At 47.0% G+C, this 283,421-nt stretch overlaps 2 protein-coding genes across 4 annotated transcripts; one reads left to right on the forward strand and one right to left on the reverse strand.

The window, feature by feature from the left end:
• Positions 1–13,564: 13,564 nt before the first annotated feature.
• LOC135910160 (uncharacterized) lies at positions 13,565–101,130 on the reverse strand. 3 transcript variants are annotated; one of them, XM_065442205.1, is made up of 8 exons: positions 100,867–101,130; positions 89,351–89,445; positions 70,873–71,065; positions 48,797–48,845; positions 43,648–43,739; positions 31,493–31,581; positions 18,046–18,238; positions 13,565–13,710 (listed from the first exon to the last, which is right to left on the reverse strand). In XM_065442205.1, the coding sequence occupies exons 1-8, from the start codon at positions 100,960–100,962 to the stop codon at positions 13,696–13,698; spliced, it is 822 nt and encodes a 273-aa protein (XP_065298277.1). In that variant the 5' UTR covers positions 100,963–101,130; the 3' UTR covers positions 13,565–13,695. The 3 variants fall into 3 exon arrangements, with proteins under 3 accessions (XP_065298277.1, XP_065298278.1, XP_065298279.1); XM_065442206.1 differs by lacking the exon at positions 89,351–89,445 and having other exon boundaries at positions 100,867–101,123; XM_065442207.1 differs by lacking the exons at positions 70,873–71,065; positions 89,351–89,445.
• A 12,543-nt stretch (positions 101,131–113,673) lies between these two features.
• On the forward strand, positions 113,674–234,026 carry LOC135910158 (uncharacterized). Its single transcript, XM_070522232.1, has 14 exons — positions 113,674–113,691; positions 147,695–147,739; positions 149,212–149,238; positions 153,412–153,424; positions 163,453–163,544; positions 169,291–169,412; positions 175,089–175,185; positions 183,153–183,369; positions 191,634–191,784; positions 200,436–200,566; positions 223,852–223,969; positions 227,278–227,445; positions 232,866–232,991; positions 233,596–234,026. The coding sequence occupies exons 2-14, from the start codon at positions 147,697–147,699 to the stop codon at positions 233,761–233,763; spliced, it is 1,473 nt and encodes a 490-aa protein (XP_070378333.1). The 5' UTR covers positions 113,674–113,691; positions 147,695–147,696; the 3' UTR covers positions 233,764–234,026.
• The last annotated feature ends 49,395 nt before the right edge of the window (positions 234,027–283,421 follow it).

Below are 283,421 nucleotides of genomic sequence, written 5' to 3' on the forward strand. Positions count from 1 at the left end.
GTGTGCTATCAAATTGCAGAAGCCTATGCAACTGGTGCAAGGCATTACGTGTTTCTGTAGTCGGATACAACTTTAGGAGGCTGCGGAATCTGCACTTTAAGGCAGGTGAACACAAGCCTGCACCAATGGGCACGCACTCGAGACTGATATCGTGCCGCCAGACAGACTAATATTGCTCGTTGGAGAGGGACTATTTCTTTAGACGTGTAGGCAATCGGCTGCTGCGCTTTGGTCATCTGGGTGGGGCCTCTCCTGTCTTCTGAAGTTTTATCCGACTGTAAAGGATGCTGCTTTTCATACAACACAAAAGGACAAAGTGTACAATTATTTGGCCCATGAAATGGATACATCAGAAGTTTGCTATGCAAGGGCTTAAGATGTGTGAAATATGGTACATGCAATTATAAGACAATGTTAAAGAATATGTGGTATCGAACATGCATGTAATTTGTAAATGCATGGCACATTTGAATTGGGGAGTGTTGCAGTCATATGCACAGTCTATAGGTGATAGCATTATTAAGCTCCTGCTGTTTCCTTTCTTCATTGTGAATTACACACACCGTTCATCTTGTGGCTAATGAACACGCACTGTATTCTTGCACATAGAAAGAACAAACAGCATGATGACGTGTATGCTGCATTAGTGTATTTTTTATTTACATGGTCCAAGAGTGGCACAGGTTGTCTTACGTTTTTGCCTATTTTGAAGGGACACAAAGTGCATGTTATAAGTCTCCTAATATGCACAGCACAATGTTTACTGCAATAATTTTATTCATGTTCCTGAATAATAAACAAAATATTAAACTGAAAGCTCCTTTATAAGGTGCCTTCTGTGGGCTCGACAGGAGAGCAGTGAGGGCACCGATACTACTGTTGCGGAGCAGCCCTCTGGACCTTTGCCACACTCTCAAGAGCACGTGCCTGGCGCTCGCCTACTGCCACCAGGCGGTTGAGTGGCTCCAGCAGCAGAATGTTTTGCTGCAAAAAAGTGTATTGGAATGAATCAGCCACGTACAAACCATTATTTACAAAGAAAAATGCTCGTTGCACTATTAGTACCAAGTGCCCTTAAATGTGGAAGCCTCTAGTGTAGTATGCATAGTAAAACAATGCGTTGGGAGAACATTGCTTTATTTTTCAAAACTGGGGTTTCCTTTTTCAGAGCCAATTGTCATGTTGATTAGTGTGCCAGCAGCTGAGGTGGCCCTGCACCTTCACGAGTCTCTACTGTCAGCACCACAAACCTATTTTTGTTCGCTGCAAAACAAATGCCTCACCCTACAATCCCATCTTATACGAGCTGATTGCATCCTATGCCTACAAACATCATATTCTTGTCCCATTACGCAATTTTCTACCATCCTTGGCTGTAGTTCTCTCTCCTTGACATTCATTCTGTAATGCTTATGTAATCACCTGATATGAATTGGCAACAAGTGATCGAATACGTGCATGGCCTGCCTGCCGATTCCTTTCTTTTTTAATCTCAACTAGCATATCAGTTGCCACGGTTTACTACGCCACTGTCTTCCTGCCTTAATGCTATCTGCAACAATTTTTGTTACTTCGCTTTCTACACAGTCCTTGACATCTCAAGTTTCTTTGTTAACCTCCAGGTTTATGTCCCATATTGTATAACCGGTGGAATGCAATGATTCTAGACTTTTTTCAAGGATATCGGTAACGTGGCGATCACGATTCGGTAATGCTTTCCATGTGCTGTTCAACCCATGAAATTTTTGTATAAGTTTCCTGCTTTATATCAGTACTTGCTATTGATATTTCACTTGGATAAAGATAGTCTTCCATAAATTTTCTAGCTTAATGTCACTCATGAATTTCTGTTGCCTTACCAAGTTAGTGGAGGTTACCTTCATCTATTCCATATTTTCGCGGGCCCACTTGCACGTAAAAGCACGAACACTCATTGGTTCTCACTGCCTTCTTTAAACTGCTGGACATTCAGTTCGTTACTACGAAAGTGACTTAATCCGTGCACTCTTATTATGGTAAATATGAAACAATAGAAATATACTTATCTGCAGTTTGTCGAAGTCTCCTTCACTGTGTTGGTAGCGAGATCCATCGTCGGTACCACCTCGTCGCTTCGTAGCTATATAGGATGTCTACCTTTTGCCCACACTATGTAATGTTCGTGACGCTCGCAGTCACGCAGAGTGGAGGAACTCGGCGCACTCGCAGAAGCAGCACCGGACAAGTTGTTTCTTCAGCACTTCGCCGTGAACAGTAGGTGCGCGTTGCGATCTGTAAAATCGCCGAAGCTATTGGCAGTCTTACCGGGTGCACGGGAAGATTGCCCACGGAGGAACAGAACTATCCAAGAAATAGTGGCCTTCGTCGAGCCTGATCACTACGTCGCGCACTGCAAGCTCGTTGTACGGGTTTGTTTACACTGGGCCTCCCTGATGCTTAGCCGCCATGCTTGCCCGGTGAATGGATGTGATGACGCCACTACAGCGCTCCCTCGTGGTATAATGCGAAGCGTACTAAATTACAAATTAGTCTAAGACGCATTCAGTGCACATCTCGTAAGCTTCAAAATGCTTCTAAACCACGTTAAAGTAACTAATAATATTGTACTAAATGCATTTGTTTTACAACTTGCTTCTGCATGTAATGCACTCGGTGGAACGACAAACAAGTGAAAGAAGGCACGACCATGCACCGACGGTATGATCACGTGAGCCCCAGTTTGTCGACCGCCCAGAAGGCAACGCCCAAGAAATGATAGCCAGCCAGAGTGAACCTAGATAAACCAATGAAACTGGAGGCTTGTCGAAAGATAAACTGTGTCTCGGTACCATTCGTGCTTTCATTTTGGGGTGTCGCCAGAGCTCGTGAAGATCCCGAGTTTCGCCAAACTCGGCGCATCCTGCATAGCGCCCCAGCACAGTAGCACTTGCAGCGCTATAACCATCAGAAGGCTACAAATGCTTATCGCAGTCTGTTGTCCTTGAAAACAGCCACCGTACTTTTGTCCCGCTCCGCAGCGATGACCTGTGATGTCGGCATTCTAAAATGATTTCTTCCGTTATGTATATTTGATGAAAGTGCGCTACCGCGATTATGGGTGATTGTCTCTGTAAATTATACCGACGACAGTAACAGAGTACGTACCAAAGGGTCTCCTCGCTGCCACAGTCATGACACGTGGTGCAGTCGGCCCACCCTATTTGGAAAACAAAAGACTTCGTGAACACCACTCCTGGCCATATTCGACGAAGCAGCGTAGCATGGCGCCCGCAGAGTGCAGCTGGGATGCGCAGGCGGGGAGAAGAATACAGGTGGCGCCGCCGGTTGGCCTTGTAAACCGCGGGGATTCCACACGGAGAACCCGATACATCGTGTGAACATTTGAACTCCTCTAGACATATATGTACTCGATAACTGCATCGACCCTTTGCTGACTTGAAGAGCCGATCGAGCAGCTTAATCAACTTGTTGGTTGCCTATGATGCCATTGTGAGGTGGTGTTCTTTCTAAGCCAAGGTTTGAATTTGTTCTCTAATTTCAAAAACAAGTGATTCGCGTGGTCCGCACCGCAGGGCTTGTAGAGTTAGGTATCTCAGTAGGGATGAAGAAACTCCTGTGAATAAGAGCACAGCAATCTTGAGTTTCCCCGTAAGAGTTCTTTCATGAAAATACATGCTTAGAAGGGAGGCCACTAATACTTTATTTAAAATAGCGGGTTCCTGTCTATCAGAAACCTTGCAACAGCGTGCTGCCCGTTAAATAGTACGGTTTCTTGGAGATTAAACAGCATCTATAAATCGTAATATTTTAGTTGGGATCCCAACATTTTACTTGCAGGAGTTACTTTTTTCTTCATATCTTCACATATTCGTGTCTGCGTAATAGCGTTTGCTATGGCGTTCCAGGGGCTCTTGTATGTCTATTCCTGGATGCAAGCCAAGCCTTTTTCTGCGGGATGAACGCACCTATACACGCACGTGTGTTTGGGGGGACTGAGACACCGTATAGGAGATACTAGACAGAGGCCGGGGACGCCATTCTAGACTTCGACAAGAAGATTCGGAATTTGTCAACTCCTCAGATATATTCGCTAGCTCTTAGTCTCTAGTTGGTCGGGATTTTTTCCGGCGGCTCAACCAGAAGAACAAAAAAACTGAAGCTGGAAAATTGGTATACCGTTTTTTTTTTTCTTTGAACGATTGAAGTCTGGAATTTACTACCGGGCAACATCCGATCACTACCACTGAAACAATTTCGCCAAGCTTGTTTGTGAATGCTTGTATGTTTGTTGTTCGCCCCACTCCTGCAACGGCTTCGTTTAGGCTGCAGTATGTATAAATAAATAAAGAATAAATTAATAAATACTAAATAAATAAATACATACATAAATATAGCATAGCGCTATGGCTACATAGATATTTGTGGCATGTTTGTGCTTATAATACATTACGGCTGAACCTTCATTACGCCTTTCGAAAATTAATTTCGATTCTATTTTCCAGGCTCCACCGTCGGCGATTATTAGATGGGCCAAATGAGGCTAAGAACAAGCCTTTCCTCAAGTAAAACTCTTGCTTGGGCTAGCTGGTTCACGCTACTAGCCCACTAGCCTAAGCAAGAGCTTTACTTGAGCATATTTCTTCTACGTTGGGCCCTTTCTTTCAACAAAGCTTTCGCACCGATCCTGCCATGCTGTGCGTCAACCTGATCGCCATCTCAGCTTGCCAGTCTCGAGTGGCGCCGGTCCTGTCGTTTGTGTCCTTCATCTTCAGTCCTGGTCTTCTGCGCCTTACCTTTACTAATTTTAGCTTTCCTCGCTCTTTTCCTGGGAAGTGAAATAGCAGGTGATCATGTAGAATGAACCTGCACGCTGTAAGCAGTAGCCAAAGCTCCATACAGGTCATGCTCATGGTGGAATGCTAAGGCAAACCGCACTATTTATTTGTTGACTTATTCATAGAATATTTATTTATTCATGTCTCATAAATGCTTTGCAGGTTTCCATCATAGAATCAGGTAAAATAAGGAAATATCCTTCCATCGAAGTAAACATGTTATTCGAAAACGCATAATTCGCGTAGCACAGTACCAGGATCAAACTTTTTTAGGCAACTAAACTGCTTTTGATATGGATTCTTGAAAACACCAAAATTTTTAGAACCAAAGCTGTGGGGTTAACAAATCTTGTTCATGAGTAAAAAAAAATGAGATCACATTTCTATTGGGCCTAATACCATAATTTAATCTTGCAAAGTTGAGGTATTATATGCTTCTCTAATATACAATCCCGAATCTGTAGTAGACGCGCAAAAGTCTCTAAAATTGCAACAATTTCATGTAAGCTGTAAATTCATATATCAAATTTGTTGACTTCAGACATAGCAGATTGAGTCTGCAAAACTGCGACATCTGTTTTTGGCACACCGACGTGGATTATTAAGGTTCGTGATGCTATTTTTCTCAAACCTGCTAATTTTCAATAATTCTTACCTCTGGGTTCTAAATAAAATAGTTCTTCCTGCAACGAGTAGAATTTAGCTTTCTCAAATGTCAGAAACCTAATTTAATTTAGTCCTGTGGTTGTTTCAAAAGTATTTCTGTATTTTCGATGTATTTCAGTAGGAAAATTGACAGAATTTACGAAATTGTGCTAGTTTTTTTTTAATTTACAGTTGAAAACTGAGTAAGTTTTTTTTTTCTTCAAGTTTTGCTATCTTCAGCAATTTTAATTAGAATGTAAAAACTATGCTTTTTAACTCTTTTAAAGAATCAATGATAACCTCATCATATGCGGACTCATAGTTGCCAAGAAAGACGATCTTACTGTTCATAAGCACTACATAGGAGTTCCCGATCTAAATACACTTTTAGGCATTCCATGTGTCGGTCTGTTTGTATTTGTCACCCTAATTTTAGAATATTTCCTCTTATCTCAAAATTCCTTCCTTTACAACGAAATTCAAGCCATTAAATTTTGTACAATATACGGTGTACTTATCTATGCAGACCACTATATGCCACACTTTTGCAGAGACCACCAGTGTTATTTTTGCACTTAAACATAGACTAAGACGCTGTGTGGTTTCGTCAGGCTGACACAGCATAGCAGTGCACGTTCATATCAGTACCTTCAGGCTTTAGTATCCAACGATTTACTGCGCACTGCTGGAACAGGTGGTCCTTTTGCTTTTTTCGATGGTCAGGTTTCTTGTCATAGCCAAGCCTGCTATTGCGAGGTGTCAACTGTAATCAAGTCTGACACTGATTTTTTTTTTACCTCATGTTTCTTGCGTTCGCACCACCAGCTTGACCCGAGAAGCATGTTGGCAGCTGTTTGTGTGTTGCAAGTTGTAGGATGCAGCGTGTATGTAACATATATGAAGTATGTATCTAGTCTAAAGTGCAATGAACATTTCAAACTGAATACTTTGTGGCCGTAGCACCAACGTTTTGCCAGTACATTTACTGTAGTCCCTATTTCCTACAGTACAGTTCTTTAGAACCTTGGTAAATTGCCAGCACTATACACACATCGGCCTAGCTTCTAAAGGCATTTTCCTGTGGGGACTCGAAAGCAACTCGATAGAAATGTTCTATAGAAATTTGTCTTTAGTATCTTAAAAGCAACTACATACAAATGTTCAGTAGAAGTGTGTCTTTAGTTTTCCTGTACGAATCTGGTGGCCGAATAACTTTTGGAACTCTATAGAAAAATTATATAGGCTATCAAAACAAACATAACATAGTTCTATAGAAGAAATTGAAAAGACTTTCTAAAAAACACATGAAAAACTTTTGTAAAGGATATGCGTTACCTGATTCGCACACTTTCAGCTCACACGCTCGGAGCGATAATTCAGCTCGAACTGAGCAGCCAGTGTTCAGTAGTTGCACGCATGTAGCTATATCAGCTTTCACTAACAGAACTGCTACCGCAGGTTTCAGTTGTGACACGCCACGCATTTTTCTCGCGGACGTATAGAACCCGTGGCATCGTACTCAAAGCCTTAGAGGCTTGCTAGCTTAGAGGCTTGCTTAGAGGTGAATGATGGACGTTATTCACATTTGTACTAGTAAGGCAACCCCCTCATTTGCATAGAAGTTACCTTGGTTTACCCCCCCCCCCCCCACACCCAAAATGAAATCCTGCGTACGTGCCTGATATATATATATATATCGGTAGTGATGCGTACTACTGAATGACAGACGGTGTCCTGCCTAGCAGATGCAACCTGCACTTCCAGTAAATTTTCACTCTTCACTTCCAGTGAACAGCGCATGCGCTACTGCTGCTGAGCTCGTCGCTTCGCGCCGTTATACGGCACTGACCGGCCGGCCAGTCGACCGCTGGCGCGTTAATGCGAATGTAAACTATACTGTTCTATGGTGATGTGTAAGGTGGCTTTTCCGCAGCGGGTTTTCAGTACTCAAGAACGAATCAGTGAGACATAGGAAGCTTTGGTTTAATAGGAAACGTGCGGTCTTTCGCAGATTACGATTGCCGAGGCCGACTGACCCATCATTTGGGCGTGAAGAACGGTGTATCGTGCCAGTACTCGGATTCCTGCCCTGAGTTCTGCAGTGCTCATTCCGGTGCGAGGACATATCTGACGCCTCTGGAGACATCGTCTAGGTTTCGTATGTTGCCTTTTACATTGTGGTAAGTAAGTTTTAGCTCTACTCTGTTGATGCTGACCTGCATCTTGGCGTGTTCATTGTCGGCCGTGCGTGCGATGATTAAACTTTTGATTCTCTTTACTTGCACGAGTACTTTGTCATTTAAGTTTTGCTGCGTTAGTACACTCGGCTCTGCCGATGGCATGATACGGTATTCCATTTGTCGAGGTCGAGACCTGCTTGCGAGCGGTAGACGATCTTAATGTCGTCGAGGGGCAGGGGCGACATGCTGGGTCTGCGTTGTTGCTGCGACGGTGCTGGATTGGAAGGTTGCTCATTGCTTGGTTTTATAGCAGGCATCTGTGCATTCGCGGCGTTCTTCTTGAACTTTTTGTTTGTTTCGATCCAGGCGCTTTCCCCTTCGATTGTTACGCCGCTTTCAATGTCATAGTTCCACATAAAGTTCCGGGTGTTTTCTCCCACCCAGTCCGTTTGCACTGCATTTGCTTCATCTTGTTTCTGGTTATGACATTGCGCTTACTGCAACTGCCTCTCGGCTCACCATAGGGGCTCTTTGCCGCCGCATGGGCGAGTGTTCGTGTGGTGCTCCTCACATGGCGCGCCCCGCGACGGTGTTTCTTCCGATAAGATTCCGGGACCTGGTTTCGGCGTTAGGCTTAAGCGGGCACACGCGCTGTCGTCGGGAATAACCCGCGTATTCAGAAATGCAACTTAAGTTCAAGCCCATGCTTGACTTGATCTAAGTGACGCCTATCGTGAACGCGCCGAAGGAAACGCAGTGAGCGTCTTTATGCACGTTATCGCCAGGCGTCATCTAAACCAAGTCAAGCACGGGCTTCGACTCAAGTTGCATTTCTGAATACGGGGGTAAGATTTGATATCCTGAGATAAGGCGCGCTCATCCGAATGTGGCTAGTGTCTGCCAATTTATCTCGTCTTGCCGGTTGTAGTAGTGCAAAACTTGGGCTCATCACTGGTGGTTGGCCAGGTTCAGAAGCGCGAAAAGCGGGAGCCCATGTTAGACACGCCAGCCATCCACGCCACCCGCGGGGATCTTAAAATATAATAAAACAATATAAATAAAAAAATCATAACCTACAATTCGGGCCGCTAAAAGGCAAGACTCTAAGAAACCTCGATGATGCCACGATAACCGCTCTTACGGCATGCATCAACAAATGCTGGCGAGCAGGTTGCATCCCACAGGCGTGGAAACGCTCTAAAGCAGTCCTGATACCGAAGCCAGGCAAGCCGTCCAGCCTCGGTCACTTGCGGCCCATTTCCCTCACATCCTGCGTTGGCGAGGTGATGGAGCACGCTTTCCTCTCCCGCATGAACCACCACCTCGAGGACACTGGAGCCTACCCACCCACTATGGTGGGCTTCCGGTCACACCTCTCCACTCAAGACGTCATGCTCCAGCTCTACCACCAGATTATCAATGACCCTACTAGTGGCAACCGGGCCATCCTCGGTCTAGATTTGGAAAAGGCATTTGACAATGTAGCACATGCAGCAATCCTGAGCCGCATAAACAAGCTCAACTTGGGTGAGCGAAGCTACAACTACGTCAGAGACTTCCTGTCGCGCCGCACAGTCACCCTCGCGGTCGGCAGCATGACATCCGACGAACATACACTAGGAAGCACCGGCACTCCTCAAGGATCGGTCATATCCCCGCTCCTTTTCAACCTCGTTATGCTGGGTCTCCCGGCCTACCTCGACCAGATCGATGGCCTCCATCACGCCTTGTACGCAGATGACATCACCCTGTGGGTCAACAAGGGCAGTGATGGTCAGATAGAATGCACCTTACAAGCAGCGGTCTCTGCAGTCGAAACCTACCTCCAAGACACAGGTCTCCGACTATCTCCACTGAAATCGGAGCTGCTCGTCTACCGCTCGCGCCGCCGGCCCAAGCCTACAGCCGAATCGCGCCAATGTGACGACATAATCCTCTATACGCAAGACGGCTCCTGCATTCCCCGAGTCCCGAAGATACGCATCTTAGGCATGCATATAACAGCCAACGGGTCAAACATAGAAGCTATTCGCAAAATCGAAGGCAAGGTTACAGCGGCTACCCGCCTGATCAAACGCATTACAAACAAGCACACGGGCATGAAGGAGGACAGTGTCATGCGCCTCATACACTCTTTCGCAATCAGTCACATCACTTATGTGGCTGCCTTCCACAACTGGAATGCCACTGAAAGGGAGAAAATCAACACCCTTATACGCAAGACTTACAAGATCGTCCTTGGCCTACCGGAGTCCACAAGCACTGCTGGGCTGCTACAGCTGGGGGTATACAATACGCTTGAAAAAATTGTGGATGCGCAAAGAACCTCTCAACTCGAACGCATGTCTCTGACAGCCACGGGCCGCTACATCCTGCAGAAACTCGGCTTCAACTACCACGTCCAACACGGTCAGAAACAGGTCATTCCACCTGACCTCAGCGACACGCTGATTGTCGCCCCTATACCTCGAAACATGCACCCCGAATTTAATCGGGGCCGACGCCAGGCCCGTGCCAAGGCACTGCTGCGCTCCTTGGGTGTAAAGAGGACTACGCGCTTTGTAGACGCCGCAGAATACACACGAGAACACCGGTTCACGGCGGTAGTCGTAGACGTTAGCTCCCGGCTTACGCACGCGTGTACTGTCACAACAGAATACCCCGGAACAGCAGAAGAGGTAGCAATTGCGCTTGCGCTTACCGACCCCCTCTGCGAGGTAGTTTTTAGCGACTCACAATCCGCAGTTCGCAACTACGCGCGGGGGCTCATTTCCTCCGAAGCTCTCCAGATTCTAAGGAAAGCTGGTCGAGAGCACTGCGATAACACCGCTCTAGGAGACTAGAGCGACGCTGTCACACATGTTGTGGGAGTGTCGGATTACATCAGCTACGATGGCAGTAGCTCCGGAGGCTCTTGCGTCGAAGTGGGCCGCTGCTCTGCGCAGCTCCAACCTCAAGACACAAGAGTGGGCTGTCCAGCAAGCCCGAGAGGCGGCGACGAGGCCAGGCCTCGAAGTCCCCTCATGGGAGACCTGAGCCCGGGTCGTCAAATTTGCCGGATTCAGAATAAAGTTGTTTCCATCCATCCAATAAAAAGAACAATCGTCATCGACTGCCGTAGAACGGCATTGTCAAAGTCCTGGGAACACATAGTGGCAAAAAGCCTGCAACGACAAGAGGAATGCCTCAAGAGGTCTGGTTTCCTCGGCGAACGCCTCGGCTCGTTGGAGAGAGACCTCCAAAGGAAGACAAAAAAGGCACGTACATTAAAGAGAGACTTGTCGCCCAAGTTGGGCCGCAGTAGGACTGCTTTCCCGACTTCTGCACCCACCAAAAAAAAAAAATGCCACCGCCAACTGTGCAATGCCCACTGTTTGTTCATCACGTGAAAAGTAGGAATGCATTTTTCTGAGAGCCATTGGGCGCAAGTTAAGGAGAGCCTGTACAATGAAGCACGCAGCGCGTACTTCGCATGGATGAAAAGGCGCTGTACACAAGGTACCGCTTTACCGCGGGAGGTGACACATCGTTCAAACTGGGCAGTGGATTGTGGTAGCACCACGCAGCACTTGAGGCGCCGGCAGTGGTGGAACACTTGATAAATCACTGTCTTTAGTAACTAAGCATTCCGGCTTTCGTCACTATGCATGTACTAAGCAAAGGCAAGCGCCGGCAATCAGAGAAGTTGTTCAATTCCTAGCTATCAGCAAGCACCAAGACAAATACTGTAAGTTTTGTGACAGCGCTGTGTCAGTAACGCTGTCACGAAAAACAGTTACAATGCTTCAATATATGCTTTATACAGTGAATCCGGAATGCTTTCTTTTTCGCTCTAGTTTCGTTTATTTTAATTGTTTCCACGACAACAATATCTCCTTGAAAAAATGGTCATGGTAGCCGTTCTCAGACTTGTTCGTACAATGTTAACTGCTGGGTGAAAGAAATGTCAAACAAACTGGTGTGATGTCCATAGCACGTCCCGTCTATTTCCGCAGGGCACGTTTTCTTTCTTTTATCTTGTCTTCAACTTTGAGCGGCTAATATGCATGGAATCTGCAGCAAGCAACTATCAGGTATCACTGACTCGACACCCTTGCAAAGCTATGGCTACTCTGCGCATAAGCAAAGTGACTCGAGGGCACCTATTTTTAGAGCTTTAATATTACTCAGCAAGACAGAAGAATATTAGGCCGGGAGCTTTTCTGACTGAGAAGTATACAAGTATACAATAGTCAACTTGCTCTATGTGGTGATAAACATGCTTCCCGTGAGAACTGTGAAATGCTGATTCAACGATATGCCAGATCTACAGTGCGGAATACGTGTTAGACGTCTTAGCCTACAGCAGAGCTTATATGTAGGCAATTTTTCGTGAGAGCGTATGGCGGAGATTGCTATACGGACTCTTTCGTCATCATTAGGGAGTTTTATTTTTGTCCGCGTAAACATCCTAACGATTGCGTCGTACAAGGGTACCGGAGCTGTTGACAAGTGTGGCTTATCTGGTAGCGAGATGTTGTGGCGTTTTGTCCAACTGCATTGCAAGTGCATTCTCTTTTTCTGTCAGGTCCGTGTTAACGCGAAAACTTCGTATAATAATTGCATGGGAACATTTTGTCGCTGCGAACGTTTTCCGCCAGTAATAAATTCGAATATTTAGGTCACTGTAGCAGTAATTTCGTGTGCTCTCCGGTTGGACACTGCGTCATCAGATGTCGTTACCAGTGTTGTCACTCCGCATGTCTCTTTGGGAACCCGTCATTACGTAAAGGGCATTGCATTGACAGGCACGCACTACTTCAGCAGGGGTTCTCATGGAGAATGCACGGTAGGTGCGACATCAGCTGCCAAGTGTCTGATTATTGTCAGTAGCCTAGCCAGACCAGCCTCCCGACCTACGTATAAACATTGGGTGGCAAAATTAACTGCGTGCCTAATTTTGGCGCGAGTAACATTATCGCAGCATCAACGGTAGTGCGTGTTTACCTTGTTTTTGAGTGGTGGACACAGTTAGTAGGCATGAATTTTGCGCCAAATTAGTTAAATCACCGACATCTTGGTGGAAAAATCTGCGCTTTTCTACTATGCTTTCATCAGCAAACGCTGGATAATGTAGATACCTCTTGATGACCTGTGGCAAACGTACAGTGAGTTTCCTACTCGCTTTCGCGGTGCTACTCGTTCAGGTGTCTGCTTGTTTCGCCAACACATCACCTGCCGCAGAAATTCAGAATGCGCTATATCGCTCCTGTTTTGCATCTAGTCAGCTGGGCAACATGTAACGCAGTTTGGAAGCAATCTCAGCGCCATCTGTCTTGTCCAAGAAGCACTTTGGGGCAGCTGGCTGCAATGCAATAAGCGCGAGCGCTTCGTTTTTCACGTCGGGATATTAGGTTCAAGCCAATAAATCTGCTAAAATATATGCTAGGGGGGTATGGCCATTGATCATGCATCCGAACGCACAGTGCGAGTCATGCAACAAGCATAAGTTTTAAGACAAGATTAACAGCAAACAAATCGCCATACCTATATACTCACACTAAATCATAAACAGTTGATACATTGTAGTGTGAATATACGTTGTTTTAAACGAGGTATTCAGAGGAACCTTACGTTATGTTAGCTTAGGACAACCAACCCTGTCGGTATGCCTTGACCAGCAAGCGCTCGGGAATGTTGAGATCGCTGTCTGTGCTCTGCCAGTAGATATTAATGACCTGCCCGTCTACACTGTGTTCGCTATGCCGTTCGTCAGCGCAGCCAACTACTTTACCACAAGGGGACCTGGCACGGGAGACAGTATAAGACAATCACATCTCCATTCCACTCCATCGAATATACTATACACATAGGGCAGTGCCACATTCAGGAAAGGACCATGAATGGTCACATGAACAACACATATTTCAGGTCGTTCATACAAGTTTATTATATTGGTGTAGGGGTAGGAAATGCATATTGACGTGCAATGAAGTGTTTATTGAAAGTATCTGAGCTGCTAGTAACTCCATTGAAGAAACCTTCAAGCATTTATGTCAGTAGGGTGTCTCCTGAAAAGAATAAATGAACAGATCTCAATGAAGAAGGTATTGTAACTTGCTTTTATTTGCAGTAGCACTGACATAACATTTCTTTCGAGTTATTTTTTGTGATGCGATTGACATGCAGAAATGAGCTGTGCCATAGTCAAAGGAAGCCCTACACACCGACAGGCATACATTCTCGCCGTTGTTTTCTAATTTCGAGCAGACTATTCTTTCACTGGTCTGCAGCGGAGAGCTTGGTTTAGAATTTATTCTTGTTGCTTATGTCAAAGAGGCGGAAATCGTATGCCTTCATGTTAAAGTGCAATGTATATGTGTTCAAAAAAACATTTACCATATGTTTTTACTTATTCACTTGCAAGCAGAATTTTCAATAGCGAAGTTGTGGTACTGAAGTATAATGGAATGAAATTTACTGTGCCTTAATAGCCTTACCAACACAGATTTTGAGATAGCTTGCCCCAAAAGCGCAATAAAGTGAAACATAACTTGAGCTGCAAAAATTTCTGGCTACAGAAAGAGAAAACGTTTTGATGAAGAGAAAAAAGAACAAGGAACTGTGTACATTTGCTAGAATGAAAAGCATGCCTCAATAACTTAAGCAGGCTAGGTGACGAATATTCGCCGCCCCTTTCAAAGGAGAGACCAATAAAACATCACCACTCATCCCTTCCTGTTGCAGCAAAGATCTGGCAACATGTCAGAGCACCCTAATGTAATGCGAAGGTATCATTCGAGCGAGACCCACAGGTAACGTACACCTTCCAGAAGCGATTTGATTTAAAGTGAATGGAAGCATCCAACGTTCCGCAGTTGAGATACACAGGATACGTTTAGAGTATTGGTGGAAGAAAACAGAGGTGGGATTGATAGGACCAAATCTGTTACAGGCTTGGTATAGTGGTATAATGTACCAATAGAAATTTTAAGCAGAAGAAAAAGAATAAGATTTGTACGAAACGTTATAATTAGGAAAACTTGCAATAGCATTCCTTATTCACTGAAGCAGGCTAGGTGAATATTTGCCGCCGCCCCATATTAAAAGAGATGTTGATAAATCATCACCAACAGCAACACCGCAAATATTGACAGGAGGCTTGGTGAGTGCGAAAACGACAATCAGCTGGTGACAGCCCCTTAAAGGTCCCGCGCCCACACGACGTGACGTCATAGATATTGATTAACGCAGAAAGTTGGGCTAGTAGGTGTTTATAAAGTTGCTCTGACATAGCTAGCTACTAGTGTGAACATGACTAATGGAGGGAAAAAAGGTGGAACTGGAAAGCACGCCCGATCCTGTCCCATCTTCTTTTTCTTCGTTAGTCTTGTTCACGCTAGTAACTATGCCACAGCAAGGGGATTTTGAAGACGTCTCATCGCTGCTATTTAAAATGTCATTGGTAATTATAGAGTACATTGTGTTCTATAAGCGGGAAGGATTGAACTTAATTTCAGGAAATTTCAGCAAACGTAGGGAAAAATTGTTTTGAAATATTTGACGTCACACTGAAGTGGTGCCGTTAGGTACAGGTGCGGAGTTTTAAAGGATGAAACTTTGTCCCATCATTTTCTATTGTATTAAAACCTCTTACTGCGAAATAAACAACGATAGGATTTTGAAACAATGCTCAGTCTGAAGGAGTTTGCGTCTTCACATTTCTGCTAAACGGATGAGGCAGGAGCCTGCTTGGCCTCAGTTTACAAAGTATAGTAAAAAAGGCTTGCCTACACATAAAACTTGCCATACTCGAGTTCGCCGCGTTCTCGTTAGTATATAACTGGTAAAGCTGAGTGATTTTTGAAAACTCTGACGGCGCGAAGAATGGAGAGTGACAAGGAAGGGGAAGCCATGTTGAGATGACAACACTGTGATTTATAGTCCTCTTAGTGTTGCGGTTTGAAGGTAGGCGATATCCTTAGGACGGATGGGGGACTCGGAGCATTTGTCTGCAGGCAAAGCACACCCCTGAAAAGAACGAGCGCCAGGCACGGGGTGCCTTATGCATCGGACGGTGCATGATTTGTTCGTTAATAAATTGCTGCCGTCTAACGCATATACCTTCTAAAATTGGTATGCCTGTTCATTGCCCTATGTTGCGATGTTAGCATTATACCTGATTTCTTTTTTTTTGTAGCTTAGTAATTCGAAGCTATATTCGTGAAAAATATTACCTTTTCTATACTTCACTTGAAACAATGGGCAGAAGACATCTTTCTTTTCCAGTGCTATGTATAATTTGGTTTATTGTTCGCATTGGTAGCCCTTCACATCTATTTGATTATGAAAATTCAAAATGCCCCTAACTAAATGTTCAGGAGAATGCGAGCATCATGTATGCCAAAAGCCCCACACTTGATGACTGCAGTGCGGCTAGCGCTTGTAAACATAATATTTTCGTCGTGTCGGTGATGCCACGCAATTTGTTCCTTTGCCTACCCGACTTCGCCTTGTAAGCATACGTAAAACACGCTTATATCTATTGAGAACATCTAAGTGATGTGGTTCCAAGCCAAAGCGCGTTGTGAAGTGCCTGGAAGCACTACTATCGCATGCGCAGCAGTCTCGAACTTTGCAGGTAACAGGAAACGTTTGGGTTCGCACTTATTGCTGCGTCCAAAGAGCATCTTGGGTTATGCAAGGGACTTACGTCTCATACCTAGTGGACTGAGCACGCAATTACCAACTATGATTGCTTACCTTAGCTATTTTTAATGCATACCGTTTGAATACTGAATAACAATTATAGCTGCCAGAGATTGGGCGCTTAGAGCTAGAGACCTGGGAGCTCACGAGTTCTTGTGCTTCTGGTTTCTTTTGAATGTCCAAAATAAAGAAAGAGCACCCATTTCTCTACCAATAAAGCGGTCGTGTTCGGAAAAGGTCAACACTGCGCCTGAAGTGCGCTTGCAAGACTCAGCATTTTGTAGGCCAGAAATATTTATACAAAGATGCGCGGGAGGGGGGGGGGGGGGAGGAGGGTTAGAAACGTTCGCGATGTAATTTTCAATTGAGTTTTTCCCGCAGGGCGAACCATTCCTAGCGATAGCAAGGTTTATACTAGGGTTCAAACTCCCAAGACAGGGCTCTAACTTTACACCCATCCGACAATAAACCGGATGCGACATACGCAGATACGCCAAAGCTTCTTTTTTCTTTATGTGTGTGGTTTTTGCATGCCAAATGCTCCATATGATTATGAGGCACACCTTCCTGAGAGCTCTGAATTTATTTCGACCACCTGAGGTTCTTTAACGCGCTTGCAATGCAAGGTACACAGGCGTCTGTATTTTTCGCTTTTTAATTTTTTTTCTCATTTGGTCCTCATCGAAATTGTGCCGCCGGTGCCGCAGTGCGATACCGTGTTCTGGAGCTTAGCAGAGCAACGGCAGAGCCACTACGCTGCCATGGCGCGTACGCGCCGAAATGTTTCTGGCACCCTTGAAAACTGCAGGACGCCGGGAAAAAGGTGTATGACGTCATCGCTACTGCGCCACTGCCTGGTCCGCGGAAGAGACTTCTGCCGGGTACAATGACAATGAAATTAGTACAAGTTGAGATTGTCATCCAAATATTGTTTTGCAATTGATATTTTTTTATTATCTAAACATCTATAACATGAAGGGCATACGCTGTGGATGAAATGCGTGAAATGAAATGCGTCATCCGAAACGAAGAACCGTGATTTCAGGCGTTTTGCCATTACAGTATTTCAGCGTCTACGTAGCATATAGGTCGTGACAGTAGATACAGCCCGTACATATATACGAGACGTACGCGACATACGCTGCACATATGAGTGCCGTGACGGTGAATAGTTGGCGACACGAGTGCAGGACAGCTCCAGTATACGAAGGTCAAGCATCCAATTGACCCGCACACTTGAAACTTGCAACACTGTTCCCATCAGAGGCATGTCAAGTGTTAAGCTGCGGGATTTATGCAACAATATACTCTCAAAAGTAAGATGTGACTCACTTGTTGGGACAAGAGAAGGACAAACCGAGGTGATAAACGTGTGGTATGGCGTGTTGTTCCGTCGCATCTAGTTTTGGGCGGCTTGTCATGATCCCTTTGTTAACAATATCGCTAATTATTACCGGTACTTATTTCTTTCGATCCTAAATCAAGACCTGCTCGGATTGTGCTCACACAACAACAAGCCCACCAACAAGCCCGCATTGCAACCCTTGTGCACACACCACCTGATGTAAATAAATATACTTGGCAACTCAGAGCGCCGCAACTCTAATTAGCGAATAGTTAACACTAGGTAGCTCGTTCTCTTTTTAGTTTACCATCTGTATTAAATGCAAATGCATCAAATGGGGCCGTAAACTTACGTGCACGATCCGTTTCAATATGAAGTTGTTTGAAAATTCAGGCATGCTGCCGCTAGAATCCTCTATCCAAATCACCGTGTCGTAGTTGGTGACGAAGATGACCCTCCTAATGGTCACCTGTATTGTGATTGTGACGTGCGAACTCGGGGGCTTCCCGAGATTTTCGTTGTTTGTGCTCTTGACTACCCGTATGCTGGAAAGAAGGAAGAATATTATTAAAAAGATTCTGCGATCACTTACTCCATACTTTATGTATGCAAGTGGGTAAATAATAAAGGATATTCGAAATTTGCCTAATAATTTGGCAACGCTCTGAAAGGAAACCTTTTGCTTAGCGTTTTTTTTTTCGTGGTGACGCGAGTCTTCACTTTTGAGGTAATAACCCTGTACGCACTCATAGTTTTGACTCTGCATATAAGGCATGCTCCTGATGCACTACAAACGCCCGGGTTCGTTGCGTGCGCGAGAAAATACGTCACGTTTCAAAAGTGAAAGCTTCGGTAGCAGTGCCACTGGTGAAAGCTGATACAAGCTCAATGGACGCGACTACTGACCACTTTTCGACTTGAATTCACCTTCCGAGTGTGTGAGCTGGAATTGTGCGAGTCGGGTCACGCGTACACGAGACAAGTGGAAACGGAGGGGAAAGGCGATGGCCATTGAAGTGCGGGTCAGCAGTTGACTTACGGCCGATCGCAGGCCGTCCGTGTCATGTTTGAGCAGGGTAGGTGGTTGAGCTCTGTTCTTCATCCCTCGCTGTTTCCAGCACTACCGAGCTCCGGCACTGCTTTTGTGCATAAGGTGCTGATAAGTATTGATGTGTGCGCTGTTTGCAAACGCACCGCGCCTTCAAGCGCCCTTTATATATATATATATATATATATATATATATATATATATATATATATATATATATATATATATATATATTCAAGATTTGTACAGCGGTGCGTACCGACATTGATCACCGTGCCAAATATACTTTTTTTTTACAACGAAGCTGTTTATGGCTAGGGTTTTGTGCATTGTTTGTGTCCGTGAACGATTTGGAGTGAGCAAAATCACCGTCTCCTCGACAGCTATCTCCGTTGCCACTCATCACTCCGGGGTAGAATTTCAATCCTTGTTTGTTGTAATGAGCAGGCCGCCCATATTCGGGGCTCCCTAAAAATGTGCGCGTGTGCGTGCGTGTGCGTGCATGTGTGTGTGTGTGTGTGTGTGTGCGCGTGCGTGTGCGTGTGTGTGTGTGCGCACGTGCGCGTGCGCGTGCGTGTGTGTGACCGATGAAGACCCACCCATCAAATGAGCGGTTGTGGGCGCGTCTATCTCGGGGATGACCGGCGCCACCCGTCAAGGGAAAACAATAAAGTTTGCTTCTATCTAAATTCTTTGTGACCTTTATGTATTGTCCTCGTCAGCTTTCCTTGTAATTCAGCGTCACTGCTGCACAGTGGCGCGTGAATTATTTCGCGCGGCGAAACCTATCCTGTTTAATTATGCTGAGTTGCCTGCTCTTTTCAATAAGTAAATCGCATTAACTAATTAGGCGCTTCATCTGCCTGCTTATGCGGACTCATTTAGGAACTTTTCTTACAGTACGAATGAAATCAGATACTTGTGAGAATCTCGCGGGCTTGTGAAAGGTTCCTTGCATTTTAACTTTGTCAGATAAAGTATTTAGAGCAAAATGTTTACGTGGCCGCTGCTTACCACTGGTTTACCATTTTATTCGCCGATGTGCATATGCCTTCAGTAAAAAACAAGACGCGTGACCAGCTTGTGGTCTGCGATGTCATGAAGCGATTTTATCTCATATAGCAAGAAACAGCAAATGCGAGTTTGCTGCAGCTTCTCTTTCTGAAGGTGCTACCCTCTGCTCATTCTACATTAGCGAAAACCGTCCGCGATAACCTGGAGAGGTTCCAAGAAAACTGTTGACCCACTCAGCGGAGCAGTTAGCTCCAGAGGAAGGAGATAGTGCTACCGGCGGTGAGGCGCGCGTTGCTGCAGGCGAGAGGGTGAACAAGGGGGGGGGGGGGGGGGAAGGAGCTCAGACGCGAAGCCATTACCGCTTCTACTCTGTCACTGCGCGATCAGCCGTCACAATTGTAACTGGGTGATTGGTTACGTACAATACTCTATTGTTGCGTCATAATGTGGGAAGACCCATGGAGTAGTTGGCTCCAAAGAACAGCAATTGGCATATAAAAAGTATTGAAATAGTCTGGTGCGATTACGTTCGGGCACCTAAGCTGCAGGCCACTGCTACACAAAGACTGCTGCTTTCGCTGGTCCTTGGCTATGCACTGCTTTTCTCGACAATAAAGAAAAAGAAGATTGCATTACCACATCTACCCTTTCATTGCGCGATCAGCCGTCACAATTGTGACTGGGTCATCGGTTACGCACAATACTCTATTGATGCCTCATAATGTGGGAAGACGCATGGAGTAGTTGGCTCCAAAGTACAGTAATTGGCATATAAATAGTATTGAAAGTGTCTGTGCGATTACGTTCGGGCACCTAAGCTGCAGGCCACTGCTACACAAAGACTGCTACTTTCGCTGGTCCTTGGCAATGCACAGCTTTTCTCGAGAATAAAGAAAAAAAATCACTCATCCGCCAGTGTTCTATCGATAACCTTCAAAGAAAAGACTTCAAACTCGGAATGAGGGCAAGAGGGAGTACCGCTCGTCACACAGTGACAAAGGAACGAGCATCGTTTGCCTGATTAGTACATTTCTCGCACGTTATCTGCACACTTGCACCAAGACGCACATTCATATTCACGCCAATGATATCGCATGAGAACCAGCAATAAATCAATGAAATCAATCCGCTAAGGCTGTACGTTTCGTAGTGGTTAAACGAATAAATGATTGACTTGCGATAATAAGTTTCCGGTACTCGCTATTGTAAAGTACAGCACATCTATGTTCCAAGCTTTAATTGTGCGCGCCAATAGAAAATCTGTTGTAATTGAGCACTCTTGTGAGAGGCAATCATCATCATACTCCTCATAATAATCATCCATATTTTTGTCCACTGCAAGAACACGGCCTCTCCCTGCGATCTCTAATCCCTTATGTCCTGGGCGATCTCATTCAGATTTGCACCTGCAGAGTTCCTAAATTCATTACCCCATCTAGTTTTCTACCGTCCTCGACTGCGCTACCTTCTCTTGGCACACATTCCGTGACTCTGATGGTCTTACTGTTATCCACCCTACACATTACATCACCTGCAAAGCTCCATTTTTTTCTCTTGACATAAATTATGCTATCGGCTCCACCCGTTTGCTTTCTGATGCACCTCGCTATCTTCCTGGTTCTTCATGTTACGCCTAACATTTATTTTTCCATTGGTCTTTGCGTGGTCCTTAGCTTTTTCTCGAGCCTGTTTTGCAAAGTCCAAGTTGCTGCACTATATATAAGCACTGATAGAATGCAGTGATTGTACACTTTCTTTTCAGTTTTAGAAGAAAGTTATAAGTGACGCTCTGGCAATGTCTGCCATGTAAGTCCAATCCATCATTATTCTTCTGTAGGTTTCCTTCTCATGATCGCAGTGAGTAATTTACCCAGATAAACGTAAGCCATCACAGACTCTAGAGACTGACTAGTGATCCTGAACGCTTGTTCCCTTGCAAGGCTATTGACCAATAACTTTGTCTTCAGCATGTTAATCTTCAACCTCACTGTAACGCTTTCTCTGTTAAGGTCCTGACACCAGTGTTAGTGAACATGACATCTCATCTGCAAACCAAAGGTTGCTGATGCATTCGCCATTGATCCTCACTTCTAAGCCATCCCAATTCAATAGCGTGAGTACTTCTTTAAAGCCTGAAATGAATAGCATTGAAGAGATTGTGTCTCCTTGCCTGACCCCTTTCTTGATAGGTAACTTTCTGTTTTTCTTGTGCAGAATCAAGGTAGCTGTAGAGTATTTGTGGATATTAGCCAATATATTTACGTACGCCTCCTGTACTCCTTGATTATGTAATGCCTCTATAATTGCTTGTATCTTTACTGAATCAAATGCCTTTTCATAATCATTGAAAGCCGTATGAAGAGGCGGTTTGTACTCTACAGATTGCTCGATTACTTGATTGATGACATGGATGTGATCCATTGTACAATATCTTTTCCTGAAGCCAGCGTGTTCTTTCTGTTGCCTGAAGTCAAGTGTTGCCATTATTTTATTGGAAATCTTCTTGGGGAATATTTTATTCAATATAAAAAAAAGCGTATGAGACTATGATTTGCCAATTCTTTACCCTCTCCCGTTTATCTTTTCTTTAATAGGCATTTTCTTACTTGGGAGAGCTTACCTACTGGCTGCCTTGGTACCTTACCCCCCACTTCAGCTACTGCTTCTCAAACCAGCCTCATTATGGTTTCATTTCATAATAGGGAGGAAATGAACAGTCAGGTAGCGACCAAACGGAACAAGATTGCTGGGTCAGAAGCATGACAACACTTCCTGCAAAAGGTTTTACAAATATAAAGCGAAGAACAAGAGATATCATAATCTAGATTTAATTCTTAAAGGAGAGGTTTCGCCAGCTTGGAATACATTCATAGCCCCGCTCCTAATACGAATGCCTTATACTCTGCTTGAACCGATTGGGCAAGGCATAATTATTCCTGGGACCTCCTAGTGTTAGCTACCTACGTAACTTCCTGTCATCCCCCCACTCATCGTTTCCATATCCGCTAAACACAGGTTTGCTGATCCGCAGCGGGCGTCATGGGAGTCATTCGTATTCATTGCAAAGACGGAGGAAACTGAGGCAACTAATGGAGGCGTCAACACATGATCAAACATGGCGGCGTCCATGGTGTCGCCGTGTAAAGGTTCCATTCGCCATCAAACTACAGTAACGGAATTGACAGGCATGTCTACCGTCCGTGATGACAGCAAAACAGCAGATGAAACGTCCTGAAAACCAATACTAATGTCTGTGCGAATTAACCAAAACTGATATACATATATATATTGCGACGCGCGAAGGAGACCTTCTATCACCCTTACGGAAGAAAGGCACCGTTTACTTTATGTCGCGAAGGTGAGCGCAAAAGTGGCCAGCTGGTTGATCACCACAGCGTCGTCCTCTTCCTCTTTTCCCCCTCGGGACCGCAAGCACGTTCACCGGTCTTCGTTTTCCTGACGCGTAACACTCCTCTTGCCGCAGACGAAGCCCGCCGGGTGAATGAACCCATCTCTCTTGAAGTGAACAATTTCAAGCGGGCGACATGGACCACTTGGATCTTGGCAGCCCTTCTACCACTCGCCGTGATTGAGCTATGTTATAGATGACTTCCGTGAGTCTGTTGATGATAACAAACGGTCCATCGTAGGTGGCCAAAAGCTTTTGGCGCAATCCGCGTTGCCGTACTGGAGTCCACAGCCAGACTAAATCACCAGGGTGATGGGTTACCGGATGATGGTGAATATCGTAGTGCGCCTTTGATATGTCCTGCGATGCCAAAGTGCGCAAATGAGCAATGCGACGAGCTTCTTCGCAAGGCGGAGGGTCTCGGCGGCGGTGGGGTTTTCATGACTACCGAAAACGAAAACATTATCGATTGTGTACCGCGGTGGCCGTGCGTACAGCATGAAGAAAGGGCTGTAGCCGGTAGTCTCGTGTTTGGCGGTTTTGAACGCGTATGTGATAAAAGGCAGCACGTCATCCCGTTTCTTGTGGTCGGATGAAACATACATGGACAGCACGTATAAATTATTCGGTTCGTGCTTTCCGCAAGCCCATTCGTTTGTGGATGGTGTGTGTCGAGTGACGCAAGTTGGATTCAAACAAGCGAAGCAGCTCCTGTACGACATCCGCTGTGAATTGTTCTCCGCGGTTGCTGTTGATCACACGAGGCGGACCACGTCGCAGGATGACATATTGCAGCAGGAATGTTGAAACGTCAGTGGCAGTTGCTGAGGGCACGGCCACCGTCTTGCAGTAGCGTGTGATGTAGTCGACGCAAACAACTATGCAACAATTTCCCTTGGCTGATTTTGGAAATGGACGTACGAAGTCAATGCCGACTTGCTGAAAAGGCGTGCTTTTAAGCGGGATTGGCTGCAGGAGACCAGCTGGAGCAAAACATGGCCGTTTGTGGCGCTGACACTGCATGCAGCTGCCCACATACGTCACAACTGACTGTCGCATTACAGGCGAATAAAAGCGTTCCTGAATGCGGTAGAGCCTCCTCGCCGAACCCAATTGCCCAGACGTCGGGTCGTCATGCACAGCACCCAGAATCGCTGTGCGAAGGCAATCCGGTACCACCAGGAGAAAATGTGCGCCAGTGCTGGAAAACTTCTTATACAGGAGTCCATCACGTACACAGAAACGCTTTGCTGTCGTGGAGGCGGTCGTAGCGGTGAAAAGCGGTGTTATTTTGCGTCTTTTCGCTGTTCGGCTTTGAAACAGTCGAAGTCTAGAAAACTCGGCGATACAGAAGCCACGAGGTGATCGAAGTCGTCGGCGTCACAGTTCGTAGTGCTAAGTGGCATACGCGAGAGGCAGTCCGCAACAGCGTGGCGTCGACCACGCTTATCACAGACGGTGAAGCTGTAATCTTGCAGTCGGAGCGCCCAGCCCGCAAGGCAGCCACAAGGGTCACGAAGATTAGCAAGCCAACACAGTGAGTGGTGGCCAGTGACAACTGTAAAGGGGCGTCCATACAGGCAAGAACGAAACCGTTGAACCGCAAATATTACCGCGAGGGATTCTTGTACCGTGACAGTGTAACTATGCTCGAGCCTACCTAATGAGTGACTTGCATATGCGATCACGTGTTCGCGGTCACCATAGCGTTGAACTTGGACGGCACCAATACCTGTGCCACTGGCATCCGTATGGAGTTCCGTCGGAGTTAAAGGACTGAAGTGTTGAAGAATCGGTCGTGATGTCAGCAGACCCTTCAACTGATGAAACGAAGAGTCGCATTCCGGAGTCCACTCAAAGGGGATGTCCTTTCGTAGCAGGCATGTCAGCGGATACTCGACGTCGGCGAATTTAGGAATAAATCGGCGGAAATAGGAACAAAGCCCCAGAAAACTACGAAGCTCCTCCACAGAGTGCGGTGCACTGAACGCCTCAACGGCTGCTGTTCTCTGGGGATCAGGGTAGATGCCATCCTTATCGACGAGGTGCCCAAGCATGAGTGCTTGACGGTCTTCGAAGTGGCATTTCTTGGAGTTTAAAACTAGGCCAGTGTTCCTGATGCAGTTCAGGACGATATCCAGACGCGAGTTGTGTTCGCTGAAGGTGCGGCCAAAGATGACGACGTCGTCGAGGTAGCACATGCAGATGTTCCATTTCAAGCTGCACAGAACAGTCTCCACAAATCTGTCGAAAGTTGCCGGAGCGTTGCACAGTCCAAATGGCATCGCATTAGATTCGAAGAGCCCGTCAGTGGTTACAAAGGCAGTGTTCTCCTTGTCGTCAGGATGCATCGGAATTGGCAATAGCCGGATCGTATATCTGCTGAGGAAAAGTAAGAGGCGGAATGAAGGCAATCTATTGCATCATCAATACGTGGGAGTAGGTACACGTCCTTTTCTGTTAAAGCATTCCAACGGTGATAGTTGGCGGAAAATCTCCAAGATCCATCTTTTCTTTTATCAAGAATTACGGGAGCTGGCCATGGACTCGCTGACTCTTGTACGACTCCCCTTTTCATCATTTCGTGCACTTGTTCATTGATTATCCGGCGCTCTGATGGTGAAACGCGATATGGGTTTTCTCTAATCGGATTATATGTGTTTTCTTAATCGGAGCCCTTGTTGATGGTATGGCGTGTTCGAGACGCGGCGATTGCAGGTACTTTGTTCTTCTGCGCAAAGTCGAATACCGAAACCTGCTTCGAAAGCACACCCAATAATGTTCGGCGTTCACTCGTGCTGAGCGACTAATTTATCATTAACAAAAGAGCCGTTGCCAATCTGTGGGCATCATGGTCTTCCGGTACACCTGTAAGTTCAGCCACTGATAAGGACGCGTGTTCCCTGGCGAAGGCTAATTTCAAACCGACGGTCCATAAGCCAGCATGTCCGCCTTTGATCGACACCACACAATGTGGCACCAACACATTCTTCTTCTCAGGGTTAACATGCATTGGTTCTACGGTAGCGTCGAAGCTGTCGGAATCGGCGCCGCAACAGACAACGGTAACACGAACGGTAGAGGATGCAGGCACGACCACATCACCACAAACACACAGCGTAGTTTCGCGGTGTACTGAGTTCTCCAGGAGTCCTGACGGAATTCTACCACCTATGAATACCTTCCCTGTGCGGCAGTTGACAGTAGCACCACACTCCCGCAAGTAGTTCATTCCGAGCATAACATCATAGGTTGACCAATAATTGCAAACTCTGTCGTAATAACATGGCCACCAAAAACACGTCAGCACAATGCACCCCAATAAGTCGCAACACCTCGCCACTTACTCCACGGAACTTTGAACTTTCATCCCATTTAAAGAACAACATTCGCCCTAACACGACTTGAAAAAAAGACACTCATGACCGAAATTGAAGCGCTTGTGTCCACCAGAGCCATCACAGGCACGTTATCTACAAGAACGCGCACTTTTTATAAGCATCAACACAGGAGGTATTTCTATCAGTAGCACGTCTCCAGCGACCTCACCTCCATCGGCCCCGCTAGCTAGTTTTCCGGTGACGAAGACGACCTGGTGCGACGTACGGCGAGGGAGAACGACGAGTACGACGGTGCGGTGGGCGTGTCAAACTCCTGTCAGATGCCGGGGAGCGATTCCGGGAGCTGCTCGGCCAATACTCGTCGCCAGATGGTACGTGTGCTGGCCACGGGGCATTGTGGGGCCGTTCGGAGCGCCGTGAAAACTCCGAGGGGTGGCCATACCACGTGGTCATACGCTGGTTGCGAAACCGCGATATATATGACCTGGGATCCGCAGGAGCAACACACCGGGAGAGGTCGAAAGCTTGCTTGTTCGTCGATAAACCGAATATTGTCATTTTCGCTCGTGTAGCGAGTTGGTTCGTGGCGTGTGTCACGACGATAGATCGGGGCGTCGAGATGGCGTGCGCTGAGCGCGTTGGTGATAGCGCGGAGTCGGAGGGCGTATTGCCATCCTCGACTCTGGGGCTGCGATGTACTCTACGGCCACTGCGCTAACCATTGGTTTCCAAGGGGCCGAATGTGCCGCAGTCATAGCCTCACGTGACGTGTACACACCATGGTCGTCAGCAGGTAAATGCAACACCTCTCCGTGGCAGGATTCGCGGACAATCTGTCGGAGAGTCGAAGGAAGGTCGAGGCAAGGGCACGTGTTCACACTGGCAACTGTCGTGACGTTTGCCAACCGACCAAACTTTGGCGTAATCAGACGCATCTTGAGCGTTTCAAAAGTTCTGCAGTGCCAAATGACGCCGGACATAGAACTGAAGCTTTCCTTTACAATTATAAAATTATACACATCCTCAGCCACTACTTTCAGTAAATGTCCAACTTTATCTTCTTCCGACATGCGAGCACTGACCACCTTGCACAGCATTATTATTTATTCGATATATGTGGTGCATGGCTCACCTGGTAGCTGCGCCCGTCGGGACAGTGCCTGCTCCACACGCTTTTTTTGGTGACTGAGTCCCCAAAGCACGCCTTTAACTCGTCAACAAAAAGCTCCCACGTCGTAGGCGCGTCCTCGTGGTTCTAGTACCACACGAGTGCGGTATCGGTCAGGGAGAATACCACAATGTAGAGTTGAGCGGTTGCATCCCACCCGTTGGACTTGCTCACTCGTTTTGTTGTGGACGAGCCACTCGTCGGCATCTTCCCCCACTTTCCCTCCGAAGGTGGGTGGAATTCCGAAGTATGGCAGTGGACTGCTAGGCGCTGCCCTCGGAGCGGCTCCTTCTTCTGGCATTTCGAAGACGGTCACGGCTGATAGCGGGAGGCCGGCCAGTCGACGGCTTCGATGAAGCTGCAGCAGTGACGGTTCCGTTGTTGTGAGCGCTACCCATTACCGCCACCACTTTGTTACGTGCGAAGGAGATCGTTTTCTTTATGTCGCGAAAGTGAGCGTAAGAGTGGCCAGCTGGTAGATCAACTCAGCGCCGTCCTCTTCCTCTTTTCCCCCTCGGGACCGCAAGCACATTCACCGGTCTTTGTTTTCCTCACGCATAACAATATATATAAATAAATGTGAACCAAATATTCACATGTTTGAAAACAACAAATTACTATTATTTTAGTAGTGTTCCAACCGTTGCCGCGGCCTTCATCAGAGTGAAGAAGATTCTCTGTGTGTTTTATGCTGTTGTCCGTGTCTTATATTTTGCGCCTAAAACCATATCTATAAGCAATCTGCCAACTAGCCCGACCGCAGACGTTACTAAAGTACAGAACACGTTCGTTCCCAAAGTGTCCGAAAGATGAAAGACGCAGGGCTAGGACGTAGGGTTCCAAACAAAGTGTTAGCGAAAAAAAGAAACACCGCCAATAATAGTTTTGCCGAAACGAGGGAATACCACATGGAAAGAGCACAACAGACGGGTGGCTGCGATGAGACACAGGCGCGGAAGCGTTGTCCTCGCCCTCGAAGAAGCGGGGATAGAAAGCATGAAGCATCCTTTCGCTACGGCGACTGGCTCTGAGGAGCCGCGCCTAAGGCAAGCTTTTTCCCCAGTCTCGAGGAATCGTCATCGCTTAAAATAAGGATATGCCGTGCGAAGGGGACATGCGACACAATAGCGTCTCGAAACAGTATGAAAAGTATGGGGGCGTGTCAGCACGAAGCAAGGAAATATGCGTACTGTTTGAATTACAAGGAATTTCTTTCCGGCTATAACAACATTGCCCTAGCCAAATGCAAGCGCGTGAGTCTCCCGGTGCTTTCATTAATACCCCCTGGCTGCGGCATTAAACTTATAAAGAAGGCGCGATTGATGAGTTTTCCGGGCGTGATGTGAGCGAAAGAATGATTCCAATACTGTCCCTTTTAAGTCATTGAAAACGTTACCAGGAAGGTTGACATGTTTGGCTACGGGGATATTCAAAAAAGTTTTTGTGTGTAACTGGCGGGTAATGCATTGTATCCTGAAAAGTGCCTCTGAATTGCCAATATACTGTAGATTACTGGTATTACATTCAAGAAGGTAGGCCACATTGGCTGTGTCACAGCTAAAATTTCCTTTAATTTGGACAGAGAAGTTAGGTGCGGTGCTGATTACTTTCCGTGTATTTGTAGTTTCCGGATAGACCTGGTCATGTGATTGGTTTCAAGGCATAAATCTGGTATCACGGCTTGGGATTAAAGTCGGTTCGATAAAAGTATGGCGTAAATATTTTTTTGCGATAGGGAATATATGGACACTCGAGGCGCATTTCTGCCTTCGTTGTCGCTGTGACGTTCCGGATAAAGTCCATAGGCGATAACATCGTAGCCGTGCGCTGTATGCTGTATGCGCGAGCGAAAATGTGCGGGTGTGAGCCGACGACGGCGGCTAAACCATGCGCGCGCAAGGGAGGAAAGGTGGGCGAAAGCGCGCCGTATTCTGTCGCAGAAAGGCAAGGGGAGGGAGGGAGGAATGAAGGGAGGGAGGGGGCATCTTACACTGGGGGATGCCACGTATGGCGTGGCCTCGCCGTGCCTATTTTGAATGTGATCCGCAATGAGGACATATATAGTGCGCCGACTGCTAATAGTTTCGTGTGCGCTGTGTTTTCACAGCTTAGCTCCTTAGATCCTGTCCTTGAACTCAGGTTTAAAGTCTTCAATAGCTTCATAAGGGAGTGTTTGGTAGAATGCACAGTAAAAACAATGGCCCGTGGAGCTGCGTAGCATAGTCATCTTTGTCCATTATCACCCAGATGTTTTACCCATCCGCTGCCGTGGAAAGGACGTTTTGCGTTCTTGTTGTTTTTTTGCGCTTTTTTCGAGGTTGAGCATTACGCTTCCTCTTCAATGACTCATCGCCCCTACCCTTGTGCTCCGTTTTGCCCATGTGGTATTCCAGCGTGAAAGAAAAAAATATTCGATTTCAGTTGCTTGCGTTTTTCGCTAGCATTTTTTTTTGAAGCCAAATGTACTTCATACTTGTGCTTCTTTCCTCTTCTGGCATTTTGTGAACGAATTGGTTCTGTAGTCTCCTTCACTCCCATCAAAGCCGAGTTCTATTTGTTTTGTCGTTAAATATGTGCATATATCATTGCACAGTTTTTGCACCGAATATCTCTCTCTCTCTCTCTCTCTCTGTATATATATATATATATATATATATATATATATATATATATATATATATTGACTTCACACAATGCACTGAAACATCTCTTCCGTGAACTAAAATGACGTCTACTTTGCTCTGCTATCCCACGATGCCAACAAACACTGACGCCAAGGCCAACTTAAGGGAAAAAACTTGTGTGTAATAAATCAAGCAAAAATTTTCTTTACTTCATTTATAACATAAAAGCGATTTCCCTTATGTCGTCCTTGGTGTCAGTGTTTGTTGGCTTCTGATGATATGACTAATAAAAATCGGGCCACTCGGTTAACTCCCTTTCTTCTCGTTTACTTCGCTGTGCTGTAATACTGCAAAAAGCTTTTTGTAGATTTTGCGAATTTTCATGGAACCCGTAAGTTACCAGACTACTGTAAACATCAGAAAGCCCTTATTGGTGTACAAAGGGTGCTTGATCTGTCTCATTGTATTCACCCTAGCCCTTTAGGGGTGAGAACCAATCATTCATGCTTAGGAGTAAATAAAAGAACGACTACTTTTCATGGGTAGCACACATGACGTTAGCCGTCGCAACACAACGAGAACACACAACATGAAATAATAATTTCATGCTTGCACTTTCTAACTCTTCCGTCAGATATGTCTACGCAAAAAATAGGTTCCTAAAATTATTACAGAGCTTTTCGACTATTTGATTATTAGAACTGTTTTCACAGGTGTAGTTTGAGTTAGCCGTCATGAACAATATTTCTTTCTTTTTTACAGCTATAAGAGTTGACTCTAAAACGAGTTACACCATTTGAGGCGTATGTTCGTTCCAGAACCTAAAACGCTGGTTTTCCTTTAACGATGCTTCGCATGTGCCCGGTAATCACGGGTCACGAAAGACATGCGCGTTATCGGCGTGACATGACATTCTCGACAAGAAATTAGCGAGCCCAGAGTTTTCAAGAAAATGCAAGCAAGTATGATGGCAAATACTGATTTCTACCAGGAGTACATACCGAAGGGAGCATACCTTTTTAGATTGCAAGAACATTAGCCTTTGGACAAACCAGCCCTCTAAAGAGTGCAAACTGTTTGGAGTGCTTGGCCAAGCTCTTGGATTAACATTGTTATACTTTAGCTCATAAGCCATCATTTTAAATGGCAAATAATATAAAATACTATTTATTCCGGCAGCAAATTTCTATCTTACGGGTCATTTCCGGTGTAAACGCCGACGCAGAGAGTGTTGGTACCCGGGCTGAGCTCTACCAGTTGTTTCGCCAAAGACTCAAAGCGGTGCTGAAAGAGTGCGAGTGAATCGGTCAATGCTACGGCAAAATTTCGTACACATTTACCATAATGCTCAAGGAAGTACGCTCGTGCAATTTATACGGCTTTGTTTGCATAGGAATTGCTTAAGCTTACAGTATGAGTATAAAGGTGAATGAAATTACCTTTGCCGTGCCGACGCACCAACTCAAGCCAAATTTTCATTTTTGCTAATGTGAAAAACCTCATTGGGCAGTACACAACAATGTTACATAAGGTATTCCTTCTGTTGTCCCATAAGTGCCTTTGCATTGAATTTTGTGGATGCAAATTGAGTTAATTAAACATAAGAAATGCGAATCATGAAGTGGTCGCTACGACTTACCTCTATTCAACGAGTGGTGAAGTTTAATTCCACCATTTACCACTCACGTTACGCAGGTAATTGCCTTTGGATATGGAACAAACTACATGCAACGATGAACTGCTGATCGGTATGCATGTTTATAACCGCAAGCAATGAAAAGATGCTAGGGCGGAGCAAGTCTCGGCATGCCTCTGCAAGGCTATACCAGTTTGTAGTTTGCACCACTCTTTTCCTACTCCTCCACTTCCTCCTACTATTACTACCACTACGACTTTCCCGGCCTACATCATCCAGTGACAAACCAATTGCTCCGCCCCGTGTCCTCCCAGAAGTGTCTGCGTAATCACATCAACAAAGATATTTGGGGCTATCAGTGTTGCCTTTGCCGCTCTACAGTAATGCTGTGCAAAAAAGCATGTACAGCATATCGGGCTGAATAGGTGGTAATTTGCGCAAGTACTACTGGTACAGAACGTCTCCTAGTTTTACGTGCTTTTACGTGGCCCCCGTCACACCGAAGGAGCAACGGCCACACGAAAATTGGTACCCTGACTGATCAGTGGCTTAAGAGAAAGAGAGGGCGGGGCTCTTCTGTGCGCTCCATATTATGGAGCGTACAGAAGAGCCTTCCCCGAGTATCTTTGTCAAGGTTACGATACCACGATACGCACATACAAGGTACATTTGACAGCACATATTTTGAGTCCCGCACATTGAGTGGGACGAATAAAATATTCATTCATTCATTCATTCATTCATTCATTCATTCATTCATTCATTCATTCATTCATTCATTCATTAGGGTCTTTTTTTATGTTCACATCGTTGTGCCTGCGCTACAACAGTGTAAAAGATGTGACCTTCCAACAACTACATATAGCCACCCTAAGTGTATTAGCAGTTACAAAGCGTTGTATCTCCTTTGTATCAGTGCATTCACTTGGATGATCTTAAGTCCAGGCGCAGGTGCCAGGCAAATGTAGCCAATAGGATAACTAAATTTAAAGACACTAAAGGTAAACATTAAGTCAAGCAAAAGTGATAGGTCTAAGCTCGAGAATCTCTAAGGCTTTATTATAATCCCGAACAGAGCCTTAGTAATCCCTAAATTCAGGGAAATGCAGAACACGATTTGAGGTTCCCCTAAGAAATTCATATACCCAGGATTGCCTGATGGCGAAGGTAATCCTGGTTTAAATTCCGACACTACTACTCAGCCAGTCGTTATAAAATCTTCATTCTAATGCATTAGAAAAAGATGGAAGATGCTACTTGTCCAGTTCCATTTCGTATTTATAGAACAATGAAGTCCTTGACATCACCCTTGTCAATTATGCGGGCTATAGAAAGGTATCGTTCTCGCTCGACTCTGCGCCAACCGCGCTTTCGTGTTTCAGTAGTTCTGTTATTGCGTAGTGCTGCGCTGGTTCTTCCTGGCTCGTGAAACTCGCGCAAGCTAAAAAAGGCAGAGAATTCCGCGTCCATGCGATGTCGCAGAATGCCCGAATGTTCCACCCTACTTGACCAAAAGCAGCTGCAGTGGCGAATATACTGCTTTGCCTTGGCTCGGTTTACGTTTTCAGCAAAAAACTGGGCCGCCATCTGTCGGGCGCTGTATTACTCACCGACTGCAGCAGACGGTGGTGATGGCATATAGAACGATCACGCCCCGGTTGGGTGGCGGGACATATGAATTCCGACAAAAGCATTCAGACACTTTTGATGTAAAGTTTTCGTAAATAAAGTCTTTTTCTTGGCACGAAACAAGCGCTGCGAGGTTTCTGTAATAATACTTAAACTTAGACTTAGTGTTTACCTTCAGTGTCCCTTTGAGATTACTGTAGAAAAAGATTCGTGTAAGTTGTCCTTATGAGCTCCTACAAAGTGGTTATCGAAGCATGGTAATGACAGGTCGCGCTATGTCATAGTGACTGCGGACATTTGGGCGTATTGTATGAACAGACTTGAGCGTAGTGCGAATAGCAAAGGAATCGGTGAAATTGGAAGGTTACCGAAATATTAACATGGAAAGTTGCCTTATTCAATGAATATGACAACAAGAGGCACTTGTCTCGGCTAGAACTTTTTAATATGCGCCCTCATGCCCATACTCACAACGCGGAGTTTACAATGTGTCTAGCCATGCATCCAGGGCCGCTATAACGTGAACCTATTTGAATATGTTTCTATTTGAATTCTGCCACTAGCCCTCTACGATTCGTTAAACATTTTTCCAGGTCACAACATTGCCTGTCTATCACGTGACGTCACGAAAAGAACGTCGATTCCGCATCTGACATGACGTGTACTGACTCATTATGCATGATTAGACCGAGAAAAAGAAAGAAAATAGACCTTGCCGATGATGCGTCATTTTCGCCATTAGCCCTCCACTATTGGTCAAAAATTTTTGGGCTGCCCTCACATCACTTGTCTGTCCGGCGACGTCACAAAACTGAAAAAGAGAACTCACCACGTCGAAGCAATGCACACGCACTGAAGGTACATTAATATGCCGAACAACACATGTCCTTCTATCATTTTATTTTAATTCTCGGAAGAGCCGGTGACTTTCCTGTTCCGAACAGAATAAGTGTTGGTTTCAAACCGATCGCTCAGCCACGGGTTACTTCGCGTGCTTGCAGCTAAAATAAATTTCTTTCCCTAAAATAAAAAAAAAAGGTTCTATGGTAATGTAACGTTTTCGAGCCATTCTGGTACGTAAGCGACGTCACTGAGTGCACTCCTCTTCGCTGATGATTCATTTTAGCGGCATTTTTTTTTCACCTTTCGTTGTGCGCCGCTGCGATTTTCGACCACCCACCACAAGCAAAGCGAGCGACGGTAAACCAATCTCAGACGTCGGCAAAGCCCTCCTCATCTGGTTATCCGCTTTCACTGCTCCAGCTCGGAACCACCGAAACTCTCTCCAGTTCTACGAGCTCGTCACCCCAGGTCAGTTAAGAGTGGCCTGACAATGTAGGCAGTGCTTTTTGCGTTGAAAGCAAGAAAACGTTGCCTCCTATGCATGAACAGAGCATTCCTTTGGGCTGGTAAAAAAACTCCGCCGGTCACCACCCGATTCTTTCGTCAGTGCTTAAGTTTGGCGTCACTAGAATGGAACGAATCACAATGAAATCTTCACACGGCCCTAGCTCCTGAAAAATATCGCAGTGTTTGCGTTCATGCGTCCAAATTTTGTTTCAGATTAGTTTTCACAAAATACGTGCCGACAGTGGGCAATGTTGATGCCATATTTTTCAAATCAATTTTTTTCGCTTGTGTTGCCACGTGGCATAACTTTAGGACGAAATTAAATGTAAGCATGATGGCCACATTCACGCCAACACAACAACACATATTGAAAAACGGTGTTGTCGATGGTGCATCTTTAATATTCATATTCTTCAGGTATGTCAGTTATTAGCTTTACCCCCCTAAGTTCTCTCTCGCGGGTTCCCTTTGTCCGATGGCCCGTCTAATCTAGATGGCGGGTATGCACTTCTGACGCAGCAATAAACCAATACGGGCGCTGGACTTCTTCACATGGATGACCTATCGCAGAAGGGATGACTGATGTATAGGGCCGCTCTCGCCATAATATCGCTAAAAGAAGCTTTATCCACCGAAAAAGGTGATTTCTTACAGCGCAACTCTTAGGCGCCCGTTCCTGCATCAAGCGTCGGCGTCGGTCTCGTCGTAACCGAGCGAACGAGCGCAACAGTGAAGGATGAAAGGAGGAACGCAGAGCGACACATGAACAAAGACGCAAGCCGCGAATGCTGGACACAAGTGAAAGCGACCACTTCGGTGACAATGCACGCGCGAAACTGGTTTCCTGCGGTGCCTTGCCGTTCCAGTTTTGCTCGGCTTCTTATGGTGCAGGATTTCAAGCTGAAGGATGTGGTGGTCGCTGGCGAGATTTTCTTCCAGTCGGGTGCATTCCGCCTTGGATATTCATATTCTAAAGGTGAGGTCGGGATTTGTATCCCTGGACACACTGCTGCTTATTTGAGTTGTTAGTTTAGGATCATTTCAGAGGGTGAGGTGACTCAGTGGCGCCGAATCGTGCACTCGCGCTCCTTCTTGGTCGTGTGCTGGTAACTCCTTGCTGTGTGGGGGGCATTAAAATCCCCCATTATTATGAGTTTATAGCCTTTACATAGTCTTCGTGCTTGGGTGATGAAGTTTACAAAGTCGGGTAACGGAACCCTGGGTGGACTATATAAGCGTAATATCTATAGTCTTTGGTGTGTCTTCTTCTCAGGTAGCACTTCCACTAGGGTGTGTCATACGGTTGTTCCCTGGATTGTGTGATCTTGCGTAGTGAGATTTTTCTTCGTCAGGATGGCTGTTCTCTGAGATCCGGTATGTGTATCATATCCCTGTATGCGCAGATGGTGTGATAAGTTTTTTGGATAGCGATGATATCTGGTTGTTCCAGTCTGGTCAGTTCTTGCAGGTTTGTTCTTTTGGTTCGGATATAACGAGAGTTCCATTGCCACAGCTTCATTGGGAGTTGTGGTAATCTCTTCTTGGTATTACTCGCCATCTTTTTCCATATCGTTCTCTTCGCGCTCTTCCGGTCTGGTAGTATTGTGGAGGTCTTTACCTGCTTTCTTGCGAGCCCTGTCGGTGTTGTTGAGTAGCTTTTCTACAGAGGCTTTCGTTACCTGGTTCTGCTTGGCATAGAACAAGAAGTTGCTGAGGTCTTGGAGGGTAGCATGGATAGGGGCCAGCTGGGCGGGGATGTGTTGCTGGAGCTGTTGTGTTATCACCTTTGCAACAGTGGTCATGGCCTCCTGTATCAGCTTCCGCACCTCCATTGTCACAATTTCCTTGACTCTTTCGTCCCTAAGGGGCGGTGGGATGTTTGGCATTTCTTGAGGTTTCGAGGCTTGATTTGCGGTGTTTTGTTCTTTGCACCTTTCTATGAGGTCGTCAATGAGGGCTTGCTGATTTTAGAGTTGTACTCGCAGATCTCGTTCGGTTTCCGTGGGTTCTTGCGGTAGTGTGTTTCCGCCTGCAGCTTTTGTATGCGTGCCTCGCTTTTGTGGGTTGCGTTCACGGGATCCAGACCGTGACGTTGGCCGGAATCCATCGTTTGCTTGACCACCTGTTGATTTGGAGTTACTTCTCGATCTGCGTGGACTGTGTAGTGAGGTACTGCTTGATACGGATAGTGCCGGGAAGTCTGAGTCTGAATTTGAGTTCCATCTGCGTTGCTCCTCTTTGAACTTGTTTTCCCATTGCAGTCTGATCTTGCGCGGTGGTGGATTTGGTTTCAGTTTATGTCGGCACCCCTTTCCTGCTGTCTCATGGGGTTGACAGATTTTACAACTGGGTTGGCAGTCATGTTCTTCTGGTTGATTTTCCATCCCGCATAAGTAGCAGAAGTTGATAATGGGTTTCGGGCAGATATCTTGCCGGTGCCCTAGTTCTACGCAGGTTCTGCATTATTGCATAGATATCCTGTATAGTTTGCAGTGGTAGCCACAGCATTTATATATGATGTTGTACGGGACGTGTGGTCCGTCGAAGTAGATCAGTCCTGCTGACGATCTTCCCAGCATGCGTGCTGCGAGAACCGTGTATCTTGCGGATACTCGTAGCCCTTATAATAGGTAATAGTTCTTCTTTGCTCGTTCCTGGCGGCATGTTGTATATTACGCCGTTGCTGATGCCCTCTGGTGTCCTGACATGGGCTTTAACTTCGTAAAAGGACCCTCCAAGCTAGATGCTGGTGATCTTGAGGAGCATGTCGTAAGCTATGTCTTTGTTTGGTGTACTTGCGATTATTATATACTCGGCATGTTGCACTTGAATCCGGATGCTGTCATAGAAGTCATTTTGGACAACTTGCTAGCTCAGCCGATGGCATGTATCACTGCCACCAATGTCCGATTGCAGAGTTGTAATCCCGCCTTAGGTCTGTAGGTGATCTTCATGTCGTCCACTGGCAAAGGCGGAAGTCTCGGTTTTCTATAATGTGGCTTGGTTCCTGCAATAGGTATTGTTGCTCCGGCTTGCTGCGCTCGTAGTTGATCTGCTTCCTCGGCTGTGGGTTTTTAGCGCACCTGATCCTTCTTGCCTCTCCTCTCCCATGTGTGCCATTTATTCTGGATGTGTGTGCCATTTTTTCCGCTGCTCTCGTCATACGTCCACTCCGCTTCCAGTTGTTGCTGCTCTTGAATCGTATCCACCTGCATTTCAATGCTGTTGTTTTACTGGTTCACTTCTCATGCACTTCTTGCTGCGTCAGATGCATCAGTCGTTGGTATTCAGCGGCAGCGCCGAGTCGCTCTCGAACAAAGCGAGCGGCGGCTCACGAGCGCTCACGAGCCACGGGACACGCTCTGCGGGTCACGGGTCACGAGCGTTCAGCTGGCCACCTAGCCTTGTAGGGTTAGCTCCTTTAGCGTGGCGTGAAATCTTGAAACAGCTATAAATGATGGTAATTCCACGTACCGCTCATAAACTGATATCCTCCAGCACCACTTCCGTGCCGATTCCGTCGACGCCGCAGTTTTCGATGAATAAAAGCAGGTGTCCGGAAAATTGCCAAAAAATGCAAGAGCCCATGCGAAGTGCCACAGCACTGCTTACCCCCTATCGGGCAGTTTCTAATCAGCGGTGATTTTTTTAACGCTAATCGCCATACCAATGGAGTCTTTAGAGACCAGTCTGACAACGTCCATCCGATTGTTTTTTACCCTAAGATACGACTGGGCAAACTACGACTGCTTCTGCGTGTTGGCCATGGAGGCATGGTTGTCGGCATAGTATGGGACATTAGTACGTGAACGACTGTCTCACCCTACAACCCCGGCTGCCATCGGTAGAAGGTAAAGACCTTACCTGATAGGTTCGTGCAAGTCGTTCGACCGAGTGAGCTAAAGCGAATGTGGCCGCATTTTGAAGCTACTAGAAAGAATCAGCAGCAATGTTGAATTGAAAGATGATTAAGAATTGTTTCACCATATTAGTATAGCGGGATTGTATACGCATTGCCGGCGAGGTACCGATGCAACGTGTTTCTTAGCGCAGCCTGGTACATGTAGACATGGGAGCTGGTGATGGTGAGAGGAAATTTGCGAACATACTTCTAATAACCGAGTTCGTATAAATGAGTGCCTGCAATTTTCGTAACCCACTATGTTTAGGGCTTTGCATTTTTAAACTTTTTTTAGATTTGTCTAATAACTTGCCGTGTCATGTCTTTTCTAGCTCACAGTACGCTCGCGCGACTGCAGGTATTCCTAATTGTACTACAAGCACATACAGGACACATTTCGACATCACATTACATGATACACGTATGACAGTAAGTCAGTAATGTATACACCATGAAATAAAACCAGAGCCTACTGAACTATTCGGAACACTGGTTCCTTGAATCGCCACAAGGGAGTGCTAAGGGCAGTCATGACCTGGCCTGTTGTCAAGCATCGTGTATACCTGTATGAATAATTTAGACCTTCAATTGATCCACTACTACAAATTTCTGCAAAGCAGGACGCCTTATGATGTAGTTTAGTACCTATGAAGTTGCTTAGATAAGAATTTCCGCTAATCGTAAATTACATAGAGGAAAGTTTGCTACCAAGGGTGCTTGCTTGTGCCAGTTCCAACACCGTTGAACTTGAGATTGTAAAAAAAAGGTTCTGTACACGAAACCGTACTTAACCTACATCTGCATTGAAAAATCCCGCAGTTGAAAACTGCATAATAAATTTGACCACCTGGTGCCCACTAAAATAAATTATACGAGGAGAGTTTGACGGTGATCTCTATGAAAATTCATTTGATGCAGGTATTGCGTTGGCTGCTCCCCGATTTCTGCAGTTTCTGTGTCGTCAGGTTTGGCTCAGCAAAAGAATGGCCCAATAATTCCGAGAGAAGTCATCTCACGATGAATGTCGACGTTACTGTGATTATCATTGAAGAAGTACAGCAACATCACCTTTGCGGGCACACAGTATTGCCAGCTCAAAAACGTGTCATGTGGGAGACCTGTATGCACCAGAGTTGCTCTCTCTGGTGCCTCCCAGTCGGCGTGCTGCTCCATGCCGCTGTGCCTCCAGAAGTTCACGCGTGGCCTCTGTGGTGCATGGTGCGTTGGTGCGCGCGAGCTTTGACAATTCTCGCCTCACGGCCCGCGCGCATTTGTCGGCCGGTGCACAAAAGGGTCGTGCTGGGGAGCTTCGGGAACTCCTGCGACGCGGGTTTAATTCTACGCAGCACTGCAGGAACTTCAAATGACTTTTGAACAATGTTGCACGGGCCCATTATGGGGGTTTGAGTAAAATCAGCACACACATACCAAGTGGTAACATACTTAGTAGCATTTATCCGGTGATCACTATGAAAAATATAATACCGGACTGCGAGTGCCCAAATGCTCATGTATAAGGCATGTAGGCGGCAGGCTTCTCTCTTGCGCTTTTCAGGCGAGAGGCTCTGCAATCTAACGCTGAAAACGCGCCTCCGCGGGGTCCGCTCGTGGGTCGTACGTGAGCATGTATTGAAAGAAAAAATATATATTTTCTGCTAAAGTTTTAAATGACTCTTGAGCGAAACTCGTCAGTAGGAGCGAAACGGCACCTAACTTCCTATTGCCTGCGGCGTCAAGGCGCCCTCTCGGCACTCGCTCGTGCTTGCTGGGTCGGGCCTCGAACGTGCAGAGCAGGCGTAGGTCACAACCTGCTGCCGCGCTTTTGGGTGAATGGACAGGGCCGCGACAGCACGTCACCCTCAGTCTCGCCCTCGAAAGCTTGTTTTATCCGTGCCTTACTTGTCCGCGCAAGCTGTGGCCTGCGTTCCAGCAGCGCCTCGGTAAGGCCAAATGAAAGCATGCGCTTGCCCGCAAGGAGTTCGTAGCTCGAAGGACGGATCTGCGGCTTTCAAATAAACAATAATGCTTGTTCGTTCGTAATTCACAGGAGAGAGAGACAAAAGGGGAGGAAGGACAGGGCAGTTAGCCAGTGTAAGTAACGGCTGGCTGTAGTCGCCGGTCACTGTGGATGTGTCCGCAACTAGCTCCGACAACTTCGCCTATGCATAGCGTCACAAACCTGGATGCGTGATTCAAACCATGCACATCGGATTCAGCTAAGTGTGTTGCATCTGCGAATGTCAGTCTCGCCTGGAAGGACCGCCTTTTGAGAATTTTACGAAACATTTTGCCCCGACGACGTGTCAGCGAGCCTTAAGCCTTGTGGTAGGCTCAGGAAACAAACCATCTTGTCCGTGGCTGCGGAGGGGACGTCCGTGTGTGCCGTGCGCCCTCCGAGCTTCGCGGACGGCGTGTGATACACCGTAGATGGGCAAACGATCGCGCACGCGGCTCTGAAAGGGGCCAACGAGAAGAAAATTGTGAGCAACAGGCATGCAGAATTGTAGCAAGGAGCCCTGGAAGTGCTACCGTCGCCGACCGAGTCATCGAGCTCGCCCGCTGACAAGCCACCAGGCAATGGCAAGTAGGTCACCAAACGGAAGAAGAGAACCGATACACATAAGAGGCTGCCCAACCCGCGCTTATCACGTGCTGACCACATGATTGTCGTCAGATGGCGTGATTTCAATTTACGCACCATGCCACCCGGCACAATGCCAGCCACATTGTGCGCGAAAAAGAATCTTTCGACGCCCACAACCAGGAACAAAGACCAGCTCCGGATTATTTCCCACACAACATCGACCCATCTATATGTTCAACAATTCTGCCTTCAACCTGGACTACTGGGCAGGCCATGGTCCCATGGTTAAAGCATAGGGCTGCTGGGCTGAATGAGCAGAGTTCAAAAGCAACAGCCGAATCTAATTGAGTGAGATGGTATGTGGTATGCGTACCTATGCGCCACCCTCCTTTGACGTCGCTATAAGTGACTGAGGATGCGGAACCGGATACGTGACACTAAGTATGTACGCGCTCTTTAATAAATCTTTTTCACGCCAACTTGGAGCAATCGGTATGTGCCTATGGGTATGCGTAGCTTTTCAGTGAACATTTTGAACTACTTGGGTCACTGGAGTGTGATCCACTGAGATGCGCCGCTCTTCAATTAGGCTTCTTTATATGTCAGCTTGTGACACTGGGTGTGCACCCCTGACTGTGTGCAGCTCTTGAAGAAATTTTTTTGTCGCCAACTTTGGTAACTCTGTGCCATTTCGAATGCCCAACCCTGTGCAATAGCAAAAATGTAGCATGATATTACTACACTGCTTTAACGGTATCGAACCCGCATAACATCCATTCAGAGAAATTTTCCTGAATATTTATTCACACGCACTTCATGGCAGTGCCGTAGAATGACGCGACCTGTTGGCGTCATTCGACCTCATACACAGCGCACATCTGCGGTAGCAATACGGTCTGTCACTGCATTGCTTCAGTGCTAATTGTAACAATATCAACAATATTCATATTGAAGTGGTCTCTGCCTGACTTTCCGGTTCCGTTGAACAATTTTATTGCACACTATGACGGTAAGATTGTTAGCCATGGCAAAAGCCAGAACCCTTGAGGGCGCGAAACTTTTTACTGCAAATCAATAACGTAACTACAGTAATAAGTGTACTGTAATGTGTGAGAAACGTATCGGTAGGTTGCCCTCAGTATTCTTCGTGTCTGCTGTTCTCAGCATTGAAGTAGATGAATATATCAAGAGACATTTTCATCATAACGAAGTGTTTGCTCGTTAAAGAAAAACAACGTTGCCTTCTACAGTTGTAATTACGTCATTGCAAAATGTAGTTCCATTGCTGTCCTCGAAACATTTTCTGCGTTGCACAGATACTGTAAATCTAACGAGCTAGCACAGCTTTTTTGGTACGTCCATTACAAGCCCTTAGATGCTGTTCCAATTCACTAAGAATTCCCTTTCTAATTTTTCGTCCGTCATATTCTCGCTTGCCAAGACTGCACCAGTGCCGCTGTTAACTCCCCTTATGCGCACGCGGTATTGTTGTGTTGTGACATAATAGAAGCTTGTGCACAAGGTTGTCGCTACTGAGCGCCAAGATGCAGACAACTAGGTCCTTTAAGAAGCACATCTCTGTATTGTTTCCGGATCTCGGTGAATGCGCTCCCACTGCACGGGCACTGACAAGCTCGAATAATCGTCTCCAGGTGACTTCCTGCTTTGGAGGTCACAAGTGGCTGTCTCTATCGAGCCACTGCTCGACAGTTCTAGCCCCCTGCCAACCTATGGCTGGGTTTATGATGAAAGAATTACTAAGCACACGGCTTTTAGTAGTGTCTGAAAATGGCCGTCCGCATGACACTGATGCAGTCCTTCGTCAATACCTCCGCCAAATTCAAGTACGCGAAGATGCGTTTCCTATAACAAGCAAAATTTGTCGGTATTATAACGCGTTATGTGCATTTTAATGCGCTCCAAAATGTAATTGAATTAGTGCGATAGTTGCTCAGTAAAGACAGCAATCGATCAGTCACAAGAAAAGCAGATATGCAATGGTTCCTGTATTTCAGTTTGTGTAATTCGTTACATGCAAGCCTGATAGGCTTTATCCGCTACACTAATAACGTTTGGCAGATGCCGCATTAGCACATCACAGCTGAACTGCATGGAGCACTATGTCTGGCACGAATTAGCTCGTGCGCGCAAGTCTGTCAGCCGATGGAGACAGAAGTGCTGACGAAAAGTGGCCAACAGTGTACGTAACCTTTCTATAGCACGTAGCCGAACAAATTTTTTCTAACTTACTTTATTGTGGGGATCTTGTCCACTTTGATCGTAAAAGTGAACTGATGTCAGGATGTACTTGTCCTTTGGAACATAAACCCAGATCTTTGCATCTGCACCAGAAAGACACATTATTTCATGTTAGGAGTTTGTTAGCTGACATTGTGATTGAGGTGAGAAAACCCTCATGCTCTTCACCACATGATGGGACGCTAAAGATAGTCACGGTACTTTATCTTTTCTGGCCCTATCTTTAGAAACCTATCCCAGTACGTGTACTACTATTGGCCGGGCAACGGACTTCAAGAGTAGTAACTTGTGATCGAAAAACCAGTAGGATTGCCTATGAGTGTGGATGACAATGTGCTTTAATCGATTTCAATTCCTCTTCCTTCAGATCAATACCATTCAAGACAGTGCATTAGTGAACATATGTTTGTGAAGCAGCACTCGTGGTGTGGGGCACTCACTTCGAAGCACACTTCAGTTGTGAAAGTCATGGCCACTCAAACAAAAACAAATTTAACACATCCGATCGAAATTTCGGTCTGCCTTGGCCGTTGCTGCATAAAAACAACAATACAAACTCTTCATAAGCTGTACAATATGGGCTTGCGCATTTAAGGTTTTCTTGAACTATAGACACATCAAGGTTTATCTCACCTTGCGGTTTAAACCGGATCACTGTCTCGTACAGTACGCAAGTCTGGTGAGTGCCATCGAGGTTAGTTGCGATACCACAATGGTTCACAACAGCATCAAGGCGACTTCAAGGCAAAACTACCTTTGCGAATCCCACCGTATAGATTTTCTGATTCTGGCTGTCGGCTGGTTGGGTGCTGATGTTGATTGGCGACCCCCTAGCTAGCAAGCCGAGCAGCACTGCAGCCTTTACAGCCTGTGTAGTCTCCCTGGCTGCTTGCGTCATTCACTAGGGAGTTACTCAGTGACAAAACAAACGATACCCAAATATCACCACTGCAACAAGATTACTTTATCAACAGCACAATTCATTCCATAAAGCAAACCTTTCCAGCGTTTTTACGGCTATTTTCCTAACCACAAAATCACATCCGCTAGTATACTTCTATGTATGTTCTAACTACTTCTTTGCTATATGATCACCGTGCACTGATAATGATGATGACGATTTCCGTACTATGGCACGTACCCACAACGGGGCATTGGAAGTGTACAGGGGCGCTATAACCTAAAGCTAGGCCAAACTTTTCTATTCCAGTTCTGCAATCAGCCCACCGCGATTGGTCAAAAATGTTTTCGGACCACCCCTACTTCACCTTTCTCTCACGCGACGTCACAAAACCGTGATAGCTCCCCATCCGATGTGACGTGTGCACAGTGATTACGTACAATTTCACCGAACAAAACAAAAATAGGTATTTCTGATTTGAGGCCTTTTTGCCATTAGCCCTTGGCTATCGGTCAAACGTTTTCCGGCTGCACCCACTTAACCTACCTCTGACACGACATCACAAAACCGCAAAGCATTATTGCATCAAAGTGACGCGTACGCGTTAAAGGTACATTAACATGCAGAACAAAACTGAATTTTCTTCTGAATAGCAGCTGGCTGCCCCGTTCCGAATTGAGTAAAGCTGGCTGCCGCTGATCGCTCCTGCACTTACTACTCGCCCCTGCCGGAAAGCATAGGTTTATTTGCGTGTAATGAAACTAGTTGCGGGGCCATGTCACATTTTCGAGAACTTTCAGCATGTTTACGACCTCGTTCTGCCAAGTCTTCTTTGCTGAGGATCCGTTTTAGCCCCATTGTTAAGCTTCGGTTGCATGCCATCGCGATTGTCGACGAGCCACCGCAAGCTAAGTAAGAAAAAGCGGACCAATCACAGACGCCGCCACCACCCTCTTCATCCGCTTATCGATATTCAGTGGGCTGGCTCGGCCCCATCAAATCCCTCTCCACTTGAGCATGCTCCTCGCCGCTTGTGAGCCAATTAGATAAGCCAAGCCGCTCAGTGCAGGCAAGGTTATTCGCGTTACAAGCAAACAAAAGCGACCCCCTATGAACGAGGGGAGCATTTGACTGTTTTGTTCAGACAACACTCTGGGTGACCGCGCTATTCTTGCGTGGGCGGTTACGCAATTTTGACGTCCGCAGATTGGAATAAAAACATATTGGAATAGTTTTACGTTATGCGGTCGCTGGATGGTAGGTTCAAAATAAGGAAGAAAAAATGAGACATATCAAGCAAGGTAAGGGCTGTCGTGTTGCGTAGTACGGGCACGCGAAAGGAAAGGCGGTTTTTTTTTTCTTTTTTTTTACGCCAGTGAGGCCGAAACGGAATTAGCGAATATATAGCATTTTCATTAACCGCTTCACCAAAGCCTTCGCCTTATGTGCATGCTGAAGTGCTCGTTGGATCTGCATCCACCCCTTCCCTTCCCAAGCTCTCGTTAAGCAATCAGAGGAACAAATTCAGAAGAGCACAATGTTTGCAAATATTTTTAATGTTTTTATAATCACCAGAAATTGCGTATCTTTACTCGGAATATATATCTTGTGTCAGCACTTTCTTCAACAAGAAAATCCCACAAAAACAGTTAATAACTTTCTTGTCTTTTATTACCGTAAACAGCTTTCTTTGGCTCTCTCGGCCGTTTACGTTGTCATCGGTGGACAGATGTCCCCCACCGATATAAGGGCGCCGATGGAAATGGCACCCTTACCCTACCCTATAGCTTGCACCCTACCGCAAGCTATAGTTTACAGCTGACTTCGTCGTTCTTCGCCACCTATCATAGCTCTTTGCGAAGCGTCTGCTGTGGTACGAGAGCCTACGTGCCCCTGAAGGTGCACAAAAAAGGTCTTCGACAGCCTACTAGCAAGAGTGTGAGCCGTGGCGCTATTCTCGACACCACGAGCTACCTTGTGAGCTTACCTAAACGAGACCTTACGTAAGCACAAGATATTTCATGCATGGCAAGAATGTTTGAGCGGGTATTTGTTTTTGCTGCTGTACAGCACGCACGTCCAGACTTGCTACGCTGCGGGCGTGCCATGACACTCCTATTTGCGGAATTTCTGTGCGTGTAATTGGGGTATGATTGGCTCAGCCTCTGTACGAAAGGCGAACGAAGGTAAACCAGTGCCCAAAGTTGCGCTTTGGACAAGAAAGAAATGTGATTAGACATTGATCACGCGTGAGCGTCGATTTCTTAACATCCGCAGCAATTGTTCAGTTGCGGCAAGTGCAACAAGGCTGCACCGAAATTGACGGCTTTTATGACATGTGTAACCAGGTGCTGTGACGCTTCTTTCTGTGCAAGCTGTGCAATCCAGTGGCCTCAGGAAGCTCCCAATTGTTTCCTCACTTGCCTCGCCTTCAGTGACGCATAATCAGTTAGCCAAGTTGGCAAGGGGTTCATTAAAGGGCAGAACATACCAAGTGCCTGTATAGCGCGGCCCACTAAGGGCGCGTTCTGATTCTGCCGAGTATCGGAGATTACGTAGATAGCCAAGGAGAGACAGAGAGAGTTCGAGACAGAAGAGACAATAGACAATATAAAAGAGGAATAGACAACAGAATAGAGGAAAGGCATGGAGGTTAACCAGATGCTCGTCCCGCTGAGCCAACCGGACGAGGCAAAGTAATGCAACACATTTCCTACCGTGTGCAAGACATATGGAAGAAACTTCTGCGACGCGAGGCCACCTCACGGCGGCGAAAAAGGAAGGTGAGAAAAGGACACATACTTTTTGTATTTTAGGTCTTTCCCCATGCGAAACTCTGAAAAATTTCACAGTCTCGTTCGAAAACCGAAGCATCTATGGCTATAGCAAATTGGTGGATGGCTATACGAAGTAAGCGCGGTAGTTTCATGAGCCGTTTAAACTTGTAAAATAGGCATACTAGCTAAATTAACAATCATGGTTCTCACGCGCGCATAAGCGAAAAGCAAACATCTCACTCGACTACCTCGCAAACCCGCTGTCGAAACGCTGGTGTGAGGAAGCGCGGCGGCAGCAGAGGCCGAATTGACCTTAGCGCTGCCTCCCGCATCAGCGTCAATGTAGCAGCGAAAACACAGCACATAGCGGACTCTGTCGTCGTCGCTGATTGCTCTCGGGATAGAGCAGTCCAGCTCAGCGCGCCTTGCCGCCCGCGCTGGCTGGGGTAACACGGCACCCCCCTCCCTTCTCCCCACCGACGATGGACCTTGTCCGCGTCTCAGATGGTTCTCAAGACACAGCGGCCTGCGCGCGCACTCGCAACCGTCCGGTGTAGAATGCGTGCACCCTACTAAGCCGCGCGAGACGAAATACGGCGCTCTTCCTCCCCGCTTTCCTTCCTTTCGTGCGCAAGATTTAGCGGTGATCGCTGGCACATCCTCGCCCGCTTTCACTCGCACTCACTTGACGATTTTATCGCCCTAGGACGAAGACAGAAGATATGCGCTTGTAGTGTGCATATAATTGTTATCGCAAAAAAACGCTATGTGACTTGCATTAGGAGGATAGGAAAACGTATCTACGTTTTCCTGTGTGCGGATGACGTTCCTGTCGAGTTTTCAAGCGTCCTGGTTGGCGGACATCTTGTTTGGACTCGCAAGTAGCCTGCATCATTTTCGACTCCAGTGCTGTCTTCTCGAAACCCTCTACATTGACGTCGACGTGAGAATTTGAACTAGTAGACGGCAGCTGTCCGCTTAGCCGTCTACTTTACCCTTGATTCGAACACAGCCTAAAGCGTTGGACTGAAGGACGTTAACTGAAAATGCGCGCATACCCGATGTATTTGTCGCAGAGACTACTGAAGCGTCGAACACCGGGTCTGATTCCGCTCAGCAAGGCAGCAATTTAAGGGTATTTTCTTCGAAGGTATTCAATCGGCATTATTTGCAAGCTGTTCGAAAAATATTTACTTTTCGATTTCATTTGCTTTTTGGCATTAACGGATTCTTGTAGTACTGGACCTCAAGGAATATTATTCGCATATCAGTAGTGATATTGTTCTTTTAATCATCATCATCATTATCTTCATGATCGCCTGGTCTTCTCACTTGTTAAAAGTCAGGGCCCTGAATATTAATTAGCGCAACTATGATTCAGAACTAGTAATCTATATTTAGACAATTATGAATGCATTCTTGATGATTGTGTTAGTATCGCAAAATAAACGTGCCAACTCACCAGTGTAATCCATATCAACACCACCGATATTCGTTTCGAAGAAATAGTTCTGAAATGGAAAAGAAAAATCAGCGCCACAGATTATTTTGGTGCGTTCCTGGTGAAGTACTTTCTGTGGTTTAGGAACATCTGTACCGAGTAACGAGCTTCTGAAACTCTTATTGCAACTGCTCGAAGGAAATACCTGGTCTGGAAAACGTGCGATAATATTGCTAGGTCCCCGCTGTTCCCCGCTGAAGCTCCTCAGGATCAAATAAAGTTCACTGTCTTTCTGTCTGTCCTGAGCATCTTCACAAGCTTCCTCGCTGTCCCCCAAAATTTGAACACGAAACCAAAGTACTGGAATAATAAACGGATACTCATTATTTCATTGGCAGGACATATATATATTATTATTGCTACGGGATAGTATTTCCAATGATGAAGAGCCGAGCAGTAAGAAGACGACGACGACGATTGGAAGCTAGCGCGGGCTATTGCCTCTTGGCCAACTGCGCCATATTGTCTTGTAAATATACTTGTAAATAGCTTTTCGTTGGTGTCTTCCTACGTAACATATCTGGTGGAGGTGGACGTTCCCTGTACCTCGTTATGGAGCTTCGCAGTGGACGGTACGTCGACCCTTCCTTCATGGCTCCCGGCGGCGACAACTCGACTCCACTGACTCCAACACCTGCTGCCACTTCGACGACCTACATCACTCTCCCCGCTCCCCGTGATCCGCGCGTATTCTCGGCAAAAGATGGGGAAGACGTCGAAGACTGGATCAGCCTGTACGAACACGTCAGCCGCAATAACCGGTGGGACCCTACTGTCATGCTCGCCAACGTTGTCTTTCACCTCGGTGGCACACCTCGAGTTTGATATCGGACGCACGTAGATGAGCTGACGAGTTGGGATTCTCTTAAGCAAAATCTTCGATACTTATTCGGCAACCCCTACGGTCACCAACTTGTCGCGCAGAAGGCGCTTTCCGGTCGTGTGCAGATGTCAACGGAGCCCTACGTCACGTACATTCAGGACGTCTTGGATCTGTGCCGCAAAGTTGACGCACACATGACTGAGTCTGACAAGGTCTCCCACATCCTCAAAGGAATTGCCGATGACGCCTTCAACTTGCTCGTATTTAACAACGTGGTGACGGTGGACGCAGTTATAAAAGAGTGCCGCCGCCTGGAACTCGCTAAAAGCCACGTATCGACCAACAGATTGCCCGTCTGCCCATCACCCCAGCGACATCTTCCTGTGCCGACGCTCCTCGTCCCAACAACACTAGCGATGTTACCAGGATTGTCCGGCGTGCGATTGAGGCCGCCTATCCGGCTGCCTTCGACTCCAGCCCCACCAACGCACCTGCAGTAACGGTTTCCCTGATCCAGGCGGTTGTCTGCCAGAAGTTCCCCAACATGGGTATTCACACCATTTGCTAGGCCCATCGCCCTGATACCCACCCGGCTTCTTCGATTCCACCCCGTCCCGCACCTTCTTACCCACCACGTTTCCGCAACCCCTCTGAATGGCGCACTGCAGACGACAAGCCAATTTGTTTTCACTTCCATCGAATTGGGCACATTTGTAGGCACTGTCGCAGTCACTGGAGTTCCCTGAACCAGTCTACATATACTGCCTACTCTCGCCCCCCAGGTGGCCTTTCTCGTCCCTATGCTGCCCACTCAGATAATGCCGCCACCAATTCTCCTGCGCCGAACCGCCCCTATTCTCGTTCGCCTTCGCCCCAACGACGACAATCTCGCTCCCCCCAGCCCCGTCACTCCTATTCGCCGACTCCCTTCGGACGCCGCTCCCAGCCGGAAAACTAGACGATGCAGCGCCTCGAGGTGACGATGCATTGCTCCCTACGCCACCAAATCCTCTCCTGACGTTGCCCACTCATCTGAACCTTCTTGACGTGCAAGTCGACGGTGTTCCTGTATCTGCTCTCATAGACACTGGGGCGCATTTCTCGGTAATGAGCGCAGACCTGCTTAACAGGCTGAGGAAAATAATCACGCCCGCCACGACGCCTGTTGTCCGTGTCGCCGATGGTGGAACAGCCCCTGTAATTGGTATGTGGGCCGCCCGCGTCTCCTTCGCCGATTGCTCCACTACCGTGCTATTCACAGTAATCGCTCACTGTCCCCACGACATCATCCTCGGCTTAGACTTCCTCTCCGCACATTCTGCCCTCATCGATTGCTCCGCGAGTATAATGCTGCGTGATTTCCCCATATTTTAGCATGCGCTCTCCGCTCCCTCGGTCATCGAGGGGCCCCGTAGCGGCTCGGCGGTACAGATCTCGAGCCAGCTCGTGGGCCGCCTCGTTGCCGGGGACGGCTTCGTGCGCCGGAATCCAAATTATGTGAATTTTTCTGTCTAGCTTTCTCTGGCCTAGGATTCTGGCCGCTAAGGTCGAGATCCTTCCCTTGCTAAAATTTTGTATGGCAGTTTTGCTGTCACTGATCACAAATTTCGCGTCCGTTCCAGCGCAAGCTAATGCGATCGCAATTTCCTCGGCAACTTCTATGTTGCGCCCGCGCAGAGTGACAGCGGTCACGGGAATACCCCGGCCGCTGACGGCCGTTGCCACCGTAAAACTGCCGCTACCTCCCACCGCGTCTACATAGGCCACCTCATGCTCCGAGATATTACCGAATCTAATTTTTAATGCTTCGGCTCGTTTATGCCTCCTGTCTTTGTTATGTTCCGGGTGCATGTTTTTTGGCAGAGGGGGGATAATCAGATTTTTTCTAACTTCCCTATCTACTTCCACCTTTTGGGTGGGGCCTCTGTCCGGATTTATTCCAACTTTGGCCAATATGGCTCTTCCTGTCTTCGTGGTGCTAAGTCTCTCAATTTGAGAGGTTCGCACCGCTTCCGCCAGTTCTGCCCATGTGTTGTGCACTCCTAGAGCCATCAGTCTCTCTGTTGATGTACACATGGGCAGTCCCAGCGCTCGTTTTACGCATTTTCTCATTAGAGAATCAATCTTTTCTCTTTCCACCACTTTCAAATCGAGATATGGCGTTGCATAGCTCACCCGGCTGAATATGTACGCCTGTATTAGCTTAACTAAATTTTTCTCCTTCAGCCCTCGGCCTTTGCTGGCCACCCGCCTAATTAGGCTCAGGGTCTGTAATGCGTGATTCTGCAGCCTCTTGACGGTCTCGCCGTTGTGGCCGTGTGACTGGAGAATCAGGCCCAAGATTCTAATTTGCTCGACTATTGGTACCTCTTTACCCGCCACCTTAATTTTGATCTCCGACGGTGCCTTGCACCTTAAGTGTTTCGGATTGTATATAAACAATTCTGATTTCTGCGGTGAGCATGCTAGGCCTCTCTCGGCCGCGTAATCAACTATGATGTCGGTGGCGGCCTGGAGCAGGCTTTCGACGGCTGAATCACTTCCCCGGTTGACCCAGAGGGTGATATCATCCGCATATATACTAAATTTTAATCCCTCGAGCTTTGCCAATTGCTCGGGGAGTTCTCTCATAGCCACGTTGAAGAGTAGGGGAGAGAGCACTGATCCATGGGGCGTACCCTTACTCCCTAGCTCAATTGTGGGGGATTCCAGCCTTAGGAACCTCATGCAAGCAGTTCTTCCCGTCAGGAAGTCCCTGATGTTTCGGTATGTCCTGGTACCAACATTAATCTTGTTAAGCCCTTCCAGGACCGCCTCATGCTTTACGTTGTCAAAAGCCTTCGTGAGGTCCAGTCCCAGAATTGCTTTTGCATCTTTAGACCTTGAGTCTATTATATCATGTTTGATTTGGAGCATGACGTCCTGGTTACACAATTGAGGTCGGAACCCGACCATCTCATGTGGCCACAGATCGCCCTGCTCCATGAAGCCCATCAGTCTGGTCTGGACGACGTGCTCCATCAATTTCCCCACGCATGAAGTTAAGGAAATTGGCCGTAAGTTTTCCAATTGCGGATGCTTCCCGGGTTTTGGTATTAAAATAATGCTTGCCGTCTTCCACTGTTGTGGGAGCTCGCCTTTTTCCCAACATCCCTGCATGTACTTCGTTAGATAACTAATGGAATCATCGTCTAAGTTTCTGAGCATATTGTTCGTTACCCCGTCAGGGCCTGGAGCCGATTTCGTTCTGAGTCTTACAATCTCTGCTCGCACTTCCGCTTCTGTGATGGGGGCGTCCAACGCCTCGTTAGGCGCTACACCATAGTCGGGTAGTGGAGTTCGCGATGTTTCCCCCACGAACGTCTCAATTAATTTCTTCATGAAATAATCATCGTTCCCTACGAACGCGTGCCTAGCTTTTGCCAATCTTATACCGGATTGAGTTTTCGAGCTTGCGGGGTCCAACAAGTGCCGGAGGATGTTCCACGTCTTGGAGAGGTGCATGCTCCCCTCCATTTCGTCACACTTGTTGGCCCAATTTTGTTCGCATAATGTAAAAGTATAATCTTCGATTTCCTTATTATGCCTAGCAATCCTTCTTCTGAGGTTGCGGTTCCATTTCTGATTTTTGAGACGACGTTCCATGCTTTGCTTAGCTTCCCACATATGCAGAAGACGGCTGTCCGCTATCTCCGGGGCGTTATCCCCTTCGAGCGTTTTTGTCGTCCCTCTAACGTCCGATTTGAGCGCCGTCGTCCATCCCTCGATGTTTCTGATGGGCCCCAGTTCCTGCGCTCTCCTGATATCTCGAAACTTATCCCATTCAACGACGGCCGGCGCGCGAGCCCTGCGCGTTTGAAGGCCCACTTTCAATATGGAAACAATTATGTAGTGGTCGCTGCGAAAATTTTGATCCGAATTATGCCATTCTAGATCTTTAATGTTTTTCGAGAATGTTAGATCTGGAGATGTATCCTTACTAACGCTATTGCCCACCCTCGTCGGACTCTCAGGGTCCGTGTGCAAAGTGAGCCCTATGTCATGCGTATCTTCCCACAGCTGTCTGCCTTTCGGGCTTTGGTGCGGGTACCCCCATTGCTGGTGATGTGCATTAAAGTCCCCCACTATCAACAGTGGCTGGTTGCTTGAAATTTTGAGGGCCTTGCGAAGCAGAGCCCTGAACCTCACCTTCCTTTGCCTGGGTGAGCTGTATAAATTTAGAAGGAATAAACTGGAGTCCTTCTGTTTTCCGGTTAGAATTTCGACAAACACGTTCTCGATCTCTCTCGACTCTAAATCGTGTTCAATGGCCGCGATATTTCTTTTCACGAGTGTTGTGACCGAGGATTTCTCCCCCCTGCCACTATGAAATGCCTGATAACCTGACAGTTTTGCGGGTCCTCCAGTTTCCTGGAGGGCAATCGCCAAAGGAGTCTCATATAATAGCGGAAGGTACTGTTGCAGAATCGACCGCTTGCGCCGGAAGCCGCGACAGTTCCACTGCCAGATTTGATTTTCATTTGCGCGCCTGGCCATTTTGCAGTTGCGTGACGATCTGCTCCATATTCTGTTGCCACCCGTTCATGGCGACCATCTCATTCCTTAGCCTTTGGCATTCCTCGGCCTGTTTCTGAACTGCCCCGAGGACAGCTTGAATTTGGATGTTGATATGGTTCATAAATTCATTCATCTTGGCCTCTAACCTTTCCAAATTTTTGACCCTTTTCTCTATAGCCTGAATAGGGTCGGCGTCTTGAATTTTGCGTTTCGTTGGTGGCGGGAGGGACGCCTCTGTGACCATCTTATCCTCTCCTTGCGGCTGTTGACGTGCCGCTGGGGGGTCATTATAGATTGGCTCGTAGACTGGTATCCCCGCCAGACCCTAAATTAAACAACAGACAAGCAGTCGCATGGAGACGACTACAAACTTATACATATCCGCACCCGGTTATGGCGAACCACATGTTCCCCGAGGCCAGGAGCGATAAGTGTAATCTTTGTGGGGCGAGAGGGACCCTCGACCACATAATATGGGAATGTCCATACTCTCCCGGGGGAACGCACAAAATAGGTAGCCGAGACACCTCGGAGACCCTGCTGCGCAGCTCGAACTCTGAGCTCCAGCTCCGGCTTGTCCAACTGGCTGAAGAGGCTGCTGGGACCCAAGACTTCCCAGCCTGCATCTGAGGCGGCGGCACTCGCCCCCTGACCTGCGTGTCAGGGGGTGGGTAGATCACCTTCTCCGTCGGACATTAAAGTTTATTCTATCTATCTATCCGCGAGTACTCTCCGCCTCGACCTGCCTGTTCTGGTTCCCGCTGAACACCCTACTCACCTCAGTTCCGTCGACTTCGTTCGCTTGCCACCTTCGCCACTGACCTACGTTGACCTAGTGTCATCCCCACCAGTCCCCGACGGTCACTACATCGTGGCTCCTATGCAAGACTTCGTCCTTACACACGGGATCACAGTACCTCATACAGTTTTATCTATAATGGCGAATTGCGTCTGCCTGCCAGTGGTCAACTTTGGCTTGACGACACAAGTGCTGCCACGCGGGATATCTCTGGCCCAGCTTTGCTCATTCGAGGATCACTCAGTAGCATCCATTGCAGTAGACGACATTTCATCTGATACTCTTCTACCATCGCAGTCGGCAAATTCTACCATCGCCGACTTGCAAAAAATGATTGCGCCCGACTTGCCGTCCGAGCCCACTCGTGAACTCCACCGCGTTCTGTTTTCCTACAACGATATTTTTGACTTTAACGATCGTCCTTTGGCCCAAACAACAGCTGTTAAACATAGCAATAATACCGGCGATGCCCCTCCTATTCATCGCCGCCCGTATCGAGTATCACCGGCTGAGCGTCAAGTTATTCACACCCAAGTTCGCAAAATGCTTGCCAAGAACATTATTGAACCGTCATGTAGTCCATAGGCGTCACTTGTTGTGCTGGTAGAAAAGACGGATGGCGCATGGCGCTTTTGCGTGGATTATCGGCATCTTAACAGGGTTACCAAAAAGGACGTGTATCCCCTACCTCGGATTGATGACGCCCTTGACTGCCTCCATGGTGCTCGCTATTTCTCCTCTATTGACCTTCACTCCGGCTATTGGCAGATTGCCGTGGACGATCTCGACCGCGAGAAGACTGCCTTTGTAACACCCGATGGCCTTTATCAATTCAAAGTGATGCCATTTGGTCTATGTAACGCTCCTGCCACTTTTGAACGCATGATGGACTCCCTTCTTCACGGTTTCAAATGGTCCACTTGCCTGTGCTACTTGGACGACGTTATGGTATTCTCCCCAACATTCGCTACGCACCTCTAGCGCCTCTCAGAAGTCCTGGACGTTTTTCGGTGAGCCGGTCTCCAACTCAACGCATCGAAGTGCCAGTTCGGCCGTTGCCAAATTACCGTTCTTGGACATCTCGTTGACGCGAACGGAGTGCAACCGGACCCGGGCACGATCCATGCTATTACGCACTTCCCTGTTCCAAAGTGTGTCATGGATGTGCGCAGCTTCATCGGCCTTTGCTCGTACTTCCGCCGTTTCGTGGAAAATTTCGCGGCCATAGCACGACCACTAACCGAGCTTTTGAAAAAAGACGCCCCTTTCAAGTGGGGCGATAACGTGGCCTCTGCATTCTCGCTTCTAATCGAACTTCTCACAACGCCTCCCGTTCAGGCCCATTTCGATCCTTCTGCGCCTACCGAAGTCCGTACTGATGCCAGCGGTCACGGAATAGGCGCAGTACTGGCACAACGCCAGCCTGGCCACGACCGTGTTATCGCTTACGCCAGCAGGCTCCTCTCGCCCGCGGAGCGCAACTATTCCATTACTGAGCGTGAGTGTCGGGCCCTAGTTTGGGCGGTTGTGAAGTTCCGCCCATATTTATATGGGCGACCCTTTTCCGTTATCACAGACCGTCACGCGTTTTGCTGGTTATGCTCATTGAAAGACCCCACAGGAAGACTTCGTCTCTGGGCCTTACGCCTCCAAGAATATTCTTTTTTTTCGTTCTCTGTCACCTACAAATCTGGCCGACTACACAAGGACGGTGACTGCCTGCCTGGCTACCCGGTAGACGAGCCTGACGACGCCGACAGTACTACCGCCGACGGCATTTTCTCTGTGTCTGCCTTCGCTAACATCGCCGATGAGCAGCACGGAGACCTATCGCTGCGAGTACTCATCGAGCGTCTGCGTTCTGCAGCTACCGACGCATCCGTTCGCCGATATTTCCTCCAGGGCGGCATTCTGTACCGAAGGAACTTCCTCCCTGATGGCCCTGATCTTCTTCTTGTCATGCCAAAACATCTACGACAGACTGCTCTTTGAGATGCATGACGCACCCACTGCAGGACATCTTGGGGTAACCCGCACGTACGACCGCGTCCGCCGCCGCTTCTATCGGCCTGGTCTCGCTCGCTCCGTCCGACGCTCTGTTGCTGCCTGTGATCTCTGCCAGCGTCGGAAAACACCTCACGTGCTACCTGCCGGTCATCTCCATCCGATCACTGTCCCTGTGGAACCGTTCTTTCGTGTTGGATTAGACCTCCTCGGTCCCTTTCCCACGTCATCCTCTGGGAACAAATGGGTAACCGTCGCAACTGATTACGCCACCCGATACGCTATCACGCGGGCTCTCCCTACCAGTTGCGCCACTGACGTCGCGGACTTTCTCTTGCATGACATTATCTTAGTGCATGGCGCCCCGCGTCAGCTGCTTACTGACCGTGGTCGTAACTTCCTTGCGAAAGTTATCGCCGACATTGTGCGTTCCTGCTCTATTCAACACAAGCTGACTACCTCATACCGTCCCAAAACCAATGGCCTGACAGAGCGGTTAAACGGTACTCTTACCGACATGCTGTCCAAGTACGTTTCGAAGGACCACCACGACTGGGACGTTGCCCTTCCTTACGTCACATTTGCTTATAACTCTTCCCGGCACGACACCGCCGGATTTTCTCCATTTTATCTACTCTACGGTCGCGAACCGACCTTGCCCCTTGACACGGTCCTTCCTCCTGCTGCGACCTCAACAACCGAGTATGCGCGCGACCCCATCGCCCTCGCCGACCGTGCACGCCAGCTTGCCCGTGCTCGACTGACGGACTCGGAAACCACGCAGCAGCGTCGGTACAACGCCCGCCACAGTGACGTACAGTTTTCGCCTGGTGCACTCGTGCTCCTGTGGTCGCCCTCTCGTCACGTAGGACTTTCCTAAAAGCTCCTTTCGCGTTACACAGGGCCCTACCGCGTGCTGCGCCAGGTTACGCCTGTGACGTACGAAACTGCTTCTGTCAGCTCAACCTCGTCATCTACTCTGGCATCTAGTGATGTCGTGCACGTCAGTAGGCTCAAGACCTACTACACTGCTTCAGAGTCCGGCCCTCAGTCGCTCCGGGATGGCGCTTTTGCCGCCGGGGGTAGTGCTGCGGGATAGTACTTCCAATGATGAAGAGCCGGGCAGTAAGACGACGACGACGGCGATTGGAAGCTAGCCCGGGCTGTTGCCTCTGCGCCAACTGCGCCATATTGTCTTCTAAATATACTTGTAAATAGCTTTTCGTCGGTGTATTCCTACGCAACAATATATATATATATATATATATATATATATATATATATATATATATATATATATAAAAACGAGAAGAAAGGGGGTTAACCGAGGGACCCGATATTTATTAGTCAAATAATGAGAAGCCAACAAACACTGACACCAAGTACAACATAGGGGAAATTGCGTGTGCCTAATAAATGAAATAAAGTAATGATAAATTAATGGAAATTAAAGTGGATGGAAAAACAACTTGCCGCAGGTGGGAACCGAACCCACAACATTCGCATGTCGCGTGCGATGCTCTACCAATTGAGCTACAGCGGCGGCGTTTCCCCATCCACTTTCTTGGGTATTTATGTGTACTAGTAGAACCCTGGGAGTGTTAGCCAGCGCCCCCTCTCAGAGACCTTGGCGGCGGACGTGGAACGTCTTTTTTGCCGCAGGCGTCACGAGAACGTGATCTTTTTCGGGTGAAGGCAACTGGTCAATAAACCCACATATGCTACCTGAAGGCATCAATGTTGCCGGATTCGAGACCCTCGTTAAGTAATAAACGAGGAGAAAGGGGGTTAACCGAGGGACCCGATATTTATTAGTCATATAATGAGAAGCCAACAAACACTGACACCAAGTACAACATAGGGGAAATTGCATGTGCTTAATAAATGAAATAAAGTAATGATAACTTAATGGAAATTAAAGTGGATGAAAAAACAACTTGCCGCAGGTGGGAACCGAACCCACAACCTTCGCATGTCGCGAAGGTTGTGGTAGAGCATCGCACGCGACATGCGAAGGTTGTGGGTGCGGTTCCCACCTGCGGCAAGTTGTTTTTTCATCCACTTTAATTTCCATTAATTTATCATTACTGTATTTCATTTATTAAGCACATGCAATTTCCCCTATGTTGTACTTGATGTCAGTGTTTGTTGGCTTCTCATTACATGACTATATATATATATATATATATATATATATGTATATATATATATATATATATATATATATATATATATATATATATATATATATATGTATATATATATTTATATATATATAGTGAGACGAGGTTTGGGCAGCCAGCCTCTTCATTCCCTCGAGTGCGAGTCCCACCTCCAGGCCCCAAAAATGACGAGTATGTACAGGTGAGAATATGAGGCGCATGAATAATGCTCGCACTAATTTCCTCGCACGAGCAAGTGGCCAGCCAGGCCGCGACTTAGCCAGGAGGGTAACGCCGAACGAATCGTTTGAGGAGCGAAACGTGAACGATCTCCGAACCACGATAACGATGGTCTGAAGAAATGTCTACGGGAGTAGGGATAGTTCACGGGGGATGTTTGTTCATTAATAATGTAGGGTCCAAGGAAGTGGGATTCAAACTTCTCACACAAACCGGGCGTACGAATGGTCGTCGAAAGGAGCACTTCGTCTCCATGACGAAAGGAGACGTCGCGACGAGAGATGTCCTAACGTTGCTTGCGATCTAGCTAACTGACGTCGGTGTTGAAGCGAGCACGTTGACGGCATTCCTCAAGTCTCGAGACGAACTGTTCCGGTATACTGGCCGAGGTGTTAGTTGGGGCATTGAAGAAAGTGGCGTCGGTGATGAATGTTGGTGAACGGCCGTAAACTATGCACAAAGGTGAGCACCCCGTAGTTCGTTGGATGGTGGTGTTGTGAGCAAACGTCACAAAAGGTAAATATTTGTCCCAGTTGTCCTGGTTTAGCCGCATATACATGGATATCATATCTATTAATGTGCGACGAAATCACTCGGTTACGCCATTTGTTTGAGGGTGATATGCAGACGTCGGCTTGTGAACTGTGCCACAAGCTCCGAGTACTTCTTTGATCATCGTTGACAGGAAAGTCTTGCCTTAGTCACTTAACAGTACACGAGGTGCACCATGACGCAGCACAATGGCATCCAGAAAGAAGGTGGCAACGCTTGACGCCGAACTAGAGCGTAGAGGAGCAGTCTCTGCGTAACGTGTGAGCTGCTCAACAGCTGTCATGATCCATCGATGACCGGCCGGCGTTATGGGCAGAGGGCCGACTAGGTCCATCCCAACGATGGCAAAAGGTGCCTCGGGACATGGGATAGACTGGAAAAGCCCAGCAGGAGGCGAAGTCGGCCGTTTCCTCTGTTGACATTGGACGCAAGGAGCGACGTACTTGGCCACAAAGGTAGACATGCCTGGCCAAACGAAACGGCTCCTAACATGGAGGTATGTCTTGTGGAAGCGCCAATGGCCAGCAGAAGGGTCGTCGTGAAAGGCTTCAAGGACTTGTGTACGCAGCGAACGTGGAAGAGCAGGCATCCAGCGGTGTTCGTTGGAGTTGTAAATGTAGTGGTGCAGCACAATGTCGTCGAGCTTAAATAGTCGTAGTTGACGACGTAATCTGGCATTTGGTGCAGAAGTATTTCCGCACAGGCGTTGGATAATGCCGTTGCAGTAGGAATCAGAACGTTGACACGAGGCGAGCTGAGTGACGCGATTGGAAAATAACGTGCCAGTAACCGCTAGAGGTAATAACGACAGTAGAGACTTCGTCACATCGTCAAGCGGTGAGCAATGGAGATATTTACTCCAAAGTAATAGTGGCAGGGGGCAGCCAGAGAGAGCGTCGGCATCTTGATGCTTTTTCCCACACTTGTAGACAACGTCAAAATCGTATTCTTGTAAGCGGACCACCCAGTGACCAAGGCGTCCAGATAAATTTTTGATTGACGACAGCCAGCATAAGGCCTGGTGGTCGGTTATGACCGAGAAGTGGATTCCCTAAAGGTATGGTCGAAATTTTTATATCGCCCAAACTACAGTGAGACATTCCTGATCTGTGATCGAGTAGTTCTTTTCGGCAACTGTTAATGCGCGACTGGCATAGGCAACAACTCTCTCTCGCGAGGTGGTATCACGCTGTAGAAGGACAGCACCGATTCCATGGCCACTAGCGTTGGTGTGTAAACACGTTGGGGCGTTCTCATGGAAGTGGCGGAGGACAGGGTCGGTGGTTAATGCTTGCTTGAGGACTTGAAAAGAAAGTTCGCAGTCGTCTGTCCAAGAGAAAGCAGTGCCCGACGTGAGCAACTTTTGGAGTGGTGACACCATGGCAGTGAAATGAATGATGAAGCTTCGGAAGTAGGATGCCAGGCACGAAAAACTTCTTAATTGTTTGCAATTTTCAAGGGCGAGGGAAGCGAAGCACGGCAGCAACCTTGTCGGGATGTGGTCGAACGCCATCTTTGCTGATGAGGTGGCCCAACACTTTGATGTTCTTTCTAGCAAAATGGCATTTCTTTTATTGAGTTGGAGTCCAGCGTTGGAAATGCATGTAAAAACATCGTCCAAACGCTCAAGGTGGGGACGAAAAGTTGTAGAAAAAATAACAATGTCATCCAAATAGCACAGACAGGTCTTCCACTTAAGGCCACGTAAAACTGTGTCGATCATGCGTTCAAATGTTGCAGGAGCGTTGCATAAACCGAAGGACATGACGTTGAACTCGTGAAGTCCGTCTGGTGTTGCAAAGGATGTCTTGTCCTTGTCCACTTAGTAGACGGGGATTTGTCAGTACCCGGATCGGAGGTCTAGACTAGAGAAATATTCTGCACCCTGAAGGGAGTCAATGGCATCGCCGATTCTTGGCATCGGATATACGTCTTTCCGCGTGATCCTATTAAGGGCTCGATAATCGACGCAAAAGCGTACAGAGCCGTTTTTCTTGCGAACCAAGACAACAGGAGACGACCAAGAACTGAACGATGGCCGAATGATGTCTCGTTTGAGCATGTCATCAACGCTATCCATAATTATTTTCCGTTCTGCGGAAGACACGCGATATGGGCGGCGGCATACAATCGAACTGCCTTCGGTTTCGATGCGATGCACTGCGACGGAAGTGCACCCCGGAAGCTTGGAGTGAACGTCAAATGAGGCGCTGTGTTTTTGCAGGAGTGCCAAAAGGTCTTCTTTCTGCGCAGCGGTCAGATCACGATTTATCACTGCCGTTAAAGCAGCGGCAGGAGTATGATAATCAGTTGTGGAAGACAAAGGTGGTGAATGGGTGTGAAGCGGTACCAGCGAAACAGGTTTGGTGTCAGTAACGCAAGTCGCAGTAGTGCCCTGGGAAAGAACAACTGGCGAAGAAGTAGGGTTACCAATACCGACGAACGCTCTACCGTCCTGAAATCGCACCAGGCTAGGAGTAACGCTAAGCCCACCAGATATGCGTTGACCGCTGGGCGCAAGGAAGACATCACAATTAAGAATAGTGTCGGAAGTCAGTGTAAGAATATGCTCATTGCCCACGGGAATGAAACAGTCGGTAGGCGTGACGAAACGTAGGCTATGACCATCGATAGCGGATGAAGATTCAGTGTCCGTCAGATAAATTCGCTGACGTCAAGAGATGAAAGCTGAGGCGGAGGACAAGAAGTCCCATCCCTATCACCGCGTAGGTACACGAAGACAGCACGATGAGCTGAATGTGGTGAAGGATGCCATCGATGAAAACACGCGCAGTGCATATATCGGAGGGCTGAACATGAACTGCATTAGCACAACGAAGGGGAGGGCCATTATACGGTGTCTTCACTTTTCGCAATTGAGAACATAAGTCGGTGCTAATAGTGGAAAGCGATGCACCTGTGTCAACCAAGGCTTCGATTAGGACACCTTCAACACACACCAAAAGTACATTTGACTGGCGCTCCGGCGGAGTTTCGCGTTGTCTAAAGGGTGCAGCTTGCCCTCCTGAAGCTGCACTATTTAATTTTCAGGGCGGTGATCGGAGGACAAAGTGGCCGGACGAAGAGGAGAAGAGGAGCGCCGCATCGGTGACGGAGAGCGCCGACGCGCGAAACGCAATATATATATATATATATATATATATATATATATATATATATATATATATATTATGTTGCAAGGCTATGTGCAGAAGGAGGCTTCAGATATCACTCAAGATGGCTAGCGAACCCTGCTAACGTCACCGAGCGTCATCGCCTTCTCTCTGTTCATCATCGCTGACAGAGCCTGGTAGCATGACCGCCCGGCGGTGAAGGCGCCGTCTCTGCGCTTGCTGGGTTCATGTAATGTGGCTTTAGTCTGGCGAGGTGGAGGATGTCAGAGGCAGATTGTGCCATGGTGACATCGAGAGGTTTGATTTCATATGTCAGGTTGGTCACATTGCGCATGACATGATACGGACCAGAACATAGCGAAATCAACTACTCAGAAAGACGATCACGTCCTAATGGTGTCTAGAGGAGGACCATGTCAGCCTGGCTGAAATGGGAATCGCAGGGCGAGCGTCTAAACACGTGATTTCGTTTCCTACGAAGCGTTGAGAAGCCAGCGGGCAAGTTCATGCTCATCGACAGCTCTAAAAATGACATCACGGGCGCATTCTTACGTCGTGTGAAGAGCAGGGGGAAGGAGCGAGGAAAAAAAGTGTGACGTCTCGACTGTATGAAAGGAAAAGTGGAGAGTAACCTGCATAGTTATGCCGGCATGTGTTGTAGGCAGGTGTTATAAAAGGGAGTGTGGCATCCCAATTCTTATGGTGAGCGGGCACCTACATGGCGAGCATGCTCGTGATAGTTCTCTTAAGACGCTTCCCAGTGGACTGGGGGAGATACGCCGTAGTAAACTTGTGTTGAGTAGTGTAGGGGTGCAAGGTGTCCTCAACAACTTGTGCGAGAAAGTAGTGTCCTCGGCCGGTAAGCAGTTGTCGAAGAGCGCCGCGGTGAAGTATGACACCTTCGAGGAGCAAGCCAGCCGCGTCGGCTGCACAGCTGCTAGGGAGGGCGCTTCTAATTTAATAACGGTTTGCGTAGTCTGTAACAACTGCTATCCATTTCTTTTCCTTGACTGAGAGAGGAAAATGGCCGACTCTGAAGACCGACTCTGAAGAATGGTTCTGCTGGTAATTCAACGGACTGAAGGCGTCCAGCTGGAAGAGCGGCTGGTTTCTTGCGGTGCTGACAGCATTTTCAGGAAGAAACGGAGCGGAAAACACAACGGCAAATTCCAGGCCATGCGAAGCGACATCGAAACGCGTTATAGGTCTTTGATATTTAACAGGGATAAGTCCATGTCGTCAACCGCAATCTGCCAATATCTCGAACACAGGTCTACCGAATAAAAATATTTCGCACGGTGGAAGCAGTCAAGGGCGTTATCTATCCGTGGAAGGAGGTACACATGTTTCTTCATTATCTTGTTAAAAATCCGGTAGTCTATACAGAAGCGCCGGCTGTAATCCTTATTTGCTACAAGAACGACACGGGAAGCCGATGGACTTGAAAAAGGTTCAATGATGTCTCGGGCAAGCACCTTGTGGACTTCCTGTTGTATGACTTGGCACTCAGTAGCGGATACACGATAGGGTCGTCGGTGTATCGGGCTTGCATCGTCAGTGCTTATGCGATGCTTCAGAACGGATGTCTGGCCTAGTGCTTGGTCACTGTGTTCGAATATGTGCCAGTATGATGCAAAAAATCAACAGAGCATGTTCCCGTGGGAGGCCGGAAGGTCTGAGGCGATCATTTTTGTCATGCTTTCTAACACAGTTGCATGATCCGAATTGGGACTGGTAGTCGACGGTGCAATACAAGTCAAAGCCCGAATGTCGTACCCACAGACTGGTTCGTTTGTTGAGATACCCTGAGGCAGCACTTGAGGACATAGGCTGAAATTCACAATTGGGAAACAGGCCGTTCGTTTATTTGTACTTATAATCGTGTGTGCGAAGTGACGTTGTGCGAACAGAGAGCGTGAAAGTTGGGCGAGGCGACGGATTCACCGTTGGCGACTGGTGGATCAAGAATGACGTCTCAGAACGCCACAGCAAGATGGGGCAGGTGAATACATTCGGCAGAGCATTGCCGACTAGGCTTCGGATCAGAAGGCTCCACGTCATACGGGAGGGCAAGTTGAACAATGCCGGCGAAACAGTCAATAAGGGCCAAATGTGCAGATAGAAAATCGAGTCCCATGATTATTTCATGTGGGCACTGTTCCAAAACATAAAACAAAACAGATGTATGGCATTCAGCAACAGTAATACGGGCGATGGACGTACCAGTAACAATCGGACTTGCACCGTCATTTACAAAAACTACAGTGGTCGCAGCAGGGGTGAGGACTTTGTTAAGACGAGCACGGGGAGGATGTTGATGAGGTTGGAATGTCTAATTAGCGCGCACAGAGCAATTTCGGGTCGGGTCTTCATGCCAGGCTCACCTCTCGTAGCTGTGAACGTTTATAGTTCTAAGAAAGTCGGCGGGCTTAGGCGGGAGGAGAAAAGCGACGCGGATGGGGCGACCGGGACTGGCATCGTGATGGCGATGGAGGGTGGTGTCGCGAATGCAATGAGGGCGGAGCATTATCGTCTTGAGCGTGCGTCAGATGCGAGAACCATCAGCCGGACATCGAAAATTTGAGTACGGCTCGCGAGGTTGTGAGTTCCAAGGAGTGCGGCAATGGCGGGAAATGTGTCCGACTCATCCACCGCAGAAGCAAAGAGGCCTATCATCTGAGGAGCGCCATGCTGCCGAATTGGTTGGACGAGGACGATCTTACGTGCGTCGGTATGAATCAGTTGATACAGGTGGCCGGTAGTACGTTTTGTCCACTGTGCAAAGCGTCTGCTCGTAGTCCGTAAACAGAACTTGTGCCGTTCCCTCAAAGTAAAATATTAAGTTGGCTAGCATGAGTGCATGGTCCCAGTTGTGGAGTCCGCTTACCCGTTCTACATTTGCAACCAAACTTCGACATCAAAGTTCTCATCGCCGGAAACTACACCCGCGCTACGCGGTTCCACGAGCAAAAGATGGCGGTTTTTTGTAGTTGTTTCGGGAACGGTCGGTGAAGTGTCTGAAGTACTGTCATCATCTTCTTGATTAGTCATGGCAGAAGGCGCCAAGGAGCGTCTGCTCCGTAGATCCGCCTTGAGTGTTGAAGAGCACGCACTCTCCATCAAAATATTACGGTGGGCAAAAGACGTATAATATATTGACGAACTCTATGCAGAAGGATGCTTCAGACGTTAGTGAATATGAGTACTGAACCACGAGTATTGGATTGGATTCAACTGGATTTTCTTCTTCGATGGCGCCTACTAACTGCTGGGGATTGGCCGAGATTTGAATGGGTACGAAAGACGTTGGTTGTACAAAAACGGGTAAAACTGTCGTGTGCAAACGGATAAAAATAATGTTTGAAGAAATTAAGAATAATATCTTGAAACAAGTATGAGTTCCTTCACGGCTGAGCACACATCCCTGTTGTAGTTACCAAGAGAGGAGGCTCCTAGGGAAAGGATACTTAAAATGGAGAAACGTAAACCGATTTCCGTGAGAGTGGGTTCTAGAAAAATTTTCCTTAAAGCGAAAAAACGGCGGCAGCATAAGAAAAAAATGATCAGTGCCTTCATCTGGGCACAGTGGGCACAGAGAGGAGGATGCCAGACCAGCCCTGGGACGGAAAAAGTTTAATAATCGTGTTCGACAGCGTAACCTGGTAAAAATAGCTTCAGTTTCTTCTGTGTGCAAAAATATTTTTTGGGCCATGTGAAAACGAGGTGTCGAAATTTTGAAAAATTTTCTATCGCTGGATTCAAAAAGTCTAGAGAATTTCATATTATCTGTATCTAGTAGTAGTTAGGTAAGTGGATGCCGCAAATTATGATAGTACAGGGGCATTGAAGGCCACTCTCCCGAGTCTGTCAGCCATCTCATTCATTTCTAATCTCCTATGACCAGGCGCCCTAAGTAGTCAAATTAAATTTGTGTGGTCAGGCAGTAGAAAATGAAGTGTACGTAAAAGGCTAGCGCCATTATTTGTTGTGAGCTGTGTACATAAAAATAAAGAATCTATTATTGTCACTACCGTCTGTATTGATGAATTTAGCTTACGTAATGCTAATACTACAGCTAGAAATTCAGCCTGAAATATGGATAAGTAGTCCGGAATTCTAATTGAGCATGACCAGTTTAGAGCGGGAGCGAAAATGTCAATTCCAGATTTTAGTTCACACTGTGAGGCGTCTGTTCCGATGACCGCATATATACCTAAGCTCAATAAAATATCGTGCAGTTGTCCATTTATTATACTTCGAGAGGGAAATTTTGCATTGTTAGGGTAACGTCATCACAAATCATTTGTAGACTCTCTGGCACATCGCAAATAGGTGGCGCCTACTGAATGCGTATATTTAACGGGCTAATCAGTGCTTGTACAAAGACCACCTGTTGTGTATGAAACCGAGGCCAGTGTATTGCTAATATAATTAAGCTGGCAATTGAATGTTTTCCAATCGTCTGATTGGAGATTCGTACATATTTAAAAATTTTTGCACCGTCAGCAACCGATATTTAAAAATTTCTGCACCGTCAGCAACCGCAATTTGCACAATATTGAGGGTAACAGGACTTCTTGATTTAAGACAATATTAGCGACAAATTTCGGCAATCCGCAACACAATCGCAGGGCTTCCCGCACAATCAGAACAAGGGGACGTAATTTATAAGCTGGCGCACCAGAAAAGAGTACACATCTAAATTCTATAATGGGCCATAAGTACATCTTCTAATAATTTGTAGTGGGTCTCTCCGCATCCCCGACCAACTGTTGCATAGCTTGCTTAGCATGCCAAATGCTCTCACTCCGTTTTTAAATATATGGTCACTATGACCAAGCCAACTGAGGGAGCCGTCATAGGCTACACCTAAGTATTTCACCGACTTCACTTGAGATATTGTCTCGAGACGGTAGGATAGCGCTATATAAACGAGGTTGTTATGAGGGAAAGCCAATGTCGAGCATTTTTTCACAGTAAGTGGAAGGCGAATCCATTCTATAAGCAGGTTTCTATGGCAAAGAAATGTTTCTGAGTAGATAATGTAGAGAGTGAATATCACTGTCCGATGCATAGAAAACAATATCATCTTCAACCTCGTCATTATACGGTTCAACCCCGTCATTAGAAGGGTGGGTACCAGAACTCCTCTCACTAGTTTGTGGCTTGAGATCAACTGTTTGGATCATTGTATGAGTAAGACAGGTGGCTTGCATCAAATGAGATAAGATAATAGATGACCTGCGATACACATTCAGCAATGTTCATTGCCAGCCATTCCGTAGCTTTCTTACCTGCCTATTCCACAGCGTCCTCTATGGTTGCTGTTAGCGATACGTCCGAGGTAAGAATTTGCCTTCCAATAACACCCGCGCAAAGCACCCTTTCTTTCACGATCCTTCCCGCTTCATTCCTCGAACAACGCTGTCTATCAATTATTTCTACTACCTGCAATTCCTGAGCTCTGACAGAGCAGTTAGAATAATTGGTGACTTCCATCAAAGAGGCAGCATCGCTCATCTTCGGCACTACAGCCACGTTTATCGTGGGCTTCCCCACATTTGTAACAACGCTTGCATGCTGCACTACTATGGTCGTATCTCCAGCGATTAAGGCATTGTAGCAGACGCGATACAGGAGGTTCAACACTGAAGACAAGGGGCCACACCTTTAGTTCTTGTGGACAGGAAGTTCCTGCGAATGTTGCAATCACCGATTCTGTTGGGACCATTTTATTGTCTGCCACTTGATTGCAGCGATAAACAGTAATTACTTCTTCCGGACAATCTCTCTGTCTCTGATGGGGATAGAGGAGCATCGACACGTTTGAATATTCCCTTGGTGTATGCGAGGTGAGCAGGTGCGAAAACACTCATCGGCAGTGAAGCGAATGATGAACACTTAGGTAAAACCACGACGCAGGTGTGGTCTGGTGATCTGCACACGATACCTCTGCGGTCGAACTGTCTCACTTCTATGATGATCTGGTATACAGAGTTAGCAGTAAGGAAATATTTCTCGATAGCTGGGTTGGGCAACCGTATAGATCCTTCATTGGAAGGAGCCAGAGCCAAGGATATGCTGCTCACACCATTGCGAGTAAACAAATCCAGGGGTAAATCGTCTGTCAGAATAGATGCTGTCCGAGGGGGAAAGCCCCTTCCGGGGAGGTTTTAGTCATCACACTAGGATGAAGCAGGCCCAAGAACAATGGGAAGATCAACCAATGAGCCTAGACAAGCCTAATACCAACAAAATCTGGCCAAGTAACAGGGGCCGCAGACAGGTCCGGAAAGCGTTCGAGGAGCCTCTTTCAGAGCGAACGTCATCTTCTTCTTTCCCTTCATATCCATAGCTCACAGTGCTTCGTAGTAATATATACAGGATGTTTCAGCTAACACTTTCAAAATTTTTTAAAGGTTGCCTGTGGTAGATAGCTCAATTCAGTTTATGAGCCGGTGTGCTAGTAGTGGCGGACACAACCTGCACAAAAAATTTGAAGTTGAAAATTGTGTAATTAACAAGAATTCACTAGTTAAATTTTAAGTAATTACATGATGGCTCATACTGCAATTTACAAACTCTAGCAGTGGACTTCGCACGGCGGATCCACTTGGAACGAATTCTAAGGATGACACCAGTTTCGTTATATAAATTCCCGAACTTTGCGGAGAAATGCATTGGCGTTCCAGGTACTTCTGTGCTTCAGTGCATGAAACGACATTTAGTTAAGAAATTTTGTGCGTGCGTGCGTGCGTGCGTGTGTGCGTGCCTGCCTGCGTGTGCGCGCTTGTTTGTATGTCTGTGTGTGTGTGATGTTCTTTTGAATATTTCATTTCCTAACATGAGTGCTTCAGCCCCATTTTTATTCATCAGGAAATTTATTTACAAAGTGCTTGTATCCAGATAGAGTTCTTGCACCCAAATGTTCCTTCAGAAAAAAATTCTAGCCAATACTGATACTGGAAGCATCATTCGCGAAGGCGGCCAATGGAAAAAAAGGCAGTTTACAAATGGCAAGCTGGGTTTGAGAGTATGGCCACAGGTCTTTTTATTCCTACTGAACCGTAAAAGGTGCTCATCAACTTCGTTAATTCTATTAGGGCGAAAGCCTGTTTGGGTTAATACATACTGGGAGGTGGCAATAAAAAGAAAGGGCCTGGTAACTTGTTGCAGATAACTAACGAACGGCAAAGTACAAAAGCATTGAAACGATTATAAGGCAATGCATCTGTTAAATGAACACTACTGTTTACAGTGTTTCGGCGGCGATTACGCAAGGCTTCGTAAATGAAAGCATCAATTGCTCTCGCAATCGGAAAGATAGGGTCGCTCAGCAGAGCGGGAACCAATTGACTAGTGGCATAGTAAAGGTCATTTTAAATTACAAAGGAAGCAATGTTTTATACACAATGAGCGGAATGAAGGATCTGGCCTTTTGAGCATAGATGATACAGGGATAAATACCATGTCGCGATTGCCTTGTATTACAAAACAATAGTAACAAACAACCAATAAATTAACTAAAATACACAATAATCCCACACAGTTTATCTGCATGCTACTAACAAATGTGTCGTGACAACAAACACAGTCGACCTCGAACAGTTTTAGGAGGCACAGATAGTTACACCTTAGTTGCATTGTTGCTCCATTAGGCAGATTTTGGAGCCCCTATTTACCCCTGCTAAAGCTCTTCCCAAATAACTGTCAAAAATGCTGTACCTCTGTGCTGTTTGGGGCCATGTGTAAGGTGACAAACTCACCCAAATATGGCTAGAACTTGTGGTTCCGAATCTCAGTGCCAAAGAGAAATATTCGTCAGTTGTTGCGGTGCCTTCCGGGTAATTTTTGGAGGAAGCATATTTGGCACCATATGTCTTGTTATAATACCGAGGAACTCCTTCAAGCAATTCGGTGCTGGCAAATACATCATTTTGCATAGCTACTACGCAAAACCTGCAAAATGCACGCGTAAAAATATATATTTTATTAGTGCCATGAAACAGGTCATCAAGGTTTCTTGCACAAAAAATAATTCGAAGAAAGCAGATGCGGGGAGTCCATCTCTTTCTTTTTTCTGATATCTTTTGTGATACCCTTCTCATTGCGCGTGCAGTCCACTGTAAATTGCGCTACGGCGGTGGCCGTACCAGCATCTACACTCTAAGGTACTCACGTGTGTTTAACCTTGCGAGCATTAGTCAATGCCACTCAGGCCATCGCGGCGAATGTGGACCACGCTTCAGACCGATGACCCCACGTATTAAATGAACATTCATGAACAGGCACCTGACCAATAAATGCTTGTATGCTACCTGAAGGATCAAACCTGATGGATCCGGGAGCCTCGCTATAAAATTAGCGAGAAGAATTGGGGAGCGGGACTGAGTGGCCCGATTACCAGTATTAAAAACCATAAGAAGCCAACTGATGATAAACCTACCTGGGATTGTCGCAGCAACGTCGCACTGATGTCGTCTATGCTTGCGGCGTTGTTCTCCTACAGCTACCTTATTTTCGGCGCATTTTCTATTGTGGTTATGTGCTGCGTTTCAGACTACTCTTCAGTGTTGTCACGTAACAAGCATGCGACGCCGCCTCGCGCATGATCTTCGTTGGCACCCCATGCTCGGTGGCCTGCCAGGCTCGGCAGTCAGTCAATAAACACCGACGAGCACAGCTGCTCGGAAGTCAGTCACCGTCCAGCACCACCACGCTACGGAATATCCGTCTCACGGAGGGTGCCTCGAGCCCTCCCTTGTTCACAAACCGGGATGGATCATGACACTGGCATCATCACTGACATCAACAACCTCGCCATGCAGACGCGACTCCTGGAGTTTCCCGACATCTCGCTGGACGACGCCGTTAAGGCAGCGCTAGGAATGGAAGCTGCTGCAAAGGATGCCGATGAGATTGCCCGCGTGCCTGGCTCACCGTCGATGGAAGCGGCGGTAACAAGTTGGCGACAAAGAGCAGTACCTGCGGTCGCTGCGGTGGCGCCCACTCCCTCTCACAGTGCCAGTTCTCTCAAGCACAATGCTTCACGTGCGCAAAAACAGGGCACCTGGCATGGGTGTACCGAAGGGGCAGGATGAACAGCAAGCAGCAGCAGAAGCCCGGTTCAAGCCCAGATGACACACAAGCCCGCGGCCAGGGTAGCCGTCGCAACGCTACGCGGCGAGGGCATGCGGTAGCAGGCTCAAGTTCTTCCACGGCCAGGCTGCACGTCTTGGCCGAGGACACGCCGATTTTCGACATGTGGCACGCAGGCCTTGTACCATCGTCTGTACTGCCGTACATGCTGATCGTCGAAATGTGCGGGCACCCCATTTCCATAGAGCTGGGCACAGGGACCAGCGTGTCTGTCATCACCAGGAAACGGTTCAAGCGTACCTTCCCCGGCGTGTCCGTCGAAACTTCGGGCGTGATGCTATGCAGCTACTCCGGGCCGCTCTCCCAGGGATCGGGCACAGGTCAGCGTTCGCTTTGGTCAGAGGGAGGCAACCCTTCTCCTTTACTGAACCAAGGTGTCCTCGCCGGTGCTGTTGGGCCGAAATTGAATTCATGCACTGGGCGTTCTTCTGCCAGAGGGCCATGAAGCCAGCCTGAATGTGGTGAAAGACGTCCCGAGCCTCATCACCGTGATCAAGTCGCTGTTCTAGCCAGGGGTGGGCACATTCGCCAGCACGACAGCTGGCATCTATGTACCTTAGGGTGCCCGGCTACTTTTTTTCAAACCTCGCCCACTGCCCTTCGCCATGAAGGACGGGTTCACCCAGTAGCTGCAACGGTTACAGCCAGAGCGCATCCTGGTGCCCGTTAAGACATCTGAATGGGCCGCTCCCATCCTACAGGTCCTCAGGCAAGACGGCAGTGTCAGGATTTGCGGAGACTTCAAGGTTACGATCAACCCCGTTGCCACTGTCGAGAACTACTCATTGCCCCAGATGGGAGATCTCTGGTCAGCATTGTCCCGTGGACAGAAGTTCACCAAGCTCGACCTCAGAGAGGCTTACCAACAGCTGGTGCTCCAGGCTGCCTCCCGGAAGTATGTCAGAATATCGACAACTTTGGGGCTCTTCCAGTACACGGCTTACCATTTGGCGTGGCGTGAACCCCGGCCATATTTCAGAGGGAGATGGACAACCTCTTCAGGAGCATGAGGCACGTAACGGTGTACTTCGATCACATCCTGGTTACTTGCAGCAACGACAGGGACCACCTGCAGAACCTACACAACATCCTGCCACGACTGCAGGACGCCGGCCTCAAGCTCCTGGTGGAAAAGTGCATTTTCCTGGCCCCCCGTGTTGAGTACATGGGACATATCATTGCCGCGGCTGGCCTAGCCCCGGCTCCCTGCAAAGTTGATGCTGTGCTCAAGGCCCATAAGTCCCAGAACATGGAGCTTCAGAGCTACCTCGGCGTCATCAACTTCTACAGTAGTTTCCTGCCGAACCTGTCGGAGCATCTACAGCCACTCCATCTTCTGCTTCGAGATTGTCAGCAATAGTTCTGGAAGAAGGAGCAGGACCGTGCCCTCCAGCGTAGCAAGGAGCTAATCAACAGAGGCTCCAGTGCTGGTAAACTTCGATCCTGCGAAGCCTGTCATCCTGACGGTAGATGCGTCGCCCTACGGCGTGCAAGCCATCCTGTCACACCAGGACAAGGATGGCTATGAACGCCTTGTGTCGTTTGCTTCTCATCAGCTTCATGCTGCAGAGAAACGCTACAGCCAGCTGTACAAAGAAAGTTTGGCCCTCATGTTCGGTGTCGCACGCTTCCACCAGTGTCAGCAGGGCCGGAAGTTCAAGGCAGTCCCGCACCACAAGTCGCTGTTCGGACTACTGGGACCTGACAAGGAAGTTCCTGTGCAGGCATCACCTCTAGTTGTACGCTGACCCTTGAGGCTGACCTGATGACTGATGCCTGGTGCCTGATGCTTTTGCGGAACTTGCTGAAGTGTTCACCTGGAACATGCATACCCAGAGGTGCTCTCCAGATCTGCAGTATCTCAAATGACCAGCCGGTACCCAGTCCTGTCTCAGGTGGTCAAGGGGGTGTCCCGTGGGGCGGAATTAGTTCAGCAGGGCTATAGCCACAACGCCGCTGAGCTGAGCATGTAGCAGAGCTCAGCTACACAATCGGACCGGAAACATTGTGATCCCTCAATGTCTCCGGTCCAGGCTCCTGCAGTTATTACACGCGGATCATCCTGGCATGGAAAAGACCAAGATGGTGGCCCGGTCCTGTCTTCGGTGGCCTGGCCTGGACCAGGACATTGCTGACATAGTGCAGAGCTGCCAAATCTGCCAGGAGCATCAGCCGGCCTGTCGTCATGTGGAATTTACCCCCTGGCTGTTCCCACAGAGACCGTCGTCCCGCCTACATGTAGATTTTTGGGAGCCCTTCATGGGCCATTACTTCCTGGTAGTAGTGGGCACCTTTTCGAAGTGGGTGGAGGATCTACCTGTCACCACTCCATCAGCAGGCGTGACCATTGCAGCGCTAGGACAGGTCTTCGCCGCCCAGGGGTTGCCGGACGTCATCGTGTCCGACAATGGTCCTGTTTCGCCATCACAGAGTACCTGACCTGGCTTACGATGAACGGTATCCACCGGATGATGGTTCCTCCGTACCACCCTGCTTCAAATGGTGCAGCCGAGTGGGTATTGGAAACCATCAAGGACAAGCTCAAGAAGAGCCAGACTAGGGATTTTCGGACGCAAATTGTCCGCATACTGTTTCAGCACCGGACCACGCCCCACGATTTGACTGGTCGTTCCCCCTGTGAGCTCCTGCTGGGTCGGAAGACCAAGAAACCCTTAGGAGTCTTGCATGCGGACCTCCGATCCAGAGTCTTCCTGAAGCAGCTGAAGCAGAAGCTGGCTGCGGACCAGGCGTGCCGTCCCAGGCCTTTGCTGGAATCCGGAGCTCCAGTTTTCAACAAAAACTTTCGTCCTGGCCTACCCTGGTCCGCCCTACAGGTGGTGTCTCCTGCCAGCGCTTCATCGGTGCTCGTCCGCATGCCAGATGGGGCCACGTAGCACAGACACGCCGAGCATTTTACGCCTCGCCTCGGGACCTGACCAGCACCCTAGACTGCCCTTTCAGAGTTTCAACCCGCAGGAAGACTAGAGGCAACACCAGTCGCGTCCAGCTGAGCTCCACCAACCTCGCAGGTGGCAAGCGTTGCTGGTGGTGCGGTGCCTCTTGAGCTCGTGTCGAGCCCGTCACCACTCACAAGGCCCACCACTGCAGACCCTCCAGATGGAGTGAGGCTATCTGAAGCAGCACCCGGTGTTTCCACACCCGACCTGTCAACACCAGTGTTCAGGCGGCGTACTCGACGGCGGAGGCCAGCGGACGGTTACCCGCCTGGGTAGCAGGCACTGTCGACAAGGCTAGGATGGCACCAGAGCCTTATGCTCCGAACTTGGACGATTGTGTATTTTAGCTAACAAACAAAACGGGGGTAAGGAGGTTTAACAACCATGCGATGCCCCCTCGTGCATAACCTTCATTGGCATGCCAGGCTCGGCGGCCTGCCAGGCTCGGTAGGCAACAGTGGTAACCGCACCGCAATAACCACCGACGAGTACAGCTGCCTGGATGTCAGTCATCATTCAGCACCACCACGCTGCGGAGGTCCGTTTAACGGAGGGTGCCACGAGCCATCCCTTGTTCATGAACCCGGACGGATCGTGACAGCCATCAAGGTTTGTGGCGCAAAAAATAAATGGAAGAATGCCGAGCTGGGCACTCCATCTCTTTCTTTTTTTGACCACTTTTGTGTATTCTGATATCTTTTGGGATACCGTTCGCCTTGCGCGTGCAGTCCACTGAAAATTGTGTAGCGTTCTTACTTATAGGACACAGTAGACGTAAAGCGTTGCTGTGGAACTGGCGTCTATCTTGTCTACATTTTATTCTCACTTCCTTCTCCTCTTCTTCTGTCTCCCTGTTCTCGCGCTTCTTCATCTTCTATTCGACGGCTCGTACCGCTTCAGCCTTCCAGGTTTCTTTTGCTAAGCCCTCCTGGGGTAATATTTGAAAACGTTTCCAATCGAAGCACATTCAACTGCGCCCCGTTCACCAATGTACCACACAGTCTTCAATATTCCTTTTTGAGTGGCTGTCTTTGTCACAGAGAAAGGACCATAAAACTTGGCACTGAATTCTCTTACTCCTTTCCTAACTAGAATCAGGTCGGTGACTTGAATGTCTGGGATATCTGAGCAATGTCTCTTGTCAAAATGTATTTTCATTCGTTTACGGTACCTCTCCTCCTGTGATTTTTGTTGCCTCTGCTCGACGATCTTGAGATTTTCTAACAGCCCCAGTTCATGGTCCGCCTGAAGAATAGGGGTCTCTCCTGAAGAAGCGAACTGCGGGCTACAACCCAAGCCACTGGTGTAGGAACGATTGTCATGTCTTACAGCTGCTTCTAACGAGCATTTCCAACCACCAGGGAAACTATCGTACATCCTCATGCATTGTTTCACATCTCGTATAGCACGCTCTGCAAGGCCATTCGCTGCGGGATGGTATGGCGCACAGAATTCGATTGATATATTGTGGTCTCGAGCCCATCTGGCTAGCTTTTCACTCTTGAATGCTGGACCGTTGTCACATACAATCGTCCTGGTTGTCCTAAACATTCCCGTTCGAGAAGGGTGATGACACAATTCGCATCTTCTTTTCCTGCCCGTGCCGCGACCATCCTGGTGCATTCATCTATGGCCAGAAGAAAAGCTTGCATTTTTCGGACTCCTTCTCGTTTCTTATTTAGCTCGGCAAAATCAACGTGTATAACTTCAAAAGGCACGTTCGAGTGGCAAGGTATTATCAAGGCGTCCGTAGGCTGCTCATATTGCACTTTGTTGACTTGACAAATGTGGCATGAATGGACGTATTGATTGACGTCTTCTTTCATGTGAGGCCACGTAAATCTCTTAACTAGCTCATTGTAGGTGCGCCGAAATCCATCGTGTCTTCCAGATTCTGGGCTATCGTGGTACAAATAAAGAACCCTGGAAACCAGCGTTGGCGGGACATGATAGCGACCTTCCATAAAAATCAATTGTTCAGTGCCTTCCCACAATTTTACTGCATTGATTTCTTCAGATTGTTCTATGTCGGCCTGTATCATCAGTCTAGACAATGCATCTGCATCAGTCAAAAGGGATCCAGGTCTGCGGGAGATGGTGAAATCAAACTGCTGCAAATAGTTCCCCCATTTGGCGATACGTCCCTTAGGTTGGGTCATATTCAAGAGGTGAGTGAGGGCCTGGTGATCAGTGAACAAAGTAAACTTCGCACCTTCTAGGTACGTACGGAAGTACTCAATTGCTTTAAGGACTGCAAGAGCTTCCTTTTCAGTAGTGGTGTAGTTGACTTCAGGTGGCTTGAGGGTGTAGCTGTAGTAGCCTACTACGTGTCGCTTTACTCGGCCGGATGTTTCTGCACAATTCTGGTACAAGACTGCACCTGTTCCATATTGTGAGGCGTCGGTATTCAGTTCAAAGGGTAAAGTGAAATCTGGTACGCGTAGAATAGGGTCAGCAGAGATTCTGTGCACCAGATCACGGTAGACTCTCTCACACTCCTCATCCCACTCAAATGGAACTTCTTTCTGCGTTAGGCGCGTGAGGCATCTTGTTGTTATGGCAAAGTCTTTTATGAAAGGTCTGAAATGTCTTGCTAATCCCGAAAACACACGCAATGAGTTGACGTCGTATGGTTTCACCAGTTGGGATATCCTCTCAACGGACTCTTGTTTCGTGCATTTGGTAGTCCCATCAAAGACTCTTCCAAGAAACACAACTTTTCTTTGAAAGAACGCGCTTTTCTTAAAATTAACCTTGAGGTGTGCCAAGCTCAAGGCATTTATTACCTGGGACAGGTGTTCCTGATGCTCTGCCTCTGTTTTGGAGAAGACGATAATATCGTCGATGTACACGTTACAAAAGACACATAGGAAAGGCTTCAGGACTTCGTTCATAATCTTCTGAAACCATGCTGGTGAGTTTTTCCAGCCGAAAGGAAGCCGGTTATACTCGTACAGGTCGAAGGGCGTGATAAAAGCAGTGTACATTTTTGTTTCTTCGGTTAGCGGGGTCTGCCAGAAACCTTTGCACAAGTCAATACGTGAAAAACATCGGCAACCACCTGTCTCATCTATAATCGTGTCTGCCTTCGGCATGGGAAATGGTATAAGCTCTGTCTGTCGGTTGAGAACCCTGTAATCTGTGCACAGTCTGAAAGTTCTATCTTCTTTCGGCGCAATAGTTATGGGAGAGGCGAAGGGTGACACCGAAGGCCGGATTATATTGGCGTCTAGCATCTCCAGCAATTCCTTCTTCAACCATATCTTGCGCTCTCTTGACATGTTATAAGGCTATTTTCGGATGACGGCCTTGTCGGTTAGTACGAAAGGCACCTTGCGTGACGTCATCGCTGGTGGATAGCTTCCTATGCATACCAGTTCAGGATAGGTCATTGCAATATCCTTCGCGCAGTTGACAACTCGCAGGTTATCTTTTCTATCAGGCTGTGTCTCTTGCCTTGATAGTCCTTCCACTAAAACCGCATCGTCCCAGTATACGTTGATTTTTAGTTTCTTTATATCTAGACTAGATAGAAGAAAGTCATACGTCGCCCCCTCAATCACCAGTACTTCACTCTCTATTTCATGACCTTGGAACTCGATGTTTGCTGAGGCCCATTGATTATGCATTGTCACTTTTCCATCGTAGCCTGGCACCCATAGTACTCTTCCACTATGCAGGTGGCTTGCATCTACCAGCTTGGCATTTATTTTAGACACAGGAGCACCGCTGTCAACCAAAGCCATCACATGTCTGTTTCACACTTTGAGAGGGATGTGAAGTAGGCTAGAGCAAGTTAAATAAACAGTCTCAGTTGTGGTCATCGGTTCGGACTGATCACCCTTGTTTATCAGTTTTTTGTCGTCGGAGCCTCTTCAGCGTCCGAAAGTAGGGAAACAGGGTCGCTGTCGACGTTATGCACCTGACCTCTGGGAGCGCACCAACCCAAGTTCTCTGTGCCGCCTGCAAGGCGGCGCGGTTCTCGCTGATTACGGCTTGACCAATCCGTTCCGGACCGTGTGAAGTGACCGCTTGAGCTAGCGTTTATAGTTTCTTCTGAAGTAAATGATATGTCGTGAAGGCACTTAAAGCCCGTCCTTAGTTTTAGGTGACTGTATTTGCACTTGCTTCAGGACTTGCGCGTGCAGTCCGTGCATTATTAGTGCTACTACGGCAGACGAAGGAAGCATAGGCTCAGCCAGCTTTAAAAGGCGGCATTTGTCAAAGAAATACTCGACGAGGGAACCTTGCTTGAATTTGAAATTAAGCGCGGCGTCCCACCTTTGCACTGGGTTGCTTCGGAATGTCGTCAAAAATTTTTCTTTCAACTGATTCCAAGAGTTGCCAGCCTCTTCAATAATCTGCAAATCATTCCACTTCCGTGCAACACCGCTTAAGTAACTACGCATGTTAGTAATCTCGTCCTCATTAGAGTGGCAGTTTTTCTTCCCAGCGGCATATTCATAGAATTCAAGCCAACCTTCTGGACTTGATGACATGCCGTCGAATGCATCGGGTTCTACAAATTGTCACCGGCTTCTCAGCGTTTAAAGAGCTTATAAGCTATGTCACCAGCTGCTTTAGTTGCGAAATCTGTTCTTGTTGTAGCCGAAGTGCTTTCAAAACGAGGCTCACCTCTTCCGTCGCCGACTGTGATCCAGAGTCCTTTCGACGCATCGGTTGAAGAACTAATTCGTCGAAGATCGCCAGATGCAAGTTCACGTTCACAGCACACTTCCGACGTAGTTCATCAGGGTCCATGGAAGGCTTCTCTAAAGCTAGGCTCACGAGTTCTGCCGAGTTGAGTTCGCGAGGTAGTTCCACTGCTGGTTCATCTTCAGCTTGGTATCTCGAAAACATGAGCTTGTCTGCGGAGGTCCCCTCAAGGAAAAATTTCACCCACATGTTGGAGTCCGCTGTCGGCTGCGCCAAAATAATGTAGCGTTCCTACTTAAAGGACACAGTAGACGTAAAGCATTGCTGTGGAACTGGCGTCCATCTTGTCTACATTTTATTCTCACTTCCTTCTTCTCTTCTCCTGTCTCCCGGTTCTCGCTCTTCTTCATCTTCTATTCAAAGGCTCATACCGCTTCAAATTCTAATACTGCGGTGGCTGTTCCCGCTTCTACACTCTAAGGTATTGTGTGTTTAACTTTGGGAGCGTTAGCCAACGCACTCAGGCCATCGCGGCGAATGCGGACCACGCTTCAGACAGATGACCCCCCATAGCAAGTGAAGATTCATGAGCAGGCGCTGACAAATAAATCCTTGTATGCTGCCTGAACGATCAAACCTGCTGGATCCGAAACCCTCGCTATAAAATGAACGAGATGAATTAGGGAGGGGCACTCAGTAGTCCGATTACCGTTATTGAAAACCATACGAAGCCAACAGTTGATGAAGCTAGATGACATTGTCGTGGTGATGTCACACTGATGTCATCGATGCTTCCGGTGTTGTTCTCCCACAGCCACCTTTATTTCGGGGCATCCTCTAGTGGGGGTGTGTGCTGCGTTTGAGACTTGTCTTCACTGTTGTCACGTTTACCTTCTTAGCAGCGTCGTCGTTGTTCTCGCGAGCAAAGAAGCATGGCACTTATAATACAAAGAAGCATGGCACTTATACAAATCACCATTTTGCCCATAAAAGTCCCAGTTTCACCCGAAAGGCGAAGTACCACTTGTGATAGCGTATTATTAGACAGGCATACGAAGTAAGGATAGTAGTTTTACCAGCCGCATAAACTTGTAAACATTCGCTTACTCAGTTAACACTGATCAAGTGTTTAACAAGCGACTGAGCGAAGACGCAGAAAGAAACAGGCACTGAGAGATGGCGCTGTCTCTGTGTGTCTGTTTCTTTGTACGTCTTCGATCAGTCGCGCTTGGACATTCCTTCATGGATTCAAACTAACTAGCCTGCCAACGTCTTTTAGCTAAATTAGGAAGCACGGTTCCACGCGCTCACAGGTGAGTTTCCACGCTCGATGAGCGCGGAAACTCACTGTCATACTGCTGGATAGATGATTCGGGGCGGCAGCAGCGATCGGATTTATATTCCTGCGTCTCTTACTTATCGCGAAAGAAACGTAGGAACCACTGCGCCTCCGAAGCTACTGCCACTACGCCCTCTCTGCAAGCATTGCAGATTACTTTCAAGATGAGGCCAGCGCGGGCGCGCACATTGCCCAAGTCGCTTTGTAGATACGGCGCACGCGCGGACGTGCCATAAGCAGCGAAAGCCGTAGAAAAATTCCCCCCTCCCCGTTCTCACCCCCGTGCCTCGCGCGCGCCAGGGGATGGCGCGCTTCCGGCCTGCCTTCCTCGCTCCCACACGCTAGAATAAGCGGCCGCTTCCTGCGCACGATTACGCTCGCACATGCAGCATACGGCCCCCAGTGACACTATTATGGCCTTTAGATTTTATGCGAAACCTCACGGCGACACCGACATCAACGAGAAAAATTCGCTTACTATGTCCATGTAATCGCTATCGCAATAAAAAGTTCTATGCTCTGCAAAAATAAGTCGCAGCTTCCCCGAAAACCGAAGCATCGATTGCGATATCGAATTAAGGGAATATCATGTAATATGAAGTAAGGTTAGCAGATTTATTGGGCGTATATCCTTGAAACATACACATCCTAAACGTATAACAAGCACGGTGACATGCGGGCCCAACATTTGAGTTGATGACTGCGGAAACTCGCATTCGAAAGGCTGAAGGGAAAAGCGCTGCAGCAGCAGCGAGCAAATTGCGTTCGTGTTGCGCGAATATGGCTACGCATGGTGCGCGCCAAGTCTTTCGCTTTCTGAATCAGATGGGCCGACGGAGCCTCGTGCGATGACTGTGGTAACAAGGAGACTCTTCAGCACCTTCTCTGTGACTGTCCTCGCTATAATTTACAGACGCAATTGCTCGCAGCCTCGATAGCGCGCTTTGACCAAAGACCTATAACAGAGGAACTTATATTAAAATGCCATCATCACAAGCCATCGCAGCAGAGGGCTACGAGGGCACTGTTGCTGTTTTTGCGCGCAACAGAGCTGGACAAGTGGCTGTAGCCTGAACAGATGTTAATAGTGCTGCAAGTGTTACTGTGCTGTGCGATGGCAGTATGCGGTAACAGTGACCGACTGTGATTGTGTATCTAAGTGCCTTTACCTTTACCTCACTTTACCTCCCCCTCCCCTCTTTCCCCAGCGTAGTGTAGCAAACGGTATCTTCTCCTCTGGTTAACCTCCCTGCCTTTCCATTTCCTATGTCTCTCTCTCTCGCATCAATTAAAACTAAGCTGCGAAAACACAGCGCGCGGCGGACTCTGTCCCCGTCGCAGATGCTTTCAAAATAAAGCGGCACATGCGTGCACGCGCCCGCCCAGAGTAGAAGCGCCCCCCCCCCCTCCCTAAGGGACTTGCGCGCTACAGAAGACGGCACGTTTCCTCCCGGCCTTCGTTCTGTGAGCACGCGAGATGCAGCCACGATCGCCAGATGATCCTCGTGCGTGAAGGGAAACTTGGCCGGCTTCGTGGTAATTCATGTTTCGAAAAGTACCAGCGCTGCGCATACAAGGACACAGGCCAACATTATACTGGCACTGACTGACAACTGAAAGTTATTTGCACTATCACTGTTTATTTATACTGGCAGTGGTTGTAACTGTCATGTGGGGAGGTTTATGAGGGCCACACCGGTCGCTGTCTGAACATTGGATTAAAGGAGTACTTATCATTAAATCGTACGGGCACCTTGCACTTGCCTTTGCATATTAGAGTGTCTGGGTGCCGACCGATAGGGGACGAAACTGTTGGTTTGTTCCGGCATAAGGATCCAACCACAAGGAAGCTCATGGAGGCCATTCATATTGATAGGGAAGGGAATGTGTGTTAGTAAACCCTCTGTCGCACTAGGAATTTATGAAGAGATATTGACAAGAAAGCCTATCACGTTAGATTGTTAAGTTGGATAGGGATGTCTTTTTTTCCTTTATTTGTTCTTTTTTTTGTTATGAGGCACTGTTTTATACGACCTAATGACCCCTGGTGAATTCGAAGTCTGGTTCGTCCCATCACCAGGATGGGTACTGCTGTGCATGTGCAGTCGAATTAGCTGTTGCCCTGTCGACACGGGTATATAAATGTGACTTTCATTTTAATAGACTTCAGTTGTGAATCAGCGTCAATGCCGTGTTCTTCTTTGCCAGTGTTTTTGTTTGCGTGGCACTGTTACATTTTAAAACATCAGTCACTCTCGTACGCTTTCACTGACATATTCTGCATACGGCGCATGGCGACGATTTTATCGCCCGAGTATTTTATACGTGCTCTTACGGCAATTCCAACGGCAAAAATGCGCCTGAAATGTCCATCTAGTTGCAATCGCGATAGTAATAAAATCTCTGACCTCTTCAGCAGTCCTCATGCTGGCCTCCGAAGCACATGCTCCAACGCTTCTCCTGTCGGAGGCTGTGTGGAACGCAAAGCTTTGCACTACAAGTCCCCCACTCTTGCTATGCAAATAACATAACGATTACCATGCTTGACTGCCAAATGTTCCCGACTTCAATTGTATGGCATCGAATCCTAGAGGAGCCAACTGTGAAACGGTTTCGTTCGTTTTGACGCAGTGCCGAGGGCGCCACCCTTTATGAGCGATAGTTGTAAAAGTAAAGGGGCCACAAGCTCCACAACTGGAAAATCCAGCACCTCTCTTCGGCATGACTTGGTATGAGAGATCACGTGGACACAGTGGCCACGTCGGCTGCTTTAGAAGAACACAAGCGAGCTGAAAGCGAAATCATAAGGTCCCACCTACCCTGCGGTTCTGATTAAGTGGTAGAGTTTCCCAGCTGGGGTGTTTTGCCAACAGCGCTTGAAACCCCTATATTAGGTAACGATGCGACTTCTACCGGGTGATGTGGGTCTTTACCACAAGAAACCTGAAACTACGACAAATCAGGCCATCGTGATAATGAATAAAAGTAGAAAGGAAAGTGGAAAGGCGACTGTTATCCGAGTCTCGAGCAGTTCTGTTTAATGCCGCGTTCAGTACGGCCTTAAATAAGACCTTGTGTTCTGGCGGTCGTAGCTATCTTCTTCGGGAGCCTAGTGCTTTCTTCAGGTCCTGACGTCGAGCTCCTGACCTTCGGGTTTTCTTGCCTTCGTCCTTCCCTTTGTGTCAGCTCGGGGAATAAAGATTGACGCTTTTTCTGAGAAGAGGGCAATTATGTCGACATGGAGACGCCCGCTTGAACGCTTCTCACGATTGACAGCTCAATCATGCGTCGGCTAACACAGCCTCAATTACCCCTTGCGGGCTTGTGGTCGCGGACGTCTTCCAGGGGAGCCTGTGGAAGCATTAGTGCATTCGTCAGGCTTTGTCGTCTTCGGCCTCACGCCCTTCGGTTTGTCTTGTCTTCGTCCATCTCTTTCTTTTAACTCGTGGAATAAAAGAGGTGACGCTGTTTCTGAGAAGAAGGCAATTGTAATGACACGGGACGCCTACTTGAACGCTTCTCACATTGGAGAGATTGATGTCCAGGCTTACCACAACAGCCTTTCCTGGGACAAGGCAAACCATGTTGCCATGGGAACGTGCGCCGGAATGGCTCTCAAATACGACAGCTCATTTATAAGCGCCCGCCTACCACCACAAGGGGTCTCAAAGGGGCTGCAGTATCCAAGCACCTCGAACAGACCGGTAGACCTCGTGCCTCTGCTTTGTTTCACCGACCGTTCCAACGCCTGCCTGGTGACAGCTTCTGGAAACAAACCACTCCAAGGCCACGGCGCAGCAAACCGTGAGAATCCAGTCAACCACGAGAAGTGCCAAGTTCACACGTTCTTCACATAAACCCTATCAAAATCGTACCTACAGCTCTCGTCCGATATTTCTGAATACTACCACCGGAGAAAACCAGAATTTAGTAAGCATTGCAAGAAGCCTGATGCCTAATATTTTTATGTTTCCTTTGTTGAGTAAGCCACGGTTGTCCAGAGATTGATCGAAACCCGGCAATAACGGCGTTACTTATATATTCAAAACGAAAAAAACTAAACACCTTTAAAGAAAAGCAAAGAACGAAAAGGAGCCTGTTTACAACAAACACGAAACTTATGGATGCGCCTATTTCCACAAGTATTACCTCTTAATGCGCGCTCGATTGGATCGCTGTCTGAAGGCCTTCGGGCCACGCCAAATTCAAGGGCCCCAGGCATAAGATGCAGCTCCCTCTGTCATCATATGCGTCATTGTTTGCTCGCGGCTTGTTTTCTTCGTCCACGAAGAGGAGGTCGTAAACACGGGAGAATTGCCAGCCTCCTTTTCCCCTCACTCTCGTGGCACATTTTACTGCAGTCACACTCTGACTGGTCCTGTTCGGACTCGCATACCTCAGCCCGGTTGAACCTTTAAGCCGCACCCCTACACGAAGAGACGCGTTCTGATTTATTGCTAGGTGACGCCTTCGTTTTTTCACCCACCACAACGAGCCCATTGAAGTTCTGCGTGATGGCGTTTTCCCTTCTTTTATGGGATGGGCTGTGGCGACGTTCTCTATTCTTCGCTGAGCGGAATAATTGGCTTGCTTGACGTTGTGCTGTTTAACCAATTTTCTTCATGCCAGGCGGTCGCCTCATGCGCCTCCGGAGTTCCCTACCGTAGGGTTCCTGGCCTGTTTAACAGCCCTGGCATTCTACTGACCTATTCACGATTCCTGAAAGTCGCCCAAGTGTGGAGATACAAGAGAGTTTTTTAGCGCCTCCTTGTACCTTTTGGGGCTGTTTAAATTGGTCTCGTCTGCGCAAGAAACGTCCTTCGGAGGAAACGTCTGCTAGCCCTCGCCGCCGTAGTCTCACTGACCCGGATTCCTCCTCGTTGGCGCTTTTTTCACTGATTGCGCAAGCTCTGTGTTGTGCTTCCTGAGTGTCTCCATCACGAGGAATATTTTTGGCTGTGACTTATCGCCGTCCCGGTTTCTTGAGCCTTAGAACGTGTAAGAGCTCGGACCGTATGGTTGTTAAAACTTGGGCCCTTTTATTTAACACCATTTCCGAGTGATTTCAAAATAAGTAGGGAGGGTGTTTCGACAGATTTGTCTATACTGCTGCTTCAATAGTCCAAACGACCCTTCAGTCTTCACTTTGGCTATGGTCAAGCCAAATCTATTCTTCTATTTCAGAAACTTGGGTCATTGAGTATTCGGCAATGTGTGCGTATGTGCCGCTCTTCAACGAATACATTTCTTGCCAACATGGTTTACACTGCACGATGCGTAACTATTTGCACCCCTGTTCGAAGACACTCTTTGACTCTGGCTTGGAGCCAGGATTACGTGCCACTCGGTCTGTGCTGGTATTCTATGAACCTTTTAGTTGCCAACTTGGGTCACTTGGCATTTACTACTAGATGTGCGCCGCTCTTCTCTAGACTTAGTTGGCTCGGACTTGGGTAACTACGTATACGCCACTCTGTAATGATGAAAAAGGTCCCTTAAATTTCTCCTATGCCGAGTGGAATCGAACCCACGTCACAAGAGGTCCTGAAGCGCAGCAACCCGATGCATGAGCGGGCTGCGCTACTCACACATGTGCTGCATATGTGGCGATTTTCAAAGAACGCCTTTAACGCCAATACTTTATCGAGCTGCGCGATGAATGCATTTGGTGTGTGCCGCTCATCAGTGTGCCACTCGCGAACTTGCGGCACTGAGTACGTGGCGCTTTGCGTGCGGCAAGCGATGGAACGATTTTCGCTGTTCGCAGGCACCGCAGTTCGCCACGCTCCTAGTCTCGGAGGCCACGCTGGGAGCTATCGGCAGTGCCACTGGATGGCGCAGCGTGTCCGGAAAGAAGAAGCGCGAGAGAGGAGCCTGGTTGCAGCTGTCACGCGTTCCTCAGCGTTTGCACACATGGCACGCTGTGAATTTCGGAGGCCGGACTCAGGCTTTACGGTGGCAGCGATAGATGGCACTGGGTATTGTTAGGCAAGCGCGACAGCAGAATTCAGCCGCCCAGTACCATTGCCTTATACATACCCCATTTCGACGATGGCAATGCGTTGCGTTACTATATTTATTCAATGAGAACGCATTCATGTTGACAATCAAAGTTAGGTAGCCTCTGCTGTTTTTTGCGAATAACAATTGGCTAAATATGCAGAGTTAAATCAAGAAACTTTAATGCTTGCACGATTACGGAATACTGAATGTCTAATTCTGCATCGCTTTAGAAAACAACATTTTCAACAGTTTCCAGCTCGATACATTTTCTACGCTTATTTTTTCATGGTATTCGAAGTTTTTGCTGAAAACGTCAAAAAGTCCGGCCCCAATACAATTGGTTCCACTTGTATTTCAGACACCGCATGGTACCACTGAATTGATACCACGTGGGACACCAGTACTTCCGCCAGGTCTACTTTCAGGATCATCGGACATTTTTAGGCTACATAATCTCCGTGGTCAGCCAAATCAGTGGGCTAGAAACATAAGGGATACGGTGAAGTAAGAAGAAGACACTAAAACTATCCTTAAAAAAAGTACATTGACTGCATATTCAATGGCTTGTATGTAGCCATTCAGAATACTCACCCCTACGCGAATCTGTTGTCTACGGATCAACGCAGTGAAATTCCAAAGAAAACATCAAAACCAGAAAATCTTAACTGCAACATGCCCACTGTCGTTGCTTAGTGGTTATGGCGCTGGGCTACTAAGCAGGAGTTCGCGGGGTCGAGTCCGTGTCGCGGCGGCCGCATTTTGATGGGGGCGAAATGCGAAAACACCCCTGTATTTACATAAAAGTGCACTTTAAAGAAACCCAGGAGGCCCAAATTTTCGAAATCCTCCAATACAGGTTCCCTCACAATCAGATCGTGATTCTGGCGCTTAGAACACCATAATTTATTTTCTTATCTGCTAGAGATAAATGCCTTCAAGCGCATGATTGCCTAATTAACGACAAGCTTTCTGTGGCTTCTGCCCTTGCGTTTGGCCCATTTGCTCAGTGGTGTTCTGCAAACTAAAGCGGGCTGATCCTGGAAACCGTGCAATACGTGTAGCCAGAGTCCCCTGGGCATTTATGTGTTTCATAACATTTGACCAACCAGTTAATGAAAGCTTCACTTCAGACAGACATCAGCAGGGGGCATAAAATCTGCATTTATGCATCACTGTAGTTTGTAGGGTGGTGAAAATATTCACATTTTTAATAACGAATCGAATTATCACTTCTCGATTAGGTACTTCAATAGAATAGTCTATTCGTGTATATTATTTTTTTAATAGTTCTTGAAGTCTGCAACCGTGCATTAGTGTTCTGCCCGGCGGTCATGCTAGACACACAGGATTAGCAGAAGTCGCATAGTGGGTCATGCTACATGCGCGCAGGCTGCCAGAGTTTTGCGACCTAACAGCGATCGTTCGAAGTCGCCCAAGACTCCTGATGTTGCGAATAAAGGACCTCTTTGTACCCAATGCGGGATTTGTGCTTTATAAACTACTGCTACCGTATTGAAGTGGCCAGTAGCCTGACATGCGACTCCTGCAGGTTCGAAGAAACAATCCAGAATGAGAATGGTTATTAGGTTCATTTAAAGGTAACAAGGCAGGACAAAAACCTATCAACTGCGGGCTCATAGTCAACGACTGCAAAGAGACACGAGCACATGTGCATCAGTGCTTGCTACGACATCCAGTACCCCCCCTCTCTGAACAACTCTAAACCGCCTGGATTCTTGTCACCTCCCTGGCATGCTTTTCCTATCTTAATGAACAACTCTTATTAAACTGCAGAATATTAATAGAAAGTGGTTAATGTGAGTGTACTAGGATGTGAACACAGTTGATGAAAATGGCTCTTCGTTCACCAGAAAACGATACGAAAAGTACTCAGCATTCGACTCTTCTCTCGCACTACTCGATTCGTATTCGATTTGGTCTCAAGAAACTGCTCGCACAGCCTGTATCTGCTCCCAATGGCCGAACCCTTAAGCAAAACACATTGGGACAAGTCACGTCTGAGCGGCCATTAAGTGCGAGCGCTGACCTAGCCGAAGCTGGAGTATTCGTTGATAGGCACTTTGACGCATCTGTGTCAATGAATGAGACGAAAGCGGCGCCTTTACTCACCTGTCCTCTATAGTTCGAGTGATTGCAAATGTGCGAAAGCTGAAACCATCAAACCCGTTCACGGAGCGGTCGTTTAACCTCTCTGTCCTCCCCATCTGTAATGGGAGGCGAAATTGTAAGTGCTCGAACATAAATAAGAGAGGTTCTGAATTTAAGATATCGATGATCTGTTTATTGGTCATTCATAGTTTCTAGGCATGAACTGCTGCTTTACGATCTAGTTGTATTAGGGAAGTCGTGTGAAACTTTACAGCTCTACAATTACGTTTGGCCTGCGATCTTTGGGTCGATATTAACAACAATCAAATAGCGCTAGTGCTATCAAACAAGAACGCAGAATGGTAACGCTAATACAGCTGAGCAAACTGTCAAGCAACTGCTGAGCAACTGTGGTAAAAAAAAATTCAGGCCGTTTAAGCTTCGTCTTCAATAGTGCAACGTGATAGCGTTATCGCGTTGCACCCGAGTTCGCAACGCCCACTCATTTGATCGGCATGCTCTTGAGTCACACAAAGACACCCGGTGAGCGCCGAGCAACGCAGCGTTCGGCGCGGCAATGACACATGCGCGTGAGCAAGCGGCACGAACTAAAGAACTCGGGGTCTCGGAGGGAGAAACGATTTACGCAAGCCAAACGTCGCAATCGGCACGGATAGCTGGGCTGCGGCGCGCCATGAAGGCGTACGCGACCATTGGGCTTACGCCACGAAGCGATCGTCCTCTACCCCGCTTGGGAGCACCACGAAGACGCATGACTCCTCTCCAGCAGCGCGTCACACATCGCAGGAGACGCTTTCCCAGCGGACACGCTACAGCGCAGCGATCACGTCAGAGGCGTCCCGCATCGGACGCTGCACTTTGGAATCGCGCTGTGAGCGGAAAGGGGAGCCGCGTCGCCTAAACACGAGGGTTCGAGTGACGCACGCTGCAAGTTGGAAGGGAAGAGAGAGAGAAAACTTGTTAAATGCAAGGGTATTGGGGCATCCTCGCACCGGTCCCCGCACGGCCGCAATGCGCTCAAAATAGACAAAGGCGGGATGGATGGATGGATGGATGGATGGATGGATGGATGGATGGATGGATGGATGGATGGATGGATGGACGGACGGACGGACGGACGGACGGACGGACGGACGGACGGACGGATGGACGGACGGACGGACGGACGGACGGACGGACGGATGGATGGATGGATGGATGTATGGATGGATGGATGGATGGATGGATGGATGGATGGATGGATGGATGGATGGATAGATGGATGTTATGAGCGTCCCCTTTGGAACTGGGCGGGGTGTTCGGCCACGAAGCTCTTGCTATTATACTGCCTAATGTCCTACCTAGGTTAAACAACAACAAAAAAAACTATATGAACTAGCACCCCTAAATTTTGTGATCGCCCATTGTGAACTGTGCTTTTGTACGTCTCCGTCTTTTGTCGTTTCCCTGCTTTTCTTCAACCAATCCTCCAATCGCCTCTCGCTAATGCCTATTGCCGATATGGTAGCTTTACCACTGCTCCCGCTGAACCCGAGGGCTCCAAGGTTGCCAGTGGTGCCTAAATCGAGTGCTGGGTAGAAGTCTTCACATTCTAATAAAACATGCTCCATAGTTTCCCTAGCTTTACTGCAGCAAGTACATGCGTCTTCTCCATTCTTATATCTCGCTTTATAGGTGCGTGTTCTAAGGCATCCTGATCTCGCTCCGAAAAGTAATGAGCTTCCCTTGTAGTTATCATAAGTGGTTTCTTTCCTGATTTCGTTCTTTCCTCTTAAGTAGTTATTCATGGCAGGTTTCTTTTCCATTGCCGCCACCCATGAGATTATTTCGGCCTTTCTGACTTTCCGCTTGACTTTCTTTGTTGCTGTGTTGCCCACCCTACAGGACGCATACTTGCTGGTAAGCTTTCTAGTTCTTTTTCTTCACTGTGAATCAATGTTTTCCCTCTAGAGATACCTGAACACTCACTCAGCCCATTTCATTTCTTCCATAATCCTCAGCCGTTCTTCATACTCAATTTTACTGCGAGCTTCCCTCACTTCAAAACTATTCCAGCCCATATGACCCTGCACAGCTTCATTTGTAGTCTTCCCGTAAGCACCCTATGCAAGGCGACCCACTGACTGGTTCCTGTCGAATCCTGATTGTACCCCTGAAATAAAGCAAACAACCGCATTTCCAAAAGCAAGTCCTGGAACCATTGCACCTTTCCACGTACATCGGAGGACCTCGTACCTATTTTTCCCCCATAGCACTCTCTGCTTCATCATGGCTGAATTTCTCTTCCCCTTTACTGGTGGATACGTCCGGTTCGTTCAGGAGGGCCATCTAGTATCCACCAGACGTATCCACTACTCGTATCCACATCTCGTATCCACCAGACGTATCCCCCAGACGTATCCACCAGAAGAGGCAACAGTGCCGCTAGGGACACCACACCAGACCTGTCGTGGCTATCGGGCACGCTAGACGTCTCCTGGAGATGCGAAGAAGTGGACCTGGGGTCTGACCACAGCGTGATCGGTATCACGTTCCGAGGCTCCCGATATTGGGCTGTACTGGGGACGGCGCGGATCACGCATTGGGACAAGATGAGAAAGTTTACCAAAGAACAAGAAGAGGCATCCGAGGAAGAAACGGGACAGGCTGACAGACAAAGGACCTACACCGATTGGGCGAGGGATCAGAAGAAGGCTCTAGATAAATTTACCCAAGAAATCGCAGCGACGTCGCAGACACCGTACGTGGACGCCAGACTGACCCACATGTGGGCGGCCCGACACTCGTTGACGCGGCGGTGGAAACGTCAGAGACACAACAGAAAGCTGGCCAAGCGCATAGCAGTCTTGAAGAAACAGATCGCCGAGTACGCGGCCAAACTATGTAAGGAAAATTGGCTGAAAAGCTGCGACAGCCTACAGTGCAAGCTCTTGACGTGGAGGACGTGGTGTCTTGAGGCATCTGATCGACCCGCTGAGTAGCAAAACTGGGACCAATCGCAACCTCACCAAAAATTGAACACGTACAAGGCAGACGGTTGCAGTCTCCTGGAAGACCTGAAGGCCAAGTACCTAAAGACAGAGAAGTGCCAGTACCTGGTGCCCGAGAGGTACGAAGGACCCGACAACGAAGAACTGGACCGGCCGTTTACCATGATGGAGCTGTGGACAGCTATAGATGACAGTAACAAGAGAAGTGCACCCGGCAGGGACGCCATAACTTACAAATTTCTCGGTAACATGAGCGGTACAGCGGCCCGCGGCCTCCTAGAGCACATTAACGAAGCCTGGGAGAGCTCGCAGTTGCCGAAGGAATGGAAGGACGCCGAGGTCCGCTTCATTCCACAGCCCGGCAAAGCCCTCACGATAGACAACATGCGGCCCATCTCCCTCACATCCTGCGTTGGGAAGGTGATGGAGCGCATGGTCCTTCGCCGGTTGCAAAAGCACCTCGAAGAGACGGATCAGATGCCAGAAACGATCTATGGCTTCAGGCAAGATCTCAGCACCCAAGACGTGATGATCCAACTCCACGAACTGGTCGTCAAGCCGGCGACGAGGCACGCGCCGCGCGGGATACTCGCCCATGGCCTGAAGGGAGCGTTTGACAACGTGTCCCACGCGAGCGTGTTGCAGAATCTAAACAAAACCCGGTGTGGCAGAAAGACATTCGGCTACATAAAAGATTTTCTGTCAAACCGAACGGCGACCTTCAGGATAGGGGAGGAGAAGTCGGACCCTGTCGAGCTCGGCGATAGGGGCACCCCTCAGGGATCGGTCTTGTCGCCCCTGCTCTTCAATCTGGCCCTGCTGCCCCTGCCCGATCTACTCAACCAAATCGAAGGCGTGGACCACGCGTTATACGCCGATGATATTACGCTGTGGACGGCCCGAGCCGGATCCGATGCCTGGATGGAGGAAGTCTTGCAGCGGGCGGCAACGACCGTGCACGAGTACGCAAAGTCGTGCGTACTGAGCTGCGCTTGCCAGAAATGAGAGCTGCTCATGATCCAACCGGGAAAAGCCAAGAAGGAGCTGCCGCCGAGCGTGATTATCACGATTGCCGGTAAGACCATCAAGCCAACACAGCAGATTGGGATTCTCGGCCTACTACTTCAGAGCGATGGAAAGGCACAGGCCGCCATCACAAAGATCAAGACTACATCAGAATAGATACTTGGTATGATTCGGAGGGTATCAAACAGAAACCGAGGCCTTGAAGAGGACGATACCATGCGCCTGGTACGCGCGTTCGTCGTGTCGCGGGTTACCTACTCCGCCCCGTATCTCCAGCTGACGAAGGCGAATAGGGACACCCTAAACACGATGCTTCTTAAGGCAACGAAACAAGCACTGGGCATACCCATATACTCGTCCACGCAAACACTGCTAGACATGGGGGCCCGCAACACGGTGCAGGAGCTCATCGAAGCCCACCTCTCTAATCAGATAATCCGGCTCAGTCACACGGAACATGGACGAGCCGTCCTACGCAAGATAGGATGGCAGATCGAGCCAGTACCCATCAAGACGGCCCTTCCAGAAGACTGGAAAATGATAATTCAGACAAATCCCCTTCCCCGAACATGACGCCGGGCAAGGACGATGAGAGGCGCACCGCGCGAGCCAAAGCCCTAGCCCGTAAGCTGTAAGAGAACCCCAGGGTCATCTACGCGGACGCCTCGCTCCGAAAACACAGTAACCGTGCAGCCGTGGTGGTTACTTCAAAAGAGAGGGTGATCGTCAGCGCGTCCCTGAAGACAACAGACCCCGCAGTTGCCGAAGAAGCGGCCGTAGCCCTCGCACTCGCACAGCCGAGCGTGGACACCGTAGTCACCGACTCAAAGACAGCCTACAGAAGCTTCCGCAGGGGGGTAATCTCCTCCGCGACCCGCGCCATTCTAGCCAAGGACCAGCCTCCAGGAAGAGCCATAGAGCTCATGTGGGTCCCGGCACACTCGCAGGTAGCAGGCAACACCATCGCCGACTACCATGCCCGAGAAATGTCAATCCGGGCCGAGCACGAGCCGGAAGAGCTACCGCACCCGGTTACCAGCTTTCGCGACATTACCCGGATGTACCGAGAAGAAAGGTGCAGGTTGCCAGAACCGCACCCCAAACTCACCAGGCAACAACAGACGATCCTGCGTCGAGCGCAGGCGGGATCGCTTGTGCATCCCGTACTGATGAACCGCATGTACCCTGCGGAATACGATATGCTCTGTCCTTTTTGCAGAAGAGAAAAGGGCCCCCTGCCGCACGTCTTGGCAGAGTGCACAGAACTCAAGACCCCCCCTCCTCCCCTCCCCACCAACACCCCCAATCCTCAACCCCTTGAGCGATGGAAGACCTTGTTATCCAGCCCCGCCCTACCGATTCAGCTCGCACTGACGGACAGGGGCCAGGAGCTGCTGAAAACGTATGGGTCCCGTAACTAGGGAACCACCCCGTCTGGTGCCTGCGTGCACCACCGATTTATTTCGGGCCCAGTGAATGTTGCTTCATCATCATCATCCCCTTTACTGTTATTATTTTTTTCCTGTGTTTCCATATATCTGTTGCCTTCGTTTATCCATATACCAAGTTATTTATATTCTGTTACCCGAGGTATTTCCTGGCCCTGCATCTCCACTGTCTGTTCACTGTTTTCATTAAATATCATAAGACCTGATTCTCTAACACTAAATTTCAAATCTAAGTTGTTGCCTTCCTGTCCACAGATATTAGCCAGACTTTGCAAATCACTTTGCTTGTTAGGTAGCAACACAATGCAGTCCGCATAAAATAAACCTGGGAGCGGCTGCTTTACTACTGTACCCGCCTGTTTCTATGAGTGATTGAACCCGATAATACTTCCTTCTAGCGCACTCTCCATCCTCACCATGTACATCATAAACAGCAGCGGGGTTAAAGGGCACCCCTGGCTCAGTCCCTTGTTGACATTAACTTTGTCCTCGCTCCTCATCCCTTCCCATTCAATGCAAACGGAATTTTCTTATTAAATATCTCTCAAAAGCTGTAGGCGATCGTCATCTAAGCCTTTACCTTCCAGAATATCCCGCAAAATGTTGCGGTCTACGTTGTCATAGGCTCATGTAATGTCTAAAAAGGCCACGTAGAATGGTCTGCTTTCTGTCTTTAATATTTCAGTTCAGTAAGTAAGAACAAACAAGTCATCATGCAAACGCCAACCTATTCTGAAGCCATTCTGAAGCTTTCCCAAAATGCCATTATTCTCGGCCAATATTTGAAGCTTTAATTTGACTGCCTGCGTTGGTAGCCTGTATATTACCAATCTAATGGTCAACGGTCTATACGAGGAAATTCTGTCTTTCTCCCCATCACATTTCAAAATTAAATTCATTCTACTTTGTCGCCAAGTGACTGGTATTCGTCTATCTTTTAAAGTTTTTTCCACTGCTTTCACCTGAGCTTCCTTACTTATTGGTCCTAGTTCATTGATCAGCCTAACGGGAACCTCGTCTCACCCTGTGGCTGTGCGTTTAGGAATTTCCCGCTTTCTTCCAGCTGAAATTTGTCAGCACCAACTCCTTTTCCACTTGGGTCTCTTTCATGCTTTTTTTATTCAAATGCAACCTCGTCATTTCCTTGGAAAGATTCAGCTGTTATTTTTCGGATATAATTTATTGCCGCTTCTCCTTGCAGTCTGTTTTCATCTTCCTCTAGGATGTGTTCCATTGTTATTGACTTCCTGCCTAATAATTTTATGTGGTTCCAAAATATTCTAGGTGCGGCCTTCTTTTTCTCACGTGTTTCTGACAACCAACGTTCACTTTCACCATTTAATTTTGCTTACATCAGTATTTAAACCCATAGACTTTTTCTCCCGGTATATTTCCTATTTACTGGTCTCTTCATCCTGTGGCTATTGCGGCTTCTTTGCGCGCCTGTGCTCTCTAGATGGTTTCTGTCGTTCGGCGATCGCTTCTCGTATTTCCCTGTTCCACCAGCTTTCCGGTTTCTTTCTTCGTTTCAAACAAAAATGTTGTTTCTCTTTCCGTATTACTGTCGTTATTACACCTATAAGCTCACCACATTCCCGCTCTTTAATTGGCCATTTGCTATGTTCTTCCTCGATTGTAGTGACGATATCTGCTATTTGTTCAACGTTCAAATTTGCACTGGCAATTTTGCGCTCCTTCCACTCTTTCCCAACTACCTATCCCACTTTCAAAATGATGCGTTTACGGTCACTCGCTATGCTGCTATTGCCCTTCCTCAACAATGACCATTTCTCTCAACTTATCATGAATTCCTTCTGTCATCAGACAGTAATCAATGGTCGATTGCCGGTTTCCCGCTTCCCACGTGATCTGCCCTTCACACCTAGGCCCTGTGTTCACCAGAACGAGGTTATGTTGCTCACAAAGGTCTAGCATTGACTTCGCATTGTTGTCGGTATAGCCATCTGAATCCTGTATGTGGGCATTCCTATCACCGAATAGGACAATTTCAGCACCATTCCCGAAACCCTTAATATCAGTGCTTATGCATTCCAATAACTCTTTATTCTTCTCTGTGCAATTTTTTCCGGTCCACAAATACGCAACGCCCAGCCAAGTTTTTTTTTCCTACTCATTCTACCTGATAACCAAAGATGCTCTTGACACTGTGAACTTACTCTTTTCTATTTGGCTCCGTGATGAATGAGCATTCCGACTACCCCGCCCTTTCTTTCCTACTTAGTTCTGTTGCATCCTTCCCAAACATAATTCTCAATAACTGGCGGCTCTTCTGAATATCTAAGGGGCGTTTCTGTAACCGCATGCACTCCTATTTGTTCGGTATTTAACTGCTCCTCCATCTCTGCCCTCTTTTCATTTCTTCTGCCGCCCTGCATGTTTATGTAGCCTTTTGCATGGCGAGCTCTCTTTCTTGCATTCTTTTCCCCCTGTTCCCGTTATCGACGGTGACGCTGTTCCGAGGTTCCATTAGGGGACCTTCTTCATTACTGCCTACTCTCGCCTCCTGAGCGCCCGTGGGCCCCCTAAAAAAGCTACAGTGCGACCACCAAGTCGCCAGCCCACTCCTCGTTCCAGTCTGTAATTCAAGTGGATTCCGTCTCGTTTAAAACCACCACACCTTCTCACTTCCCTGTTTACTTCGACAACCTCGAAGCCTTTCTCTCGGCTCATTTTCCATATTGCCTCAATAGCAGTTACTATGGCTCATTGTACGGGACTGTCACGCACAGGCACTTCCGGTACCATGCACTGCACGATCTGCACCTGAGGGGATAGCTCGCGCAAGTCGTCCCCACCCTTGGCCAAGCGCTGGCCTAGTCCTGTCCCTTTCCTGTTTGGGACGTCATTTAGCCCACCTGCTACCATGACAAGGTTGCGCGCGCGGGCATGTTCCGCGAGCTTTTCTTTTGCTCGCTCCATGACATAACTCAGTGTGCGCCCTGGAAATGTCCCTACCGCCACTCTTTTATCGCTTTTCACCCTCTCCACAATTGCTTTTGAGCACCGAGCCAGGTTTGAATTGCCGGCGATAATCACCTTTTCACTCTCTCCCGGGCTCGTTCCCCGCAATTATTGGATATTTCTTTGTCTCGTTCAGGGCGATAGCTGCTACAGACACCGCTGGCGGACACCTTCGCCAGCTGAAGCGGGTATTGAAATGAGGCCACAACAGTTTACGCTGTAAAAAGTGTATGTCAATAAAGTGCGTGCAGCCGGTCACGTGGTAGATGCAGAGTCGGCACGGGCGAGTTCATATCTTGTGCATATGACGGTGGTCTGCTCTGGTCTACTGTCAGCTGTACATCACTCCTCTAAGAGACAGGACGTGTGTCGAGTGAGCTCTTTTGCAATATGGCGAACAAGGTCTAAGTTATTCTCACGTGTTTCTGCATGGAGTGAGTTTAAGATATTAAATATCTTATAGTGTATTCACCGCTCATTAAGTAGCGGGTTCGGTAGCGTACGGTACCGACGTACAGGCCACTCGATACTACAACTAACGACGTAGTCTCAGAAAAGATTTTACGTGAGCTTCTAATACGTAATCAACACCGCGAAGCCAACAAAAGTGCACTAAGGGTACTCTCAATTTTACAGTATCGGACGGGTATTTCCGGTTGACCTTGAAACGAACACCAATTCCGGTTGCTCTCTGTCGCAGGAAATACGTACCGTACTTAATGGGCTATATGGGTATCTACCTTCGGCAGCTGATCGAGGGACATCTGATAGATTGCAAGTTAGCCAAAATAACTAAGAAACACTTAGGTACCCGAACAAAACAACATAAGATTGGCTGTGCGTGCCTACGGCAGCCCAAAAGTTCAAATATTATCCATACAGAAAACACTATTCTTAATTTCTAAAGGGGCCAGCCTTCTTTACTGATGTCAGCTATTGGCCAGCAGCAGCTTCGTATAGGAATCTGCAGAATACCAAATAAACCGTCCTCAAAAGTGTGAGACAGAGGCTTCTACTGGAAATGGAGCGCTTGAGATAAAGGTGGCTTCGGGCAGCACTTGCGAGCTCCAGATGCCGTGCACGACCGCAAAAGTTGAGTGAGGTGTTCACAGCAGCTTATGCTATTCGTAAACAGTTTTCTCGCCAAGCCTGTCGCGTAAGCCAGAACCCTTTTAAAGATGTATACATGCAACGTGTCACTGGGACCCTAATCTTCGTGTTTGAAAATACAGAGCAAAAACATGTCTAGGACTAGGGCGCCGACCGGAACAGGCAAACAAATGGCTTGCTTGGAAGCGACAGCATCCGCCGCCCTCCGTGAAAGTGGCAACGAGCGCGAAGTCTAATCTCTGACCATGACAAGATGACCGTCACGGACGGCGAGGAACTCAGTCGACGACTTTCCTGGAGGAGCCGTGAACATCTCTGCGGAAGGAGCGCGAACGAAGTCTGTTTCCAGATTGCCTCGTCCTTGCTCCAAAGGTTAAATATCAGAGGCGGAGACCAGCGAACTTCACGGCGCCTCTGATTGGCAGCAAAAAAATCGTTAAAATCTCTTGTGTAACCTACTTTGGAAACGAACATTTTAAGAGCGGGCCTTTGATGCAGTGACAGGTGCTGACGTCTCCTGATGTCTGCAGACATGTATGGCCTGACTAGAATGGTACTACTTGTGTGAATGTGCAAATAATGTAAAATAAACCCCGTTTTCCTTCACTGCTACAGCCGGACATACTCAACCTTATGGCGTGGAGAATCCCGGTGGTAACGCTACACCCAGTGGCGACAATATATGTATACATTTCTTGCGCAGTGCAGACAGCCACAGCCGAACCACCCTCCACTTTCCCCCGCTATGTATATATAAATATATATATATAATTACGGAAGGATGAAAGAAGAAAGAGGAAGCCGAAGATCGGAGATGTTGGATTCTGTGTGCTGTTGGTGGTCAGCATTCTTAACTACTCTGACCACCAACAGCACGCAGCAGCCAGCGTCTTCCATCTTCCACCTCATCTTTCATCCTTCCATGACAATATATATATATATATATATATATATATATATATATATATATATATATATATATATATATATATATATATATATATAATATGTTTGTGCGTGTGTGTAGCGGGGGAAAGGGGAGCGGGATTCGGCTTCTACTGTATGTCTTAGGCAAGAAATAGAATACGTGGGCACTATAATACTCCTGACGGCGCATGAATGTGAACGAGCGTGTTCGCAAAAATAGGTACCATGTGTACTGATTTAGGAGCCTAATTAACTGACACTGACCTATTAACATTTTTAATATTACGGTCATATAGCCAGGAGCAAATGGACGTTGGCAGCTAATCTTGAGCTCATAACAATTCAGCTTTTGAAATAGATCAAGAGCCCTCTTTTTATCAAGCACGTTTGCCTGCTCTTAACTTTCCAAAGAAGTCACCATTTAACAGATTTGAGCATTTCAGCACGAGTGCAAAAAGCGGAATGGTTGCTAGCCCTACATAAGGAAATTGGAGAGAGAGAGAGAGAAAGAGAGGAGAGAGAGCAAGATATGCAAATTAGATAAAGGCAGTGACGTTAACCAGAGTGAAAGCCTGCAGTTTGCTATCCTGCACTACGGGAAGGGAAAGGGCGACTAAAGAAAGAAAGAAGAGCGGGTACAAAAAGTAAGGTGGGCAAAAAAAAAAGATGGGATTACTATATGAGAAAACTGGGCCACACCTTGAGGGATGCGATGTTACGATGATATTTTCGTTTCACGGACAACAAAATTCCACGTGCCGCATGGTAACTTTGTCTTTCTTGTTTTTTTTTTTCTTTTTTGAAATAAGCAGTTGCGGCTGAAGTTTGGTTTTTTTTTAATGATAACGACACGAGAAAATTCTCGCTTTTAGAACTTGAATCGCGTTTGACAGAAGTTGCTCTGCACCTGATCCAAAGGCAGACGTTCACGAAGTAAATGTTTATTTTAGTGAGTGCAGCTTACGTAAATAATCTAGATACTACTGATTGCTGGTTTATTTATTGTTTCCTGTTGAGCATATAGTGTACTCACCGTGTAAAGGATGTGTACGCCATTAAATGAAATTGTTCTCTCCCGAAGTTCCAGAGTTTTGAATGGAATGGGGTAGTATGGAAGAAGTGGCGCCATATCGCTTTGCGAGATTAGGTTGAGCAAATGGCTCAAGAGGTGTGTTTAGCGAGCAAGATACTTGCTTTAGTTGAGCGAGAGCAATGAGCACGGGATACAGATAGCGACTGCAGTGCAACTGCCGTCGAATTTTCTGGGTGCGCTCCTTCGCCTGTAATCTATTGTGTAAAGAAAGGTTGTGCCGTAAGGCTATATACATGCCATGAGCCTGTGATGCTCAGCCTAACCCGGGTATTGTGAAATCGAAAGGGGCAATATTTAGCGTCATGAGGCCAAAGTAATGACGCATCTCACCAGAGCCTCTTCAATGACCACAGGTTCATGGCGCCGTCTATTTCAACCGACAGCGACTTTCATATTTCCTCTCAGAACGGGCTTGATAAGCGCTGTGAAACCAGCACAATTAAGAATAGAAGCCACACCGAGCTTCAACCACGGTCAAGCAGAATGTTTATGCCCCATTCATGTGCCTGAGCTTACTGACAGCGATGCAGCAAACGATACAATCAAGTACTGAATATCGAAGGACGCTTGTCTTGAAGAAAGGATTAATAATTGGGACGTGCGTGAAATACGAAGTGGCTGCGGCCAGTGAGACAAACAGGAGCGGGTAAATGCGAATTCGGAAAAGATCCAATAAAGGCACCTCCCTTTTAATGCGACTAATTGAAGCACACATAATTCTTAGTCACTGCATCTTCGTAGTAGACCTTGCCCAACATTTACCGCTGGACCCAATTTGCTTGCCCTTACACCTGAAGTGTTAACTGGGCGAACATGTTGCGTAATAAAAAAAAATTATTCAAATTCAATGGTAGCGACAATTTCGGGTTTTTCGCGCTTTCTCGTCATCATCATCATCGTCATCATCATCACCCTGGCTACGCCCACTGCAGGGCGAAGGCCTCTCCCATACTTCTCGAACAACCCCGGTCATTTACCAGTTGTGGCCATGTCGTCCCTGCAAACTTCTTAATCTAATCCGCCCACCTAAATTTCTGCCGCCCCCTGCTACGCTTCCCTTCCCTTGGAATCCAGTCCGTAACCGTTAATGACCATCGGTTACGTTCCCTCCGCATTACATGTCCTGCCCATGCCCATTACTTTTTCTTGATTTCAACTAAGATGTCATTAACTCGCGTTTGTTCCCTCACCCAATCTGCTCTTTTCTTATCCCTTAACGTTACACCCATTATTCTTCTTTCCATAGCTCGTTGCGTCGTCCTCAATTAAAGCGCTTCCTCGTAGTGGGACACAAAGAGTTTCGCATCATCGATATGTTTAGAAGATAGGATGCGATATGACGTAGTTATTTATCATCATCATCGTCATCATATTTTGTCGCCAGGGAAGGAACTGTCCTGCGCCTGCGGACACCACCTTATGATACAAATCTCGAAATTTCCTCGTAATACCTAGTTCCCTGCAATCAAGGACACCGCTTTCCTTCTCTCCGCACACATCACATATAAAGATTTACGTCAGTTAGCGATTAGTAAACTGTAGTGCATGTTACAAATTTATTAATTATTACATCGTGGACAGATGTGGTGGTGTTTTTTCCAACTGCATTGTGTTTGCATTCTTTTTTTCTGTCACGTCCATGTTATCGCAAAAACTTCCTAAAAGAATTGCATGGGAACGTTTTTCGCAGCGAACGTTTTCCGTCAGTAATAAATTTGAATATTTAGGTCACTGCAGCATTAACTTCGGGTGCTCTCCGGTTGGACACTGCGTCATCAGATGTGGTTTCCAATGTCGCTGCTCCATATGTCTCTTTGGGAACCCATCATTACGCAAACGGCATTGCATTTACAGACACGCACTACTTCAGCCACAGTTCTCGTGGAGAATGCACGGTAGGTGCTACACCAGTTCCCAAGTGTTTGATTATAGTCAGACACAAGAGTGCAACGTCTTTTTCCACTTGGGTCTCTTTCATGCATTTTTTTATTCGAATACAACCTCTTCATTTCCTTGGAAAGATTCGGCTGTTATTTTTCGGATATAATTTATTGCCGCTTCTCCTTGCAGTCTGTTTTCATCTTCGTCTAGGATATGTTGTTCCATTGTTGTTGACTTCCTGCCTAATAATTTTATGTGGTTCAAAAATATTCTAGGTGCGGCCTTCTTTTTCTCACGTGTTTCTGACAACCAACTTTCACTTCCACCTTTTAATTTTGCTTACACCAGTATTTAAACAATAGACTTTTTCACCCGGTATATTTCCTATTTACTGGTCTCTTCATCCTGTGGCTATTGCGGCTTCTTTGCGTGCCTGTGCTCTCTAGATGGTTTCTGTCGTTCGGCGATCGCTTCTCGTATTTCCCTGTTCCACCAGCTTTCCGGTTTCTTTCTTCGTTTCAAACAAAAATGTTGTTTCTCTTTCCGTATTACTGTCGTTATTACACTTATAAGCTTACCACATTCCCACTCTTTACTTGGCCATTTGCTATGTTCTTCCACGATTCTAGTGACGATGTCTGCTATTTGTTCAACGTTCAAATTTGCACTGGCAATTTTGCGCTCCTTCCTCTCTTTCCCAACTACCTATCCCACTTTCAGAATGATGCGTTTATGGTCACTCGCTATGCTGCTATTGCCCTTCCTCAACAATGACCATTTCTCTCAACTTATCATGAATTCCTTCTGTCATCAGATAGTAATCAATGGTCGATTGCCGGTTTCCCGCTTCCCACGTGATCTGCCCTTCACACCTAGGCCCTGTGTTCACCAGAACGAGGTTATGCTGCTCACAAAGGTCTAGCATTGACTTCCCGTTATTGGCGGTATAGCCATCTAAATCCTGTATGTGGGCATTCATATCGCCTAATAGGACAATTTCAGCACCATTCCCGAAACCCTTAATATCAGTGCTTATGCATTCCAATAACTCTTTATTCTTCTCTGTGCAATTTTAGTAGTTGCTGCTGAAGTTTGTTTGTTTTTGGAATGATAAAAAACGAGAAAATTCTCGCTTTTAGAATGTGAATCGCGTTTGACAGAAGTTGCTCTGCACCTGATGCAAACGCAGACGTTCACGAAGTAAATGTTTATTTTAGTGAGCGCAGCCTATTTACTGTCATCTAGATACTACTGATTGTTGGTTTATTCATTATTTCCTGTCGAGTATGTAGTGTACTCACCGTGTAAAGGATGTCATCATCATCATCATCATCATCATCATCAGCCTGGTTACGCCCACTGCAGGGCAAAGGCCTCTCCCATATTTCGCCAACAACCCCGGTCATGTACTAATTGTGGCCATGCCGTCCCTGCAAACTTCTTAATCTCATCCGCCCACCTAACTTTCTGCCGTCCCCTGCTACGCTTCCCTTCCCTTGCAATCCAGTCCGTAACCCTTAATGACTATCGGTTATCTTCCCTCCTCATTACATGTCCTGCCCATGCCCATTTCTTTTTCTTGATTTCAACTAAGATATCATTACCTCGCGTTTGTTCCCTTACCCAATCTGCTCTTTTCTTATCCCTTATCGTTACACCTATCATTCTTCTTTCCATAGCTCGGTGCATCGTCCTCAATTTATGTAGAACCCTTTTCGTAAGCCTCCAGCTTTCTGCCCCGTACGTGAGTACTGGTAAGACACAGCTGTTATAAATTTTCTCTTGAGGGATAATGGCAATCTGCTGTTCATAATCTGATAATGTCTGCGAAACGCACCCCAGCCCATTCTTATTCTTCTGATTATTTCAGTCTCATGATCCGGATCCGCAGTCACTACCTGGCCTAAATAGATGTATTCCCTTACCACTTCCACTGCTTCACTACATATCGTAAACTGCCGTTCTCTTCCGAGACAGTTAAACATTACTTTAGTTTTCTGCAGATTAATTTTTAGGCCCACTCTTCTGCTTTGCCTCTCCAGGTGAGTGAGCATGCATTGCTGTTGGTCCCCTGAGTTACTAAGCAAGGCAATATCATCAGCGAATCGCAAGTTACTAAGGTATTCTCCATTAACTATTATCCCAATTTCTTCCCAATCCAGGTCTCTGAATACCTCCTGTAAACACGCTGTGAATTGCATTGGAGAAATCGTATCGCCCTGTCTGACGCCTTTCTTTATTGGGATTTTGTTGCTTTCTTTATGGAGGACTACAGTGGCTGTGGAGCCACTATATAAATCTTTCAGTATTTTTGCATACGGCTCGTCTACGCCCTGATTCCGTAATGCCTCCATGACTGCTGAGGTTTCGACAGAATCAAATGCTTTCTCGTAATCAATGAAAGCTATGTATAAGCGTTGATTATATTCCGCACATTTCTCTATCACCTGATCGATAGTGTGAATATGATCTATTGTTGAGTAGCCTTTACGGAATCCTGCCTGGTCCTTTGCTTGACAGAAGTCTAAGTTGTTCCTGATTCTATTTGCGATTACCTTAGTAAATAGTTTGTAGGCAACGGACAGTAAGCTGATCTGTCTATAATTTTTCAAGTCTTTGGCGTCCCCTTTCTTATGGATTAGGATTATGTTAGCGTTTTTCCAAGATTCCGGTACGCTCGACGTTATGAGGCATTGCGTATACAGGGTGGCCAGTTTCTCTAGAACAATCAACCCACCATCCTTCAACAAATCTGCTGTTACCTGATCCTCCCCAGCTGCCTTCCCCCTTTGCATATCCCCCAAGGCTTTCTTTACTTCTTCCGGCGTTACCTGTGGGATTTCGAATTCCTCTATACTATTTTCTCTTCCATTATTGTCGTGGGTGCCACTGGTACTGTATAAATCTCTATAGAACTCCTCAGCCACTTGAACTATCCCATCCATATTGGTAATGATATTGCCGGCTTTGTCTCTTAACGCATACATCTGATTCTTGCCAATTCCTAGTTTCTTCTTCACTGTTTTTAGGCTTCCTCCATTCCTGAGAGCATGTTCAATTCTATCCATATTATACTTCCTTATGTCGGCTGTCTTACGCTTGTTGATTAACTTCGAAAGTTCTGCCAGTTCTATTCTAGCTGTAGGGTTAGAGGCTTTCATACACTGGCGTTTCTTGATCAGATCTTTCGTGTCCTGCGATAGTTTACCTGTATCTTGCCTAACGGAGTTACCACCGACTTCCATTGCACACTCCTTAATGATGCCGACAAGATTGTCGTTCATTACTTCAAAACTAAGATCCTCTTCCTGAGTTAAAGCCGAATACCCGTTCTGTAGCTTGATCTGGAATTCCTCTATTTTCCCTCTTACCGCTAACTCATTGATCGGCTTCTTATGTACCAGTTTCTTCCGTTCCCTTCTCAGGTCTAGGCTAATTCGGGTTCTTAGCATCCTGTGGTCACTGCAGCGCACCTTGCCGAGCACGACCAAATCCTGTATGATGCCAGGGTTAGCGCAGAGTATGAAGTCTATTTCATATCTAGTCTCGCCGTTCGGGCTCCTCCACGCCCACTTTCGGCTATCCCGCTTGCGGAAGAAGGTATTCATTATCTTCATATTATTCTGTTCCGCAAACTCTACTAATAACTCCCCCCTGATATTCCTAGTGCCTATGCCATATTCCCCCACTGCCTTGTCTCCAGCCTGCTTCTTGCCTACCTTGCCTACCTCGCCCATTAGTATGGTGTGTTTAGTTTTCACTCTACCCATCGCCGATTCCACATCTTCATAGAAGCTTTCGACTTCCTGGTCATCATGACTGGATGTAGGGGCGTAGACCTGTACATTCTTCATTTTGTACCTCTTATTGAGTTTCACAACAAGACCTGCCACCCTCTGGTTAATGCTATAGAATTCCTGTATGTTACCAGCTATATTCTTATTAATCAGGAATCCGACGCCTAGTTCTCTTCTCTCCGCTAAGCCCCGGTAGCACGGGACGTGCCCGCTTTTTAGCATTGTATATGCCTCTTTTGGCCTCCTAACTTCACTGAGCCCTATTATGTCCCATTTACTGCCCTCTAATTCCTGCAATAGTCCTGCTAGACTCGCCTCACTAGATAACGTTTTAGCGTTAAACGTTGCCAGGTTCATATTCCAATGGCGGCCTGTCCGGAGCCAGTGATTCTTAGCATCCTCTGCTGCGTCGCCGGTCTGACCGCCGCCGTGGTCAGTTGCTGCACAGCTGCTGGGGACTGAGGGGCCGGGGTTTGATTGTGTTGTTCATATAGGAGGTTGTGGCCAAGTACAGCACCAGGGTGGCCAATTCTGCTCTGGTGAGGGAGTGCGTTACCGGTTCTGGTCACCGGGATCAGGCCACACTCCAGGCCTTTTTACGCAATTTTATCAACACGCGGATTTTTTTTTAATTCGGTGGAAAATTGCCGGCACCGGGATTCGAACCACGGACCTCTTGCACGTGAGGCGGGTGTTCTACCTCTACGCCACCGCTGCACCTACGTAAAGGATGTGTAGGCCATTAAATGAAATTGTTCTCTCCCGAAGTTCCAGAGTTTTGAATGGAATGGGGTAGTATGGAAGAAGGCTCATCGTTTCGCTTTGCAAGATTAGCTTGAGGAAATGGCTCAAGACGTGTGTTTAACGAGGAAGATAGTTGCCTTAGTTAAGCGGGAGCAATGAGCACGGGATACAGATAGCGACTGCAGTGCAACTGACGTCGAATATTCTGGATGCCCTCCTTCGCCTGTAATCTATCGTGTAAAGAAAGGTTGTGCCGTAAGTCTATATACATGTCATGAGCCTGTGATGCTCACCCTAGCCCGGGTATTCTGCAATTGAAAGGGGCAATATTTAGCGTCATGAGGCCAAAGTAATGACGCATTTCACCAGAGCCTCTTCAATGACTACAGGTTCATGGCGCCGTCGATTTCAACCGACAGCGACTTTCATATTTCGTCTCAGAACGGGCTTGATAAGCAGTGTGAAACCAGAACAATGAAGAATAGAAGCCACACCGAGCTTCAACCACGGTCAAGCAGAATGTTTATGCCCCATTCATGTGCCTGAGCTTACTGACAGCGATGCAGCAAACGATACAATCAAGTACTGAATATAAAATTCCGCTTGTCTGGAAGAAAGGATTAATAACTGTGATGGGCGTGAAATACGAAGTGGCTGCGGCCAGTGAGACAAACAGCAGCGGGTAAATGCGAATTCGGAAAAGATCCAATAAAGGCACTTCCCTTTTATTGCGACTAATTGAAGCACCCATAATTCTTAAACACTGCATCTTCGTAGTAGAGTTTGCCCTACATTTACCGCTGGACCCAATTTGCTTGCCCTTACACGTGGAGTGTTAACTGGGCAAATATGGTTGCGTAATAAAATAAATTTATTTCTATTCAACAGTAGCGACACTTTGGGATTTGTCGCGTTTTCTCGTAGTGTGGCAAAAACAGTGTCGCATCATCGATATGTTTAGAAGATAGGATGGGATATGACGTAGTTAATTATCATCATCGCCGTCATCATATTTTGTCCCCAGGGAAGGAAGGTGCATCTCCCATTGATTTCCGATCCCTCCTGTCATGCGCCTGCTGACCCCACTTTATGCCTACAAATGTCGAAATTTACTCGTAATACCCCGTTCCCTACAATTAAGGACACCGCTTTCCTTTTCTACGCACCTGTCACATATTAAGGTTGAAGTAAGCTAGCGATTAGTAATGCGTAGTGTGTGTGGCAAATTTATTCATTAGTACATCGTGGAGCATCATAAAGGCTCACTAATTTTTCAAGGGGTAAGATATTGGCCCGTGATATTTTACAAGATCTAACGCAAACATCTACTTGTACGAAAATAATCACTTTGATCAGCTTAAGCGAAAGAAAAAAAAACGAAGTGATACAATTCATAGTCTCATCGTTGTGCGGTTGCTACGCCGATCCTTCGCTGCTTTTCCGACGATTTGTGTCTTGCTTATTCTTCAAGAAACCTTGCTAATGCGCAGTCTGCAACCTGTTGCAAGTTTTCTGAATTTTAAATATAGTAACAATGACCTGCCTTCTAAGCATGTAAGGCATCTTACGGTGAATTTCATAACTGCTGCACTGTTAGTAACAAGAATTTATTCATCACTACTGGGATACCTAACTCTCGGGTCGCTTTATTGGCTATCGGCCCTGTGGCGTGGACCGCGGGAACTACTAGCGAAGAAGCCGATAACGCTGCTTGGTCGGCTCTTCGAGGCGCCAAAGAGGAGTCGATACCTTTATGAAGGACAAACGCCGCTAGAAGAGTTGAAATGCGCGCACGGTACTTCAGGTTCCTCATCTGGAACACCCGAAGTTTACTGCAACGCAACCGTCTGCACCACCTAGACTCTTCTTCAGCTGGGATGCCTTCGCATCCCAGCTGCAATCGGCTGGAGCCATGCTAACCTGATTTCTCGAATAAGGCTAGAAGTAGCCTTTACAAAGTCTTTTGCTTTCCAAATTGGTTGCGCCGATGGTACCTCGTCTGAAGACTGTGGTAGCGAGGAGTCGCTTTAGCGTGTCCTCTGTGACTGTCCGCGCTACAATTTACGCAGACGATCGCTCGCAATCGCGATAGCGCCCTTTGATCAAAGACCTTTAACAGAGGAGAGTATCACACACGTAATGGGATAGCGTGGGATCGTCGCCGACCGGCGGCAAGTTGTTTTTTCATACACTTTCATTGCCATTTATTTGTTATTTCTTTGATTCAGTTAGCAAGTACTAGTAATTTCCCCGTTTTTGTCCTTGGTGTCTTTGTTGGCTTCTCATGATATGATAGATAAAAATCTGTCCCCTTGGCTATCCCCCTTTAAGCTCGTTCTTAACAGCGCAAGTCATTTTAGAATGCCGAGTCTGAGGGACCAAATTCAATTTAACCTGGGTTGTATATATTTGTATTGAAGTTCGCTCCTGCAAAAACAGACCACCATTCCTGAAGGCAAGCCAACTGAGCAACTGCCACTGGTACAGGACATATAGTTTTTGCTATGTGGGCGATATCAAGACTGGACTTTCTTGCCCTCTCTCGACTCGTCCTCCCCTTTCTCCTTCCTCTACTGCAATTTAGCCGACTGGGCTCAGTCCCTGCTGACCTTCCTTCATTTAATTTGGTCTTCTCCCTCTCTATTTCACGGAACGCGTTTTCCGCATATTTCCCATCACAGGGGCACATAGACCAGAATTTCTATAACCTAGTAATGCGAGTGTCAGCCTGCCGCTACTCTCGACACCAGCTGCCGCCTTCTGGCGAGGGTTGCGGTGACTGCTGCAGACGGGTGAATATGGCTGCACTTCAGGCCCGTGCTCGCAAGCTGTGTATTTAGACGTGTCCTTGCCACGTCTGCTGAGCTGTTTGCTTTCGGCGTGTTTTCACCCCATCTTTTGAGCGATATGTACGAATGTTGTTTGTTATTCACCACAAACCAGCGAAAGAGGAAGCTGCTCATGCAAGAGCCCTGCGATCGAGCTTCATGGTGATACAAAAAGCCTGTGTCTCTGTGTAGTTTATATTCACGGCAAAAGTTTCCTGCAGTGCCTCGAAAATTGCGCCATAGGATAATTGTTTTAAATAGAAAAGTCCTCGCGCGTGAGCAGCCTGCTTGGGTGTGCATTCGTTTTGTTGTAAACTGGGTGATAGCGTCCGCCTTGCCTCCCCGTGGGACGGTCCTGTGATAACCGCACAACAGTGCGATTGCGACCTTCCGGAGTGTTTTATCTTGGGTCTGCTCTGTTGACTTCCTGGATTCTAAGCCCCCGCATCCTAAACCGTGCCGAAAACTGCGCGAAAGAAAGCAAAGCAGGAAGCGTTCGGGTGCACCTGTAGACTTCGTAACCTGCGCCGTGATTGCTCCGTAACGGCAAATAAACTATACTGCAAGGAAGTTGACGGATGTGGTGTCATGTGCGATTAATGCGCATGAATTAGCCGCATTATAGTACACTCTTCGGAAAAAGGAAGTGTACTTTTTACTATCGTTACGGTAGTAACTGCTTGTTACACTTTTTACTGCCCTATTAGCAACTGCAGTTAGTTATGGTAAATATATTAACTGCTACTGCTCTTGCCTTTACTAAACGCAGTTAGTAGCTATTACTACCCTTGCCCTTATTAAGCGCATTTAATAACAGGGAAGTAACGTATGTGACAAGCAGTTACTGCCATAAGGATAGCAAGCGCTTCTGCGCTTACTTTTTTAAGTTACAAGCCTAATATTCTTTCGTAGGAGCCCGGGGTCTTTTTCTGCCCCGTTCGACCTTCCATCTGGGGTCCTAAAGGAACCCGCACCACCATCTAGGATTCAGTAGATGAAGTTATGTGAATACTGATACATCCCGTACTTTTACCCCCTCCTGCTTGTGAGCGCACAAACCTACGACGTGATATTATTTTAGTCAGCATAGGAATGACGGTATTACACATATATTTGCCTATACTTCGTCCTTCTGGCTTCAAGCCGCTTTGTGAACTCATTGTTTTTAAACAAAGTGCTGCTTTTATAAATATCACCGCCCCTTCGAGTCCGCGAAGATGGTCGAACCGCGAAGCTGTGTCAGCTACAAATAGTGTTACGCCATGCAACTGAAACTTCGCAGGCAGTCTTTATTGTAAATGTTTTGTTTCACCATTCCTTCAGGTCATCTTCCATTTTGCGTGCTTCGAGTGGCGAACATGCTTTAGATTGCTTGGATGGGTTTGACGATTGACGTCTTTGTATTTCTTAATGAGGTTTCAGACACCTTCGGCTGCGACAGAGAGAACGACATCAGTCCCGGTATGCCCGCAGTCCACCGTTGTCGCTTGCGTTCGATGTCTTGAGTTTGCTCTATTGCAGGGTTAGCAGCATCCGCCCAGCATTGCCGCTGGCAATTCTTCAAAATCGAATTGTTTCAAAATAAATATGTCCATCGCGTAATACCAGGAATGGCTCATACTCCCGTAAACAGGGGTTCCCTATTACGAGGATATACATAGCCAAAGCTGAGGCAAAGCATTGTTAGCCTTGTTTAATCTTGATTGCAAGTCCAGGTTAGTCTGGTTGTCTAGCGATGTTGCGGTGTTTAGCCAGACGTTCGGCGCGCTGTTCGTCTGTTTCCTGGGCGATTCGTTTCCGCTTAATTTTGTTCCGATGTCGATTCCGGGCCTCCTCGTGCTTATCAGGATTGTCGCCGTCCAAACTGCCGCCTTAACTGTGGTTGCGGTGCACGCGAGCTCTCCTTTTCAATTCTCCGACATGTTATCAGGCACGCGACGCAGCTGGCAAAGCGAACGGAGGCGAGCGCAACGACGAGGGACGCGCTGCGACATCGTACCAAATGGCAGCGGTGATTTTTTCGACTGTCGATTCGACAATTTTTTCCATCGTGGCGTGAATATTCTTTATAAAGGCTCCTTGAGATATCAGGAACCTTGCATTGCTATGGCTTCCACGTCGGCCTAGGTTAGTGTTTCTCCCGACAGTCGGTGTTTTGTAGCCCCTGGAATTTTGGATGCAGCTTGTCTGTGAGTCCTTGTTGATCCTTGCATTTTTGAAGCATTTTGTTGGTGAGATCTTGCCGTCTCAGTTGACTACGGTGTAGCTTGTCTATGAGGCTTCGCTGGCTTCGCAATTGGTTGTGCTGATTCTGCTGTTTGATCTGCTGGTTCTGCTGTTTGTTTTCGAGAATCCACATGGCTGCGGTTTCGGCCGAGGAGTCAAAGCTGCTCCTACCGGCCAAGTGACTCGAGCCGTTTACCGCTTCGGCGTAGCTCGCGTGTTGAACCGCACAGGAGCGAGAGCGAGAACGGGAGCGGGAAGCAATTCGTAGTATTGACTTCGAACTGCTGCGCCCGGGCGAGCTGTCCAAACTGACACTGCTTGAGCTGGTGGCCGAAGTGCCCAGCTCCAGGAACTCTTGACTGGTCGAGTTGCAGAGGTTGTCTCTTTCTTGTAGCCTCTTGAGGTGGCCGTATATCGTAAGATGGAGGGTTTGGCTTCGGTCTCTTTTTTCACTCTGTACTTGCAGTTTCGTGCGCTTCTCTTCAGAGCTTGCAGGTCGGTTTGCAATCGTGGTCTTGTGGTTGTCCTGTCTCTCTCCATTTGAAGAAGAAATCTGGGACCTGCTTCGGACAGACGTCTTGGTGGAATACCGTGTCTCCAAAGGCGCGGCGTTATTGGAGGGACTACAGCGGAAGTCTGCGCTCTGGAAGATGATGTAAAAACCTAAGCTCTTTTCTTTAAGAAAGGTGGTTGAACGCAAACCTGTCCCACAATGCAACCTAATGAAAGTCAAAGTCCGAAACCAACAACCACGCAATGAAACCAAGAAATGCTGACCGAACCGATGCTATGCACATGTGATTTGAGTGCTTGTTTAGGATTGTATTTTTTGAACGTTTAAGTTGAAGGAAGACCCGTTTCGACAACTTGCATAGCCTTTACATCAGAAAATGTAGCCTTTGAGTACGATCACACACACACTTTCAGGACGAGCATACAATTGCACTCTGTATCTCGTCGATTTGCGCCGTTATCAGGCACTGATCGGCAGGCCAATCGACGCTGGCGCGTTACTGCGTATATAAACTGTAGTACTCTGCGCAGATGTGTAAGTTGGCTTTTGTGCAGCGCGTTTTTGGTACTCACGAGCGAATTAATGACACACAGAAAGCTACGGTTTCATAGAAAACGTGCGGTCTTTCGAAGGTTACGACTGCCATGGTCGACGGACCCATCATTCGGTCGTGAACAACGGTGTATCGTGCCAGTGCTAGCATTCCTACCATGAGTTCTGCGGTGCTCATTCTGGTATGAGGGCATCGCATACGCCTCTGGAGACATCGACCAGGGTTCGTATGTTGCCTTTGACGTTGCCGTAAGTACGTCGCAGCCCTATTCTGTTGATGCTGACCAGCATCTTGGCGTCTTCCTTGTCGGCCGTGGTTGCGATGATTAAATTTTGAATTCTCTGTACTTGTGCTCGTACTTCGTCATTCAATTTTTGCTGCGATAGTACACTCGGCTCTGCCGTTCGTATGCGATGGTATTCCATTTGGCGAGATCGAGACCTGCTTGCGAGCGGTAGACGATCTTAATGTCGTTGACCGGCAGGGGCGGCATGCTGGGTCTGCGTTGTTGCTCCGACGGTGCTGGATTGGAAGCTTGCTTTATTTGATCTTATTGCGGGCATCTTTGTATTCTTGGTTTCCTTCATGCCCTATTTTGTTTTGATTCAGGCGCTTTCCGTTTCAATTGTTCGGGCGCTTTCTATGTCATTGCTCCAGGTAAAATTCCAGGTGATTTCTTCTGTCCGGTCCACCTGCATTTCATTTGCTTAATTTTCTTTTTAGCTTTTTGACATTTCGGTCGCAGCAACTACCTCTAGGCTCGTCATAGCGCTTTTTCGCCGCGGCGTGAGCAAGCGTTCGTGTGCGTCTTCTCACTCGGCGTGCGCCACTACGCTATTTCTTGCGATGCGATTCCAGAAGCTGGTTTCGGCGTTAGGGTTAACTGAGCGGACGCGCTGTCATCGGGAATAAGGTTTGATATCCTGAGATAAGTTGCACTCACCCGAAAGTGGCCAGTGTCTGTCGATTTATCTCGTCTTGCCGGTTGTGTTGGTGCAAAACTTGGGTTAGTCACTGGCTGTGTGCCGGGATGAGAAGCAAGAAAAGCGAGAGCCCACGCGAAAGACGTCAGCTCTCCAAGTCACGCACGCGAATTCAAAACAAATATTTAAAAAGTACAAATAAAACATCAGAACCGACAATTCGGTCCGCTCCAAGGCAATAAAAACAAGAGTCGCCATCGACTGCCGTAGAACGGCATTGTCGTAGTCGTGAGAACACATAGTGGCATAAAGCCTGCAATGACATGAGGAATGCCTCAAAAGGCCCGGTTTCCTCGGGGAACGCCTCCGCTCGTTGGAGAAGGGCCTCCAAAGCAAGACAAACAAAGAAAGGCACGCACGTCAAAGAGAGACTTGTCGCCCAAGTGGGGAGACAGTAGCACTGCCATACTTTCCCGACTTCTCCCCCGCAAAAAAGAAGTGACCGCCAACTGAGCAATACCCGTTGTTCCCTCATCACCTGAAAAAGTAGAACGCGTTTTTCCGATAGTCATTGCAGAGCTTTAATATCATGAACAAAAAAGAATATTATTAGGCCAGGGGCTTTTCTGACTGAGAAGTATACAATTGAGGCTGTAGTCAACTGGCTCTATATGGGGATGAGGATGTTTCACGTGATATCTGTGAAATTCTGTGCCAGATCTACAGCGCGGAATACGTATTAGATGGTTTAGCCTATAACAGAGCTGATCTTCAGGCGATAACTTGTGAGAGCGTATCACGGACCTTGCGAGACGGATACTTTATCGTCGTCATTGGGTAGTTTTATTTTCGTCCGTAAACATCTAAACGGTTACCTCATACTAGGGTACCGAAGTTGTTGACAAGAGTCTGCACAAAGAAGCATGCAGCGCGTACTTCGAATGGATGAAAAGGCGCTGTACAAAAGGTACCGCTTTACCGCAGGAGGTGATACATCGGTCAAACTGGGCAGTAGATTGTGGTAGCACCGCGTAGCTCTTGAGGCGCCGGCAGTGGTGGGACACTTGATAAATCGCTGTCTTTAGTGACTGAGCATTCCGGCTTTCGTCACTATGCATGTACTGCGCAAGGGAAAGCGTAGGCAAACAGAGAAGTTGTTGAATTCCTAGCTATGAGCAACCACCAAGACATATGCTGTAAGTTTTTGTGACAACGCTCTGTAAGTACCGCTGTAACGAAAGACAGTTACAGTGCTTGAACATATGCTTTACACAGTGCAGCCGGAATGCTTTCTTTTTCGCTCCAGTTTCATTTAGTTTAATTGTTTCCACGACAATATCTCCTTGAAAAGATATTCATGGTAGCCGTTCTCAGACTCGTTCGTATAGTGTTAACTGCTGTGTGAAGGAAATGTAAAACAGACTGGTATGATGTCCATAGCACGTCCCGTCTATTTCTGTACGGCACGTTTTCTTTCTTTTACCTTATTTTCAACTTTGAGGAGCTAATATACATGGAAGCTGCAGCAAGCAACTAGCAAGCATCATTGTCTCGACACCCTTACAAATCTATGACCACTCTGCGCATATGCAAAATGACTCGAGGGCACCTATTTCCAGAGCTTTAATATCACTGAACAAAAAAGAATATCATTAGGCCAGGAACTTTTCTGACTGAGAAGTACACAATTAAGGCTGTAGTCAACTGGCTCTATATGGTGATGAGAATGTTTCATCTGATAACTGTGAAATGCTGATTGAACGAAATGCCAGATCTATAGTGCGGAATACGTGTTAGAAGGTTTAGCCTATAACAGAGCTGATATTTAGGCGATTATTTGTGAGAGCGTGTGGCGGACATTGCTAGACGGAAACTCTTTCGTCGTCATTATGGAGTTTTATTTTTGTCCGTAAACATCCAAACGATTGCGTCATACTGGGGTACCAAAGCTGTTGACAGGAGTAGCTAATCTGGTAGCGAGATGTTGTGGTGTTTTGTCCAACTGCATTGTGTTTGCATTCTTTTTCTTCTGTCACGTCCGTGTTATCGCGAACACTTCGTAAAAGAATTGTATGGGAACGTTTTGTCGCTGCGAACGTTTTCCGCAAGCAATAAATTCGAATATTTAGGTCACTGCAGCGTTAACTTAGTGTGCTCTCCCGCTGGACACTGCTTCATCAGATGTCGTTACCAATGTTGTTACTCCGTATGTCTCTTTGGGAACCCGTCATTCCGCAAACGGCATTGCATTTACGTACACCCACTACTTCGGCCGCAATTCTCATAAAAAATGCACGGCAGGTGCGACATCAGGTCCCAAGTGTTTGATTATTGTCAGCAGTCCAGCCAGACCGACCTCACGACCTGCGTATAAACATTGGGCCACAAAATTAAGCGCATGCTTAATTTTGGGGTAAGTAACATTATCGAAATAACAATGGTAGTGTGTGTTCACCTTGTTTTTGAGTGGTTGACACATTTGGTAGACTTGACTTTTGCGCCAAATTGGTGAAATCACCGTGATGATTAAAAATGCCGTGATGATGAAAATGCAGTGATGATGAAATAGAGCCGCGTTTACGCGGCTCTATTTAGAGCACAGCTCTTTGGCGCCCGTTTCTGTGGTGAGCGTCCGCGTCGGAAGCATCGGTTGCGTAACTGAGCGAACGAGCACAGCGACCCTTGACAGAGCAAACGCGGAGCGGGAGATGAAAGAGGTGAGCCGCGAACACCGCAGACCAATGAGAACAGCCCCTTCAGTGACGTGCCCGCGAGGACCTGGTGTAATGCGCATCCTCGCGACCGCTCGATACATGCTCCTATCTGGACACAGCCAGACTGCTCGTTTCCTACTATCATGTGCTCGCATCAGCTGTCACTCGCGCTTGATTGGTTTGCTTGATTTGATGCCATTCACGCATTTGTTTTTCGATTCTCATGGCTTGCGATTGTTTGGTAATTTGATATTGCGAGTGACGCAAATTGTGTAGTACTTCCTGCAAGCCACGCGGCACTAGGGATAAGCCGAGTCGCTTCACCCACAGATCAAGTTTTCGGCGATCGCCGGCTCTGTTACATAAATCTAAAATTCATTGCCTCAGTGCATCGCAAAATGAAAACACGTATAGGACTAGGCTCAAAATTCACTTAAGGGAATATCGTAATCGTAAGCGAAACTTTTCCTTCCATTGTATTCCAGTGCTATTTATGACCATCCAGCACGAGCTAGGCAAGAAGTGGACAAATCCCAGATTCCAGCACCACAAATATCATCTGGTTATCTACTTTCATTGCACTAGCTCCGCCTCATGAAAACCTTCTGCATTTCCGCATGTTTCTCGCCTCCTGTCAACGAAAGAATCAAAACCTGCCAAAGCAGGCAATGCTATTCTATTTGAATTCAAACGAAAGTGAGCTCCTAAAAACTAGAAGACCTTTTGAATCGGCGTTTCCAAGAAGGTTGCGGGTCACCACCCGGTGCTTACGTCGGCGCTCAGGTGAGTTTGACGTCAGCAGATAAAAATAACAAGGTACTGCTATTGGGTTTTCTTGTAGAGCCCCACTCAAAGACATTTCATTTTGTTTTCGCTGCGAGTTCTGATAGCAAGGGCGAGACGAACACATATATGTAATGTCCTTTACATGTTTTATTACCCTATGTCACCGGGGCATTATGGAGCGATATAGACAAAGACCAGTTGCCGGGAGTAAGGTGGATGTTATAGTATTTTCATATTATTCGAGATCTCAAAGAGAGTGTTAGGATTGATTTTAACTTTACATGAGAGGTAGCAAATATTTTTCTTGGCTCTTTTCTCGGAAGCTTCGACTGCTCTTTCACCTTCGGATTGTTCAGCATTCGATGCCGGTTCGCAGCTGTCAGTGTATGTTCGTATACATTTAGGCTATCTATTGCACTACATTTAACCAAGGGTATTACACGAGCCGCTGCCTTAACAATTGCGGCAGTCTGGAATACCGATACCTTGACCCTCAGCAAAAGTGTTTAACGTAGTGCAAGCACTATTTTCTTGTAGAGCTCAGAAATAAGTTCCAGCATCTGAAATAAATTTTACCAAATATGCGTTGTCCACACAAAGCAATTGGGGGAATTTGGCTCATCGTTACTTCCGAACAAAAGTGAGGAAAACGATCTGAAATGTGTGGTATGTGACTGCGCGGAGAATTGGAAAAGTTGGTTTATAAAATTAGCCTTTCTCACTTTACATGTCTTCAGCGAAACAGACCATATGGTGCGTACATTTACCAATATTTTGGTTAGTTATTGTGAATTCGCGTGCAACAGTAATATCACAGTGCTAAACACATTGTCGTAGCGGCACAATGTTAGCGGGTCTCGTGCATTTCAATGCGCGAATGTGCACAAAGCAGCCGCTGTGCAGTTTTTTCGGTGGATGTTGCCAATTCTTATGCTGTCAGCGCCCACATGCATGCTAGGTTATATAAAGCAGTTGGTAAAATGAGGCGACTTGTAAAGAACGCCGGAAGTGTCGGTGGTGAAGAGGACGAACAAAACTTTATTCGTAGAAAGAACTTTGTTGCCCCTAAAACGGGGTAATGCCGTGTGGTCGGGCCACTATTTTAAGGCACCGCTGGCCCTCGCCATCCTTTCTGCCTTGCGGACGAGCCTGAGCTGATCCCCGAGGCCGGAGCTGGATAGCAATGCCTACCACCTCGCTCTCGTGTTATTATCTTCTTGTTCTTCTGTGTGAACTGTGCACTCCCATGTGATGTGGTAGAGCGTTGGTGCGCGCCCTAACCACGGGCATATGTCCTTATATGCTGTTGGGTAGTATATGTGCAATTTATGTAGGTTTAGGTATGTGTCTGTTTGGAGCCTGCGTAACGTCGCTGAGTCCATGGCTGAAAGGCTCCTATGCGGGGCTGGGTAGAGCCTTCTGATTTCCCTGTAGTGTTTCAAGATCGCTTTATAACTTCGATCGATGGGTGCCGGGTTCTCCACCATGTTGCCATGGGCAGCTCGGCAATTAGTAAAACCTCGAGCAGCCTGATTCGGACAATTTATGAACGCAATTTAAATACACACCTTTCACAGTAGTTTTCTTATTTTCAATGCATACCTAGTGTAACCAATGCTACGATGGCAACGAAGACTAAGCTTGTTCGGCAAGCGAAAGATAACGTGCCCGACGCGTGCTCTTGAAGAGTATGACTAGACGGTCATACACCAAGTGCGTCCTTCAGCCGTCCTCAATGCATGCATTTCGATAACCATGACGTGTCTCCCGACCCATAAAAAAAACATAATCATTCTATCTCCTCATAACTAATTACCACAAACATTAAGATCAGCGCCCATGCAAAGACCGACTCCGCCATGACAGCCATCAAGTCGCAATTATATAGCCATAGACAAGCCAACCGAATACGAAGGGCAGTCTCTTCAATTTCAGAACCCTTAGCATTTTCGACTGCGGTCTAACCATCCGCGCACTCCTATTACACGGTTTACGCAAGTAGAAGCCCTGCTGCATCTGAAGGCGTGCCGTTTCACTTTTGGCGGTAATTACTCCTCAATTGGAAAAAAATTGTCCCACATTTTTGTCTACAACTTATGCTGCCAGATAGGAACGCAGTAAATTGCGCCAAGAGCACCCACTTCAGGTTTTAAGTGCGCGATTTTCGGAGATGCGAAGTAACCATTTATGAATCATTTATGTCTAATTTGTGTCCAATTGCAAATTCACGCCCGGAGTTGAACTGACTTATTTATTTACTTATTTACCTATTTAGTTATTTATTAAGGAACCCACAGCGACAAGGCATAGCAGAGGGGCGGGGAGGGTGTAAAAGAAGAAATATATACGACACCTCTGCTCCTGGACAGTGTTAAAAGGTGATAACAAAAGAGGTAAAACGCTGATGGGGTAATGACAAACTTTCCTGGGCTTTTCTTTTTCTCTGGAGAAGCACCCTCATCTAGCAGATGTACCTGAGCGGCCATCTAAGCTTTGTGACGGCACAGCCCCGCGTAAAAAGGCGTACAGTCTGACTCAAGAGAAAAATACATGGCTAGAGGTGAAACTCCAAAATATGCAAAATGCCGTTACCGCTACTATAGGGCCTTCAACATCCAAACTTGCGTCAGTACTCACCCCAGTACCGGAAGACGACGGCTATTTTGCCTTTGCACAGATCACCGGAAGAAAAGCTGGGATACTGATTTGTTTCCATTCCCTGCAGATGATTATGTAAAGAATTCTGGCTAGGCACTACAAGAATCCTGCAAGCCGCACACTGCTTTTGTAACGCATTTCAATGTGTAGGAGCACAACCACTTGTCATTCGGTTGGAAGGATTTTGGAGATTGGCGTCAGCAAATGATCTATTTTATTCTCGGTGAGTTCATGCGAAAGTTTTGTAACGTATACATCGACGACATCACCATATACTGACGTACAGGAGAAGAAGAGGAAAAAACACCTTGCGTGCGTGTTAGAAGCCCTTATTACGCGAAAGTTAAAAATTAACAAAAATACGAGTGATATTATTTCGGATGAATGCTGTCTGATGTAAAATCACTAAAATGTCTGGGACCGGCAGGGAAAAACTGAAACAGAATCCGTAGGACACGTCATGCCCTATCGTCCCAGGAGGTATGAAAACAGAAATCCGCGAATATGCAATGTTTAGGTAAAGAAGACGGCCAAAGAGACAAGACGAACAAGAGGAAGAAGAGAACGGAGTGGTCAAGATGGATCCCTGTAAATAAATTAGTGTATTTGAACTAATACTTTGTCAGCATTACTACATGCAGACTTGTGCATCTGACCGACTTGTATAATACTTAAGATCACACATTGATTTGTTGGGCGGCCGTCGTTCTGCGACATGTGGGTCATTGTTGCTTACGTCACAGTCCGCATGGAACCTCACGTGGGAGGAACCACATATATCGCTATGCAAAAAAGAAGTGAGGTGTGCAGACAGGACACAAGGGTATAGAAGTGGACAACACGAACGCCGAACAACATGAAGTTCGTGTTGTCCACTTCTCTACTCTTGTGTCGTGTCTGCACGTCTGACTTCTTTGTTACATGCGGCGTTCGTGTTGTCCACTTCTTTATTCTGGTGTCCTGTATGCACGCCTCCCTTCTTTTTTGCATAATGAATCCTTACCAACTAGCTCAGCTTTCTGTCGTTCTAAGCACATATATCGCAGCGCGTTTTCGGTTCCTATATTCAAGACCGCCATCTGAAGGAATTTGCTGTCCTGTTGTTTATTCTAATATTAGAACCTATCCCTAATTGTTGGCTTACGTATTCAATGTCACTCCGTTTGATGAGAGTGAAAAAATAACGGCTGTATAAAGCGTGTTTTGTGCATCTAGCTTTCACCGGGTGTGTACTGCGTACATGCACGTGAATGACGACAGTACAAGGCATCAGCGGCAAATAAAGCATTACTGTCAACAAATATATCTTCCGGAAATGAAAACAAATCATTACATGATTAGGCTTCAAAGCATCATAAGAATGAAGAAAAGAAGCGGCCGATTTCAGCTATTCTTTTAGATAAGAATAATTGACTGCGTTATAAGCATTATTTAATTTCTGCCGTCACCAAGTTGTTTGCTTGTGTGCACATCGAAAAGTTGCTGCCAGATGTATTCCAAATACGAAGAAGACAACAGTGACAAACTGGTGCAAAAGTGAGGGCATCTATGGAGTGCTAGATGACTTCCATAAGTAAATATACTAAAAATAAACATTCCATTCAGTAGGCAAAAGTCTATACTTTTGATAGCAATGATATAATTTTATAATATACGCCCTGTCATCATTTCTAATGCTCACCATGTTCGCATTTGCATGATAGAGTATTTAGCACTAAAATAAATGTGGCATTATGAGATAGGATGACACTTATCACTATGAGAAAACAGATAATTGTGCATGCAACGTGGCGCTATTTGCAGCTTTTCTTAGCTGGTACGATGAACCCCGACGTTTATAGAATGCGGGTAACCTGGCTTCTACGATGTAGCTGAGCATTGCAGTTCGACATATCAACTGGATTTTCTGTAAAGAAACAGTTTGTTTGTGTGCAGTTATAGTGCTGAACTAAAGGAAACTTGACCACTATGAATGATGCAGTCTACAAAGTGAGCAACTTATTTGTACGGTCTTGATCACTTACTTTCTGACAGTGGCTCGTTTGGCGCGTCTGACGTACTTTTCTGCCAGTAACTTCCTCCATGGCATTTCTTACATGCGTTTATGCTTTACTCTAGAAGCCCACCGTCACTATTGGGATGTATGCCTGTCTTGCTCCACCGTCGCTGGCATTATCACAACCAGGGCGATGAGTTTTATTTTCAAGTGTATATTCATTATACATTCATCAATTTGCTGTGATTACATAAATGTTGGGTTTACTATTGCCTCTTACAGTTACGAAACTTGGAATGGTCCAAAACGTAGGTCAATATTCAGTTGAAAATCTCAACATAAACAGTGTTCAGTAGTTGTGTCATGTTCCTTTTTTGTTGTGTTGTAAAACTCGATTAAATTGTTCGTTCTTCCCTACACAGAGAAGGTAGATTGCTCATAGACCCTTTGGCACGTGATATCTACACCACGGTCTATATTTGACGTAGCTCTTCTACAGGTGACCAACCAGCAGACAACCCTTGCTCAGTGTACAATGTCCGTGTTAGCTAACATTGAGCAGACCGAGGCTTCCCAGGTGATGCCTCTGTGTTCCCAATATTCAAAAGCGACCGCCGAAAATATCAGCACCGCAAATAGTGCCCGTTCATCGAAGCCTTTGCGAATGACGACAAACTTCTAAAAATAGCAGTAGCCTTCTAACAATATGTAGGCGTATTTTGTCACTTGTTGCAGATACAGTTATCGTTGTTTTCATATCACTTTTCGCATATCCACATTCAACTAGTCGTGAAACAGAAGTTAGCAACCGAACGGCCTGTGGCCGGGCTATGAACGTTATTTATTTTTCCTCATTCTATGAATATGATGGTTTTCTCATTCAGTTGTAATTATGGTTTTTCTATCATGCCCCAATGATTCTCACATCGTCGTCATGCTGTCTAAACCTTTCTATCTGTATATCCATCTACCCTTGCGTCTACCTAGTCTCTTATGCAGACCCAGTGCCAAACGTAGCGAACTACATTGGGCCACTAGGTTCGATTTTCTGATGCCGTCGGTGCCAATCGTTCGTCATCATTCGAGTCTAGTCGTGATTCTGATTAGTTTTTAGTGGACAAACCATTCTCCCAATAAAGCCGTCATGCATTCGTAGCCATATTGTTGCCGTGATGTCGTCATTCTAGTTCCATTGTCGTCATTCCAACGTCATCATGCCACTGCTGTCACGGCGTCGTCGTCACGCAATCGTCATTATAGACTCATTGCTTTTAGCCTTCAACACACACTGGGCTTGCAAGCATTGTACTGGTACCGTTAGGCAGCCATCGTCGTTATAAAGTCGTTATCATAGCCTAAACGCCAATAATTGTGCTGTCATTATTGGCATCTCCTTAACCTGCAGATATATCGACAAGAATTTAGCAGCTTGAAATTCACCTGCTAATATAGAGCAAAACCTCTAACGCTGCCTGGAATCCAACTCTGTGCTTTTTTTTCATACTTGAACATACTGAGAAATCGTTAACATTTGCACAACGTGTCGCCTTTGAATAAAGTTAGACTTCGCAGTAGCGTTTCATCACTGTGAACGATAACTCGGCGTTTTCGGCTCTCGCCATTTTGTTTACTAGCATACGTGTAGCCGTTCAAAGGCTGAGATAGGAACACCTACTACGCGCCAAGTCGCACGGCCACTGCCATATTTATGGTGTCAAAGTTAACGTTAGCAAAACTGATGTAAGAAGCAACGTATTCTTTTCAAGGTATTGCAGAACACATCTCATGACTGCTGTTGACGGTAATGCAATTGTGATTCGATCAATGTAGTGGTGCACCGTCTTCCTGACGTCACTTCTATTCAACAGATTTAGTGATCGTCATGGACTTTTGTACCATTTAAGTAGCTTCAGTAAGGCTAGCTAGGAAACATGGTAGTCCTTCACGCTATAACATATTGTTCCCGAAAGATTATAGTATTTTGGAGGTACGAAAAGAAATCTTGCTTGCATATTCCTAGTTCACGTCGAGGCACTAAATCAAGGCTAAATATTTGTAAATTTCCCTAATTTACCGTCAAGGAAGCGTTAAGTAATAAAATGAAGAACTCTCTTTTTTGATAGCCTACATTTGTCAGTTGTATGTTTAATCCGACAACAGGTATTGAGGATCACACTACAGTCATGAGGGGCCAGTTGAACTCGCATATGAAACCCGAAATAAACTTTCTCTTCAACGCTTTCTTTTCAACAGAAGCCTGCTCCTCACTATTTTCTGGATACTTTATTTGTTGGTAAAGCAAACGCCCATACACAGCTGTTATTGGCTGAAAGGTGAACTCAATTAATGAGGGCGTTTGGATCAATGCGCGTTTTCTTGCAGTTACTGTGTATTTTATTGAGGCAGTTTATTAAATAGCCTCAAGTAAGCTAAAATTTCAATGAGGATTTGGATAATAATAGCGTACCTCTGGAAAAAGCCGGCTACGGCTGGCTCCCTGTGGGGCGAGGCCGCCAGCGTAGAAATTAGTCCCTGGCCACTCTGCTTACCAATGTCATAGCCGTCGGTTCTCGCTAATGTCAACTACATTTGGACAATCTGCTAGCCTCGAATCACACGAAACTTAAGGTGAGGCTACAAGAACCCTTGCCAGCGCGCGCTCACAGCTGGACGACTTCGCAGACTTCCCTTATGGAGGTATTGTTAACGCTTGACTATATGTAAGTGGGATGTGGCTACTTTCCATCGGTTAGGCTGGCGCAGCAAAAATTCGGTGCCCAACACCGAAGACAACCGGACAGGAGAGTGTGAGCGCAAGCGCACATTCAAGTCATCTCGTGAACAGAACAAACGCTGGACATGCGCACCACAGAGCCATGCAGCTGCTGTCGGCTGCAATGCGTAAAGTGATAAAAGCAAGCCTTTCATGGCAAGTTCTAGAATCAGCTAAAAGTCAATACTGAGGGGTAGGGAGTTAGCAAGGACGTTTGTGGTCATTTCTTACTTACGTATTAAAAAACACTGTATTGTTGAAGAAAGAAAACACGCTTCAATGGCCACAGTAAGATTGCAAATAAATGACCAGGGAATGATGACGTCGATGGAATGACGAAGGCGCTGCGACGACAACGAGGGAATATTATTGAGGTGATGACGGTGGTAACAGGACACCATGACGATGACTATAAGACGACAATCGCATGACGACGACTGCATGATGGCGATGGTGTGACGACAATGCTAAGATGAGAGCCGGTTGATGAAATTAGAGTTATGATAATGAAAAACCGTGGCAGCATGATGACGGCTATGTAACAATGATTTCACGAGGACTGTATCACATGTATATCCTGAGAAAGACGCTACGAGAGAGTCTACAGACGAAGCAGCAATGACGACAATCCAGGGAACAGAATAGGGTCACGACATGAGCGCACATCAAGCTGCTCAACCTATTACATAACTTAGGCCACTGGGTTTAAGTAGGAGCTGAGACGTCGACGTCACGACGAGAGGTAGATCACGAAGCTCCAATGAGAACGATTTAATTACCCCGACAGCATCACGATGGTGCTTTGAGAACGAATGCATGACGACTGTACGACGAAAATGGTATGCTGAGTCAGGTAACAAAGAAGCAACGACGACGAAAAACCGACCCATACTGAATCACTACCACGAGCTCATACGTATTGGCTCAACCTATTACACATCAAGTGCCAGTGAGTCAGATTAGAGGGCGTAACAAGAATGCCACCATGCCCTTGACATGGCATAAGCCCAGCGGCACAAACAGACATACAACTCGGGCGACTGCGTAGGCGTAATCGGTTAGATAGATAGATACATAGATTACACAGGTAGGTACATAGATCGATTCAAAACACGCTGGAGTAGGCAAACATTGCAAATTACCACAAGTAAGGCACTGTGTACCATTATTGCATAGAAGGAGTTGCGGCTTTCATGTGACTACCACTGAAAGGTATATCTAGAGCCTTAACGTGTTTTACGGGTGGGCTGGCTTACAGTTACGTTCTGTGTCCAACACGTACCTCTCTTGACTGTGCAGCTTTCGTACTGATATCGCCAAAGATAGATGTGAGAGTCTGTGAATATACGGAGTCTCGAAAATTTAAAGCACCTTGACTTAATGTTCTTAATGTTCTTTAAAAAGTTGTTTCTGGTGTGCTGTACCAGATTGGGAAGACATGTAAATTTTAATTTGTCTTGCTTCCTAATGCCCATCGTAAGTATTCTCGACATAATGAAGAAACCTCGATGTTTATTAACGCTAAAAAACTACGGCCTGAATTTCATGTGATGATATCACGCATAAAGGCGCTCTCAATGAAAATTTCGCATTAGCGATATCGGGTAATTGTCTTAAAGATCGGAGTGCGATTCGAGACTAGTTTATTTTACTGGAGCACACGCAAATTCATGTTTCTGCATCGTCCTTCGCTAAGACAAAATTTGTAGTTGTTCTCATACACACACCCACAACGTTTTATTGTTACCACTTTAAGCACTCGCAAAATCGACTAAACCAGCGGAATGCATATATTATCAACATCGGTCACAAGTCCCTGTTCATTGGCGCCTCCGTTAGCAATTCCGTTGTGCCGTGCACATCTAGCGTGCCATAAATGCACATATGGGATGGCGACGTGATTTATCAGCGCTGAGCCAATGCAGTTAGTGGGCGCACCATTCGAGAGTTATAGCTGACAACATTTTCGGGCCAGTGCGCCCAGAGGGTAATCGGAGACGCCACTGAGCATGCGCTAATCTGGGGCGGCGAGCGTTTTACGTTTCGGACCATTGCAGGCTTGTCTCCTTTCTGCAGTGGAGTGCGCGCAGAGGACCAGCGTTTTTGTGAAGCAAACATGCTAGCCCCTCTTACGACGAGCAGTTGCACGTAATAAAACGTGGCGCTGGCTCGCCTATAAACGAAACAACCAAGAATGTGCTTCACGACTGAACAGGAGCTCCGTGGCCTGCGAGAGGTTTCAGCAACGTTGCCGTTTGGCTGGGACTTGAAATAGAGGACCGCGATCGAGGACCTGAAAAGAACGCGTGGTCGTGAGCTGACGCTGCCTAACAATGTATCCAACCTTGTTCAAAAGGTTGCGCCGCAAACGCTCCGCTCGACCGAGTAAGGGGTTGCTGTGCTAACGGTCTTCCTCTCGTGCGATGCTTTGAAGCTGTCTCTACTCGCCCGCTACTGCAGCTGGCCCGTAAATCTGTTCAGGTGTAACGATGTAGCGACACTTTTTCTCATCACACTGGCGGCACTTCCAATCTGTAATGTCATGGGTTCTGCTGCGATGCGACATTTAATGTGTATCTACGGGTCACGATCGTGGCATTTGTATTCTTGTGAGCACATGTGTATAGCTTGGAGAAGGGTTTGAAATAATCCCAGCGTGTTCCACTCGTCTAATATAAGCAAACACGTTCTTTCACCCTATCAGCTAGCCCGATGACAAAGAATCAGCCGGAAAGAGATTGTAACAAGATGTGTTTTAGCAATGAAGGTGGCGTGTACTATATATGCCCAGAGAATTCACGACACTATGCCGTTAATTGTTTGCAGGACCACCGAGCATGAGGAAGGCGATCTCTGCAGTCACTCTGCAGATCTCTGCAGTCAAACACGAAGCAGACAAAGATATTCTGCGCTAAAATGCTGGGCCAGAGCAGCAAGCAGCTACATGAGAGAGAGGGCGTAGACTTCTACTGAGTAATTCAGCGACTTTTGTCTTAGAGCCAGCTGCTCTAAAACAAGATGCCTCACACTTCTTCTAAGAAAACCGGCAGGTAATTATTGTCCATTAACATATTCCTAGTGGAAGAGAATAGGGGTCCCTGAACGCAGCTTTAATTGCTGGTGCTATGACGTTAGCATGGCTTCCTGGTTTTTCATAAAAGAAACGAGGCGAGGAGTGTGACTGTTATACACACCATTTTTTAAAAGTTTCAATTCGAAGAGAAAAGAAATGTTAAGTTGAATCCACACATCGGCCAGCAAGAAAGAATTCATAGGATGTTTGAAAACACAAACGCGTCTGAAGACAATATTACTGCCTACCCTGTCGTGTAAATTTTCAGCGTAACCGATAACGCGCGAAATATGCAGCGCCGAGAATTAGCGACATGCCAATGCTATGAATGAAGCTTCTACAGTTTTTATTACACGAGCTAAAGCTGAAATGACATCAAATTTGAAATTTGCTTCCAGGGCAGAAAGTATCCGACATGTACGAGTTAGGTCAGATTAATACAGAATCCCTGTTACTCTTTCGAGGGTGGGTTTAAGGGTTCCTTTTAATATGTGGCAAGTAGCATAAGCAGGCATTCTAGATTTACTTGAGGTATTTACTGCTTGTGGAGAAATATGGCAGTTGATTTCAGATTCCACAAAAGCACAAATAAAGATGGCCAGAAACAAGTAGTGAAGAAAGTAAAAAAAGAGCGAATTTGGGCGGTTGCGGCTCCCCTAAAAACAGTTCTGGCACATGGTCCTATAGGTGAAGAACGCCGCGACGTCGTCTGCGGAAGGAACCGGTCACTCCTGGAGTGATCCCCAGGCTCTCAAAAGGTTGGATCTCGTACTGGCCCAGGAGGTTAGCTCAGGAGGCTCGGCAGTCCTGATTCTGCCGGTAGGAGTCTAGAAGTTCGTGCCCGGGGCCCGACATCTCACTCCCGTTCCCGAACGGAGTTGACTGCTCCGTTTCTCTTTTGCGTCACAGCACAGGCCGCCAGACAGGAGCCGGACAGGCCGCCATTGAAATATGAACCTGGCAACGCTTAACGCTAGAACATTATCTAGGGAGGCCAGTCTAGCAGTGCTCTTGGCGGAATTAGAGGGCAGTAAATGGGATATAATAGGGCTCAGTGAAGTTAGGAGCCCAAAAGAAGCATATACAGTGCTAAAAAGCGGGCACGTACTGTGCTAGCGGGGCTTAGCGGAGAGAAGAGAACTAGGTGTCGGATTCCTGATTAATAAGAATATAGATGGTAACATACAGGACTTCTATAGCATTAACGAGAGGGTGGCAGGTCTTGTTGTGAAACTTAATAATAGGTACAAAATGATGATTGTACAGGTCTACGCCCCTACATCCAGTCATGATGACCAGGAAGTCGAAAGCTTCTATGAAGACGTGGAATGGGTAGAGTGAAAACTAAATACACTATACTAATGGGTGACTTTATTGCCAAGGTAGGCAAGAAGCAGGCTGGTGACAAGGCAGTGGGGGAATATGGCATAGGCACTAGGAATATCAGGGGAGTGTTATTAGCAGAGTTTACGAAACAGAATAATAGGAGGATAATGAATACCTTCTTCCGCAAGCGGGATAGCCGAAAGTGGACGTGGAGGAGCCCGAATGGCGAGACTAGAAATGAAATAGACTTCATACTCTGCGCTAACCCTGGCATCACACAAGATGTGGACGTGCTCGGCAAGGTGCGCTGCAGTGACCACGGGCAAAAGCGGGCACGTACTGTGCTAGCGGGGCTTAGCGGAGAGAAGAGAACTAGACGTGGGATTCGTGATTAATAAGAATATAGATGGTAACATACAGGACTTCTATAGCATTAACGAGAGGGTGGCAGGTCTTGTTGTGAAACTTAATAATAGGTACAAAATGATGATTGTACAGGTCTACGCCCCTACATCCAGTCATGATGACCAGGAAGTCGAAAGCTTCTATGAAGACGTGGAATGCGTAGAGTGAAAACTAAATACACTATACTAATGGAGACTTTATTGCCAAGGTAGGCAAGAAGCAGGCTGGTGACAAGGCAGTGGGGGAATATGGCATAGGCACTAGGAATATCAGGGGAGAGTTATTAGCAGAGTTTACGAAACAGAATAATAGGAGGATAATGAATACCTTCTTCCGCAAGCGGGATAGCCGAAAGTGGACGTGGAGGAGCCCGAATGGCGAGACTAGAAATGAAATAGACTTCATACTCTGCGCTAACCCTGGCATCACACAAGATGTGGACGTGCTCGGCAAGGTGCGCTGCAGTAACCACAGGATGGTAAGAACTCGAATTAGCCTAGACCTGAGAAGGGAACGGAAGAAACTGGTACATAAGAAGCCGATCAATTAGTTAGCGGTAAGAGGGAAAATAGAGGTATTCCAGATCAAGCTACAGAACAGGTATTGGGCTTTAACTAAGGAAGAGGACCTTAGTGTTGAAGAAATGAACGACGATCTTGTGGGCATCATTAAGGAGTGTGCAATGGAAGTCGGTGGTAACTCGATTAGGCAGGATACCAGTAAACTATCGCAGGAGACCAAAGATCTGATCAAGAAACGCCAATGTATGAAAGCCTCTAACCCTACTACTAGAATAGAACTGGCAGAACCTTCGAAGTTAATCAACAAGCGTAAGACAGCTGACATAAGGAAGTATAATATGGATAGAATTGAACATGCTCTCAGGAACGGAGGAAGCCTAAAAACAGTGAAGAAGAAACTAGGAATTGGCAAGAATCCGATGTATGCGTTAAGAGACAAAGCCGGCAATATCATTACTAAGGTGGATGAGATAGTTCAAGTGGCTGAGGAGTTCTATAGAGATTTATACAGTACCAGTCGCACCCACGACGAGAATGGAAGAGAAAATAATCTACAAGGATTCGAAATCCCACAGGTAATGCCGGAAGAAGTAAAGAAATCCTTGGAAGATATGCAAAGGGGGAAGGCAGCTACGGAGGATCAGGTAACAGCAGATTTGTTGAAGGATGGTGGGCAGATCTTTCTAGAGAAACTGGCCACTCTGTATACGCAATGCCTCATGACCTCGAGCGTATCGGAATCTTGGAAGAACGCTAATATAATCCTAATCCATAAGAAAGGGGACGCCAAGACATGAAAAATTATATATCGATCAGCTTACTGTCCGTTGCCTACAAACTATTTACTAAGGTAATCGCAAATAGAATCAGGAACACCTTAGACTTCTGTCAAGCAAAGGACCATGCCGGATTCCGTAAAGGCTACTTAACAGTAGACCATATTCACACTATCAATCAGTGATAGAGAAGTGTGCGGAATATAGCCAACCTTTATATATAGATTTCATTGATTACGAGAAAGCGTTTGATTCAATGGAAACCTCAGCAGTCATGGAGGCATTACGGAATCAGGGTGTAGACGAGCCGTATGTAAAAATACTGAAAGATATCTACAGCGGCTCCACAGCCAACGTAGTCCTTCATAAAGAAAGGAAAAAAAATCCCAATAAAGAAAGCCGTCAGGCAGGGAGATGCAATCTCTCCAATGCTATTCACAGCGTGTTTACAGCAGGTATTCAGACACCTGGATTGGGAAAAATTGGGGATAAAAGTTAAAGGATAATGCCTTAGTAACTTGCGATTCGCTGATGATATTGCCTTGCTTAGTAACTCAGGGGACCAATTGATATGCATGCTCACTGACCTGGAGAGGCAAAGCAGAAGAGTGGGTCTAATGATTAATCTGCAGAAAATTAAAGTAATGTTTAACAATCTCGGAAGAGAACAGAAATTTACAGCAAATAGGCAGAACAGCAAATAGGCAGCGAGGCACTGGAAGTCATAAGGGAATACATCTACTTAGGGCAGGTAGTGACGGTGGATCCGGATCATGAGACGGAAATAATCAGAAGACTAAGACTGGGCTGGGGTGCGTTTGGCAGGCATTCTCAGATCATGAACAGCAGGTTGCCATTATCCCTCAAGAGAAAAGTACATAATAGCTGTGTCTTACCAGTACTCACCTACGGGGCAGAAACCTGGAGGCTTATGAAAAGGGTTCTACTCAAATTGAGGACGATGCAACGAGCTACGGAAAAAAGAATGATAGGTGTAACGGTAAAGGATAAGAAAAGAGCAGATTGGGTGAGGGAGCAAACGCGAGTTATTGACACCTTAGTTGAAATCAAGAAAAAGAAATGGGCATGGGCAGGACATGTATTGAGGAGGGAAGATAACCGATGGTCATTAAGGGTTACGAACTGGATTCCAAGGGAAGGGAAGCGTAGCAGGGGCGGCAGAACGTTTGGTGGGCGGATGAGATTAAGAAGTTTGCAGGGACGGCATGGCCACAATTAGTACATGACCTGGGTTGTTGGAGAAGTATGGCAGAGGCCATTGCCCTGCTGTGGGCGCAACAAGGCTGATAATGATGATGATGATGATGATGAAACTATAGCAACACACAAAACATTTCAGCACTTAAAGCTTCTGTGAAAAAGTTGTTGGTGTCCATCAAGAAAACTGTAAGTAGCGACCACCATATTACCCTGCCGTGCACCTCTCCCGCTCCTCATACGAGCTGCGCTGGTTATATCGCCCCTCTCTCAATACTGCCAAGAAATGGAATCCATAGAACACTCTCTTTTAATACGTCCTCGTCGCTACATATATCTAAGCAAAAGACATCTTGAAATTGCCCTTTTTAAACTGGGGTTAAACTTGACATCGGAAATAGTACCGACTTTTTCTGTTTGTGGTTTCATTCATCAAGAAAAGGAATCAGGTTCTAAATTTCTGCTTTTACTATTCCTCTTAGAGATAATTTGGGGCTAAATCCTGGCATTACTCTTACAGATTGTTCTGTGCAGGAAAATTGTTCATCTCTCTTGTTTGATTGCTGAATTGCACTTTACTTGTAGTTTCTTGAAATATTACATAAAGGTTCAGTTGCCCAATTCATGGCTAATTTCTTAGCGGACAGGGGGGGTATGAGCCATATATAGGGTCATCATCACCTTCATGAAAGGAAGAAAACGAATCGTCCTGAGGTGCCAGACTCCTGGTCTTCTTCCTCTGTGATCCCTGCTTTGGCGAGAACTTCAAGCCCTCAGTGAGTGTGATTGAATTATTTTGATTCTCGCTTCCGCTAAGCGTAACGTCGAGTCTGAGCCCGACCGTAATCATTGTTTATTGACAGGTATAGAAGCACTCAGCCAACGACATAGAGATATAGATACAGATCTACATTCTTCCTAACCTGGAAACAATAAGTTCGCACGATAACTAGCCATTCCAACAGCATGCGTAGTGCAACCTTCTGAGGTATTACTTTGTAAGGAATGCGTCATGGCAGCGATGAATGTAACGCACTATCTTTTCCACGAGTCGCTGTTAGTGGCTGCGTACTCGTCGTCCAAACTCTAGACTCCATTTTTTCTTTGTGTTGCTAAGCTTTTACAGTTAGCTTTAACGAGAAAAAAGTTCTCTCTTTGTTAGCATCACTGCAGCATGAAATGCTGCGGTGATGGTAATGCTGCAATGCCTCCGTAGCACCACGAACCATACAATACGGACCGAGCGAAGCGTTAATTTGACCTTTTAAACAGGTGAACAATTTTTAACGTTCCCAAAAACTGCTTCAGCGGCGTGAATGCCATTTCATCCATCTATTATTATCTATCAGACATACCAATTTTAACATGTTGTCCAGCGTACAGCTGCGTAGTGCTACTCTGTCATTTTAAGCTAATAATACTGGCAAGCATTCCATATTTGACCTTTGAATTGTGCATTTAAATTATGAGTAACTGGCCGTTTTGCATATCTTTGCTATCCCTGCGGTGGCCAAATGCACCCACTTATATTGTGCTGACTAAGTGCCCGTTTTCCATAAATGTTTGCTTTGTCTAATGCGACTAAGTCTAGGCATCTTTACTGCCATGCAAAAGCCGAAAAAACTTTGAAACGCTAACTACGAGAAAACAGTGAAGTGCAATGAAATGGAAATACAGGTTGTGTTAGTTCTTTTTTTACCATTGTTGTAAATATTGGTGTATTATGCTTGGAACTACGATCGGTTTGACCGTATGTTTGTCCGCTAGTTTCAACCTGATAATATTTTCCGAAAAAAATTTAGACCCATTCATGTGAAGGGGAATGACTAACGGAGCTGCTTCGAAGATAAAGAAAATAAAATAAAACAACAAAACAATTTGACACAAATATGCGCGTTGTTACGTTTATTTGTGTTTACGTTTATCTCGCGACCGCAGTAATTATAAAATTTTTGTCGCTGCGACAAGCAGCCATGGGCTCTGCGATGTCTCTGGAGATTCTCTTAGCGAACGCTAGGTCTATGCCGGACCGATAACGCGTTGTGGTGACATTGGACTTGCTGTAACACTCAAGGGCGACCCTTTCCAAGAGAAACATCAAGAGCCACTTTCCGTTGGGACGAGACACATCGAGGTTAAAGTCCCCCGCAATGACGATAGGATCGGGATGCACCTTACGGATCCACCCAAATGTGTCGGTCATAAAGTTTTGAAGTTCGCTCTTCGGCGTTCCGGGAATAATGTATACGGTGGTAAGAACGATTGGGTCCCCATTCTGCACGGCGCATGCGTTGAAACATTCCAGGCAAGTCGCTCGCCCGTCGTCGGTAAGGCATCAGGCGCAAAGGCCGCACTGTCATTGTTTTCGTGGAGCGCAACGCAGTAAACCATCATCCATTATCCAACATTGTTTTTGGCAACATCTGGCCTGCAGCGCAGTTGGGATACTACGCTGATACAATTTTGCCTTATGCTTAAGCTATGTTCGCTGGATAGACGCCGCCATCATTTTTGCCTGCACACATCACGATACGCTGGAAACTATCAAGAGAGCTCCGATGTATAAGCTTTATCCAAATAATTTGGAGACGTTGTTGCGGAGATCTCGGTAGTTTGTAATTCTCAATAGCTTTGGTTTGCACTTTCCCCCGTTTTCTTTACTGAACTCTCTGCACCGAGAGCATGTGCTCTCAAACAATCGAGTTGCAAGGTCATGTTCATCGCCGAACGACAACACTGTCAGAAGCACGTGCGGTTGTGCAATAGATGCGTGGCGTCTGATTGTTTAAATTCTGTGAGCGATGGTTTCTTTGGGCTGCGCTTCTCTGGTGCCAGGCTAACGCTTGACGCACACGTTCGCGGCAGAAGTAAGCTGCGCTTCTCTTGTCAAGATGCTTCAATTCCTGTGGCTGCCTCGCCACGCTTATGCTTACACCTACTCCCGCAGTGCGTCAGGTATGGATGATTTCAAAGCAAACGAGCAGAATAAAGTGCACGTGCTCAGCTATTATTTGCCGTGTCATCGTCGTCGTGCGGTCGTCATTCCATCGACGTCGCCACACTGTTCAAATTATGTTGATAGTGTCGTCTTGGTCATACTGTGGTCGTAGTCACACCACCATTATTCTTCATCGTCATCATTTTATTGTCACCGCAATATCCTCATCGCACCCCACCAGCAAGATAATCACACTTTCGTGCAGTCTAGCAAAATCAAACATCTCGACGACATTTTCAGCCGCCATCAGCAAACACTGGTATTAACATGAGCAGTAAATATCAGAATTATTCATTGGCTGCTGACTGCTTTTCGGCAATCCGCTAAGCCAATCGATAACATTTACATTGTGCTTTTAATTGTTTATTCAGGTATTTTTGTATGTCCCTGCACTGTCCTTCTTCAGAACAGCAGCTTCTGCAACGGTAATTTCTGTCTGCCATAGATGCATCCCGTTATTGATGGTGCCCAGGAATATCAACGTTCTTATGGAGTCCCTGGCGTTGTAAAAGCACTCCAGATCAATTGCAACGAGTGAATATCACGCAACCTTGCATTGAAGTAGTTATCTACGTCGAGTCAGCTAACGCTATTTGATTAGCACCAATGAGAGCGCTTGGATCGCGGGACCGATGCGCACTCTCCTATTGTCCTCCCAAAAAATTGTATAAGTACAAGACAGAAACGATATATTACATATTATTTGTGGGTCGATCAATAGTAATAATCTCAGAAATTGTAGAACGAGATGCCCTCATTAGGAGCGCACGTGAGCAAACAAATTTACTTGCACTGTCATCTGGTACAATTCAATGTTAAATAACCTAAGACAGAAAGCCTGTGCTTTATAGAAGCTCGTAATGACACGTAAAGGTTAATTTCGTGCCACTTCTCGGGAATTATTTGATGGCTTTGCGGAATGAAAGAACTGGCACTCCACATGAATTTCCACGGTCGGCGTCACTACCATATTGCGTGTCAGGACCACGTGGTCTGACATCACGATTGTGCGCCGCATGCCGTAGGTGCGATCTTACGCTCATGAGGGTGAGCCGAGAAGGATTGTGGCTTGCTTGATGCGACGGTGTTTGCTCGCGCTTGCGAAGCAGGATGACGGGGAGGGGACGCGCTGTCTTATCGTCAATTAATTTTTTTATTGTCCAATAATTTGTGGATTAAGTATAAGGATTACTTATTCATCGTTTTAGCCTTTATTCGATTAATCACTTTCCGTGCAGGCTTTTTCGTGGATTAATTGATTCATCAAATTGTTTTCCGGACACTTAAGAAGTTTTAAACACAGTTATCTTTTTTTGCATGAACCACTTTTAATGTTTTAAATGTAGAACCAAGTTAGAAATACAAGTGCATAAAGTTTGATGAATAATTATTTTTTATTTGTAGGGTTGAATATAATTGGCTCGTAGCCTTCGAAAAGATTAACAATACAAGTTATAAAATGGCACTTAGAGCAGCATTAAACACGATAAATGGCCCTAGGGAATCCTTGTACTTTGCAGTTAACCTGGATATAAGAAAAATGGCAAAAGTGAAAGGTGAATTCCAAGTAAAATATGCAACAAAACGCAATTTGCACAGGACAAAAAATATTACTCGTTTAGAATTTTAAGCCACACGCTCTTTTCTACAGGCGCCGAGTATGTCAATTTGCTGAGATGTTTGGGAGAATGTGACACTTTTTTTGAATGTCCACACAACCAGCATCCGAGAATACATGCTCGGAGGCTATAGATTTGCTGGAATCGACATGGACTCCATGGCTATGTCATATACATGCTAAACAAAGGCGTGAATGCCGTGCCTCGTTCATTGGCGTAGCTAGAGGGGACCGAAACCTTACCCCTTACAAAATTTTCTGAAAAACCCCCTCTCATCCGGCTTTCCGACGGAACAGAAAGTATCACAAGGTAGGTTCCGAAAGAGCGACATGGATGACAGGGAAAGTGCGAAGGGAGAGGAAGGTGGTTGTCATGTCACTGTAGGTAGAACTTCAGTTTATCCAGTTTTCCCACGACCACTGTCGTGTTTATAGTAGTAGCGTTTCCTCGCCTTCTCACGTCACCTTTCGCTATCCCCTCCTCCTTCGTATGAGAACTGCCAGCGAAGAGTTGTAAGGCTGTTAATCGTTTCGCCACTGCGTCAGTCCTACGCCAATCTCTGCCTCCTCTCCCCCCCCCCCCCGTCTTACCATTTCATCTAGCTTCCCTCTAGACTTAGGTATAGTGGAAAGGCAAGGTCGGTAATTTCTTGAGTGATTTGGCGGTGTATCGGGGATAATTGCAGTTACCAAGAGGCTAATTTGGCGATCAACGCCCAGGGAACTGGAGAGGTCATTGGGCATATTCGAGGTGGTGCAAAGGTCCAAACGAGCTTCTCGCATCTCCGTTCCTTTCTGCGATGCTCCCTCGATGTATATACCCGCTCTGAACAAACCTCAACGCGAGCAAAGTTACGAAAAAAAAACTGCTTCGCCTTAAAAGACCGCTGATTTGCCTGCAGAAAAATATATCATAGAAGGGGGACCTGGGGCAGGGAAGTTAAGAAACCGCCACAACAAAGAGGCGGGAAGGCATGAAGGAGAATAACCTCGAAGTCCACGCAGAAACAGAAATATTGGAATGTTAGCGGCCGCCGCACCGTTGAAGAAACCGGTAAGTGTTGAAGAGTGTGACAGTGAACAACGGAATATGATGTTATGAAGGGGTGTGGACGAATGGGTACGAGGATGGGGGGGAACGCGCATAAAAGGCATAAGGAACGAAGTTGGCGGGTAATTATGGGCATAGGGAGATCCTTTCATCACTGCCCGATCGCTCAACGCCAGGCAACTGTGGCCACTCGCCGAGCCAAGGCGCACCTGTCACGTCGTAACACGAGTTGCTTGCTGCGGGAAGCCCATCGTTACTCAACGTCTGGGCAATTTCGAGAATAAACAGGTGTCAGGACACATGACGCCTTCAAATATCTAGGTATGACTGGCCCTTACGTTACTGCGAACAACAGATGCAGTAATTTTCCCAGAGGCTTTTAAACAGGAAGCGCCCAAGTGTGATCAAATACCAGTATACGTCGCGCGATGACTACAATACTGTGTTCGCAGGTTACTTCCAGACATTTTTTTTTCAAGCTTGTTGGACAGCAGGTCACCGAAAGTGAGTAAAACTTGCATCAGACGATGCTATCGAAGCTAGAGCGCAAAGCTTTGTTGTGTTAATTTTAAATCTAGAATAGTATAGCATGCCCACAGTGCCGAAAGTGTGATATAGATATAGGATACTTGCGAAATTGCGTCCCACCTCTCCCTTACGTAGCCCCAGCCGTACCACTCACTAGAACGTCTGGCTGGAAAATAACGGTGATCTCCGCTGTTGCCAGGGCTGCAACAAGACTGGCCTGTAAACGAAAGACACACGCTAGAGCGCCATCTTGTTTTAAAGCGAAGATTTCTTTGCTTCTTACTTAGACTTTCACAATGCTGCTGCTGCTGTGGGCTGCTGTCGCGCATGCCGCGTCCGGGGGTGGTTCAGTGCGTGTATATAGATGACAGCACGAGTAAGAGAGAAGAGGGGAGGGGAAAATCTTGTTTTCACCCCACGACGTCGAATGTGCATAATGCCCCCTAGAGGTCCCTGGCCGTCGACACCTCAGCCGCTTGACATATCTAATTATCCGTGACTACCCTCAGAAGCATTGCAGGAACTGCAACGCTTCCCTCTCTACTAACGTGCGAGGCCAGAGGGTACGCAGAACTGTAGAGAGGAGAAGGAGGAGAAGGAGAAGAGGCCGTTCCAAAATAAGAGAGGGCGGAGGTGACGTGAGAAGGCAAGGTAACCCAACTACTATGCGAAAGTGGTTGCGGGAAAACAGGATAAGCTTAAGTTCGAGCTACGGTACACTACGCTGCTACTCTTTCTGAAAAATAACCGCCATGCAAATATGTCAAGCATGCAACTTGCGCAGGGCGTGCACAAGCAGAGTCGCATTATTTGAAGCGCTCCGCAGGGTACAGGAGATACTACGGAACCGGTTGAGCGTGAAATCAACAGTTCTGTGCCCGCCGCGTTAGCTTTGCGGCTATAGCATTGCTAGAGATGATGGACTTGATCCCAATCGTGGCAGCCGCATTTCGATGGCGGCAAAATAGAAAACGCACGTGTACTTTGACTTTGGGACACGTTAAAGAACACCAGGTGTCAAAATTAATCCGCAGTCCACCACAACGACTTGCCTCATAATCCCAGTGTGGTTTTGGAACGTGCCAGCCCTATAATCCAATTCAAGTTTAATACTTCTGCCACAACCATGTGAAGAAATGACAACGCCCAACCCTCTCAGAAGTGATAAAATATGGCGCACAACAACGCCCCGAGCAAACAGCTCTCCCTGTGTGTTCGGTGTACTACGCAGACAAACAGCAGTGGTGAAAGTAAGGTAACCTTTGCCATCAACTCACCACTCTCGTGTTAGCCTAAACGTTTAAGAAATAAAGCTTTAGCCATCGACATCGCCGCTAATTATCATCAATCAAAGCATCCAGCAAGGAAAGCTTCGCTTATATCGCTTCCTACAGTGCGTGAGATTTTTTGTGTGGCGCGCTTTCTAGCGCAGTTCGTTTTTCCAAGTCATGTTTCACGTCGGTGAAGGACATTCATTATTTGAATGCATCAATTCGCAAACGAAATTTGAATGTTTTCAATGTCACCATTTTAAAACTAGCATACACAGGACACCACAAATTGATACCAAGTGACTGAAGGGCGTGCGTCCTCAAAATGTTAAAACTATCTCGTCCAGGGAGTTTGCTTATTGCGTGGTATACAACATCCATATATATATATATATATATATATATATATATATATATATATATATATATACATACAGTTGGTAGACGCGCGTATGAAGCGGTTTATTGACGTCTCGGCCGGGGTCCGGCCTTCATCAGAATATAAACCGCCATAAACCGCTTCATACGCGCGTCTACTTTACTGTGAATATAAACCCGGACACAGAACTGCTTTTTTTTCTGATATATATATATATATATTCGCGTATAGCCCACACCCAGATATGAAAAAAATGCACGTTAGATAGCGGATGTGCAGATTATCTGCTAAGTTTTCTTTTGGGGGGCTTTTAAGCAATGCGCGGCGGCCTCCCCATTTGTATTCCACCATTTACGTCGTCATGGACGCTTGTCAAGACGATGAAGTGCCAACGAAACGCATAGCCAAATCCACATTCATAACCCGTTAAAAATTCCACACGCCATTGGCCACGTTTTTTTTTTTTTCTTGTTTTGTTCAGCCAGCGTTGTTGAGACTAGTATTAGGCGCTGTTTCGAAACCAGTTTGCACTGTTTTTCTGCTTGGTTTTGGCTTCATAAGTACGACTAGGCGGCAGTCTTTCACACTGAAAGAGCAGTTAAAAATTATAGACGCTGCCGAAGAAATCGGTAACACAGCGGCTGTGAGAGGGCACGACGACGACGAGTCGTGCATTAAAGACAAAGAGAGTCTTGAAAAAACGAAGCGGGACCGGCAAGCGTTTCCGGGTCCGAAGACTGGCGCGTATTCCCACCTCGAGACCAAGCTTGCAAAATTCGCTGAGGAGCAGAGAAGTCGTGGCTGCGCTGTTTCGACTGAGATGGCGCAAATGCAAGCCCTGAAGTTAAACATTCCACGCCATTGGAACATTACACCTACTGAAATTAACGTTCCACGCCAGTTTCGTGCAAGCTGTGGACGGCTTCAGCGCTTCATGCGAAGGCATGGATTTTCCATGCGGCGGCGAACAACCATGTGCCAGCGGCGTTCTGATGCCTGCGATGGAAAATTGTTGAACTTTCAACGATATGTCATCGCGCTTCGGAAGGAGCCCAGCTATTCGCTGTCTCAGATGGGAAATGCTGATCAGACAACTGTGTACTTTGAGATGCCGATGGACGTGACCATGCAATAAAAGTGTTCCAAAGCAGTCAGCGTGCTCACCGGCTTAGTTCCTAAGCTGCGCTGCAGTCACGTTAGGTGTTTTGGCTGGCAGCACGAAACTGCGCCCGTTTGCACTTTCAAACGCAAGACGCTGCCTAGCACACCACTACCCCCGGGAGTCGTAGTGTGCGTGGAAGAAGATTACTGGATGAACAGTGGCCTAGACAGTGGCTGCTTCCAGTAACCTGGGAACGAAGACCAGGTGCATTGCTCGCACACCGGTCGATGGTCGTACTGGATTCCTTCCGAGGCCACCGCACTGATGCGACCAAGGCTCCCCTCGTGGAGACCGGTACTGACCTCGTTTTAATACCCATGACGTCCATGCTACAGCCACTCGACGTGTGCCTGAACAAGCCAATCGAGGCAGAGTGAAGCGGCTGTATGCCCAGTGGATTGCCGACGGCCTTTACACCACACCCAAGGGACGCGTGCGAAGGCCCGATATTCCATTGCTGTGCCAGTGAATCGTGGATGTGTGGAAAGCGATACCGGCCGACTTGGTGCGTAAAAGCTTTAAAAAATATGCCATCAGTAACAGGTATGATGGTTCCGAGGACGACTAAGTCTTTGAGAGTGGCGATGAAGGCTCACATGGCAGCAGTGAGAGTGGCGACGATTGAGAATCGGATGGCCAGTGGCGTAGTTGTGGTCCTTTGAATAAATGTTCTGAAAACGAAATGATCACTGAGTGTGCAGTTGTATCTTTCTAGCGCTCTTTGTTCTTTCATGTAAACGCGCGGGTTATACACGAGTTTAACTTTGTCGTGGAGTTCGAAGTTAGGGGGCGGGTTATACGCGAGTAAATACGCCATATATATATATATATATATATATATATATATATATATATATATATATATATATGTGGGGGGGGGTCTATATATGGAGAAAGAGAGGGTGCAAGGGGGGGTAGTTCTTGGCGGAAGTCCCCCGCTCACCCAAGATAAATTTCTGGCTTCGCCACTGCCAAAGTCATTAGTATACTGGGAGCACAATAACGATCAACGACTGCGTTACTATAGTATGCCATAAATTGCGAGGATATTTCAAGCCTCCGGCTTCGAGTGGCATGGCACTGGCGTGTGGGGGAAGAGGGGGAACGCTCAGCTCGGCTTCAGTCGTGACTCGAAAAAACAGTCGACAGTCGGTCTAGCACTGCCGCATAGTGACTGGTCGAGATCCACTATTCTAGCTCGCTTTGAAAATTGTCACGCCACACTTTTCGAACTATAGAGAACAAATAATAGAATATGTCTCATCGATTAAATCGATTGACCTAAATGTGGACATCGACGATGGATAATCGTTTTGCGAGATCCCTTTACTCGATCAATCAATTAATCGTTCAACGATATTACCAGCGCTAGTTTGAAAGCTAATGGACCGAGTCCAATAACAAACCCAAATAACAAACCCAATAAAAAACCCAAATAACCCGGGATACCGGGTTGTATCGATACGGGAGTAAGGAAAGCGGGGTTTAGCAACCTTGGTCGCACGGAAGTGCTCCTTTCAAGTACACAAATTACGAATTGGCAAAACTAGGGCGGAAATCATTATGGTCAAAATTATCCCTAACAATTGGCTTAAGAGCAGTGTCTTTCATTTAAACATATACAGCTCGCCGTCGGATAAACGGCAGGCATTCGCCACGATCATGACAAAGGCGGTGGCCCTGAGGAAGGGAGCACCCATAGTGATAGCGGGTGACTTCAATGCCCCCCACAATGCCTGGGGATACCCCCTCCAATCCACCAAGGGCAATCTCCTTGTCCAGGCATTTGCTGACTGCTCACTGGAATTGATTACGGATGCTCAATACCCGACGCGAACCGGCACGTCGGTTGTGCGAGACACCACTCCGGACCTGGCGTTCGTCAAGGACTCCCCCGGAGCAGGACGGCAAAATTTCCAAGAGAACCTGGGCAGCGAGCACTTCATTTTGGAGATTACCCGAACGATTAGCACAGCCCCTACCAGGGAATATAAAGGGACGGATTGGAATGCCTTCCGGAAAATACGGAAGGTGGACCAGACCGACTACGATAATCTCGATAGTCTGTTCACAAGACTACAGAAGGACGTACAAGCTGCGACCAAGGTGGTTAAGACCGACCTAAAAGTAGATCGTATGGACGCGCGTCTTGCGCACTTCCTAGAGGCCAAAAACTCCATCCTGCGCCGCTGGAGAACGCACAGACTCCACCGCCGGCTTCGTAAGAAAATTGCGGAGCTCAATCGTACAATTGAAGCTCATTCCATCGAACTGTCCAAACAACAATGGAATGAAGTGTGCTCCTCGGTTGATGGGCAGATGAGAACGGGGGGCAAATGGAACCTGCTCAAACACTTACTCAACGATTCGCAAACCAAAAGCAATCAGAGACTAGCCATCGATCGCATAGTTCATAATCAAAAGGCGGCGGGCGTATTTGAACACGTCCTCTTGCAAGAGTTGGCCGAAAAGTATCTTCCGCTGGGCCACTCCGGTGACGGGGATTATCGTTGTTATCGGGGGGGAGCGGTGGGGGAGCTCGACGCCCCATTCACGGAATCCGAAATCTGGGAGGTGCTCTAAACGCTCAACGGTCGCTCTGCACTGGGCCTGGATGGCATTTCCAATAAGCTCCTCCGGAACTTGGACGAACAATCAGTTGCGCTGCTCACCGGGGAGGTCAAAAAAATTTGGGAAACGGGCCTAGTCCCCGACTCCTGGAAGACAGCCTCAGTGGTGCTCATCCCGAAACCAGGCAAACCTCTTGCGCCGGAGAGCATGCGGCCCATCTCACTCACGTCCTGCGTGGGTAAGGTGGCCGAACATGTCATTCACAACCGTATATCTAGGCATATAGAAAAAAATGAGTTATTCCCTCACAACATGGTCGGCTTTCGGCCGGCACTCTCCACACAGGATGTCACGTTACTTATAAAGAGGCAAATCTTTGATGTCGACACTAGAGACACTCGGAGCATCCTTGCTCTAGACTTGTCCAAGGCTTTTGATAACATCTCGCACCGGTTCGACCTCGACGCCATCTCAGATCTAGGCCTGGGGCCACGATTCCATGCGTACATTAGCTCCTTCCTCAGGGATCGCAAGACCACTGTCAAAATAGGGCAAATCAAATCGAAGCAATTTACATTGCGTGCGAGAGGCACCCCGCAAGGGGCGGTCATCTCTCCCCTGCTGTTTAATATCGCCATGAAGGGCCTCTCGGACAGACTGGCCACAGTAAGAGGAACGGGTCACGCCCTCTACGCGGATGATATTACCGTGTGGTGCATGGGAGGGTCTGACGCTGCAGTCGAGAGTGCGCTCCAAGAGGCGCTCGACATCACCGAACACTTTCTACTAGACACGGGCCTGAGTCTGTCACCAACCAAGCCCGAACTTCTATTGTGTAGGCCCACTCGACGGGGGGTTAGGTGCTTCACTCCCTTAGATCAAGTTCCCATAGCCCTCAATATGAGGGATGGACAACAAATTCACAGAGTGGATACCATCAGGGTGCTCGGACTCTTGCTGGAATCTCGCGGGGGCAACTCACAGACTATAGCCCGTACTACTTCGAAGACGGAGAATATGCTTCGGCTTATCCTCAGGGTCTCGAACCGCAGAGGGGGTTTAAGCGAGAGCAATCTACGGAGACTCTACCACGGGTTTCTGATGAGCCACGTTAACTATGGAGCCTCCGCGTTGCGCTGGTCTAAACGGGATGATGCCAAAATCGACGCCCTCATGCACAATAGCATCAAGCGCGTGCTGGGTTTACCACTCACTACCAGCACCGCGCGTCTCATGCAACTAGGCATGCACAACACCATATCAGAGGTGATCGAGGCCCAACGAGTGGCTCAAATAATACGACTATCATCGTCGCGAGCGGGGAGACGCATCCTCGAATCCGTTGGATGCGGTCACCAGGAAATCACGGAGCGCAACGTGACCATATCACCCATGGTCCGAGATACGTTCAAGGTAGATCCTATGCCACGTAACGTCCACCCTCAATACAATGTAGGGTGCCGGGTAGCCAGGGCTCGTTCCCTGTTAAAAGCGGCTGCTGCCACTCCGAATCTGGCATGTTTCGTTGACGCCACCCAGTACGAGTGCTCTGATCACTATGCCGTAGTTTCGGTTGACTCCAATGGCACTCTCATTAATTCAGCATCCGTACGGAAGGTTTCTTCAACAGTAGCTGAACAGGTTGCTATAGCTATAGCACTGAAGGACCCTCTACGTTCCAACATCTTTACAGACTCCAGATCGGCAGCCCGAGCTCTCGCCTCCGGTTCGATCACAAAGGAGGCGGCGGCCATCCTCGGCAGCGAGGGGGCTGCTGGTTTTCTTAGCATCAAATGGTTCCCGGCCCATATGGGAATCAATGTACGCTCTGAGCTTGTTAACGCCAATGAGTTGGCCCATGACGGTGCGCGAGGTCTTACACACCGCGGTGGTTCAGGTGTATTCACGGGCGGCGACTTAGGACTGTATAGGGATTCGCTTCTCACCTTCCATGCAATCTTGACACATTATCAACGTGCTCGGTGGGCCTTTCCGCTACCACACCCTAAACTTAATAGACCACAATCGTCGGTGTTTCGCATGCTTCAAACGGGGTCATTTCCCTCCAGGGGCAGATTCAGTCACTTCGCGCCTAATGTAGAACCCCACTGTCCAGACTGTGGGGAGGCGTACTGCTCCTTGTCCCATATGCTCTGGCAATGCCCTGCGTTACGCAGCTCATCGCTAACCACTCTAACCGACTGGGAGGCCGCCCTTAAGAGCGGCGACCTCTCAGAGCAACTACGAGCTGTCCAGAGGGCCTGCGACAGGGCGGAGGACCACGGTCTTCCGACCCCGACGTGGGTGCGGCCCGCGACGGCTACGGGGACTCCCTGAAAAGGGAGGTACCCTAACGCCGGTTCCTCAGGACTATTAATAAAGTTCTTTGTCTGTCTGTCTGTCTTCTCGCGCGCCTTCTTCGGGCTGAAGTGAGAGGCAACTCGAAGCGGAATTCGCGCGGCGCTGGAGCCGCTCTGAATCACGGCATTTTTCTGACGTCGACTATCCGCGTTCTCAGAGTGAGATGCGTTTGTGCCTGCCTGCTCTCTCGTGGCAACGTGCTTTATAGCTCGTTGCCGCGACTATAAAGTCACTATAACTCCACTAGTTTGCAGCTGTTAACAAGCGACCGAATAGATAGGTGGTATTATTAAGCTAATGCTTAGTGCTAAATGTGGGTGTCATTACTCTAATTATGATTGTGAAAATCAGCACATACACACTGAAACATTCACAAGTTTTTTTTAGGGAGGTCTATAGGAGAGCGGTAGATTCTCAATGGCAAATTAAAATATGAACTAAGTTGACTTTAAAGCCATTTATTTAAGAGCGGCGCATTCCCGGTGACTATAGTTCATCCAACCGTTGGTTTTGAAGTCCATTCGATCAGCATAGCAGCTTGGCGCTCTGCCACTTTGCAATGGGCTATCCAGCGACTGAGTTGGCAGGAAAGAGGTTACGCGCGAGATACGTACACATACATACATACATACATACATACATACATACATACATACATACATACATACATACATACATACATACATACATACATACATACATACATACATTGATTAGATAGATAGATAGATAGATAGATAGATAGATAGATAGATAGATAGATAGATAGATAGATAGATAGATAGATAGATAGATAGATAGATAGATAGATAGATAGATAGATAGATAGATAGATAGATAGATAGATAGATAGATAGATAGATAGATAGATAGATAGATAGATAGATAGATAGATAGATAGATAGATAGATAGATAGATAGATAGATAGATAGATACCACAATCTGGGGGAAGTTCCTGCAGAATGCTAACATTCAAGAAAGCAGACGCGTTACAGCGCACCTCGTGAGAGCCAGTTCTTTTTTCTTTTGCACTTTGTTCGCGGTCTGCTTCGGTTATGAAACGGCGCGTTAGAAACATTGGTGTTGTTATCTAACCGCACCGTTCGTTTATTTCAGAAATGACTGAGACAGAAATGTCCCTGGTTGAGTCGGAGTACTCAGGTAAGCAATTATGCGTGTGTGTATATATATATATATATATATATATATATATATATATATATATATATATATATATATATATATATATATATATATATATATATATATATAAAGAAGTCACTTCGAACGAGAAGAAAGGGAGTTGTTAACCGAGGCTCTCGATTTTCATTAGTCATATGATAGGACGCCAACGAACAGGCACACCAAAGACAACATAGGGGAAATTATTTACAACTCCCCTGCGGCGAGCTGTTTTGTTATCCACTTTATATGTATATATATATATATATATATATATATATATATAAGGAAGTCACTTCGAACGAGAAGAAAGGGAGTTGTTAACCGAGGCTCTCGATTTTCATTAGTCATATGATAGGACGCCAACGAACAGTCACACCAAAGACAACATAGGGGAAATTATTTACAACTCCCCTGCGGCGAGCAGTTTTGTTATCCACTTTTATTTCCATTAATTTATCGTTCCTTTACTTTATTTATTATACACAAGTAATTTCCCCTATGTTGTCCCTAATGTCAGTGTTGGCTTCTTATGATATGACAAATAAAATCGGGCGCCTCAGTTATCTCCCTTTCCTGTCGTTTATCTCATAACGAGGGTCTCGAATCTGGCAACATTGATGCCTTCAGGCATCATGTGTGGGTGTATTGACCGGTCGCCTTCACCCAAAAAAATCACGTTCTTATGACGCCTGCGGCAGAGAGCATGTTCCACAGCCGCCGCCAATGTCTGAGTGGTGGCGCGGGCTAACACTCCCAGGTTTCTAGTAGAAAACATAAATACCCAAGACAGTATATGTGGAAATGGCGCCGCGGTAATTTAATCGGTAGAGCTTCGTACGTGAAATGCGAAGGTTGTGGGATTGTTCCCCACCTACGGCAAGTTGTTTTTTCATCCACTTTCATTTCCATGAACATATCGTTCCTTTATTTCATTTATTGTGCACAAGTAATTTCCCTTATGTGGCCCTTGGTGTCATTGTTTGTTGGCTTCTTAAGAAATAAGACACTTTAAGGTATATCGCCTACCGTTGGTACAATGATACGGAGTATGAGAAAGAACGTTTTTAGAAGCAATCTTGAGGCCAATGATGCGGACTGCCTTTGGCCGTAACATCAGCATTCGAAAGAATTTTGGGATGTAGCTCATGAGCTATTCGGGCGCCTGCATATGTATATATATATATATATATATATATATATATATATATATATATATATATATATATATATATATATATATATATAGCTCTCTGCAGTGACAGGGAGGCAAGAACTACGGTAGTGTGAGTATACTTTCGCACGAACGAATGGCTGGCTGCAGACATAATGCCAAATTCAAGAAACCGCTGCAAATCGGGTGCACGGCCCATTGATACAGATTCGAACCTCAGCTTTTTTTCCGTTACCATGGTGACGTCTCAATAACAGACCTTGCTTTTTCTTAACAGTCGCGCCGAGCACGGAACAACCCAGAGGTAAGTGCGTACTTCCCAATGCGATATGCCTTACCCCGTACGGCTTGCTTTACGAGCGCAACAAGGCGGCTGGTAATATAAATGTTCTCAATGAGTCTGCTTCGATTCAATTAAACATGTCTTATTTGCTAGAACAACGGCGTTCCCCAATTTTTCTTCTTTTTCTTATAAGGTAACAAAGTTCTAAAAAAGATATGCAATGTTTCTTTTCCACCGCATAACCTATAACAAGTCAGGAAGGATGACTGAGCGTCTTTATAAGCGCACAAAAAGAACATGAGATGTTAGACTAAACAAACTCATACATTACTGCGCTTTTGCCGTGAAATACTCTTCTCGAATTACACCCGGCTACTGATTCGTTTCGGCATATGTTCTTTACAATCAGTCGCAGTACTACCTTTAAAGAAATCATTCACTACGAGATTTTCGTTTTGACGCTAACACAAAGCGGACCGCTGTGCTGTGCTATGAGGTGGCAGGTACTGCTCTGTGGGTTACTACATTGGATGAGTAAACGCTAAAGAGATATACTTAATGCTCTGAAACTAATAACTTATTCCTCCAGAAGTGACTGGTTAAGAGGTGACACTGGAAGAGATTGGATTGGATTGAATAACTTTAATGAGAGGTTCTGCGAGCTACGGGACGCAAGGTCGCATAGAGTGGGCTACTCCCACGTTGGGACCGGGAGTTGTAGCTCCCTGGCCGCATCGTGGGCTAGTCAAGCGAGAACTTAGAGATTTTTTATTTTCCGCTTAAACCCGAGCACCCACTCATCGGTGTGACGTCATGGATTTTAAAGAATATTGTAGTATTGGGGTCGCGATGGTACACTAAAGAATGTAAAAATGATCGAAATTCAGTCTTTGTCTTTTTGGAAATGCAATTTATTTTGTGGTTACGAATATATAATTAACTGAGAATGAGCATACGATGCAGCAATCTATGATTTTACGTCTTAGCATTTAGCAAACATTACGGAAACGCCACAGTCTTCCTTTTGGTTTTGTGCCGTTTCTAGCTTCAATAAACTCCTCCCACTGCAAGAGTTGCCTTTTTGTGACTGTATCACGTACGTTGCTTATACAACTAAATTATTTTAGTTCCTTTAGTACTTTTAAAAAGGATGGATAGGTGGGCTAGATGGCAGTGCATCATTATGAAAACTTTGAACGCTATAAACACACAGGACGTAGAGATGCAGCACGCACCACAAGCGCTCTGTAACTACATTGCAAAAGGTTTTAATAACAATGGAGTACCAACTAGCCCACCTATTCAGCATTTCGCAATGTATTTCTAGTTCGGTGCGCGTGTAGTGTGGGTTATTTCTGTACGTCCTTTGTGATTAGGGTGCTCAAAGTTTTTATAATAGAGCATTCTTTTAGTACCCTTTTATGCTAAATGTGGACGCGTGTGCCCCACGTCACAGTTACTAAGAAGGTAGTCAGACAGTATGGGTGGAGCTGCCTAAAGGAGAAAATTATGAACAAATTTCTTCCAGACGAAATTCTCGCGGCATCAGAGATTTTTTACAGCACTTCTATGAGACTAGCTACTCACTGACACGTGATAGACAACGTTCCATTGTAATGAAATGCACACGAGAGGGCAAAACGAGTTTATCTTCAGTTAGGCTGTTACAAGTAAAGATATGTTAATCTCGGTCGCGGGATCTCTGCTTGAAAATGATTGCCAAGCAGAAACAACGTGCCGCACCAACACAAATCAAAACGTCCTCAAGATCGTATTCCACAGCGCTTAGCATTGCTAGATTAGTGCACCTTGTGAGTTTCGAGAGCTTTTGGTTCGTAGAGGAACTGTCCCGTGTGCGAATATGCTATAGACAACAAGCTACGTGGTTGAAGGTACGCACGGTGCGGTGTCATTGAAATTATGTAAAAAGAAAAGCGAGAGCCTGCACACCACCGTATTTGTGATGTATTGAGCATTTCTTACAAGAAGAGACCGCAAATCGCGGACGAAAATACCCAGGAATGGGGGTGCATCTTTACTATTTCTCACTTGCGGCGCACCACTTTTATCACTAAGTACTTTGAACAAGAAGAAAGGAAGTGGTACTGCACAAGATTTCCTTTTTCTTTAATTTCTGCTTGCTGTGCAACTATTTCTGTGAAGCCTCTCCTCCCAAGCGAACTCAATGCACTCAGATAACCAGCTGCGCTACTAATTCTTAATGATCTGGCCCACTTATCGGTAGTATTTGAAGACCTCTGAATTCTTTTCGAATTTTCTGCATGAGTTCATCGCGGAAAATTTTAGGGCGTTTCGCGGAATTCATCATTCGTGAAATAACAACTGTGTTGCATGAGGTAATGCTAAATTGGGGGTGGCGTGTGGTATGGGGCATCGTACACGTACGCATGAAATACTCCGTCCTGGGCTAGCTTTGTGTATTTTATTGTCAAATCATGAGCATTCTTACAATTGACGGGGCCACGAAAAACTTTGTTTCGTGTCTTATTTGGGTTTGGGCCATTGCCACTGGATAAGGAACACTTGCACTTTTTTTTATTCCTGAATTAGCATCCAGCATTTTTGGTTGCCAATTTAAATAATAATATAATTGAGCTGCTGCGTCATCCAATGAAAATGGGCGTCAAGGAATACCATATGAACACATTCAAATCTTTGATTATCGCAGCCTTGGACACTCTCCACAAGTTGGTCCTAATATTTCATCAATTTACATTCGCAGTATAGTCGTCGGAAAGAATTGATTCCCTAGTCATACCGAATAGGAGTCCGAATGATCAAATTTAATGCTATCAATCGAAGACGTACGAAATGCTCATTCGTTGTACAGCGTTTTCCTACTGGCGTGTGACAAATTCAGGTCACAGTCATTACAACAGCTGGGTGACTCCAGAAGTAGGGGATAACGATCCAGTCAAGGAAAACATCAAATCTGAAGATGTGAATTGCTGCTCCTCCAAGCTGAAAGCAAGTTTTATTGATAGATGCTTTCCATAACAGACATAACATTGGTCATATTGTTACGTAGGAAGACGCAGACGAAAATCTATGTACAAATATATTTACAAGAAAAATACGCTGCGCTTGGCCAAGAGGCGACAGCCCGCGCAAGCTTCTAACCGTCGTCGTCGTCTTCACACTGCTGGCCTTTCGTGATCGCACATATTGTGCCGTAGCACTACCCCCGGCTGCAAAAGCGCCGTCCCGGAGCGACTAAAGATCGGACTCGGAAGCAGTGTAGTAGGCCTTGAGCCTACTGACGTGTACGACATCACTAGATGCCACAGGAGAGGACGAGGTTGAGCCCACAGGAGCAATTTCGTAAGTCACAGGCGTCACCTGGCGCAGCACGCGGTAGGGCCCTGTGTATCGCGAAAGAAGCTTCTCTGAAAGTCCGACGTGACGAGAGGGCGACCACAGGAGCACGAGCGCATCAGGTGAAAACTGTACGTCACGATGGCGGGCGTTGTACTGACACTGCTGAGTGGTCTGTGAGGCCGTAAGTCGAGCACGGGCAAGCTGGCGTGCATGGTCGGCGAGGGCGATGGCGTCGCGCGCATACGCGCATACGTAGGAGCGTACGTACGTACATGTACGTACGTAGGAGCATACGTACGTATGCATACGCGCATACGTAGGAAGACGCAGACGAAAATCTATGTACAAATATATTTACAAGGAAAATACGCTGCGATTGGCCAAGAGGCGACAGCCCGCGCAAGCTTCTAACCGTCGTCGTCGTCTTCACACTGCTGGCCTTTCGTGATCGCACATATTGTGCCGTAGCAATATATAATTGCATATGTGATTACTAACTTCGGTTGCGCCCAAAGCGCAATTATGTTTTTGCGCGTAATGGTAGAACAAACGTTACTACACATATACGCAATAAATACATTACCACAAAGCACGGCAATATCTCGCCCTGAACGTGGCAAGATGCGAAAGTATACTGATGCGTGTAGGGTAGTGGTCGTAGTTTGCCAGTTATTCTATGAAATGGAGATTTTCTAAACATGTTTATGCGTAAACCTGCTACGCCGGGCTATGAGCTGAGTTGAATAGTAGGCAACGCAAGCTAGTGGCTAAAATAGAGAAAAGATAGTGCACTAGTGAATGGCCATTATTTTCTCTCTGTGTACTGAAGAAACATTTTTTTACGAATCTATACAGCTGACCAAAGCACGTAAGTATGCACCACTTTTCATTGCCACTTTGTCCCTTCTGCTGGACCTTCTGCGCTGTTTCGAATGGCAAGAAAGCGCGAATAGCAGATTTGACAGACGGCTGCAATTGGTCACGGTACATGCTTAGCTGTTTTCAACAATTACAGAAATCATGGTACCGCATGAACAATGGTGCAACACATATTGTTCTTATTGATATGAACTTTGTTAGAAACTGAGGCATTCGCTGCAAACTCCAGTGCATATGGACTAGGAATATTCAATTATTATCCTTTTCAACAAATGAGTTCTGTGTAACTCTGTACAACGTTTCTGAAAAACGGCCCGTACCGTGCTCGCAACAGTGCTGGTTTTTGACATCTATAGTCCAGCATCTGTGCCCTTAAATACCCGAACCCTTACAATCTTAAGAAATGTGCCCTTCTTGCATGCCTCCCTATACAGTGCGCACATGGCGCAACGAAAACCGGTAAACGTTGTTTACGTATGAGTGAATGCTCGTTATTATTTGGCCAGTCCGACATCATTTGCATGAAAAAGTAAAGCAAGAAAAGAGCCAGTAGTGGCAACAACCTTTCAAAATGCAATCGGAGGCATCGGCTGTAGTATTTAGGTAAAGATTAGATTTAGGGCTTTTCATAAACACAGTTAGTATAATATTACAATACAAAACTCTAGAAAAGGCCCGCTGTTTAAGAGGAATAAATTGAAGTAAGCTATCCGGGGCTAAACTACATGTTCGGGTAGTTTGTAGCATTATTATACGGATCAGCTGTAACAGAAACCTATACTTGAAGGACATTTCATATAGATTGGAATAAACCAACCAATGTTCCCTTCCTGCGACTGCAATCCTGATGACACATACTGCTGAAGTATGACACAGGGCCACGCTAACAAGGACGTTTAATTTCTTAATAATTTTTAACTGAATATTTCTGTGATTCTTTGTAATATTTTTTTACAACTTTGTGACCTCATTTTTTTTTTCGTAGAGTACCCGTAGCCACCTGAAGGCACCAATATTTCCTACTGCATCAGAATAAAAAATAACAAAGTAATTGAAGCAATAATATTTTTATCATGTTGTCAGAACAGGACTTGACACCAGATACGGTTCGAAAATTGTAATGTATAAGTTAGAAGGTTCACCTGCCGTGGTTGCTCAGTGGCTATGGTGTTGGGCTGCTGAGCACGAGGTCGCGGGATCGAATCCCGGCCACGGCGGCCGCATTTCGATGGGGGCGAAATGCGAAAACACCCATGTGCTTAGATTTAGGTGACCGTTAAAGAACCCCAGGTGGTCCAAATTTCCGGAGTCCTCCACTACGGCGTGCCTCATAATCAGAAAGTGGTTTTGGCACTTAAAACCCCAAATGTTATTATTAATTAGAAGGTTCGTCTCCTTGTTTCGAATAACCAAGAAAGGAGTGCACAGATGGTTACTTCGAAGGTCTTGTGATCCTGAATGGGATTATATCCGTTTTCTGTCAGGGCTAGGTTTGTTGAGTCGTTTGAGGAATAAAATGTTCCAGAATCTTTAATGTTATTAGTTCTTGGTTTCGACAGAAAGGGGGCGTGTTTATATGGGTTGCCAGGCTGTTGTACAAATTTTCGGCATTGTGACACTTTTATCAAGTTTATTCGGTGTTAGAATGTTCAGCTTCATGAAGACGCATTTTTCTTCTATTCTTGCCTCTAAATATCGCGTCGAACCAAAGAAAATATTTGTCAACTTATAGCGGTCGTAGGTCGTAGTCCTAAGTGGTCTTCGTTTTAGAAAGCTCAATTATCTTTAATTGCAAAGGTAGATCCAAAGCAAGTTTTTCTGTTTGTTGTCTAGCAATCCTCTTCCAACGGCAGAATGAGAGCGTGAACTGTGTGTTCCAATGGTAGATTGGTACCAGTGACCGATTCCGGATTGCTCTGCCGACCAAAAATATTGCTCCGCCGAAATCGGCATATTCGGCTGTAAGTGCGCGTCACCTATATCCTTCGCCCCCCACTGCTTCCTGTCACGGTCGCCTGTTTCCGGTGGCGAGAAGCTACAGACCATAGGGAAAACGTGAACGCTACGTTGCGCCATCTGTTTTGTTCCTGCTGCTGGATAGTGACAGCTCGGACTCGGCCGCTATAATTTTCCATGCATGGTGAGGAATATTCCGACACGGAAGAAAAACACACTCACGGAATGTGGGGATGATCTAGATGATGGTGGTAATGGTCATGCGATCTACTTCATCCAGCTCTCCTCTAGCGCACTCTCAATTGATTTCTTGTACTAAATGCCCACGCGGAAGCGCACGCAATCCATTCGCAAATTTGACGAGAGCGATCTCAGTGGGATCGACGCGCTCTGTTTGTGATCCGGCCGAGCGCTCGCGATCTGTCATTGGAATTCAACAGTAGTTTTGTAATTGGTGCACTGAACCGTCCCGAGGGTAACGTCTCTTCGTAACCGAGGAGGCAGGTGACGCAAAGCAGGAACAGCTGGTTGCCCGAACGGCTCACACTCGTGCTAAGCACTGACGATCCGGCTGGCCCACTGGTTGCACAGCAGGCATGGAAGAGATGATCTGGCTGGCCTTGTTCTTGTCCTCATTTTCTTTATTACAGTTACGCCCGGTGCAAAAGTGGAGCCATCCTGGCGACTTACGACGTGGTGACGAGCGAGTCATAGAATTTTTTCAGACGGCGAACGTGAACAACATCCTGGCCACGGCGGCGCTTGTCGGATGTCGATGTAAGCGGCTCTATGACTTAGTTGACCAGAGAGGTCCGTTTGACTATGCGGTATGGTCCGTCATACTGCGAGAGAAGTTTTGTAGAATGTCCAGGCGTGGTAGAAGGCACGGACAACAAGACAAGGGTGCCAGGAGCGAAGTTCAGATTCGTAGCGTCACCATAACAATTGGCTTTTTGTCGTTGTTGGTCAGCGGAGGTGAACTTTCGGGCTAATTGCCGGCATTCCTCGGCGTATAGGGCAACGGCTGAAACGGGAGCACATTCTGACGTGTCTGGTGTATAAGGCAAAACCGTATCGATGGTATGTGAAGGATCGCGACCATAGAGAAGAAAGTATGGAGAAAATCCTGTGGTACTTTGTGTAGCCATATTATATGCGTAAGTGACAAATGGGAGGATGATGTCCCAGTTTGTAGGTTCCCATGATACGTACATGGCGAGCATATCACCAAGGGTGCGATTGAACCGCTCCGTAAGCCAGTTTGAAGATGGTACGCCAATGTGGTCCGGTCGGCATTGAGCAAGCAGAGCTTCAACCACCTGCGATAGAAACACACGGCCTCCATCACTCAGCAGCTCTTGAGGTGGGTGACGAAGAATGAAACGATGGAGCAGAAAGGATGCAACGTCACTGGCGGTTGCTGCAGGTAGAGCAGCGGTTTCAGCAGAGCGTGTAAGGTGATCAAGTGCGACAATAATCCATCGTTTTTCATCGGGTGTGAGCGGTAGCGGCCCGCACAGGTCAATTCCCACATGGTCGAAGGCACGAGAAGGGCACGGAAGCGGCTGTAATAAACCGTGGGCCGGATGAGGTGGAGATTTGCGGCGTTGGCATTGCGGGCATGAGCGGACAAACTTTTGTACAAAAGTAAACATTTCTCTCCAATTAAGATCCAATTAACGGCATCAGATGGTCTACCCATCCCGATAGTAGAGAAAATCCGGGTACTAGGAATGATGATAGAGCATAAGGGTGGCAATGGCGAAGCACTTCGCAAGATAACGGCAAAGGCCACCAGCACGATGCAGCTCATTCGACGCATCACCAACAAACACGCGGGCATGCGCGAAGGCAGCGTCATCCGACTCATACAAGCCTTCGTCATTTCCCAGATAAGGTACACGGCAGCGTTTCACAACTGGACGGTTGCGGAAAAAAACAAGCTCAACGCGCTCATACGCAAGGCGTACAAATGTGCGCTGGGACTTGCGCCTGGAGTTAGCACCACCAAACTCTTAGAACTAGGCCTACACAATACGCTCGAAGAACTCGTGGAGGCGCAACAAGTGTCCCAACTTGAACGCCTATCCAAGACCCACCCGGGCAGACACGTGCTTGAAAATCTCAGCATCACATACCACTCGCAACACGGCGTCAAAGTAGACATTCCAGGACCCATACGCGAGCACCTATACGTACCCCCATTGCCTCGCAACATGCACCCCCAACACCATACGGGGAGGCGCAAATCCAGGGCACAACAAATGAACAAAAGTTACTCTAACGACAAGGAGGCGGTCTTCACCGACGCAGCCCGCTATCGAGACAGGAAGAGTTTCGTGGCAGCAGTTACTAGCCACCGAGGCAACCACCTCACGAGCGTCACCGTGAACACGGCACATGCCGAAGCGGCAGAGGAAGCGGCCATAGCACTGGCCCTCACACAAACCAAAGCTACATACGTGATCTGTGACTCGCAAACGGCAATTCGCAATTTTGCAAATGGGCGCATCTCGCAAGAGGCGTATCAGATACTCCAGCGACATCCCATACACCAAGGAGAGGCCGACGTTGATAACCGAAGGCATTTGCTATGGATCCCGGCACACACTGGAATGAGCACCCCCAACGAAGCGGCTCACGGCGTTGCTCGAGGCCTGACTCACCGAGCAGCATCAAAGGAAGAGCCCCCGCGGGGTACTGCAAACGTCTGGGCATGGGATGATCGTATGACCACTTTTCACGACATCACGACACACTACCAATTACAAAGACGCATATACCCATTCCCTCACGCTATGTTAGACAGGACGCAAGCAGTACACTTCAGACAATTACAAACAGACTCTTACAGAAACCCCAGATTCATGCACGCCATGTATCCAGACATGTACACTACAAACAGATGCACATCGTGTGGCGAGGTTGCCACACTAAATCACATGCTATGGGAATGTCGGGACCTAACAAACAAGTCGGGCAGTGCCGACCCCTCCGTCTCTTCCACCGCCAGCCTCCAGTCACGCTGGATGACCGCACTGCTCAGCTCTGACCTGACAGCACAACTCTGGGCCGTCCAGCGAGCCGAGGAAGCCGCTTCGAGACAAGGTCTCGGAACCGCGTCCGCGGTGGGTGCCCAGACCCACTAAAAGACGCCGGACTCAAATCTTGCTGATTTGAAATTAAAGTTTACGCTCTCTCCAGTAGTAACGTTGCCGCAGGCGCTCATGCGTCGTGTGGGTCAGTATGGAAAGATGCGCACATGTCGGAACGCAAAGTCCTAGGGATATCCAGGAGCCACTTGCGACCATCGGGCTGGTAGTGGCGTCGATACAAGAGGTTATCCCGGACAGCAAAATGGACAGCCTGGCTACACCGGGAGCGGGACATGGGAGATGCTGGACAGCCTGGCTACACCGGGAGCGGGACATGGGAGATGCAGGCGAGCCAGAAAGGAGATCCAAAAGAGAGGACACCCAAGGATTCTTGCGCTGTTCTGATGCGAAGGTGTCGATGTCGAACGAGGATACCGCCTTAAAGGGAAGCTGAAAGGTTTTCCAGAAAACATGAGTGAAGAGCAGTACGCCGTGGTTTTTAACCCTCTGAATTCGAATATCACATCGAAATTGAGTGAAAGAAAGCGCAAACATATTTTATTTCGACGAAAAGTGCAGCAGCAGTCACGCCCAGCTCGCGCGCCTCGTTTCCGCCTGTGATTGGTCGGGCGCCTCGTACGTCAACAATGGTTCGGCTTGCAGACGACGAGTGAACGCGACACCCATCGCCTCGCTTGCAGCGCTGTCGCTGTCGCGTGCAAGATCACTTGTAAGGGGTTTATACTTGTACATACTCTACGTGCGTATGTACATACTTGTACATACTACATGTACGAGCCGATTGCGAAGGGCCAGCCTCTCCAAGAAGCAAAAAATGCTGCTGCAAGCACTGCTATCAACGCGAACGAAGGCGAAGTGTTAGTATCTCCTTGTGTTGGAAATGTTCTTTGGCGAGTATGTTTTTTGCTAAGCTGCATTCAGCGTTCCAGTGAGTACATTTCCGGGCAGACAACTGTAGTGTTATGTTCCTGCATGCCTCCTCGTAGAACGTAAGCGGTGATGCGATCTTCAGCATTTGTGCGCTGCCCCAAAGCTGTCGGCAATCTACACAGACGGTTTAAACACGGGAAAAGTTTACCGGCTGCTGTAGCACGTGTAGTATAGAACCTTCATCAGCGCACCATCCGCACGCTACTCGTAACCGGCGAATTCCGTCGACTACGTGAGATGGTCGGTTTCTTATGTGTGCGAGAGAATGGGGAGTGCAGCGTCTTGGCATGAGCAGGCTTTCCAACACATGCAAACTTTACGCTTTCACTGCGTTAGGGTAGCTGCATGCAGGCTGTTTCAAAACACACGTGCGAATAGAAAATTCGCGGCGCTTGGCGATGAAATCTGTGTCACGGGTGGGCGATAAACATGCACCTTCCGTTCAGCGTGCTAACAATTTTTTTTGGAGAACACAAAGCACGTATTATTGATAAACTCCGGTAGTAATTATCACGGAAGTGGTTAGAGCACAACACTCGTTCTTGAGCGCTTGAAGTTGTTTCGCCTCACAGCAGCCTCCCACTTAGCTGAAAGCTTCCTGTCTTGTAGGAACTAATGGAACATCGGAACATCGTCGCGGCCGCTGGTGTTCGTGCAAGCGTAGGCTGCACAGAACGCCGGCATGATCGGCCTACAAGTTCAATTGATGCTGTGCACGTCAACTACCACTCCTATATACACACAAATAAAGGAATGTAGTAGGGTCGAGCGAAGCAGGTTAGGACGGCACGCACGCAGAAATAAGCCCGGTCAGGCACGGTCGCGGATACTGCGAAGGGGCGGAACACCAGTGTTGACGTCACTAAGCCGCGGTTTCCGGTCCCCGCTCGCATCGTCAGCGTCAGCAGCAGCGCGTGGCGCTCGACGGGGGGCGGAGCTACAGCGCAATTTTAACTGACGATTGCGTCGCTCCTAAGTGAAAAATCCCCCCCAAAATTTTACCTTCATGGTTTATAAGGTTCCCGCATCCGTATATGAACGTCTTATTGAATTCGACAGACTCTTCAGCTTCCCTTTATTGGTGGAGAGGGAGGCCGTGTCAGCTGGCAGCGGAGAGCGGAACAGAGCGTCAGCGTCAGTGTGCTTGCGACCTGAGCGATATATGATGTGTATGTCGTAAAAGACCCTTCTGGACGCCTTGCCCGCTGGGAAGGCGTCCAGGCGGGTCTTTTACGACATATATACGCGTCCAGACGGGTCTTTTAAAGAGGATAACCAACAAAGAGCGTGATGGTCAGTAACCACATTGAAAGGCCTGCCGTATAAATAGGGGCGAAACTTCCCGAGTGCCCTAACGATGGCCAGGCATTATTGTTATGTGATACTGTAATTGCGTTCCGCTTTGGTCAGCGGACGACTGGCGTAAGCAACGACGTACTCGGAGTAGAAAGACTTGTGCTGCGCAAGGACAGCACCAAGGCCAATACCACTGGCATCGGTATGCACTTCAGTTGGGGCGGTGGGGTCGTAGTGTCGCAGTATAGGCGGAGACGTCAGGAGATGCCTTAGGGTCATGTACGCGGTGTCGCATGTAGGAGATGAGGAGGATAGGTCGTTGGCGCAACTTAAGAGACGTATCAGAGGTGAGATTATCGAGGTAAAATGGCGAACAAAGCGTCTGAAAAACAGAGGCCAATGAAGGCGCCGAGTTCTTTGAGTTTCCTAGGTTTCGGGAGTTCTGCCATGGCACGACGTTTTGATGAGTCCAATCAAATGCCGTCTTGTGATACGACGTCACCTAGGATCATGAGCTTGCGCGCGGCGAAGTGGCACTTTTTCAGGCTCAGTTGCAGGCCTGCGTCGATCAAGGACGTGAGTACTTGCCTAAGGCGAAGAAGATGCGTGCTGAAATCAGGAACGAACACAACGATGTCGTCGAGGTAGCACAAGCACGTGCTCCATTTTAGGCCGCGCAAGATATTGTCCATCATTCGGTCAAACGTAGCAGACGCATTGCATATGCGAAACAGCGTCACATTAAATTCGTATAAACCATCTGGCGTAATGAATACAGTTTTAGCGCGATCAACTGCTGACATCGGGACGTGCCAGTAGCCCGAGCGTAAATACAACGAAGAGAAGAATTTAGCGCCTTGCAAGCTGTCCAGAGTGTCGTCAATGCGCGGTAGAGGGTAGACGTCTTTGCGCGTTATCTTATTAAGACGGCGATAATCGACGAAGGAGCCCAATAGAACCATCTTTTTTTGTGTGTGTGACGAGAACCACCGGTGATGCGCACGGGCTGTTGGAAATGTCGAATGACGCCGCGCTGAAGCATGTCGTCCACGTGCTCACTGATGACCTGACGCTCCTTGGCGGATACGCGGTACGGGCGCTACCGCTATGGCGCGTTGGAGCCAGTGTCGATGTGGTGGCTGACGGTTGACGCGCGACCCAGAGAAGGCTGAGCGACATCAAAAGAAGAGCGGAACTGGCCAAGCATGTGAAAATGCTGGGAGCGCTGCTCGGAAGTAAGGTCATCGGCAATGAAAGGTATGAATAGGTCAGGTGATGGCGGAGCAGAAGTGGAAAGTGCACAGAAGTCAGTGAGCTCTGCATACGAAGCATCCGGCACGTCGGTTATATCAACAAATCATAAAGAGCAGGGTGAGAGAGCAGCTGAAACTTCTCAACAGTTTATGCTTTTTCTCTACATATATATTATATATGTAAATCTTCAGATAAAACCTAACTCCTGCAAAACCATCAAATACTAGAAGTCACCATCACGATAACATCGCAGCTTATTTTGGCCGTACGGAAACTTTTAAATGCAGTTCATTTCCCTGTGTAATCGAACGCTGGAATTCTTTGCCTTGCCCGGTTCGTTCTATTCCTTTAAACTTATTCTTTGCGGCCATTGAATAGTTTTGCCTTGTATTGTTTTGTATTGTTCGTATTGCCTGTATTATTTATTATTTGTTATTGCTCTGCGTTTCACACCCTATCCTGTAATAAGCCAATCGGGCTGCAGTATGTGCAAATAAAGTAAAATAAATATCTGGCCTTTGTCGCAACGTGTATTCATTTGTTCATAGCACGCTTCCCACAACAATATTGCAATGAAATGATGCGTTAAACACTCACTGATTCCTCAGACGAGGCTAATATGTGAGCAAAGAAAACTAATCGGGACAAGAAGCATGACGTTTGATACGTTAGGTGGGTCATCACTATGCCACGTGGAGTTACTGGACCTTAAACCAAGCGCAAGGTACGCTGTAATAAAGCTCCCCTAAACGCTTTTCAGTGCCATATTTGAAATTATGCGGGAATATTCATTAGGAAAGAACGTTTACGTTGCCGTACTGTATAAGAACATGTTGAGCGTCTGCGCTGTCACTAATGCAAGCGCCCCATCCGGATTCACTATGAAATTGCAGCCTATATAGACTGCTGCACAAGCGCCAGTAACAGTGACCACGTTGAGAACGTTGCCTATTGCTCAATTTCTTGGCATGAAATGGCGTTGAGTTCTACCCTATAACCTCGTTTCTGAGTTCCTCTTAGTGAGCATCCACTTTTTATTCGATTTTGTGTCGTCGAGTGAGTGAGAAGCTAGGAAAACCAAAAAGATATCCGCAAAATTATTTGTGGGGTTCAGAAATGTTTTAAAGACACGACTTGGACATTGCTTAACACTCCATTGCTGTAGGAGTATACTTTGCTCAGGAGGGAAACTATGCAGTACTCTTCAACTGTGTAAAAGGACAAGGATTATTGGTGGCAGCTTAGCGAAATCATTTAGACTGGGTAATTTTGAACAGGTAATGCGGCGAATTTTGTTCCAGTGGGTAGAAATATTCGATTGTCCAATTGAGGATGGTAAATTTTTATCAGCGATTGATTATGCCTGCATATGCCATGGGTGCACCCAAATTACAACACATATACGCGGGATTGAGTCCGCCTTCCCAGGATATTGTGTGAAACTTTCTTAACTTTTTATACGCAGCGACTCTCGGAAGATCTGGGGTGTCGTGTGCTGCGTTCTTCTGGCAATAGGGATGATTGCCGTACTTCTCTTTGCAATGCGCGGCTCAGAAGGTGAGCATATATATGTTGCTACAGAGCACTTCTGTGGAATGTGTCTCGGCGCATTGTGGCAAAACTATAAGGGATTCATTATATTTCTTCCACTCAAAATTAACAAGACAAAATTTAATTTCAACTAGAATTTACGCAAGCGTATCTATAGTCCGAGCATGCTTGTGAAGATTCGCTGATTTTCCCCGCTAAGAGGAATAAATAAAATATTCAACTTCTTTATTTTCTCCATTAGCACCGCTAGTTGTACACTAGGGTCTGTCAAATTGCAAACGGCGTTCACGCAAATCAAGCACAGGCAATGCATTCTGCCACTGCAGCGCTTTCCATTGTCCCAGATTTGATTTATTTGCTAGGATGCCGCGACCTATGAGATAGGGTGCCGCCAGTATCTAATAGAGCTGGTGCTTCATTTGATTTTCACAAATATTTGCGCCGTGTATTCGTGCTCACGGAAGTTATCGCTGAGACAACGTCTTGTATGCCCATCACATGTTGTACTTGACGATGGCGAAGATGCTAACCAACGAGGTATTGGAGGCCGAATGTAAAATTCCATGCTACGAAGCCATTTAAGTCATCAAGTGTGAATGCTGGATGTACGAGGGGCATGCGAATCAATCATATATAGTCGCTTTCAACTTGTCAGTATTCTGCAATCTTGCGTAGCTAAATTTTATGGAACCAAGGTGTCGACAAAGGGCATATAGCGTTTTGGTTGATAAGTGATTCCCGAAGAAGCACTATTATATCTACCCTTGCAAAACATTGCTGATAATCATCAATGTGCGACTCCAGATCACGTTCCGCTGAGGTGCAACATTAAATTCGCATCTCCTAAAAAACATTCGCGACTAAATATAATTAAAAGGCATGTTTTAAACATTTCTCACTGTCATAGATCTTCGCCTTGTGTTCAAGAAGTGTAGCGTTCAGTTATTGACTTTTCATGTAAATCGGTTAGGTATGTTTACGCTTTACTAGATAAGGTACCTTATAGTATCTTGCTTTAGTGCGAAAAAGATGCATGCAGGTGAGACAGGATCATGGTATCGGATAGCAATGCACTCCGCCTTCCATGTGCCTGTAGTGGTTGAAACAGGCGTAAGTTTCACCAGCAGGGAGTGCGATTTTAGTCGCGTTGAGAAGAGTCTGCTTTCATAAATAAAACACCTAAATGCTATAACCACATATTTCCAGAGAAACAAGAAAATACGTCTTGTTTCGCATGATTACTAATTTCTACGTGTTCTGACAAAAATAGGTTTATACTTCCGTAAACGACGCTTCAGTAGTTTACCCCATTTCCAGGTCTGTGTTTGATTGGCTGTTTAGCCTGAACGTTGTTCTCTTTTTTGCTAGCTCGTAGCACTTAGTTTACGTTCTAGCAGGCATTGTCATCTTCCTCCCCCGTCTTTTGCATAAGGTGTGCTTCATTACGTGTGTCTAATGCCTCTTGCTGCGAGCTGTGAGATGAAAATTGAAGAAGTATAAAAGGGGTTTCTTCGGTGACTGTTTCCTTGTCATCGGTTTGAACAGTTCTCAGATCCTTCGCCTGCTGATTTTGTTGTTGTGGACGTAACCTTCGTTTATATCACGTGGTGACGCGGACGTGATCGTACGGCGAGCAAGATGTCACGAAGGAGGCCATGAACGAGAGACCACCGACAAGCGTAAAGGGTCTCACCACGGTGCAGATTCACCTCACGTCCATTTGGCCCGAAATCATGTAACTTGGTTTACTCAATGGAAGCCATCATCAACATTGGCCGCATTACCTCTTTGAACGCGAAGTTCCGCCACGCTGTCTCGGCACTATCTACAGAGGTGGTTGATGACTTTCAAAACGTTGTGGACACACCCCACGCTGACACATCTTATGACTACTTCAAATCGACGATGCTGCATCGCAAGTTCCCATCTGTGCGCAAGCGCTTCCAACAGCTTCTCAACGAAGAAGTGCTCGGCCACCTTCCACCATAGGAACTTTGACGTCGAATTTGGCGGCTTCTCAGAGACTATACGCAGAACGCACACAGCCAGCTGCTGCATGAACTCTTTCTTCTCGCCTGCCGGCGAGATCTGCTGGTGGCCTCGGCTACCACGCCAGAAGACGTGTCCTCCTTCTATCTTGCAGAGCTGGCAGACCTCTTCGCGGACTGATCGGCAAGATGTACTGTAGCAACAACGCCCGCTACTCTGTCGCACCTCGAACATCGGCAGTTTTTCCTTGAGCGAATGGTTCACAAATTTGTTGAGAGCATTACTGCACTACGGTCTTAACCCCACCATCGTCAGCGCGACGGCTATTGCTGTTTGAGATTGCCTTCTCGGTCCAGCTCCCATTCTGGCCCTTGTCGTGGCACATGCTGGTGGTATCCCAACAAATTTGCTGGCAGCCCATTTCAATGCCGTTCCCCTCGCATCTGGCTAGGAAAATATGCGGAAGAGCCACAGAGGGCAGCCGGTGACTCTTGCCGTACGTGTCGCCTTTCTGCGTGACTTACAGAATTGCCGCGCAACGTTTTCTCGTAGTTACTGGTGCAGAGGTTAGCGTTGTTACTGCCATGCGACTACAGTGGCAGGGTGCCAAAAAACTGCGCCCCTTCAAGTAGCCAACAGCTCTCCTGTCAAGACATATGAACAGCGCTTTCTTACTCCCGACTTAGGTCACCGACGTACCTTACAATGGCCGTTCATTGTGGCGGGCGTACGCAGGGCCATTTTGGAGGCGGAGTTTCTGACCTACTTCCCATTTAGTGATGACCTTCATGCTTGTCACCTCGTGGACACGATGACTACGATGTCAATACAAAGCGCCGATGACAACATCCACTAGAACAGTACCAAAGATGATCATCTGCGTTCACCTCAACTGTTGAACTTCCCAGCCATTTTGAAACCCTGCAAATTTTAAATGTCAGTACATTACAACGTCACACATCATATTGTCACAACAGGCCCCAATTGTTCTGTCTTACCAGACTTCTCACTGGCGACCACCTTGTCATCGCAAGCGAAATCGACCACATGCTGCAACTTGGTGTCATCGATCCTTCTTTGAGCAGTTGGGCTTCAGCTCTCCACATGATACCAAAGCGTAACCCAGGGAATTGGCATAAATGCAGCAAATACCATGCCCTCAACGCGTGCACCATCCTTATCACTGCCGACTCCGTCTGTGCCATGACTTCGCGCCCAGTCTAGCTCAAACGTAGTATTCGTAAACTTAGATTTAGGGAAGAACTTCGATCAAGTTCCCGTCGAGCCAGCTGACGTCCTGAAACTGCAATTGCGATGAAATTTGGGCCTTTTGAGTACGCCCGCATGCCGTTCGTACTGAGAACGGCTGCTCAGATGTTCCAGAGGTTTGCCAAAAATCTCACTAGAGGACTCCCATAGTCTTTCCATACGTCGATGACCTCCTGGTGGCTATAGTATTATCGTTGAGTAGCGTAGCACACATTTGCGGGCGCTATTTTCTGAGCCCGAGGAGCGCGGCCTTCTCATGAACCCCGCAAAGTGTATGTTTGGCATCCATGGCATTTAGTTCTTCGCACACTACCTGAGTTCCATAGGAACCAGACCAGTGGGAAAGAAAGCTCAAACCTTGTTCGATTGACCTCGCCCAAAGTCACTGCGAAAGCTCCGTGAGTAACTTGGGCTGCTTAAGTTCCACCACCATTTTCTTCTCAACATCGCCCCAATTAGTATACCGATAGCAGAGTTGCGTGATCTCGGGCTACGGGACGTCGAACTTCGGGCCGTCAAGCTACGGCAGCTCCGGTCCTCTGCTACGTCATTAACGCTGGCCGATGTGCCCCTTCCATTTGATTAGGTCACTATCACTTGTGGCATGCCAAGTGGTCAACCAGGCCCATTCATTCAATTCCTACTCTGCCATCAAGTATTCGACAAGCTCCATGGCACAAGTCATCCCGTACTTAGTGCCACCCAACGTTGAATAGCTTCTCGCTTTGTGCGGGGTCAAGTGTGAACTTTAGTGTGCACCAATGGGCTCGCGGACGCCTTCACGGTCAATGCTCCAAAATGACATTGCACATGAAGTCGCTAATTCACTCCTTTTGTCCCCATGACGCCCGGTTCGATCACACTCACATCGACATCGTTGGCCCGCTGCCACCAGCCTGAGGTGCTTGTTACAAACTCACTTGTGTAACCCTTTATGCTTGCGGGCATGAAGCACTTTCTGTGACTGACATACCGGTCCTTATCGTGGCTTCTCCATTTGCCAGTGACTGGATCTCAGGCTTTGGATGCCCCAACGTTGTTACGGCCGATCGCAGCCGACGGTTCGAATGTGATCTCTTACGCGAACTGATGGGCCTGCTTCGAGTCCACCGTATCGATACTACTACGTATCTGCCAGCAGCAGATGGGCTGGCTGAACGCCTTCACCGTCAACCTAAAGCCGCCCTAATAGCCCTCCCGACTCGCTCTTCATTGGCCATTGACCTTCCTCTGGTCCTGACCGGCGAGTGGTCCTCTTTCAAGAAATACCAAGGCTGCACAGCTACCGAACTGGTCTACCGCGCAACGTTGCGTTTGAACGGAGAATTTTTCGCGCTAGCTACTGTTCCGAAGCCCGGTCCAGGCAGCCGTGTTCAGCGTTTCGGCTTCCTGTTTCGACGCTTGCGTGCTTGACCAAGCAAGTTTGTTCCTTAAGTAATGTTTTTTTCAGAAAAGACCTGTCTACAGTGAGCCACATGTTCTTATGGCGTGAAGGCATCCGACCAACTCTAACGCCTCCCCATGATTGCCCTTTCAAGGTACTAAAGCGCGAAGTTAAAACTGTTATCGTCGACCTTAACGGACGTGATGAAGTTGTGCTGATAGACAGGGTCAAACCAGCCTACTTCGCCACCTCGCCTCATTATCCGCTCTCTGCGACTTTATACAACCACTCAAACGACGGCCCTGCCCGATCGCCTGGCCTGAGGGGGTTGTGTGTTGGCTACCGCTACATTGCTGCTCTTCTGCGAAAAGCTGGGGGCCCTGCTAGCAGTGATCGTGATTCTCTCAGGCTGCCTTTTATATATGGCGTGCTCCGGCCCCTGTGTCTCGTGTCTCGTGCTGCCAGCTGCGAGATGAAATCGGAATAATGTCAGCTGTCTCAATTCTCCTGGTATCGGTCCGAATGGTTTTCAGGAATTTCGCTCGCTCACACACTGTTGTAATACACCTAACCTCCATGCCTTTAAGGTTGTGCTCAGGAGTTCTACATATCACTCAAGACCCGGGGCTGTGTCTTGACTTTTATGTAGGTGATTTGCGTTTGTTAAAATTTGAAAAAAAAGGTTTTGACGTTTATATCACGTTTATTGTCACCATATTTTGCGCAGCCTAATGAAGTGCACTAAGGCGAACAACTTGCTTAGGTATGCAGGCAGTCTTACAAAGGCCATTCACTGCTTTGTCTAAAGTTTCTTGCCACCGGTGCAACTGAGACAGGCTTTTGCATTTCTTGTTAATCAGTACAATATTAGACATATATTGCTATAAGAAAAGTCTTCTTAATCTAGAGAAGTTTAATATTTCGAAGTATTTTTCGTGTTTTCTTTTTGTCAGAATTTGCTGTGACACCTATGCTGTGTTTTTGTTTTTATCGTTGTGTGTACCATTTCGCCGTATATTCTATAAGAATGTTTGCTTCACATTTATATGAATAAAGACAAATTGGTCACCTCTCGTTCACCAGTTTTTTTACCTGTTCTCTTAATTTGAGGTGTGGATGACAAGAGCGGGGAATCTGCTGATAACAGCGGCGGTGGCAATGATGACACTGGTGGCACTGGCTCTTACTCTAAAGGTCCTTCTGCACCAACGAGTACCCTGCCCAAGAAAACTGTGAGTGGCCATCAGCCCTGCGTGATAACCGGAATCTCCATTGAACAACCTGTGGTTAGCATGGCGATCGCTGCTAGCGTAATAAGTATCTTTTGTACCAAACCTGGTTGTACTCATAGCGACAAGCACTTTTAGGAAGTTCTGTAGCAGCGAACAAAAGTGAACTGCTTTGAGTGGCAGCACTTGACAGTGCAATTTTGGTGATTATCTAAACTTTTGAGATCTCTGGCTTGGGAAATGTGCATTATTAGTCCCCGTAGCATTGCTACATATCTTTTTTTGTTTCACCATTTTTTCGTGAGGCGGAAAGAACAAAAGAAAACGCGTACATCCAGCGAAGATTCGAAAATTATGTAAATGAAATCTTTCTTCAACCAGTTATTCATGTTCTGTTAATTTTCCTGTTTCATTACTGTTTGTTGCGGAAAAAGAAAATTGGCGTTGGAGCTGGTGCGATAAAGTTTACGTCCGACTGGGGCGCACTGGTTAAGTTAGGTTAGGTTAGTTTTGGTTAAGTACCTATCGAGCCACTTTGAGGGGGGGGGGATCGAAGTTCAATCACACAACCGGGCACCTAATTCATTTATTCTTAATTGTCAGCTATTCGGCAACACATCAGTAGCATCGAGCAACACCCAAGAGCCACATAATCATGGCTGTTATGTTGCAACGTTGCTGTGCCACTCTTATAATATTCCGTTCAAAGCTCGTTGATGTCGTTCACGCAGTGTTGCTCTGGCAAACTGCGAAAAAGCACAAGAAGGCAAAAAAAAAAGCATCGCTGCAATATCGCTTCCCGTGGGACACAGCAATGCGTCAGCGGAAGTTTACATTCTGGGATTTTGCTCATCAGAACCCTGATCTAATTATGAAACAAGCTGTAGTGCGGAATTTCGGATTAATTTTTCACGACCTAGCCTTCTTTAGAATGCGCACCATCACAGTACATAGGCGTTTTTGGATTTAGCCCCAATCGAAACGCGGCTGCGCGGCCAAGAGTTTGGTGTCGGGACCTGGTGCTAAATAACACACCGCCATTGCCACGAGGCCCCAATTGCGGATCATGCGCGTAAAGACGCGAATCGACAAGAGAAACATTTTTGTAATCCTCCTACTGTTGTCATGTGCTTGTCATGTGATGATGATATTTGGTGTTTTACGTGCCAAAACCACTTTCTGATTATGAGGCACGCCGTAGTGGAGGACTCCGGAAATTTTGACCACCTGGGGTTCTTTAACGTGCACCTAAATCTAAGCACACGGGTATTTTCGCATTTCGCCCCCATCGAAATGCGGCCGCCGTGGCCGGGATTCGATCCCGCGACCTCGTGCTCAGCAGCCCAACACCATAGCCACTGAGCAACCACGGCGGGTGTGCTTGTCATGTAATCGACATGTATTTTTACGGAAAAATGCCGGTTATGCTTCCATAAATGCGCAGCCCCAAAGCGTGGTTACTGTATATTTTTGTGAACTGCATTTTTCAATGCGTAAGGACTTCTCAGCATACGTACCCAACGAGAAACAGCATCCGTCCGTTCTTCTATCCCATAAGACGATCGCTTTCATAAAAGGGATCGCAGCAGCGATTGTACTCACCTTCGTGCTGCCTTTCGCTTCAACACGTACTAAGCCGCGAGAACACAGTACTCCCGAAGCTATCAGGATACGCTGTACTCTCTGCCGCCGTCACAGATCGCTTTCAAGATAAGGGCCCGTGCGTTTCGCTTCACCGGAAGCTAAGAAATGACAACTCAGCAGCACGAAACTATCAACACTGCCAAAACTGTGTCCCCGTTTTACCTTGCATTCAAGACAGGGGCCCTCGCGACCCCGCCATACGCAGCCGCCGCCGGAGTACGGCTGGTCACGGTTCATAATGGTTCGTCGGGGATGAATAAGGTGCTAAGGAGCGATACCGGCTTATAATTATCGGAACGTCACCAGCACACTTGGCGTCACCTCCTCTAGTAGTTTTTGCTTGCGTCATTAATTAGCCTTTCACCGCCATCCGCCGCAGCGCTGTCGTTTATACTGGTAGGATCAAGAAGTAATACCAAGGACACCGACCAACATAGAAGTTGAACATAGAACAAGGCTTTCGTAGCGAAGCCGAAACGTCTTTTAGATTTTTTCATTTTTTAGTACTTCTATGTTGGTCGGTGTCCTTGGTTTTACTTCTTCAATCCCGACCAGACGGGCTTCCGTCGAACCCTCGATTTCATCTGGTAGGATCAAGATTCATAACACTGATAATTGCACCGGGCCAGCATGCATTACCCGTGACACTTACCAGTACATTAGCCCAAATGGAGTTCTGAAACAATTCTTGACCCAGTGTGAACTGTTCGAGTGCCGTACGCAACAACCCGTCAAAAATGTTTGGCTTATACGATAGGTAGGAGGTGCCACCCACGGATCCTTGTACCGCAACGTATTCGAGAAAAAAAAAAGGTTCAGTAGTGGTGGCTGCGACTGCAAACGGAATCCTGAGAGGCCAGTATTGAGTGATGTCAGCGAATTTTACCAAATAAGACTTATCTCCTCGTTGCCTCAACACGGATTCACAAGCCGGGTCCCCATATCCCCGTCTCACGTCGGCACCTAGGACCCACCACTTTTGCCTGTTGCCATACCCACTTGGATAACCTCCGCCACTCTACTTTCCTTTTCTCTTTTCTTTTTTGCGTGCAATGGCCCGTTCCGCGGGGTGGTCTTGAGTGCAATATTTCCCAAGCGAATTTAGAAGTTATGCTTGAGATTAATCTTCCGGAGCTACCGTAATACAAAAAATCCTAGGGCCCAAGGACAACTTCGTAGGAAAATCAACCTCGGCATGACTAAGACATTCGTAGCGAACATTCCAACTACATAAATTGACATAAACTTCCTATAAGTAAAGGTAAGATGAGGTACTTTTCGAAGCTATGGCACATAAAATTGCTTGCTCATTATTCTCAAGAAGGCTGCAGACGGTGATTTTGTTAGCCCTCAAGCGAAATAGCGACAAATCATATTGCCACCCTCGAAACCCGTTCTGCATGGGTGGTGTGCGTAGTTATGAGGACGTTACTGCTCGTTGTAACCCATGCCATTTGTCAAGTGATCTATAGATATTGAGTAAGGCACCGAATGCGCCTGTAGGAGACTCAAGATTGGCAGCTGCTGCGGCCACTTTGCGGCTTGAAGATGGTATAAAACATAACCGTCTTTCTTTAGCAAAACGTAAAAGTATTACCCTCACCGCGGCAACATATTGTGCACTGGCTAATTCGCACAACGTACACTAAACTGCGTTACGCGCATCTGCTATCAGACCCAAGGGTACAAGCAAGCATTCGCTAGTGTACGCCCACTGATATTCTCCTGCTACATTTGAATAGCCTGGTAACTGCTTCGTACAGCGCACTCTTGCGCGTATTGGGGACATGTGCGCTGATGACTTCGTTAGTAACTTCTCAAACATAGCTTTCTTTCATTTACTCTGCCATATGCTGTGAAACAAGGCGCCTCCGTAGTAGCGTTAGGTGACTTACTGATATGAGTTTAGCGTAGTTCATTTGAGCTCTATTCCGAATAATATATTTGAAAATTGTGGCATAAAGTTAAAAGTATAAAGGCCTCAGATAGGCTGCCAATGTTTCGACAGGCGGACCTATCTCCGTGATATTGTAGTTTACGTAACTTTACGAAAATAAGGCAGTGCATCTAGAAATCTTTTGTGAATGTAAATACAGTGTTTGCTTTCTTTTTAAAAAAAAAACTTTCTAATGCACAAGAAACACGCTAGCTCGCCAGTAGCATGACAACAGATTGGTGAAAACGCTGACTACTCAGTGCTAGAAAAACACACAACATGGTAGCTTATTTTTTTCTGTTTGATACAAACCCCTTCTTCCCATTACGAATAACGTGCACAGTGACATCCAAAATGTCACACGCACCGTGTATAACTTCTGTAATGCGTTGGCTCTGTTCATGGAGACTGGCAAAAGAACAAAAATAAGTTTGAAAAGCACCAAGGAAGTTTTGAGGGGATAATCAACATCACGATTCGAAGATAGCGAATTCATTGAGATAGACATATATGTGTGACGCCTTTCTATGGAAATACGTGAGCCCAGTTTTCTTACTCAGTGCTACAGTCCCTACGATATTGCCGCAATATTCGGCAAACATCCGCCTTTGATGCTTATGAAGCATCTTTAGTGTTTCCTTTGCCAATACAGCAATCACAGTCGCACATAGAAATGATTATCTCGTGCGCGCACTCGACTATTTCACTCCCAAACGCTCAGCTATGCACTTCGTCGCATCGTGCTGGCTACGGACGCTTTTAGCAGCCTCCTTCCGTAGATATAGCCAAATGTTAGGCTCGAAACACCAACGCACGAGGACATTAAAACGTGTACAGCTGCAGTGCTCCTCTAACGTACCTCGATGATGTTATTGATTGGCATCCCCTTTTTAACCGGACGGTCACCAATAGTCATCTTGCCTGTTTGGTTTATTCAGGTATGCGTTACAGGTCATACATTCAAACATTTTTGTGTTTACAGTTTGCATTCTAGAATTTTCAGAACTTCTCCGCCTACCTTGCACCACTCCCTATGCCTGCAACAGATCTGGTGTGATCAATTTCTTCTCAGCTTCTTTTTCCACCAGTATGCTAAACGTTTCTTGCTTATCGGGACTGTGGACCAGTTCGTGCGTACGTACAATTTAAATCGAAGTGCTTTTGGAAGGTCTACGTCACTATCGAGTCTTACTGGGTGAATTTCCTTCGCATTTCAATACCGTGTGCCCATTGATCCCCGAATTTTTCCTCTAGCATTTAAATACATCATCTTTTGCGAATGTCTGCTCCGGTGTGGTATTTCCTTAGGCAACCAGCTATAGCCTCAAATAGCAAGGCACTGCCCTGTGCATTAGCGTACCGATTCTTCTCTTTCTTTCCTTTCCTTTTAATTTCCATGGTATTTCTTATTTCCAATATTTGCTACCACTTTGCTATCTCTGTTTCTCTTTCATTTCGATGACTTCTAGTAGTCTATTTGCATTTCCAGTCACCCTGTACTTTGTTACCAAGAGCATAATATGCCAACGGTCATAACACAGCCTGTTTCCCAAGTTGGTCTGGTCTCTGGCGTGCGGCATGATGCTAAACATATTGGACACTATGCTCTTCAGTGACCCAAGTTGGCGTGAAGTATGTTAGATAGCTACAAAGTCGACCTATAGACAAACACACATGAAATTGCGCGACGCACGCGGAGAATTCCATTCGGAATTATAAGAAACAACTACAAAATATTGATTCTAGATACATGAGGATATCTAGCGTAGTTATGGAGCCACAGTCGTAACTTCTATGAGGAAAATATTCTGGGCAATATTACCACACCGAAAGCAAACACGCCAGAGTAGCTGTGGCGGGTAGTAAAATGGGCCACTCAGGGCTCTATTATAGCGTAGGCAGGACAGATGTAGTGTTACCATGCACACTGAAACGACAACAAAAAATGAGACTAGCATGCAGTGCAAGCTTCTTTCTTTTGTCTATTCGAGAAATATCTTCCTTAAGGTTGAAAAAGATGTCATGCCCATTTTTACAGTCTAATATCAAGCAATTTTGGCAAAACACACTGGGAATCTCAGAAATCATTTTTTTTACAGACGACTGCTCCCATTACGGCGAAAAAGACTAGCAGCATGCCAGCAAGAAGCACTAGTACCCCAGCTAAGAGAAGTACAACTACAACTACGATAGCACGTGAGTCACGCTTTTGAGCCACAACCGTATTAGCTTTCAAGATATCGCTTCTTGTCAACCATAGTAGGCCAATTTTTATCCCGTTGAGAGTCCCGTCGGGCTGGTTGCCCAAGCGGTTAGTAGCAAAATGTATAGAAACCCTCGTTACTTTGTGCGCCTGTGTGACAAAAACGACATTGGTGTATTTCATTGTACCGGCTTTCTCTGTGCGACCTGTAAGGTGGTGTTCGAGCCTGTTCAAAGCCAAGGTATTCTCCACGCTGAGAATAACATATTAGGCTTCAGTTTTTTCCCTGCAGGCTGAGGAGCAAACGGAACTATTTATCAGTGGAAAATATCCATGAGTAAATGTGTATATCTGTGGGTGCAAATTCTATTTTTGGTAAGATCTGTAGCTCAATGGAATTGATTACGAGAACGTGGGTAGCCTGAATGATCATGCATTTTTTACAATCTCTTAACTTATGCATAACGGCTTGCGCAAATACGAGGGCAAATTGTGTAAATAAAGAAGGAAAGGGTGATCAGTGCCAATGAACCACTCTCATTTGTTCGGCTTGAAATGGTCTCGATGAAGACGGAGCACGCCACGGACAGGAAAGGGAGCGAATACGTTTCACATAGTTTTTGCTTCATGTAGTCACGGGACGCTAATGTTATTCATTTTTGAGAGAACGTATTATGGAAAGTTCGTTATTTCTTCTCGAAAATTATATGACATCTACCAACGCAACTTCGGCAGAACCCATGTTGCGATGACTGTCGACAGTAATTCATTTTAGATCGAATCACTGGAGCGACACGACGTATTGCTACAGCTTAAACCAGTAAAGTATGAGGCCTGCACTGCAGCGGGACTAGTTTTCAGTGCCTTGATAATGATCATAATGGCGATTTATCCACATCCACTACGAAACAGGGTGATCAAATAAGGTCAGCTAACCTGCTTAATTAGGTATGCTAATAATTAGGTATGCTATGCATGCTTTTAATTCCAGCATATTTTATACATGGCCTTAGTATTTTTTCTAGTCAAAATTATCTATCTAATTGTACCTGTGGGTTCACAAAAACCAGACAGACGCTAGTGCCTGGTGTCCACAAATTATATTTTAGTCGAGCCCGCTCAGTCAGGCATAAGCCTGATTCCGTCGATTCCACTGCGTGCGCAGCGTCAGCGTGTTGGACGTGTCGTCACGTAGTAGTGAGCTAGCGAGGAAGTTGTGAGCTGGACGAATGGCGAAGCGCGGCCATGGTGGCGGCGCGAAACGCATGCGGCTAGTAAGGCCCGCCCGGTCGTGAGGGAATGTGACAGCAGAAGACGCCTGAGGATTCAACTAGGCTGGCTTGAGACGGTCTGCGGAGACCCTTCCTTTGTGCCGTTGATGAGTAATCGAAAGTTTTTAGGTGCACGCTTAAGTAGTTTGAACGGACCCTCCTACGGCGGCCATAAGGGAGGACGCACAGTGTCCCGGCGCACAAGGACATGCCTGCAGTTCCAAGTCCGGGACGAAACTTATTTTAGGGGGGTGGGGAGGGGGAACGGCAGTACGCATAGCGCTGCGAAGACTTTAGGTGTAGTCGCAAAGGCCAGGAAATGCGGCGGGCGAGTCGTCGAAGACTTCACCAGGGACACGTAAAGTGGCACTAAACGTAAGCAGGGCGGCGCTTGTGAAGGGGTCACTGCAAATAGCGGTGCAGATGCCAACCATGCCTCATGCCGGCAAAAGCTTCTTTGACGCCTCTAAACGCGTGGTCAGTGTTGTCGTTCCAGGGTACGGGAGTATTCGGTGTCTTGAAGCCTGTGAGAAGGTCGTGTAGAGGCTGCATTGTACATTGGTGCAACAAAGCATGACGCGGTGGTAATAGTTGGCGATGCCAAGAAATTGGCGCAGTTGTCTGGTGGTATGTATCTGAGGAAACACACGGATGGCTGTCACGCGGGCCGGGAGTGGATGAATGCCATGTGCGTTGACGCAATTGCCGGGGAAATCCAACTCCGTAACACGAAAATCGCCCTTCTGACCGTTAACGACAAGGCCAACTTAGCCAAGTCTTGCGAGTACTTGATGTAGATGAAGATTGTAAGCTTCGGCAGGGGTGCTGTGGAGGAGGATGCCGTCAAGATAGGGAAAGCCGCACGCCGAACCACCGAATACCTGGTCGATGGAACACTCAATGGTCTGAGCCGCATTGCGAAGACCGAAAGGCATGCGCAGTTATTCAAGCAGGTCGAAGAGCGTTAAAATGGTGTTCTTGAGAATATCTGTGGGTTCCATGAGAATCTGTTGGTAGGCTTTCACCAGGTCAACCTTGCGAAAACTGGAGCAGCTATGCAGTGTCGACGTAAAGTCCTGAATGTGACGTATTGGGTTGCGGCCCAGGGCAGTGGCCTTTTTGAGAGCATGACAATCGCCACAGGGGCGCCAGTAACCGGTGTTCTTCGCCATCATATGGAGTGGCGAGGCCCAATGACTGGAGGAGGTATGAATGAAGCCAATATCAGGCATAGGTTTAAACTCCCCTTGTGGCGACAGCTTGACAATCCGGCGCGAGGCTACGAGCCCGAGCGAAGACGGGGACCTCGGAATCACGGAGTAATAGCGTTGACGGCAGCACTTGACCCGGAGAATTCGAGGCCATGGCTGACTAGGTGGCGGAGTGCGGTAAAAGCGGGGCTCGGGCGCCTTGTGGCGGTAGGCCCAGTGAAGCGGCTGAGGCACGCGGAGCTGCGAGCGATGACGCGAAGTCTGGGTCACCAATTTGTGGGTGAAGAAAACGCAGACAGCTGCTGGCACCCACGAATATTTTGGCCGAGCTCGCTCAATCAGGCAGAAGCCTGGTTCCACCGATTACACTGCTCGCGCACCATCAGTGCGCTGGGCGTGTCGTCGTCATGTTTTGCGATCGGACGGTTGTGGCACTTAGTAGTGCGCTACATACCCCCCTACATATGTCTGTGACGCATACAGTCATATCAATACCATCCGTGCTTTTTTTAGTAATTCAATAAAGGTCCTTTGGTTATCTCGACTGCTGACCGGTTCATGCTTCCGTCCCCTTCTGGGAGGTGTGCGCTGGCTACGGGTCTCACGGGACGAATCCCTTCGCGTTCCATTGTAATGTGGTCCGGATTTTCGCTACCGCGCAACAATGGATCTTGAAAGTATTTGCTCCAGTATGCGGGGTCCACATTCCCCGCTTCTCAGCTCTGAGCACGTACTGGCACGCCATGTATTTATCTCGCGCTTCTTTGTGGACACTCTGCGCCATCTAGCGGCCCTGCCGAGAAGTGTGCGCGTTGCGTCTTGGATGAAAAGCGTAGCGCGCCATTGCCTACGAACGCTGAGAATAGTTCTCTCGCTTGCCGCACGCCCAATAGAATGTACGGACTGGCCCAAGTTGACGAGAAGTTTATTGAAGGGCGCGGCATAAACAGAAGAGCGCCATTAATAGCGCGGCTCGCTAAAGCGTTGTTTTGAAAGAGGTTAACTAAGAAAGAGCACATACCCATTGTTGCTGTTGAAGATTGGAGTCGGGACAGCATCGGAGAAATTAAACGATCTTATCCGTCATTTGGCCAGCCTTCTCGGCAGCGCCTGCAGGTATCGCAGTGAGTGCATAAAGCCGCATGCGATAGAGACCGAGAGGGACAAAACATTTATTCCAACCAAGGACGTTGCTGCTTTTGAGGTTTAGTGGATGGTGTCCTCATTACAATACTACACTGACCATGGCTGCTCGACAATCTTGCTCTAAAATCGCTTCTCGGCCCGCCAGGATATCGCTGGTCTGCTGGGCCTCCCACCGCTCAAATGACGGGCTGCGTGTCTTTAAGTATTGAGGTATTCCCCTAACCCCCACGAGATGAGGAAGAGTGTAGGACGTGTTTCGCCACGCCAGAGGCAGATGCCGCGATATACAGTATTAGTGGGTACATTTTGCTGTACCATTGTAGGTTTGGGAATGTATTGATCCGGATAAGAGCTACCGTTCATCAGGGCTGAGCTTTCTGTGACGGGGAGCTTAAATCCTGCAGTTGAGCCGTTGGATCCCGATGCGTTGACCGTAATTGCATGGCAGGGGAACAAAGCTCAACGGAGGGGATTGACCGGATGATTGGTTTGCCCCCGCTGAATCGGTTAGCGCACGAACTAAGGCGTTCATTCTTTCGTTCCCCTCCAGCCCCGCGTAGCCTGGCGTCCACATGATTCGATGGCATCCTTAAAGCCACGTGCCTAGGGTCATAGCCGCCAGCAGCTGTGCTCATCTCTCAGTAAAGTTCGGACAGGCATGTTGCGAGTCGACAAGGACGTGAACATCCCTGCCCAGCCTGTATTGGTGCTTTGTTACTAGAGCCGCGGCTATGGTCTCAGCAGCAGCTGGGGTCTCTGTCCTCAAGAAGGCCGCAAGGTTCTAGGAATTATCTCTCCCGTTCACGGCAGCTACCGCGAAGACGCCGCGGTATGCCGCCACATCCCCGTACGTTATGTACGGTTCACCCTTGAATTTTCGGCGCTGCCTGTCGACGCGAGCCTTACGTTGGCCTGTGTGAAGTTCGTAACTCATGCACCCCGGGATAGGGCTCACCTTGATCCTGCTTCTGACCTCGGCAGGGAGTGATCGTTTCCTATCGAGGGCATGTAGCCCCGTTACCACTCCGTTCCGGTGGAGGATGGCTTTCCCCGCCGCATTGTTCTGTAGTCTGGCTTTTTGCGAAGCCAGAACCACGTCTGACACCTTGACGGTGGATCCCGGTCACTGCATGATGCGTTTTTCAGCATTTCCCTGCACCGGGGCATCATGTACGTATTTCGGATGCCACGCGCACGCTTCGCAAGAGGGACGCTTGACGGCAGCGAGCTTTCTTAGGGAAGTGCGAGAGAGGAGTACCAGTGCAGTACACAACTGATACAAAACTCCTTTCGACAGGGGAAAAAAGTTGCAGTTTCGCCTGAATGTTGAAGCATCGATTGCGACAGCAAATTATCACACAGCTATGCGGAGTAAGGATAGTAGTTTTATCGGCCGCATCAACTTGGAAACATTCGCTTCATAACTGAATTAACAAGCGTGGTGTCAGCGCGCACAAGCAAACATAGACAGATCACACTCGATGGGCGCGGACGTTTGTTGTAAAACGCTGGTGTGAGCAAGCGCGGCAACATCAGCGACCGAACTGACCCTCGTTCGGTCTATAGCTGAACGGAAGAGCGGCGAGAACACAGCGTGGCAGAAAGGTATGAGCCGTCTGCAGATCGCTTTAAAGATGAACGCGCGCGCGACCACGCGCGGCCATGCAAAGTACGCACCTGTGACGCAGTCGAAGCTGCCCTTCCGCGCTGCCTCCCCGCTTTCCTCCATTTATGGCGCGGCGAGATTGAGCCACGTTCGTCAGTTCCCATTGCGAGCAGCCGCGAAATGCGCTGTTGCCGCCGAAGCACCACGCCGTCCCCATTCCCTGCCTGCTATCCGCCCACGGCCATTCGCGCGACGGGAAGTGGCCGCTTTTGCTCTACGCTTTCTTCCTTCGCGCGCGCCACATTGATCCGCAATTGTCGGCTTCCCTCGCGTGTACCCGTCGTGGTTGCTCAGTGGCTATGGTGTTGGGCTGCTGAGCACGAGGTCGCGGGATCGAATCCCGGCCACGGCGGCTGCATTTCGATGGGGGCGAAATGCGAAAACACCCGTATGCTTAGATTTAGGTGCACGTTAAAGAACCCCAGGTGGTCAAAATTTCCGGAGTCCTCCACTACGGCGTGCCTCATAATCACAAAGTGGTTTTGGCACGTAAAACCCCAAATATTATTATTCCCTCGCGTGCTTTCCCTCTGACATGCAGCGTACCACACACAGCGGCAGCGTTATCGCCCTTGGACTTTATACGGAAAATCACGGCAACGCCGACGGCAAAAATGTGGCTGTTGTGTCCATGCAAAGCTATCTCAATGAAACGTCGTACCGATGTACTGATTCAATGCAAAAGTGAGCGGCGATTGTCGTTGTAAGGTCTTGCCCATGTTTTTTATGCGAAGCATATTACGAGTGCTCAACCCAGCTCCTCAGGCGCGGCGGTGACCATGAAATCACGTGACACCGTGACGTCACGACAGAGGAGAAGTGGCTTTGGCTCAACTCTTGCAAGACGGGCTGGGTGGGAATCGAACCAGGGTCTCCGGAGTGTGGGACGGAGACGCTACCACTGAGCCACGAGTACAACGCTTCAAGGCGGTACAAAAGCGCCTCTAGTGAATGCGGTGTTGCCTTAGAAACGCGCTGTTTCTAAGGCGTGCGTCTCTTGCTCAGGCGCACATTTCGTTGGCGCGCCGAACCCTGCTTTGCTCGACGCTCACCGCGTCCAATGCGGGGCGCGTAGTCGCTGCCCTGTAGCCCATTGTCTTACACCCCTTGGCGGGTCGACGGGAACGCTGTCGCGTTCCACTCTTGAAGGCGAAGAAGTAATGCATGAGTTGTTTCTTCGTCTAGCCGAACCAAATATAGCCAAGCAACAGCAGTTCACCAGGCTAAACAGTGGTTCAACAACTAAAATAAAGGCTAGTATGCTTCGCATCCTGGGCTTAACCTTACCTAAGCCACAGCCATTTTTTTTCTAAAACTTTAATGAGCCCCTCACCAGACCCCATAGCAAATGTTTAAAATACGCTGGAGGTTGTTACGTGTCCTGCAGGGGGCGTTCTGCCAGAAAAAATTTTGCATAACGGCTCATTAAAAGCCATGCCGCGAACCCATGTTTTCAACAGGCGGGCTCCACTGTATAGCGAGATTCCCTCTCCACTCGCTCCGTCTAGCCTTCGCAAGCGAAATTCCTTCCCTGCGTTCTCCAATGCGGGACCTCGAGGATAGCGTGACACATACATCACGGCCTCGCCTTCACTTCTTTTTTTTTTTTCTCCTCGCGTTGTTTTTCGGCGATGCCCATTTCCGCTGGCGGCGTTGCGCGCGTGCAGTTGTCCCGTTCGTGCAGCGCACGATCCTGCGCGCTCTGCCCAAGGACACATGACTAGCGGTATAATTCACTGCTGCACGAATACTAAGGCAGAACAAGCGGATCGCAGACATGATCATTGCGTAGTTGCAATTGCAAAGTTTCAGTACCTGCGCACATGACCGCACGACCGTGAGAACAAGCAGACGAAGCGGAAATACATCTCTCTTCCTTAAGTGCGAAGTAAAGCAAAAGCCACGTAAACAATCTGTTTGTGTGTTTTATTATTTATCTAAACTTCAATTCATCAATTCAAGCACCAGGTCACATAAATAAAGCATAGTGCCTTGAATAATTCACGAAGTAATGTGTCCCCAAGAGGACGTCACACTGCGGACTCAAGTACGTAGGCGCAAGGACACGAGTATATCATTTTACGGCTTGGAGCGCGGCGGCCGCGTGGAGATGGAATAACGGCGTTCGGTTTGAAATTTCAGATCATTCCGCGGCGCGTTGCGATGCTATACTTTGCAGACACGATCATTACCACGCAATGTATGCTCGGCGCCTGTCAGCTCAAAATGGCCAGAGCGGGTGAGGGGCCCCTTAAGAATGTTGCCTAATACTTAGCGTGGCGCTAAAGTGGCTGTCAAATAATCTGGTAGTGTATTTTACACCATAACAAATGTCGAGTGAGAAGTCTGGAGAATCAAAAGCTGTCCTGACACATTTAGTAGTTGCTCTACGATTTCATTGAATTGCCGTAATCGCCTGAGGGAATACGTTCTTACTTTTTAGCTATATTGTCGCTCAGAGGCACCCAAAATAAAATTTCCACTGATTGAGAAACAGTCGAACCAAACAGAAACTTACGCTAGTACCGATTGACCAAAATAACCACTCTCGCGCTATGATTTATCATCGACGTTGTTGACCTTCTAGTTAAATTATTTTCACGAATTTAAAACAAAAGCCTTTTCTACAAGTGACATCACAGTTAAACCTTGTGACGCCAACGCAGCGCTGGTCCCGCCCCTGATGTGCTCGGTCAGCGAGACGGCCATGCAGCCGTTTATGTACCCGGATGACGGCCTCTGTGACATCATCATCTACACCCACTTGGTAATACTAAACAACACATTGCGGTCTCTCGTTTATCCAGAGAGTTACGACACGTTCCAGAACGTCTGTTTTCACCGGTATGCGAAGACGAGTTGTGGGATATCGTTCAACGCACGGTGAGTGTATCCAAGCTGACGTCATAGAACTAGACTTGCGCAACGCTGAACTAGATTACTGCGGTGTATTGTTTCGTGGCAAATAAACTTCTAAAGCACATAAACAGCCCAATCTATAGAAGCGTGCTGGTTAAAACAAAAAAGGGATATGCGTATGTAATACATATGTTAAAATATATCTGCCACGGAATTTTGGGAAACATTTTAAGTGCTGAATAATTGTCGATCTACATCATGTTTTCAAGCATACAAAATATGCACCTGCCCTGAAAGGCCGCAAGATGCGTCGATTCCTGTGATCGCGGATTAAACTGTGTTCAAGACGGAGCCCCCCTTATGTCGGCCAACAATAGATCAAGTACGTGCTCTAACTCCCAAACACGAGGCATAGACAGCTTCGGCTTGACAGAGAAACTGCGTGCTTGTTACGGATTCTTATTTGTGGCACAGAGGATAAATAAATATAAGTCACCTTTTATTTCCCAACTGCGTGTAGTAATAAGCTGGCAACCATTTTTAGGAGCAGTAGAGAGGGTTACAAACGAGCGAATTCGTTTTGCAAGGTCTGTCTTGCGTCTTGGTCGCGTGGCATGACAGCACCCACAGCTCCACTGAGCAGCAGCAATGGTCACTTGAGTCTACGGGTCTTCCAATAGAACGTTCCCGTTTCGTAGTGATAATGCCCGCTGCTCCAGCTGAGTGTTAATAATACATTAAATTGTCCTCTACCAAGTACCAAGCGGCATTGAAACAATAGCGATGGCGAAGAAAGACTCTCTGCATATTGCCTCTTTAACCTCTCGGCTTGACAACCTCAAAACTTATGTGTACACATGTTCTGGCGGAACCCATCTCACAGTACATGCCGACACTTAAATGCTGTCATGACAGAACCAGTCAAATTACTCACCGTTTCCCTACCCCGGAAACACGTCATATATGAGGCGAGCATGCAGTAAACACCCTCTGTCGTTATCTCTGGAAAAACAGCGCCAAGTAGCAACGGTACTGAGAAGTCCATGCGTGGGGCACGCGTCGTTGTAACCACATGATTGTTTGCACAAACATAACGTGGGTTTCATATTTTACACTTGAATAGGAATTTCGGGGCAGGTTTTTTTTTTTTTTGTCATCCAAGAGCGGTGTATACCCAGTGGTGCACACGTACTGATTTAAGTTTACGAAAAAAAATGGTTCACTGATGAGGGGTGCACGCCCATAACCCACGTTTGCGTGCAGCAGGAGTTTCCTCGAAGAACGGTGCACATCCGGTGTCACACACCCGGTGGCCGACGTTGTTCTAACGTATGGCTTTGAGCCCGACTACACAGTGACGCAAGCTTGCGGGAAAATGGGTAAAGAACAGAGGCAGAGACAGAAACCAGAAAATGCGCGACTTATCTTAGAGCTAGCCGCACTAAGAAAGGTCGCGGAAACAAGGCTTGTGCGCGTAAAATCCTCACCGAAAATGGCGCAGGAGGCGCCCCGAAAAATGAAAATCATGCGCTCGTTAAATAAAAAGTCGTATAACAGCATCAAAGGTACTTATTGGCCTAGTCAGTTTACCCGGTTTGGTCAAGTTGGTTTACTAATTTTCGTGCGAATCTTAAAAACAATTTTTAGCGTTCCAACTTTTTCTCAAAGCTAAATTCAACCCTCTATTCTACGCATAGCGCACCAGAAGCGCCTTTATTCTAGAAAATCGGCCTGGAAGGATTGCTAGCATGTGTGTGTCGTAATAAAGAGATCAAATGAACTATTGCTGTTGCAGTCATAGCGTTACCAATGAACATAAAAAAAATAAACAGCTAGCCTTCAAGCCAGGATTTTAAAGACTTAAGATCTGGTATAATGCAGAAGTGCAGTGGGGAATCTCTTTCATTCTTGTTTTCTTGGTGTTGGTAATTGTGGGTGCTGTTCCTTGCAACAACTTCATCTTTACGCGAAAGCTGCCAGATGTTAACATCGGCTTCAACTATAAAAATAAGAATGTATGTTCTCTTTAAAAAATAAATCAAACCCAATCCACCTTGTGAAAGTGGATGGTGAGTGGAGCCGTACAATTTGGGGACAAAAATGCTGATATTGATGTGTTGATTGAAAATAACAGATACATTTGGCAACGAATTTAGTTTTACCAGATTTTTTTTTGTTTGATTAAATTGCATGCTGAAAGTTTTTATTTTATTTTACCTTTCTTTTGTTTGCTTTCTTGGATCTCATTTTTGTTCACTAAGGTGACTATCGCTTATGATCGCCGGGATGTACAGCCAGTGACCATGTGGTAATGTGGTTGAAAGGTTCACTGTGGAAGGTTCTTGGCTAATATGAAGTCTATACACGACCCATCAGGAGTCGTAGGCACACTGACGTTTGTGTAGCATTAAATGCAGTTCCTCTCCAAGAGAAACACCACGAACTCCTATCCGTCTGGCCGAGACACGTCTATGTTGAAATCACCCGCAACTACAATGGAAGTGGAGTGTGTAGGGTTAATGCAGTTGCATAAGCGTGGCGTTTTCGGCACGATCATCATCCGTATTACGCGCCGCCTGCCCTTCCCGCTTCTGTTCCTGACAGTATTCTTCGTAGGCATGCTGTTCTTCCACAGTCATCACCCCATGCGGTCTAATCATTGCACAGGCGGAATAGAACTGAGATAAGGTTACGTGGTTTGCCTATAGAGCTTTGGCGTCAAATCATAATCGGTACTAAACAGTATCAATTCCGGTTTTACTTTTTGCTTAGGATAATATCATCACAATAAGTTTTTACGCTTCCCGCGATTATTCCATGCTGGAGCATACCGGGTGATGGGCGTTTGTTTAGCTATATAGCTCTGGGGTGGCCGCCATTTTTTTTTTGCTTAAGCACACAAACCGCCAGAGCTTAGCGCGTAAAATCTCCGCTGTCAAATCCGAATGCATGTGTTCTGAACACGCGATATTATCTGAATAAAGCGCCCCTTATGAGAACTGAAAGCAGCTGATAGAGCAGCTTTCACCATAAGCTTTCTTCATTAACTTTATGAGGCAGCAGAAGTGTACGCGGAATGGATGTCCAAGTTCTTACTGATTATTTTTTTAAGATCATTGCAAATGGACGAGGTTCAGGTGAAATGGAAAAACTGCTAAGGTTATCCCTATATATAAATCCGGTGACCCAACCAGCACAGCAAATTACCGACCAATTTCGCTTACTTGTACGGCCGGCAAAATCCTTGAACATATAATCCTAAAGCACATAGTGTCATTCGTAGAAAAAAATAATTTAATTGTCCCTAATCAGCATGGTTTCAGAAAAGGATTGTCTACGACTACTCAATTGATTGAGACAATCCACGACTTAGCGATTACATTGGACAAATGCAGTCAAACCTACATGATATTCCTAGATCTATGTAAAGCATTCCATCGACTTTCCCATCCAAAGTTGCTTCAAAAACTTATCCACTACCTCGGTGACAACAACATCACCAAGTGGATAAAAAGTTATCTCACAGGTCGACGTCAATATGCATGTTTCGAAAACTACTCTTCGGATTTCGGCGATGTGCTATCTTGCGTCCCACAAGGAGCCGTTTTAGCTCCTATCCTCTTTCTTCTTTTTATCAATTATTTGCACATTAATACTAACGCCACAGCAGGAATGTTTACAGATGACTGTGTTATCTACAAGGAAATAACCTGTCGTGATGATCAGATAACCTTAAACAGTGCACTTGAATATATAACACAATTGTGCCAAACGTGGCAGATGGTGATTAACACAGAGAAAACAGTTTTTATGACTGTAACGAATAAAAGAGCGCCCATGAACTACCCTTATTATTTATAAGGACAGATGGTAAAGAAAGTACAAGAGTATAAATATTTAGGCGTTATAATTTCATCAGATCCTAAATGGGACAAGCAGGTAACATATATTGTTCATAAATCACTGGCACTTCTATACTCGCTAAAACGCTCGCTCAGATCCGCATCAATAGATACTAAACGCTTAGCATAACTGTCACTAGTTCGCTCTATACTGGAATGTGGAATAGTATGTTGGTTTCCCTTCCGTAAGCAGTACATAGCAAAATTGGAGAGCGTACGAAGGAAAGCGATAAGATTTATTTTTAATGAATATCGCCGTCTTGACTCCCCCACAGAACTATTAAGGCGAGCTGAACTTCCCACTATACAAAATCGACCTCGACTACTTCGTCTTGTGGTGGTGGTGATAAACTTTATTGAAAGGGGGAAGGGTAAAGAGGGACGTGGCTGAGCGTTAGGGCTCAAGTAAGGCCCTGGGCCTGCTTGGCCTTTTCCGCCCAGTCCACCAGTTCCAATTGTCGGTCGACGTCCCCGGAACTGAGCCAGGCTGTCCAGTCAGTCTCGCTGCTGACGGGGGGATGAGAGAACGGAAGCGAGGTGCATTCCCACATTATGTGTGTGAGTGTTCCTGTTTCTGAACAGAGCCTACATTTGTCGCTTTCCCTGCCCCCTGTGATTTTGTTAATGTATTTTGGGTGTGGGTATGTATTTGTCTGAAGTCGCCGAAACGCGACCGCTTGCGTTTTGTCGAGTTGCTTGGCCGGTGGTGGGAGCGCGCGACGCCTCAAGCGATACCGATGGGCTATTTCATAATAAGTCTCGCAGGGTTCCTCGTGTGTCTCCTCCTCATTCACGCCGTCCGCATCCGCGGAGGAGGCTCGGCGCGCGAGATCTCGAGCCAAACTGTGAGCCGACGCGTTGCCGGGCACAGCCGCGTGAGCGGGGGTCCACACGAGGGTTTTCAAGCCGCTTAGGGGGCGTCGTGTGAGGACATGGTACGCCTGTTTGCAAATTCTACCACGGACGAAATTGCCGATGGCCTGCTTGCTGTCGCTGATGACGGTATTGATGACTTTGAGGGCCGAGCGAAAAATCGCATCGAGCTTCGGGTCTGCATGCGGGGCGACGTATACGTTGAGGATGAATAGGCTGGGATCTGACGTGCGCGTTGGGATGATCTCCACGAAAACGTGGGGGATGCCCGAGGGGGGAGAAGTTTCGATGTCGTGGATCGCCGTCACCTGTTCTCGGCGAACGAGCGTAGTGACTTTCTTGGAGTTGTTACGGCAATGGAAAGCCCTGTAAGAGGAGAGGCCGGCTTCCATGTTGACTTCTTGTAGCGCTATGATATCAGGTTTGTATGATTCTTGCTGTGCCGTGTTATTAACATGCTGGTGAAAGTTAGCCTTCTTCTTTTTGAATCCGCGGCAGTTCCACTGCCAAACGTGATAGGTGCTATTGGTTGTTACAGCCATGTTGATTGTTGGGGAGTGTGTGGACGGCCAGGTCCAGGCGGGATGGGCGGAGGACCGCCGCTGCGCTGACGGGTGCCACCTGAGGAACGACCGCGGGGTGAGGGAGAGTCTGCTCCGGCTGGACGGGCGCTAATTTTGGGATGTATTGTGCGATTTGTGCGACCTGTGCGGCTAGCGTGTTGTGGTTCTGTTCGAGTGCCGTCATGCGGTTCTCTAACTGCTGGAAGCGTTCAAAAATCGCAGGAAGGATGGCGTCCATGGCCGCCTTGACCGCGCGTTCAACGTGTTGCACTACGCGTTTCATTAGGTCTGCGTCCTCAATTGGGGCTGTAGTGGGAGTCCTGTGAATGAGGCTGGCTTTTCGTTTGTTCGGTGGACCCTGGGAGTCCATATCGGACTCTTCACTTTCGGCAGTTGTTGGTATGCTAATAGGCACCGAAGTCGGTGAGGGAACTGATAGGGCGCTAGTTGCCGTGCTAGGGTGTCGGTCCCTGTCCACTGGTTGTGGGAAGCAACCCCTCTCGTAGCCGCGGATCTTTGTATCCTGTTGGGCGATCTTTGTCTGCATGTTTTGGATGGTTTGCTGTAGACTCTTAACTGTGTCAAGTGTAACTATTTCGGGATGCACCTCGCTCCCCCTCCCTGCCACTATGCTGGCCCAGTTTCTTTGGGACGTCACTGTGATTGGGCTCCTTGTTGGTTTCATTGCTGATGCTGCTGTTGGCCCCAGCCTCCACGGTTGGCTTGGCTCCCCGGCTGCTGCCTCGGGGTGCTTCGCGATCTCGACCAGCCGCAGCGGCTCCGGCTCCGACCTCGGCTCCGGCTCCGACCCCGGCTGCTTGACCGACGTCTTCCGGCCGTGGTGCCGCCGTCGCCGGTCGACTACCCGTCCGCGAAGGAGACTGACGACGAGCGCCTCTCCCTAGACCGGCTGCGGTGGTCGTCACCCCGTGGCTGTGGTGGATGAAGCTGCTCTTCCCGCTCTCGAGCCTGCCGATCGCGGCGCTGGCGTCGACGCTGGCGGATGATGAAAGGGGTCTCAAACTTCTTCCGGCACTCCCGGCTTCCCGTGACGTGGCTCTTGCCGCACAATAGACAATGTGGCGTGCACTCGTGCCCGTCGGTCGTGTCGGGTGCTCCGCATTCTCTACACTTCTTGGTCGTGCCTCGATTCGGACAGACGTCTTCTCGATGCCCGGTGTGGTATCAAATCAAGCAGGCTTGTACTCTGCGCCGAAATAAATTGCATCGGTGCCATGCCCCGCCGTACATGACGTAATGAGGAACTTCCTGTCTCCTGAAGACCAGCAGGACGGTTTCGGACTCGCCTAGACGGCGGAACCCCACTATGTCGGGATTCATGCCACTCTCGGACAGATTCTCCTGAATTTGCTGTTGGGTGTGGTGCGGAGGAATTTGGCGAATAATGCCCTTCCCTTGATCTTCAGTTGGAAAGTAAGCATTAATCGGATAGGTTTGACTTCCCACCTTTAGCGTCGATAGCTTCGCGTAACTGTCGGCTCGGTCCCCATCCTCCGTACCCACGACAACGAAGTTGCCGACAGCGTCCAAACGTACCATGTCCTTGCCGCAAGCTTGCTTTGACAGTCCCGTGGAAACACACAATGCCTCCATGACGGCTGATGGGCGTTGTCCGGACACATTAAAACCACCGCTGATTCGCAACACCACTTTGAAGTAGTGCGGAGGGATAGGGGGCTCCCTCGGGTGCTTGGGACGTCGCGCCGGGTTAGGCCTAACAACGACTCCGGCCGTGCTCGCCTTCTCGCGGGGCGAACTTGTCGCCGACGTGCATTGGGTACGTTTGTCGCGCTGCAGCGTGCGCCATCCTTTATCTGCGAGGTCTTCGGGGGTGATGGGCGTCCCATCCACGACGACTTCCATGTTGGCGTGGCGTCGCGGGCCGGTCCGGCCCCGACCACTTCAGACAAGAGCTATGCCTAACGGCGGTTTTCAGGCGAGAAAGCGGTCAAAATTCGACGTACCGAGGTGGGAGTGGTGTCCGTCGATGCCGCTTGACTTGTTGAACGTGAGGATGCAATCGGTTCCTTCCTTGGACCAAGGGAACCTGGCGAAACAGCACAAGATAGCGGACCCCGTTTCGCATACGTGCGCAGAGAAGCGCCTTCGTCGTCTTCCACCCTACTTCGTCTTAAATTTATTTTGCTTCTCCTTGATGGTAGTACGAAAATCAATACGAGTGACTACTTGCTACAAACAGATACACGTAGTTCTCGAACAAAACACACCAAGCACTTAACAGAATACAGATTTTACAATGATATTTTCAGGTACTCATTTTTCCCGCATGCAATCCGTGAATGGAACATGTTGCCTGATGGCGTTGTCACCTGTACATCACTCGAAACTTTTATCGCCAAGTTATCAAACTATGCTCTGTAGCTACGACCTGCACATAGGTGCGCTGCGTCGTACAATGGCATTCTAATTCACTTAGCAGTGTCTTGTATTCTGCCGAGACATAAACACCTGCTGAATCTTGTCTTTTGCGCATTGCACATCCAAAAAATTTACATTTTCGTTCCTTATTCTTCTGTGTGCTAAACCTTCCAGCATGGCGTTTGCTACCATTTTTCCCCGCTCCTGTTATAAAAATTGTGTAATGATTATAGAGTGCATATGTACTGCCTTGTTCACCCAAACTTATCTATGTCCGCGCCTACTTGAACTGTGTTCTCTTGAAGATGTATCTTACCCCTGTCCTGCAACAGCCTCATATGTGAGGCTAGCAGTATGTTCAAATAAATAAATAAATAAATAAATAAAACTAAGCCTGCGATATATTCACACACGTGGGCGCCGGCGCCCAATAGATCGCTAGAGATGAGGGCGGATTGTGGTGCAGGGTCACTGGCGCTGTTGTAAATATCGGAACGCTCTAGCGGTAAACATAGACTTGAATAGGCAAATGCTTTGGGTGCTCTTGCAGGTACATCAAGCATGACCAGTTGACGAAAAATGAAATGCAAAGGCTCGAAAAGATTCGACCACATAATATCAAGCATTATGGCATTCTGAACATTTACGGCAACCTCAAAGATGTCGCGAACTTTTCAGCGGATTTGGGGCCTATAACCAAGGTAAAGTGGTGCTTATCATATGGTTTCAGGACGCTTCCATGGTCCAAGAACAGGCGTTAAGATGTTTTTTTCGCTGCTCGAAGCTGTGATGCAATTTTGAGTTTGCTTCGTAGAAATTTCCTACTGACTCATTTTATGTTTAGTAGGTTTCAACAAATGTCCAATCGAAACAGTCTCATAACGAAGGCGCCTATGCGCTAAACATACTTTGATATATGAGGTAATTTATTCTACTCTCATTTCTTCATAAGTAACCCAACCGAACTATTGTCGGATGTTCTAAATAGGTGCTTCGTTTCAATGCAGTTAGCTGCTAAGAATAAGGGGGTAATTCTTTCTTTTTTCTTTTGAAAGAACTAACTACACAGTATTTTTGAACTGTACGTTAACAATGTTCTCTATCAGCCAAACGGTGCACCCTGCTCCAGTCCATTTCCACAAATGTCAGCCCAGTATAGGCGCAGCGCATCTACTGGGACAGAATGCGTCGTGGAGCGTCGTGTTATGTGGTAGCTCATCTGGCAACTGGCGCTTCTAGTTTGATTATTCAAAGTCCATGTCGTTATGAGAGACCTATACTACACCAGTATGGGACAGAAAACTTCAAGTGCTTGCTGAAGGTGCGTGCGAGCCAGCAAGCTGTATTGTGTGATCGATGATAGGCAGCGCGCAGGTGAAACCACACAGTAAAAAAAACGAGATGGTACGAATTGTTCACTTCCATCAGAGCCTACTAGCAGGCCTTGCATACATGCGTACGCATAGGGGCATGTGCGAATCGAGAAACCTCAAGGCTACGGGTGACCAATGAAATGGGCGATCATGTCACAAAAAAAATGTTTTATAAAATATTTCAGTGCTACCGCTAATAAATTCGCAGGCACCTTTTTCGCCTGGATTTGATCATGTTACTACTGTAGTTTATAATGTCACAGGAGCTCATGTTCATTTGATTTTTTTTTCTGTAGCCCTTCTGCATGTGCGCATGCCCTATGGTGTATGCGCATACATGTTTCGCCCATATTTAAGTTTTCTTGGCCGTGAGCGCTTAGTGTATTCCTTTTTTAATGGGTCTTTTCTCACACACGCATTATGCATTTTATCTATTTCCCATTTATAATATGCAATGCGTAATATGAATCTCATAGGGACATGGTTATTACGGCACGTAAAACTAAAGAAATAAGTTTCAAAAACAAAATCTGATCCCGAATTTTCAGTAGCCCTCATAGAGCTGCTTGAACAGATTACACGGCTCTGATAGACCTTTCAGATTCCCTGTTGGGGGTATCTCTCATTTCGACTGAAAAGTTCTGCCCTCCTCATGCTACAATGCAGGCGCACTTAAAAATGATCAGCCATGTTTTAGAAAGATATGGTCAGGCAACATGTCCCACCTACATCTTTGCCAGTTTCCAAATCCTCAAAAGTAAGCGCAAAAGATTGTTCCTGAAACATACGCGGGAGCGTCAGTAAAAATTTATCTTATTAAATACGATGGTTTCTAACGTTGTATTCTATTAACACCGTAGTAAGATGGGCACTTGCCCTTCTTTCTTTTGCATTTGAAGATACATGCCGTGTCAACTGTTAGTTTGAACGACGTCCGCTTAATGTTCGCTACAGGCACGGTTTAAAGTGCGCCATACTACCAGTCTCTAGAAAATATAATGTGCTGTTGCAGCGTGTAAAGGGCTATTTCCCTTAACATTCTGAATGAAGTGCACCAGTGTAAATCTATTCAGGCTGCGGGTTTTATGTACATTGGAAAAATAATAGGCCCCACTTAACATCAAAGGAAATATTGCAATGATCAGAACGTACGTGCTGGTCAGTCAGTATATCTGCAACAATCGTTTCATATCATAGAAATGTCTTAGCATTAGAAATGTCAAAGTACAGTAAAGTGTGTGTAGAAGTCAGCTCAGGCGTGAAATATACGTGGCCATCAGTTGCACATACTCCTCTAAAGGAGAAGACGTGTGTCGAGTGAGTGCCTGGATAAATCTTTGCAATGAAGTTAACGTGGTCTAAATCCTACGTCCGGGAGGTGGAAGAGGTGGGACGTAAGGCACATTTCTCTCGCATTTTTTGCTATAGTGCCACATATTTGTTAGCCTAGGGAGCCTTATCGACAAAAGAATACACCAATACAATTTCCCCAGCAGTCATCCATACAATAATTACCGAACACAGTTTAATACCTATTAATCAGCTAGAACGCACAAAAGTATGTGCACAATAAATAAAATGTGGCTGGAAAACGTCCTTTATGACAACACTGTCGAGTAATAGTTTAACAAAATGTGCTTTTCATTGCTCTTCTATACCGGCTAGTTCTCAGGGGACTGCGCTTTACTAAATTGCAGCGATATGTTAACCCATTCAACTCCCCGTTGAGAGAAAGTATAGAGAATGTTTATTATTTGGACGCATCTTATACTTCAGTTAGGGTTCTTATAAAGGAACGTGACTCTTTGTTCACCGTTAGCTAAGTTAGGTGGTGGTGGTGGTGGTGGTGAAAACGTTTATTTCCTCTGAAAAGAGGGAGTTACATGGAGGGTGCTCTGGAGTCAGGCTTAGTGCCTTTCCCCTCACAAACACTAGGTGGAGTCCCTAGTACGGGACCCCAGTGGCTTCCGCTGCCGCCATAGCTCGTTCGACCATCGCCTTTTGGGCTTTCAGGTCGCAACAGGCGAGTAGGGTCGCCTCCCAGTCCTCCCGGGTGGGGTTTGGGTGTGGAGTAAAAGCAGGGTTGGAGGGGCACGCCCACACCATGTGGTAGAGGTCCGAGGACCTCTCCCCACAGTGCGGGCATTCCCCGGAGAAGGCAGGATCAAAGTGCTTTAGCGAGGCCGGGCACATCATGGTGTTCGTGACAAGGCGGAGGAACAGGCGTTCCTCCGCTCTCGTTAATCCTTTACACGGGTAGGGGTACAGTTTATGTCTATCTTTGTATAATTGTGTTATTTCCTTGTAAGTGTAGGTCGGCGTGGCTTCCGCTGCTTCTTCAGAGGTGGCGGGGGACGAGGTTGCCCGGTTAGAGAGCGCGCGGGCGGCTGCATCTGCTGCCTCGTTTCCTCCTAGCCCCGAGTGGGCCGGAGCCCAGACTATGAAGCGGTGGGATGGACCTCCTACGTACGAGCTATCTTGCAGTAGCCGGTAGGCCAGGTACGGGACCCAGCCCTGTTGGACGTTCCGACACGCCCCTCGCGAGTCGGTTATGATTGTCTTGGAATCGGAGTGTGTTGCCGCTAAAGCGATGGCGACTTCCTCTGCTTGAGTGACGCTTCGGGCTTTGAAGGTGAGCCCGTTCACCGTTTTGGACTCGTGGATCACTGCCGCCGTGTACCACCCGCCATGGTGCGGGCCGGATGCGTCCACGTAGTATACCCCGGGTTTCCTTCCGTAGTGGTGAGCTAAGGCCTCTGCCCTGGCCCTGCGTCTACCCTCGTGGTCGTCCCTGGACATCTTAATTGGGAGTGGTCTTACGTGCAGGGCGTAACGCCATTCCTGAGAGAGTCTTACTCTCTCCTCGGTTAGAGTCGTGTGTTCTATGTGCAGACGGGCCAAAAGGCGGCGTCCTGACGGCGTCTGCGATAATCGCGTGTATTGACCTGTGAGGTGGGCTTCTCTAAGTTCATCGAAGGAGTTCGTCATACCCAGACCTTGGAGTCTCAGGTTAGACGTGGTTATCGGGAGGTCGAGGGCCTTCTTCGCCATTTTGCGTATTATCACCTCGATGATGTTCTGGTCGTGTTTGTTGAGGCGGAGATAGGGGGTCGAGTACAGGATTCTGCTTGTTACAAAGGCATTGGCCAGCCGCAAGGCGTCTTTGCTTCGCAGTCCCCCTTTCTTGTTCGAGACTCTGCGGACCATTCGGCCCACCTGATCTCCCACCTTCTTTAGTTTGTCGAGCGTTGTCGTCGCCAGCCGACGCTGGTGGATGAAAAGACCTAGGACTCTAATTTCTTTTCTTTCGGGTATCGGTTCCGATCCAAGTCTCAATTCTATCTTGTTTGTGCATTTTTTGTTGGGGCGAATGTGCACGAATTCGGATTTTTGAGGGGAGCAATGAAGGCCACATCTTTTCGCGTACTCGTTCGCCGCGGTGGCCGCCTCCTGCAGGCTGGCCTCCATTTCACCGAGAGAGCCCTGCGTGGCCCAAATGGAGATGTCGTCCGCGTACAGCGCGTGTTGCACACCCGGGACTTTCTCCAAGTGGACCGGCAGGTTCTTCATTGCCAAGTTGAAAAGCAAGGGGGATAGCACCGCTCCCTGTGGCGTCCCTCTCGTGCCTAATAGAAAGGGGCCGTGTTCCGCGTTCTGAATCCTCACGTAGGCCTGTCTGTCCGTGAGGAAGCGTTTTATACACTCGAAAGCGTTCCTGCCGCATCCCGTCTCTGATAGGTGTGTGAGGATCGCCTCGTGTGTCACATTATCGAAGGCTCCCTTCAGATCTAGGGCTAGCACTATCTTATCCCCGTTCGGATGTTCGATTGGGTTTAGTACCTCCCTGCTGAGCTGCAGCAGGATGTCCTGAGCCGATTTATTTGGCCTGAAGCCGTACATCGAGTCGGCGAAGACTCGCTTGTTTTCTAGGTACTCAGATAGTCTGTCTCTGACCATAGCTTCCATCAGTTTGCTCACGCACGAGGTGAGAGAAATAGGTCTTAGGTTATCCGTATCTATGGCCTTGCCCGCCTTGGGGATGAAAGTTATCAGCGCCGTCTTCCACTCCGTGGGAAATGGAGCTTCGCCCACCCAAATCGAATTAAAGTGTTCTAGGAGGGATTCGTATGTGCGGTCCGGCAGATTGGCTAGGAGTTTTACCGAGATCCCGTCCCTTCCTGGCGCGGTCCCGCGTTTCATCCTCGCTAGAGCGGCCTTGAGTTCGTATATTTTGAAAGGTTCGTCCAGCTAAGCATTTTGGGCTTCATTGTATCTGTAAGCGTCTCCCCTTGGATCTTGGGTTGTGGTCAGGTACTGGTCCCGAAGCTTCAGTGCAAGCTGGGCCGTATTTCCTTGAAATGCATGTACCGCTCTCTGCAGGTGCTTGTGCGTCTCGGTGCGCGTCTGGTTGGGATCTATGAGTGCCCGGAAGAGGCGCCATGTGTTCTTGCTAGACATCTGCCCAGCGGCCGCGTTGCACCTATCTACCCAGTTCGCGTCCGCGAGTTGCGCCGCGTACTCCGCCGCTTCTTTAGTGATTGCCGCGATCCGAGCTCTTAGCTTTCGGTTATGCTTCTGTCTACGCCATCTTTTGACCATGCTGCGTCTGGCTGCCCAGAGGTGGAGGAGGTGGTTGTCCACGTCCGTCACCACCTCTGAGAGCTTTACCTGCGTTTCCGTTGAACGCAGGTAGATCAGCAGCTGTTTTGTCCAGGCTTGATATCCCTGCTCCTGGATGGAGCTTACCTCGTATTCCTTTCTAAATTTCGTCCAGTCCGGCAGCATAGTGTGCCCCGTAGGCCTGGTAAGGGGTTTCGTACGGATCGTTATGGTGATCAGGCAGTGGTCACTACCGAGAGTTTCCTCCGTATTCGTCCACTCCACTCGCCTCGCGTTTTTCGTGAAGGTTAAGTCGGGACACGTGTCCCTCTGCACCGAGTTCCCTATCCGCGTGGGGCACGCCGGGTCAGTGTGTAGGGTTAGACCTAACGCAGACGCCGCCTCCGCTAGCTTCCGGCCTCGTATGTCTTCTCGATGATAGCCCCATGAGGGACTCTGCGCGTTGAAATCTCCCATTACTAGTAACGGGTCTCGTCCTGCTTCCCTGATAGCTCTGCTCAGGAGTGTGGAGAAGGTTACGTTTTTTGCTTTAGGTGGGCAGTACACGTTCAGGATGTGTAGCGGCGAATCCTCCTTTTTTAGTGGCAGAAGAGTCACCATCACGTGCGAAAAGCTGGTTTGTAATTCCAGATCTACCAAATTTGCAGTGTAGTTTTTGTGCACAAAGATGCACGTTAGGGGGTCGAGTTGGAACGTTTTGTAGTTTGTGAGGCTCACGTTCCCGCCAGGTTCCTGTACGGCCACCACTGCCGGAGTATGCTCGTACGTAGACAGGTGCATCCTAAGATCCGCTCTCTTAGTCCTCGATTTCAAGCCTCGACTATTCCACTGCGTTAATGTTATGGGACTCTTTTTAGTTTGTCTCGCCATGTTGTATTTGGAGATTGTTGTTATTCTGGAGGGGAAATTGCTCCTGGTGGTCTTCCTCCTCGTCCTCGCTTATCACCCTACGCATCCTGTAGGCTCGGGGAGTCTGGAGTCTCCTCGTGTTAGCGTATTTGCGAACCGTCATCGCTTTCGCTATCTGTTGTGAGACTATGGTGGGAATGGATTCCTGGACCTTTCTCATAATAGCTTCTAGTTTATTTTCAAGACTAGGTTCTGTGTCGCTTTCCATCGCCTCCTCTTGCTGAGCTGGCTGGGGTTTAGCTAGCGCACTTTCTAGTTTGCTCGTTAGCACCGCGATCTGCGCTTTTAGGGCTGCTATCTGGTTTCGTAACTCGGTTTCTACTGGGTTGGGTGGGGTGGAGAGGAAGGTTTGGGAGGAGGAGGAGGAGAGGCGGTCCCACTCACCTGCCGCATCCCGTTCTGGACTATGCTGCCCCAGGTCTTCTTTTGCTTGGGTTGATCAGAAGTCGACTCCCTGCTAGGTGGAGGGGGCGGGAGATTCCCGCTTCCTCCCTTCTTCTTCTTCTTGTTTTTTTTCTTCTTTTTCCTCCTCCTTTTCTCCTGATTGCTGGGTTGTTGCTGCGCGTTCGTGCGAAATTTCGCCGTGCAGTCTCGGGAGTTCGTGGCGTGTTCGCCGCCACACACCGCACATTTTGGGTTGCACAGGTGAGGGGACCGCACTCCCTCCACAAACGGGGCTAGCGTTCCGCAGAGTCCGCAGTTTTCTTGTCTCGGTGTCGGGCAGGTATCTGGCCTATGCCCCACTGTGCCGCACAAGTTACACGCTGGTATGGTGCGGCGGTACCTTGCTACCGGTATGACTTGCGCGTTGTACAGTACAGCTCTGGGCTTGTACTTGCCTTCGAAGGTGATTCTGGCTTTGTTAGAAGTTCCGAACTTTCGGATCTCCAAGATGGTGCTTTCTCCGTGAAAGCTTTTCACCTTCCCTCGCAGGGACTCGGTGGTTTCCAGATTGGCCACTGTGATGACTCCGTGAATCACGTTGTCTTCGCTCTGTTTTACGTGCCCGTGCAAATGAAGGTCTGCTCCTTCTTGGATTTTTATCGCAAAGTCCCCGACCAGTTTGTCTGCCGCGTGGATGATCGACGTGCCCACGATGATCAGGTTTTGGTCCGGGGATATTGTGCAGTAAAAGTTGTCCGCTTCGGCCTCCCCGACTCGCTGTCGTAGGGCTAGGCCTAGCTCACCGGGTTGTAAGTTCTTCAAGCTTGTCGCCGTTAATGGTTTGATGATTAGCACCACATCGTCTGGTCTAAATCTGCAGAGAAACTTGGGTTTCCATGCAGCTTTGACTTGCCTTGGGCCTCCGGCTGCGCGCTCATCGGGTGCCTTGTCGGGTTGCGCATGGTGGCCTCTGTGAGCTTACGTGGCCTTCCCTTGTGCGCAGGCTTGGAGTTTCTGGGCTCTTGTTTCAAAGGCCCGGATCACATTAGCGTTCCAAGCTTGGTCCCGACTGGTCTGCGGTACAGTTGTCCATGCCATGCCTTCCGGGTCGTAGCCGCGTTGCTGGTTTGCGCTTGCCATGTTGGCTTGGAGCGGCCTCCCCGCCGCCGAACGCCGGCGTTCAGCCTTGAGGCTGCGTCGCGGCGCTATGGCGGATGGGAGGAAAAACGCTTAAAAAGGTCAACAAATCGGCCCACCGGATTGGGAGTAGTCTCCCTGCGTGCCGGCTGACTTGCTGGTCCTGTCAAGTCCAAAATTGTCGGGATCAAACGCGTTGGGCCGCCGGCACGGTCGAAAATCGCCGGAACCGATGTCCCATGCGTCCGCTCGCTACGCGCGCTGGTAGCGTCCCAGCTAAGTTAGTAATCCAAACTGTTTAAAACGTGAAATACTGAACTGGTCCCCATAGGTAGAGTGAGTCACATGATAGGAATCACCAGCAATTATGTATAAAACATAACAGGCTTCCTAAAGGAAATCACAAGAAATAATAATATATAGTAATTCTTGTAGGAGATTGCCCTTAGCAGCACTTCTCTTTCACTAGGTTTCTGTAAATTTTTAGCACTGCGTCGCGCTTAATGTACTATTCCGTTCCAATGTTCTCCCTCAATATAAGTGTCCAGCGTGAGATTTATTCGATGGTTCGTCGACAACTAGTCTGGTCGGGAGAAACCATGTTGAACTGTGAACAAGCGGTGAATGAGAACAATAACGAGAAATCAGGCACGAAAATTCTCTGCAAACAAGCCCTCTTTATGGAAGCCAAAACGTCGTAAATGTTTATACTATATCCATTTTCATGAGCGCTTTCACTGTTAATTCGTTCAATAGGCCTTACATTGACTCGCGGCGCGAACCCAATATGCTGCAAATTTCGGTCCACTGCTCAAAGATTGCCATTTTTTCTGTGACCTCTAGACCTAAATAATCACTACATTTGCTCACATCATTATTTTCGCTTTACCGAAGACACACCAATCATGTGCTTTTTCTTTCTTTTACAGAAACTTAGGTCGCTCATCAAAGACTCGCACTGGGGAGTATCGTCGCACATTATCCTCGGCTTTGGATTGGACCGATATGACTCCCCCACCTCTTATTCTGATCTTCAAAATTCTGCGAAGCGTTACACCCCGTAAGCATCGTAGGGCGTTGTTTTCAGTATTGAATTCTAAGCATCTACGCCCCAAAGATTGAGGGAAAAGGATTCTGTGAGCCAACGCCTGTTCGAAAAAGAAAGAAAGCATGCTTTGAAGCCACTCGATTTCGAACGCAGGCATTCCATTTTACCAATTGCTGTCCCCATTTTCGCTGGCTTTGTCCAAGCTCGGTGTAGAAATACCAACACTTTCGGAGCGTTCGCGTCAATTTGAATATTAAGCACTTGACGAAACAATCATAGCGATTCATTTTGGTGCGCCTTGTGCTCATTCCTTCAGCTGTATGTCCAGTGGTCTCGGACCATGAGAGACGCGTGCATATCTCTGTGAGACTGCGTTTTTGGCAGGAAAATAGCTGATGCAGAACTTCGAAAGAAATAAATGTAACAGAAGCACATGACGATTACTGTTTGGGGACGAGATTCACCTCGAACAGTGTAAACATTTACAGAAGTAAAGATCAGCCCTTCGAGCGGTCAACGTATTTCCGCTAATCTCTGATAGGAAGACTTCGCGTTCTGAGTTCATCGAAGCTGTCGCGAGAAAGGACGGCTGTGGCACAAATGACCTTCGGCACAAAGCATGCCCTGCCTTGAAACGGCACTGTTTTGATACCGTTATTTTGTATAACAAGCACACCGTGCGAAAAAGGAAAACAAAATAGTTCATGGAGTGAGCCGAAAAAACAAGTCACTTAACGACAAATGTGAGCAAAAACTGCAAAATTTGTAGGGCAGTGTTCAAGCAGATTTTAGGTCCCGCATTGGCTCTAAATGTATTTTGAATCTTTGAGTCTTTTGAATAGATAGCAGCGGTGGCGTAAAGGTAGAACACCCGCGTCGCGTGCAAGACGTCCGTGGTTCGAATCCCAATGCCGGCAATTTTCCACCGGATTAAAAAAAAACATCCGCGTGTTGATAAAATTGCGCAGACAGGCCTGGAGTGTGGCCTGGTGCCGGTGAACAGAACCGGTAACGCACTCCCTCTCCAGAGCAGGATTGGCCACCCTGGTGCAGTACTTGGCCACAACCTCCTATACGAACACAACAACCAAACCCCAGCTCTCAGTCCCCAGCACCTGCGAAGGAACTGACCACGGTGGCGGTCACACCTGCGACGCAGCAGAAGGTGCTAAGAATCACTAGCTCCGAACAGGCCACCATTGGAATTTGAGCCTGGCAACGTTTAACGCTAGGACGTTTTCTAGTGAGGCGAGTCTAGCCGTGCTATTGGAGGAATTAGAGAGCAGTAAATGGGATATAATAGGGCTCAGTGAAGTTAGGAGGCCAAAAGAAGCACATACAGTGCTAAAAAGCGGGCATGTCCTGTGTTACCAGGGCGTAGCGGAGAGAAGAGAACTAGGAGTCAGATTCCTGATTAATAAGAATATAGCTGGTAGCATATAGGAATTCTATAGCATTAACGAGAGGCAGGCAGGTCTTGTTGTGAAACCTAATAAGAGGTACAAAATGAAGGTTGTACAGGTCTACGCCTCTACATCCAGTCATGATGACCAGGAAGTCGAAAGCTTCTATGAAGACGTGGAATCGGCGATGGGAGGAGTAAAAACCAAATAGACTATACTAATGGGCGACTTCAATGCCAAGGTAGGCAAGAAGCAGGCTGGAGACAAGGCACTGGGGGAATATGGCATAGGCACAAGGAGTAGCAGGGCAGAGTTATTAGGGGAGTTTGGGGAACAAAATAATATGCGGATAATGAATACCTTCTTCCGCAAGCGGGATAGCCGAAAGTGGACGTGGAGGAGCCCTAATGGCGAGACTAGAAATAAAGTAGACCTCATACTTTGCGCTAACCCTGGCATCATACAATAAGTGGACGTGCTCGGCAAGGTGCGCTGCAGTGACCACAGGATGGCGAGAACTCGAATTGGCCTAGACCTGAGGAGGGAACGGAAGGAACTGGTACATAAGAAGCCGATCAATGAGTTAGCGGTAAGAGGGAAAATAGACGAATTTCAGATCAAGCTACAAAACAGGTATTCCGCTTTAACTCAGGAAAATGACCTTGGGGTTGAAGCAATGAGCGACAATCTTGTGGGCCTCATTAAGGAGTGTGCAATGGAAGTCGGTGGTAATTCCGTTAGGCAGGATACCAGTAAACTATCGCAGGAGAAGAAAGATCTGATCAAGAAACGCCAATGTATGAAAGCATCTAACCCTACAGCTAGAATAGAACTGGCAGAACTTTCGAAGTTAATCAACAAGCGTAAGACAGCTGACATGAGGAAGTATAATACGGATAGAATGGAACATGCTCTCAGGAACGGAGGAAGCCTAAGAACAGTGAAGAAGAAACTAGGAATTGGCAAGAATCTGATGTATGCGTTAAGAGACAAAGCCCGCAATATGATTACTAATATGGATGAGATAGTTCAAGTGGCTGAGCAGTTATATAGAGATTTATACAGTACCAGTGACACCCACGACGATAATGGAAGAGAAAATAGTCTAGAGGAATTCGAAATCCAAGTAAAGAAAGCCTTGGGAGATATGCAAAGGGGGAAGGCAGCTGGGGATGATCACGTAACAGCAGATTTGTTGAAGGATGGTGGGTTGATTGTTCTAGAGAAACTGGCCACCCTGTATGCGCAATGTCTCATAATCTCGAGCGTACCGGAATCTTGGAAGAACGCTAACATAATCCTAATCAATAGGAAAGGGGACGACAAAGACTTGAAAAATTATAGACCGATCAGCTTACTGTCGGTTGCCTACAAACTATTTACTAATGTAATCGCAAATAGAATCAGGAACACCTTAGACTTCTGTCAAGCAAAGGACTAGGCAGAATTCCGTAATGGCTACTCAACCATAGACCATATTCACACTATCGATCAGGTGATAGAGAAATGTGCGGAATATAACCAACCCTTATATATAGCTTTCATTGTTTACGAGAAAGCGCTTGATACTGTCGAAACCTCAGCAGTCATGGAGGCATTACGGAATCAAGGTGTAGACGAGCCGCATATAAAAATACTGGAAGATATCTATAGCGGCTCCACAGCCACCGTAGTCCTCCTTAAAGAAAGCAACAAAAATTGGAGGACGCTTAAGCTTCGCCTTCAAGAGTGGAACGCGATAGCGTTCCCGTCGACCCGCCAATGGGTGTAAGACAATGGGCTACAGGGCAGCCATCACTTACGAGGCGCCCCGCATCAGACGTGGTGAGCGTCGAGCCATATGGTCGAGCAACGCGGCGTTCGGCGCAGCAATGAAACGTGCGCCTGAGCAAGCGGAGCGAACCAAAGAACTCGGTATCCCGGAGGGGGAAATGATGCACGCCTGCCAAACGCCGTGATCGGCACGGGCAGAGAGATAGAGAGATAGTGATCTAAAGAAAGGAAGGACGCTTGATTCTGCGGAGGGAGCGAGGCGAAGCGTTGTCAGGGGAGAGAGTCCGAACCGCGACAGCTCCAATGCGCGCGTGGCGCGCCATCTGTCGGGGCAGCGCCGTACATGGAGAGGAGGGGCTCTTCTGTGTTTGCCGCAAGATGGCTCTCCGTGTGCGGAAAGCGCAGAAGAAATGCAGCGAAACGCACTTCGCTACTCGTGTAATTGCGACTTCTGTAAGTTACATGTTCATAATTACCTATATACACCACAGTATAACTTTCCACGGCTCGTTTCGAAGGCAACACCGCATTCACTAGAGGCGCGTTTGTACCTTTTGGAAGCATCGAAATCGTGGCTGAGTGGTAGCGTCTCCGTCTCACACTCCGGAGACCCTGGTTCGATTCCCACCCAGACCATCTTGGAAGTTGCTTTTTATTTATGGAGTGCCTGCCGTGATTTATCGCTCACGGTCAACGCCGCAAAAACGCTGACGCCGACACCGACGCCGACACCCGACGCCGACACCGACGCCGACGACACCGGCTTTTCTGCGACACGAGCTCCTTAACGCTATCGCGTTAAAATCCCAGTAGAGAAAGGCGTCAGGCAGGGAGATACGATCTCTCCAATCCTATTCACAGCGTGTTTACAGGAGGTATTCAGAGACCTGGATTGAGAAGAAATGGGGATAAAGGTTAATGGAGAATACCTTGGTAACTTGCGATTCGCTGATGATATTGCCTTGCTTAGTAACTCAGGGGACCAAATGCAATGCATGCTCACTGACCTGGAGAGGCAAAGCAGAAGAGTGGGTCTAAAAATTAATCTGCAGAAAACTAAAGTAATGTTTAACAGTCTCGGAAGAGAACAGCAATTTACAATAGGTAGCGAGGCACTGGAAGTTGTAAGGGAATACATCGACTTAGGGCAGGTAGTGACGGTGGATCTGGATCATGAGGCGGAAATAATCAGAAGAATAAGAATGGGCTGGGGTGCGTTTGGCAGGCATTCTCAGATCATAAACAGCAGGTTGCCATTATCCCTCAAGAGAAAAGTATATAATAGCTGTGTCTTACCAGTACTCACTCACGGGGCAGAAAGCTGGAGGCTTACGAAAAGGGTTCTACTCAAATTGAGGATGACGCAACGAGCTATGGAAAGAAGAATGATAGGTGTGACGGTAAGGGATAAGAAAGGAGCAGATTGGGTGAGGGAACAAACGCGACGTAATGATATCTTAGTTGAAATCAAGAAAAAGAAATGGGCATGGGCAGGGCATGTAATGAGGAGGGAGGATAACCGATGGTCATTAAGGGTTACGGACTGGATTCCAAGGGAAGGGAAGCGTAGCAGGGGGTGGCAGAAAGTTAGGTGGGCGGATGAGATTAAGAAGTTTGCTGGGACGGCATGGCCCCAATTAGTACATGACTGGGGTTGTAGGAGAAGTATGGGAGAGGCCTTTGCGCTGTAGTGAGCGTAACCAGGCTCATGATGAAGATGATGCTGATGTATTTTGAACTGTACGGAAGATGAAACCATCGTTATGAAGTTCGTGGGATGTTCTGGCCATATTAATAGGCAGCTTCGTTGCTTCTAAAAATAATTTTCATTGCAATTTAGAAACTACAGTAATGGGGTAGGCCTAATTGGATCGTCTTTTCTGATAGCCTTGCGAGTGCATCGCCAGCACAGAAAAATGATGCATTTATGCCCATATGTAAATATAACAGTGACAAGAGCTCCTGCGATGACAAGGGGGACGTAATTATCTTAACAAGGAATGCAACCTTATATATAGCTTGCAGTCTTGCATGAGTGTTTCGCTAAGCAGATTTCTGTGAACCTCATGATAGTCATACGTTCATTCAGGCTTCTTAGAATCCCTAACGCAAAAGACCTACCTATGCATACCTTTGTGCTGTAAAAATGGGAAAACTCTGGTTCCTAAAGAAGAAGAAACTAAGTGCGTTCGCGATTTCGGGGCAAACCGCAACATAAAATGAAACCATTTATGGCGTAGTAGCAAATCATTGCAAGCAGCGCTAGGGCACTGCCCGTTAAGAGGTGTTCTTGTACATTGCACAAAGCATCTCTATTGCGGCTCTGTCGGCCATAATATCTGGTATGGTCTGCTTGCAAATTCGCACACACACACACACGCGCGCGCGCGCGCACACACACACACACACACACGCGCACACACACACACATACACACGCACACACACACACACACACACACGCACACACACACACACACGCACGCACACGCACACGCGCACACACACACACACACACACACACACACGCGCGCGCGCGCGCGCACACATGCACACGCACACGCGCGCACACACGCACACGTGCGCACACACGCACACACGCACACACGCACACACGCGCACACGCGCACACGCACACACGCGCACACGCGCACACGCACACGCACGCGCACGCGCACACGCGCGCACACACACACACGCGCACACACACACACGCGCACACACACACACGCATAACCTGTGATTCATAAACACGGGGCACGATTCTATGGCGTGCGCTGTAGCTGTTACTGTTTGACGGTCTGCTGGGCGAAGCCTGAAATTGTCAATCACCGTTCGGGAAGCCATGTGCTTGTCCATACGTGCAAAGGTGCAGCAAGGTATACTGCAGGTATTGATGAAATGCGGCACGTACGACCGCGAACATCGGTATGAAACTTCTCAGAACGCCAAAGGAATATCACGACACGCTGCACCAGATATGCGAAATACAAAATGTGTATGTACAAGCGGTAAAATCACTTACGCAACGGTCAGGACTACGTTAAAGACGTCAAAATACCAGGTTTTCCGTCAAAATACGACAAAATGCCAGGTCTTATACAAAATGGGTATGTACAAGCGGTACAATCACTTACGCAACGGTCAGGACTACGTTAAAGACGTCAAAATACCAGGTTTTCTGATGAACTCACTCTAATTACCATTACTGTTGACGGTCTGCTGGGTGCAGGCTGAAATTGTCAATCATCGTGAGCGAAGCCATGCGCTTCTGCAAAGATACAGTAAGCACATGGTAAGCACAGTAAGCACCTCTTTTTTGCGAAGACGCAGCAAGATGTAATCAGTAAGATGTAAGTAAGATGTTATTTCATTAATACCTGTATTTATTTATGAAATGTGATAACGTACGATCCCTTAAGTTCTGCATGAAACTTCTGAGAACGCCAAAGCAATATCACGACATGCTGCACCAGGTATGTGAAAACAGGCTCTTATCATAAAAGTATATGTAAAAGTGGTACCAGCGCTTACGTAATGGTCAGGACTTTGTTAAATACGTGGAAATACTAGGTTTGCTGATCAAGTCGTGCACCGGCGAAAAAAATAAATTTCAATAATTTGTCAAGTCATGACAGTGTATTGTCTACCGGCGGTCGGATTATTGGTGTAGGCCACATGAGTACCGGACGAGGTGGCATACGCAGTTATAGACAAGACTTGGGTTAGTATAAACTGTGCGCACAGTTAGTGGCTCGCGACTTCACTCGTGATGAGAAGTAAGGAAGGACGGAGGAGTGCGGCGACTTTCACGGCAAGGTGAATAGCGAAACCACCTTTCCTGAACGGATCGTCGCGAGCGATGAGTGGTGTTGTGAGTAGTAAGACCCAGACTCAGAGAGGCGAAGCATGGGCTGCCGCCAGTCCAGGGTAACCGTAATCCAAGAAAATTTTGGTGAGAGATGTGGCGCGTAAGGTCGATGCTGATTACTTTTTCTGATGCTGAAAGAACTATTCATGGACAGCACTACGTGCGTGAACGTCTTGAATCATCTTCTGAACTGGATCAGATTTGTGCGCGCCCAGGCTTCTGAGAACCTCCTGACCCCCCCCCCCCCCCATTTTTATCAGATGTGGCCCGTCCCAAATATTTTATGTGGCTTTACTTAAAGAAAAACTTATAAGGACTGCGGTTCTTGAATATTACTGCCTAACCCAATGCGAACAATGAACTCAGTCGCAGGGAACACGCGGTCTTCGCCTAAATTATGTTGGACTTCCACGTGCGCTCTCTAAACACATAGCCATGGGGTGCGGACATGTTTGAGGGGGATTCGTTGAAATACTGAATACGCTGCAAGGAAATAGGAAGCCTACCATTCACCGTACTTATGAATCCCATGTTGTACATCGCTTGTCCCAGCTATCGCTACTTGTGTTGTTGAGCAAAAAAATTTATTTAATAATGACGGCACAAAATGCAATTATAATGCTGAATTTTCAGAGGTGTGATGGCCAAGCAACGTATGTCTTAAGACCGTATCTTGTACGGTGTTCTTTTTATAACCTGTTTTTTGTGCAGATTTGTGACGGTTTGGTGGAACCCCACATATCACAGCAGCTATGCATCTTCACTCTGAATCAGCCATATTAGGTACAGAAAAAAATGTTGTATTGTCATATATAAGAACTTGATGTGTACATATATATATATATATATATATACATATATATATATATATATATATATATATATATATATATATATATATATATATATACATATATATATATATATTGTTACGCATGAAGAAAACGAAGACCAGTGAACGCGCTTGCGGTCCCGAGTGGAGGAAGGAAGAAGAGGACGACGCTCAGTTGATTAACCAGCTGGCCCCTCTTGCGCTCACCTTCGCGACCTAACTAAACGGTCCCCTTCATCCGTAACGGTTATAAACGGTTTCCTTAGCACGTAACAAAGTGGTGGAGTTCCTGGGTACCGCTCACAACAACGGAACGGTCACTGACGCAGCTTCGTCGAAGCCGTCAACTTGCCGGCCTCCCGCCATCAGCCGTGACCGTCTTCGAGATGCCAGAAGAAGTAGCCGCTCCGAGGGCAGCGTCTAGCAGTCCACTGACATACTACCGAGTTCCACCCACCTTCGGAGGCAAAGCGGGGGAAGATGCCGGCGAGTGGCTCGTCCACTACAAACGAGTGAGCAAGTCCAACGGGTGGGATGCAACCGCTCAGCTCACCAATGTTGTATTCTCCCTGACCGATACCGCCCTCGTTTGGTACGAGAACCACGAGGACGCGCTTACGACGTGGGAACATTTTGTTGACGAGTTAAAGGCGTGTTTTGGGGACTCAGTCGCCAAAAAGAAGCGTGCGGAGCAGACACTGTCGCAACGGGCGCAGCTACCAGGTGAGACATGCACAACATATATCGAAGAAGTGCTAAAGCTGTGCAAGGTGGTCAGTGCTCGCATGTCGGAAGAAGATAAAGTTGGACATTTGCTGAAAGGACTGGCTGAGGATGTATACAATTTTCTAATTGGAAAGGAGAGCCTCAGTTCTGTGTCCGACGTCATCCGGCACTGCAGAACTTTTGAAACGCTCAAGATGCGTCGGATTGCGCCAAAGTTTGGTCGGCTGGCAAACGTTACGACGATTGCAAGTGTAGACACGAGTCCTTGCCTCGACCTTCCTTGGACGATCCGACAGATTGTCCGCGAGGAACTTTCCCGCCGCGAAGAGTTGTTGCATTCCACTGCTGACCATCATGGTGTGTACATGTCACGTGAGGCTATGACGGTGCCACATTCAGCCCCTTGGCAACCGATGGTTACCGCAGCGGCCATACACTACAGCGCAGCCCCGCAGTCAAGGATGACAACAGGCCCTCCGACTCCGCGCTATGACCAACGCGCTCAGCGCACGCCTTCTCGACGCCCTATCTATCGTCGTGACACACGCCAGGAGCCAACCTACAACACGCGGGAACATGATACTATCCGCTTCATCGACGAACAACCAAGGTTTCGACCTCTCCCGGTGCGTTATTCCTGCGGTGTCCCGGGTCATATATCGCGGTTTTGTAACCAGCGTATGACCACCTGGTATAGCCAGCCCTCAGAGTTTTCTCGGCCCTCCGAACGGCCACGTGGTGCCCCGTGGCCAGCGCACGTGTCATCTGGCGCCGAGTATTGGCCGAGAAGCTCCCGGAATCGCTCCCCGGCATCTGACAGGAGTTTGACACCCCCACCGCAACGTCTTGCTCCCCGTTCTCCCTCACCGCTGCGTCGCACCACGTCCCCTTCGTCACCGGAAAACTAGCTAGCGCGGCCGATGGAGGTGAAGTGGCTGGAGACGTGCTACTGACAGAAATACCTCCTGTGTTGAGGCTGAAAAACAAAGTGCGCGTTCTTGTAAATAATGTCCCTGTTATGGCTATGGTAGACACAGGCGCACCAATTTCGGTCATGAGTGTCTCTTTTAAACACGTGTTAGGGCTAAAGGTGTTGTTTAAATGGGACGAAGATTCAAAGTTCTCTAGAGTGAGTGGAGAGCCGTTGCGACCTATTGGGGTGTGTAGTGCTGACGTGTTTTTGGGAGGTCATGCTATTACGACAGAGTTTGTAATTATTCCTCGATCGACCCATGATGTTATTCTCGGCATGGACTTCTTGCGGGAGCTTGGTGCTACTGTCGACTGCCGCACAGGGAAGGTATTTATAAGTGGTAGGATTCCATCAGGACTCCTGGAGAACCCTGTAGATCGCGAAGCTACACTGTGTGTTTGTGGTGATAGGGTCATACCTGCATCATCTACCGTTTGCGTTCCCGTTGTCTGTTGCGGCGCCGATTCCGGCAGCTTCGAAGCTACCGTAGAACCGATACACTTTAGCTGTGTGAAGAAGAATGTGTTGGTGCCACATTGTGTGGTTTCGATCAAAGGCGGAGGCACTGGCTTATGGACCGTAAACTGTTTTAAGGAGCCTGTTATACTTCCAGACGGCATAAAATTAGCCTTCGCCAGGGAACACGCATCCTTATCAGTAGCTTAACTTACAGATGCGCTGGAACAACCTGATGGCCACAGTTCGGAAACGGCCCTTTTGTCGATGGTAAACAAATCGTTCAGCACGAGTGAACGCCGAACGTTAGTGCGTGTCCTTTCGAAGCACATTTCGGTTTCCGACTTTGCGCAGAAGGACAAAATACCTGCAATCCCTGCGTCTCGAACGTGCCATACCATCAACACAGTTTCGGCAAATCCGATTGGACAAAAGCCATATCGTGTTTAACTATTAGAGCGCCAGATTATCAATGAACAGGTGCACGAAATGTCGTACAATAGTCAGCGAGTCCGTGGGCAGCTCCAGTGATTCTTGTTAAAAAAAACATATGGATCTTGTAGATCTTGCGTCGACTATTGCCGTTTGAATGCTGTAACAAAAAAAAGACGTGTACCCACTCCCACGTATTGACGAAACAGACTGCCTTCATGCTGCCTCTTACTTTTCCTCAGTAGATTTACGATCCGGCTATTGGCAAATTTTGATGCATCCTGACGACAAGGAGAAGACTGCCTTTGTAACCCCTGACGGGCTCTTTGAATTTAATGTGATGCCATTTGGACTGTGCAACGCTCCGGAAACTTTCCACAAATTTATAGACACTGTTCTGCGCGGCTTGAAGTGGAACATCTGCATATGCAACCTCGACGACGTCGTCATCTTTGGCCGCACCTTCAGCGAACACAACTCGCGTCTGGATATTGTCCTGAACTGCATCAGAAACGCGGTCCTAGTTTTAAACTCTAAGAAATAATGTCACTTCGGAGACCGCCAAACCCTTGTGCTTGGGCACCTCGCCGACAAGGATGGCATCCACCCTGATCCCCAGAAAACAGCAGCCGTTGAAAGGTTCAGTGCAGCGCGCTCTGTCAAGGAGCTCCGTAGTTTTCTGGGGCTTCGTTCCTATTTCCGCCGATTTATTCCTAAATTCGCCGATGTCGCGTATCCGCTGACACGCCTGCTACGAAAGGACACCCCCTTTGAGTGGACTCCGGAGGGCGACTCTTCTTTTCGTCAGTTGAAGTTCCTGTTTACGTCACGAACGGTTCTTTAACACTTCAGTCCTTCAGCTCCGACGGAACTCCATATGGATGCCAGTGGCATAGGTATTGGTGCCATCCTAGTTCAACGCTACGGTGACCGCGAACACGCGATCGCATATGCAAGCCACTCACTAAGTAGGCCCGAGCAGAATCACACTGTCACGGAACAAGAATGCCTCGCGGTAATATTTGATGTTCAGCAGTTTCGTTCTTAACTGTATGGACGCCCCTTTACAGTAATCACCGACCTCCACTCATTGTGTTGGCTTATGAACCTTCGGGACCCTTGTGGCCGCCTTGCGCGCTGGACGCTCCGATTGCAAGAATACAGCTTCACCGTCTCTTATAAGAGCGGTGGACGACACGCTGATGCGGACTGCCTCTCGCGTATGCCACTTAGCACTATTGACTGTGACGCCGACGACTTCGATGACCTCGTGGCTTCTGTGTCGCCGCGTTTTGCAGATTTCGACTGCTTCAAAGCCGAACAGCGAAAGGACGGTAAATTAACACCGCTCTTCGCCTCGACGACAGCAAACCATTTCTGTGTACGCGACGGACTCCTGTATAAGAAGAACTTTTCCGGCACTGGCGCACGTTTTCTCCTAGTGGTGCCGGAGAGCCTTCGCACAGCGATTCTGAGTGCTATGCACGATAACTCTACGTCTGGCCATTTAGGTTCGGCGAGGACGCTCTACCGGCTTCAGGAACGTTTTTATTGGCCTGGAATGCGACAGACAGTCTGTTGAGACGTATGTGGCCAGCTGCATGCAGTGTCAGCTCCACAAACGGCCATCTACTGCTCCAGCTGGTCTCCTGCAACCGATCCCGCCTCCAAGCACGCCTTTCCAACAAGTGGGCATTGAATTTGTAGGCCCATTTCCAAAATCAGCCAAGGGAAACCGTTGGATAGTTGTTTGCGTCGACAACCTCACACGCTACTGTGAGACGGCGGCCACGCCCTCCGCAACTGCCACTGACGTTTCAACATTCCTGCTGTAATATGTGATCTTGCGACATGGTCCACCTCGCGTGATCGTCAGCGACCGTGGACGACAATTCACAGCGGACGTTGTAGAGGAGCTGCTTCGTTTGTGTGAATCCAACCTGCGTCACTCGACACCATACTATCCACAAACGAATGGGCTTACGGAGCGCACCAACCGAACAATTGTAAACATGCTGTCTATGTATGTTTCATCTGACCACAAGAACTGGGATGACGTACTGCCTTTTATCACGTACGCGTTCAACACCGCCAAGCACGAGACCACCGGCTATAGCCCTTTCTTCCTGCTGTACGCGCGGCCAACCCGGTACACAATCGACACTGTTTTCCCCTTCTGCAGTCACGAAGATCCTATTGTCGCCGAGACTCTCTGCCTCGCCTAAGAAACTCTTCGTGTTGCTCGTTTGCGCACTTTCGCATCGCAGTACAGATCAAAAGCACGCTACGACATTCGCCACCGTCTGCTAACCTATCGCTCTGGTGGTTTAGTCTGGCTGTGGACTCCAGTACGGAAACTCGGGTTATGCCAAAAGCTTTTGGCCACATACGACGGACCGTTTGCTATTATTAACAGACTCACGGAAGTCACGTATGACATAGCTCGCTTCACGGCGAGTGGTAGAAGAGCTGCCAAGTCACAAGTGGTCCATGTCACCCGCTTCAAATCGTTCACGTCAAGACACATAGATTGACTCGCCCGGCGGGCTTCGTCTGCGAAGAGAGGAATGTTACGCATGCAGAAAACGAAGACCATTGAACGTGCTTGTGGTCCCGAGTGGAGGAAGGAAGAAGAGGACGACGCGCAGTTGATTAACCGGTTGGCCGCTCTTGCGCTCACCTCCGCGACCAAAAGGAAACGATCCCCTTCATCCGTAAGGGTTATCACCGGTCTCTTTAGCGCGTAAGAATATATATATATATATATATATATATATATATATATATATATATATATATATATATATATATATATATATATATATATGTTATAAGACCGAGACCGACCAAGTTGTCAAGCGCTCTTTATTCTAAGAAAAGCGAACGCCCCAGCTCATGCGCGACGAAGTAGACCATCGAAGATGACGGTGGCTATATCCAAATGAAAACTACGAAATATGTTAATAGTGCTTACAGTATATATACATATATTTATATATATATATACATATATATACATATATATACTATAATACCGAGACCGACGAAGTTGTCCAGCGCTGTTTATTCCCAAAAAAGGCAAAGCCTCAGCTCATGCGCAAAGAAGTCGAAGAACAGGGAAGATGATGATGGCTATGTCCAAATCCGAAAGGCGAAGTACGGTAATAGTGCTTCCACTAACTTACCTCCACCATGGAAGCGGCCAGCCTGGCCACATATTCATCATCATCATCATCAGCCTGGTTACGCCCACTGCAGGGTAAAGGCCTCTCCCATACTTCTCCAACAACCCCGGTCATGTAATAATTGCGGCCATGCCGTCCCTGCAAACTTCCTAATCTCATCTGCCCACCTAACTTTCTGCCGCCCCCTACTACGCTTCCCTTCCCTTCGGATCCAGTCCGTAACCCTTAATGACCATCGGTTATCCTCCCTCCTCATTACATGCCCTGCCCATGCCCATTTCTTTTTCTTGATTTCAACTAAGATGTCATTAACTCGCGTTTGTTCCCTCACCCAATCTGCTCTTTTCTTATCCCTTAACGGTACACCTATCATTCTTCTTTCCATAGCTCTTTGCGTCGCCCTCAATTTGAGTAGAACCCTTTTCGTAAGCCTCCAGGTTTCTGCCCCGTAGGTGAGTACTGGTAAGACGCAGCTATTATACACTTTCCTCTTGAAGGATAATGGCAACCTGCTGTTCATGATCTGAGAATGCCGGCCAAACGCACCCCAGCCCATTCTTATTCTTCTGATTATTTCTGTCTCATGATCCGGATCTGCCGTCACTACCTGCCCTAAGTAGATGTATTCCCTTACTACTTCCAGTGTCTCGCTGCCTATTGTAAATTGCTGTTCTCTTCCGAGACTGTTAAACATTACTTTAGTTTTCTGCAGATTAATTTTTAAACCCACTCTTCTGCTTTGCTTCTCCAGGGCAGTGAGCATGCATTGCAATTGGTCCCCTGAGTTACTAAGCAAGGCAATATCATCAGCGAATCGCAAGTTACTAAGGTATTCGCCATTAACCTTTATCCCCAATTCTTCCCAATCCAGGTCTCTGAATACCTCCTGTAAACACGCTGTGAATAGCATTGGAGAGATTGCATCCCCCTGCCTGACGCCTTTCTTTATTGGGATTTTGTTCCTTTCTTTATGAAGGACAACGGTGGCTGTGGAGCCGCTATAGATATCTTTCAGTATTTTTACATGCGGCTCGTCTACACCCTGATTCCGTAATGCCTCCATGACTGCTGAGGTTTCGACAGAATCAAACGCTTTCTCGTAATCAATGAAAGCTATATATAAGGGTTGGTTATATTCCGCACATTTCTCTATCACCTGATTGATAGTGTGAATATGATCTATTGTTGAGTAGCCTTTACGGAATCCTGCCTGGTCCTTTTGTTGACAGAAGTCTAAGGTGTTCCTGATTCTATTTGCGATTACCTTAGTAAATAGTTTGTAGGCAACGGACAGTAAGCTGATCGGTCTATAATTTTTCAAGTCTTTGGCGTCCCCTTTCTTATGGATTAGGATTATGTTAGCGTTTTTCCAAGATTCCGGTACGCTCGAGGTCATGAGGCACTGCGTATACAGGGTGGCCAGTTTCTCTAGAACAATCTGCCCACCATCCTTCAACAAATCTGCTGTTACCTGATCCTCCGCAGCTGCCTTCCCCCTTTGCATATCTCCTAACGCTTTCTTTACTTCTTCCGGCGTTACCTTTGGGATTTCGAATCCCTCTAGACAATTTTCTCTTCCATTATCGTCGTGGGTGCCACTGGTACTGTATAAATCTCTATATAACTGCTCAGCCACTTGAACTATCTCATCCATGTTAGTTATGGTATTGCCGGCTTTGTCTCTTAACGCATACATCTGATTTTTGCCAATTCCTAGTTTCTTCTTCACTGTTTTTAGGCTTCCTCCATTTCTGAGAGCATGTTCAATTCTATGCATATTATACTTCCTGATGTCAGCTGTCTTACGCTTGTTGATTAACTTCGAAAGTTCTGCCAGTTCTATTCTAGCTGTAGGGTTAGAGGCTTTCATCCATTGGCGTTTCTTGATCAGATCTTTCTTCTCCTGTGATAGTTTACTGGTATCCTGCCTAACGGAGTTGCCACCGGCTTCCATTTCACACTCCTTAATGATACCCACAAGATTGCCGTTCATTGCTTCAACACTAAGGTCCTCTTCCTCAGTTAAAGCCGAGTACCTGTTCTGTAGCTTGATCTGGAATTCCTCTATTTTCCCCCTTACCGCTAACTCATTTATCGGCTTCTTATGTACCAGTTTCTTCCGTTCCCTTCTCAGGTCTAGGCTAATTCCGAGTTCTTACCATCCTGTGGGCACTGCAGCGCACCTTGCCGAGCACGTCCACATCTTGTATGATGCCAGGGTTAGCGCAGAGCATGAAGTCTATTTCATTGCTAGTCTCGCCGTTTGGGCTCCTCCAGGTCCACTTTCGGCTATCCCGCTTGCGGAAGAAGGTGTTCATTATCCTCATATTTTTCTGTTCCGCAAACTCTACTAATAACTCTCCCCTGCTATTCCTAGTGCCTATGCCATATTCCCCCACTGCTTTGTCTCCAGCCTGCTTCTTGCCTACCTTGGCATTAAAGTCGCCCATTAGTATGGTGTATTTGGTTGTCAGTCTACCCATCGCCGATTCCACGTCTTCATAGAAGCTTTCGACTTCCTGGTCATCGTGACTGGATGTAGGGGCGTAGACCTGTACAATCTTCATTTTGTACCTCTTATTAAGTTTCACAACAAGACCTGCCACCCTCTCGTTAATGCTATGGAATTCCTGTATGATACCAGCTATATTCTTATTAATCAGGAATCCGACTCCTAGTTCTCTTCTCTCCGCTAAGCCGCGGTAGCACAGGACGTGCCCGCTTTTTAGCACTGTATATGCTGCTTTTGGCCTCCTAACTTCACTGAGCCCTATTATATCCTATTTACTGCCCTCTAATTCCTGCAATAGCACTGCTAGACTCGCTTCGCTAGATAACGTTCTAGCGTTAAACATTGCCAGGTTCATACTCCAATGGCGGCCTGTCCGGAGCCAGTGATTCTTAGCACCCTCTTCTGCGCCGCAGGTCTGACCGCCGCCGTGGTCAGTTGCCGCGCAGCTGCTGGGGACTGACGGCCGGGGTTTGATTGTTGTGTTCATATAGGAGGTTGTGGCCAAGTACTGCACCAGGGTGGCCAATCCTGCCCTGGTGAGGGAGTGCGTTACCGGTTCTGGTCACCGGGATCAGGCCACACTCCAGGCCTGTTTGTGCAATTTTATCAACACGCGGATTTATTTTTTTTTATTCCGGTGGAAAATTGCCGGCGCCGGGATTCAGACCACGGACCTCTTGCACGCGAGGCGGGTGTTCTACTTCTACGCCACCACTGCATCTGCATCTGCCACCACGCCACAGATTAGAGGTTATCTAAACGGGGAGTGAAGGGCTTCATCCGTGAGACATGAACAATTTCAGCATTCCGGCGGCGCCGGTCAGTGACGGAGTGTACTGGGCGGACGAGATAGTTCACTGCAGATGTTTGCTGCACAACAGTATATGGGTCAATGTAGCGCTGAAGGAACTTGAAGAGTTGAACGTTCAACGTTGAACGTTGAACATTGAAGAGGCCTGGAGTGCGGACTGGAGTCCAAAGCAGGACTTGGTCTCCATGGCGAAAACGTACGTCACGGCGTTTGTTGTCGCAGTGACGTTTGCCCTCAGCTTGGGTAGCTTCTGTGCTTTCCCGGGCGATTTGACGGCAATGAGCAACTCAGGCAGCAAAATATTCTGGAGGCAGCGCGTTAGGTGAAGGAGGTGTTAAAAAGGATTCTCTGTCGAATATGGTGGAAGGAGATCATCCATATACAAGGAAGAAAGAGCTGTAGGTGGTAGTCCGTTGAATAGCGGTATTATATGCGAATGTCACAAAAGGAAGAATTTTATCCCAGTCAGTGTGGTCAGGACGGATGTACATGGAAGTCATGTCAGCCAGCGTATGGTGGAAGTGCTCAGTAAGGCCGTTGGTTTGCGAATGATAGGTAGAAGTAGATTTGTGGACGGTATTAGCGGCCCGAAGAACTTCCTCGAGAACGTGGGAAATGAACGCCTTGCCACGGTCACTGAGAAGAACGCGAGGAGCCCCGTGGCGAAAGACAATGGAGCGCAAGAAAATGTCGGCGACCTCAGAAGCGGTACCGGATCGCAGAGGGGCAGTCTCGGCATACCTTGTTAAATGGTCAACCGAGGTCAAAATCTAACGGTGACCGGAGGGTATCAACGGCAAGGGACCATACAAATCAATACAAACAAATTCAAAAGGTGCGTCCCGGCAAAGGAGAGGTTGTAATAAACTAGCAGGAGGGGACGTCAAGCGTTTGCGGTGCTGACATGACGCACGAGGGGCAATGTATTTGGCCACCGTTGTGGATAGGCCAGGCAAGAAGCAGCGGGTCTTGATGCGGTCGTACGTCTTGTGGAAGACTAAGTGGCCAGCCGATACGTCGTCGTGAAGTGCCTATAATACTCGCAGGCGAAGGCAGCGAGGCAGAACTCGGACCCACCGGTGACCTGTTGGGTGTTAACGACGCGGTGTAGCACGCCATCTTGAAGGCGGAATCGTCGAAGTTAGCGTCGCAAGCGGCTGTTGGGCGTTTCGGCAAACCCACTAAGGCGATCCATGAGAGCTCGACAGTTGGAGTCAGCTCGCTGAAGTGACACGAAATCAGACCGTGATGAAAGCGTAACTTGGTCCAGGGGCGTTATTGAGAGCTGGTGTAAGGCAGGCCTAGCATCGGAACGACGTGGTGCGGAAAACTACGGCGCGTTACCGGGAGAGAGCGAGAGTGGGCAGCGAGACAATGCGTCTGCATCACGATGACATTTTCCAGACTTGTGCGTTATTGTGAAATCATATTCCTGCAAGCGGAGTATCCAGCGTCCTAAGCGTCCTGACATGTTTTTCATTGATGACAGCCAACACAGAGAATGAGGGTCCATGACAATGGAGAAGTGGCGGCCGTAAAGGTACGGGCGAAATTTCTGAATCAATCAAACGATAGCGAGGCACTCTTGCTCTGTAATGGTGTAGTTCCGCGCAGCTGGAGAATGTGTTCAGCTGGCATATGCTATGACTTGCTCTTTAGAGGCTGCATTACGTTGCAGAAGTACTGCGCCATTACCTTGTGCACGTGCGTATGCAGTATGGTGGGGCACGACGATCGTAGTTGCGAAGCACTGGTTCGGAAGCAAGATGTTGCTTGAAAGCTTGAAAAGCCGACTCGCAGTCGTCCATGTGAAAGAGGCACCGGCAACCAGTAGCTTGTGTACAGCAGCTGCTATTGCAGCGAAGTTGCATATAAATCGACGCAAATATGATGCCAAGCCGAGGAAACTGCGTAGATCTTTCTTTTGCTGGGGCCGAGGAAACTGAAGAACAGCACCCATCTTTTCGGGGGCTGGCTTGGTGCCATTTGTTGAGACGACGTGGCCCAATAATTTTGTGCTCTTGTTTGCAAATTTGCATTTTTTTTATTGATCTGGAGACCAGCATTTCCAAGGCACTTGAGAACTTCGTCTAATCGATGAAGTTGTTGGCTGTAGTCACACGAAAAGATGACAATATCGTCCAGATAACAGAGGCAGGTCTTCCATTTTTAGACCACGAAGTACGTTGTCTAGCATGCGCTCAAATGTGGCAGGAGCGTTACAAAGGCCAAAAGGCATCACGTTAAATTCATAAAGTCCGTCTGGTGTAACAAATGCGGTCTTTTCTTTCTCAGTCTCGTTCATCAGAATTTGCCAATATGCTGATCGAAGATCAATGCTGGAGAAATACTCCGCCCCTTGTAGAGTGTCCAAAGCGTCGTCAATTCGATGTATTGGATATACGTCCTTGCGTGTGGTCTTAATGAGCGCTCGATAATCGACGCAAAAGCGAACGTAGCCATCCTTTTTTTTTTTACCAGAACCACGGGAGACGCCCATGGGTTAGCTGAGGGTCGTATTATCTTCCCCGCAAGCATGTCAGCAAACTGTTCTTCAATGATCTTGCGTTCGGACGGCGATACACGATAGGGGCTTCGTCGTATTATAGCGGAACCATCTGTTTCGATGCGGTGTGTAGCCGCAGAAGTTTGGCTCAACACAGGGGAACAGCTATCGAAACAGGCTTTGTGCTTTGCCAAGACCGCCAGTGAGGCTTCGGTCTGCGTGGTTGTTAGGTCAGAAACAAGAACGGCTGGAGGAGGGAAAGAAGAATCCAAACCTGATGTTGGTGCTGGCGATGAGGAACGGCAAATCATAACTGTAGAGATAGGCTGAGGGTCAGCGAGGGTTGCCACAGTCATCCCTTTGGGCAGCATCTATGGATCTCGGGTCGTGTTGCAAGCAGACAGAAGGGAGCGGCCACATGAAAACCGGGCGAGACAGGTGACAATGAGAATTCCGCGAGAAGTACAGCGGGAAGAAGGGGCGACTAGCACGTCTCCGTCGGTGATCTTACTGGATGTTAAGGCTACAACGTCTTCGTGACCAGGACGCAGGACGGAGTCCGCAGTGATGGCCAAGTTCATGCATGAAAGTGAAGAGTCCGTAACAGGTGCAAGCGCTGTATCCGTGATATGGAGAACTTCCTCTCTACATGAAATGACGGCTGAAGCAGAATGTAGGAAGTCCCAACCCAGTATAATTTCATGGATACATGTTAGAAGGATGAGATACTTAATATGGTGGCGTATGCCGTCGATGAGAACACGAGCAGTGCATTGTCCGTCGGGGTGATTGAATGCGTTATTAGCACCACGCAAAATAGGTCCAAGATAAGGCGTTTTGTCTTTCCAGAGCCGGCAACACAGATCACTAAGAAGAACAGAAACGGCGGCACCGGTATCAATGAGAGCTTACGCGGGAACACCTTCGACTGTCACAGAAAGCATATTGGCCGGGAGAACAGGAGGAATTTTTTAATACCGATAAGAAGCAGTTTCTCCTCCAAAAACTGCAACAGTTAGCTTTCCGAGTGCTGGTCGACAAGATGGGAAGTGGGGCGAAGCGGTGATGTAGAGCGCCGGTAAGGCGAAGGAGAATGACGTCTAGCCGAACGGGAACTATGAGGCAGATTGGGAGCAGCTGGAGGAGACTGAGAACGCTGTTGCGGGAACGAGTACGATCCGGGATAGTAGGCGTCTTGACAGCGAGTGCGGTCTCTCTCGTGCTCAGCATAGCCTCGTATTTCACCTTGCTGGCGGCGGCGGCAGAAGCGAGACATATGGCCGCATATACCACAGTAAAAACAAACCGGATAAGGCGGGCGCCACTGAGGGTAGGATGGCGGAGCAAGTGCTCTGCTTCCCATTGAAGCCAAATGGTCATAGAAAACTTCAATAGGCACGGAGGTCATTGTATGGGCGGGTAGGTAAGCAACATCCGCGTAGGTAGGTGTGTGGGGCGCTTCCGGAGCAAGAGGCGTCGCGGGTGTAGTCATCGCTGTCAACTCTTGCTTGACGACCTCGCGCAAGTTAAAGGTGGGGGTTGGGGCGCAGGCAGCAGGTGGACGCCTTAGGTCTTGTATTTGAAGCTGTTCGCGGATGATGGTGCGGATAAGAGCACGCAGATCTGGAGAATGGCGAACCTGGGAATCGCTACTGCCATGCTGAAGACGAATAGACTGCAGCTCGTCTAGGCGTTGACACGTGGAAGTGATGTCGTGGACAAAAGCCGGATTTTGCACGATTAAGGCGTTCAACGCGACAGACGCAATGCATTTTAATATGTGGCGAGCACATTCGGCTTCCGTCATGCCGGGGTTCGCACGGCGTCACAGAGCCAAGACATCCTGTATGTATGAAGTGCAAGATTCCTGTGGAAGTTGGAGGCGTGCGCCCAGCTTCTGTTTGGCAACTTCTGCACGGCGAGACGAGGAAGCGAAGATTTTCCGCAGCTTGGAGGTAATCGTTGACCAATCCGCGATGTGGGACTCGTGGTTGAAATGCCACGTCTTTGCAACACCGGTCAAGTAGAATGCGACGTGCCTTAATTTCTGGGTGTCATTCCACTTGTTGCAAGAACTCACGCGATCGCAGTGATCGATCCAATCGTTGACGTCATCACCGCGGAGTCCCGCAAAGACAGGGGGATCGCGCTGAGGGCTCGTCACAGTCCAAGAGGGCGCCGCCGACGGGGTCGTCTGTGTGGTAGGGTAAAGGCGCCGGAAGAGCAGGGGTTAAAAGTGTCCATCGTTGTAGGGGTAGCCAGGCGCAGGCGGTGACCGGAACGTAGCTCCAGGTAGGACGGGAACGCGAGAGGACGTCGGGGTCTTGACGCAACTCCACTACTTTACAATACCGAGACCGACCAAGTTGTCCGGCGACGTTTATTCCCAACAAATGCAACGCCCCAGCTCATGCGCGAAGAAATCGAAGAACAGGGAAGATGATGATGGCTATGTACAAATGAAAACGACGAAGTACGTTAATAGTGCTTACAACATATATATATATATATATATATATATATATATATATATATATATATATATATATATATATATATATATATATATATATATATATATATATATATTTGTGTGAGGTATTGCGAAAAAAGGCGCATTTCTCAATCTTAAGATGCCGCCCTCAATCCAGTATTCTATGTTCACATGTCTAATTTCCAATTGGTGCATTCGCACTGAAGTTCGCGCAAGTCGGCATAAACAAGCACTAGAACTGCAAAAACATCTTTGCATCCGCACGCTGAATCAGGCACATTAGATACAGAAAAAAGTCTAGAATAATAAAATTCGTCCCGGACCAGGATGACTTTTTCTTCAACTCTGAGGCCTTTCTTTCGAGGAACCCTTATGGGTTTCCTTTGTAGCAATTGCTAGGAATGAGCGGATGTCTGATTTTCCCTTTATTAATTACTTCTCTCCACCTCGAGGGTTTCCGCAGAACTACTACGTCAAACACTTGCCTTTGCTTCGTGTGTTGTCGACAAATTCGACTTCGCCCTGCCATCTGCTAGCCGCCTGGTTAGCCCAGATGGTAGAGCGGCTGCCCCGGAAAGGCGGTGGTCCCGGGTTCGCGTCCCCGAGCAGGACAAATTTTTCTTCAACTCCGAGGCTTTTCATTCGAGGAACCCGTATGGGTTTCCTTTGTAGCAATTGCTTCGAACGGGCGGATGTCTGATTTTCCCTTTATTCATTACTTCTCTCCACCTCGCGCATTTCCGCAGAACTACTACATTAATAAATATAATACCTTAATATATATAAATATATTTCTGCGACGTTTTGCTGAAGAAGGCGCATTTCTGACGCTTAACGGGACGCCCTAAATGCACTATTCTTCGTTTACGTGTCTTAATTACCTACTGCTCTATTCGCACTGCACGTAGCGCAAAAACAGGCACTACAAGTGCGAAAAACAGCATTCCTGCGGAGTAAACCTGCCTGAACAAAAAGAAGTATCGCAAAGTTCGTGTCGATGGCGATGTGCGCGCAGCGGGACTTGTTAACATATTACTATTGCCCACCACCGTGTACCACTTCCCAACGCAACCTCATGATCGGCCACAGGAATTTTATTTCGTCTATCGCAAAATAAATGCCACCGTGGAGTCTAATGAGGTCAGGTTCTGCACGAAGCGGAAGGCGCAAAGGCAATACCGAGAATACCTTGGTATTGAGCGTTCCAGCCTTGTCTGGCTTCACCCCCATCCCTGGGGTCTATAAAGTGTGAGCGACTTGTTTTTCACGGCTGCTGAAAGACCACCTATGACACGCACTAACAGCAAGCTGGCATGCTTTACAGGAACGACGTGTCCATCGTGGTTTTCATCACGAGTATATTGGAAATGCCGGATCGCTACATGTGCAAAGCCCTGCCCAATAATGCGTGGAAATCTCCGAATAGAGCTACTGCACAGTTGGTGAGTGCGCCTTGAGAGTGCTCAAGCGAATCACTACCGGCGCAGTCAAAGTTCGGGCAAACTGACATGTTTTTCTTTCTTCCGTATAGCGTTTAGGGTTATACACGAAGAAAAGTCATTTACGGTCAATATTTTTGCCACAGTGAAAATCAGGAGATAAATAGACCTTGTTTCTTGCAATGAAGTTCCAAAACATGGAGACACCTCGGTTTAAAAAAGTTGCACAATTTAAAGCATACATTTCCCCAAATATGAAGTGCGCCTCCGCTGTATGGTATCTGTTTTGAGATGCGTCTGATGATAAATTTCAAAAAAGATATATGTAGTCGCAAAGCTTGCCCCGGGAAAAAGCAGCCATTTTTTACCTCAAGTAGAATTGGTTGGATAACCTTGAACGATAAATGAACCTGTCCCAACCTATCTAAAATAATTTCCAATAAGAGACGGGAATCCTTCACAACACGTTATGTAAACTTGGATTTATGTTTCATCATGTGCAAACCATTCACACATATACATATATAATTTTGCAGGGCGGATTTTCTTCGCTATTTCTTTTTCTTGTCCAAAAAGTAATGGAGCTGAGAATTCACCATAGTGTTGCGTTGATTGGGCCACATGAATGGGAACCTCAGTGGGTTGGGGAACCTCAAAAGACAGTTTTAACTTTCTGCTGTGGAAGTTGTGCCGATGTCCGCAATTAACGTGTTTGGTGGACACGCAGTATCAGTAAGGCATTCGCTTTAGTGTGTCCCGTAATCTGGTGTACGCATGTAGATTGGGCCAATCTCCAGGTTAGCGAAGATGTAAACGTCAGCGTTTGGATTGCTCGAGTCACCTGGTGCGAGCAAGTTCAACGATACAAAAAAAGGAGCTGGTATTGCAGTAAATGAAGCTGTTCTACGTTGCTGCTAATGAAGAATAACATATTAAAGGAAAGCTTGTTCACGATTAGACCACTGCTGAAAATTTACGCCAGCAGCGAAACAAGATCCACTTGGGTACCGCAGTATTAGCTGTCTTAGGGCACATTCACACCGGCGACTTGAGGTGGTAGCGCGACCAAGTTGGTCGCTTTGCGACCAGTCGCAAATGGTCGCAAACGGTCGCCTTCTCGAAAAGCGACCATTTTGGGTGAGTCGCTCTCTGCGCGATTTTTCAGTCGCGCGACCGTGGTCGCAAAACTGATAAACCAATCAGCGGCGCACCGGAAGTGATGTTTCGTGTGTCTACATCCGGCCTCCTCCGGCGTCGCATTCAAATTCCGCGTAGATTCCGAGAGTTCTCGCTGAGAGCGATAATCTCCGGGTTTGCGAATTGCGGGTCGCGCTCAGCCGGGCTTGCCGGTGTGAACATCAGCCGTCTTCGGTCGCTTTTTGATTGCGAGTCGCAAATGGTCGCGCGACCTCCTCAAGTCGCCGGTGTGAATGTGCCCTTAGTCTGGTGGAGATCAGTGTCTCTAGGTGGCGCAACCAATCCAACTGCTTAGATTTACGCCTCCGCTCACCCGGCCATCCATCCAACCCGCCTGTGTATACCAAATTACCGGCCACGCAAGAACTCTATCATCAATATAAAGCACGCACTTGTCATTTAATTCGTGGCTAAGTACGGGAAGTGGCAGGACAAATCTTTAATACTCCCATGCTCGTCAGATCTTTATAGCCTTGTCGACCTGGTGCTACCTGCCGGGCTTCGGTTTTGTTGGCAACAACGCTTACTGCACCATCACGGCTTCAACAAGTGTTCACAATCCGGTGTGTAGCAGGAAGTGAATCTTTGTTCGCAACACGTGAATGTATTTTTTTAAAGAAAGCAACCTGGAACCTTAATAATTTTTTTACATGGAATTCGTTGATAAGACCACATTAGATTCTTTTCTATTGTTGCTTGAAGCCCCAAGCCTTATGGCGTACCACCACATGATCGGAAAGGAGATATTCAATTTCCGAGCATTTTTGTGACCGCGCGCCGTAAAGTTAGAGAAAGACGTGTTGGACCTATATAATACTATATCCTGGAGTATAAAAAAGCAGACTACGTTCGAAAAGCTGCAGGGATGGTGAGGTCTAATTTTTTCTTGTTGATTTCGTGATCCGTGATTTTGTGTGGGCGACTGCACGTCCTATTGCACACCTATTACGCCAGGATAGTAGCATAGGACAAATGACAACCAATCCTGACGCTGGATATAGAACTAGAGAAGGCAGCCGGTGAATGTTTTGTGAACGAAAAGCTTTGTGAATTTGGCCTCAGATTCTCACTCGCAACGCTTTTCGTTCGTGAGAAATATTTGTGACTGACCGGCCTTGTAATATGTCCGAAATAGTGATTGGCCAATAGGACATGCTAAGAAAAGTTCTAGTGCATGAACTTTGTAATAAAGGCACAGGATCGGAGGCAGTATAGCTACCAGGATAATATAGTGGAAACGAGTTTTTGGTCCCTTTATAGCTTTTGTTAATAGCAGCTGCAGAGTGCAATGCCTTTTACCGTTGAGAAGTGGGTAACAGATGGTAATGGATACAAAATAAGAGAAAATGTAGAGTGTAGACTCTGGCGAGATCTACGCCTAACCGAGTTTTCAAGGAAACTACAATTCAGGACCCTCATTGAATAATTCCTCTGCCACAATAAACTATTTTTTTAATCACTTGTCAAAAATTTAGCCCCATCACGCAAAAAGCGTGAGACTACAGGAACTGTAGGCCATGATAAGCTGAAAAAAGTGCGACCTGAATGTGGTGGTGTTATGTGGTACCAGCTCAGACATCACACTGCGGGTTCATAAGAGTCTATTTTTAGTGCGAAAGTCAGTGCTTTTCATCTCTCGACTTGTATGAGGCTATATTTTCGTTTGGTTTGCATGGCTTAGATTATATATTTTAACTGTTAAAAAACACAACGTGCACCAAGGCCTCCATTGGATTGAGGAGAGTACACATCGTTTCCTCGATTCATGCGCCGTCTTGCCTTGAAACATCTCACAGTCAGGAGACTGAGAGCAATGGTTTTACCCGCCTTCATGCTGCCTCCGCAGTAATATTTCAGCATCAAAAGACACATTTTTACGACAAGTTGCAGTTGCAGCGCACATCATGACAGTTAGCCTGATTCATTTTTCGCTCGTATTTTTTACAACAGTTTTCTAGGCTGTTGAAAGGAGTATATATAAATAGTACTTCTACCTGTGCCTCAATTTCAAGGAGATCTTGAGGTATTTTTTGTTTTTGTTTTTCTTTGCATGTAAACTCTCATATTTTTTTTTTCAGAAAACATTCATCAATTCCATGCATTTCTTTCCGCAGGCGGAGTTTTTGCCTCTAAAAGGTTCTGCCTTCAAAGCGAAGGCAAGTATAGTGGCGTTTGCATTCCAGATGGGCTTGCTGACTTATAACATGAGCAAAACCTATCAAAAGCTGACTGATGCGATCTACAGCAGCTGCGTCGGCTTTACCATATCAAGTTTATCACAGGTGAGAATATTTCTGATCGCAAATAGAAAACTGTAATGGGGTCCACTCTGGCCCACACGAAAGTTTCGGCTGCACACTTTTGTGAAAGCGCTGTGAAGGAACGTTTAACTGCTTGGAATCTTAAAGCAAACAGCTTTATCTTACTCTCTCTCCCGCTGACATGGTGGTCGTAGTTTGTTTTTGTTTGGACTGATGCACACATGCAGACGGAAACGGTACATGCTCTGGCGCAACCTGCACAAAGCAACATGTTTATTTGTTTATTCCACATTGTTAGCTCCTGTCGACGGCCATCTTGCACAGCTCGCACAACCTGGTCGTCTGCACTGCTCTAGAAACAACAGCCGCGTTTACGAAGGGTGCCAATACAGCCGACAGTCGGATGCTGGTAAACAACCTGCGACCCTGTGTTGGGGGTCGTAATATAAGCTGCAAGTAAGGCATGACTCTGTTTGATGGTTGTAGCGATCCAGCAACGTCCATGAAATAGCGGATCATTTGGGATACGCCTTCACCATTTAAAAGCGAAGCCTTTGTCTGTGAGCATCGCCGGCTTTTTGTGACCGTGGAAGCTGCATGGATGTGTAGTCAGTAAAGAGGCCAACCAATCGCCATGGAGGAGTTGTGTGTCACCACCGATGGGTTCGTTGCTTTACCACCGGATGGCTCTGGTCTCCGAACATCCGCAGCCAAGTGCTGATATGAAGGGTTTCGGGAATAATGTCGAAATTGTCCTATTAGGTGACACGAATGCCAAACATGCAGGATATAGATGGCTAAACGGACAACAACGGGAAGTCAATGACAGATCTTTGTGAGCAACACAGCCTTGTTATCATGAATACAGGGGCTAAGTGTATCGAGCAGACCACGCGGGAAGGGGGAAACTAGCAGTCGTCCAGTGATTACTGTCTGATGAGAGAAGGAGTTCATGATAATTGCAGAGAAAAACTCATTGACGAGGAAGGGTATAGCAACATAGGGAGCTGCCACAAACACAATATTTTGAATATATGGTATGTGCAGTTGGTGAAGAGCGCAACGCGTGCAAAATGGCCAGTCTAAATTTGAACACTGAACAAATTTACTTATTTATTTATTTATTTATTTATTTATTTAGCATAATTCCATAGCCAGAGGCATTAAGGGAAGGAGAGGTGAATAAGTATATTTGCACAGTAAAAGAGAGAAAAAATAAAGGTATAAAAAGTAAAAAGAAGCAAGTTAAGAAACGGTTTCATCAATGGCAATGTGGGTGATGGCAGCGGTCAAATAACAAATACATTCTATAAAGTTGACGAAGAACATGGAAAATTGCCAAGCAAAGTGTGAGAATATAATGAGCTTCTGAGTGTAATAACGACAGACATACGGAATGCGAAGCAACATGTTTGTTCGAAAAGAAAAAAAGGAACCGAAAAGTGGGGAACAAAGAGATACTAGAAGCGAACGCCGAAAGACAGAGAGCATCCCGAGAGCACAGGCAGACAAAAAGCGCAGTTGCCACAGGATGAGGTAACCAGAATATGAAAATATACAGGGAGAAAAATCTATGGTTCAACAACTGGTGCAAGCAAAGATAAAAGGAGAAAGTTAACATTGGTTTCCGGAAATATGGGACAAAAAGTAGGCCGGACATAGACTATTTCGGAGCCACATATATATAATAGGCATGAAGACTGCAACAATACAAGAACATGTCCTAGACTAAGATGCCAGGAATGGATGGAAGGAAAGGGACGCGGCATTAAAATACATTCTAAAAGTACTAGTTGAATCTTTCCCAAGCACTCACGAGGTTCTTGTTGAGGAAGAAAGGTGTGTGAAAAAGCACCAGACTGAAAAGCAGCTGCTGCTGACAAATGTAAACCTGGAAAAAAGCCGAATAAAAAAATTCCGAAGCGCACATCCACATGGCAAAACGCGGTTTCCGTTAGGTTATGAGTAAAAAGTAAGGAAACTCTGTCGAAAGAGTAGGAACAAGTCTAAAAGGCAGACGAATACCAGGCAGTTGAAGGCAAAGTAGAATCAATGTAATCGTTGACCATAACGTCTGTTAACCGTTGACCATAACATCGGTAACATACAGATTAGGAGTGAGGGCAATTCAGGTAAAGCTGCAAGAATAGACATAGAAGAATGGCATTTTGGGAGATTTTTAGAGTGTCTTCAGAAAAGGTAGATATTTGTATAAGTTATTTGTCCTTACTCAGTGTATTGAAATATCAAGAGTACAAAGGAGACCGTAATATGCGGACTTTTGAGACATTGCAGGAGCTTATGACAACGTATACCACAGCATTTTGTTGGATATTCTGGAAAGGGAATGCGTAGGCGGCCATTGTGTGGTGCGTTGAAGAGAGATTTACTGAGATATCAGCAAGCGACTGAGGCAGGCTTGCGGTTTATCTCCCCTGCTGTTTATGATCTACATGGTGAGGATGGAAAAGAGGCTAGAAAGACGCAACATCATCTTTAATCTCTCAGACAAACAGGCGGGTACAGTAGTAGAGCAGCAGCTTGCAGGTTTGTTTTGTGCGGACGACCTTGTGTTGCTAGCAAACAAGCTAAGTGATACGCAACGTCTGTGGGCAGCAAGGCGATAAGTGGTCTGAAATTTAGCGTTAAGCAACCTGGTGTTATAGTATTTAATGAAAACACCGAACAGACATTGACAATACAGGGCAAGAAATACCTAGCGTAAAGGAATATGGATGTATTATTGTATGGACAAACGGAGGAGATAGATATATGAAACACAGGGGAAGAACAATAACAGTAAAGGGGAATAGAAATGCGGCCTTAATGCTAGGGGGATACAATAGGTACGAGAGGTTCCAGGGTATATGGGAAGGTGTAATAATTCCAGGACGTACATTTGAAAATACGGGTGTTGGCTTGAAGTCAAGAGTTGAAAGAGGACTCGATGGGAGTCTAAGGTCGGTGGGACGAATCGCCTGGGCGCTCACGGCAAGACTGCAAATGAAGCTGGGCAAGTTTTGAAGCAAACGAAGCTCACAGTCAAGTTATTTATGGAGAAGGACTGATGACTATGGGAGACAGAAACATCTGTGACATTAGATGGGGGACGGTGAAAACATTTTGTAGCCCAACAGCACCACAGCCCTCGCCTCATGGGCTCTGCCAATACGTTCTCCTCTTCTCGAGCCGCAGAACGTGGTCGTATCGGTGACATTGAGCGGCGACGCGTAGCATGTGAACGACGGGTAACGGCCATCGGTCGAAACGCTGACGGTGCCAAATATGAGTTGCAAGAGCTGCAAAATCATCTTGGCAAGTCTGTATCATGGGACGTCCCTAGTGCTGCGTCAATATTCAATTGAGCGCGTCGACAAAAGCCGGCGACCGGAGCAGCGTAGAGAGAGGCAAATTATATTGACCGATCGTCGAGCGCACGGCCCGAGCTTGTGACGGCATGTCTATTCCAGGTGACAGGACGCGTTCGACGTGGCCTCTGCTGAAACAACGGGACTGCGACTTGGTGTCGGGGCCTTGTTACCCCGTCGGCGTTATTAAGGGCTACGCTGCAGCTGCAGAAGGTGGTCGGGACATGGTGACACAGGATAACTGAGAATCCCCACTTCAGGGATCAGTTGGTGGTGGAGAGGCAAGCCCTCGGCAAGTTTTCCTCAATTGCCTGTTGGAGTGAGGGTGCAAAATCTTGAGCACGCTGTTGAATATGCTACGGCTGAGCACTAAGGAGAGCTGGCGCGGAACTTCCTCACCCACAAACGCCTTTATCGCAGCGAGAAGCGTTGACTATTCATATAAAGCAGCCAATCCAGCCAGACACTGCTCTTGCCAAGAAGGTCGGCGGTTAATTGAGCGCCGCCTCCGCAACTCCTCGTACTTTGGCGCAGAGTGCTTATTTCTCCCGCAGCGTTTTAATTCTTCGCGAGCAGCATGGTAAGAACGCCGCGCTCCATTTCATTCGTAATATTTTTTATTCGGTCTGTCTCTGACATGGTGGCGTCGACTCTCTTGCACAAGTGTAAAATGCCTTCAGTGTAGCTCGTGAATGATTCACCCAGCTGTTGAGCTCATTCCAGCAAACGCTGCTCTGCCCGCAGCTTGCGAAAAACAGGGCGGCCAAACACATCTACGAAAGACGTCTTAAACGCTGACCATGTCCCGAAATTCCTTTCATGGTTGTTGTACCAGACGCTGGCTACAACCGCTAGGTAGAAAATTGCGTGGTTCTGTTTTCTGCCATCGCCTCACGTACGACGACACCACATAGTCCACTTGTTGTAATTCGCGCCGCTGAAAGCAGCAAGGGCCATTGGAGGTGCACACCGGGACACAGGACCGATTTGGCAAAAGGCGTCGGCGGAGATACGTCGTCAGGTATCGTAGACGTTAGTGTGCGGGAACGTAGTTTCAGCGTGGTAGTTTTAAGAACACCGATTATTGGCAGTCGACTGGGAGCGGCTGTCGCAGTGGTCAAGCAGAATCAAGAGACTCAGCAGGAACGGCGAACCCCGTACTCATCCCAGCGATGATCACGTTTACGCTTCCCGTCAACCGGTAATCCGCTTGCAGGTACCATACCCGCTAATTCTCTAATATCTTAGAGGGCAAGTGTGTTGTTGTGGACTCTGATTACACTGTACTAGCAGTGTCGTGTGAATCCCTCTGCCGTCGCCAACAGAGCAGGAGAAAATACTGTGTCCAAGAAAATGCGCTCAATAGTCAGAAACCATTTTTTTTTTAAAGAAAGCATGCTTTGTAACTTCCTGTCAGATCACTAAAATATTTAAATTGATATCAATAAATGTAAACGTGCAAATTAAGATAATACTTTTTTATGTTCGCGATATTATTAGTGCAGTTTGGCTAATAAAACAAAAGGCTCTAAGAATTACAACTTCCCTCTAAGCGTCTCAAGATGGGTATGTGTTAGTTCAGTATTCGACAATTCCATGGATGTCGAGATGACTGCTCCCGACCCCCCGTGTATATTGGCGCCTTGGATTTCTAGTCTGCGAGAAGTGTACACGAATTATGCCTCCATTGAAGTCAAAGTACGGAGAATAGTGGCTACAAGGAATGTAATGTTTGATGCAGACGAAGGAGTAGGCTGCATGTAAAACAACTGGCTCAACCATGCCAGCAATAATGGCAGAGAGCGAAGACTGCTGGATTCGTAGGACCTTCATTTACTTAGAGGTACAAAATATAATCTATATTTCTTGTTCTAACACGCAGACAGTGAACTCTGTGCCCGCGCTAATGACGCCGCACACAAGCTGGAAAGTATTGTCCCGACCATGGGGTCCACTGCTTTGACATCTCGCGGCTTTGAAATCGTAAAACTATTATACTCTACAACTCATACAGAAAAATTTCATATAATGGGAACACTGCATTGAACCTTCGTGCTTCCATTTTACCTCTAGGCATGCGAGAGAGTAAACATGTTCCGGCAATTACTGGAACAAGAAAAGATCGTCGCTGGCATCAGTAGTTTTCGGAACTGGACTTACTTCTACACCTACGAAACAGCGAGTACGTTACTGCCGAAGGTGCGTTCTATTTCTGCTTTGCTGAGAAATTCATCTGCGAAGGCGCCACACCTTCGGTATTTCACGCGAAACATATCCCTCGCTCACTTCACTGAATATAGCTTAATGGTCAATACGAAGTTATCCTGCAGGCGAGGTGCCGCTTGATCAACTGACGAAAAACGGGAATGAATAGCAGTGCAGAATATTGCTTAGGTTAAGACAGCTCCGCACGGGAGACAGTCATGGCGCAATACGTGGGTAGATTTTGGGTTCTTCCTTATTTATCTTCTCGACGTGTTTAAAGCATGGCATTTCGGGAAAAAAAACCAAGAACGACATCAATTTATCCACAACAGGCGCATTGCTAGAAAGTGCAACAGCATGCGGAGTTGGGTCCACAAGCAATGCATGTTCAAAAAGGGAATATCCACGAGGCGCTGCAGCACTAATTATCAAGCAAGCGCCGCAGTAAACAGTAGGAAAATGTTGCGAGAAACATTAGGCACCTGAACTAGACTGTGGTCGAACCCTCCCTAGGTATACGTGTTCCCTTTGTCAACTATTTGCACAATAATTTTATTGCCTCTGCAGTACTAACTGTGTGCAATTTATTTTCGCTCAGGCTGAATTGACTATGAGCAGCAAGAACAAAGACCGCAAGTTCAGTTGGTTGTTGCTCAACGTGCACCTAACCGACCTCGCTAAGCTCTGCGCCAAACCTCCTTTCTATCGCTTGAAGGATTTCAGGAAATTCTACTATGAATACAGTCAAAAGTTGGTTTCGGGATAAGCTTCCACGTCACAAGCAGTCGCCATCGACTTCCTGAAGAGTGTGACACGATTCACTCCTTAACTCACTCCTTCACTCCTTTCTTTTTTCTCCTCTTTTTTTCCCTTAACGTTTCCCACCTGCCCTGCTGCTGTCATTGTAAACGGAACCTGGGGCCAGTCAAGCTGCTTTTCCGCAGCTCTCTTCCCCTTGTTTTTCCGCCACTACCATGAACCTCCTTGCTTGGGTGAAGAAATAAAAAAATAAATAAAAGCAAAAACATAGTCGGCTTACTTTTGTATACCAATAAATACAAGTCATGCTTTTATTTTCAAGTTTTGTGTACTTCACAATGCGTGTTTGTGGTGACTGGTGTACTAAATTTCACTTTTTCCGTACATTGTCGGGTGGAACGTGTGTACGGGTTGCAGAAATCTCAAAACTTTTGATTGAACGAAATTGACCATTTTGCGGTTGAACTGTGAGGTAAGCTCATGATCAGTATCAACAGCTTAAAAGGAAACTGTATGTAACTTTCTAATGGAGAAGCACAAGAGTGACACCTCGATATGCGGGACAAAAAATGCGCCACAATATCATATTTCAAAGACGATGTTCTTGAGAACTATTCACATGCCTGACACGAGGTTCGAATACGCCCGAGACATTTCAATGCTCGACAAAAAAGAGAGGCTCACCATCCCGGTCCGGCAAAAGTGGAAGTCGAGCCGAGAGCTTGAAAACCGCTACTGCAACTACTGCATGGCGTGGGCTTTAGGGTAATCGTACGCGTAATTTAGATTAATGGTAGTATTGGCAGTCGAATGCCGCCACTGGTCGTACTGCCGTTACTTCCCTTGTACCCACCGTGCTCCTCGGGAGTTCCATGTGCTGCCTACCCATAAACGTGCTGTAACAACCCTAAAATCAGTTGCTAGGGTGTTGCTTATATATATTTATATATATATATATATATATATATATAGTCAAATAATGAGAAGCCAACAAACACTGACACCAAGTACAACATAGGGGAAATTGCATGTGCTTAATGAATGAAATAAAGTAATGATAAATTAATGGAAATTAAAGTGGATGAAAAAACAACTTGCCGCAGGTGGGAACCGAACCCACAACCTTCGCATGTCGCGTGCGATGCTCTACCAATTGAGCTACCGCGGCGGCGTTTCCCCATCCAATTTCTTGGGTATTTATGTGTACTAGTAGAACCCTGGGAGTGTTAGCCAGCGCCCCCACTCACAGACCTTGGCGGCGGACGTGGAACGTCTTTTTTGCCGCAGGCGTCATGAGAACGTGATCTTTCGGGTGAAGGCTTTTGTTTTTTCATCCACTTTAATTTCCATTAATTTATCATTACTTTATTTCATTCATTAAGCACATGCAATTTCCCCTATGTTGTACTTGGTGTCAGTGTTTGTTGGCTTCTCATTATTTGACTAATAAATATCGGGCCCCTCGGTTCACCCCCTGTCTTCTCGTCTATATATATATATATATATATATATATATATATATATATATATATATATATATATATATATATATATATATATATATATGTATGTATGTATTACGGGCTAGTGACGTCATGCCCACGTTGCGAGCCACTGTCACCGCGGCAGCTTGCACAGCGGTAATGTTGAACAAGAAACGTATGCACGGAGCGCTGCGTGGTTTTCGCTATTTTGAGGAAACCCAGATCACCAATCGAATGATTCAGACGCTTGTTTATTGTGTTTGCTCGTTATTGAAATGGATGTCGTTCTGTATTCTATTTGAGTGATTCCATAGAACGTATACACTTTTCGCTTTTCTTTGGTGAGTGAATGAAGCCTGCTTTACTTTCGCTGCGGGTCGACCAAGTATTGCACAACTTCCGGGATTGGCCTACAATTTTTTCCGCTGACAGGGACAAGAGAAGGCCGACAAGCGAGAGCCTATGCGCTCAGGTGTAATAGCCATGCGAGTGTTGTTTCTCACTGCTTGCATTAGAAGTGAATATTACAAAAAAAAGAAAAGCTTTACAGACTTTTTTTCCACACTAGCGTTGTACATATTCTAACAAATGAGCCCAGAAACAGCGTATTGTTAACGCCATCACGAAAGAACAACCAAATTCATTGTTCTTTTTTCTACATCAATCGCCTCCGGATATACTCAGGAGGCTTCGCTGAAGACATGCGGCACTGAAGAAATGTACGAACACACACACACACACAAACCACCGAATAAATGCCCAAGGTTGAAGATGTTACCCAATCATCGACTTGCACCGGGAATAATATCGTTAGTTTGTAGCAGTGCAAACCACTTAAATCTGTTGCAGATGACGTGAACGTCATGGCGTGCTTTCCCGAAGAACCTTTCGCTGGATTCCGCAGAGGCGCTGCTGCAACTTCGAAAGTGACCGCGCGTGTTGGAACTGTTGTCACTGCGAAAATTAACAGTAAAGCTATAACATGTAAAAATGAATGTTATGCCGTGAGACTATTAGTGCCTCGTGTGTTACATTAAGCCGTACCGTCCCACCTCAGGAACACAACAGCAAAGATGAGAAGTCACGTGTTGTGCTGAAGTTAGACAGCTGAAGCAGCATATTACCTCGGAATACTACACCGGAGAATGCCAAAAAACACTTATTCTATGGGGCGCTTGACATAACTTTTGCCGAGCCTTGACTCCAGGTCACACTCCGCACAACTCGCTAATGTTCACGGTTCTGTCGAGGAACTGAAACGTTGTCCATATATTGCTGCCGCGACTCTAAACATGGGAGAACCAATTAGCTGCGCGACCCTGAGAAACTGTACGGTAACGGAGGGGGAGGAAGTCGCCGTAGCTCTAGCGGCGGCTGAAGGTTGCCGCAGGAACAAATCTCTGATACTTCTAACGGACTCCAAAGCCACATGCAGGGACTACACACAAGGCAGAGTTAGTAGGGAAGCACAGAGAATCCTACTCAAAAGAGAGCCTCCTAACAAAAAGATAAAACATAGGCTCTTCTGAATAGGCAACTCAAGGGTGGACCACCTAGTTCGCGAATTCACGCACCGAGCAGGGCCGTCGGAAACCCTGGAGGCCCCCTTAATGGTGGAGCCAACGTATGCAGAAATACTTAATCACTACAGAGGAAGGAGTCTTAAATACCCCCCACCCCACACATCGAAAACACAACATGAGGCAGTAAGCTGGCGAAGGCTGCAAGCAGGTACGTTCTTCAACCTGCACACATTACACAAAGTGTTCCCTACCCAGTACAGGGATACATGTCCGTGGTGCGGAACAGCCCCGACGTTATACCACATCACGTGGGAATGCAAGCGTAATTTCGCATTCCATAAAGTAAATAACCCAAGTGCGGAACAATGGGAGGGTCTGCTCATCAGCAGCGAGCTCGCAGCCCAACGGGCAATTGTGCAGCATGCCTGCGAGGCAGCAAGACTCAGCGGTGCCCTTGAATAGGGGCGCCGACCTTGTGAAGCGACCAGGACTCAAAACATGAAAACACCGGCCCACCGCCAATCTCTCTGAGATATAGAGAAATAAAGTTTTTCCATTCCATGTATTGCGCACAAATGGACCCTACACACAGAAGGGCATAAGCACACAACGCGGACTCGCAACTAAAACATATACTGGACCTACACGAGATGATAAAGCTGTGGAAAGTATTGAGACTTCATACTCGTAAATTTATTAGATGGGAGTCGCCACTGCGTATGTGCCAATGTATATTATTCGCCATTGAGTGCGCGGTACGTAGAAAATTATGCGCTATAAGCTCGCCCAAGCCTTCACTCTCTAAAGCCTCACTACGAAAAAAATTGATTAACATTTTTGAAACATTTGAAGTATGATGCGGAAAAGCTTTATGAGACGCTGTACATTAGTTACATTGAAAATTATAAAGATAATTTCCTGGGAAGATATCTGTGCTTTTACGATTAAAATAATGTAAACAAGCTCCACAAGAACTTGCGGCAGAACCCATCCCACGGCGATGGTCGACGGTAATACGTCTAGCATTGAAGCGATATACTGACACACTATTGCCGCTGTCCAAACGAGACATGTAGGAGAGGTGTGCTGCAGTGGGCCTCCCCTTCTGGCTTTCTTGCTGCAGTGGGCCTCCGCTAAACTGTTTCTAGGTAGCTTTGCTACGGCGCAGCGACTACGCGCCCCACATCGGACGCGGTGAGCGTCGAGCAACGCAGCGTTCGGCGCGACAACGAAATGTGCGCCTGAGCAAGCGCCGCACGCCTGAGCCGACGCCGACGACACCGGCTTTTCTGCGACACGAGCTCCTTAACGCTGTCGCGTTAAAATAAAGGCTAGTATGCTTCGCATCCTGGGCTTAAGCTTAGCTAAGCCACAGCCATTTTTTTTATTTATTGATGTCAATGCATTGTATGGCTCAAAGGAGGCGAAACATCCGGCGTCAGCGGCGTGGTCCGAAAAGCTTACGAGCTTCGGACCTTTGGCGGAAGTCGAACCTTCAATCTCAGGGGCTATGGTGAAGGTAAATAGGCCATTGTTAAATGAATAATTTGTGGGGATTTACGTGCTAAAACAAGGATTTAGTTATGAGGAACGCCGTGGTGGGAGAGAGAGAGAAAAACATTTATTTTAAATGAGATGGGGTGGCTTCCTCCTAGGGTTGAGGCCTTAGCTCAGGGCCCCATAGGCTAGCGCCACTCTGCGTGCCCACGGCACCAGCTGTCGCTGCCCTTGTGGGACTAAGCTGGTCAGCGTAGTCTCCCAGGAGGAAGGCGGAGGTGAAGGGGTACCCCGGAGGGCTTAAGCACTCCGAGGTGCAATGATATACTGTGGGGTTTGCTCCACAGTAGGGGCAGTATGAGGGATATTATGTGGTGTGAAAGAGGTGAAGATAAAAAGACAGGAGAATTAATTAGTTTTAAGCTGTCGCCGCGTAAGGGCATCTTCTCGGTTAAGAGAATTGTGTATTGGGGGAGTGTATCCTGCTCTCTGGGTAATGTTGTTGAGTTTCAGTGCAGTTGAATGGTTCTTTCGGAGCGTCGCCTGGGTTGGACAGCTCTTCCAATGGCACCCGGTTAGCGAGCTCTAAGTCTACCGCATTGCGCGTTCATTAGCATGTAGAGAGGTGTGTCTAGGTTTCGAGATGATACGTACCCTGTGTAGCGCTCAGACAACTTCTTAGAGAATAATAACCTATGCCCATATACAATCCTTGAATTTCGCAAAAACCTTCCGATGCTTAACAATAATAGCATAAAAGATCCGATGCTTAACAATAAGCACCAGATCATCGAATATAAAACGCGCTCTACAAGGGCCATCTTGGGCCTTGATCTTAGGCGTTTGATAATGCCAACCACTCAACCATATCGAAAAACAACAAACGAATAGGATTAGGGCAACAGACGTAGAACTACATCATGAACTTCCTATCGTATAGGAAAGCAGTCATAGCCGTCGGAGGGCTCACGTCGCCCGAGCTCGACATAGGAAGCGCCGGCACACCGCAAGGCGCTGTCATCTCCCCGATGCTTTTTATCTCGTCTTGATGGGACTCCCCGAAAAATTAAATCACATAGAGTGCCTGAACCACATAATCTAGACGGATGATATAACTATCTGGGTGGGCAACGTTAGCCAGGCAGTCGTCTGGCAACAACTGCACACACAAACCTCCCCCAGTCCGGTGCGTTTGCGGCACATTTTCCCCGCGCAATACCCGAGTGCTCTTTGCAAATTATGTCTGGAAACTAGAGACACACTCTCACGCATGTTGTGGGAGTGTCATGTTATATCAAGTACAATGGCAGTAGCTCCGGAGACTCTTGCATCGAAGTGGTCCGCCGCTCTGCGCAGCTCCACCCTCAAGACGCAAGAGTGGGCAGTCCAGCAGGCCCGAGAGGCGGCGACGAGGAAAGGCCTCGAAGTCCCCTCATGGGAGATTTGAGCCCGGGTCGTTAAAGTTTGCCGGATTTAAAATAAAGGTGTTTCATTCACCTATCCATAGCTACGGATGAATAGAAGAACGAGAGAGAGAGACGATCAACTTTTATACTAAGCCCTTAGTAAAGGTTTGTGCGCGCAGGCACCAGATGGGGTAGAACCTCCTTCTGGGTTGGTAGGTCGGGGCTGGACAACAAGGTCTCCCATTGCTCGGGGGAATGGGGGCTGGGGAGGGTGTGGGGTAGGAATGGTGGGGGCTCTTCATCTTAGTGCACTCTGCAAGGATGTGTGCTAGAGTGCCTTTTGATCGCCTGCAAAACGGGCATGAAGTGTCATACTCTGTGGGGAACCTATTGTGCAAGAGCTCGGGATGCGCTAGCGACCCCACTTGCATGCGTCGCACGATCATTTGCTGCATTCGGCTGAGTTGCGGATGCGGACGGGGAAGCCTACATCTGCCGCTTCTGTACATTTGGGTGATTTTTTTGTAACTTGTCACGGGGTGCGGTAGCTCTGGCTCATCCTCGCCCAGGATTGGCAGTTCTCGGGCATAATTGTCGGCGAGTGCGTTGCCTGCCACTTGCGAGTGAGCCGGGACCCACCCGGTGATTTGCATTTGGTGAGGACCGCTAGTGCCGCGGGAGAGATGTTCCCCTTGCGGTAGCTTGCGTAGGTGGTCTGGGAGTCTGTGACCACGGTCCTCACTCCCGGTTTTGCGAGTGTGACGGCCACAGCCACTTCGTCTGCTTCGGCTGTATTCGTCTTCCGTAGCGACGCGCCTGTGACAAGTTTATCGATGGTGGTGACGACCGCCGTTGCTCTGGTTCCCTGCTTGGGAAGGCAGGTGTCCGCGTAAAGAACCTCGGGGTCCTCTTCCAGCTATCGAGCCAGTGCCTTGGCCCGCGCAGAGCGTCTCTCGTCGTTCTTCCCCGGCTGCATGTTCCGGGGGAGGGAGGGGGGGGGCTTGGTCTTAATAATGTCTCTCTACGTTGTGTGAGAAGAATGACTCCAGACTGCAATAAACACAGTAGAACACCTGAGCACCTGATAGGAACAGCCCTCACATGCTCTGCGGAGAAACTCGAACTCCTCTTATACCACCCCGCTCTTAGGGGCAGGCCTCCCAAAGGATACGACAGAAACGAGGCTCATATGAAACTCAAGCTACACACCAAGAGTGGGCGGAATATCCCAACAGTCGACCAGCTCAAGATGCTGGGTCTAGTAATCGAGAGCAAAGGTACAAACGGGGCAACCATAAAGAAGTTACGCGTAAAGGCAATATACACCATAAGAATAATCAAACGAAATACTAACACGCACAAGGGTATGAAAGAAGGAGGTATCGTACGGCTGATACAATCATTCCCAATAATTCAGGTCACATACATAGCAACTTCCCGCAATTTGCTTGCAGCTGAAAAGTCAAAACTCAACAACCTGTTAAAGAAGGCATACAAACGAGCACTAGGGATTCTAAATCAGTACATCTCACGCGGAACGACTAATCAAAAGCAAAATGGGACTGCAGGTACTGCGCAAGCTAGGAATGAATTACCACAATCTATACGGGCAAGAGTGGACGGTAACGAGAGAAATTCATGACAAATTCCTAGTAGCTGATATACCGAAGAACATGCATCCAAATAACAGCGATGGCTGACGCACCAGTAGAGCATAGAAAATGATCTGAAGCTACGGGTTAGACGACAAAGCAACCTTCGTAGACGTGGTTGAATACCCGTACAGAAATGGTTACGTCGCAGTAGTCGTAGATCCCACGCAAAACACCCTTACAAGTGTGCGAATTATAATCAAACATTCCGAGACAGCAGAGGAGGTAGCCATCGCACTATCATTGGTCTCCACGAATGCTGAATAATAATAATATTTGGGGTTTTACGTGCCAAAACCACTTTCTGATTATGAGGCACGCCGTAGTGGAGGACTCCGGAAATTTTGACCACCTGGGGTTCTTTAACGTGCACCTAAATCTAAGCACACGGGTGTTTTCGCATTTCGCCCCCATCGAAATGCGGCCGCCGTGGCTGGGATTCGATCCCGCGACCTCGTGCTCAGCAGCCCAACACCATAGCCACTGAGCAACCACGGCGGGTAATGCTGAATAGATCATTAACGATTCTCACGCGGCCATCAGAAATTATGTAAATGGTAGGGCATCTCCTGAGGCGTGCGACGCCATCAGAGTGAACGAAGTCAAATTCTCCTACGCAGAGAATAACTGCACGCAATTGCTCTCGTTCCCAGCGCATATGACCCCAGGCATTCCCGCAGTCAACCCCGACGAAGTAGCACATCGCAAAGCTCGATCTCTTACTCACCGAGCTGACCAAATAGCGATTTTCATCGGTCGGGAGAACACGGAGGATGATACCTGTAGAGAAAAAGACAAATTAACAAGATTTAGCGATATTGCCAAATTCTGTCAAAATCGGAGGCGAATATTACCACCGCCTTGCCCTTACCTGAACAGAGCCGAGTCCTTTACTTGGAGGCGATTACAACCGGAAATTAATCCGAGTCTCATGCAACTAACAAATTTCTACCCCGGTAATTACGACAGCAATATCCGCAAGCTATGCAAGCATGGTGCAGCCACTCTTCAACACATGTTGTGGGGATATAAATTATATCAAGATAAAGTGGCAGTCCTCCCGGAAAATCTACGGGCACGGTGGTCAGCCGCGCTGCTCAGATCAGAACTCCAAGGTTAACTTTGGGTCGTCCAGCGAGTCACGGAGGCAGGCCGTACGGGAGCAGCAACGCCCAGTGGCCATCTAGGCTGCCTCAGGACAGGGCGCGTATAAGAAAAGCATATCCCCTGCGCGTCGGCGTGTCAGAGCTGCGAGCCTATTGGCTCTCGTCGCAGGCCACTTACCCTAGCATGGTGGCACCCAGGGCCGCCGCCACCGGCATTGCCTCCGAAATTTAAGTTTGGTTACGCTCCGACATTTGGCTTCGGCCGCAGTGGGCTTCGGCCGCAGTGGGCATGGGATGGCGGCGACAATGCATTCGTCGCTCAGAAACCCGTTTCTGTTTTACATGCAGATCGTCACTTTGCTGGGAGCATATCTCCCGTTCGAAGCATCAACAGGTTCACCGATAACGCCGCCATCGGCGCCAACTTTCGACCACGATGGAGCATGCTATCTTGCTTACTTGGATTACGGCGTCCCTTCAGTCAGCGGCTGGCCAGCGGCATCGTCACCGACAGTCTCATCAGAAGAATACAAAAGGGCGGCGGATCCGACTTCGGCCTTCAGTGGGCACGGGATGGCGGCGACAATGCATTCGTCGCTCAGAAACCCGTTTCTGTTTTACATGCAGGTTGGTAAAAAACCATCACTTCTTAGCAAGCGATCGAACAATCTGTGTTTGCTGCTTATCCCGTGCCCAAGTGTGTTATTCCAATGCTTTTGTGATTGTGTACTAGTGGCAAGGGCATTACTGGTTTGTGGCGATGTCGAGACGAATCCCGGGCCTCTCAATGATTCTAGTGCACAGTATACACAATTACTTGCGGTAATCAGCGACCTGTCGTCTAAAATTGACTCGAGACATGCCGAAGTTATGGGTGCACTAGGTGAACTTAAACAAAAACAAGACGCACTCGCTCAAACCGTATCTGATTTAACTACCAGGCTAACTAAAGTAGAATCCTTTGTAGAGAATTTCGAGAACTCGCCACCTATGGCCGAAATCGAGGAAGCAGTCAAGGAAGCAGTCAAAAATGAGAACAGTGTCCTTGCCTCTCGCCTTGACGACCTTGAGGATCAATCAAGGAGAGATAACCTGCTCTTTTACGGTATCGCTGACAGTCCCACAGAGACTTGGGCTGAGTCTGAAACCCGAGTTCGGGACATACTGTCAAAGCATTTTGATATTTCTATTCCAGACACGGCTGTATCTAGAGCGCACCGATTGGGGTCGTTTTCTGCGAATAAAAACCGCCCCATAATTGTTATGTTCTCGGCATTTAAGATTAAAGAACGCATCCTATCCTTGAGGGCAAAGCTAAAGGGCTCTGGTGTATCTGTAGGTGAGGATTTCTGCAAAAATACCAGGCGATTGCGTAAGAGACTTATAGACTTCGGAAATGCCAGCAAACAGAATTTTACACTTCGTTATAATAAACTAATCATTAACAAAAAAACATACGTTTACTGCGCAGCCACCGATAGCATCTGTGAAATGTATCCCCCTTCACACGTGCCAGCCGCCGTACCTGAGTCCGCTGCCGCCCAGGGGAATGATTCTTCATAGCTATCTGCCGTACACCAAAACGTCAAAAGCCTATCAATACTATTCACTAATGCACGAAGTGTACTCAACAAACGCATAGCTTTATCATCAACCATTGATTCCTGTTCTGCTGACATTGTTATCATTACGGAAACGTGGCTGTCAGCAAAAATAAGCAGCAGTGAAATACTGGATTGCGAAAACACTTACAGTTTATACCGATATGACCGCGACATTCGATCAGGAGGGGGAGTTCTTATCGGTGTCAAAGATACTCTTGTTTCTCACATCATTCCGATTACATCGTCATTAGAACTTGTGTGTGTACGGGTTGTCATTTCCAATCGCGAGTTTATTTTCTGTGCCTGTTATAGACCACCCACTGCCCCTATTTCGTTTTGCCATGAACTTCATGATGTGATTAATAACCTCATTGTTAGATACCCCACATCACCCTTGTTTGTACTAGGGGACTTTAATTTTCCCAATGTTGTGTGGTCGAAGGATGACGTAGTTGTGAAACAGAGTTGTCCTCAATTTTTAGAATTTTTGGACCTGTGCCGCGATTTTAACCTTATTCAACTTGTGCACTACCCCACGCGCACTACACTGACTTCTGCCAATATCCTGGATCTCATTCTTACCACTGCCCCCAACTTAGTTTCACCTCTAACGTTCCTGCAAGGTATAAGCGACCATGTAATGATCCATTTCACTCTTAACGCGCATGTTACTACTAAAAAAAGCTCGAAGATTACACTAGATTACAACAGAGCTGATGCCTCGTCAATAACAGCCGAATTTGAGTCTTTCATTACGAACTACTTAATGAACTTTTCGCAACGAACAGTTGATGAAAACTGGTCTCTCTATAAAAACAAACTTCTATCGATAATTGACCGCTACGTACCTAAAAGAAGAGTGCCTTCTAACCCCCGATCACCATGGTTTAATAATGCACTAAAGCGCCTGCGCAACAAAAAAAAACGGGTGTTTCGCTGCGCTAAAGCTACAAATCATCCTGATCATTGGTCTCGATATCACTGCATTGCCAGTGAATATTGTTTGGCAACAGCCAGTGCCAAAAACACATTCCTAAATAATACTCTGCCCTCGTTTCTGGTTTCTAACCCACGGAAGTTTTGGTCTATTGTTGCAGGTACTAAAAAGAATGTTCTTCAATTAATCCAATCAGACGTGCCAGTTCCAACTCACGAGTGCTGCGAAATTCTGAATAATACCTTCTCGTCATTTTTTCAGCGATCAGTACATCCAAAATTTCCATTCTTATCGTCCCCAAGTTTTCCGCCTATGGATCCTATCTCGCTTGACTGGATTGGCATCGGCAAACTTATCAGAAATCAAAAAATTTCTTCATCCTGTGGTCCCGACCTCATTAATTCAAAAATGCTAAAGTGTACTGAAGTTTTTTCAAGTGTTATTTTATCGAAGATTTTTGACCAGTCCCTACAGCTTTCTACCCTGCCCAAAGACTGGAAGGTGGGAAAGGTGGTTCCGGTCCATAAATCAGGTGACACTCATTCCTCCAATAATTATCGACCAATTTCATTGACATGCATTCCAAGTAAAATATTAGAGCACATAATTTATTCACACCTCATTAATTTCCTCGAGATGAATTCTTTCTTTAACAACGCACAACATGGATTTAGAAAATTCTTTTCCTGCGAAACCCAACTCTTGTCCTTTACCAATGACTTGTTTATTAATGTAGATCAGCAACTTGATACTGACTGTGTATTTCTGGACTTCTCGCGAGCTTTTGATTCTGTTCCTCATGATTTACTTATTTTCAAACTTTCTCTTCTTAATATTGACCCAAACGTATTTGCATGGATTAAGGATTTTCTCTCTAACAGGACCCAGTATGTAACCGCTAATGATTATACCTCTAGACCTTGTTCAGTTACCTCCGGTGTACCGCAAGGATCCGTACTGGGGCCCCTGCTTTTTCTCATCTATATTAATGACCTTCCTGACTGTATCTCTAACTCAATCATTAGGCTGTTCGCGGACGACTGCGTGATCTACCACAAAATAACTAACCTTAATGATTCCAGTAAGCTTCAAGATGATCTGGTTAGTGTATCAAATTGGTGTAATAAATGGCAAATGCAGCTTAACACAAATAAATGCAAACATATGCGTGTCTCCTGCCGCTCTACCCCTTCTGATCCGCCCCCCTATTCTATTAATGGTACTGTCCTGTCGGTTGTTAACTCTTATAAGTATCTTGGCCTGCATATTACTAGCAATCTTTCGTGGAACATGCATGTTGAATATATCACTAACAATACTAACCGAACATTAGGTTATCTAAGACGAAACTTTGCATCCGCTCCGACCTCACTAAAGCTTACCATGTTCAAAACGCTCGTCCGTCCAAAATTAGAATATGCGTGTGCCATATGGGACCCTGCTCATTCCAATCTCATTAATTCACTTGAAAGCATTCAGAACCGTGCAGCGCGCTTTATCCTGTCTAATTATTCACGTCATTCTAGCGTAACATCCATGAAACAAACATTAGATCTACCTGACCTTTCACTACGTCGCAAGCATTCTCGCCTTTGTCTTTTTCATAAAATATACTACCTCAATCCTTTCCTGAAAGAAAATCTCTTCACCAGACCCAGTTACATCTCATCTCGCATCGATCATCAATACAAAGTTGAAGTGCCAACTTGCCGCACTAATTTATACCATTCTTCATTCTTACCAAGAACCGCCACTGCATGGAACCGCCTTCCCGCCTCCTTAGTCACCATTTGTGACAGCACCAATTTCAAGCTTGCTGTTCAAAGTGCCTTATAGTTCCTTCATTATTTTTTATTTTCGTTCTGCAAATAATGTACTCCACCACTCCTTTCTGTTGTGCCTGCCGGCCTTGAAAGTATGTACAATAAATAAATAAATAAATAAATAAATAAATAAATAAACGCGATGCAGCAGTGGGCCCTGACGCCCATTTCGTGATAGGAGCACACTTCACTTTCATTGTGGTGTGCAATGTTGTGTAAGCTGGACCACGCTTATTCTTGTTATGGGTTGCCAACCCTAGTGAGTGGTCTTTGGGCTTGAATTGATATACGCATAGAGATTGTTCAATGATTAAAGGGGTAGTGTCCACGCGCTCATTGAGAGCAGCAGTTCAGCGTGCGTGTCTTCTTTCGCGGCCTTTTTCTAGTCGGCGCCACCTTCGGTATACAACATGGTGCATCCGAGGCACGTGAAGCAACTTTAAATGCTTCAAGAAATGCCTGTGTAACGTTGCGCAAGGGTTGTGTGCAGGCCTTTGACAACGCCACGCCTCGCTGCCGGAAGCTGCGTTGCCGCGTTTTCAACGACGCTGAAAAGGCATTCAAGCGGAATGCCGACACGCGCCACACCGAAAAGGAAGAAGACGGCGGCGGCATGATCATGGAGCCATGTGTTGAGGCAATGACGACCACACAGTAAGTTTTCGCCGTTCAAAGTGCATATTTACGAGAACGATCAGGTGAGACTTAACGCCGCATACGCTACGTAAACCGCGCAACTGCGTAAAATATTTCGACGCCACGCGTAGAGGCTGAGTGCGTGCTGCGCGTAATGGGAAGCACGCATATATTTGCAGGTGGGCATCCACAAGCCTTATAACTACGTGTTGGCCGCGAGCTTTTCCTTCCCGCGTAGCCAGTATAAGAAAATAATATCACACGAAGGAGGGGGTGTCAGAGCTAAGCCACAAGCGCGGCAGCAGAAAGTGCTTACGGTTTGAAGCATGCTTTGAAGGCTTATGGACGTACATCTGCAAATGTGCGAGAGCTTCTTATTCCGCGTGGCATGCACTCAGTCGCTCTGTGCGGCATCGAATTATTTTGGACAAGTGCGCGCTACGAGTAACGTATGCTGTGTTAAGTCTTATTTGACCATACTAGCGTTCTAAGAAATATGTTCTTTGAACTGTAACAAAAACTTACCACGTCGTCGTTATTGTTTTGACCTCAACACATGGTGGTGATGATGATGTTGAAGCCCTAATTAATAGCACAAACCCTCTACGAAGTATAGGGCACGAATCGTGTGGTAATATGATTGAAAAATAAAAAAAAATCCGTTAATAAATAAATATCCCAAAAAAGGAAAATAAACGAATAATCTAAAATGAGGAATAAACTAACAATAAATGGGATAAACTAGTGTTTAATACGATAGTCAACCTTGCCGTGATAAGAGCACTAAGAAAACTTTTTACTGAAATATATATAATAATGAACATACTAAAACATGAGCAAGTGAAATTTCGAATACTAATAATAATAATACTTTAACTGTGAATTTGTATTTTACTTGAATGTTCTAAAATAAAGTAGAAGTAAATGAAATATGGAGACTACGAAATGTTGATAAGGCAGGCTTTTGCTGTCGCGTGAGAAATTAAAAATGGCTAGGCAAACGTTTCGTGCCTGCACCCTAATACCATTTCTCTAATGGAGAGAATACGAATACTGCTAAAGGCATTCCTAGATTTCGAAGTGGAATATCTAGACATCGTTATCTATTAGTAAAAAACCGCCGACACGATAGTAAAAAATGATCGATGGACTCCGACTCATTGCAGAGGTAGTGTGACGGGGATACCACCAGACCACATCTGTGCAAGTAAAAGTTATGTGTTGGAACACGGCCATGCAGCATTGTAAATTATACCTAAAATTGTCGGTTAGGACACCACTGTCGGTTCAAAGAATAATTTTTAAGATAATAATTAAGTTAGTAATTTATTTAAGATAATACATTTATGTACTAATTCATTTATTATGCAATAAATCTGTAGCCTTTGCTAATGACAGACCTTTATTGTTGTTTTTGGTCAAAGAAAACTGCCTCTATCTGGCTGCACTCGTGTGCGCAGTTGCCGGCAGCACGGATATCACCGCGCCTGTAAAGAAGCTAGTGCCAGGAATCGGCTATGTCATGGCTCTAAGATCGTGCCGCCATAGCGTTCTTTCTTTTCGATGTGGCGCGTGTCCACGTTCCGCGTGAGAGCTTTTTCAGCATCGTCGTTGTTGAAAACGGAGCGACGCAGGTTTGGGCTGCGAGGCGTGACATTGTCACAGGCCTGCACAAAACCCTTGCGCAACGTCGCACAGGCGTTTCTTGAAGCATTTCAAGTTGCTTCGCGTGCCTTCATCGAATCAGGGTTTCCGGAATGTGAGGCGGAGACGCTACCACTCAGCCACGAGTTTTTTTTTTTTTAATACCGGTTTGGCAAAAGAAAATACAATGTGAGTATTACATGGCCATAAAAAACAACTAATCAGGAGGATCACTCTGTGCACAGAAAAATTCGCCTATATATATAATCTGTTCCATGGAGTGTTGAATGGGGGGCTGGGGTTGTCACATTTGTTCCTCAAACAGATTGTAAGCAGGTTTCTTTTTTTGGCGTGACCAAAAGGACGCTTTTCTGAGAACAATGATTCAAGCTAGACTGCTCGATTCATTGCCTGATTATGTAGTGTCGTCCATGCATACGGGGCCAATGCCTTTAGGTGCTTTTTTGCGGGCAGTGGTCGCGTCTTTCCGAATACTAAAAGCAAGATTTTCTAGTGAATATCTGGCCGCTGTTACGAGTAAGAAGTTGTACAAACATCTTGTTGATGTATTCTTGCCTGTACCGTTGTATCGTACAGTATTTGTTTTACGTTCAGAACGAGATGTTCTTAAGAGAGTTAAACGAATGCCGGTAAGAGCTTCGGTTAAATCTTTCTTTATTCAACTACATACAGGCACTCTCCCAGTGAAACCGTGGCTGCAAAGCAAAGGCATTTTTGTACCTTGGTCTGTGAATTGCTTTATATGCAAAAAACCGGAGACGATTGAGCATATCTTTTTCGACTGTCACGACGCAGTGTTTTTGTGGGATATTCTAAAACGTAGCCTTAAAAAGGAATTGCCATTAAGTGCTTTCGGGATACGCTTCCTGCCATGCGCGTAACCAGAGGGAGTGCCTGTCGATCTGTTAATGCTTCTGTGCATGCACAATGTGCGGCGAACGCGTATGGATATCAGCCATGAGCGCATTGTTCAGACCCCAGCACATGAATACTCACCCACGAGTTCGACCTTTAAAAGTGGGACAAAAACGCCTCTAGTGAATGTGGTGTTGCCTTACAAACGTGCCGTAGAAAGCTATACTGCTCTGTATATCGGTAATTATGAGCATGTAAATTAGAGAAGTCGCAGTTAAACGCGTAGCGAAGTACGTTTCCGCTACATTTCTTCTACGCTTTCCACACATGCAGAGCCATCTTACGGCAAACACAGAAGACTCTCTCCTCTCAATATACGGCGCTGCCCAGACAGGTGGCGCGCCACGCGCACATTGGGGCTGTGCAGGGGCCGGTGCGAGGCACGTCGCGGCCCCGACTCCCTCTCCCCCGACGACGCTTCGCCGTGCTCCCTCACGGGTTGCATTATCAAGCGTCCTTCCTTTCTTTAGATCACTATCTATCTATCACTCTGCCTGTGCCAATCACGACGTTTGGCTGGCGTAGATCGTTTCCCCCTCCGAGACACCGAGTTCTTTGGTTCGTTCCGCTTGCTCAGGCGCACGTTTCGTTGCCGTGCCGAACGCTGCGTTGCTCGACGCTCACCGCGTGTTTGGTATTTGGCGGGCGGTCTCTGATATCTGATCTTGCATGGGTTTGATAACGTGAAATGTTGTCCCTTGCACAGGATGCACCTCGGCGTCCACGTGGGTTCGCCTTGCATCGAATGGCCTTTGCCACACCTGTAGCAGAGGTCTCTTCGTTCCTCCGGACACACGTCTGAACAATGTCCTAGTCTTCTACAGCTGTAGCATGCTTCCACTTTAGTTCTAAAGAGGTAGCCGTTTTGGATTCCTCCGCCGAATCGAATGGAGTCCGGGACACTCTTTGTGTTGACGATAGTTAGGAGCAGGGTTTTCGATGATTTTCCCATCCTTCTTGCGTTCACAATCTCTAGCTGTGGATTGACTTTAACGATGTCATCTATGATCTCGGCGTGGCTTTGGTCTTTAGAACGTGATACGCTATCCCCTTGATACTGTTGTCCGGTGCCGCTACGTAGGCACACGTTGAATAGACTTGGTCTAGGAGTTTGATGTGTTCTTCTGCGTATTTTCCTGCGCGTTCGTTCGAAGGAGTGCTCACCACAAAGGAGTTCTTCAAAGGGTTGATCCTTACTTGGTCGTGTTGTTTGATTTCCCCAAAGTTCACTCCGATGTACAGGCCCAGGGCGTACAGCAGTGTAGTGGCCGTGTGGTCTGGGAGCCAAAGTCCGCCTCTCGGCCGGTGTACGATCTTGTAGTAGCTCTTTGGCAGACGCGAGAGCGGCTTCTTTTTATATGGGCGGCGTCTTATCGATGGGGTCACCCCATTGGCCTGGACGACCTTGCCGGTGGCATACGTCGGTGTCATACCTGTATACTGTGGGGCCTTGGTGTCTCCATGCTTCGGGCGGGCTCTATCATCAGCTTTGATCTCAGCCTGTATCCACAAGCTTCGGTCTTTATATTCTTGCGGGGAGATTTCTGCTCCGTCTACGGTGACTTCATTGCGGCAATGCCGGTGACGGCTTTGAGGGGCCGGCGGCGACGCCGATAGCGCCCCTAATTGTGCTAGGACTAAAGTAGGCCCAGCTCGACTAAGGTGACCGGCGAATGAAAGTTCCCATAAAGAGGTAGAAAGGGATCATGCAGGCCTCGAAAAACAGCGGCAGGGTTCCAGACACTCTCTGTGACCTTTTAGAAGCAGGTCCGGGCCTTAGCCGCTCGGGAAAAAAAAAACTCGGGAACCCATGTGCAGCACTTTCGCACGACTCAACGCGCCAAGCGTCTCTGCGGTGTCACAAGGAAGACTTACTTTTCTCTGTCAATGAATCTCTCTCTCTTTCTCACAGACACACAAAATTTGGCCCATCTTTAGATTCTTCTTAATAGGGCGCGGTTAGATGTGGCAGTCACCTAGCAGAGTCTGTTAGAGCGTAGAGAAAGGTTTCAACAACACCGGACACTCCTATGGAGCCCAGCGACAGAATTGACTGCAGCACACCAAGCCGTCGACATTAATACCTAAACCACACTTCCGTCTGTGGTTCTGGGCGCGCGCGTTTTCAATGCTAGCTGGAACGCATTACGCCGGCTGCGCTAATTGGCGTGACATTTTTTTTTATGCTGATCAACCGCGTGCGGTCTTGGTGCGGAATCGTTTTATAAATCAGTAAAAATGATTGCGAACAACTTTGCTAGCCTCCATCGAATATGTGTCACGTGAAATTTCGTAAAGAAGACGCAAGACGCCTTGGGAAATGAGCAAATATTTCTTTACTCTTTATAAATGACGCTTCCGGGCTTTTTATACATTCAACTAGCGTTGTGAAAGCAGGTAAGCAGCAGGAGTTCTCGTACGAAGCTCCACCTCCACCGGACGACGTCAGCTGAAAAAGTAAATTACAACCATGTGTCATTTTAGTATTAACACCTTATAAGAATAAAGCGGACAAACGCTACATACAGGTGTACAGGCCACGTGAAATTGTTAAACTACTTAGCAAGGTTTCACAAAGATAATGCTCGCAAAGTAGTGGTGTACTTCCGAACTTGCCTATAGTACCCACATAAAATACTATTTAGATCTCACAATAGATGCACCTTACAGAATTGAGGTACATAATTTCTTTATTATTATTGGATTAAAGAGTTCTACGCTTCATTTTTTCTCTATGTTTGCAATTTTCGATAATTTTATTTCGTCAATTTGCGAGCCAAGCGAAAGTACGCTCCGTGCGTTCGGTAGACATTCACTTTTCACATTCACTTTCGATAGATACTCACCTTAAGTTTGTCCGATTTACATCCCACAAAATTAAGAAAAACTTGTGCAATGGTTGCCGAGAAAAACAACTTATCCCTCCCTTCGTATTAGAATGGAAGCCGTGGAAAGAAAGCTTCGTTTTAAGCCAGTGTCTATTTTTGCATTCGGCTGTGCTCATGCGATCGCTTATACAAACAGCGCTAAGCGTGGGTTGTCTGCAAACCTGCTGTTAGGGTAAGCTTATTTTTCTATTCCTTACGGCAGCCAGCCTCGCCAGCCTATATTGAAAGGCGGCGAAAGTGAAATCGATTCGCGTTCCTTCGCCCAATATAAGCTAGCAGTCCGCAGCAACGCTGGGTTGTAACGGGCAAGCGAAGGACTTTTTTGGTTTAATTATTTGCACAGCAACTATTGGCGTCAGCACTGTAACCGAAGCAAGTGGTATTGCATCAGTAGCGTGTGCAAAGGGCTTGGGCAAAAGCCTGGCCTGCATTCGGGATGCATTAATCGAGCAGCCAGGGATGTGCAGCAAAACTAAACCAGCATGTCTCGCGAAGGAAAATTGCGCTACAGAAATGGCATCTTCAATTATTTATCAAGCTAACAGTTCAGCGGACTGTAGGTGGCACATCCCCGGGTACCGCAATGTTGTCATTCTACCTATAATTCTCCATCGTGCTTAGCTCTCTCGTGCGGCAGAGCGTAATTCGTTTTTATCTCAATATGAAGCGGCATTTGGATTCTAGTCCTCGATATCACCCTGCATCGAAGTCACAGAAGTTTCGGCAGCGCATTCATTCAGATAACGATTCGCATCGCGTTCATCGCACCGCTTGCCTTGAAACGAGTGTCAGACAGTCGCCGTTAGATGTTTCTGTTTTGAATCGGTAAAAAGGGGAGGCTCTTTGTTACCTACGACAAGTTCATGGGGTGGAAGAAAGCGCGTAGGCGGATTGTGGCACAAGAATGTTACGCCTGCCGCAGGAGGCTTCAAACGTAAAATGGCATATAAAGTAGTTAGAGCCTGCTTATTCCTGCATAGTTCTTGTACTTCGCGCATGCTTGAATGTTTGTTTACGATTTGGGCATTTTCATTGGACGCCGGAAATTGACGTCTGTTGAGTGACCTTAGCGGATATGGGTCGCATCTTCTGCACTTGTTCATAGTCCGTACATTTAGGTTTTCTTCTTTTTAGGGTGTGGGTTGGGGGGGGGGGGGGGTGAACAGGGAATAGCTAGATTTAGTACGCGTTTTTGATAAGTGTGCGCATGTTGCGTGAGAAAACTGCTATAGCATCAATTTCAATACTAGTGTTTTGGCGTAGCTGGGTTTATTGCAGTCTTACTTCATCTTCATATGTAAATACTTAACAACAAAAGCAAGTTTCTTAGCACAGTGCCGGCTGACACGGGTTGCACGGGTGCGACACGGCCGGGTTGCCACAGGTGGCGAAAAGGGTGATTTAAACTTATGCTCTCATTCACTGCCGTTCCAGGAGTGAAGTGAAGAGCATTGCGAATGCAAGGGCTCGTTGCAGGAGGCGTCACGTTTAACGCCCGCAAGGACACGTGGAACAGGTGTCGGGCGAAATCGCGGCACCCTCTAGGGATTCGTGAAGTAAGCTAAACTTACTTCAACGATTAAAATATGTGGTTTGACGCGCGAGAACCAGGATCTCACATGTAGCGGAGGACACCGAAAGTGGTGACCACCTGAGGTTCTTTGAAGTGCACCTAAATGTAAGTGCAGGGGTGTTTTCGCATTCCGCTTCCGTCGAAACGGGGCCACTATGGTTGGGATACGATCCCGCGGCCTCGTGCTCAGCAGCCCAAGAAACCACGGTGGGTAAACATATGACGCTGAGTGATAGTTCTCCGCCAGTCGTACCCTCTTGTCGCGAACGGCTAGAGGCTTGCATGCTTCGTGAAATCAAACCACCTGTAGCACAAAACTTGCTTTATGCTGAATCTAAGGGGAAGACACGTTGAAAACGCGTAAGGGCTACACTACTGTGCACTGCCCAGTAGCACAGGTGATGCATCGTTATATTACTGCAACACCTATACCTAATCAGGCAGGAATGCTTCTGTGAACCACTGTAAAAGTATTTAAAAAAGCCATCCAAAGTCTTATGACTAGCGCCGATGATAACACCGTTGAAAGGGGAAAGAAAATCGAAATCATTGTTGGGATTACCAACACCCAAGTGCTACCGAATGCTACCTTGAGACTCAGTTTTTCAAAGAAGGGCACGACTCAAACACGTGGCTCGGGTAAGAAGTACTATGCAAAAGGTGTTACTGTCTTCATAGTTTCCTAAAGGTGCTGGTCTATCGAAGTTTCAAAAATAATTCAAGAGTCTGTGGCACGGCGTTAGAAGTACAGGTGGAACGACGGAGAGCGACCGCCGTGCACTCGCTGCGTTGAACTTCGGTACCTCCGCTCCATCACGCCACCATATGGCAGGGAGCGGTCGCGGGGCCGACAAATCGGGCGAGCCGGCTCCAATTGCGCATTTGTGGACGAGCGGTCCCCGTCAAGTGGAAGCAATTGGTCTTAAAACTTATTGTGTGCAACAAACAGGGACGAAGAACAGAAGAAACACAAGGACAAGCGCTCGTCCTTGTGTTTCTTTTGTTCTTCGTCCCTGTTTGTTGCGCTCAATTAAGTTTTAACATGAATTTGCTCCAACTAGGCCGACTCGCAGTCTTGAAGCAGTTGGTGCCACGTTGCACCCTTGTTTTCATTCTTTTTGTGCGACGACAAGCTATGCTATTCATGTGAGCAAGCCGTGAAATTAGTATTAGTGTTGCGAAAGGTTTAGAGTTCTATTCTAACAAAGGTACACCGGGCCTTGAAAATGTCAAAGGCGCCATCGATTCCACAGTGCGAATTAACAACCTTTTTGATGCCATGAATCGCAGACACCCTAAGGAAGGTCTTAGATTAGGTGGAAAGGATTTTGAAGTGCTGGAATTCTCTCTACAGTGGCTTAATGATTGGGAAGAAGAGGTTGAGGCAGGACGAATTTCTACCTGGACCGATAAAGGCCTGTTCTTACCTAGAAGTTAAGGCTAGGGGATTCTTTTTGCCAGTAACGGTCATCGCAACAGTACTCTTGAGATTAATAGTCATCTGCCATTTTCAGCATCATGTTTGTATTGCAGACGGGGAGGTGTCTAAAACTTCGTGACCATTTGAATTGCATATTTCGCTAAACAAAACGCAGTCATCTGCAAAAAAGTTTTTTTCTTGATGCTTATGTCACTGATGACGTCATTTGTAAAGACGAGAAAGAAGAGCAGCGCAGCCTCAACACTGATCCTTGTGGAATGCGAGCGTCGAAGCTGCGTCGTTGTCCTGAACACATTGTTACCGTAATGAGAGGCGCGTTTCAATCCAGTGTACTAAGGTGTTGTTCTTTAAAGTGAGTTTTAGTTTAAGCAGTAATTTGGAGTGACATACGTGGTCGAAGGCTTTTACAAAAACTAGAAATATTAACTCAACTTGGCCTTGTCTACCTAGAGCTGTCGCTAAATCGTGAAAAGTTTCCGCGAGCTGAGTTCCAGCCAAATAGCCTCGAGCGATGGGAACCTGGCCAGTGACATGCTTTATCTATACACACTTTTCAGCGTAGCGCTCGAGTGTTACGCTTCAACTACCAGTCACGGAGAACAAATAAACAAGGAAAAGCTCGGTAGAACTAGGGAAAACGAATATCCGGTGTTATGCCGTAGTTGAGAGTTAACCATTGCATTACGCGAAGTTTGAAAAAGTTTGGGAAGTTTGGGAAATCGTTCCCCATATTACAATACCACAAAAAATTCACGCACGGAACTCTCCTCCGAGAAAACTACGTGAACTGCAGCTTCATCCGTGTCACTCTTAAACATACACCATGTCGGAAAGAAAACAGGAGGCAGTCACAACTTTGAAATTAAGATGACACACTCAATAACTTCATCCTGTTCAGCCAAGGTGCCACGGTCTGAGGAGATCGCCGTGACGTTCTCGCCTACGAAGCACACTAAACTCTCTACCAGAATCTTTCTGGTGCCGAACGCAATTTCTTGGAACCAGCCCTGTCGCCGTTCGACATTGCCTGTCACCGGCAGACTACCGAGAGCCGATGAGTTCATCGCCGGGGGACATTTTCTTTCGGCCTGCAATCCGCAATCATCCCCCGCCTGCAGCGACAGCATTGTGTTGCATGGCTTGGAGCTGCCAACCCACAAGACAGGCGCGCTTAGTAGCGAGTCTTGGCAAATAGTAAAGTTGTTTCCGTTCCAACACGTAACGAAGTTGCCATACTGGAGCGTCTGACGAAAGCGTAATTGGACGCGAACTAAAAGTTCACGTTTCGTGTTTTTTTTTCTGGAGATCAAGAGCAGCTTAAAGGAACACTGTCACACTTTAACTACCGAATTTTTGCTGCTAAGTGAATGTTCTCACCTCGAAACTATAGAAAATATAAGGGCAAGCCTACAAACGCTCCAAGTAATTTACTTCCTTCGCTTCACGAACCAGTTTTGGTTACGTTCTTCTCTAGTTGTATGTGTAGTGACGTCATGACGAAGAAGGTGGTCACGTGGAACAGCTACATAAAAGGTGGACAACACGACGTTTAGGCACTCGCTACGGGTCACTCACATCGTCTGCTGTGCTCCTATTGATCTCACGGCCCGATGCAGAAACATAGCACGTCACTGATCGAGCCGGACCAAGAGTGCAAACGCCGCGTTGTCCTGCCCCCACGCGACCCCCTCTACGACGTGACGTCCATGCACATACACCTACAGGGAAACGAAACATAACACAGTTCGTGAAAACGCTAACATAGTAAATTACTTGCCGTGTTCTGAGACTTGCCAGTATTGGTTCTGGAGTTTTGAAGTAAGGGGCGGCGAAGCAATAAATGTTGCAAATGTTATGCTAGTACACATTGAACGCCGTTCCCAGCTTTGTTAGGCAGCGAACGAAGCAAGTAAGATGTTGTAAATGTGCTACTCTTTACGCACACGGCGGATAAAACAACGTAAATGTTTAAACGTAGAATGAAACACTTCTGCCAAGTATTTCTTAGGAAATGAAGATGTAGGCCAGCAAACTGGACACTACTTAAAGGTAACTACCCTTCTCTACATATCTCGTTCTGTGATCAGATTGCGCATGAAGATGCGAAACTAATAACAGACGCTGGCACATTCATAAACGTGTAGAAACTGCTTTCTAATTGCCTCCGCAAGGGAAGGAAAGACAGCGCCGTCCTGCTCCTCAGAAAACAGATAATGAACAATGAAAAATATGACGATAGAAAGTGATGATGTATTTGATGACGGTATCCAGAGATCAATGTCGATACCTTGACCAATCTTGATCCCTGAAAAAAAAAAAGCTTTCGCAGTATAGTCAGCAATCGACAGTTGCACTTCGTCCTCTGCAAGTGGTTCATACATAAATAGTTGGTTGTCCTTGAGGCGTAACAAGTAGCTCATTCTCCGAAAAGTAATACCTCTTGCTTCACATGCCGAAAATAAAAAAAGAAAAGGGACCACGAAAGTTCAACCGAGATTGCTGCAGTTGCACTTCAAGAGTCGGAGCAGAAAACCAAAAAGGCGATGGCACTATGCATCAAGGACATAGGTTCAGAATGGTTTCTTGGTATAGTTTTGCTGAGTGAAAGGGGCTCTAACGACAAACACCAACTCAGTTGAAACCCATAAAAATAATCGCCGAGAATTCTGCCTGCATTATTTCGTGGTCGGATGTTGAATATTAGTAGGCAAAGTTAAGGCTAAACCTACATTTATATATGCATATATTTTAATTTCGCGCTAAAGCCCCAGTGCCAATGTATCAGTGTAATGTTATGGATGTCAAAGTTTTTCTTCCCTTCATATTCGGGCCTTATGTGGCGCCGTAGAAGTTAGTGAAACTTGCTAAGTTCTCTCTTTGCCTTACAGTTTCTTACAAAAGTTACTAGAGGCGACCATAGCGATGGTATCTACGGAAGCTGCAAGCATCGCGCTAAGACCGGTACCGCACTGTCAGCTAGTACACAGATCTGCGTAAACGTTGTCCTTATTCCGGCTTCAAACGGCATTGTGACTTCGCAATATGGTCGTTTCGTACAAGTTATTGCATTATAAATGCAACAATTCGTAGCGGTTGCGCAAGTGTGCTAAGTATCATCGTCTTCTACGTCTAAAAAGCACGACTGCTTCAAAATATAGGCCAGTAAAAGCAGACGACACATAGTAAATCAAGCCGCACGAGAACCTAAAGCCACAAGCACGAAGCGTAAGATGGATAAGCGCACTAACCAACATTACCATGTTAGCCGAACGGCCACAGCTGCAGATTTCAACATAGTAGTTTCAGCGTAAAACACTGTGGCTTTTGGCTTCTTCAGATTTCAGAATATCAGGGACCTTTATATATTGCGCATGCGAATTTAGGCGACACAAACTTCCGTGCTTACAAAAGCACCCCCCCAAAAAGGTGACCCTAAAAAACCCCAAAGCAGTACCCGCAAGAGTCCCTTTGAAGACCCTTGCGTACGGGAACGACAATTACAACGTATTTCCCCCGCGAAAACGAGCTACGTATAAGGAGTCTACCTGCGACAGGACTCCTCTTTCGCGCTGCCCTAAGTACACTCGACGCAAGCAGTTGCCGATGCCGCGAAGCCTGCATGTGGCCTCCGAAATCCATGACGCGTCGGTGCGTACAAACGCTGAGAAGCGTGTCAAGCGGCACCCGGGCTCCTCTCTCTCTCTCACTTCTTTCTGAACACCACTCAAAAGTACGCACCTTGCCTTCGAGACAAGTGCGGTGCGCCGGTTCAGCGAACTCTGAGGCTTGTCCCCTCGATTGCCGCACACCCAGTCGCACATCCTCAGTGACTGAAGTTGGCGAGTGGTTCACTGAAGAGCGGCACATCCTAGAGCATTTGTGGCGCAGCTTGCCAAAAGCGTTTGCGTGAAAGGCGTTTTTTGAAAGCGGCACATACTGTTACGACGCCTGCTTCTCGAACCTCGACCGGCGTTACTATTGGGTAGCGTGGCGTTGTCGGCGGGCCGGAGGCGTCCGGTACAACATGGCGACCAGGCAGGGATGAGACGATTTCTAGTGCGAAACTTGCACTGCTTATTCAATGGTTGGTGAAGGATAAGAAGAGAATGAATGAATTGAAAAGTACATTCCAGGGCCCCTAAAATAGGCCCTCTAAAATCGTAAGCGGGATCTTGCTCAGGTCAATGTCACTATGTGACAAGCTCTGAGTCTGGGGATGGGCGGCTGATGCCTTCTCCCAGGTGACGTTCACGCATGCTTGCCTCCTCTGGCGGCCACCCACGGAGTCTGGTCACGGATGGGTGGCTGATCCTTTCTCCCAGGCGACGTTGCACGAGCTTCCCACCTCTGGCGGCAACTCGCGGGTCCTGTTTGGTTCTTGGAAAGGGCGCTCCCTTTGGAGTCACACAGTTTGTGAAAAGAGTTCTCCCCTAGAGTAGCACACAGAAAGGGGCATGTGATCACTACGGGGCGCCTGACAGACTGGCAACCACTCGAGACAACCATAGCAAATTAGGAAACCATCCTTCGTTTCGATTAGGAATGGCCTGTGAGCATCCTTTTTGCCGGGGATGTTACACGCCAACCGTAACAATACGCAGTGCATTTGTGCTGCGCAGCCAGCTAATGCGGCGTGTGGTGGCTGTCCTAGGGGAACCCTTGGGACATGGGTTCGATTCCGCTCAGGATCGGAGAGATTCAAGGCATCTTTTTTTGTCACTGTATAGCATCACATCCGCACTGGCTGTCCTAGGGGAACTCTTGGGACATGGGTTCGATTCCGCTCAGGATCGGAGAGATTCAAGGCATCTTTTTTTGTCACTGTAGAGCATCACATCCGCACTGGCGCATACCTAGGTACCCAAGTTGGCGTCCAATATGGTCATTGAAGAGTCAGTCGCACGTACCTACTGAGACATACCTAGCGACCCTAGTTGCCATCAGAAAGGTTCAGGGAAGGCCAGCACAGACCGTGTGGTACATACCCAGTGCTACAAGTCGGCGTGAAAGAGTTCCTTCGAACTGCGGTGGCCATTCACTCCCGCATCTAGAGTAACCCATGATGGCGTGATCTATGCTCGTTGACGAGTGGCACGTATGAACATATTGACGCATACTCAGTGACCTAAGTTGGTCCAATGGTTGCTTTCGAGCTCTGTTACTTCAGCAAAGCAGCCCGATGCTCTAACTATACGTGGCACATGCCAAAGTTTGTAAAAAATAATTTCATTCTAGAATGGCCCATACCCACTGACACATACGCAATTGCACATACCCAGTGGCCAAAGTACACATACCTAAGTTGCGTCAAAGAGGTTCATTAAAGTGTCTACGCAACATAATTGTTTTATAGTATATTCAAATTACTGTCCAGCGCTATCACGCCTGTAGGTTGTGTGTAAGTCGCACTCTACGATTTTTCTACGCATTTTACCTTGAGAAATTCAATTATTGAGTAATTTCCTTGCGCCGCATAGAGGGCCTGCGTGGTTGTGTATGCGTGGTCCAAAATGTCTCTGCCCAAGCAGCGTCCGACGCGAGATGCGGGACGCCGGATGCGGACACCGTATTTTCTGCGGCCCTAGAACCTCAATGCTCTCGCGTTCAAATCTTCCTTGAAGAGCGGCCCATAACCCGTGACACACACATGCACACACAATGGCACGAACAGTGGCCGCAGTGGCCCAGAAGCATTAACGAAGTACAGTGAAGAGTTGCCCATACACATAGATGCGTGCCCATGGGCACATACCCAGGCACCCTAGTGGCCTATATCTAAGTCTGCATGAGAGGTTCATTAGAAAGTGGCGCTTACCCAGCGACACATACCAAATGGTACATACCCAGCGGTACATACTCAACTTTGCGATAAAGAGCTTCACTGTAATGCGGCATACGCCCTGCGGCACATAACCCGTGAGAAGCAGTGAGGCACACACTCAGTAACACATAATTATATGCTTAGTGGCACATACCCAAGTTTGCATCACGCAGGTTAACTGCAGGGTGACACATAGCCAGTGACAAATGCTCAATGGCACATACTCAGTTGCCCCTGTGACGCATACCCACGTTTGAAAGGAAGAGGTTCGTGGAAACAACGGTATTTGGCCAGGGAAAACACGGCCAAGGCAGGAGATGGAAGTTCAACACGATGAGCTAAAGGAGAACAAGGCAAAAGCGGGAGCCAAGGCTTCGACAAGTAGACTTGGCTTGGTCACCTTGAAAAAGACAAGTACACTTGTCGAAGCGTAGGCTCTCGCACTTACCTTGTTCTCGTTTGGCTCACCGGTATAAGGTCCGCTGCACATACCCAGGGACGCAAACTCAGTAGCACATACCCAGTGGACCAATCGACAGATTGGCCCATATTTTTAAGCTGCGGTATGGTGGGATGAACTGACGAAAACGGCCAGGCACCGGCTAGATATCCGTTAGTGAAAAATTTTTAGGGCCTCAAGAGCGCTTCGCATTAAAGGTGGGCCTGTAAATATCCTAGCTGACGCTAGACTTAGATGTTGAGAGACCTTCTCATCACCGAAATTTTTTGCGCGACCGTGATCCTACCGCGATGCCATGGCGCGTTTTTGGAAGCTCAAGCACATCCTGTGCTGCGACTCAAAACCTTCCCGTTTTGATGAATTGCAACGCACATATAAACGACGACAGAAAGACGAGATGAGGGACGTCGGACTTTTGAGTCGCTGTCTATATCTGCGCTGCGATTCATCAATATGGTCCACCACTAAGCCCAAACACCCACCGTGGTTGCTTTGCGGCCATGGTGTTGGGCTGCTAAGCAGCAGGTCACGGGATCGGACCCCGGCCTTCCCTGTGTGCACCTGTGTGCTTAGACTCAGGTACAGGTCAGAGAACTTCAGGTGGCTCAAATTATTCTGGAGTCCCTAACTGCTGGTTTTTGGCGTGTAAAACCCCAACATTTATGTTTCTTCATCAAGCCCGCACAGCCACATTAGTTTCCGCTTTCTCTCCGACTTCTACCATGGGATCCACCAACGCAAGTTGATTTGCGGAACGCGTTTGTCAATGAAATCTGCAGCGCCCGTCTAGTTTTAATGCGCAAGCTATCGCTTACAATTGCGCTTACGACGCCTCGCACTACGAACGATGTTCCATCCTGTGATATCCGTTATTTGCCTAATCGCAAGAAAGTGGCAGTGCACTGTTAGATTTTCGCTTTAACACAAACTGATCGCACTGTGCACGACCCCTTTGAAGTAATGGGTTTTGGAATTGGCCTCTCTTTTTTTTCCGTTCTTCGAAAATTGAGACAAATCGTGATTGTGTAAAAATTGTTGCTTTACGAGAACCATGAAATACAAGATCAAGAAAACGATAATTGTTGTACCGGATTACACAACAGCTCGAGTCGTGCGGAGAGATCGAGCAGGTACTTTGCATCATTTCAGCCTTGGGGTTTCGAAAGTGGCAAACTGAATTCGAACTCTGACATTGTTAACGCCATTTTACCCGTACCCTATAGTTCCTTCAGTCTGCTCAGTAGGTGGTTCGAAAAGGTACTGCTAGAATCTTTCGTCTTTTTAACTAAAAATAGCTGGTCTTTTTTGCCTTAGTGCCACTTCATGAGTTTGCCTTTTAGTGGTAGGATGGGTTAGCGATAAGACAGCTGAAGTTCATTTTAACAAACTGCGCAGATGCTATAATAAACGTACGCAGCAACGACCCTTTGAGTACGTTTTGAGAACTACAAATCGTGTGATGCAGTGTCAGAAAGGAGCTTTAGTCGAATTCACAGCGCTTTTCATTTGTAGATGCCATTACAACTGTCCAATGTCCGTTATCATGATGGGCTGGCACCTCCTTTTACGTTCATCTGTAGCACAAAAGCTTTTTTTTTTTTTTGGCACGGCCCCTACGTTTGTATTCAATAAAAAAATTCGGCTCAATCTGTTCATAAGATGAGATGCAAGACATAATATTAATGAAGGCAGCCGCCAGTTGCAGATAACCCTTTAAAAGAAAACTGCATTCGGCCTACAGTTTCAGATCCGGTATTGACGTCGCATTCACGGCGCAGGAAGCATTGTGCGCATTCTTTTTTTATATAAATTTCGCGGCCACAGTTGGAAAACTATACAACTTCCTGCCTTCCAGCATCATCGCCGCTGCGTTTACTAGCACAGGTACAGGAATTATCGCTTACGCGTGCGAGTAACTTGGTGAAAAAAGTTCGGTCGAATCAACATGTTTTAGTGCATCCATCCAATGACAGCCGCCCATATTCCATAGTCTTGCCTTTCGTACATTCAGACACTATCACGTTCCCTGAATACACTCGCGCTATGTCTCATATACGGGCTTGCGCGCAATGGGGCGGGTTGCCGATATTTTCCCGATACAGTCGTTATAGCAGCTTCGCCCGCTTTGGGCTGCATAGCTCACATTGCTAGCATTCACGAGCTGCTCACGCGCGTGCCAGCACGGCAACTGCGCAATTATCGCTTTTTATATTAATTGCCGGCGTCTTTCAGGAAACGGCGCCGATGGAACTCCACGTTCCCGGTGCGCCCTATCGAACGGGCCATGGAGCGCGTCACCCAAAGGCCTTGCTATGCACTATCGGGTCTTGGCTCGCCATTAAACACGTCTAGCATGACGCATGGGTTGTGGTCTGGTGGCCCCGAGATGCCGCGCCACTATTTTGTTATTGTATATATATATATATATATATATATATATATATATATCAACACCAGTGGGTTCAAGGTGGCTTGCTAAAACACACACAGTACAAATTGACATAAATCAATGCAACCTGGTATCGTGCCTGAGCGCCGTTGTTGCTCTGCAATGAGAACCGTTAAAGTTGTGAAAAAAAAAGAAAATGTAGTGCGACTTCCATGCGGGAACCGGAAAGTATTTTTTTTTTATTTTAAACCAATATTTATGTGATCGGCGTCTCTTTTACTGTGTGTATATATATATATATATATATATCAACACCAGTGGGTTCAAGGTGGCTTGCTAAAACACACACAGTACAAATTGACATAAATCAATGCAACCTGGTATCGTGCCTGAGCGCCGTTGGTGCTCTGCAATGAGAACCGTTAAAGTTGTGAAAAAAAAAAGAAAATGTAGTGCGACTTCCATGCGGGAACCGGAACGTATTTTTTTTTATTTTAAACCAATATTTATGTGATCGGCGTCTCTTTTACTGTGTCATCATCATCCTCGACCTGACGAGGTTTTGTTAAACCCTAGATTTCATTTAATGACAACCATCTCCATTTCACAAGCTAAAGTGAGCCTACCGGGCCCCAGCCTAGGCGAGCAGTCCGAGCAAAGGCACCCTATGAACTTTCGCGTGCTTAGCATTCCATCACTGAGGGTCACACACTCCGGGAAGGTGGCATTGCCCTGGTTGTATCACCTCTTCTCCAAGTCATAGCAGGGATGATAGCTAATTCAACCGGATTGCTCCTCAGCGAGACTTCTTTAAAACTTGCGAGTTTGCGGGTGTGGGGGACGGGCACTTTGGCAAAATAAAGCACAACATGTGTGGGTAGGTGCGTGCTCATCGTGTTTTCATTTGGGTTTGTTAAGGGCTGTGTCGAAGAAAAGACCAGAGCTGCGGCCTTCCATCCCATGTTGCAAAACAATCAAAGGTGACTTATTATGAAGGTAACTCATTATGGAAATTCATACTTACTATTTATTCTTGCGTTTATGTGTGTATTTGTGTTCGTGCTTGGCTTGGGTGCGAGTAAAAATGCTTGTGCAAGTTTGTCTGTGGCCAACTGCCCTGCTTTGCACATTTTCCCAGATACTTTCCTCTTGTGGCACCCTAATATCGCGTGCAAAAGTCAACACGTGTAAATTCTGAATCACAGTATTCCTATTGTTTTTATCGATGTTTTTTAGTTATTTCATTTTCTTTGCCATCCAAAGAGGAGTATCTGGCGCTCTCCAAAACCGTCAATCACACTCTCAAAGTAAGGTTATAGAAATGAGAGCCCTAAAAGGTTAGACAGTATCTGCATCACACGGGGTCCTGCTAACACAATGTGCCAAGCTACATGCTCTTCCCGTTACTTGCTCATCAAACAGCGTACGCGTCAGTGGGGACCCAAGTGACGTTGCGGCTTTCAGCAGCACAAGGCTATATGTCAGCCGCACGACCAAACCAAGGCGGTATGCATTCGTTGGGTTTTCTTGCCTATAAAGAAACGATTGGGAAGAAACACTTGCAATGAAAGGCGCTGCAATGCAAGCTCGCTCTTGCAGACACATCGAGGGCGATTGATCCCTTGCGAACTTCCCTGTCACCTGCAAAGTGGCCAGGTTTTGCTAATTGATGTTTCTTTCAAAGGCTGCATATGCCAGGCATGGGCACCGAAGGCATTGCTAGAACAACGCTTATTACTGTATCTCTGAGCACTCGTGGTGACCGAGTGCGGTCGAATACTGCCAAATTTAATCAGCCCGCCAGAGATACTTCTGTTTGGTGGCGCTCTCAACGCTATTAACACAACTGGGAGACTGCGGATTGCGGATGCAAGATAACTCAGTGTGGCGTATACTGCCTAGACGCAAGTACTCGCGTTTGCTTGCATGATTTGAATGTTCGTTTTTGGCGTGCGGAATTATATTCGTACCTCTGTTCTCTCAGTGGATTATCGCTGTGCTTGTAAATATTAATTCCCAGGTAATTAAATAACAGTTCAAGAAAACGTCTCACTGAAAGCTCAGGCTGCGTGCTAGCAAACCTCAAACGTATCTGCGATTCATCATAGTAAAGCATTACTCACGGTCGCGCGATAGCCAGGAGTCTGCAATTTATTGGTGCTGAAGGTTACCTTATGCAATATAGTCGGTGTCAGTTAGCTTTCCTGCAATAGGATTTGCTAGTCAATGAACTTTCCTTTCCTTAGCTTAAAATAGTTACGTTGGCAATATGCTCTGAGGACAGGTTCCGGTTAGCTTACGATTGGCTCTTTTTTTTTTTTGCCTTGATAACTTTGACTGCGTGGCCAATATGCTGCTTACGAGCATAAAAACGTCTCACGTTACGATCAAACTTTGTATGTTTTCCCAGGCGACAAAGATTCACCCCGCAGCGTAGGACATCTATGTAAATTATCTGCCATTCTTTCATTCGCAATGCAGCTATGCATAGTACAGTGAAAACCCACGGACGCTAACTGAACGCACGTCATGTTTGATTCACTGCACTGAGGATAAATATGCGAAATTATGAAAAAAAATAACGAGAGAGAAATTGCTATCTTAGCATTCGCGGATAAACGTATACAGCGACACCCACGCACGCAAACCTTATTACTTAATTTTAGCCATCACTTTTTTAAAGAGGGCTATACCAGGTGACATGAGAGATAGATTTCGGTACGAAACCTCAACTACGACAGTGACAAGCTATTGTCATTGCTATTAGAAACTTTCTGTAATTGAAATAATGAACACATCGGTGTAGCTCTTGTTTTGTTGCTCAGTTATTGCGACATTATGGGAAGTTTGGTTACTTAAGAGCCCGGCTATCTCAAAATTATAGCTTTACGCACAAAACAGGCACTGTAGGAGAGATTACAAATAAAAAAAGAAGTCACCAATATCCTTCTTAATTAGAGTATAGAAACACGGTAGATGCACTCTACAAACATAACAAATAACGACATAAATCGCAAATCTATACAAATCAAGCGCAATCCAAAAGCCGCGCATTACTTGTGACAAGCATGAATAACCTCTGCTCACGTTGAACTCGTTCAAAGGAAGCGCATTAGAACCCTTAAGGAAGGTACGTTACGATGATAAACTCACACAAAATGAAATGGAATAATACATGAAAATGCCCAGAATGCCAATGGCGCAACGAAGTGATCACACGGCATCACTGGGAGACAAAAAAAATGGGAGCTGTGGTAGCATCGTGCCCGCTCAGCCTGATCGTTACACTGGCATCTTCTGCAAGGCCGTTCTGTAATGCGGGGCCCCAAATGCCGTTGATGACACTGAAGTTTAGATGAAGAGATGAAAGTAGGGTTGTTAGCAGTAATAAGGACACCACCGACAGCTACGATGGGTGATGCCCAGTCTCACGTGACTCAGGTACGAGCACTATTTTTTTTTTTTTTACCAAAGACGAATTCCCGATATCTTACCGTGAAATGTGGCCGTGTTGAATATTCATGGGACCTCGTTTGTCATTTCCCAAAGTATCAAAATCTGGGTGTGTATTCAGTGTGGGACGGTGCATTTTTCATAGGCGACGGTGAAAATCGAGCGAGTATTACACTAGACAGACCGTTAGAATAGAGTAAACACGCATGGTACTTTTATGTAGGCAAACGTGAAGCAGTTTCAGTGGCACCCTTCAATTTTAATTAACCGCCTTGTTCTGCAGTCTCTTGTCTACTTCGTCGAACTGAACCAACACGCTTCAGAGGATTCATAATTGCTTCCGTCGAGCTCTGCTATGGTAACGCACATGGCCATGGTGAAATATCATCGCTTTATGTTGTCAATTTACTGTACTTCAGCAGCGTGCGTGCGCCCAGTATTCAATTACTTTGCACATTCCGAAGTAAGGAGCAACAAGCACGAGCAGCACTGATTTGAATAAAGTTGTTGAGCTCCCCGTCAAACATGAGCGATTTATTTTTATTAATATAATGGTCATTGATATGCTTGTATAGCGAGAGCTGTTTTTTTTTAGTCAGCATTTTCAGTATCGTTACACGCGTTAGTGCAAACAAATGAGAGCTTCCTTCTGGAAATTGCGTGATCCGAAAATTCACCAGACACAAATGTGACGACTTTATTGTTACTTCAAAATGTGTAATTGCGTAAATAATTAGGAGGACGACGCAGTTATTTTTCTTTCGTCGGCTCCCAGACTTTCGTCCAAACGATATCATCGTGCCCCACACAAATTGTGTAAAGGCGAACTATCATCTGTTTTTTTTTTTCGTGAGTGGCTGGCCCGTATCACTGAGGCCCACGTAACGTAAGGCTTCCCAATTCACGGTGAGTCTTCGGTGCTCAGCCAATGGCACAATCGCCGGCGACGGGAGGAGTGCGTGTCACATGGGCCATCTCTACGATGCGCCGCTCAGTCATCAACACAGGTTTAGGGCGAAACTGACTATATAACAGCAAAGGGGCTCGCAGTAACAAAGTTTCGTTATCTTGTGCTTGATCATAGGCCGCTGAATCGACACCAACCTAAGCCACTCCGCCTCCCGCCCCCTCCTTCCCCTCAAGCTTCGCACTGGCTCACTTCGCTCTCTTTGGCAGTAACTCTCTGTGTCAGGTGGGTTGGCGAAACAGGAAAAAGAAAGAAATGAATAGGCACTATACAAGTGAAAGGCGGAAATGATATCATATCGCCAAACATGAAAATAAAATATGAAAGCAAGAATTAAGGCGGGACATGGAATTTGAACACAAGACACCAAAGTCATGAGCCGAATGCTTCAGTGTGGCGCCCCGAAAGCCGACTGGACATCTAAGAAGTTGCCCTATTTTGCACGATATTGCGTGTAAAGTTGAAACTCAACTCGATCTGAGCAAACAGGTTTACGCGCCTAAACGAGCTCGGTCTTTGCACTTCCCTGTCTATTGCATGTCCCTGTCTTTTCACTTCCCTGTCTGATTGACGGCCTTCTGCCGTCAATCGGGTAGTACAATTTTCTGCTCGCCTGCAGGCATGAGAATTCGAGCCAGCAATCACGACGAGTAAAGGTTGAAGCGCAGATTATTCGTATATGCAGGCTGAAACGAATGAAGCGACCTGATTGGGAGAGATGAAATAATTAATTAGTAGGAGAGAGCTACAACGTTTGTGTGGGACAATGTTTTTTGGTTTATTTTGGTTTGAGTTTCTGGCCAGTCACTCCGTCGTAACTCTGTCGGAATTCACAAGAAAACAGCGAAGCAAATACTGTAGGAAGATTAGAACACACATTTATCTGGCAACATTAAATCTCGAGAGCACTGTTTGAGCTTCAGCTGTCGGTGAATAATCTCGGCCCTGAAAAAACACATCAAGAAAGCTTTACTGCGCCTTGCGCAACCTATTACACGCTGTCCGTTTTTCGCCCATTCCTTTGCTCTTCAAGCATGGTCTTGTCTCCTAATTTCCAAGGCAACCAGCAGGCCCGCAGTGGTCGTCCAACAACGTGGCCGAAGACTCGTTACTCATATGCTTCAAATGAAGTGCGGACGCTTTCAAAGTCACCGCTTCGCGTAATTAAAGTCGCTGGCGAGCGCATAAACATATTCACCGGGCTTTCGTGGGTATTCTGATATTGCACTCCCGTCTCCTTCCCTTTACTCCGTCATTACTTCGAAATGTGTATTTTTTCCGTGCAGGTGAAACTTCATGTTTGCTTACAACTCAAATATTGCCCCAATCCCCAGCCCCTCTGAACGTCCTGGGACGTCGGTGTTTTCGCCCGTGGCTGAACAGGATAAAGACGAGCCACCGAAACGCCGGAAACTTCCAGTTCGCGTGTGCCCTGGTGCGAAAGATAACTGCATTCAGCCGGCTGCAGTGACAGGTGCCGCTGTCAGTGCTCCTGAGCTCTCACTCGCAGTAGCTTGTACGGCTGCCTGAAAAAAAGTTTTTAAAAATGGGCGCTTGGCTCCACAGCTCTGTAGTTGAGGGACATTAGGTACAGTCGAGTGCTCTTAACGCGGGCTTGAAGGCGCACGCGTACTTCAAAAAGCAATCAAAAGAATTAAATGTCGCTGTGCAGCAGTGTATTGTGCATGATTTCATGTGCGTTTCCTTCTGCGTGCGCGTGTGAGGAGACGGGCTGAGATGTCTCATGCAAACAATCTGTCTTACTTTGGCTCCTCATTTTGAAGAAGGCAGACCTAAAGATTAAACACACTTCCGTATGCTTAATATATATATATATATATATATATATATATATATATATATATATATATATATATATATATATATATATATATATATATATATATATATATATATATATATTGTGAGCTTAACACAAGCCTGACTTTCAACTTCATCTTCTAAATATCATTCATTGTACATCTTCTTCATCTGTATATATCATGACCAGCTGAACAGCTTTATCCTTATGAGGAACCACTTGATTCCAGCCGAGCTTGTGCTGCCACCATGAAGATCAAGCTGTGCAGCTTGTGATGATATATACAGATGAAGAAAATGTACAATGGATCGTTATATGTAGAGAAGATGAAGGTGAAAGTCAAGCTTGTGTAGCACTCACACTAAATATTATTATTATGTCGTAACAGTCCACGACCAATTCAGCACCAAGCACGACTGGTTAGAGTCTTATAGAGGGAAATATGGCAAGCACGTTACTGGGTTAGCATGCTAGAATATTACGTTGTTTGGCCAATGAGCACGTTATCTGTGGCCAGAATAAAGCAGATAGGCTGGTACATTTTCGTGCGCCTGATATGAGTGTACACATATACAACCCCAGCTTGAGGGGTGGGACTCGCATTCAAGTACCTCCTGCATATCGCATGGAAAATGTGCTTGAGCAAGCAATTGCCAGAAGCTAGTCATTTTATTAGTCCCGTGCTTTTTATAGAAGGCGGCCATTACGGAAGCGGTACACTACCTTCTAATACGTGCACCTGTATAGAAGCATCATGGAAGCGTTTATTACTATATCTTCCGGGAACGAGCTGGAGATGGTGCGCGCAGATATTATCTGTCGACATACTGTAGCGTGAAGGCACAATGACAAAGCATACATACAAACAGACGTCACAGACGCTACTGACAACTTTATTCCATAAACAATGAGATACAGTATACATTCTTTTCGCAACGCGTGCACACAGCGGCCACTCGGGCAGACTACAGAGGGTGTTTATAAGAACTATTATGAGAACTAGATATCATTTGAAAAATCTATGGGAAGTATAGCTCCGCACTGTACGAACCAATAGAAGTCTAACTTACACAAGCACCACAATTTATTTTATGAGAAACGGTTCCAATCGTTCACGTGCCATTTTGTCTTTGCTTGTGCCCAGGACGTTCAGATCAAGAAATCTCGGCTGACGTTAAAGTTGCGCGGTCAGGTCCTCCTTCAAGTTATTAGCAATAATGTCGCTAATACTCAAAGTCGCTGATAACTTAATGAACGATTGGACGGCGTATCTTCCAGTGCACCGTAAAGCCTGCTCTTGTCAGCTGAGATTTTACTCTGTGAAAATCGTGGGCAGAAGCACAGACAAAACGGCACATGGGCTATTGGAAGCTCGTCGTCAGAGAATTCCCCCTCCCCCCCCCTAAGAAAAAACAGGTTGCAACCATGAGAGAAGGGCTGACGTCACGTTAGGGGGAGTGGACCAAACTCAATGCACATGGTCGTGAAGGTGAGGCTGAAATGCTGTTCGAAACCAATGAGCAGCGATGTCAATTATGGTCGTGCGATTGAAGCGCGACTACATCTAGCGATGCAAAACACCAGTTCATCAAAATTACCCATCCAATGCGTCACCAATTGAGTCTTTTGAAAAAAAGTACAGCCTATGGCATTAAAATAGGCATATGTGAAGTCTCAGGCTGTTTGCTTCCATCCCCGAATAATTGTGAGTACGAAACAGCGTTGCTGGTGGCAATGCATGCTGAGATATGCCGGGTTGTATTGCCGTATTTAAAACTCTAATGTCTTAAAACCTCTCTTATGCATAGCCACAGAAAGTAACCTAACTATATATAGCTCTAACCTTAGAAGACTTGCACAGTCAACTTATTTTTCAACTGGCTTTTCACTAAATATTCTGTTTTAGCTGTTTCATAAGTAGCATATTAAAACTACAGGGGGCACGCGCGCAGCATTAGTGATAATTGAAGGGTTATCTTTGTAAATTATTTATTGTAATGTTGCCTTTATCGTCACGCTGAAATAACAAATGTGTTCATGGTGAAATTTGTAGCGCGCACAATAGACAAGGACGCAGAGAAAGTGGACACACGAGCGTTTACTCATAACTATTTCTTTTTGAAAAGAGATAGAACATAAAAACACCATTAATCTGCACTGAGCATGTGCGAAACAGTTCATCAATATTTATAAAAACAGATTACAATGGTTCAAGCGGTATTCATTAATACAAGTTCTTCGTCAGTGATAGCAACCGATGGTTGACGCATGCATTTTTCTCCGCACCTTCTTATATGAAACGCTTCTGCAATTTCACGCGTAAGTTTATCTTTATCTGAAAACAAAATATCAGTGTCAAAGAATACCTATTCCCAATGACATAGGTTACAGTGGTTAGACAAGTGCGAAATACATCCTTTCCCGAGGGAATGTTGATGTTCTTTAAAACAACTATTCACGCACCGACCGGTATGTCCTATGTATATTTTTGCACATGCTATCGGAATCCGGTACACAAAACCTACTCAGCAGTATGTGAATTTTTGACTTTCTTTAAAACCACAGCTGTAATTTCTCTTCCGAATGTCAAACTTTTTTGAAACAGCTCGGCACAGTTTTTGCCCCTTGTTAGGAGCGCTGAAAACCACTTCAATGCCATACCGGCTGGCAACCTTCTTCAGCCCATGGGAAAAATTATGCACATAAGGTACAACCGCAAGGCGTTTTCTCACCATGCTACACCTGTTTCTTTAATCTATTATTTGCACACCCTTTACTATCTTAATTACTTTCCCTACCTCTCTACAAATAATGTGTTTCAGGTATCCCAGTGAAGGTAGCCTTGTTACCTGCTTAGCAAAGTTTGCTTTCGTTCAGTGGCAACAAGAGTTTACCAAAGCCGCCCGAAGACACAACACTGCTATTCCGCGTTTTACGGTGCATGTGCTGTAATACGTGCTTCATCAATCTAGGTCTGCACATCCAGCATCTGTGGTCGCGTACAATCGCAATGAGAAACCTAGAAACTGTAGTTCGTTTTTTTGGCTATTTCATGCGCACACTTGAGGTTTATAGGCCACATTCACGAAAGATTTGTAGTACATTTACCACTTGCGGCCTTGCTCAGCCCCATCAAAATTAACCAAAACATCATCAACAAATCGGAAACTTTTTACAAACTTTCGAATGCAGTGTCATTATTTGGGTCCACACGAGCGTTGAAATTGTGACTTAGTATAGGAGCCACTTTGAACCTATGCTTATACCAGATTTTGCACATACATTGGGTCATTCTAACCGAGAAAAGTATAATTAAGATAAATGAATAGTACTTCCATGAAAATTTCTACGTGTATTCCGCTATCGCTTCTAAATTTAACTTCCTCATTACGCTTACAAATAGACATCTTTACACTACTGAAGAATTCTGTGAGTGGGAATCGAGTAAATAACTCTTGTACCTCAGCGCTGAAGGCGTCACATCTCTTTGTTTTCTCTTCCCTCAAATATTGAACAACCATCTCAGAACTACGAATTGCTAACGAGTCGCGAATTCCTAACGCGGAAAGCTGTTAAGAAATTGAGCTTGAAGGTCAAAATGTCACCGTAACTTTCATGCTCAATCCCACTTTCTCTTCTGATTTGCTCCTTTGTATTCCCCCTTTCACCTACTCCCATTGCTGGGTAGCAAACCGCACGACTGACTGATTGACCTCCCTGCCTTTTCGCTCCTTGCTATCTCTATTTCTTTCTACTTGGAGGCTCTGATGAGTCTGGAAAATGGCGTGTGCCGCGGGCGCCCAAATTTACCGAAAGAAGGTAGCTGGATCCTGCGCCATCATTATGCCCCTAAGCACTGTGTATTCATAGTGCGTGAATGTGTCTCGCGATCCTATAACTCGTCTGGAACACTTTCCCTACTGGACGAATTTAGCTACCAGTGATTTATCTTTCTTTTTTCCCCGAATGCAAATTGGTGTTTCAGGGAGAGTATTTTGGGGATGTGAATACAATTCAGAAGTATTCAACATGGCTTGCTAAAGCACCTGACACCATATGACTTACGAGGGTGCTTCCGTTAATTGAAGAACAATTTAAACCAGTGCATTGCGTACTGTTGCGAGTATATTGGCGGTAGCGTTAATTCTATCGCTAATTCGTGAAACGAGTCATTTTAAATATACTGCACAAACCTTTGTGACCAACGTCACCTTTCCACACATTGCAGTCAGTCGTTCAGTAATCACAAACAGCTCTCCGTAATAACTAGTGGCGCAAGAACAAAGTGTACACTTCCTTTAATGGGACAGGCGATGGCTCACTAGAGAGATAGATAGAGAAAGTTTGATGACATTCTGGAGATGTTAGCCTCGATCATCGCTTGACATGCTACTCCAGGTGCTGGGGTATGATTATGGTAACGACGGTGATAAACACCTAACCAGCACACGCATACACACACATATACACTGTACAAATATTAACAAAGATTCGTTAAGGCCTGTGACCCAACTGGGCATTTAATTTCCGCCATTGCATTCGGGTCACAGTGCGGTTTGCCCCTTGACGGTCGTTTCCAGTGTCGCTCTGTGCGCGGAACCACTGTTTGCCATGGACAGCCAATAACCTAAGAGGCAACACGAAATGTGGGCAATCATGGAGGCAAGACCTAGAATCTACGCCGCTCTGGGGAATCGGCGGCGGCATTTGCAAAGGCCGCGCGGCTTCTTCTATGCAACTATTGCCTCGCCTTCGCCACCGTGGGAGGCCATCGTTAGGGTGACTGATTGCTCCAAGCCGTCAGTTCCGTTGAAAAATGGATGCTTCCTGTCAGCGGCACAAGGCATTCCGCCTTCCTCCTGGTGGTTCGATAGAGGTCTGGTCGTGTTTCAGAAAGCATTCCTCCCCCCCCCCCCGTGTTCTCTTATCGAAGAAAGGCTCCTCCATCTTAGTCCCGTTGCGCTGACAAACTTGCAATTGGAGCGATACAGCATTCGCCTGTGGTCTAACGGCAGAAATTCGGCTCCTGCTACTCCATCAAAGCAGGGGATGTTGGCACAGGCGTAGATACTGTCATTATAAGCGCACACCGAAGTATGCACTGACAGTGAGGAAGTTAAGGGCAACGCCACGTTCACTGCAAGGAAAAATTTTAAGTGCAACTATTAGGTAATGGTCCCAGAAAAAGTGCCAGGGAAGACGCTTTCTGGGTGGCTATGGCGTAAACGACGAGAAACAATTTGAAGAAACGGAAGGTCAGGAAGGTCAGGCTTACACCGATCTCTCTATATTTATTATCATTATGGCGATAGCAAGTATATGGACACCCAATGCCAATTGCTTCTAATTTTCTCAAGCGCACCAACTTTTGAAAGCATTTATAAAGAACGCTCAGGCCATGAATCAAAATTCTGCTTTAAAAATTTACTAAAAGTAAAGTGCCCTCCTAAATGCAACAAACTGTATTAAAGTAGCCCAAGCGGTTTATCTCAAAACAGCGTTGCTGCGTTTTGCGTTTATTTGAATAGGCGGCAGTGGAGTTGGGCCCCAGGTAAAGCTTCTTCTTATACCTTGATACCACCGTGACTACTTTGCCCTTCAGGCGAAACTGCATTTTTCACGACGTCCCGCGTTTTTTACAACGTATCAAATGGGAACGAGCCACAAATAGTCACGTTTAATTAAACAATGACACTTGCTATTTAGTGCACGTTCAGGATTACGTTGCGTTGTGTATTTCACTGGCAAAAAAAATTACAATGAAGGCTGAAGGACGCAGATGGATGAAACGCAAACGACAAACTATTTATTTTTGTTAAAGAACACGTTGTTATATGTATATAAGGTGTGAAAGTTTGCATATCGTCCGTCTTTGTCTCCTTGTAGTTTTTTTCGCCAGTTTAAAACTCTGTGCAATGTAATCATGAGTGATTCGTTTATTGGTTTGTGCTACGATCGCAAATTGAACACGCACGTGGAAAGAAGTACAAAAATAAATGTCCAACTCTAGACTACTGTGCAGTTGATGTATACCTAAGCTGGCAAGCCCAGCCTTGTATTGTTTCTCTTCGTGTCTCGTCTCATTTTGACCAGGTAACATTAGCGCGAATCCAGCGACCAACCAGCATTTCTAACATCAACACTTTCGGTATAGACGGCGTTCGAATTGAAATCGAGACAGGTGGTGCATAGGGATAGGTCTTGCAATGAGCATCAGGCATAATCGATAATGAGAGTAGCTCCGAAGGAAAGAGAAACGGCGCCAAATGCGGAAGATGAATAAACGGATTATTGACTTTAGGTAACCCTTACCGATGGCAGAAAATCGGCTGACGCAGGGTGTGACACCCGTAGCTGGAGAGGGGTGGAAAGTACGTCTTTGTTCCACAAAAGGAGATACACAGACTCACTTGTTGGTGATTCAGACAACAGTAACCCATCTTTCAAAACCATCAATTCCAATATATATATATATATATATATATATATATATGTGTTGATGTATATATATGCCTGTGTGTGTGTGTGTGTGTGTGTGCGCAGTTCCAACACATGTAATCTATGCGATCACAATCAGAGTATGCAGGCCGCATTGCATCGCGACTGTAGCACAGTTCTCAAGGGAAAATATATCAAATATGATTAGCCACCTCAATGTGAGAACGGCATTTTGACCCAGGGGTCAAAATGCCGTTCTAATCTATTTGCCGTTGTAACCTATTTTTGCGTCCCTGCTGTTTGCTTAAATGATTGGGCTCTCCCGCTACGTGGGAATGGGCAAAAAGCAAGCTCCTACAGGTTTCTTGCTTGGCGTGAGGGATGAGTGCGGTTTTGGAATAACGTAATAAGTTTAACGGAATATAGGGAAAAAGCTATATGTAACAAGATGTCTATATGTTAATTATTATTGATGTAACATTAGTTAGAAAAGAGTGTTGCTCTAACAACACTTTTTCATATCTGTAGATATGGAATTCGTGGCTATCATTGGGATATTTGACACTTCATTTTTCTAAGCCACAGTAACGCGTTCTGTAGAATTCCATGCACACCGAGAGCCTTTCACGCAGAATGAATTTATTTAGAACGAATATGCAACCTTATGGAACTTCAGGCTCACATCTGTGTGACGAAGAGCTTATGCGGTTTGGTCGGCTCTAGGAGCGCCACCATTTTCTTATATGAAACTATTTTGTTCACACAATATTGGTTTCATGAAGCATTTTGTGTATGTGCGTGTGCGTGTGTGTGCACGTGCGCGTGCGTGCGTGTGTGCGTGCGTGTGTGTGTGTGTGTGTGTGTAAAGTTCAGTTGTGCAAAGCCAATAGTATATGAGACTATTTTTGAGTTATCCGCGCATTAGCCCTGTGTTCGGTAAAGTAGACCCCGGTAGCTGGTGCAGTTAGGCCAAGGAACCGGGCTAAATGTTGATCACTTCTTTAGAAAAACTCAGGACGGGCCCGAGCACTAACATACCTCACGTTTAGCATATGCCGCAAACATTCCAGACATATAGAACTTTGCCCAAATATTACCCATAAAAATTTGGAGGATGCTTAAACCTCCCATTTCAGAGTGGAACACGATAGCATTCTAAGATCCTTGATCGCTTCTCACGCTTGCCGGCAACTGCAGCGTAACCTTAGTGTTTACCGCCAAGCGCTCGCGGCGAACGCTATGCGCGAAGGCGGGTTTTCTGGTAGAAACGCGAGCGCCATCTGGAATTGTTTCAAGCAAACGGGCGTGCCACTCAGTGGACTCCGAGATACCTGTGCGCCGGCGAGGGCAAATGGCGGATGCCTTGGCCGGCCTGTGCATAGTAGAAACTCTGGAAAAGCGGTGTGTTTCAGTTTTAGTGTAACAGAATTATGTTTTGGCGCATATTCAAATTACAATCCGATGCTATCAGATCTGTAGGTTTTGTGTAAGTCGTACTTCACTATCATTCTGCGCACTTTACCTTGAGAAATACAATTCGTTCAATAAAAATCCTCCAATACTTTATAAAACGCGGTAATTTAATCCTAAAGTGAACCACTGCGAACGGCATAGCTTTAAATATATCTGTAAATGTAAATGAAATGTAGAGAAATTTTCCTCTACAGCGAAAAAAATGCTGGTAATGCTCTATGACAGGAAACTATTACAAGAAAAAAAAACGGACAGCTTCGGTTCACCTTGATGACTAGCATATAGATCGACTCCAATGTAAAACATAACCGCGCTAAGGGATGGTACGTGCATAAAAAAGCTATGACACAAGATTTTTAGAGATTTTTTTTTTCTGCTCATTCACGGACTTTTTAGCGTGCATCATGCATGACGCGCTATTTGCAGTGCTCCTTGCAGTGCTGTGTGGCGCGCGGTGTGCCATTGACTCAAAGGGCATGGTTTCCCTTTGAGTCAACGCATAACAGGGAATGATCCGTCTCTTTTCTCACCAACCTTAAGAAGGGACTGTTTTTATTTTAGAGTATATTAGAAACCGCACACGAGGTATCCATTTACCCGATACTTTCCGTGTGCTCATGGCGCCGATACCCGCAAGGAAAATTCAGGCGAACAGTGGCAAAATTTAGCTACGACGTGTTACGACATGTCAGCTTACGCTGCATTTTGTGAAACAGGTGCTGTTATTGACAACACGTGCTAGTGATGGTGAAGAACCGTGTAGCGAATTTGTGAATCACGAAACTGAGTTTTCATTAGGAGTGTCTGTGCCAACAAAACAAAGTGACACTTGAACGACAACGACAGCGGCGATCTGCGAATCGCACACATCAATCACATACATGGCTCAATGTAAATTTCAGAGTAATGGTTGGTGCTTGCGTAAGTTGTGTAACCTACACCAATACTTCTGTCGTGCAAAGAAATTGATTACTCTAGACTAAGCGGCAGCAGACACAACAGATGGGACCATCGATAAAGTTCGAGAAACGTTCGGTACCAGATGGCGCTCTTTGCGCTGAGCGAGAACCTCTGACATTTCTTTTCCTGTGAAATGATTCCACCGTATAAACATATAATATGCGTGTCAGTATTAATAGTATTGATCCAAGACATACATGTATAGGGTTCCTATGCGTTTTCGTCACGTGAAGTTTTAGCAAGCCAGCACCTATGCTGACCATACTGAAAGATGTTTTCCGTCGGACATATAGTTTCAAGGCGTATTTGGCTTGCCTGTGGAGCTATTGGTTTAAAAGATATGAAGGAACGTAGAAAATTCTTCGCTGTACATGTTTACATTATTGTTGTTTACAATGTATATTAGATATGAAGTCGATATTGCCACACTAGGCAGAGCAAGCCCCGTGGTTTTTCAAGATAGCATATGTTGGCAGTCCGAATATATATGTGGCTCCATTGACGTAGTGCGGTTGGCGCAGATTCTCAGAGCAAACGAACTTTTCGCACACAATATTTCGAAATAACCAAATCAGAACAGCTGATGCATCAAAGCGAAGATATACAAGCGACTTATCGCGCTCTCTACAAGTACTAAGCCTCTGTTAGCAGCTCTTATGAGGATTGAAAATCTGACGCCGCCCGTCCGTTGTAACCGACTCAGTGCTCAAACGGTCGCTTCGGGGATCCCATGCAGACGGCGTTGCTGAACAGCGCCACCAGCTTTCACTGCCGCAGCCTTACAATATCCTAGATCACTTACGACGTGAACGCCACGAAATGCGACGGGAGAAGCCACAATTACGCATTACTGGCAAAAAAATAACATAGCAAAGAAGGTATTGCATATACAGCGTCGTATACGCAAGGAAACATTTATCGACCTTGGTTTTCATCATCATCATCGTTAGCCTATATTATGTCTACTGCAGAACGAAGGCTTCTCCCTGCGATCTCCAATTACGCCTGTCCTGTGCCAACCGATTCCAACTAGCGCCCCCGCATTTGCTCATTTCACCGCCCCACCTAGTCTTCTGCAGTCCTCGATTGCGCATATCTTCTCTTGGTACCCATTCTATAACCCCAATGGTCCAACGGTTATCTAACCTACGCAATACATGACGTGCCCAGCTCGATTTTTTCTCTCCTAATGTCAAGTAGAATATCGGCTATACCAGTTTGCTCTCTCATGTAAACCGCTCTGTCTTTTTCTCTTAACGTTATGCCTAGCATTCTTCCTTTCATCGCTCTTTGCGCCTCCTTCATTTGTTCTCAAGCTTCTTTGTCAGTCGCCAAATATATGCCCCATATGTCATCGTCAGTAAAATGCGCTCATTGTCCATTTTTCATTTTCCAGTCAGGAGCTCAAAATGTGTGCCGTGTGCGATCCAAACCATTTTTATTCGTCTATGAATTTCCATCTCATGATCAGGGTTCTCTGTGTATAATTCACCTATGTAAATGTACTCTCTGACTGACTCTAGAGGCTGACTGGCGACCCTGAACTCTTGTTTTATTATCTGGCTATTCATCATTACCATTGTCTTCTGCGTATTAATCTTCAACCCCCCTCTTACACGCTTTCTGTTAAGGTCCTCACTCTCTTGTTGTGATTCGTCTGTAGTGTTGCTGAATAGAACAATGTCATCGGGAAACCGAAGGTTGCTGTGATATTCGCCATCGATCCTAGCTCCTAAGCCTTCCCACATTAATAGCTTGAATACTTCTTCCAGGCAGGCAGGTAACAGCATTCGAGAGATTGCGTCTCGTTATCTGACCCCTTTATTTATAGATATCTTTCTACTTTTCATGTGTAGAATTAAGGTAGCTACCGAATCTCTGTAGATATTTTCCAAAATATTTAGTTAAGTGGTCTGTACTCCTTGATTACGTTGTGCCTTTATGACTGCTGGTATCTCTACTGAATCAAATGCCTTTTCGTAATCTATTAAAGCCGTATAGAGCTTTTACTCTGCGGATTTCTCGGTTACTTGATTAATGATACGGAAAGAGGGAGATAGAAAGGAAAGACAAGGAGGTTAACCAGAGATTATCTCCGGTTGGCTACCCTTTATTGGGGGAAGGGGATAGGGATGCGATAGGTGAGAGAGAAAGGAAAAGGAAAGGGAAAAAAATTCGCAACAACGTACACACACACACACGTACACACTATACAGGTAAACCGCTTCTGTGTGTGGGCACTGTCACGCAGTCTGCGAAGGCGTTTCTAGTGTTACGCAGTTTCACCTTCAAACCCTACGTCACACGGTGTACAGTAGCAGTTTGTCAGAAAGTCCCATGCTTTTTAAGCACAGCAGCAGCGCCTAATGACACAGATGACATGGATGTGATTCATTGTAGGGTATCCCTTCCTGCAGCCAGCCTTGGTTTCCCCTAACCTATTGCAAATTATCTTGATGAATATTTCATATGATAGTTGAAGCAAGCCAATGGGCCTATAATTTTCCATTCTTTCATGTTTCCATTTTTGTGGATTAGTACAATATTTTCATTCTTCCAGTTTTCTGCGGCCCTTGCAGTCGATAGACAGTTCGCATAGGGAGCCACCAGTTTCCCGAGCATTATGTCTCCTCCGTCTTTATTTGAATCGACTGTTATTCCATCTTCTCCTGGCTCTCCTCCTTGTTTTACGTCTTGAAAGGCCCTTCTGACCGCATCGCTAGTTATAGGAGGAGCTTCTGTATCCTGTTATTTACTGTTTCGAACGAAGGTACCCTGACTCCACTGGGTACTGTACAGGTCAGCATAAAATTTTTCCGCTGCTTTTACAAGAACTTCGAGATTGCTGATGCTAATACGCTGCTTAACTTTTAGTGCATACATCTTGATTTGTCGTATGCCAAGTTTCCTTCTCACTGATTTCAAGCTCGTCCATTTTTTATGGTTTCCCCTTTCTTTCTCACGTTATAATTTCGAATGTCACCTATTTTCGCGTTGTGGATCAGTTTTGACGGTTCCACGAATTCTTCCTTACCTCTTCAGTTGGACACTTTCATTCTTTGTCATTTCTTTAGTAGGTCTATTTTTACTTAGTAAAGCTTGCCTACTGGTTGCATTGGTGCCTTGCTTCCAACTTCAATTGCTGCATCTGAAGCCAGCCAAGTTATGGTTTCATTCATCACCTCTACGTCATTTTCATCTCTCTGTTCCAAGGCCTATATTTGTTTGCAAGTACCAGCCTGAATTTGTCGGCGTTTACCCTTACTGCCTCTAGGTTGACCTGCTTCTTCATGACCAATTTTACTCTCTCTTTCAAATTCAGGTGAATCATAGCCCTCACTAACCTATGATCACTGCACTTTACCCTATCTAACACTCCTACATCCTGTACTATGCTGGGAGTGGCAGAAAGTATGAAATCAATTTCATATCTTGTTTCTTCACGAGGACGTTTCCAGGTCCACTTTCCGTTGCTACGCTTCCTGAAAAAGGTGTCCATTATTCGCAGCTCATTCCTTTCTGCTAATTCTACCAGCATCCCTTCTCTAGCGTTCCTAGAATCGACGCCATAGTAGTCAATTCCTTCATCACCAGCCTGCTTGTTTGCCACTTTTGCATTGATGCCGCCCATTACTATAGCATACTGACTTTGCACTTTCCACATCGCTAATTCAACATCTCCATAGAACTGATCTACTTCATCACTATGGTGACATCGGCGGGTTTCGACCC

The sequence above is a fragment of the Dermacentor albipictus genome, chromosome 7 (genome assembly GCF_038994185.2).
Source record: "Dermacentor albipictus isolate Rhodes 1998 colony chromosome 7, USDA_Dalb.pri_finalv2, whole genome shotgun sequence".
In the NCBI taxonomy this organism is placed as follows: domain Eukaryota; kingdom Metazoa; phylum Arthropoda; class Arachnida; order Ixodida; family Ixodidae; genus Dermacentor; species Dermacentor albipictus.

Bases quoted from the DNA above. Each gene is read 5' to 3' on its own strand.
- LOC135910160 (XM_065442205.1), bottom strand. From the start codon at position 100,962: ATGGCGCCACTTCTTCCATACTACCCCATTCCATTCAAAACTCTGGAA. The intron at 48,846-70,872 runs GTGAGTTTGTCA...TTTCCATTTCAG, and splicing joins CAAGTTCTAGCCATATTTGG to AACTATTTCTTCGAAACGAA. The intron at 18,239-31,492 runs GTAAGATAGAAA...CCTTCTTTCCAG, and splicing joins GTTTACACCGGAAATGACCC to CATACGGGTAGTCAAGAGCA.
- LOC135910158 (XM_070522232.1), top strand. From the start codon at position 147,697: ATGACTGAGACAGAAATGTCCCTGGTTGAGTCGGAGTACTCAG. The intron at 223,970-227,277 runs GTGAGTGCGCCT...TTCTTTCCGCAG, and splicing joins ATAGAGCTACTGCACAGTTG to GCGGAGTTTTTGCCTCTAAA. The intron at 232,992-233,595 runs GTGCGTTCTATT...ATTTTCGCTCAG, and splicing joins CGAGTACGTTACTGCCGAAG to GCTGAATTGACTATGAGCAG.